A 288,358-nucleotide genomic window follows, 5' to 3' on the forward strand; every position below is an offset into this window, starting at 1 on the left:
CAACACGAACGAGAAAAGAAATATAGGAAGATGTCAGATAGTACGAACAACGTTTACAGTCGTAGATAGATGTGTGTACTCTTTCTGCTGAAATTACAGAAGAAATAACGGACACGTTACACAAGACACAATACGATGTCATGATAATTCCAGCTGAGCTTCCACCATCCGATGGAACTTCACTCAAATTAATTCAGTTATATTGCATGGAAGCGTCTAGTGCTTTAGACAACAAAGAAAATTTGGAAGCAGTTTAAAACTTCGCAGACCGCGTCCGTTGTTCTGTAAAACAGCCACGTCTGTTCATTGTTGCATCAGATTGTAGCCAAAATAAACTCGGTTCCAGCCAGCTTACAACTTTTGGAGGTATGCATTCACTTTCTTTTAAATTTTCCGTGTTTATGGGTAGTTTTCTCTCTAGTAGACCGTGGGAAGGGTAATAGTAACTTTTAGAATATTTTTACTTAATACATACTATTTCTCATTGATTCGTAATTAAACTAAAAATTCCTTTGTAGTAATGGTCTAAGTTTGCGGTTTTACGTATGGTCCAAATTCGTGAGCCATATTTAGGATCATTTTGTCGATACCGCAAATTGTCAATGTTGCTGGCTTTAATTTTTTTAGGTGGTGACTTTTATTCTTTTATATTTTTTATTAAGCTTGCTATTATATCGTTTGCGTACTAGAATGTCCAGAGCAAAACCAAATATATCCCGCAAAGATAAAGAAAGAAATAAAGCGAATGAAATATGACCAAAGCGACATCTTCAACTTTTACAGTCCTGTCGTCCTAAGTTATGAGTGATATTACGGTATGTGTTTATAACCTATATATGCACTGTCACAATACGTATACTAAATATTATAAACAAAGATATGTACATATTCCAAGCCACTGACAATGCGTCTCAAAAAATGAAGTCGAAACGCCTGTAGCACGAAAATTGGGTTTCACTCATCTGTAATTAGATGGTCCAGAAGTGAAAATTATCAGCATACCGTAATATGACGGAGGTGACTCGTACAGTCAGAAATGAAGTTATATGGACACTGAAGGCTGCTTAATATATAACGTGCCACGATCGACGTCACAAGCGTTAAGCAAAGCTGGAATTTCTGCTTCAAAATTAATTTCATAGAAAACTGAACGGAAACCACTAGTAGGTGCAGCATCGGAAAAAGAACTAATTTTTTTTCCATGCTTCAAATACAAGTGAAATTTTATGGCTTCACTCGTGGTGACTTGCGTCGAATGATTTAACAGCTAGCGAAAAAGGAATCATCTACAACATCTGTTTAAGAAGCGAGAGGCAGGAAGAGCTTGGGCGGAACTACGAGGGTCGTGTATAAAGTAAATTCCGATCTGTCGCTAAGTGGAAACCACTGCGAAAGTCAGAAACATTTTATTTGCAAGAGTTAGCTACACTTTCCAGATACTTCTCTACATAGTCGCCGCTGCGGAGCGTTATATTCCAAATTTCCAACACCATCTTCATAGAAGGCAGCCGCCTGTGCTTTCCGATAATTCTCTACGCTCGTCTATAGCGCGTAGCCTTCTCCCAAGAGTTGTCTTCGTATTCAGCGTTTCATGTGAGCAGAGATGATACTCAGGTCGAGCCAATTAGGGCTGTGTTGTGGGTGATCGAACACTTCCGATCGAAAAGACTGCAGGAGAGTCTTCACTGGCCCTGCAGAATGCGGCTGAGAATTGCCATGAAGAAGGAAGTGCGTGGCAGATAAGTTATGTGCGCTGCAGTCATTAAGGCGAAGCCTCTCAGCAGGCCCTACTACTTGGTGTGTCCTAGGTACCTTTACTCGCTCACAGTGCGCTCACAACTGATCGACGGTCACGCTAGAGACACTGCCCAACATATCTGTTTCATCAGATTTTCACTGTGGCGTCCATTTCGCGAGCGATCGGAACTTACTTTCTGGACAACCCCAATATTTTTGCAGTATTATAGGAAATAGACAAGAAATGACTTCTTCTATATTATAGCGTGCGGGTTACTGTAAGATTACATCAGATGATTCTCCAGTGTCCAAGTAAAAATTCTCATATGTTTGGATCCTCAACGAGAAAAATCTAATGAGGCTGCGCTGCTAGACCAGCATTGATCCCTACCAGTTCGTTTTTCTCTTCTGCATTGTTCCACATTACGATAAATACGAGAAAACTCCGTCGGCTTGAGATCGTGGCATTGTCGACATTTAATAACTCGCATTTACCTTGCGAAAGATGTCAGTGTTATTACAATTTCAACGCCCGTTTTGTACTTTCAACTATATTTCATTCGCAGTAATGCATGGTTTAAAACGCAGTGTTTGTTAAGTTGTGCTTTATCGCTCTTTTTCAATACAAGATTTGTAAATTAAGTGCGCGTGCTTGACAAATAGCGTCATTTCACAATGGACATCACGAAGTTTGAAAAGGTAAAGAGAAATATCATGAAACTAAAAACTGAACCGAATTGAAAATTATCAGTTTTCGTCTTCCCCGAGGAAAATAAAGCTTTTGAAGAGCAATATAAGTCCATAAAACGATGTGGCATAAGCCGTCTAATACACCTTAAAATGCTTTTACAGCGTAAAAATCGGAGAAGTTGATTTTCTTCCTTTCACAGAGTGGATGGTCCAGTGATTCGAGCATAGAATGATCGTACGAGGGTCAGGCAAGTCGAATGGTGGAAGCAGCTGCTCCCTGCACACAAAGCAACTACATTGACATCCGTCAGACTATGTGCACCAAACAATCCGAGCGAGGAAAAACTCTAGATGCCTTGCACAACTAAAGAAAGTGGTCGGAGCACTGCTGCCGACTAAGTGTTGGACATCCACGTCTCCTCCAGAATGTATTGGTCGGAGATAAACCAGCTATGTATAGCGGGATAGGTGGACTATCTGTGGTAAGGCTGGCGAGTGTATAATACTGGTGCAGGCACAAGTCTTTCGGAGATCACCGACCAGCGCACGTTGTTGAACGTGGAGCTCTGCAGGCGGTGACCCCCACGTGACCCTGTTTTTACCAAGCGACATCGCCATTTACGATTGGAGTATGCGTGGGATAATCATATTGGACTGTGGATCAATGGAAACGTGTCTCCTGAACATATGAATTACCTTTGATATGACGCCAGGTCGCCGGCCGCTTCAGTCCAGAACCGCGCTGCTGCTACGGTTGCAGGTTCGAATCCTGCCTCGGGGATGGATGTGTGTGATGTCTTTAGGTTAGTTAGGTTTAAGTAGCTCTAATTCTAGGGCACTGATGACCTCAGATGTTAAGTCCTAAAGTGCTTAGAGCCATTTGAACCATTTTTTGACACCAGTTCGATGCTTGTGTCCGGATACACTGCAATTCAGCAGTACACCACACGTCATGGACTCAGTATTATGCTATACGGGACATTCACCTAGATGGAATATTAAGCTATGGGGGACATTTACCTGGATGCAGCGTAATGCTATGGGGGACGTTCAACCGATCTTCCATGGGACCTGTGCTACTAATCTAAGATTCCAAGACGGCTGAGGTCTACATGAAGATTACAGTGTACCACCCCGTTTCGTTCTTGATGATTTCCCCCTACACTGATGGCAACTTTCAGCAGTATAACTGCACGTGTCACAGAGCCAGTATCGTGCTGCAGTTTTTTGGGTGGCAAGATAGTGAGCTTCCTTTGATGTCTCGGACAGCATGTGCTCCTCATACTATACTGATGGAACTCAGCAACTCGACGTGGCATGAACTTTACAACTCGTTGGAAGTCTTCTGTAGAAACATTGAGCCATGCTGGCTCTACTGAAAAACTGTATCTGGTGCAGGATTATGTCCCATAAATGGTGGATGGAGTTCACGTAGGGTAATTGGATGGCTAAATTATTGACTGAATTGCCCAGAACGTTCTTCAAACGAATCGCGAACAACTTTGGCCCGGTGACATGGTGCATTGCCATCCGTCAAAGTTCCCGTTGTTTGATAACATGAAGTACATAAATGGCTGCTAAATGATCCCCAGGTAGCCGAACATAATCATTTCCAACGAACGGTTTAGATGCAACAGATGACGCAGTCCATTCCATGTGCCCACAGCGCACTCCATTATGGAGCTACCACCAGTCTGCGCAGTGCCTTGTTAAAAACCTGCATCCATGGCTTCGTGGGATCCGCGTCTCACTGGAACCCTACCTTCAGCTCTCACCGATGGGAATTGGGACTCATCTGACCATGCCACGGTTTTGCAGTCGTCTAGGGTGCGACGATACGAGCCAAGGAGAGGTGCAGCAGGCGATGTCGTGATGTTTAGCAACGGCAATCGCGTGTGTCCGCTGCTGCCACAGCCCAGTAACGCCAAATTTCGCCTTATTGTCCAACGGATACGTGCGTCGTAGTTTCCACATTGGTTTCTGCCATTATTTCATTCGGTGTTGCCTGTCTGTTGGCACTGATAACTCTGCACAAACGCTGCTTTTCTCGGTCGCTCAGGGAAGGCCGTTGGCCGCAGCGTTTTCGTGATGAGAGGCAGTGCTGAAATTTGGTGTTCTCTGCACTCTCTTGAAACTGTGCATCTCGTAATATTGATATTGATATTGGAATGTCCTAGAACTCTAACTCCAGCTGCCATTCCGAGTTCAAAGTCTGTTAATTCCCAGCGTGCGGCCGTACACACGTTGGGAAACTTTCACATGAATCACCCGAGTACAAATGGCAACTCCACTTTTTTTTCTTCATTGAATTTCGATTCCCCTCCCAAAGGGGTGGGCAGGCAGCAGCTTAGTATGCCGCTCTTCAGCCTACAGACTTTGTTTTAAATAGGTGAAGATAATTTATAATAAAAAACAGGCGAAAGAAAGGATAACATGGCGAAAAAATCGTGGAACTTAAAACATAACAAAGGGATGATGATGCCAATAAAAATACATACGAAGCAGAGTGGTAAAATAACAGTCAGAAAATTAAAAAGCGCGATGACAGTCTGGTTTCTGTTCGCAAAGAACATAAAATTCACACCCAGTGACAGCATGGTTTCTGTTCACAACACGGAAAAGATGAAACAACACTGAACATTCACTGGAACATTGCGCTAAAATATGACATACCACAGCTGAGAGCACGTGGAGGGGGGGGGGGGGGACTAGACAGATGAAGGGAAGATAAAAATTGGGGGAAGTTGAGGAAAAGCGAAGGGGGGAGGGGGGAAAGGAGCCACTGGAGGATGAGGACCCATATGAGGGGTGGGGGTGCTGGGCAGACGCACCAGGGAGCGGGGAAGGCAGAGGACAGGAATACAATGGGACTCGGGGGGGGGGGGGGGGGGGAAGGGAGGTAGGGAGAGGTTAGGTGGGGAGAAACAAGATGGATGGGGGGAAGAGGGAGCCCAGGGAAAGGATGGAGGAAAGGAGGGGGGGGGTGAGGATCAGAGTTGATAGGAGGGATAAATGGAGGGAGAGAGTGCATCATTTGGGAGAGGGATTTGATGGAGCAACTCCACCATTGCACTGCCCTTCTATACCTTGTGTACTCGGCACTACCGCCATCTGTATCTGTGCATATCGATATCCAATGACTTTTTGTAATTTCTATATATGTTCAAGGAAAACGTAACTCTATAATCATGAACTGTAATTTGAAACTTGCCCGTAAGCAATATTGATGCCGTATATACTGTAAGTCTACTAAAATGATTACGCCATACACAATTTACTGCTTCTTAACATAAATCGTAATTTTCTGATGAAAGTAACGGGAAAAATAAGAAACGGTGCAAATGGTTCTAAGCACTATGAGACTTCACATCTGAGGTCATCAGTCCCCTAGACTTAGAACTACTTAACCTAACTAACCTAAGGATATCACACACACATCCATGCCCCAGGCAGGATTCGAACCTGCAACTGTAGCAGCCGCGTGGTTCCGGACTAAAGCGCCTAGAACCGCTCGAGCACAGCTGCTGGCGGAAAAATAAGACAGACAGTTAAAAATTATACGAGTGAGTGAAAGAGAGGAGAGAATTCTGGCAAATATCGGAAAGTGACATGTAAATAGTTTACATTTTGTAGAATAGTAAAAGAGAAAAAATGGAGGCTGACGTGAGCTACTATACTAGGTTGAAGGGATGAAGAGATGGTTACAGGACAGAAAATATCTAACAAGGCGAATGATTTATGGATGGATGTACAAACTGCAATATGTGTTGTACACAGCTAACGCTCCCTGTGAAGGTCGTAAATTCCCCGCACGCTACTGAGAGAGTGGAAGCACCCCTCGGCAGTATGCCGGACACGTAGGTAGTGGGAGTCGTCAGCCAAGTCAGAACATAGACGAGGGGCAGACTGCCAGAAAACAGACTCTGCCACAGAACCCGTATCTAGGGCAGAAGTGGCGTCATAGCAATAATCCCACTGCTCGAGCCCTATGCCCTTCCCGCTTTACCGTGCTGCGCATGCTGTTAGTAGGAAGCGTCTACTTCATAACCGTAATTAAATTATTCCAACTAATACTGTGCTGCAATTCATTAATGTGGATGGCACGATTAGGGCATCAGCATTCGAAGCAGGAGTTGCAAGTCAATACCAAAGCTGACGTCCTCTGAAAATTTTCTGAAAATAAGAAGGGGCTACTACTTACTGATTACCTCGCAAATGACAAAAAACAAGTGCCGAATATTTCACCCGTGATCTGGAGTGATAAGGTGGAAACAAAACCGTAAACTGGTCGGGAATGGTAGAAAACCAGAACAGTGAAAATTAGTATTTACTGATCCGTGCAGTGTTAATATATGAATAAACGCAAGGATGGAAAACAATATTGAATCCAGTGAAGAAGTAATGGTTCCTATACGTACGTCTTTAACAAGCCGTCAAGAATTGCAAGTCATAATTGGAAGCTACTCACCAGGAAAAAACACTGCACAAAACACACATATCAAGAAAGTGTGTAGGAAAATTTGTGATATTTTCACACACAGAAGACATTGTTAAAGAAGAATGTTAAAAACGTTTCATTTTCCCCAAGTATAGCAACAAGTAGTTTTATTCTTTCTTTTGGTTCAAATGGCTCTGAGCACTATGGGACTCAACTTCTGAGGTCATTAGTCCCCTAGAAAGTATAACTAGTTAAACCTAACTAACCTAAGGACGTCACACACATCTATGCCTGAGGCAGGATTCGAACCTGCGACCGTAGCGGTCTCTCGGTTCCAGACAGCAGCGCCTAGAACCGCACGACCACTTCGGCCGGTTTTTTTCTTTTAATAGGGACCGTTGGAGCTGTGATCATCCATCTAATATATGGTTTGAGTCAACCCCATCTGCTAATCTACGTCCGGTGTAAGCCGTTTTATTTATAGCAATGTACATTCACTTCAACTTGCTCACTTAAGCCAAGACTCGCTCTCACACAAAATAGCCTAACATATATACGACTGCCCACAGTAACATGTTGTCCAGAAGCACGATCAAAAATGTTACAAGCAAATCTGTTTTGCTGCTGGTGTCTAATCAACTAGCATTATTGTTTTTTCGGGAAACTTCCTTCCTTAGTATAACATAAACAGCAGTATCACTTTTTTAAATAGCACCCTGTGTTATTTATTTGGTCACCCACTCAAGATCCATTCAGATGCGTATCACTCATGTAAACATGACGTTATTAAATGCGTAACACAAAACTGACATGACTCTACCGTACAACCACACAGAGCAGGTACGTGTGGTAAGATAATTCACCCAGTTGCAGGAATGGAAAGTAAGCGTATGGAAACATAATGGTTCAAATGGCTCTGAGCACTATGGGACATAACATCTGAGGTCATTAGTCCCCTAAAACTTGGAACTACTTAAACGTAACTAACCTAAAGAGATCACACACATCCATGCCCGAGGCCGGATTCGAACCTGGGACTGTAGTGGTCTCGCGGTTCCAGACATGGAAACATGAGGAAAATGCACATCGGTAACTCAATCAGCCCTCTTCAGCTGAAGGTTTGTGTGAGTACAGTATATACTAACGAAGAGAAGACAGAAATTTTACTTGTCTACTAGAGAATGTAAGTTGGAAGAACAATAACTACACTAATGGTTTCTTTTTTTACAATACCGATACTTCTAGTATCAACGTTATAAAACGATAGGCCTATGTTGTGTACAGTAAAGGAAGTCCTTGATTAAAAATTGCACCATCGTTACTTTTTTCACTTATGGTTGAATATAGGTGCTATGTTACTCAACAGGGAAACTCTACAGAGAGCGACGTCCTGACAAAAACCCATCTTACCGGCGAATCTTTCCTCGTTTTTTGTTACGCTTGATGAAACGGGAGCTCCAAGCCCTAATAGAAAGCACTGAAGCGCTAATAGTTGTAGGTACAGAGCCGGAAATAAGTTCAGCCGAAATTTTTCAAACGATCTAACAGTGTTCAGAAAGAATGGATTAAATACAGTTGGTGGTGGAGTATTTATTGCTGTCAGAGGTATTTTGCCATGTTTCGACATTGAAGTAGGTAGCTCATGTAAAATAGAATGGGTAGAGGCTATACCTGAAATCGGACTAAACTATTAATTGGATCGTTTTACCGACACCCCGACTCAGAACATATAGTTGCTGAACAGTTCAAAGAAAAATTGAGTCTCATTTCAATTAAGTACTCCGCTCATAGAAGTTTAGTCGTTGGTGACTTCAATCTACCCTCGATATGCTGGAAAAATTGCACGTTTAAAGCCGGCGGCAGGTATCGAACGTCATCCGAAAGTGTACTGAATGCTTTCTCAGAAAATTATTTTGAACACTTAGTTCATGAGCTCACTCGAAGCTTAAATGGTTGAGAAAGCTTTCTTGACCTCTTCGCAGCAAATAATCCTGGAAAAACAGTATCGTGACGAATACAGGGATTAGCGACCACAAGGCAGTAGTTGCTAGACTGATTACCGTAACTCCTACTACCATCAAAAAGAAACGCAAAGTATATCTATTTAAAAAAGCTGATAAAAATGCTCTTTTGCCTTTTTAAGAGACAGTCTTCACTCCCTCCGATCTGATCATGTAAGTGTAGAGAAGTTGTGAAATGTATTCAGAGAGATAGTATCGACAGCAACTGAGAGATATATGCCACATAAATTAATAAGTGATGGTATTGATCCCCCATGGTACACAAAACGGATCAGATCGTTGTTGCAGAGGCAACGAAAAAAGCATGCCAAATTTAAAAGAACACAAAATCCCCAAGATTGGCAAAGTTTTAAGGAAGTTCGAAATATAGCGAGTACTTCAATGCGAGATGCTTTTAATAATTTCCACAATGAAATTCTGTCTCGAAACCTGAAGAAAATCCAAAGACATTCTGGTTGTACATAAAGCACACCAGTGGCAAGATGCAATAAATATTTTCACTGCGCTATAACAACGGTGAAGTCACTGATGACAGTGCCACTAAAGCAGAGTTAATAAACAGGGTTTTACGAAACCACTTCACCAAAGAAGGCGAACTAAATATTCCTGAATTCGAAATGGTTTAAATGGCTCTGAACACTATAGGACTTAACATCTGATGTCATCAGTCCCCTAGAACTTAGAACTACTTAAACCTAACTAACCTAAGGACGTCACACACATCCATGCCCGAGGCAGGATTCGAACCTGCGACAGTAGCTGTCGCGCGGTTCCAGACTGTAGCGCCTAAAACCGCTCGGCCACAACGGCCGGCCTAGAATTCCAATCAATTACAACTGCCAAGATGAGATAGATATCCTCGGTGTAACAAAGCAGCTTAAATTACTTAATAAATGCAAGGCCTCCGGTCCAGTTTGTATACCAGTCAGGTTCCTCTCAGAGTATGCTGATAAAATAGCTCCGTATTTAGTAATTATATAGAACCACTCGCTCACAGAAATATCCGTACCTAAAGACTGGAAAATTGCTCAACTCACGCCAATACCCAAAAAGGGAAGCAATCCACTGAATTACAGGCCTATATCACGTCGATTTGCAGTAGGGTTTTGGAACATATACTGTATTCGAACATTACGAATTACCTCGAAAAAACGATTTATTGACACACGATCAGCGCGGATTCAGAAAATATCGTTCTTGTGAAACACAGCTAGCTCTTAATTCTCATGAAGTAATAAGTGCTATCGACAGGGGATGTCAAATTGATACCATATTTTTAGATTTCCAGTAGGCTTTTGACATCATTCCTCACAAACGACTTCTTACCAAACTGTGTACCTACAGAGTATCGCCTCAGTTGTGCGACTGGATTCGTAATTTCCTGTCAGAAAGGTCACAGCTCGTAGTAATAGACGGAAAGTCATGGAGTAAAACATAAGTAATATTCGGGTTCCCCAAGGAAATGTTATAGGCCCTCTATTATTCCTGATCCATATTAACGACATAGGAGACAATCTGAGTAGCCGCCTTAGATTGTTTGCAGATGATGCTGTCATTTACCGTCTTGTAAAGTCATCAGATATTCAAAACGACTTGCTAAATGATTTAGATAACATCTCTGTAAAGCACGAAAAGTGGCAATGGACCCTGAATAAGAAAAAGTGTGAAATTATTCATATGAGTACTACAAGAAATCAGCTAAACTTCGATTACGCGATAAGTCAAACAATTCTGCTGTAAATTCAGCTAAATCTTAGGGGTTACAATTACAAATAACCTAAATTGGAACGATCACATAGATAATATTATGGGTAGAGCATTCCAAAGACTGCGATTCATTGGCAGAACACGTAGAAGGAGCAAAAGGTCTACTAAAGAGACTGCTTACACCACGCTTGTCCGCCTTATTGTGGAGTATTGCTGTACGGTGTGGGATCCGCATCAGGTGGGACTGACGGATAACATCGAAAATTTCAAAGAATTGCGGCTCGTTGTGTATTATCGCGAAATAGGGGAGATAGTGTCACAGACATGATATGTTAATTGGAGTAGCAGTCATTAAAACAAAGGCGCTTTTCGTTGCGACGGGATCTTCTCATGAAATTTCAATCACCAGTTTTCTCCTCCGACTGCGAAAACATTCTGTTGGCAACCACCTACATAGGGAGAAATGATCATCACTATAAAATAAGAGAAATCAGGGCTCGCACAGAAAAATTTAAGTGCTCGTTTATCCCGAGTGCCGTTAGAGAGTGGAACTGTAGAGAGACAGCTTGAAGACGGTTCATTGAACTCTCTGCCAGGCTCTTTATTGTGAATAGCAAAGTAATCACGTAGATGTAGATGTAGATGTAGAAGATTCAACCCAAGGAAGCGCAATGGTCGTAGAATTCGCACTGAAGAAGCAACCGGAGAAATGTTCTCGCTTCCGCTGCAATGATTCCACCCTACAGCACATGAGAACTTGATCAGAGGACTGGCGTTCTTGATAGCAGTCTGCATTGCATTCTAACACTTCATCACTTCCATCCTCATCGTGTACACTTACTCCGATGATTTATGGCAGCGCTTTCCAGAATCGTGGTACAGATCTATCAGTGGGTGGTGCAATAAATCCTCGCCAAGCAGAAATTCTTCTGTGATGTTCCTCTGTGTGAGTTCTAGGACTATTCCGATAATGCCACTGTACAAGGGGAGATCAATAAGTAATGCAACAATGTTTTTCTCTACCAGTTTTCCTTGGAAAAATGTGGAATTTGTCGTGGGGCATCGCGAAATGTTCTCGCTTGAGCTGCACATTTTTCATGAAGTTTTGATAAGTATATAGGCTATATCTAGTCTTCAAAATAGCCTCAATAAAGGATGCACGCTATAAGCAGAGAGCTGTCATTGAGATTATTTGGCGGAAATGAAGAGCATCGCAGAAATTAATAGGCGGAGACCTGGCAGTAAAAAAAGCAGGGGGAGTCGTTCGGCGAGGCATCTGCGATCATCACAACGAAGTTGCGCAAACCTGGCCGATCTCCTGCGTACCGAACGGCTACAAAGAGCTGTGACTCCTGCAATACTCGAACGTGCGGACACTCTCATTCGAGGTGACGGACGGACCCAATCAAACAGCTCGCTGCGCAACTGGACGTCTCTGCTGGTAGTGTTTACAGACTCATCCGCAAGTTGGAGTACTCAAAGATGTGTGCCTACTGGTTTCCTCGACGCCTAACAGAGGTCACTAAATAGCAACGAAGGACCATCTGTGCGGAATTCTCTGCACGTTAAATGGCTGATGGTGACAATTTGTTGTCGAACACCGTCACAGGCGATGTATGAACGGCATTCCATGGAGTGGTGCCACACCACCTCTCCTTCGAAGAAAATGTTCAAAGTCACCCCCTCAGCCCTCAGCATGCACAATGCAGTCACGCCCTCAGCATGGCAAAACATGTTCAAATGTGTGTGAAATCTTATGGGACTTAACTGCTAAGGTCATCAGACCCTAAGCTTACACACTACTAAAGCTAAATTATCCCAAGGACAAACACACACACCCATGCCCGAGGGAGGACTCGAACCTCCGCCGGGACCAGCCGCTGAGCACCGCAACAGTTTTCTGTGACTCTGTAGGGTTATTCTGTTTGATATCCTCCCTCATGGCGCAACGCTCAACTCTGAAGTGTAGTTTGCTACCCTCAGGAAATTGAAGAACGACACCAGCGTGTTCGTCTCAAATAAAATGCAAACGAACTTTCCCTTCTCCACCAAACGCAAGGCACCACAAAAGTCTGAGTACCTGAGCAGGGGTCAAGAACCTTCATTGGATCGTTCTTCCTCATCCACTCCACATCCCGGATCTCGTACATTCCGTACGTGGATGATGGGGAAGTAATTGGTGCAGTAAAACCTTGGCCACGATGTCCACCAGTAGAATAGTACCATGGGGGTGTAAAGGCTGTTCCGGTAAGGTGACGTAAGGCCGTCGCATTGAAAAGGGATTGTGCTGATAAATGGGTTTTTCTAAAAAAAAAGGGTGGGTAATAATGTGGGGTATTGGAGTCCTGAATAAAAGCAACGTACATTCAGAAAAACAAATTTGTTGCATTATTTATTAAACACACGTCCTATACGGGGTGTTACAAAAAGGTACGGCCAAACTTTCAGGAAACATTCCTCACACAAATAAAGAAAATATATTATGTGGACATGTGTCCGGAAAGGCTCAACCCTCTTCACTTTCATTTATGGTGGCATTTGAAAGCTCTTGTCTACGCAACCCCGGTACCAAATGTAGAGACTCTTCGTGCTCGTATTGTGTACGGCTGTGATACAATACGCCATTCTCCAGGGCTGCATCAGCGCATCAGGGATTCCATGCGACGGAGGGTGGATGCATGTATCCTCGCGAACGGAGGACATTTTGAACAATTCCTGTAACAAAGTGTTTGAAGTCGCGCTGGTACGTTCTGTTGCTGTGTGTTTCCATTCCATGATTAATGTGATTTGAAGAGAAGTAATAAAATGAGCTCTAACATGGAAAGTAAGCGTTTCCGGACACATGTCCACATAACATATTTTCTCTCTTTGTGTTGAGGAAAGTTTCCTGAAAGTTTGGCCGTACCTTTTTGTAACACCCTGTATACTTATAGTAGTTTTGATTCACTGTGGATGTCTTATTAGGTGAAATAAAGGAAGAAAGGAGGGACTGGAGACACCGTTTGAGGTTTACTAAGCGACACATCAGTGTGAATTGGGGCGTGGTGGGCGGTCGCGGAAACCCCGTTCTCACATTGCCGGACTACCAGCAGGACAGGATGCAGCTTGCAGACGAGCGATCCGACGCCTGAATATGACTGGCGCGCAAGGCTGAGTCACGGTTCACGGCTTCCAGACCTCCAGCCGTCGTTACGGACTGCTGCAGCCGCTGGAATGCCGAGGCGAGGCGTGGCCACAGAGGTCGTAACAGCCATCAGGCCTCCTAGACGGTATCGTGGGGCGCAGAACGTCCGCAGTGATCTGGAACACTGCCGATTGTTGCGTCAGTGGTTTGGATAGAGTCGTCAGCAGTGCAGCATTGTCTCATTCCATCATTTAAAAAATACCAGATCCGAATTACTAATCTAGAGCAACATAAACCCAAAAGTAATTTCCTGTGCCGATTTCCGTAATTCTGTCTGTAAATGACACTGTTCTAGGGTTCACGTCGTAGGAATTCTGTTTTGTTTTAGTTTAAATTTATTCCATGATTTTCCAAACAGTAGTCAGAGCATAAGCGATCGCTTTGTTCCTGAGGTTGCTCTGCATTTTAGCACTGATGTAGCCTAACTCAGTGTATTTATGTTGGCTAACTAATCTGCCAGTTATTCTGTCTGGACTGCTGTCAGAGAGTTTATAGTTCACGCTAGTATAATGATAAACACCCGTTGGCTATCCGATGATCACTTGTTGGCTGCAGCTTGGCTGCAACGGAGGCAACGCTAGATAACTGTTCGCCAGCGGGAAATGGTCAGCTTCCGCTGATCTGAGACAACCGGGCGAGTCAAGGTCTGCCACAGCTTCTATCCACGATTAGTGAGTATGTGTTCACTGGCGATTTATTTGGCGGAAACTTTGATTAGTCCTCTGCCCTCTGTGGCGTTAGACCTATCGGTGGGTAGGTTGGACTATTTTAATGTCTTGTGGCGGAAGCAAATGAGGTTCCTGTTACGTGCGTCATGACCAAAACCTCTGTGTCGCCACGCTGGAAACTGCCTGGCATGTGACGCCTTCTATAGGTATGTCTGATGGTGGACACAGCACGTCCTTAAAAATACATAATTATTCACTGTCAGTGGCTCAGCAGTCTATTAAAAGCAAAGCAGCGCACATCGCAATCAAAGTGATTGCCATCAATTAACTTACAACAGTCCTGTGTCTTCTGTGTCAGGGACACAGCTGCAGAAGGTGCAACACGATTGGATACAACGTGTGACGTGTACTGGATCAGCTGCAACGCCCACCTCAAATGTCTGACTGTTGCACCCAGTCGCCATCATCAGTTCTGAAGCATAGTTGACTCCCTCCCGATAGCATAATTAATATGGTGTAGCTATTTGAGGTTACTTAGAATAAAGCCTGTCATGCACAAGCCCTTCTGGATAATTCATCCCAGCAATTTAAGTCCATTGGTGTATCCTAACAAGGGAACCTCCCCATCGCACCCCCCTCAGATTTTGTTTTAAGTTGGCACAGTGGATAGGCCTTGAAAAACTAGTTGGTTCAAATGGTTCTGAGCACTATGGGACTTAACATCTGTGGTCATCAGTCCACATCACACACATCCATGCCCGAGGCAGGATTCGAACCTGCAACCGTAGCAGTCGCGCGGTTCCGAACTGTGCGCCTAGAACCGCTAGACCACCGCGGCCGGCTTGGAAAACTGAACAAAGATCAATCGAGAAAACAGGAAGAAGTTGTGTGGAACTATGAAAAAAATAAGCAAAATATACAAACTGAGTAGTCCATGCGCAAGATAGGCAACGTCAAGAATAATGTGGGCTCAGGAGTGCCTTGGGCCCGTGGTTAGCGTGAGGAGTTGCGGAACCAAAAGTCCTTGGTTCACGTCTTCCCTCGAGTGAAAAGTTTAATTTTTTATTTTCAGGTAATTATTATCCGTCCGCCCATCCGTCCGTCCGTCCGTCCGATGCGAGGTAACTGCGCCGTAGTATGGGGACGTTGTATGAAATCGTTAAGAACATATGTTTTCACAGAGCACAGGGAAAACTGGGTGACTGTGAAACTGTTGCATGCATTTGTTTCAGTTTAGGTGAGAAACTTATGTTTTCATCACTTTTTTTGGGAGTGATTATCACATCCACAAGAAAATCTAAATCGGGCAATGTAAAAGATCTTCTTTACCTATTCGCCAAGTGTACAAGTTAGGTGGGTCAACAACATATTCCTGTCATGTAACCCACATGCCGTCACCAATGTATTATAGAATATATCAGACGTGATTTCTTGTGGAGGAATCGGTTGACCTATGACCTTACGATCAAATTTTTTCGGTTCCCATTGGAGAGGCACGTCCTTTCGTCTACTAATCGCACGGTTTTGCGGTGCGGTCGCTAAACTCAGACACTAAACTTGTTACAGTGAACAGAGACGTCAATGAACGAACGGACAGATCATAACTTTGCGAAAATATAGAATGTAAATTTTTCACTCGACGGAACACTTGAACGTAGGACTTCTCGTTCCACAGCTCCTAACGCTAACCACGGGTCCACGTCGCTCCTGAGCTCACATGGTTCTTGATGTTGACTATCTTGCGCATCGACTACTCAGTTTGTATATTTTGCTTATTTTTTTCATAGTTCCACACAACGTCTTCCTGTTTTCTCGATTGATCTGTGTTCAATTTTTCAAGGCCTATCCACTGGGCCAACTTATAACTAAATCTGAGGGGGTACGATGGGGAGGTTCCCTTGTAAGAGGAAGAACGAGTCAAGACCACAATATGCAACGTAATATCGAATAAATTGCCTGAGATGGTAAGCAGTGATGTAACAATGGTACTTGATCTTTAGATGCTGCGTATCTGAGTGTAGCAGTATGTTCTCGACCTGTTAAAACTACTTGTCATGACCTATAATGCAGTTGTGCGTACACTGAGCATTCAGATGGGCAAGGAGTTGAACCTTGCATGACAACCCAATCAGTACACCACTACAAAAACACCAAACATATCAGATAAAATCAAACATAAGGCATTATCGAGGACCAATGTCCTCTAATTAAGTTGTTGTACCTGCGTCAGGGCTTTTATATAAGGCTGAAATAGCGCTCATCCGGATTCTAGGAGCTTTCTAGTCTGAAACGAATTCCGATTGGCAAGACAAGCCTATCGTTACTATTACCTACTCTCACAAAACATTACAATCACACTGCTGCTCTGCCACGCAGTTCTTAAACACGAACCGCAGGATAGTTTAGAAAACTGCCGGAAACAAGACATAAGATTCGTCCAGGACACAAACTGTGCTAAGCCACACAGTCGTGATCAGATGGCCATAATGGACAACCTTTAGCAGCGCTGAGTCTGCACACAACAGGGTAATTAGCATCGTCCAACTTATCGATATTTGGCTGAATGATGACGTACGACACTCCATAACCTCTGTTCAGTTGACCTAACTCCGTCTAAGTCTTTTGATACTGTCACCAACAAAACTATACTTTTATACACCAATTAAAATTGCGACTGTAATTGTTCAGTCACAACATGATGTGAACAACTAGAAAACTTGTAACGTGTCATAAGTCTGGCATCACTCAAGCCCTGACGCGTTTCGTTCAGCACGATGCTCTGTCACTCCTGTTTGTAACTTTTGAGCATGCTGTGACGTCAAAAAAACCACATTGCCAACGACTTTTCTACCAGAATTGTAGTGGCCTGCAACAGGTCCTTGCAGTCGAAACTTTTTCCTGAGGGATGCTGCCTTCGCAAGTTAGGTCTAACTTTTAGTTTGTGCCTTTCGTCTCCTTACGCTGGCCTTCTAAAAGCTTCGCTCTGAAGCCCGCCCTAATGACGTGGAGTTCTTGGATGCTCTGCCGCCCCACCAGAGCGACAACAGTCGCCTCGTGCCTTCAGGCGGTAACAAATATTTTGATTTCAGGGCTTAATTCAGAATGAAATATCTCGTGACCTACAACTCTGTTCACCACGTGGATTTTATCAAACGCCCTTAAATAAACAATCGCACCCATCACCTCCTATTCCAACTTCCGTGTCCTGTTACTCAACTCTTATGCTAACAGAAACAAGTATATCGGGAATGAGCGTGGTCAGTGATTGCACGTATGACTGCTACGTCTCACGTTTTCGATAATAATGCCGAATGAAGATATTGCAACGCCTCGATTGCTCGTGTACAGCGTTTAAATTCACAGTACTAACAAAACGTATATGGCAGTGACCAGCTATAGGCATACACCAAGGTCCCGACTGAGCCCTAGCCGTACACAAACTGCGGTGTCACCGCAAGACACCACACTTGCTAGGTGGTAGCCTTTAAATCGGCCACGGTCCGTTAGTATACGTCGGACCCGCGTGTCGCCACTATCAGTGATTGCAGACCGAGCGCCGCCACACGGCAGGTCTAGTCTAGAGAGACTCCCTAGCACTCGCCCCAGTTGTACAGTCGACTTTGCTAGCGATGGTTCACTGTCTACAGACGCTCTCATTTGCAGAGACGACAGTTTAGCATAGCCTTCAGCTACGTAATTTGCTACGACCTAGCAACGCTCCATGTTACATTCCTTTAAGAATGTATTACGGATTGAAGTTAAGTATCAAACTAATTACGTCCGCTTTCTGAATTCTAATTCTTTATCATGTTCCAGACCTCACGTCAGTATAGTTCTTCCCTCCTCACGCCAGCCTGCGTGAGCTAAAACGCGTGCATTTCGGCCTCCACTAGTAACACGGTGTTGGCTCTCCTGCCAACACAACACAAACTGCTTACGGAAAGTAATAAGAAATTAGAGTGAAACTACCTAGAAGGCATGAATTGCACTGGCGGAAGAAAGCATCCGAGTAACGAAACATTTGTGTCACTCTGAGCAGCTGAGGGTAATGAATTGGTACAATACGGAAATTACCCACAGAAATGCGTGCGAGGAACAAAATTCGCGAATAAAGAAGTGTTTAAATATTTCATGCACTAACGAAATGGTGCTTCGAGTCTCCTATTACGTTTGCTCTACATCAGTGTGCCACTCTACTATGTTCAGTTTTTTTGGTGTAGTGTTTCTTTTCTGTAGTAATTTAGAGCTGAGAGTCTCCCATTGTCATGTCGTGTATGTGTGAATTCCTAAGGGACTAAACTGCTGAGGTCATCGGTCCCTAGACTTACACACTACTTAAACTAACTTACGCTAGAAACAACACACACACCCATTCCCGAGTGATGATTTGAACCTGCGGCGGGACAGCGCAGTTCGTGACATGGCGCCTCAAGTCGCGCGGTCACTCCGCGCTGCTCTTACGTAGTGACCATTCAGGTTTAAAGAAGTGTACCGTTATTGGAATCTGAAATGCAATGTCGATGTAGATGTAGGATGTATCAGAAATAATTCGATGTGAAGCTCCCACACTAAAGCGAATAAGTAAGTAAGAAATAAGATTATGAGAAAGTTTTATGGTGCTTAAATTTGGACCATGGCGAGGATACATAGTAAGAGGACGGAGAATTTTCATTATGGACATCGTACAGAATAGAAAAACTTGGAGTGGTTATATCTTATCAAACTAACAGTTTCCGAGTAAAGTGGATTCGTTTCAGAGTAGAAAAATAAAAACGTGGGAGGATTCAAATGGTACACGATTAATGAATGCAAACATAAGAAGGTGAATAACGAAGCGATCGACTAAGAAAAGCTGAGGAGGGAGGAGTTCATCTACATCTACTTGGCTACTCTCAAATCACACTTGAGTGCCTGGCCGGGGGTTCATCGAACCTCTTTTACAATTATTCTCTATTATTCCACTCTCGAAAAGTGCAAGGAGAAAGCGAACACCTATGTGTTTCCTTGAGAGCTCTCAGCTCCCTTATTGTATTATGATGATCGTACCTTCATTTGTAGGTCGGCGTCAACAAAATATTTTCACATTCACAGGAGAAAGCAGGTGATTGAAATATTGTGAGAAGATCCCTCCGCAACGAGAAACGCCTTTGTTTTTATTGTGTTCACCCGAAATTCTGTATTGTGTCCGTGACATTATCACCCCTATTTCTCGATAATATAAAACGTGCTGGCCATCTTTGAACTTTCTCGATGTACCCCATTGATCCTATCCGTTAAGAATCCCACGCCACTCAGCAGTACTCCAAAAGAGGACAGACAAGCATATTGTGGGCAGTCTCTTTAGTGGGTCTCTTCCATCTTCCAAGTCTCCTGCCAATGAGACGCAGTCTTTAGTTTGCTTTCCCTGCAGCATTTTCCATGTGTTCTTTCCAATTTAAGTTGTTCACTTTTGTAATTCCTTCGAAATTAGTTGAATTTACGGCCATTAGATTTGATTCTTTTATCGATTAACCGAAATTTAACGAATTCCTTTAATACCCATCTGTATGACGTCACACTTTTCATGATTTATTGTCAGTTGCCAATTTTCCCACGATACAGATACATTTTCTAAATTGTTTTGCGATTTGTTTCGATCTTATGATGATCTTACATGAAGATAAATGACAAATCATTTGCAAACAACCAAATACAGCTGCTCAGATCGTCTCTCGTTTATATACATAAGGAACAGCAGGGGGCCTATAACATTTCCTTGGACACTTGTTCACACACCAGATATCGCATGATGATCTGACCCAGAATCAGCACGAGAGAAAGATGAAGAGGTGGTACATACCCTGCCACGGGTCTCCAGCTTGAATGTGTCACAGTTATTTCGTTATAAAGGCACTTTTACGTCGAATCAGCTGCAATAAAATAACAGCTTTACTTTGTAATTAGAAGGGCAGCAGTCATAAGAGACAGCAGAGTTGGAAATATGCAGGACAAATCATTTTTTGTGCTGGGTGTAAGTGCTACTCCAACATGAAGACGGAAGAGGTTGGCTGTATCAAATGATTCAGAAGACTCATGTCCCGAGGAAAAAGGAAAATCTTGCACTCAGGTCAAACGATCTGAGATGTACGGCACTATAACTGACATCTCCTTGTTCGATCACCGTTACAAATTATTACTGTATTTATTTGTCTTAATAAGTCTGGGCCTCTGTTGGTCAATTCTCCAGCACCCAAAATGTTAACTATAAGACACAACAATCTGACCACTATATCTGCATCTGCATCAACATAGACTGTTCTATAGTTCACACTTCTGTGCTGGCAGACGTTTCATTGAAACACTTTCAGATTACTTCCACTGTTCTGTGTACGTGGGAAAGACAAAGACCTACATGTTCTTGGGAAAGTTATGATTTCTCTTATTTTAACACGTTGAAGTTTTCTCCTTGTGTAGGCGGGATGCAACAGAATAGTTTTGCATTCGTAGGAGAGTGTTGTGAATTTAAATTTCATAAAAATATACCGCTCCAAGAGAAACACCTTTCTTTAACGATTACCATTCTAACTCGTGTATCAAATCCGTGACGCTCAACTGTTTCGCGATAATACAGAGCAAGCTGCCCTTCTTTATACTTTTTCGATGCCCTCCGCCAGTCGTAACCACATTGCGCAGAAATTCCCAGAAGAGGACGGACAAGCGTCTTTGGTTCGTCTCTGCCAAAATATTTTGTGTATGATGGTTTCACTGTAAATCGTTCGTTACTGCGAACTGTGACCTTTTTGTCAGGAAATCAAGTCATCCAGAATGACAACTACGATGATACTCCATAATTACGCTGTTTGATTAGACGCCGCTTTTGAGGAATCGTGTCAGAAGCTAGTTGTGAATTGCCTTGGTATTTTGTATGATCGACAAATTTTAAATTTTGTGTGTTTTATCGTGTAACAGAAAACGGATTTCTTTTGCTGCTCACGTCGAAGGCTTCGCTGTTTCTGTTGTTTAATGTCGATTGTAAATTTTCACATCAAACACATTGTATAAATCACTTTCCACTTGTCTTGATATTTTAAAGACATTATTAGACCGTAAACGACAGTATCATCAACAATCTAAGGCGTTTTTCTCCGTTCCATTCACATATGGAGCACAGATATCTGGCGTTTCCCAAGGAAGTGACGGGCTGTACCAAATATGAACGATTTAGAACACAACCTGAACAGACCCATAGACTGTTGATGAGCCTGTCGTTAAAAGGTATTAATTCAGTATAACTGATCCACTTTAAATTTTGTGTGTTTTGACGTGTAACAGAAAATGAATTTTTTTTTGTGCTCATGTGGAAGACGTCAGACTTTTATTGTTGTCGACTGCTACTTTTCACATCAGACACATTATATAAATCATTTTCCACTTGTTTTGATATTTAATATGATTATTTCGCGAGAACGATATTTTTTGGGTGCGTGAACCTTGTGTAGCAATACAACATTTTCTTCGAGCTATTCCATAACGTTTGAACCCAGTATATGCTCAAAAATCCTAGTGCAAATTGGTGTTAGTGATACGAGTCTATGATTCATCCTATTATTTCTTTTTTTTTTTTTTGTGCATTCCTGTGACTTACGCATGGATCTTTCGCACAGCGAATGGTTAAATATGAATGGCTAAATATGGTGCTACCATATCAGCACAGACCGCAAGGTATCTACCTAGTATACAGTCTGAACAGAAAGACTTGACTTTATTAAGTAAGTTAAGTTGCTGCAGTGCACCGAGAGTATATACTCATGTTGGCAGCTGTCCTTCATTCCAATTGTGGAAAATTTACTGTGGTCTTTATGGGGAACGAATTTCGGAAAACAGTGTTTAGTAACTCCGCTATAGTGGCACTCTCTTCGGTAACTGCTATCGCACAGTGCTGGTATTCATTCCGTATTGCCGCTGCTGTACTTTTACTGACGACCAGAATCTCTTTGGATTTTCATCCAGATTTCGAGACACATTTGTGGAAACTATTAAAAACATCTCAATTTCCTTAAAACATCGACAGTCTAGGAGATTATGCCACTTTCAAATCTAGCATGTTCTTTTTGTAGCTGCTGCAACAGTATATTGTCGTGTTTCGTGCACTATGAGGCTCTGTTCCTTCTCTTATTGGTATGAATCTCACAACTGCCTTCAGCATTATTTCTTTCATTTCCGGCCACATCTGATCTAGGCTTACATAGTTTCGAAGCAATAGACACTGAGCTTTCGGAAGGTGTCTAGAAAAATTTTATCTGCTTCCTTTACATATGCTTTGTATTTTATTTTGATGGGTTTGGAGTTACGGTATTCAGTCTCTTTGCAAATACATTGTGGTCACTGTTCCGTGCATCCGTCATGAAACTCTCTACTTTCCCAAAATGGTTTGTTTCTAAAGGTTATAACCGAGATTGGTGGCGAAGTAGTTAGTCCAGTGTGACCCGCATTTGGGAGGTACCACGCTGGACCTCGTATTCGGGAGGGCGATGATTCAAACACGGGTCCGGCCATCCATATTTAGATTTTCCGTGGTTCCCCTAAATCGCCCCAGGCGAATATCTGGATCGTACCTTTGAAAGGGTACGGCCTATTTCCTTTCCATCCTTGACACAATCCTAGCTTGTGCTCTATCTAACGATCTCGATGTCTACGAGATGTTAAACCCAATCTTCCTTTATTTCTTTTCTATGGGGTCCAGTACGTCACAGCAACCATCTAGCATTTATTACAATTTCGGACAGTTTCATGCCTACCATCAATGTCAAACATATATATCCACCAACATATTGAGGGTAGATTGAAGTCACCACTAATTAAATTGTAGGAGCCGCGTACCTATTCGAAATAAGACTGAAGTTTTTTTTTTAACCTTTCTAGAACTATATCATCTGAGTTGGGAAATCGGTAAGAAATGCCAATCATTAATTTCTTCAGTTGTCAAGCATAACGTCTACCCTCATTAGCAAACAGCAAGTATCTATTAAAATTTTCCTACAACATATACTCCGAAGAGCAATAAACACCCACCACCAACTGAGTTTAATGTAGTTTCAGAATACCGTCAGGACCTAGGCAAAAGCTTCGAATTAAATTATCTCCAGGTTTAGCTAGCTTTCAATAGCTCACTGTATTACATTAATGTAATTATTTATTTACTTCAGAAGTAAAAATGTAATTTTGTTTATAACGCACAAGAAGTTAGGCCCAAATCCAATATGTAATACAGCTTATCTGATACAAAGTATCAGTATTTAAGACAGAAAATGGCGAGTTGGATGCGCAACAAAGCCAACTGGAGTCAAAAGACAATGTACTTTAAACCGTAAATAAGTCCACTTGTACACAAAGTCTGTATTTGAAAGAACACGTTTCTAGCAGTTACATTTGCCTCAGCACCACTTTGTAATCTAGTACCTGCGTCACAAATGACGCAGTTACGCGTGACCAACATACCTTTATGGATTAGGAATGAATAATGCTGCCGTTAGTAGACAACAAAGCACTCATTACTCTTGTGCTATGAAATGAGAACAGGCGGACAGCGTGTTACGTGTGAGTGGCATCTGAACGAACCGGATCCATTATTTTCTGCAGAAAGCCGTAATAGTCTTCTGGACATTTCCGCCTGGCCTGCGTGGTCACTCCGTCCGGCCCACACATCTGCGAGTTCGTGCGGTCTCAAGGCTTTGAACTAAGACCTTTCGGCAGCCGGGTGGACGCGCAATAAACCACAAATAATGCTGAGTGCTCTCAATTGCTGGCCGTGTGCCGTGTGCTCCGCTAGCGTTAGGGGGAACCGATAATCGTGAACGACTGACGACGTACAGTCACTCGAAAAGTCGTTCGGCAGCACCATTATGTTAAACGAGAAGAGGAAGGCCAGTAATAATATATTACCATAATCATCATACTAATGGCAATATTTTGAATATATCTTAAGTGATCAACTTCATAGATACGTGGGAACTTACGATGGTGATCATTTCTCACGTTCTTTGATGCTTTCAATATTATAACGCAGGTATAAGTTAGTTTCTGTCACCATTTCTCTTCATACAGGGAAGTTATTGTCTCTTCAGATAACCCAATTCTAACATTGTGATAAAAATATTCAAGTAAGGAAATATATTTTGTTGTAATGAACTGACTAGTAACGAAGTGACGACGAGATTAATGTCCAGCCAGAATATACTTCATTTTTTAACCTTCTTCCTCACTGCTAAATTTCAGCTGTTTAAGTATTCAGCATTAAAATATGGAGTGGGCTTGAAGTCAGTTGTGACTAGCAATCAGTGGTCTTTTTCTTTTTCTTCTTTTCTTGCCTAGTACAGTGGTAATCAACTATGAACTCGACTACTGCATGGTACCCATAAGTGAGTTCACACAAGTAGTGTGAGGTTATGCTGTTTGTTGTTAGGTGAGAAACAAGGAATGGGAAGTTAACTACAGAACAACGTCTATTTGCTTTGGAAACATGGTGGAAACCTGACAATAATTACAGTGATGTAACTGATTTGTTTGTGGAACGTTATCCAAATATCCTTCCTCCTTCTCGAGAAGGTATTCACAAAGTAAAGATCTAAAAACACAGGGTCCCTAGCGTAGCTTCCTTGTTGAGACAGGCTGTTGCTACAGAAGAGAATCTTAATGTTGTCGCGCAGTGGTTGCATAACTAAACCTAAATTAAAAGCATTCTCTGAGTATGGAATGGCAAAAACAAGCCTACGAAGGATTCAGTAAATTGAGACCATTTAGCACTACCTTAGTTCAGGCCCTATATGAAGACTATCCCGAATGGCATATGGAATTCTACGACTTGTACAAAATCCGACAAGAGACCGATTCAAGCGACTTTTAAATTGTAAATTGATTGGCAGAGTGAACAGACACACCTGCGTCTACTAGTTTTTTACGAGTCCTCGTATGGCGATGGAGACAAATTCTGCTAGACTGAGCGTATGGGCAGTGGTTTTCATCGGAGCGCTGTTCGGGCCTTTTTTTAATAGCACAGTCAAAGCTGTAAATTACCTAGACATGGTTCAAGCAGTGTTGTTAGAACAGGTAATAGGAAAAACAGTCATATTTTTGAACAACTACGGCCGGTTAGGGAAAAGTTGATATGACAACAAGATAGAGCGTTATGGAGATAATATAAGAAACTTGCTAACGAGAACTTTAGTGGATGGACTGACAAGCGAGGGAGGGGAGGAGGAGGGGAGGTGGCACTATTGAACGGCTTCCACGATCCCCACATATCACAACCATTTATTTTTCAGTCTGTGGTATGCTAAAAAATTAGGTTTCTACCATCCGAATCTAATCAGAATCAGAAACCAGCAATTCATAATTTTAAAAAAAATTGTTCAAATTGCTCTGAGCACTATGGGACTTAACACTGGAGGTCATTAGTCCCCTATAACTTAGAACTACTTAAATCTAACTAACATAAGGACATCACATACATCCATGCCCGAGGCAGGATTCTAACCTGCGACCGTAGCGGTCGCGCGGTTCCAGACTGAAGCACCTAGAACCGCCCGGCCCTACTGGTCGGCTCATAAGTCAAAAGTTCAATGTTTGCTTCGAACAGTACGGAAACCTCTTTGAGTATCTTTCGTAGGGTCATTGAAGTCTACATGTATTTCTGTGCTATTGTAAATTTCACCATTTGATAAGTATTAACGCCCCATACGGATTTTTTGTAAATAAGTTATGGCCCAACCTGTACGTTACCGAAGTTCGTGCGAACGTATTTGTCAAGTCTTACTGCAGCCTTAAACAGCAACATGACGTCTGGGCTCGGCGTCGACAAGTGCTGATTTGCGTTATTTGTTGTATCTTTCAGCCACTGCACAATCACTTGGTCTTATCCGACTTATGTATTTGACTGTAGAAAATTATATATTTTGCTTTCGTGTACCAAAATTTCTGCAGAGAGTGACTATATTTGTATACCACTTATGCATTATATTCGTGTATTAAAATACTTACCAACAACGTTCCGTAAATTATTTTGCTGCTCAGTTGTAGAACACGTTTTGCGGCCGATGGTAATGGCAGTTTTCGAACATCAAAGCTACTCTGCAATAATCAACGCGAATTCCGAAAGGACGTCACTCACCGAAAACATTCGATACACTTCGGCATCATCAGCCAGTAACCAAAGAATACTTAGGGGTAGAAACATCATAGAACTGTTAGCACAGGGAAGATGTCCGCCGAATGGACGCACTCCTCATCGACATCATTCGAAAGTTGAACGTGTATCGGAAGACACTAACTACACTCCTGAAAATCGAAAAAAGAACACATTGACACTGGTGTGTCAGACCCACCATATTTGCTCCGGACACTGCGAGAGGGCTGTACAAGCAATGATCACACGCACGGCACAGCGGACACACCAGGAACCGCGGTGTTGGCCGTCGAATGGCGCTAGCTGCGCAGCATTTGTGCACCGCCGCCCTCAGTGTCAGCCAGTTTGCCGTGGCATACGGACCTCCATCGCAGTCTTTAACACTGGTAGCATGCCGCGATAGCGTGGACGTGAACCGTATGTGCAGTTGACGGACTTTGAGCGAGGGCGTATAGTGGGCATGCGGGAGGCCGGGTGGACGTACCGCCGAATTGCTCAACACGTGGGGCGTGAGGTCTCCACAGTACATCGATGTTGTCGCCAGTGATCGCCGGAAGGTGCACGTGCCCGTCGACCTGGGACCGGATCGCAGCGATGCACGGATGCACGCTAAGACCGTAGGAGCCTACGCAGTGCCGTAGGGGACCGCACCGCCAATTCCCAGCAAATTAGGGACACTGTCGCTCCTGGGATATCGGCGAGGACCATTCGCAACCGTCTCCATGAAGCTGGGCTACAGTCCCGCACACCGTTAGGCCGTCTTCCGCTCACGCCCCAACATCATGCAGCCCGCCTCCAGTGGTGTCGCGACAGGCGTGAATGGAGGGACGAATGGAGACGTGTCGTCTTCAGCGATGAGAGTCGCTTGTGCCTTGGTGCCAATGACGGTCGTATGCGTGTTTGGCGCCGTGCAGGTGAGCGCCACAATCAGGACTGCATAGACCGAGGCACACAGGGCCAACATCCGGCATCATGGTATGGGGAGCGATCTCCTACACTGGCCGTACACCTCTGGTGATCGTCGAGGGGACACTGAATAGTGCACGGTACATCCAAACCGTCATCGAACCCATCGTTCTACCATTCCTAGACCGGCAAGGGAACTTGCTGTTCCAACAGGACAATGCACGTCCGCATGTATCCCGTGCCACCCAACGTGCTCTAGAAGGTGTAAGTCAACTACCCTGGCCAGCAAGATCTCCGGATCTGTCCCCCATTGAGCATGTTTGGGACAGGATGAAGCGTCGTCTCACGCGGTCTGCACGTCCAGCACGAACGCTGGTCCAACTGAGGCGCCAGGTGGAAATGGCATGGCAAGCCGTTCCACAGGACTACATCCAGCATCTCTACGATCGTCTCCATGGGAGAATAGCAGCGTGCATTACTGCAAAATGTGGATATACACTGTACTAGTGCCGACATTGTGCATGCTCCGTTGCCTGTGTCTATGTGCCTGTGGTTCTGTCAGTGCGATCATGTGATGTATCTGACCCCAGGAATGTGTCAATAAAGTTTCCCCTTCCTGGGACAATGAATTCACGGTGTTCTTATTTCAATTTCCAGGAGTGTATGTATTCCAAGCAGTTACAGAAACAACAGCTCACGCAGGTGCTTGCAAATCATGGACCTTAATGCCTTATGTAGGCCTCCTCCGTAGCAGTTCCACTATAGCTGTCGCAGGAGCTGAACTAGGCGCAAGAGCTGTTTTTCGGCTGGTGAAGACAGCGCAAACTGAGGCACGGGGGCGCGAGATGATCGACCGAGAACACTATAAAGCAGAACTGCTACATGGATCCTGAAGTTCGGAACATTACCGTAACACAAATAATGAATTCAGATAACTTCTGATACCAGAAATAAAGCAGTATTTCGCCTACATAGAAATATAATAGTTGTTAACTTAAGCCGGCCGCGGTGGTCTCGCGGTTCTAGGCGCGCAGTCCGGAACCGTGCGACTGCTAAGGTCACAGGTTCGAATCCTGCCTCGGGCATGGATGTGTGTGATGTCCTTAGGTTAGTTAGGTTTAAGTAGTTCTAAGTTCTAGGGGACTAATGACCACAGCAGTTGAGTCCCATAGTGATCAAAGCCATTAGAACCATTTTTTTGTTAACATAAATTGGGTATCAATAATAACAGAACTTATTCGTCAATACATCCATGTATGATTTCAATAAAATGAGCTTTCTTGGCCCATATAAACATGCGAGTGGGTTCCTACTAAAAATGACTACTCATTTAAGCCTGTGGTTAACTACATAAGCGTGCACACTGTATCGCTAAGACAAGTACCTACTCTTTGTCATATCTACAGTCTGCTACTATCAATGTCCACCGTCAGGCACACTACTCCCAAAAGACAAGACAACTACACAGAACCCACAAGTACATGTTCTGTAAGGAAAGCCGTGCAACACACAAAACTTGTCATTTATATACAATGATAGAGCCACAGAATCACAATGACCATATTTAACTATCTTACACACGGTCCTACTGTGCAATACGGGGTAAACATACCCAAAAGAACTTCAACAACAACATAAGAATCGTGTACAGAATTAGAAGTACACGAGAAATAACAGCAAATAGGACATGAACTAGGACCCCGAAGTGCAAAGAGTACAGAGGTAATAAACAAAATACACGAGAAAAAAAGATATGAGTATGAGTGAAGAAATTAACGATAAGGTGAACAATATATGAGATGCAAGTAATGATATCGTGACATATGAAAACAGTAAGTTTTACCTCAACAATAATCATCGTAATTATGTAAAACATTCTCGGTTTTCTTGCCGCGTCAATTAAGGATAAAATCTTAAGCTTTTGTCGGTAGCCTCCATCGTCATCGTTAGGAGCAACAGTCAGTTGGTCCTGATGATGACGATGGAGGCTACCGTCGAAAGCTTAAGATTTTATCCTTAATTGACGCGACAAGAAAAGCCGTGAATGTTTTACGTATCAGCGCCGTCGCGAAAGACTTCGTTCTCAAATCACCGTAACTGATAATACGTTTATCCCAATGTGAGACAAGACGGTCAGTGCCTTTATAGAAGAACGTTTGCTGTTGTCTACGGAGCCATGATTGTACCTGAGCGTGTACCCCTTCGTCCGAAGCAAATGGACGACCAAAAATTTCTTTTCTTTTTGCAATATCAATAAAATTGACCAACAGCCGTATACTTCAAAGCATTTTAATTTACATTGAAAGTAACCAGTTTTAGCGTTTCATTTTTCCGTCATCAGACCCCATGCGCTTCTATCCAAATAAACGAACTTTTCGTATAGCTCCATAAACCATTGGATATCGTGAATTCCAAACGTTACACAGGTGTTTTATACGACGACGTGACAGCATGTCTTCGTATGAAAAGTGCTTCATACGACGACCTCAAGCACGTCTTCGTATGAAGCAATTCTATAACGTCTGTAAGCGTATGCGACCTGAAAATGGCAAAATGGAATGCCGAAACTTGTTTCTTTCAGAATAAAATAAAATGTCTTAAAGTATGCTGCTGTTGGTGAATTTTATTGACACTGAAAATTACTTACCACCCGGTATCCCTGGCCATGATGAACCAGCAGAGACAAAATTCTATCTTCAGGGCTTCAAAAATATGGAATTCGCACTGGTAGAGATTGGGACTGTATGAAGGACGTGAAAGGGCTTCACGCGAAAATTCTGCAGCATACTCGAAACAAACTGGGCAACATGTGGGCCCACGCACCTGTTGTCAAGGTTGTTTCGAGTACGATGCTGAAGTTTGGCTGGAAGTACTTGGACTATGGAAAGGAAGTAACTTCTACGTGTCATTCAAAAATGAGGCACCTATAGTATTTCTACTGGGGTTCCTGGCTGAAGTATCGAAATTCACTTAGTAAAGCGGTCTTCATATGTAGTAATTACAAGATTCTATCAGACAAGGGGAACTGCGTTATAAAATACTGTTCAATACCCAGCAGCTGCTTAGTTTGGAGCTCCATTAGACATAATTTGTATCACTGCAGGGTTCAGTTACGTATGGAATATTTGCAGTATTATGTAGAGCTGCAGTTCTCAGTTTGTGGCGACTGAATCCTTTAAAAATACTAAATAATTTACTGAGCCATAAAGTATGGAAAACCGGTTGGCAGGCTCATTCTTTAATTACATTCATTTGCAGAAAACCAAACAAAAATCGGTACATTATACATTGTATGTGAGCCTTCGTTCCACCGTAGCCGTCAATGGTTCACAACCCAACAACAGGCCACAGCAATCCACTCACCCCACCGCAACCCCACAGCCGAACCTAGGGATTATTGTTGTGCGGTTCGAACCCGCAGAGAACTCCCCCCGTCCCCCCTCCCTAGGAACATCTCACACCAGACGAGTGTAACCCCGAATGTTTGCGTGGTAGAGCAATTATGGTGAGCACGTACGTGGAGCCGGCAGCTCTGGCCGAGGGGTTCTAGGAGCTTCTGTCCGGAACCGCCCTGCTGCTACGGTCGCAGATTCGAATCCTGCATCGGGCATGGATGTGTGTGATGTCCTTAGGTCAGGTTTAAGTAGTTCTACGTCTAGCGGACTGTTAACCTCATATGTTAAGTCCCATAGTGATTAGAGCCATTTGAACCATTTTGAGGCGTACCTGGAGACAGTGTTTGTGCAGCAATTGCCGACATAGTGTAACTGAGGCGGAATAAGGGGAAGCAGCTCGTATTCGCAGAGGTAGATAGAAACCCGCCTTAAAAACCATCTACAGGCTGGCTGTCACACCGGATAACGACATTAATCCACGAGGCAGTTTCGTGCCGGGAAACGGTACGCCTTCCTGTTCGGGAAGCAGCGCTTTAGACCGCACGGCTAGCCGGGCGGGCTTACATTATACGTAACTAAATTCTATAAGAATACGCAAATCCACAATAATACACCACGAAAAGTGACATTGTATTGATTCCGTTGTAAATAGGTAAAATTGTTTCCATAATAGAAAGCATGAAGCTTTTGTCCATATTTGACCCTATTTTTAATGATAGAAGAGTGCTGAAGATGCATGTCAGGTTTAGCATACAGTTTACTGCGGTATTTTGTCTTTGTCTTTGTCCTCAGAAACACATATGTTGTTGGCAGTGGGAGAAGAACAGCCAGAGCCTGTGTGTTATTACTGATCTAACAAAAATTTTCAACAATGATTTCATGATTGGATATGATGCCATTTCTAAAATGATTTCGTAGAGTTCCTTTGACATATTTTCTGGCTTCTGAAAATTCGGTAAGAAATGATACTGAACCCTTGAACTTAATTCAGTTTTGTATTCTTCTGCCTAGGAAAATACAGCTCAAAAGATGCGCTCATCTTATGAAGACGTTCGACAAATTCTTCAAATATTTCATTCCCTAATTCCGCTGTCTCACAACCGAGCACACTGAGTGTTAAAACGATTTTTAGCTATCCTGCCAACACAAACAACCCAAAACTCTATTTTTAAGGCTCTTGCTTCGTTATTAGTATTACAAACTTTTGTCTGTTGTTCTTGTAAAGACACAGTTAATTCATTCACTTTCCCAATATGTCTGCCAAAAGAGCTTGTCTTAACAAAGAGGTCACATCGCTCAAATGGACTTTAAATTTAAAGGTTATGTCAGTCATAAAATCTTCTAATTCAGCTCGTCTTTCCAATGATCTTGTTAAGGTTTTACTCTGTGATAACCATGTAGCCTAGGTGTGGAAAATCAGTGATTCAAGTCTGCTCCCGTAATCTTCGCACAATATTGAAAACAATTGGCACTGACAAGGAGGTGATTTATGATTATTACTTTCACTGCTTCATCGAGAACCAATTTTAAATTTGCCGACATCTTCTTTATTTCCAGTGCTTATGTATGCGGGATACAATGGCTGGGACTATAATTTGGCACTTCACATTTTGTTTGTTACACTCGTCCTGCCGTTTTACTTGTGACTGCCTTTGCCCCATCTATGTCGACACAATCGTTCCAATCGAGATGGTGTATTTCAATAACACTGTCAATCTTGTTACAAATTTCTTTCCAAGTGGTGTAACTTGCAGTGATGTCCACGTAAATGAGTCTTTTTTGAATGAATATTTACGTGGATACCGTATGATTAGTATGAAGATGGACAGTGCAGCAACAAAGGTCGACGCATCATTTTTCAAGACGAATTTGTTGGGTTGATTATAACCAACTGGTTCTTGTCTGATATACCCTGCGAGGTTGTTATTTCGACGCTATGCCTGTCATTTGAAAGCGGCACGTAGAAAGGTGCTTTGTACATGTTTCACCGAGCATACAGAGTGTTGTGTCCGTCGCACATGGTTTTACTAAATTCCCAGAGGTAGTGTGCGCTTCATGCCTTATGGAGTGCGATGGCTGAGAAGGTCTGTTTTATTTACAGTACAGATCGCATACTTCATAGTTTTTCACTTCTTAATAATTGTTCTTTCTTAAGTATCTAAAATTCTTCAGTGTTGTGTTTGCATTAGGGATGTATAGCTTCTAAGTGTCGTCACATCTTCGCAGGTACCATGTGACTATTCGCAAGTAGCTTGTTGTATAACATGCAGAGTGGTGAGCCGTTAGAATGAACAAATACGAGAGTGATATAAGATTCGTCATACTTTATTTTTTTCACCTTTGGTGAGCCATTAAATATCTCACTGCTTGAAAACATGAAGCCTGAAAACATCACCTTGAATCACATAGTCTTGATCATAAATATTTGAGGATGATACCGCATCTTCTGAGTGAGCCACTATTGAATTTTCGATCCAAGATTTCGTTTTCAGCACCTTTAAGTCAACACTCTATTCTATCTTTTAAAATCAACAGTTCAGTTTTACAATATAGCAAACGTAGAATAATATAGTAATAAGATATTGAATTTTACGACTCTAGTCAATAACAAGCACGAATCGAATATAGTGGGTCTGACAGGTGTGCGCTGATTCGCCGTACCGAATTGAACTATGCATTGTAATCTCAAACTCGAGCAGAACTGCACTCAATGCAGCATGGAGCAGGTTTATGTAGCCCCGTGCGGTGAAGCTCAGATAGAGAAGCGAGGAAATCTTTCAAGGCGGTTTGAAGTGCTTAATGATGAGAAAGAGAGGAGACAGCGTAGTGTAATGTTGGTGGTGTGTGTAGATGAAATAGCGTGCAGCAAGAAACAGAGGAGGAGAGAGAGAGAAAGAGAGAGCATCAGCACGTTCACTGCGTGCGTGTGTGGTGTCAAGTGTCGAATCGGCACAAATCTACTCACACAAACTAAATTCTTTTTAGATTTGTTATGAGGCTTCTCGCCACATTGTCGACCATTAAGCATTGAGAGAGAAAATATTTTTTTGAGACGCCTGCTAAACCAGCTCTGTAGAACAAGTAATAGGATTGTGGAAAGCGCCAAGGGTTGAGGTCAGTTTCTGCTTCTAATTGTCATTTTTTTCTAATGTAGCAACTTTTTCACGGCCGAAAGGCTCCAACAAGAAATGTTAACAAGATAAAAATCCAATTAAGATAGCAATAGAGTAATTCAAGAACAGCATATTCAAAGTGCAATACAAATGGCTGAGGGCCACAATTAATGTCGAAAATTTTATAACATATTACCACAGACCTTTGAAGGCAGAAAGCCAAAAAGAAATCTTTAAAAAAATCAAAATTCATTCAAGATAACAATAAAATAATTTAAAGCTCAAAGGCAACATAAGCAAGGTGGAACACAAATGGCTGAGGGCCACAATTAAACTTCAAAATTTCAAAACATATTACGATAATCTTTAAAGGCAGAAGTTCGCAGTGTTTAAGCTTGAAAGAAAAATTTAAAAATTAATTTAGCAAAACTTTAAAAAACAAACAAATAAGCATAAGCCTAAAATTTAAAATAGCTGACAACAGATAATTAAACACCGGTGGCACTCAGAAGGCATCCAGGGATGTCGGTCTGCCCTGGTTCACTTGTGTGAGATAGGTGGTGAGCCCAACTATACGTGATCCATCGGAACCAAACCAGGGGGCAGCTACGGACCGACCGACAAAACTTACTTCCCGTCAATCAGTACATGAGAACCCCAACCGTCGATGTTACAAACATGATAAATCCACAATGGAGCACGTATTAGCTGTCAAAATTACAAAACATGTTGGACAGCGACAACAGGTGAGGAAAGGGCGCTGCATGTAATTACGTTAGTGGCGAGGGCAGGTAACCAGAACACTAACGGCCATAAGACAGAAAATTCCGCTGGTGCACTCAAATCGTAGTCGACCAAAATAGTCAACTGCATCTCATGGCGGCTAAATCTCAGCAGTCGAACCATTCAGTGTTGCTCACCGGAGAACCTCCTCAACAGAAAAGCACCGAATAGAACCACCACAACATGAATAGACGTGGCTTGGGCAGTTGAAACCACTACTCAACTTTGACGTCCTGGGTCGGCGAACCACGGAGCTCATAGCGATCGGACAGCTCCACACACGCCCCGATACTGCGCACGGACTGCCAGCGGCCCCAACCGACTGCACCGCGCGGAGATAACTTCCCCTCGTCCGCAACAGCCGACCGACCCACTCCAGACCCCCTTGCCGGAAACCAAACCAAAGATGGTACAAATATCGATACTCATCACTGCTGCCAAAATGTAGAAGGAAGAAGAACCAAGACGTAACCGCGACAATGGTAGGAAACTAAACACAGAGAGACAGTGAAGTTCACGAAAACGCATAGTTGGGAGAGAGCACGGCTCATTTTTCACGTAGTGAATTCTGATATGATATTTATAGTGTGTGACAAGACTTGACGTGCTTTGTTCTTTAAATTTCTATCATTTGGGCGGAGCCCTCACAGATGTACTGCGGTGCCCCAGGGCTCCGCGGAGCACACAGTAAGTCTCGCTGATGTGCGAGAGTCTGTAACCTCCCCCTCACTTACCGACCTTCATAATAATGAAAAATTAAACCGCGTGCACCTAATGGAAATTTGGGAAAAGCAATGGGTACCGAAGTTAATTAGTCGGTTAAGAGGGAGGAATGGGTTACATCCAAACGAAAGGAAAAATGCAAATGTAATTGGTGGAAATTAATTTTGAGAAAAGGGTAAAATTAATAAAGAAAGTAAATGTGCGGTCATTACATTAACAATTAATTGGCGTTAATTATATATTTCAGATTTGGGGAAAATTACGGTCGCCAGTCCTATGGACAACTACTATAATAACTGAAAATGAAAGATTAATGCACATATAATTAGCACTAAAAGCGTGGCAACTGAAGGTTGACACGTGTTGTGTGAAAACTGAATGTTTGTCAGAAGTAATAAATTTCGGTACACTCTGTCTTAAGTTAGCAAAATAATTAATAAAACCGGAAATTTAGTGAGTGAAATTAATAGTGAGCTTTGTTTCTGAAGCACTACGAAATTCAGTAAAATAAGTTTAGTCTTGGGCTACCTCAACAATCATTTCAAAAGTTACTTGAATCTACGCAATTTAGAAATAAGACATTTAACTTTGAACTTGAATGAAATGATTCTGAACAATTAACAATAGTAAAATTTAGTACGTACCAAAGTGAGCTGCAGTCACAGGTAAGCTAAAATATGGTAACAAAACTCGCAGTCTTATTTTGCGCTTGTGTAATCTAAATATTGCTGTGAATACTTTAACTGAACTTTGAAATTAAGGCAGTGAAATCGAATGATTTTCCTTTAATTCTGGCGTTTGAATTTCAACGACACTCCAGTTCATTTCGGAAAAGGAAGGGACCCTGCTTGGTAATGCAATTGGGACAATGAGCAACAAAGGTTCATGCTACGTTGCTGTATTTAAGTGAGAAAAATTTAACAATTTGAAAAGCTGAGGTCTGCCATACAGTTATAAAACTTTACGTACTTCCAGTCTTCCTTGTTGGTTGACTGAAGGTTTGAAGTCGTCGGTCGAGGAGGTGGCGACAGTCACTCATTGTCGGCCATCGCTCTTGCAGTAGCTGGGTGATGGCGCGCCTTCTTCTCGACACGGTCACCATACGAAACGGGCTCTTGATGTGCGCCAGCTAATGCTTCCCGTTTGCGGCAATAATGCTACATTGCGAATAGGACTAGGAAAAGAAACTGGCTTTATAACACTTCTATCCGCTACCGCTGCACCATAACGTTTAAGCTGGAAGCAGGTTGTGGAATGAAACTATTTTATGAAAGCAATTATTGCACAACGCAACAGAGTAGTGTTACCCTCTCGGAGGAATATCGATATGTTGACCATGTTGTACCTAACAGACAATAATTTCGTCTGCCCTGCTTATAATGTCATGTTCACTAACGCCCTCCTTTACATCACTTTCAACTATTATTAATTGTGCACACGTCTTTTGCATGGCATATTCTACTTTATTTCCTCTCTGTTCATCATAACCTCCCCCACATCTACGTCTTTTACTTCATACACATCATTAACAGTACAAATAATCCCCTTTTCCCTCGCCTTTTCTGGCTCCCTTTCTTTCTTTAATAATGTCTTTTCGCACGATTCCGATACTGAGTTATCCTTATCATATGACATATTAGCTTTATTTCCATTTTTACACTCATCTATTACTGAAACCGGCCAACGGCAGAGTCCAATCCCGCCTCTTCTGTTTCTCTCTGCGGCAGCCATCTTGTTCTGACATCCACCATTTGTGTGTGCTGCAAGGTTCAAGGTATATTGCTCCGGCAAACGCTGACCCGAGCACGAACTGTCACGTGATATCGCACTAGGAACGCCACTATGTATCACTCTGCGCACGTCTTCCATAGGCGTGTCCTTAACCTTCCTGCCCCGTATTTTATATCTTTCCTCCTCAAATTTAATAATTGACATCTTTTCTTTGGGCCTAAAACCGGTATCCGCGTGAATCCGCCCCTTCACACACGCGATTTTCAGTTTTTCATTTCGTCTCTATTTTGGAAATTCCGCGCCATGTATCCTCTGCCGCGCGTAGTGTAATTTCCCCTGCCTCTCGCACGACCTCTTTGAATCGTGTTTACACGATATCTGTTGTTCTCAGGTCGTTTGTTTTGGTCATTGCTTTCGCGCGAATAATTGTTATTATTATGAGGACGAGATTCGCGATTTCTTCGCCAGTGATCTTCATCCTCTACCCTTTGCAAGAACGCAGAAAAACTTTTGTGGGTACTCCCAACATATCGTCTAGAATCCTCAGGCAGTTTCTGCCCAAGAACCCAAACGATCTCGGCTTCAGTCCTTCTTGCTTTTAGGTGTATCAGTTTTCTATACCACGATTCGCAAAACTCTTTCATGGTTTGTCTACCGCTGGTATCATACAGACTGGCCATTAGGAATTGACGCCACAACTGGTCTTGCTTTTGTTCCGACCAGTATTCGTCACTAAATTTTTCCTTAAGGTTTTCAAAAGACATCTGGTTTGTATCCAGATTCAACCCCCACCTTTTTGCTTCTCCTATTAAGGCACTGATTACCACATTAATTTTTTTTGGTCAGATAAATATTCAGGAAAGTTTCTTTCGCAATTCTTCACAAAATCTAGGGGGTGCCATCCGTTATGCCTCTTTGCAGGGTCGAATTTTCCTCGTCCTCTAAGACTTTACTGAAAGCCATTCTTTCAGTAAAATGTGTAGGTCCTGATTGTATTTTTCTTTCCAAGTCATACATTTTGCCTTGGATTTGTGAAGTGTTATGTTCACACTTCTTTTCACAATTAACAATCTGTTTGGTTAATTTTCTACTTGTTTCTGTTACAGATTGTTTAATTTGTGCAAATTCCGCAATACATTCTGTTTGTATTTCGGATTTAATCCCGAATACCTTTTCATCCACTTTAGTGATGACTAAGGGTTCTATTTGATCTTGAGTTTTAATGACTTCAGTGTCAAATCTTTCGTTAATGTCATCAATTTGTCCTTGTACATTGGCAATGTTGCCATTGATGACAGTAATTTCACTTTTAATATTTCTGATTTCATTACTCACTGTTCGTACCCTTGAGTTGACTTCTTCAATTTGTTTACTAAGTCTGGTACCCTGCATTTCGATTTGTTTACTTTGTGCAGCAATTTGTGCATTAGTATTGTCACTGTGTGCTGTAATTTGTGCCTTAATATTGTCATTGATATTGTCATTTTGCGCTGCAAATTGCGCAGACAGTATTCTAAGTAAATCAGTCAGTTCTGGTGTCTTTTCACTTTTAGTTTCTGCTACATTTTTGTGTTCGAGTCCTACTTCCCTTTCAGTTATCGGTGATTCAAACATATCCCGCGATTCATCAGCAAAGCCACTGTCTTCGACAACATTGCCTACATTGTCTTGGTTAGTACACGCCACGTTCATAGCGTCTATCTGTTTATTTACCTCCGCGCGATAACGTACGTAATTTAACTAGAGCGTAATGCCATCTGTTGGTGTGCAGCCTGCACTGCTCTTTATTGCATCCTGTTCTCGCGTGTCTAGATTTATTTCTAGTTTCCTGTCCATTTTAGCTATTATTACCTTTTATTTTCAATTTAAACTGAACTTTCACTATCCGTTCTGTCAAATAAGGTACAGGTTCGTGCCGCTGGACGTTTTATGTTCACTCTATGTTTGTAAAATGCTAACTACTTATAATTTTTTCCGTCTGTAGGTGAAAACTGAACATCGTCCTGTCACGGTCGCCACGTATAACACTCCTGTCCACTACCGCTGCACCATAACCTTTAAGCTGGAAGCAGGTTGTGGAAAAAACTATTTTATGAAAGCAATTGTGGTACAACGCAACAGAGCAGTGTTACCCTCTGGGAGGAATTTTGATATGTTGACCGTGTTGTACCTAACGGAGGTGACTTATCGGAAGTCAGAATTACGGAAATATTTGAACAGTAACAAACAAAATTTTGCCTATCAGCGCTGTTTAACAGGTAAAGTAAACGGTCGCCAGCCTAACTAGGCAAGAGAATGATTAACATTCTCATTCAAGAAAATAGTTATTAGTAACTTTAATGGATAAACATAACCTATACTTTGTCACACGAGAGTGTAGTGAACTCTTGACACATGCATATGTTTACGGTAAGATTGAAACTAACAGTTAGAGCAGCACAAACTATTTGCAAAATTATAACATACCGAAACACACTATTACTTTCAGGGCTTACAAAAACTCAATGGTTTTTTATAATGTTATTATTACTATTCACTGCAGAATCATTAATTGGATTTACCATTTCAAATGAAAGTTAATTGGAATCCACTAACAGGTTTCTTCTCACTATCATTTGAATAAAGAACTAATGTTTTTCATAATTAGTTTTTTCCCATAACTTGTTACCTAGCGTTAACACAATAGACAAACTGTGGATCCTGTTATATTATTAATATGCACTTCTAATACACAATAGAGACAAACACGTAGCAAACATGAGAATATAACGTTTCACACTGCAGTTTTCCACTTTTACTACATTGAAAGACAAAATTAACATATATGTAAGATACTGACTCACCTTCTGCGATTTACAACAGGCAGTAATGTGATCATTTACTAAGCAAAACTTTATAAGCCTCAGTCTTACTAACTCTTAATTTGAAGTTGGCAACAATACATTAATAAGCAGTTTTATTAGGACAATTACTTTCAGCAAGCATTATTAACTTTAATTTTCTTTTTTACTATGTTCAAGAGGCATTAATTTGCAAAAACACTGGTCTTTAATGTTATTTCAGTAGGGACACTCGGTAATCACTTTAGTTCAAACGGAGAAGAACCTGAGGGGTGTTATGATAAGGATAAAATCAAGGCAGGTACACAAATTCAGTTATAAGTTACCTTATATTTGACCACACTAACACATCCATTTAGCTGATCCTTCACTGTACATTATTATAGTACTCCTTCACAGTGATTGCGCAATGTGAAGGCAACTGCAAGTCGGTAGGCGGATTTGCAGACAGAATTGCTGGATTCTGGCCTTTCGTGGTGGCGATGAGGAATACACCTTTCATATACTAAAGAACTAAGAACCCTAAGTGAGGATCAGCAGTTTACATAACAGCAAACAAATACAATAAATAAAACAGAACATTTGCACATATTGACATTTCTACCAAAAATTATTCACACAAAATTACAATTACATACAGTAAGTTTTGTTCCCTCCAAATGGGACAAAGAATTTAAATGACAGATACACTACTTTGCCTAGAACCAAACCATGACATCAAAGTTTGTACAAAGAAAGGAGTGTACAATTCTGTGTTATCAATTCAATCAAACACAGTTACAAACGCTTATCGATGTAATATTAAATGAAACAAAAGCAAAAAAAATCCATACAGCATATGAGCTGTGGTGTTACAGCTTGTATAATCACATCTACATTGGGGTCTATACCAATAAGTCAAAAAATTATGACCACTGCCCATCGCGACGTTGGATGTTGCCTGGTGAACGTGACATGTTATGAAAAGTATCTTAGCGCAGCAGAGAGCCTACCAAAAATAAGCTCTACAAATGGGGAAGTCATTGAGATAAGCGACTTTGACCAAAAGCACATTGTTAGGCAGAGCCTGTGAACGAGTATCTTGAAAACGGCAAAGGTGATCAAATGTTCTCGTGCTCCTGTTGTGAGCGTCTACAGAGAGAGGTAAAGGACAGCGAAACTACCACAAGGCGCTAAATAACGCGACGTCGACGGCTCTTACCACAACGTGAGGTTCAGAGGCTTGTCGGCTCCGTATAGTAGGATAGATCTGTGGAATCTCTGCCGGATGAGCGCGATGCCAGAGCGTGCACAAGAGTCTCGGAGCAAACCATCCATCGTACGTTGTTGAACATGGAGCTCCGCAGCAGACCACGCTTACATGTTCCCATATTGACCCAACGACATCATCAGTTACGATTACAGTAGGCACGGGACCAGATGTATTCGACCGTTGACCTGTGGAAAAGTGTCGGCTCTTGGGTTGAGTCACATTTTTCCTACACTAGGTCGATGGTCGACTGCACTAACACCGTCATCGAAACGTGCAGCGTGCCACGCACGCAGGCTGGTGGGAGTAGTATCATACAGGGGAGACATTCACCTGCACTCGCATAGGACCTGTGGTAGTAATCGAAGACTCGCTGAAAGTTGCTAATTATCTGAATCCCTTCATGCTTGAAGTCTCCCTGACGGCGATGTTATCTTTCAGCAGTATCATTTTCCGTGTCTCGGAGCCAGAACGGCGCTCCATCGGTTGCAGGGGCATTATAGTGAACTCACGTTACTATCTCGGCGACCAAATTCATCTGATGTAAACCCATCTGGGTCGCTCTCGGGCGCAATCTCCTCATACATAAACCAGCTGTCCCTTACTTACGCAATTGCATAGTGAGGCAAATGATTCTTAACACATCCAAAACAGAATTTTTAGTTATGCGTTCCTTCAAAGAAACGCTTTAATTTTTACAAAGAAAAGCTGATAGAGTTTTTAGATATTTCTAAAGAATAGTTTTAATCCCTCGAAGATCTTTAATTTTTTCGTAGTAGATGTTTAAGTTTTCCACAAAGAGAAATGTCCATCTGTTTGTATAAAGAATAGTTTAGTTTTCATTCAAAAATAAAAAGCTGTTTTTAAACAGAGTTTACGTTGTTTCTGAAGAAGAGTTTAGTTTCTTCCTGAAGAAGTTTATTTTTTCTGAAGATTAATCCATTTTTTTCCAAATTACAGTCTTAATTTTTATGAAAATAGAGTTTTGTTTCCGAAAGCAAATCTTGATTTCTTCTGAGAACAAAAAAGCTTTAGTTTTTCGAATAAGTGATCCAAAATTCGAAGAAACCAACTCTGGCATAGGCCTCCGAAAGAGGCACATTGCCAAGGGCAGAGAGCGAGGAGCTGGAAGTGTAAGATGGAAACCCAGAGAAAGAATTAGGTCAAAAAGCAGTTACATAATTTGAGGCCAGCATTATATCCAACTGGTTGAATTTACATAGTATTATTACCGTGAGGCTTCGATCACAAATACATACAAATATATGACGTGCTCCGGCGGCACCAACATGAATTTACAAGCTATGTGTGTATGATACAGTATACAATATGCAACTGGTCTCGCTCCCCTTGTCTTGAGCAAATAAAATTTGCCATACAAGTTGCCTATAACACATAAGGCACACACAATAAAATGAATATATAAAACACACTTCAAGAAGATTTGAAAACTCTTAATTAAAAAGTATATCGAAATTGGTTCAAATGGGTCTGAGCACTATGGAAGTTCACATCGGAGGTCATCTGTCCCCTAGAACTTAGAACTACTTAAACCTAACTGACCTAAGGACATCACACACCTATGCCCGAGGCAGGATTCGAACCTGCGACCGTAGCGGTCGCGCGGTTCCAGACTGAAGCGCCTAGAACCGCTCGGCCACGCCGGCCTGCCATAGACCTGAAACCCAATTAAGTTAGGCAATGATAGAACCTAGGGGGTTCATACATTATTTAAAAATACTTTTCTTTATTCTGGCAAGAGAGCTACACAATCACAAAAGTCCACCAAGGGCAAAGCCCCGCAACAGCCAGGGCAGATCGAATGGTACTTACTGATTTACGCAGTTACTTGAGGACATGCAAGACATCTGACAGGAATGCTTGCTTCAAAGGTACCCCACTAGATACAATTTTCGTCAGTGGTCCATCATTCGCGGCAAGGTGAACGAATAGGAGATACAGCTAGGTGAAGTCGTAGGCTCCCTCCCCCCCTCCCCCCCCCCCCCCCCCCCGGACAACTTTGAGTTGGGGAGATCTCGGTTTACGGGTTAGAACTACGCCTCCTTAAACTGTTCCTTATTTGAGAGAATGAACAATATCAGTCATCTCCTACAAATAAAGGCACACACTACTTTGTCTGAATGACACCATTTTAATAACCGCAGCTAGTTACAGTCCAAGCCGCTCTGAGGAACACACTTTATGCCTCAAGACTGTGGACACAGCGCTCTAACTCTGAGGAACCCTACTGTGCCCTATATCAGGATTCTAGGGCAGTCGTTGTTCGGTGATTACGTTCAAAGATAACCATAGAGGGAAAGACTGTGTCGATAACCCTTATATGAGCCAATAAACGGCTCGCTTTGCCTCCCCTCGCCATCCTTAAAACATCGGGCGAAAAAAGAAATTCTATAGGTCTTCCAATGCCATACAATGTTGCTTTACAGTAATCAGGCTTAACGTGACGCGTATGAAAACGGAAAGTTTGACTGGCACGCAGATGTTTAACTAAGAGGGTAATCTTGCGAAGTCCAACATAAAATAACTGGCTGGGTTCCTACCACGGTTATGTTTCTCATAATCTCCCTGGCGTGCAAAATTAATAATATTTTTAGCACGCCTCCATTTCCTTTCGATGATCTCGAGACTGATCTATTCGGGAAAGACATCATTAGTAGACCATTGGTTTGATATAGGTTAATTAAGGAGGTTATCAAACATTAAACTAGCCGGAGTTACCCTATGAATCTCGCGAACCACAATATTTAAGGCCAAGTTCAACTAAGCTATGGACTCATCCCACTTATTCTGGAAGTTGGCGCGAAAAATAATCAGAGATGATTTATGCGCTAAGCATACAACTACCACCGTCATATCTTAGCAAAAGATCTGACCGAGAATCTACGAAAATTTTGGCCGTATGTACAATCGCTAAGCGAGACTAAGGCTTCCATCCAGTCACTACCTGAGCAGACTGGTGTGGCAGTAGGAGAAAGCGAAACGAAAATCGGAGTTTTAAATTTCGCATTTAATAAATCATTCATGCAAGATAATCGTACAAACATACCATCCCACAGGAACGACTTATTAATAAGTATCCATGGTGAAGGGAAATAACTGAAATAGATGAAAACGAATAAGTCGCCAGGCCCGGATGAAATCCCATTTCGGTTTTCCATACTTGCGTAGCGCAAAGGCCAAAGCGACTGGAAAAAAGCGCAGATAACTCATGATATGACATAATAAAAGAACAACACTAACCATTTCATGGTTTGACGGTGCTAACAAATGCGACTGCGAGAAATTACAACTTGAGGTACTATTTATAACCCAAAGTTAAAATACTGCTCCCAGAATTCAATAAAGTGCACATGGGAAATGGTTAGTAGCTGCGCACACAATCAAAACGCATTACTTCGGTGCAGCTCTTAATTTACTACATTCTTTTAGCGGCATGTTCGTATCCTACCTCGGGCATGGGTGTGTGTGATGTCCTTAGGTTAGTTAGATTTACATAATTCTAATTCGAGGGGACTGATGACCTCAGATGTTAAGTCCCAAAGTCCTTAGAACCATTTGAACCATTTTTTTAGTCGCAACTTTCCCGCGAGCCCAATAGTGTACCTCCTCCTGTTCCTACTGTTGTCCTTGTTCATGTTTCAGTTCTTGTTATAAAATCTTATGCATCACATGAGACAATCACGAACAAAAGTCAAGGTACATTACAACGATAACAAAATGGTTCAAATGGCTCTGAGCACTATGGGACTTAACATCTGTGGTCATCAGTCCCCTAGAACTTAGAAGTACTTAAACCTAACTAACCTAAGGACATCACACACTGAAACGTCCCCTTTGTAAAATTATACACCACTGTGCTTAAACTGACAAACAATAGTTTTTAGCGCAACGCAATCTGACTTTCAATAATCCCTACAAGAGAATGGCCCTGACTAACATTAACCTATATGTTTCACAAGTCACTTACCTCACAAAAATCTTCGTTACTCGAACTACTGCAATACAGCGAGAGCCACTACTGCCAGCTAACTAAAAGTTTCAAACTACGGAAGTCACTAACTACTGATAGGCACAGTTAGCAAATGAAAGATTTTAATAGAGAACAAACAATGTATTTACCTTTATAGTCATAATATATATACCAGTTCATGACACCAATTCTTACCAATTTCAAAACTCCGCCATCTCTCTCCCCACGTCCACCACTGCTGGCGGCTCACCTTCAACTTCGCAACGCTGTTAGCATCCAGCTGCCGCTGGCAGACAAAAATGCAAACCAGCCACAGACTGCCCACGGCACAGCCAGTGATTTTTATACAGAGCGCTACGTGGCGGCGGCGTTACCAATAAAAAAACCTAAACAGCCTACTTACAACACATCCATGCCCGAGGCAGGATTCGATCCTGCGACCGTAGCAGTCGCGCGGTTCTGGACTGAGCGCCTGAACCGCTAGACCACCGCGGCCGGCACAACGATAACAATTTCTGTTATACTGAGTCGCACTTCATTCATGTTTTTGAGCAAGATGGGCTTAAAATGTGTGCTCATAAACTAGTTCACTAGTGTCACTTTTCAAATCATTGAAGCGAATGCTCTCAGTACTTGTGACAACACTCTCGAGCTCAGGTTAGGAACTGGACTTACCTGCAAACAATATACGCGGATGTTCTCAGGGTGCATTTCTTTCAAAATAGTACTGATTGTTTCTGCTTCGCTGACCTTTCAGCAAAACAGCAATGTAGCAGTTCTAATTTGTTTAATATATTGGACAGATGTATCATCACAAGTCTGTAACCAGAAAAAAGCTTGTTCGCCACCATATTTCAGACCATAGTGGATAATTACACCTGAATAACTCTACCAAGTAACTCTTTTATTGTGGCACCGTTATGGCTGAGCAGTCCAAGTCCTCCTGCTGGAGAAAAAACTTAAGCACACTCAGTTCTGTCGTGTAAGCACCGTGGACAGATACCCAGAGAAAAACATAAACTCTATTGAGTTGACAAAAGTCATGGGATATGTCTTAAATCGTGTCGGGCCTCCTTTCGGCCGGAGTAGTGCAGTAACTCGACATGGTATGGACTGGAAGTCCCCTGCAGAAGTACTAAGCCACGCTGTCTCTATAGCTGTCAATTGCGGTAGTGTTGCCTGTGCAGGGTTTTTCCACGAACTGATCCCTCGATTATGTCCCGTAAATGTGCGATAGGATTCGTGTCGGAGAATATGGGTGGCAAATCATTCGCTTGAATTGTCCACTCGCCGGCCGCGGTGGTTTAGCGGTTCTAGGCGCGCAGTCAGGAACCGCGCGACTGCTGCGGTCGCAGGTTCGAATCCTGCCTCGGGCATGGATGTGTGTGATGTCCTTAGGTTAGTTAGGTTTAAGTAGTTCTAAGTTCTAGGGGACTTAGGACCACAGATGTTGAGTCCCATAGTGCTCAGAGTCATTTGAAGCCATTTTTGAATTGTCTCTTCAAACCAAAAACAGTGACATGTTTGAGAACATTAAATCCACGAATGGCTGAAAATGGACACTGAGCAATCTAACAATACAATTTTCGATCAGTGATCGGTTCAGTTGGACCAAAGGACCCAGTCCATTCCAAGTGGCACAGACCACACCATTATGGAACCATCTCCAGCCTGCCCAGTTCCTTGTTGACATCTTGGGTCAGTCGCTTCGTAGGGTCTGCGCTATACTCGAACTCTACCATCAGCTCTTAACAACTGAAATCGGGAGTCTTCTGTCTAGGTCAATCTTTTCCTGTAGTGTAGGGTCCATCCAATCTGGTCATGAGCCCAGAAGAGGCGTTGCAGGCGATGCTGTGCTATTAGCGAAGGCAGTCGTCTCGATCCCTGCTGAAATAGGGCATTAACACAAATGGCTACGTTCGTCCTACGTCCCACAGTGATTTCTGCGATTATTTCACGCAGCGTTGCTTGTCTGTTAGCACTGACAACTCTACGCAAACACTACTGCTGCTCTCTATCGTTAAGGGAAGGCCGTCGGCCTGTGCGTTATCCTTGGTGAAGAATAATGATGACTGATATTTGGTATTCTCGGCACAGCGTTGACACGGCGAATCTCAGAATATTGAGTTCCCTAACGGTTTTCGAAAATGGAACATCCCATGAGTCTAGCTCCAACTACTATTCGGCATTCGAAGTTTGTTTATTCCTCTCGATCGGCCATAATCATGTTGGAAACCTTTTCACATGAGTCAACTTAGTACGAATAACAGCTTCGCCAATGCACCGCGTTTTTGTACCTTGTATACACGATTCTACTGCCATCTGTTTGGGCCCATTTCGCTAGCCCATGACATTTGTCACCTCACTTTATATACGAGGGCTATTCGGAAAGTAAGGAAGGGTAGGTCGCGAAATGGAAACCACAGAGAAAATCAAAACTGTTTTATTTGCAACTTTTAGCTACACTTTCCAGCTATTTCTCCACACACTCGCTGCTCAGACTTAGACATATGTCGTAGCATTGTACCAACTTTTCAATTCCGTCGTTATAGAAGACAGCCGCAAGTGCTTTTCGACAATTTTCTACTCTGGAATGCAGCTCGTTTTCTGTGTCAAAATATTGTATTCATAGCCAGTGGTTCATTTGAGCAGAGATGAACCTCAGGGGTAGCCAATTACGGACTGTATTGTGGGTGATTAAACACTTCCCATCGGAAACGCTGCAGGAGCATCTTCATTGCCCCTGCAGAGTGCGGCCGAGAATTATCGTGTAGAACGAACCGCATGACAGTTATGTTATGTGGATTGCCTAGCTTCAGGCGAAACCTTTCGCCAGGCCCTCATACTTGGTGGGAGACGCTAATTTTTAGCCTTGTTTACATTCTCACTGTGATCTCAGAACTGAAAAGAGCGACATGGTGTGGCCCACGGGCATACCAGACACAGTGCCCAACGCATCCGTGCAAAGCTTCATCAGATTTTCACTCTATTTTCCATTTCGCGACCGATCGTTCCTTACTGTCTGGATAACCCTCGTACATTTGTTGAACAATAAATTACCAGCAATAGTCTGAATAGTTACAGAATTTTCAAATGACATTTACTTTGGCATGCCACATATGGCATAGCCTTCAAACAAACTGCCTGTACAGCCTTGCTGACCGCTGCCTCAACGAATACACTATCAGATGTCGGGTAAAGACAAAATCTAAGACGCACATATATTGAAAACTACGAACCATACACTAGTAAATAATCATTCAACACAAACTGTTTCTAGTTATGTAGCCAAGCTTGGTGTTAAAATAAAATGAAACTAGGTGAGTTTAAGAACCAGTAACAAAACTTAATATTCACAAAAAATTATAAGCAAGAGCGACAAATTAAATTTTTTTTCGTAAAATCACTTTATCTAAAGGCAAAATTTGAACCCTTGCAACTTAAAATTTCTGCTCAGTACAGGCGGCTGACAGAGAGGCATAAGGCATTACAAGATAGCTGTAATCTTTCATAACTTACATCAAGCACCATAACCATTAATATTCAAAGTCAACTACAAAAAGTTTGACATCACTAAAATAACTGGGCCAAGACAATAAGAACGTTTAAAAAGTATTATCTCAAATAACATGTAATGAGTTTTAAGCAGTTTAACCTTTATTTAAAAAACAACACATTCATAAAGCGAAAAATGCCTTAGGGCCTGTCAAATTCAGAAACTTCAAAGCCCAGACACACACCCAGACGTTCAGAGCACAGATAAGCCTCTTGTGCTAATGGCAGTGAAAAGCTATTTGCTGCTTATATGACGCTCACCATGCATTGAGTGTGTCCTTGTTCTCCGTCAGAAACAGGGAACATGCACAGCAGGCAACTAATACTGGGAATGGCTGATAACTACGTCTGGTGTTTTTGAGCGCCGATGCAGAGCACCTCTGTTAATAGGCATTAACTGACAACTATCCGCTAGGCTTCCATGATCACTGCAAGATGCAGTACGCCAGCCCAAGGATAACAGCAAGCAACCGGTTGCCATAGCGCCATCGCATAGTTTCCGCATGATCTTTCCCCGTCTCACAACAACAAATTCCGCGGTGTAGACGCTGCACTCCCAGAGTTACACAGACAACAGCTGTCAGACAGGACCAAGAGACTCCTTAGCCGTCCGTGCGTGCTCCTTTATTTGCACAGAGAAGCGACTCTATCGCCTCCTAGTGAGGCGGTGGGTAGTGCAGCCTCGAGCGTGGCCCCAGATCACTGACAATCGATCACGGACCGGCTCAACGCCAAACCTCGGCACTCTGCTCACACTACCTTCAACTGTCAGGTATATTACATCTCGGAAGGGATACAATTGAGGCTTAATTTAACAAACGTTTTGCTTACTGGTTGCACCACCTTGTTTAAACGGTTTGGTCCATGGAACACAGGCCCCAAAAATTTTCCTGTCTGAGAGGATCAGACAAAGCTGTAAGGTGTCAGGCAAATCCAACACCTTCCATCAAAACCCTGACATGATAAACAAATCCATTAGTATGTCACATAGGTCTGAATAAATCGTGACATTGAATTAACAAAAGTAATAGGAATAACGAGTGAGCAAATGGAATACCACAGACTAACAGAAGAATGCCTAAATACATGTCGTACCTTCCCACCGTGAGACCGACGCAGTTCCGAGGGGAGAAACGAGGACAGAAGCAGAGAGCAGAACTGTGTTAAGCTAGAAGGCCATACGATAAGGGACGGACTGGACACCCACGTCGCCAGCTAACCACTAGGACACACCACCCGCAAGTTTTAGCGTGAGACTTTTTCGCGTGTCCGTTACAAAAGGACCACCCCCCAGCACATGTTAAAAGATAGAGCCCTCCAGAAGATCAGTATAGATCTTACGATAACGCTAAAATGACCACACCAGCTGCAGGTTTTAGCGTGAGACTTTTTCGCATCTCTGTTACGTTGCAAACTTTAAAAACATTGCCCCACCACGAAAAGTATAACGTTTCTCACTGGATAGACAGAATTATCGTAGGCGGAGCTTAAGGTTAACATTGAGACCCTGACTGGTCAGATGAAAACACAGCCAGATAGCTTTTTTTTAACCAACTTCAGTAAATTGTAGTAAGGAGAAGAAGAGTTGCTTCCGAGATGGCGAGGTGAGCAGAGCTGTGCTGCCCGCCACTGCCCTGACGCTGCCTAAACACTGAAAAGGTAATGAACGCACGCGATGCCGCATTTTTCAGCGCATAAAGCTTCACTCAGAACTGCAGAAGTCTCATCTGTTACACCTCCTTTTTTGCGTAATACTAATGTCGATCGTCAATTAAAGCTCATGGTGTTCACATTTGCCACTTGAAGTAAAAGTCTGAAACGCGATGATTTTTCTGTTATATAGTTATTGAGAAGCCACATCAGCCACTGTAATTTACGACAAGTTAGATAAGTTATTAAAGATAATTGAGGGTCACTATAGACCATTTTGATAGTTTTTCCCTTTTGTGAAACTTAATTTAAACCTAGATTATAGATGTGATATGGCATAGGTCATCCTTCGATCGATTGTAGAGCTTGGAAACCCATTCAGAGAATATTCGTTCACATTTTTGTTGAACGCAGTTGGTTTTTACCATCCTGTATTAAAAGATCTCCTTTTATCAATAGTGCAATTTATAAACAATGTTTTGTGAGTAGAATAAAATTTCCAATGGTAAACTTAACTGCTTTTTCGACGTTATTTTACCAGCTAACTAAAAATAGGAAAGCCATGAACCCCTTCCAATAAAATTAGTTAGTATTAAGATTCTTTTACAGGGATTGCATTCGAGCTGATGGTGAGATCATTAAGTATTTGGTTATATCATCGTTAGTCTCACCGAACTCTTCTGAATTCTACATGTCATGTGTGGTCTGCCGTCTCCTTACCAGCAACAGGTCCCAGGTTCAAACTAGTCAATTCCCTAAAAAACACGCTCAGAGCGTCGTTGCGCGAAAGTGGTAGGGAGACACGATACAGAACAATCAGACACCACCATGAATGTTTAGAAAGCCAAGTGACCAGGTAACAAGGAGGATGTCATGGATTGGACAGACAGCTCTGGGTAAATGTTTCCCAGTTACCTTGTCTGACCCTAGGCTTACCGCCCCAAAATTCTTGAAGCAAATCCTGCCCCGCGGCCTTAATGAATCGGCTGCCTCCCAGCACTATAGCACCAATTTCGGATGTGCGAGTTTCAGCTTATTTTTCAAGCGCTTCCAACTATCGTAATATTTCCCTTCATGAAATATGGCCTAACAATTTCCTCTTACGTAATTTTCTCCCTCTCTCCTCAGCTCTGGTTCAGATACCATCTGTTCCCAAACATTTTTACAAAATACTGTGCTAACTTGAAGTTACGTGGCATCCAGTTCATTGGGTTCGCATGTCTATCCTCCGTAAGCATCATGCTTAGGTAGTCGGCGATAATTCTCTGTGTACCACCGATATGGTTAACCCGGAACTGGAAAGAAGAAGTCATCACTGCTACCTAGATCACTTGATATTGCATACTCCCAGCTGAAGGCCAGGATATCTAACAAGTGCCGACGGTGTTCAAGAGACATCCAGAAATTCTCAACCTCCAACAAAATAGCCAGGACCTGTTCTACCTCATACACATAATATTTGTTTTTAACCAAGGAGAAGGTATTTGAAGGGTACGCAATAGGCTGCCTCCCAGTAGCATTCTCCTGCAGAAGGATGGCCACAACACCAGCCGTCGATGCGTCGATCTGGACAATAAATTTCCTATAAAAGTTGGGAATTGCTAACACAAGGGCACCCTCCACAGCTAACTTCAAGGCTTCAAACGCAACTTGCTGGGAAGAGCACCATTCATAATTCCTCCTCTTTTTCCTGAGGCCATTAAGAGGTGTCGCAAGCTAAGCAAAGCTGGAAATAAATTTCCAAAAATTAGTTGACTATTGAGTCCCAATAAAGCTATTTGCTGCCGTAGTATTCTTAGGAGATAGGCAAGACCATCTGGCCTCAAGTAGTACTAGTCTACTCTGACATCCTGTGCGGAGAATAAGTGACATACGAGGTGTGATTGGAAAGTTTTAAGAATGGATCCGCTAGTGCTTACTGGTTTGGCGGGAGGTTCACGGAGGGTGGGGAGTAAGTTATTGTCTTGTCCTCGAACGCCCTCTGACAGGAAACTGCGTTTCCTTTACACGGTTCGTTATGGTAGCTGGTTGAGTGCGAGTCTGTTAGGGCTTGTTGCCTGATTCGGTCTTCGTGTAAATGGGCATAAAAACGGAGCAACGAGTTTGTGTGAAGCTTTGTTTTAAAACTGGGAAATCAGATTCTGAGACTTACAAAAAAATTGTTAGAAAGAAATTTTGGAGGTAATTGTATGAGCCAGTCAGATGTTTTTGTCTGGTTCAACAGATTTAAAAAGGCCTCAAATCATTTGAAAGTGAACCACAGTCCAGCCGTCCTTCCATGTTATGAAAGTTCGCGACCTAGTGCGCTCTAATTGTAGACTAACAACTGCGGAGATAGCTGATGAACTTAAATTTCTATGCAGTTCATTCCATTTTGACTTAAGATCTGAACATGCGTCGAGTGTCCGCAAAATTCATTCCAAAAGTGTTGTCATGTGACCAGAGACAATACCGACTTGAAGTGTGCCAAGAACCGATTAATCGGACTGAAAGTGACCCGAATTTGTTAAATAGTGTAATTACAGGTGTCGAGTCGTGGGTATATAGATATGATACAGAAACCAAAGTGCAGTCTTGGCAGTGGAAGACTCCAGGTTCACCACGATTGGAAAAAACACGGCAAAGTCGCTCGAAGGTGAAGACAAATGCCGGCCGCGGTGGTCTCGCGGTTCTAGGCGCGCACTCCGGAACCGTGCGATTGCTACGGTCGCATGATCGAATCCTGCCTCGGACATGGTTGTGTGTGATGTCCTTAGGTTAATTAGGTTTAAGTAGTTCTAAGTTCTAGGGGACTGATGACCACGGCAGTTGAGTCCCGTAGTGCTCAGAGCCATTTGAACCATTTTTTTGTGAAGATAATGTTGGTGATTGTTTTCGATTCTACCTGTGTTGTGCATCACGGATTTACCGCTGGAGGACAGACAATTAACCAGCAATACTACAAATGTGTCTTTGAGCATTTGCGCGAAAAGGAGCGGAAGAAAAGGCTAGCGTAGTGGAAATATAGGAGTTGGGTGCTGCACCATGGCAAGACTCCGGCTCATCGTGCCTTCTCCACCGTTGAATTTTTGACCAAATTCAAAATTCCTGTGCTTCCACAACTGCCGTATTATCCTGATTTGGCCCCTGCGGACTTACACTCAAAGGGAAGCGATTTGACTCGATTGAATACATCCAGGCAAATACGGAGAGCATCCTTAAGACACTTCAGGAAAAAAATTTCCAGGAATGTTTCCAAAAGTAGAAACACCGTCGGAGTTGGTGTGTTCAGTTAGAAGGTGACTATTTCGAAGGAGATGCATCACACTAGCATGTACGTACCACCATTGCACATTTTACAAGCCCATTCTTAAAACTTCCCAATCACACCTCGTATACAGGAAGTCTATACTTACTTGAAGTTCATCTTTGATGACTTAATGCTGATTGCAAAGACACTGAAGGATTTCCTTACTATGCTTAAGATCTTCAACACTTTCACTAAAAATTACCAGATTCTCTGGGTAGGGATAACTACATATAATCTTCAGAAATACTGGTATGTCCTGTAGCCCGTGTACATGGCCCAAACAGGAATCAGTCATACTCACAAAGATTCGAATCTGGGGCAAAATTCTTTGGCGTTGACTCTCTGGCCAATCGAATTTGGTAATATGCCTGAGTGGAATCGATAGTAGTTAGTACTTTCCACTTCTGAAACCAGCCGAAATACAAGTGCAGCTCAGGCAATGGCAGTGACTAAGAACCACCTATATCTTTAAAGCTGCGTTATACACAATGGGACCCACCCCTCCCTGACCCTTAGGTAGAACAAAGATGGGGGAAGAACTGGGTGATTTAGACGGCGTAATAATTCCCCCCCCCCCCCCCCCCCCCCCGCCCTCCGCTCTTTCAACAACTCATTTATAACGTCTTAAGCTGCTTAAACTGAGGCAGAGATATCGATATATTGGGTGCCTTACGGGGATGTGTCTGTAATCTCTATATGATACTCTTTCGGTTTCACCCAGACATTCAGGCAAGGAATCGCTAAACTGACTACACATCTGGCTGTGACAAACACAATGTTCAGGAGATAAAAGATCAAAAATCATAATTGTCTCCCTTATCAGTACCTCCCATGACCACTCTTTTTCAGTTCACAGCCGCTACTCCTGACAAGTGCTTACAAACGTCACGATCGTGCACCATCTCGAAGCCAAGAGAAATCTTGCCTCTCCTTCCATCCTGAATTAGGCTCATAAGTTGGATAAAATCCACCCCCGAAATATTGGGAATCGACAGATTCCGAGCCACATTCGCTTTACTCACCCAGGTAAAATTCTGGATACGAAGCTTAATGGGAACATCCTCCGACAATTGCATTTCCGCAGAATCTGATATCCTGCACGAGTCTACCCCACCAGTTAGTGGGAGTTTTCATATCACGCGCATCGTGCCACATACCAGTCTTCATGGACCAGGCTCACAAAACTTCTGGAATCCAAAAGTGATTCGCTGAAGCTCCCTCGCAGGAGTAGGAAACTTGAACTGGGCACGCCAAGATCTGCTTACAGAATGGGATTGCAGGCGAAACACCCTTTACCTCTTGTGTTCTATAAGACCAGTTCTTTAGCTCCAGAAACTTTCCCGCCAGATGGCCTTTAACCTGGCACCTATAGCGTCTGATATCTGATAGGCGCAATCGATTACCTGACACCCCCTCCAATACGGCTGTCGACTCCTTAATGCATGCTCCGCCTATGTGCCATCTGCGTGGCGTGCCGCCTCCATCTCTGAAGCAAGTCTTTCCCGCTGCTGGAAGCTCCTAGGTTGCTCACGGGTCACTGAGGCACATTCAGTCCGAACTATGCATCCGCAGCACGTTGTCTAGTGGCCAGCGTTGCTGCCTATGGATAACAGGATCCCGGGTTCGATTACCAGCCGGGCTGGGGATTTTCTCTGCCCAGGAACTGCGTGTTTCTGTTTTCCTCATCATTTCATCATCATCATTCGTGACAGTAGTTACATTGGACTGTGTAAAAAATTGGATTGTGTAAGAATTGGGACATGTACGGGCGCTGATGACCGCGCTTCTCCAGTAGCTCATTGTGTCACTGCATTCCGAAGTAATTCTTCTATTTAGTGTAAAGTACACAAGCGGAAAGACGCAGTCAATACCATCACTGCGCAGTGCCGATGGTACTGTTACCGACGACTGTGACGCTAAAGCGGAGTTATTGAACGCAGTTTTCCGAAATTCCTTCACCAGTGAAGACGAATGCAATATTGCAAAATTTGAAACACGGACAGCTGCTAGCATGAGTTTCTTAGAAGTAGATACCTTAGGGGTTGCGAAGCAACTCAAATCTCTTGATACTGGCAAGTCTTCAGGTCCAGATTGTATACCGATTAGGTTCCTTTCAGATTACGCTGATACAATAGCTCCCTACTTAGCAAACATATACAAGCGCTCGCTTACCATAGATCTGTACCTACAGGTTGGAAAATTGCACAGGTCGCACCAGTGTTTAAGAAGGGTAGTAGGAGTAATCCATTTAACTACAGACCTATATCATTGACGTCGGTTTGGAGTAGGGTTTTGGAGCATATACTGTATTCAAACATTATGAATCACCTCGAAGGGAACGATCTATTGATACGTAATCAGCATGGTTTCAGAAAACATCGTTATTGTGCAACGCAGCAAGCTCTTTATTCGCACGAAGTAATGGCCGCTATCGACAGGGGATCTCAAGTTGATTCCGTATTTCTAGATTTCCGGCAAGCTTTTGACACCGTTCCTCACAAACGACTTCTAATCAAGCTGCGGGCCTATGGGGTATTGTCTCAGTTGTGCGACTGGATTCGTGATTTCCCGTCAGGAAGGTCGCTGTTCGTAGTAATACATGGAAATCATCGAGTAAAACTGAAGTGATATCAGGTGTTCCCCAGGGAAGCGCCCTGGGGCCTCTGCTGTTCCTGATCTATATAAATGACCTGGGTGACAATCTGAGCAGTTCTCTTAGGTTGTTCGCAGATGATGCTATAGTTTACCGTCTAGTAAGATCATCCGAAAACAAGTATCAGTTGCAAAGCGATTTAGAAAAGATTGCTGTATGGTGTGGCAGGTAGCAGTTGACGCTAAATAACGAAAAGTGTGAGGTGATACACATGAGTTCCAGAAGAAATCCGTTGGAATTTGATTACTCGACAAATAGTACAATTCTCAAGGCTGTCAATTCAACTAAGTACCTAGGCGTAAATATTACGAAGAACTTCAGTTCGAAAGACCACATAGATAATATTGTGGGGAAGGCGAGCCAAAGGTTGCGTTTCGTTGGCAGGACATTTAGAAGATGCAACAAGTCTACTAAAGAGACAGCTTACACTGCACTCGTTCGTCCTCTATTAGAATATTGCTGCGCGGTGTGCGATCCTTACCATGTGGGATTGACGGAGGACGTCGAAAGGGTGCAAAAAAGGGCAGCTCGTTTTGTATTATCACGTAATAGGGGAGAGATTGTGGCAAATATGATACGCGAGTTGGGATGGAAGTCATTAAAGCAAAGACGTTTTCCGTCGCGGCGAGATCTATTAACGAAATTTCAGTCGCCAACTTTCGATTCCGAATGCGAAATTATTTTGTTGAGCCCAACCTACATAGGGAGGAATGATCGTCAGAATAAAATTAGAGAAATGAGAGCTCTAACAGAAAGGTTTACGTGTTCGTTTTTCCCGCTCGCTGTTCGGGAGTGGAATGGTAGAGAGATAGTATGATTGTGGTTCGATGAACCCTCTGCCAAGCACTTAAATGTGAATTGCAGAGTAGTCATGTGTATGTAGATGTAGATGTAATGGTAGCTGGTGTGAACAAATATTCCCTGCACACTGACTACCTAAATTCCGGAAAGGACAACTTATTCCGTATCACCTCCTTCGAAGATAATTGCAGATAGACAGTGACCATCGGAAAGTTGGTAATTCTGCTAGTCACTTAGACTGTGCACACAGTTCTTGGCTACTTTGGTCACTATGCAGCGGTTCTGTAGATAAAGCTGCCTCCTCCACAACGGATTCAGAGGTACAGCTGATCAACCTCAACGTTCTCCTCTAAAAGACCTTAACGGCAGAAACACCATCGCGCACGCTGAATGCTGACGACAGGGTCATTCACCTCAAAATGGTTCAAATGGATCTGAGCACTGTGAGACTCAACATCTGCGGTCATCAGTCCCCTAAAACTTAGAACTACTTAAACCTAACTAACCTAAGGACATGACACACATCCATGCCCGCGGCAGGATTCGAACCTGCGACCGTCAAGGTCGCGCCGTTCCAGGCTGAAGCGCCTAGAACCGCACTGTCAAAACAGCCGGCCATTGACCTCATTTGGATCCAAGTCGAGCGTGGCCACCATACGGTCGGTTGTGTCCCTCAACCGGTGAGCCAACTCGGCCACGGTTCCGGAAATGTCGCAAACCTTAATGGACCATTCGCACAGGATCTCACCTTTCCGCAGGTCTGCTATACCAGGCACCTCCCTCGTAGACATTCTGAAGCACAGCTGTTATCCATATGTAGTGTCCGCTAGACCGTAACGTCACTTCCAAGTTCTATTTTTATATCAATTCCATCACTCTACCAAAGACATGTATTACTATGCCCATACATTCTTTACAGCACCCGTAAATTAAAATCTTTCCTACTCTAACATATTCGAAACGGTGGTTTCGGCCACTGACTTGAAGCCAGCCTCAGTTTTACAAATGCTGAGCGTGTGTCATGAAATATAAAATGATGTATGTTACAGATCACATTATATAAAGTAGCACACAAACACAAGTCGAATTCGTCACACAGTCCTAAGAACATAGTGACACGCGACATCAGCACTATACTCAACATATCACCGCGCGTAATAGCCGCTGGAGATCTTAACGCGAAACACCCAGACTGGAATTCACGTATACGAAACTCCAACGGCAAAAAACTATATGAACACGCGCTAGGACGAAACTACATTACACTAGCGCCGACCGAACCGACGCACATTCCCTACCGGAGGGGACACAGGCCAGACGTATTAGACATGGCCCTCATCAAGGGCATAACAACGACACTCAACGTTGCTGTTGAAAACGATCTGCCCTCAAATCACCAACCTGTTATGCTATACATTGAAGAAACACTGCAGCACATTGACCAACGCAGGATGCTCGACTACAAGCGCGCGAATTGGACATCGTTCAAGGAAACGCTCGACAGTCACATCCCACCTACCCACGCAATTAATGAGACAGCCCAAATAGATGATGCTGTTGAAACCCTCACTAACGCCGTCCAAGACGCAATAGCCGGCACCATACCAATCCGCACACCACAACAATACAGTGCAGCCCTGCCCCAGGAGATCCTGGGCCTTATCTCAATGAGGAACCGCCTCAGGAGGTATTGGCAGCGTACCAGGCGCCAGCACTTCAAACGGCACATTAACAGGCTCCAGGGAATAATCCGGGACAAAATACAAACATTTAAAACACAACAGTGGGACCAAAAACTCGCAGGGCTAGACACCACGCGACCTGGCGTGTGGCAGATGGCCCGACACTTCACCAGGGAGAAACACTACACACCCACACTACAAGGGCCCGACGGACCGGCATATTCTGCGGAAGAAAAAGCTGAACTGATGGCCCTCACACTTGCAGCGTCATTCACACCGAACATGGATCCGTCAGATCCAGCGTTCACACTTGCAACAGACCAGGAGGTCACTCGCATCCTGGCCCAACCAGCGAGCAACAACATCCGCCAGGCTAGCACAGCTGAAGTGAAATGGGCCATCATGCATACCACTGCTAGGAAGGCCCCTGGTCACGATGGCATTCAAAACCGTGTCCTCCAGGAGTTCACGGATAAAGCAATAGACTATCTCACGCACATCACGAATGCCATACTCAAACACCAACACTTCCCCGCCTTTTGGAAGACGGCCAAGGTCCTGATGTTCAGGAAGCCGGGGAAAGACCACTCCCTCCCACAAAATTACCGACCCATCAGCCTGCTGAGCGCGCTCAGCAAGATTGTTGAGAAGGTAATACTAAAACGACTCACTAGGCACTGCATTACAAATGACACCCTGAGGCCGGAGCAATTCGGCTTCAGGAATCACCACTCGACAACACAACAACTCCTCCGCGTCGTCGAATACATCACACACGGATACAACATGAGCAAAGCAACTGGTGCGGTGTTCCTGGACATCGAGAAGGCTTTCGATCGTCTATGGCACAACGGCCTCATACGCAAACTAAACGACGCAGGGTTCCCCGACGGGCTCGTACGTCTCATACACTCATATCTCACGGACAGGAGTTTCAACACTGACGTGCAGGGCAAACAATCAACACGACACGGTATACAGGCAGGGGTACTCCAAGGAAGCATCCTAGGGCCCTTACTGTTTAACCTCTACATTAACGACCTCCCAGATACACATAACACGACGATGGCAATCTACGCGGATGACACTGCCATCCTAGCGCAAGATTGGAAGCCGTCTAACATTAACTCACGACTACAGACCGCACTCAGAACGGCAGAGCCCTGGTTGGTGAAGTGGCGTGTTAGAGTAAACGTCGACAAGTGCGAAGCCGTTCTGTTCACCAGAAGACCGAAACTACTGCGCAAACATCAACACTGCAATCAAATAACACTACACGCACGCCCAATACGTTTCCGAGAGAAGGTCAAATACCTCGGTGTCTGGCTGGACCGGAAACTACTCTGGGGGGACCACATCCAACACGTGACCAACAAAGCAAACGCGAGACTCAAACAACTCTACCCTATGCTTAACCGGCGTAGCACACTGAATAGGAGGGTGTCCAGGTCCATGTACACCACACTTATCAGACCTCTGATGACGTATGCTGCTCCCGTCTGGGGATACGCTGCGCCCACACGTGTGCGCCGTCTGCAGCTCATACAGAACAAAGTACTCAGAATCATAAGCAACGCTCCGCGCTACACGCGCACCGCGGACCTTCACCGGGAATATCGGCTAGATACTGTCTTGCAGGTATTCCAAAAACTCTCCACACGACTATACAGGAACACGAGACAGTCGCGTAACCCGTTTATTCTTTCTCTGGGTAACTACGACCACAACCATAGATGGAAACATAATAGACCAAAAACACTATTAGCACGAAACTAAACATCTATGGTCCATAGCACGCTAACATGACAGTACTGGCGAGCCCCTGCAACTCAGCTACTACTGGCAACCCCAGATGCTCAACCCGCCGAAATACCGGCAATCGCAGGGAAACCGTACTGCACACAGCACGCAAACCAGCCACACACACCCCCCACACTGTGAGCTGATCTATGACCGATCGCCCACTAATATATGATGACAATGTAATGTTTCAGGGACGCAGCAGCAGCAGATCCTGGAACGAGCGCCAGCAACGACAACGGTAACGATGCACGATACCTCGCACTAACATAACCACACCTTGCATGCGCTGTCGCAGCTAGTAATCCGCTACTGCCCTTACTACCCGTCCTACTATCGCAGAGGTTTTTTCCCTTGGCGCTTGCCTTGGCACTTTTTTCCCTCTGCCCTTAAAAACCGCTACCCTTCAATCGCTTTCGACCACTTCTATCTCCTGATGGACCATGTAAATGAGTAATCTTACCCAGACGCATGGATAACATCACAGCCTGCATCCTGTGACTCCTGATTCTAAAAACTAACATGTTATACGGAGGTGACAGTAGAACTTTTGGTTTGGTCACCACGTTGGTGCGGGCGTGGAGGGGCCCCATCCTTTATATAACAGGAACGTCCATCACGAACGTTTTTGCCATATTTCCTGTTTTATTAATTTAAAATCATTTCATGGTTGCTTTTGCGAAAGTTGAAATGAAAACGTCATACGTAATTTTACCGTATTGTGAGCGAAAAGCATTTTGCTTATCTTGGAGCCCCACACCAAAAAGAAAATAAAACGAGATCGATACTGGAAAGAAAGGAAAGCTGTAAGAATCCATCCGAAGATGGACTTGTAATAGTCCGAAACTGGTAATGGTTTGATTAAAGCGTATTTGTCGTTGACTGCTGCTTGCGTTGAAAACCTTATAAGTAACGGTGATGTTTCGTTTGACCTCGCTCGTTACCGGCTATAGTATTATATAACAACGTAGTTTAGTTAAATATAAATCATTGGTTACTAGCCTTGGAAATAAGTAGTGGAAATTTTGCATTCGATTCATGCTGTCTGTGAAAAAATCGAATCTGTTGATTGATTTCAGTGCTATTTTTAAGGTAAGTGAAGCAGCGGGATTGCAAGAGAGTCACAGTTCGTAGTAATTGACGGAAAGACATCGAGTAAAACGTAAGTGATCTCTAGCGTTTCCCGAGGTAGTGTTATAGGCCGTTTGCTGTTCCTTATCTACACTCCTGGAAATTGAAATAAGAACACCGTGAATTCATTGTCCCAGGAAGGGGAAACTTTATTGACACATTCCTGGGGTCAGATACATCACATGATCACACTGACAGAACCACAGGCACATAGACACAGGCAACAGAGCATGCACAATGTCGGCACTAGTACAGTGTATATCCACCTTTCGCAGCAATGCAGGCTGCTATTCTTCCATGGAGACGATCGTAGAGATGCTGGATGTAGTCCTGTGGAACGGCTTGCCATACCATTTCCACCTGGCGCCTCAGTTGGACCAGCGTTCGTGCTGGACGCGCAGACCGTGTGAGACGACGCTTCATCCAGTCCCAAACATGCTCAATGGGGGACAGATCCGGAGATCTTGCTGGCCAGGGTAGTTGACTTACACCTTCTAGAGCACGTTGGGTGGCACGGGATACATGCGGACGTGCATTGTCCTGTTGGAACAGCAAGTTCCCTTGCCGGTCTAGGAATGGTAGAACGATGGGTCGATGACGGTTTGGATGTACCGTGCACTATTCAGTGTCCCCTCGACGATCACCAGAGGTGTACGGCCAGTGTAGGAGATCGCTCCCCACACCATGATGCCGGGTGTTGGCCCTGTGTGCCTCGGTCGTATGCAGTCCTGATTGTGGCGCTCACCTGCACGGCGCCAAACACGCATACGACCATCATTGGCACCAAGGCAGAAGCGAATCTCATCGCTGAAGACGACACATCTCCATTCGTCCCTCCATTCACGTCTGTCGCGACACCACTGGAGGCGGGCTGCACGATGTTGGGGCGTGAGCGGAAGACGGCCTAACGTTGTGCGGGACCGTAGCCCAGCTTCATGGAGACGGTTGCGAATGGTCCTCGCCGATACCCCAGGAGCAACAGTGTCCCTAATTTGCTGGGAAGTGGCGGTGCGGTCCCCTACGGCACTGTGTAGGATCCTACGGTCTTGGCGTGCATCCGTGGGTCGCTGCGGTCCAGTCCCAGGTCGACGGGCACGTGCACCTTCCGCCGACCACTGGCGACAAAATCGATGTACTGTGGAGACCTCACGCCCCACGTGTTGATCAATTCGGCGGTACGTCCACCCGGCCTCCCGCATGCCCACTATACGCCGTCTCTCAAAGTCCGTCAACTGCACATACGGTTCACGTCCACGCTGTCGCGGCGTGATACCAGTGTTAAAGACTGCGATGGATCTCCGTATGCTACGGCAAACTGGCTGACACTGACGGCGGCGGTGCACAAATGCTGCGCAGCTAGCGCCATTCGACGGCCAACACCGCGGTTCCTAGTGTGTCCGCTGTGCCGTGCATGTGATCATTGCTTGTGCAGCCCTCTCGCAGTGTCCAGAGCAAGTATGGTGGGTCTGACACTCCGGTGTCAATGTGTTCTTATTTCCATTTCCAGGAGTGTATATAAGCGATTTGGGAGACAATCTGAGAAGCCGTCTTCGATTGTTTGCAGATGACACTGTCGTTTATCGACTAATAAAGTCATCAGAAGATCAAAACAAACTACAAAACGATTTAGAAAACATATTCGAATGGTGCGAAAAGTGACAGTTGACCCTCAATAACGAAAAGTGTGAGGTCATCCACGTGGGTGGCAAAAGGAACTAATTAAAGTTCGGTTACAAGACAAATCGGTCTAATCTAACAGCCGTAAATTCAATACCTAGGTATTACAATTACGAACAACTTAAATAGGAAGGAACACATAGAAAATGTTGTGCGGAAGGCTAACCAAAGACTGCGTTTTATTGGCAGGACACTTAAAAAATGTAACAGACCTACTAAGGCGACTGCCTAGACTACGCTTGTCCTTCCTCTTTTAGAATGCTGTTGCGCGGTTTGAGATCCTTACCAGATAGGACTGCCGGAGTACATCCAAAAAGTTCAAAAAAAGGCAGATCGTTTTGTACTATCGCGAAATATGGGAGAGAGTGTCATAGAAATGATACAGGATTAGGGTTGGAAATCGTTAAAAGAAAGGCGTTTTTCGTTGCGACGGAATCTTCCCATGAAATTCCATTCACCAACTTTCTCCTCCGAATGAGATAACATTTTATTGACACCGACCTACATAGGGAGGAACGATCACCACGATAAAATAAGGGAAGTGAGAGCTTGTACGGAAAGATATAGGTGTTCATTCTTTCCGCGCGTTATACGAGATTCGAATAATAGAGAATTGTGAAGGTGGTTCGATGAACCGTCTGCCAGGCACTTAAATGTGATTTGCAGAGTATCCACGGAGATGTAGAATGTGCGAACAACGGTTTGATTTTCATGGTGAAAATAATTCCAACATTAGATGTAATTAGATAGTGATGTACAAAGCTTAGCCGCGCCATTGCAGGATTGTTCGCTACTGTGATAGTATAGCTATGCTAGCTATCTTGCCGTATGTTATCCTCATGTTTAGATAATCTCTGATGGCCTTATGGTGGCGACTGAGTGTATAAACATGTCAGGAGTGCTGAATCCCTTACTGAAGTATCTTAAAAAGTTGTGATTCAAGCTTCAGCTGTATTTGTGTCATAAATGTTCACCTGTGTGTTAGATATCCCATGGTTTTTGAGAGTTCTCAGGGGGCACCTTGCGAAGACGATTACCTTGAATTATTGGCTCCCATCAAGGCTCATTCAATTATGATGGTATGCACATATTACTTTTAACTAAATACCTCCTCCTTCTGCGGCTCTACAATTCATGATGAGTCTTTGTCTCTTCAACTAGCTCCTACCATTTAATCCGGTCCCTCGCTATCATTTTCCAGTTCCTGTAGCCCATCTTCGAAGGTCCTCCCAGCTAGTTTTCGGTCGACCATGTCATCTCTGTCCACCAGACTTTCCTTGTAAAATATTTTTTGATATTTCCGTATCATTCATCCATGCCACGTGTCCAGTCTACCTCAGCCTAGATGACATTTTTTCACAATTCTTCTAGGTAGACAACGTACAACTCGTGGTTGTATCTCCTCCTCCATGTTTACCTTTCGCAAGTTGGGCCGGTGGTGCTCCCGAGTATCCTTCTCTCGAATGCATCCAGTTATCCAGTATCCTTTGCTGTCAGAACCCAAGTGTCAGATGCGTGTGTGGGGATTGGTCCCATCAGTGTTTTACAGATGGTTAGCTTTGTGGTTGTACTCACCAGTCTTGAAGACAGTTAGCCACTGCTTTATTTCATAAGAGGTATCATTTAAACTGGTTACAGTCGAGTTCACGTACTTGAAATGATCGATCCGTTTAAAGATACAACTGGCTTGCTCTCCCAGTGTGCTTTCCCAGCAGCTAGGTATTTGGTTTTCTGCTCGTTGATATTTAGTCCTACATTCCTGCCGTTCTGCTGAAGTGCAGTGAATGTCTCTTCCATTGCCGCCAGAGTTGTTGCTACTATGTCGATATCGTCCGCACAACCCAGCATATACACACATTTATGAAAAATCTTTCCCCTATTCAAAATATTTGCTTCTTTCGTCACTTTCTCCAAGGCGGCTTTGAAAATGAGCCACTCCAGCGAATCACCTTGCCGTACTCATTTTTAATTTCCAAAGAACTGGACAAAATCCTCCAGCTTTCATCATGTCATTGTCCATATTACTATTCTTATCAGCTTTTTGGAATACCCAGTTCACATAGAGCTTAATATAGTTACTCTCTGTCTGTACCACTGTACTCTGCTTTAAAATTAATAAAAAGATGATTCGTTCCGACCCCATATTCCTTTGTCTTTTCCAGAACTTGCCTTAGGGCAAACATCTGCTTGGCTTAAGGGGGATAAATCCACATTGGTACGGCTCCGATTCCCTCTGTAATACTGGAAGGAGTCAGTCATATAGTATGTTAGACAAGATTTTGTATCCCCGATTAAGCAGTGTGCTCCTCGTACATTTAGTGCATTCCATCTGCCCTCCTTTCTTATGTATAGGGCATATAATTCCCTCTTTCCATGTTTGAGACATCTCCTCTTCTTCTGATATTATATTATCCAATTTCGGAATATCGCTATCCAGTTCGAACCCTCCTTGCTTGAAAACTCTGTTGGAATGCCGTCCGTTCCTTCCGCCTTGTTCTTCTTTAATTTTCTCATTCCAGTTGTCTCAGTTAGGTGAGGGGAGATCTGAGTGCTCTTCCTCCTGTATTTATGGTGGGTCTTTCGGTACAACTGGTTTATCGTTAAGGATTAGCGACACCACTTCTCCCATATCTCCTCCTCTTCGCTTATAATTTCGCCCTTCTCATTTTTTATTTAATTTGTTCTAGCCCTGAATGTGCATAAGCTATTCATTCTCTCTTGGTATCGTTCCCCTGCTTGCCCTGATCCTAAGGCTTTGATGTTGTATTCCTGTGCCCTGTGACAGATTACTTTCACTGCGTTGGATACTCTTGCCCTTTTTTTCTTCTTTCTTATTTTCCTGAATCATCAGTCTTCTGACTGGTTTGATGCGGCCCGCCCCGAATTCCTCTCATGCGCCAGCTTCTTCATCTTAGGGTGGTATTTACAACCTACGTCCTCAATTATTAGCAGAGAGTAATTCAATCTCTGCTTTACAGTTTTTGCCCTCTACAGCTCCCTCTAGTACCGTGGAAGTCATTCCCTGATGTCTTACCAGATGTCCTGTTATCCAGTTTCTTCTTCTTGTTAGTGTTTCCCACATACTCCTTTCCTCTGCGATTCTGCGCGAAACCTCCTCATTCCTTATCTTATCAGTGCACTTAATTTTCAAAATTCATCTGTACTACCACGTTTCAAATCCTTTGATTCTCTTCTTTACGGAGGTTTTCCCACAGTCCATGTTTCACTACCATACAATAATGCTGTGCTCCAAACGTACATCCTCAGAAATTTCTTCCTCAAATTAAGGCCTATGTTTGATACTAGTAGACTTCTCTAGGACAAGAATGCTCTTTTTGCCAGTGCTAGCCCGGTTTATGTCCTCCTTGTTCCGTCCGTCATTGGTTCGTTTGTGCCTAGGTAGCTGAAGCAGAATTCCATAATTTAATCTACTTCGTGACCATCAGTCCTGATGTTGAGTTTCTATTTTCGTTTCCGCAAGTTCTCATTACAGCCGAGAGGTTCAAGGCACTTCAGTACGGAACCGCGCTGTTGCTACGGTTGGAGGTTCGAATTCTGTCTCGGGCATGGATGTGTGTGATTTCCTAAGGTTAGTTAGGTTTAAGTAGTTCTATGTCTAGGGGACTGATGATCTCAGATGTTAAGTCCGATAGTTCTTAGAGCCATTTGAACCGTCTCATTACTTCCGTCTTTCTTCGATTTACCGTTAATCTATGTTGAGTACACAATAGACTGTTCATTTTATTTAGCAGATAATGTAATTACTCTTCACTTTCACTCAGTATAGCAATGTCATCAGCGAATCTACCATTGATACCCTTCCCCCCTTGAATTTTATTTCCACTCCAAAATCATTGTTTTATTTCCATCATTGCTTCTTCGATGTACAGACTGTACAGTAGGGGCGAAAAACTACATCCCTGTCTTACATCCAATTTAATCCGAGCACTTCGTTCTTGGTCATCCTTTTTTAATATTCCCTCTTGTTTCTTGTACATACTGTACGAGTGTATTACCCATCTCTCCCTACAGCTTCCCCCTATTTTTCTCATGATTATCAAACATAAACACCCTTTTGTATCGTCGAAAGCTTTTTTTAGGTCGAGAATCCTATAAACGTATCTTGTTTCTTCTCTAGCCTTGCTTCCATTGTCAACCGCAACGTCAGAATTGCATCTCTGGTGCCTGTACCTTTCCTAAAGTAAATCCGATCGTCACATCATTAATTTTCTTTTCCATTATTCTGTGTATTATTCTTGTCAGAACCTAGGATACATAAGTTGTTAAGATGACAGTACGATAATTGTCTCACTTGTCAGCTCTTGCAGTCTTCGGAATTGTGTGGATGATATTTTTCCAAAAGTCAGATAGTATGTCGCCACACTCATACTCGTACATTCTACGCACCAACGTGAGTAGTCTTGTTGTTGCCTCTTCCCCAAATGATTTTAGAAATTCTGATGAGATGTTATCTATTCCTTCTGCATTATTTGATCTTAAGTCCTCCTAAGCTCTCTTAAATTCCGATTCTAATACTGGATCCCCTGTCTCTTCTAAATCAACTCCTGTTTCTTCTTCTGTCACACCAGACAAATCTTTCCCCTCATAGATTTCTTCAGCATACATTTTCCACCTATCCTTTCTCTCCTCTAAATTTAACAGTGGAATTCCCGTTGGACTCTTAACGTTACTACCCTTGCTTTTAATTTCACTGAATTTTGCTGTGCCTTTTCTGTATACTGAGTCAGTCTTTCCGACAATCATTTCTTTTTCGACTTCTTCGCATTTTCACGCAGTCATATCGAGTCATATCGTTTTAGCTTCCGGCACATCCTGTTTATTTCATTCCTCAGGGAGTTGTATTTCTGTATTCCTGAATTCTCCCGAGCATATTTGTACTTTCTTTTTGCATCGATCAGCTGAATTACTTCTATTGTTGCTCTCACCCGTGACCAAACTAGGAACTGATCCGTGACTTTATTCAGACCTCTTAAATTCCTTGGATCCAGTAAGTCTGACTTGCATCAGTTAGTACATGATCAATCTGATTTATTATATTTCAATCTGCTGTTGCCCATGTTCCATGTTCCTATATGGGAACAATGTGGAGCCCATCACTATGTTTCTATATGTTGGAAATAATGTCAACCTTGTCCCGTTGTCATTACCTACGTCATGTTGACGACAGATACCGACTGTTGGTCTATAAATCTGTTCTCTTCACATCTGGGCAGTTAGGTTCAAAATGGTTCAAATACCTCTGAGCATTATGGGACTTAACTTCTGAGGTCATCACTCCTAGAACTTAGAACTACTTAAACCTAACTAACCTAAGGACACCACACTCATCCATGCCCGAGGCAGGATTCGAACCTGCGACCGCAGCGGTCGCGCGGTTCCAGACTGCAGCGCCTAGAACCGCTCGGCCAGTTAGGCAGTTAGGTCTCCGGCTAGTATTTTTATGTCATGCTCTGGGCATTCATCATACGCTCTTTCGAGAGATCCTCTTATTGTTCAGTTGGTGCGTTGGAATTAATTATGGAGTAACTGAAGAGTTTCCCTTCTCTCCTAAGTGTCGATAGTCTTGTGTTTATGGGGATGAATCCTTCTACTAAGCCTGTGTAAGACCCATGATTCCTTTCGATACAGATATAAAATGTGTTTTCTTCTTTCTTTTTTAGGGTTCCAGTCCAGGGCGGTCTTAGTTTTGTAATGCTATGACGCTCTGCTTCAGGCTCATTATTTGGCGTAGCAACACTTCTAGGCTCTTGGGCCGCAAAGTAATCTCACTTTCCAAGTACCAATGAATAAACCCGATTTAGGCTTTTTATTGTTTTGCTTTCTTTTCTTAATTTTCTGGTCTCCGTCTTTTGGTTGCCATCCTCCTTACCCTTACCATGCCATGTCGATCATCCATTACCCATTTGGCTTTTCTTAGTTGAAGCTTCATAAAAGGTACTTTTTACAGAGTGAGCTGTCAATCCTGTGTCCAGCCTCTACCTGAGGATGCGTAATTTTTATTCAGGAGACCCAATACCCAGCCGCAAGGCAGTAGTTTGCTAATTTTGGTCCATCCCGAGTATTTTATTCCCCTGTGCTTCACCTGGGGAGGCACCCGACGGGAGACTAGCAACTCCACAATGATTTAAGAAAATTAATCACTTAAGTGTACGAATCAAACGGGAGGACACAGGGCCTCAGTAATATGTTTTTACAGGACGTGTTTGGTGCTTATTTAACGGACAACGGTGGATTCTTATTTAATTCAAAGTATGCATATTTTTCAGCAGAACGAGGGCTACGTCAGAATACCGCGCGCACTACAAGGCATATCAGATGAGTCTTACTGTTTACAGTGTTGTTCACCTCAGAGACTCGCTAACAAAATAGGTGGGTGTTGGTGTGGTGAGGACTTGCGCCTACTCATCTGTCAACAAACAAGATAGGCGAGTATGCAGGCATGAATCTGACAGGGGCAACTCTTCAGACAACTGATAAGTGATGGCTGCCCTCCATCTCATCATAATATTGATACCCAAACGCCGCCACAGGTCAAAGGCCATGTAGACCACCTCTCCTCCACAGGCCACGTGGTCGAAAGCAGTACCTGCGGTATACTGACGTCTGGGCAGTATTTGGGCTGGCACCAAGGCTACACTTGACCAGATCGCTCTAAGTGAGGTACAGGTGCCGACTGCGGGAGCTTTCCCACAATCATGACGTCACTCTGGAGCTGCTGCTACGACGACACCGCCGTCCACGTCGACCTTAGCTTTCTGGTGCTTTCAGCTATGAATGTACACCATACGTGGCCTCTGCATCGAGTAGATGTGACCTCTGATGGGGTGACCAGCAGTTTTACTTTGAAATATTTGTTTTTGATCAGCCGTATAGCGGACTTTAATTTCCGGACATTGTTTGTGGTACTATTAGTGTACGGACATTGGGTTACAGATCTTTCAGTTTATTGTGCCAATTTCAGGCCTTCAACCTTCAGATGTCCCTTCGGAGAAGATTGCTTATGCATGTTAAGAAAAACTTCATATACATTTCATGGGTGGTATTTTTCCAGCGACATCGGCGTAAAACTCAGGTGCGATTGATGGTGTTGGTGTCCATCTCTGTAGCCTTGCTAGTCATCACAGTAGGAAGCTTATTCTAACACAGTCGCTGTATTTCTGCCTTTGACACAGCTTGTAGAAGCTGTTGCAGAATATGTATACAGATCGAAGGTTTTATGCTTATTAATACACTACTGGCCATTAAAATTCCTACAGTAAGAATAAATGCACATGATAAACGGGTATTCATTGGACAAATATGTTACACTAGAACTGACATGTGATAACATTTTCACGGAATTTGGGTGCATAGATACTCAGAAATCAGTACCAAGAACAACGACTTCTGGCCGTAATAACGGCCTCGATTCGCCTGGGCATTGAGTCAAACAGAGCTTGGATGACTTGTACAGGTACATCTGCCCATGAAGCTTCAACATGATACCACAGTTCATCAAGAGTAGAGACTGGCGTATTGTGACAAGCCAGTTGCTCGGCCACCATTGACCAAACGTTTTGAATTGGTGAGGGATCTGGAGAATGTGCAGGCCAGGGCAGCACTCCAGCATACTCTGTATCCAGAAAGGCCCGTACAGGACCTGCAACATGCGGTCGTGCATTATTCTGCTCAAATGTAGGGTTTCGCATGGATCGAATGAAGGGTAAAGCCACGGGTAGTAACATATCTGAAATGTAACGTCCACTGTTCAAAGTGCCGACAATGCGAACAAGAGGTGACCGAGACGTGTAACCAATGGCACCTCATACCATCACGCCGGGTGATAAGCCAGTATGGCGATGACGAATACAAGCTTCTAATGTGCGTTCACCGCGATGTCGCCAAACAGGGATGCGACTATCATGATGCTGTAAACAGAACCTGGGTTCATCCGAAAAAATGACGTCTTGCCATTCGTGCATCCAGGTTAGTCGTTGAGTACACCATCGCAGGCGCTCCAGTCTGTGACGCAGCGTCAAGGGTAACCGCAGCCACGCTCTCCGAGCTGATAGTCCATGCTACTGCAATCGTCGTCGAACTGTTCGTGCAGATGGTTGTTGTCTTGCAACCGTCCCCATCTGTAGACTCAGGGATCGAGACGTGTCTGCACGATCCGTTACAGCCATGCGGATAAGATGCCTGTCATCTCGACTGCTAGAGACACGAGGCCGTTGGGATCCAGCACGGCGTTCCGTATTACCCTCCTGAACGCACCGATTCGATATTCTGCTAACAGTCATTGGATCTCGACCAACGCGAGCAGCAATGTCGGGATACGATAAACCGCAATGGCGATAGGCTACAATCCGACCTTTATCAAAGTCGGAAACGTGATGGTACGCATTTCTTACACGAGGCATCACAACGTTTCTCCAGGGAACGCCAGTCAACTGCTGTTTGTGTATGAGAAATCGGTTTTCTCATGTCAGCACGTTGTAGGTGTCGCCACCGGCGCCCACCTTGTGTGAATCCTCTGAGAAGCTAATCATTTGCATACCACATCACCTTCTTCCTGTCGGTTAAATTTCGCGTCTGTAGCACGTCATCCTCGTGGCGTAGCAATTTCATCGGCCAGTAGTGCACCAAACAAATGCAATGCTTCTCAAGATTTTTAATCATATCGTGTGGTAAATGCATTGAACGCTTCTCGCGCGCATTCCTCTCGTTGACAGACCCCAGTGGAACGATAACCACTTTTTCCGACTTTTGCCCCACCACTCCCTCCATATCCGCCAGAGCAAACAGAGGGCCATAAAGTCTTCTCGGAACTTCGCAATGCGGACGTTGTGTTTTTATGTGACGACCAAAGCGGTGGTTTAATGTGCTCCTCTGCGGGCTGTCTCGTTCCTTCCGGCTTTGCTGACGTCGCGGTGCCCTTGAGCGACTTATGACGAGAAGCAGCTCAATTAGTAGTGCGAGACGCTCCGAGCCGCGCCTCCACCTCGTGGTTAGTGAAAGTAGTCCTGGCAAGCGCCGGCCTTTGTTCCGGACCACCCCGCTGACCTAGACGCCGCGCCGGCCTGTTTGCTCTCGGCGGCCAAATCACAATTATGGGCAGTGCACCGGCAGCGGCGGCGGTAGCGTAAATTATTTGCGCTAAGGCCGTGGGCGCTGGCAGGCATCCCAGGGCCGCGGCGAGCGGTGGGCGAGGCTACCAGCCGCGCCGGGATGGTTCGCCGCTAAGAGGGGAGGCGACGTCGTGACCTGCTGTCAAGAAGACCGCTTCTGACCGGACCTGTCGCAGCTGACGTGCGGCCTTCGCCTAATGGAAGATCGAAGTATCTCTGCTGTAGGCTCTCTTCCCTCTTTTTTTTTTTTTTTTTTTTTTTTTTTTTTTTTTTTTTTTTTGTCGGTTGGTACCGTGAACTGTTCCCTACACTCGCAAGTTCTAGAGGTGCAAATTTCAGCCTATTACCCCAAGGTACTGTTTCGGTGCGGTGCATACAGAATGCGGCGATGTAGAGGAATTCCGGGATACGACGTTCCGCTTACCGTCGCAAGTGCAGGTGGATGGCGACAAACCCGACCTGCTACCGCAGAACGCATTACGTCACCCCGTAGCCATACTCCTGCGGTAGGTGTCGCCTCAATCAGCTGTGCCCGGCAGTCAGTTGTGTGTGCCGTCACCACCAGACAGCAAAACTGCTAGGACTAAGAGTGATACAGAGGCGCAGGTTTTATGACTTACAGGGTACTGGAGAGTTCGACCAACTGAGGTCAGCGGATCTGTGTACAGGGCGAGACAGCGTCTGCCAGGCCACATTCCTCGGTCTCTCTTAAGTTGTAATGAGAAAATTCGAGTTATATTATGCTAATTCAGTGGACCCCAAGAGATAAGCTCTAGGTCAAATTATAACATATGTGAAAATGTCTCTATCTGTTCCACACAACGCATGGTCTCTGAATATTAACTGCCGACAGTAGTGAAAGTGCTGTTAGCAAAAATTCTCTATTTAAACTACACTGAACTGCATGTGACTGCTTTAGTCTCAAAAAAAACTTGCATCTGACTGCGTATTTAACTGAACTGAACTTTATCTGACTGCATGAAAATATTGTTGTAGAATTAATACTCAAAATACGCATCTGACTGCATGAAAGTTTAGTGGTAAAAATAAATGAAAGTCACCAACCGGCATCTGACTGCGTCTGTGGGCTTAGCTCTTGCACTCCTTCCCGTTTAGCCGATAATAAAACATATATTCAAGTCAGCCGTAGTGGAATGGCATAAAATTCTCATTCTAGATAACTTTATTCATTTTGACTCTGTTTGTTACTTAATAAAAATTCTGTCCTGATCTGAATAATTTGCCAACTGTGCGATGGCATATAGATTATTTTACTCTGATAAATGAAATTATTAGCTCTAGTCATGGGAACTTTACTTTAATGTACCTTTTGGTTCAATGTAAGCACAGGATGCGGAGAACAACATAAGGTGTGAGATGAAACTCTAACTTTATCTAAAAAATACTTATTGTTCAAACTTTTAAGACACATGTGAAAAACTAAAAAAAAACTTCTATAGCATGGATTTACGAGAAAGTTTCACAAAGCGCCTATTGCATCAACAACGGGATTTCTATCTAGCTTTTAGACATTATTTAACCAAACAAAACCTATTTTATTAATTAATCTTTTTAGTTTCCGCAGTTATGTGCCGAGTTTCGCTCAATATACAGCTTATTATGTGCGTAGAGCCAATTCTTACTTTTGATGCTGCCACGACCCGGCTGCCTCCTGCAGGCATCTAGCTCCCACTCGAAACACGTCTGCTGTCTCTGCGCATCTCCTCACCACTCCTCAAACTTCTACCGCGTGCACCTAGCTCTGTTAGCTGTCAAAGATCTTACTACTCGTCCGACCTTGCGGTTGGGAACTATCGACATTTTTCACTGGCTCTATCCTGATCGAATCTCAGCACATACCTTTCAGTAGCTGAAATCGTGAAAAGCCACAATTACTCATTGCGAAAGGTAACTGGAACTTCTTGGAGGACGGACGCCAACACTTTGAGAATGACTGGGTTGACATCAGTCTGTTTGTCATCTGAGTGTTTTCCAATTGTATGACTCGACAATTCTCACTTTCGTCTATTGGATGGCCAACTTGGGAAGTACGTGTGCACTGTGTCTGGTACGCTGTGTCTGCTACACTTGTACACAGCCCTGTTCAGTGGCACACAGCGTTAAACATCGCTCCGACTCACACGGACAAAGCAAGCTCTGCCTTGGCTATTGGCCAAAATGCTGAAGAATCGGTCTCTTCTCATACACGAAATGATTCAACGAGGTTCTACCATCTGACTGAAGAACCAACATGGGCCTCATCACCACGGAGTCAATCCTCTGGTTGCCTGAAAATCAGAGTGGTCGTCTTCAGCTCCAGCAAGACTGTCCTACTTCAAAGTCCACCTGTCATACGCATGGGCTCGAGTCTTTGTCGTGTCACATGCCGCAGTCTCATGTGGGAGGGAGAGAACAGGTGCGGCTCTCAGGAGCTGTAGGTGCCGAGACTCTCCAAGCTGTGACTGCAGTCACTGAGGAGGAACAGGTGGTGCCACTTCCATTTCAGGACAGGCCCTCGCATACTGTCACCGGATGCTTGGAAGAACTACACCAAACTGCCCCTAAAGGAACTCAGTGGTTAGAAAGCTTCGACACGTTTATTAGCTTGTTGTTTATAATTGCTTACTTCATATTTATTAATGCAGGCCTATTTACGATTGCCCAAGAGCATCAGACGCCAGTTAAATTTTGTGTAGGCAAGTTACATTGGAAGAAGAGAGGCTGATACTTGGTTCAAATGGTTCAAATGGCTCTGAGCACTATGGGACTTAACATCTATGGTCATCAGTCCCCTAGAACTTAGAACTACTTAAACCTAACTAACCAAAGGACATCACACAACACCCAGTCGTCACGAGGCAGAGAAAATTCCCGACCCCGCCGGGAATCGAACCCGGGAACCACAGGCTGCTAGTGTAATTATAATGTCAACATGCTGCACAGGAAATGAATGTCATTTTCCATTTTCACGAGCACTCACAAGAGTAACAAGTCTGCCAAAATCATTCTAAAACTGTTCTACATTCTTGCGATCCAGTGCAATGAAACCATCACCTATTCAAATGGCAAGAACATCGTCTTTTCACATACGAGCTGTCACAGCCTCTTGTGGAAAGACAAGGCCACTTCATAATACATCACAAAATAAACACTGCTGAACTGCTACAACGCCATAATGCTTGCTGAATAATCTCCTTTCCCAGTAGCAAGTAAAAATAATCCTCATGACATTTTTAAGCTAATCCGGATCGCAATTATGCAGGTAAAGATTCAAAATATCTGTACTGAAGTATACACGTTGGTGTGTTAATTTCAAGAACTTCATCGTCACAGAGTGACGAGCGTTACAGACTTCGCACGTCGCTACCAGATTCATACAGCCTTGTGGAAAAGCTAACCGATGACATCTCTCAGTTGGCAGTTGGTGTCTGCAACAAAAGTGAGCTGTAATTCAAGTAGGATCGTAGTCCAATTATTTCGAGTAAATATCATTGATCTAAATGTGCCATCTCCCTTCATCATCCTTTTCAGGACCTGAGCGCCGAACATGTCATGACACATATTGTTTCTACTGGTCACAAAAACGACTACTTCTCTCTGAGTTTTATCTGCGATTTGCCAATTGTATATCATCGTAGTGCGTCCTGGAAACGGCACCTCAACCGAATTTAATAAAAAGCGACTTCTCTGACTAAATCCGCACTTCTCTTAAACATGCAGTTGCCTTGTAAAGACGATTGTTCAAATGCGCCGCTTTTGACCAGAACTACTTTCATAACAACAAAATCCAGTTGCGCTATAGGTGATTTGTATTCTCCCTAGTTATTACTATTTAAATTCATAAAAACGTATCTCTGAGTGTTTTCCGTCAGTCCCTCACTCTGCGTCCACAACATGGACGTTATTTCTCATTACTGAAACCATTTTAAATATAAAATTACAGTCAAATCCGGACCTCTGTAACTACTTACAGGCGTTGGTAAACACCAGTTGAAAATGTGTGCACCGATTGGGACATGAGCCCGGGATCTCCAGCTTACATTGCAGACACTCTATCCGACTGAGCTATCGCGGACACAGAGGGTAGTGTCATCGATGGCTCAGTCGCATACAACGTCTGCCATGTAAGCAGGAGATCCCCGGTTCGAGCCCCAGTCAGGGCACACATTGTCAATTGTCCCAGTTGGCATGTATCAACAGCTGTAAGCAGCTACAAAGGTCTGGATTTCATTGTAATTTCACTCTGCTTTTTGTTTGAATCTCATTTTATTCTTTATTGTTCGTTCCATTTACTCGGGGCGGACGTCCCATGAGAGATATTCATTTTCACTGCTGATCCATTCACTCAGTTTTTTTGTTTCAGAGGGCGATTAATCCTCTAACCGAACATGCTGAGTTACCGTGCCGGCATTCTTCGAGTGCTGCAAGATAACCAATGGTGTCGGTTCTTTCGGATGCGATATTAATATAGATGAATGATCATTTGCAGTGCGGAGGCATCCACATTGCTCAAACTCGAACAGGATTCTGTAGATTGACTGCCACTATACTGTTATGAATATAGTGAGCAGGGGCAATGCAAATGTAGTGTGTGGACAATAAGGTGGAAATGTGGGTCTCATGCGGAGCGACTGCCACTATACTGTTATGAATATAGTGAGCAGGGGCAATGCAAATGTAGTGTGTGGACAATAAGGTGGAAATGTGGGTCTCATGCGGAGCGACTGCCACTATACTGTTATGAATATAGTGAGCAGGGGCAATGCAAATGTAGTGTGTGGACAATAAGGTGGAAATGTGGGTCTCATGCGGAGCGACTGCCACTATACTGTTATGAATATAGTGAGCAGGGGCAATGCAAATGTAGTGTGTGGACAATAAGGTGGAAATGTGGGTCTCATGCGGAGCGACTGCCACTATACTGTTATGAATATAGTGAGCAGGGGCAATGCAAATGTAGTGTGTGGACAATAAGGTGGAAATGTGGGTCTCATGCGGAGCGACTGCCACTATACTGTTATGAATATAGTGAGCAGGGGCAATGCAAATGTAGTGTGTGGACAATAAGGTGGAAATGTGGGTCTCATGCGGAGCGACTGCCACTATACTGTTATGAATATAGTGAGCAGGGGCAATGCAAATGTAGTGTGTGGACAATAAGGTGGAAATGTGGGTCTCATGCGGAGAGACTGCCACTATACTGTTATGAATATAGTGAGCAGGGGCAATGCAAATGTAGTGTGTGGACAATAAGGTGGAAATGTGGGTCTCATGCGGAGCGACTGCCACTATACTGTTATGAATATAGTGAGCAGGGGCAATGCAAATGTAGTGTGTGGACAATAAGGTGGAAATGTGGGTCTCATGCGGAGCGACTGCCACTATACTGTTATGAATATAGTGAGCAGGGGCAATGCAAATGTAGTGTGTGGACAATAAGGTGGAAATGTGGGTCTCATGCGGAGAGACTGCCACTATACTGTTATGAATATAGTGAGCAGGGGCAATGCAAATGTAGTGTGTGGACAATAAGGTGGAAATGTGGGTCTCATGCGGAGCGACTGCCACTATACTGTTATGAATATAGTGAGCAGGGGCAATGCAAATGTAGTGTGTGGACAATAAGGTGGAAATGTGGGTCTCATGCGGAGCGACTGCCACTATACTGTTATGAATATAGTGAGCAGGGGCAATGCAAATGTAGTGTGTGGACAATAAGGTGGAAATGTGGGTCTCATGCGGAGCGACTGCCACTATACTGTTATGAATATAGTGAGCAGGGGCAATGCAAATGTAGTGTGTGGACAATAAGGTGGAAATGTGGGTCTCATGCGGAGCGTGCCCTGCAGTCGCAGTATCTTCTGTGTCCTAGATGGCCCCAGCCGGCAAGGTAGCTCAGCGTGTTGTGTCAGAGGGTTAGATGCCCTGTATAATAAAAAAAGTGATTGAACGGATCAACATTGACCTTTAGCAGGTGTAATGACACGTCTACCACGAACAAACGCAGCGGACAATAACGAACAAAATGAGATCAGAAAAGAAATGGTCCAGTAGTCTATCACTGGTTAGTTTTGGCTCTCTCCAACGCAAAAAAAAAAAAACATAATGTAGTCCAGTAGTTTATCACTGGCTAGTTTTGGCATGTGGCTGTCTCCAATGCAAAAAAACATAGTGTAGTCCAGTAGCCCATCACTGGCTAGTTTTGGCATGTGGCTCTCTCCAATGCCTGCAGTATCAAATATCAATGATATAATACAGGGTGATAAGATAAAACTTTTTTACGTAGTTACTCTTTTTAGATTAACAATGCCACTTCGTTACTTACAGTTACACATTGCACCGACGCAACTGTAAGTAAAATAACGGCAGCTGTAATTTTCGAAGTGTAACGATGTTAACGAAACTATTCAATTTTTACATCTTGTATTAACTACTTGATATTTGATATTGCAGAAATTTGAAAATGGAGAGTAAATCTTTCTGTATGTCAGCCACTCGTGCTTTGTAAAAGCCAGTGAAACCATTAAACAAACAACGGAAGAAAATACCGAGACGAAAGCCAACAGGCAATATGTTAATAAGTGTCCACAGAAGTCTCAACACTTTTTTAGTATAAGAGTATTCAGGGCTCCAGTGTTCGAAAAATGTGCATTAGAACATTGGACATTGTAAGGCAGCCTAACGCCAGTAGAGTGAAGCATAGATTAGCATTCCTAAGGTAGAACAGCAATAATATAATACTCATACTAAACATGATTGTCTATGACATCAACATGTACACTGTTGAGATTTTCCATGTTCTGTGTTGCATTGCCCATGATTATCAAAAATGGTATTACTAAATGTGTCAACGCCTGACAACAATTTTTCTGCATGACTGTTAACAACAGTAACTCTTATAATTGTAGTAATGTTTGACTTGTATGGCCAGTTAATACATTAGGCCAGCAGTAATTAAGTCCCAAGCGGAGACGTACGTATGATGGAGAAAAATTTGAATGTAGTTTCTTGCTCACTAACGGACGAGCAGCGTGAGTTGTCAAAGGCAACCTGCCAACTGTCCATGACAAACTCCCACCTTGACAGCTTAATGGGACTGTGTGAACTGATTGATATTAGCATTGATGAGGTAAATAACATCTCACTTGTATCATAAATACATATTCGAAGCACAATGGTGCTGAACTGCATCACTGGAACTGTGATTCGTGATCCACAAACGACATACCTTTTTTCTGATGGAACGTATGATAAGATGGCGGAGATCAGGAGGAAAATATCATCGGAGATGAGGATACGCCAAATAAATTATGTGCTGATAGATGTACGAGTATAACTTCTTTACTTCACACCTCAAGAATGCACCCCCTTCATTCACGCTGTACAGACACACATCGAAGCTGCTGTCAAGTTACTATCTACGAGGTTGCTGTCTGAGCTAAGGTTCTTTGTTTCTATAAGTGATAATTCCCTCCCACAAAACTGCACTTAGTGGCCGAGCGGTTCTAGGCGCTACAGGTGCGAATACTGCCTCGGGCATGGATGTGTGTGATTTCCTTAGGTAAGTTAGAGTAAAGCAGTTCTAAGTTCTAGGGGACCGATGACCTCAGAAGTGAAGTCCCATAGTGCTCAGAGACATTTCAACCATTTTTGAAAACTGCACTGTACATTTCTGGTGTTGTTGTTGTGATCTTCAGTCCGAACAATGGTCTGATGCAGCTCTCCACAATAATCTATCCTGTGCAGACCTCTTCATGTCTATGTAACTACTGAGATTTACATCCATTTGAACTTGTTTTCATACCGTGGTCTCCCTCTACAATATTACCTCCTCACCCTCCACCTGCCACAAAATTCCCACAGTTACCAAACTGTTTCCTATCAACTGATCCCTTTTTTTAGTGAAATTGTGCCACAAATTTCTTTTTTCCGCAGATCGATTCAGTATCTTCTAAATAGTTATTCGATCTACACGTAATTTTCAACATCCATTTATAGCATCACATTTCAAAAGTCTCTGTTCTCTTGTTCACTAAAAAGCATATTGTCCATATTTCTCTTTTGTAGACTGTGACATTCATCAGTTATTTTAATGCCTAAATGACAAGTCCGATCTACTACTTTTAGTGTCTCATTTTCTGATCCCCTAAGCATAACCTGATTTATATCACCAAACTTCAAGTCCTCTCGTACCTTTGTCATTGGTATTCTTTACTGCTTGCTCAATGGAGAGGTTGCTTTATATCATGGACAGGCTGCAACCCTGTTCCATTCTTTTTTCGCTTTCGTGTCTTTAGAATTGTAGAATTGGGGCTACCAGTTTCTAACTGATAAATTATTTTTAGTAACATTTGAAGCTTTCCAGAGATTACTCTGTTTATTGCAAAGAGTTTACATCACATTGTAGAAAAATTATAAATTATTATATACAACATGCGTACTGAGTGGCCGGTCGTCTTGAGCAAAATACAGGGGAACTTTCGGTCGTGGAACCAGAGTTTCTCTCAGCCTGCGATGAGTCCCAGACGGGCCTTGGCGTGCAGGTGAGCGACGGCGTCGGCCACCTTCCCGGCTGCCACCTCAGGGGTGTCCAGGGGCACTCCACCAGGCCCGATCACGATGTTGGCCGGGCCATAGCGCGCCAGACCCGCAGAAGGAACTGCAGCGGCCAGACCCGCCCCCGCGAACCCGGCACCAGTGAACGCAGCGCCGGAGGCGGCGTCGGCGGCGGCCTGGGCGGCGTCGCGGGCCTGCGTCTGCGCCACCGCGCTAGCGTGGGCCGCCTTGGCGGACGCCACCTCGGGGGTGTCGAGCGGCACGCCGCCGGGGCCGATCACGATGTTGGCCGGGCCGTACAGGGCCAGACCGGCGCCCGGAGCGCCGCCTCCGGCGCCCAAACCAGCACCGACGCCGGCTCCGGCGTAGATGCCCGCTGCGGCGTCGGCGGCGGCTTGTGCGGCGTCTCGCGCCTGCGTCTGAGCGACGGCCGACGCATGGCTGGCCTTGGCGGCGGCCACCTCAGGGGTGTCCGCGGGAACTCCGTCGGGTCCGATGACGATGTTGGCCGGGCCACCCACGGGCGCGCCTCCCGCTCCCAGCAGGGCCGCCCCCGCTCCCAGGTAGGCTGCTCCGCCCCCTCCGATGAGGCCTGGCGCCACAATGCCAGGTGCCGCCAGCGCTGGAGCTCCGATGCCATTGGCGAGCAGGCCCGCTAAGCCCGTTCCCAGGTATCCGGGACGAGCCAGTGCTGCCGCTACCACGGCGCTCAGTACCACCTGCCAACAAGCAACGCCCTCATCAGATTTTGAGGAGGGGACTATCAGAAATCGTATTACTGCATTAGCGTTGGTGTATTGACATGTTGAATAAGGGGTTTCTGACGGATGTTAGCCTCGTTCTCTAACGATACTTCGACGGCGTGACTCACTGTCTTCTTTAGGTACTCCCTGTGACAAGTCTTTGGGTGGATCAGGTCCTGCCGGTCGTCTTGGTCTAGCGGTTCTAGGCGCTCAGTCCGAAACTGCATGACTGTTACAGTCGCAGGTTGGAATCCTGCCTCCGGCATGAATGTGTGTGATGTCCTTAGGTTAGTTAGGTTTAAGTAGTTCTAACTTCAAGGGCACTGATGACCACAGATGTTAAGTCCCATAGCGCCCAGAGCCATTTGAGCCATTTGTGCCATTTGATTGGGTCCAGTATTTATACTTTGATGGTTCTAAGCACTTCTCTATCTTTCCGCGAACTGCGGACTGAGCTCCTGATGTGGTGTGGACAGAAAACGTGATGCCATTCAGGCACAAATACTGAACCCAACCCACAGCTCCTGATGTGGTGTGGACAGAAAATGGAGCACGTGATGCCATTCAGGCACAAATACTGGACCCAACCCACCCAAGACCCAGTCTCAGGGAGCAGCTCAAATATGCATAGTAGAGAGGTAAATTCACATCCGAAGGTTACTCTCTCTCACTTTCCAAGCATTAATCCCGAATTGCGGGGTCTGCTGGTTGATCGGGTGTGGCATGTTAATTTTGAGGGGTAGTCGGATGCCCTTCCTGACGCCAGGATGGAATTAGTGTACCCCAACTGTCTGCATCTAGTGTAATCCTTGGAATAGTGCTAATGTGTTCAGATGTCTGCTAGCCATGTAGCTGAGGCGGAACGTGGGGATCAGCCCGATGATCACTTACTGAGCTGTGGCAACGGTAGGTACGTGATTTAGAATGGGGTGTCTCCTCTTCATCCATGTCGTCTACGATGGAATACTGTAATTGGCGAGGGATGGGAAAAAGGTAGCGAATCGAAGTAATGATTGCAGCACTCGGATGAAAGAATTTATAGAAACCACAAGATAACTTAGGTGTGGAGTGCATTTGAACATAGATTCTCGAGAATAGTCACTCAGACACCTCGGTTAGTTGCTGTTGCTCTTATCTAGATGGTCTTGCTGAGATTTGTTGATAAGAAGGCTGTATTTGTCACACGCAATTCGCATTTGAATATTTTGACGACTGCATCTTACATATGGGAAATGTTCCAAGACACAGAATGCCTCTAGGAGTCCCATGCAAAAAACAAATAATCTCAAATATGCATAGTATACAGGTAAATTCAGATCTGAAGGGTACTCTCTCTCTCTTTCCAAGCATTCATCCCAAATTGCGGGGTCTGCTGGTTGACCGGATGTGGCATGTTAATTTTGAGAGGTAGCCGGATGCCCCAACTGTAGCCACCTCGTACACTGCAGGAAGGAATTAGTGTACTGCAACTGCCTGCGTCTATTGTAATCCTTGGAATAGTGCGAATGTGTTCAGATGTCTACGAGCCGTGTAGCTGAGGCGGAACGTGGGGACCAGCCCGTTATTCACTTAGTGGGATGTGGAAAACCACCTAAATACCACATTCAAGCTGGTCGACACACCGCCCCACGTCGTTAATACGCGGGGACGGCGGTCCTACCCAAGTCCAGGAAGCAGCGCATTAGCGCTCTCGGCAAGCCTGGCGGGTATACGAAGGGTACTGACACATGTTTTTAATGTCCAGGGAGAATCTGAAGAAGATAGTGATTCACTCCGAAGAAATATCGTGTGAGAACATCGCGAATGACCGGCTGGAGGCCAGATTATTCCATACGTCAACATAACACCAGGAAAATCTGAATAATCACAGCATTAGTTATTCTTTGATAACTTAGTGTTATGTACGTAACAGCTTAAAAAGGGAACAGAAGAACTATGGTACATAGACTCATCTGGACAGTGATGCTCTACTTTGTCTGTTGAAGACGTAATACCGGCCGAAGTGGCCGTGCGGTCTGGAACCGCGAGACCGCTGCGGTCGCAGGTTCGAATCCTGCCTCGGGCAGGATGTATGTGATGTCTTTGGTTAGTTAGGTTTAACTAGTTCTACGTTTTAGGGGACTAATGACATCAAAAGTTGAGTCCCATAGTGCTCAGAGCCATTTGAACCATTTGAAGACGTAATTGGACTAACTCCCCTGCAGTGACTCAATCACAGAAAACCGGAATTTGGTTTCCTATACAGGACGAATCCGGTCCTTGTAACATACGAATAATGGCTGCAGTGGCTAGATGAGATTATCCCCTGAAGCTACTCTTTCATAATTGTACAGGGAATAGCTAATTCCAGTGATTAAAACTCAGAAACTGTCTTGTATGCGTAATACCTTCTGAAATCCACGATTTCTTGTTTCTGTTACTATTGTAATATCATGGTTGTCGTACGGGTAGACTATCCAGTTTTATTACAGTTTAAATCCATATCTCGACCACCAGTAGAAGGCGAACAGCTCAGAGCTTCAAGAATAAATGACAGTGGAGGGTACACACTTATGATATTTATTAATCCCTGACGCCTTGCAACATATACTGGTTGTCTCTCCCACTGGTCATCAGGCGGACTGCCTGTACCGTTCTTTCATACGACTCCTTGAATCCGTCGGTTTTTTTCTCGATTCAAACAAAACTAATCTTAAATCGGAGTTTTAATTGCCCATTCGACAGAGCGCTATTAGACTGGCCTAGTTCTATATTCTATTGAACGATATGCATGGTGGTATTAGTCATTGCGGGCCAGGGAATGTTGTTGCTGGACTATTATTTAAACTTCGTGTTCTACTGTCACAGTTAACACATCGACATGTTATAACGACTAAAGACTAAATTCGGGGCTTTTCTGATTACAGTAAACAAACTCTTTCCTCTCTGTTTCTATTCCAAAAGAAAACAGTTATTCAATATTAAAACGCAAAACGTATTAAATAATTGAAATGCGCGGTATACTGGCCGGTCGCTGTGGCCCAGCGGTTCTAGGCGCCTCAGTCTGGAACCGCGTGACCGGTATGGTCCCAGGTTCGAATCCTGCCTCGGGCATGGATGTGTGTGATGCTCTTAGGTTAATTAGGTTTAAGTAGTTCTAAGTTATGGGCGATTGATGACCTCAAATGTTGAATCCCATAGTACTCAGAGTCATTTTGCACGGTATACTGTGGATGTAGACCTTCAGAAAGAATATATGTCATTTTTCACTGTGTATTACTAAGGTAAAATACAACAAATATTAACACAGCAGCAGTGATTTTCATGCGTCGGGATTATTTCCAGAAACGAATTCCAGTAAGAATTACGAATGGAACGTCAGGCCATTTCTGAGCGCGCTAAAGGTGTTTTGGGTGCAATATTCCACTACGCTAAGGTACATGAAACCGTGGCAATGGATGAGGGGACTCATTTTGGCTTCTTACCGCCACTCACACCACAAGTGACTTCTTATGAAAACGATTTCTCGGAAATGTATCACGTAGATAATGCTGTTGTTTCCTTACCCTAGTGCTATTGGTTCCTTACCCCCAAATTTTCTGGGTCTATGATCTGTTGATTACTCGAACGTTCGAGTGCTAGTGTCGATTACCCAAAACACACGAAATGCCATGTACAATAAAGAACATTTACTTAATCTTGCCGAAAGGCACTGACTAACGACTCCGATATCTTTCTCAGTTACAAGGTTCAGAGGTCAAAGAATGTAATCCACGTCCCTTTTCACGCTATGCAATCTTCTTCTTCTTGAAAATTGCGAGAAGTTTGCAAATTTTATCAGCTACAAACGCATGACAACAGTACTAAGTGAATAAGAACAGTGTCATATTAAATGTCAACCTGCTTTAAAGGAACAGTATCTGAGGAAAACCTGTTTAGAATCAAGGTCACCATCTTGCCTCTTTCTACTTGCAGCATACCAGAAAACAGCTTTTGTCATGAGTCACTAGTTTGTAATAAGAGGATAGAACAGTGGTTACGACCTTGGCCTTCTTCCGCGTATAAACAGTGCAGCTAGGCCAGTGATGACACAACGTCGTTAATTAGCGACTATGTAAGGCAGATGCTGTTTATCTCGTTCCCTGCTGCTTAATACAGCACAGCAGGCACAGAACGGCGCCCCTTTCGTGAAGAAACATTGACAGGTCCAACTGTAACTTCAGTTGAGACGATATTTTTCCATGTTTTCCAACATGCTGATAGGAAAGAGTATTCGAACTGAATGGGACCAGCTCCGTTCACATAAACAAATGTTTCTAGTTTCAGTCGAATTCGAATATCTAGCATAAGCGAAGCGACAGATACAGGAAGTATTGGCAACATCGAGACTACTTTATGCGCCATTCTATGTGAAATGCTCGGTGTTCATCTAGTTCCGTGATTCTTTCCTTGGATAAAAAATACATAGCTCCCTTTTTCTCACAGACATTAAAATCATGTTTCAGTACACTTCGTATACCCGCTTTCTGGACTCGAGTAGGCGCGCCAGCCCTGCGGATTAACGACGGGGAGTGGTGTGCCCGCCAGCCTGGATGTGGTTGTTAGGTGGTTTTCCACATCCCACTAAGTGAATACCGGGCTGGTCCCCACATTCCGCCTAAGCTATACGGCTGGCAGACATCTGAACACATTCGCACTATTCCAAGGATTACAATACATGCAGACAGTTGCGGTACACTAATTCCTTCCCAGAGGGTACAGGGTGGCGACAGGAAGGGCATCAAAATTAACATGTCACATCCGATTAACCAGCAGTCCCAGCAAGTCGGGATTAATGCTTGGAAAGAGAGAGATAGTACCCTTCATATCTGAATTTACCTGTACACTATGCATCTTTCATATCCTTCTCTATGGGGCTCCTAGAGGTATACTCAGTCTTGGGACATTTCCCGTATATGACAATAAGATCCAGTTGTCAAAATATTCAAATATGAATTGCGTGTGACAAATACAGCCATCTTTTCAACAAATCTCAGAAAGATCATCTATATGAGAGTAATAGCAACTAAGCGAAGTGTCTCAGTGACTATTCTGGAGAAATTTTGTTCAAATCCACTCCACACCTTACTCATCTTGTGGTTTCTGTAAATTCCTTCATATGAGCACTGCAATCATTACTACGATTCGCCACCTTTTTCCCATCCCTCGCCAATTACTGTAATCCATTGTAGACGACGTGGATGCAAATGACACACCACACTATAAATCACATAACTACCTTTGGCATGAAAAGAAGGTAGCGTCTGCCAGTTTAGATTTCCCTATATTTTTATGCTACATAGGAGGAGCGTCCAATAAGTAATAATGGAGACGAAATAAAAACTTTGAGGTTCGCCGATGACATTGTAATTCTGTCAGAGACAGCAAAGGACTTGGAATAGCAGTTGAACGGAATGGATAGTGTCTTGAAGGGAGGATATAAGATGAACATCAACAAAAGCAAAACAAGGATAATGGAATGTAGTCGAATTAAGTCCGATGATGCTGAGGGAATTAGATTAGGAAACGAGACACTTAAAGTAGTAAAGGAGTTTTGCTATTTGGGGAGCAAAATAACTGATCATGGTCGAAGTAGAGAGGATATAAAATGTAGACTGGCAATGGCAATGAAAGCATTTCTGAAGAAGAGAAATTTGTTAACGTCGAGTATAGGTTTAAGTGTCAGGAAGTCGTTTCTAAAAGTATTTGTATGGAGTGTAGCCACGTATGGAAGTGAAACATGGACGATAAATAGTTTGGACAAGAAGAGAACAGAAGCTTTCGAAAAGTGGTGCTACAGAAGAATGCTAAAGATTAGATGGATAGATCACATAACTAATGAGGAAGTATTGAATAGGATTGGGAAGAAGAGAAGTTTGTGGCACAACTTGACTAGAAGAAGGGATCGGTTGGTAGGGCATGTTTTGAGGCATCAAGGTTCAAAATGGTTCAAATGGCTAACCTAAGGACAGCACACACAACCATGCCCGAGGCAGGATTCGAACCTGCAACCGTAGCAGTCCCTCGGTTCCGGATTGAGCGCCAAGAACCGCTAGACCACCGCGGCCGGCGGGCATCAAGGGATCACCAGTTTAGTATTGGAGGGCAGCGTGGAGGGTAAAAATCGTTGAGGGAGACCAAGAGATGAATACACTAAGCAGCTTCAGAGGGATGCGAATGCTCAATCCCAGTCAATGTGCCTCCTGTCACAGTCACGAATGTCAGTGTATTTCCCCAATTATGGTGCTTACCGTCGCTATGACTATTCCTGATTTCCGATTATATACTCTCGTTACCGCGTCATGTTCCCTCAACGGTGCCAGACAGCTTTCAATATTGCAGTGGGCAGGTATAATATAATCACTGTACATCTACCATTAAAAGCATCCGCATAGTTATTCTCCATGAGGTCAGACCATTACAGAATAATATATCAGTTCACAGGGCTAAAGTACTTACTCCCTAGCTAACACAACAACAAGTGAAGAGCGTATCCAGAGCGTACAGTGGAAAAGTATTTATCTTCAGGATCGGTAGCATAAGAATGCATCTCAAATAAAGTTGTTGCGATTTACAGAATTTAGATGTTATTAGTGAATAACGTGTGCTAAGTTACTTTCAAAAGTGTACCGCAGCTTCGACATACTGCATGACAATCGCGTGCAAGCTCTCTTACGTCACGTAGCCGCATACTTGTCGAGCATGTATGAATTTTATGAACGCGGTTCAAGGCACGCGGATCATATGGCCACTCCTTGGCAAAACATTCCTCAGTGCTTACTGGAGAAATGCCAGCTGTATCCTTTGTCCTCTCCTTATCCTTTGGCCTGGCCCTGACATGATTTGCTACGGTTTCAGACAAGGTGATATAGCTCAATTTTTCGCATGCTTTGTATTTTCTCTTAGAAGGAATGGTGTTGGAATCTGTGACTCGTCGTCCTATATTACACTGTCCCAAATAACTTAAGCCGAATGTCAGTATAACGATCGACGAAAATCTATAAGGAGCACAACGGCAACGTATGCTAGTTTTCAAACTCGAGCTTTTTAAAGGATTTGTCGAAAAGGGTTTTCGTTAGTTCCCGTGTACGTATGAGTCAATTTGTACACGTTTCTAACCTCAACACTTTGGAACAGAAAACGAAAAGAAGAGGAAATATAGTGTGCTGGCTGGTTCACAGCTTGCGATTAATAACATCTTATTGTATGATATGAGCTGCATTTAAATAGTGTTTATTTGGGGACTGGTATAGGGGCATATAGTCCATTACCAGTGGCATCTGACATAGGTGGCCGTCAGGTGTAATGTCATTGTGTTGATATAAATGTTTCGCCTAGAAACAGAGACTAAGTTACCCGAAATTGCTCTACATACACGGCGGTGAAAAGTTTCACTTAATGAATGAATGAGCTTTCCTAATCAGCCTGCAACTGCTTCAGTGATCGCCGAAATACTATTTGAGGGTTATCTGGGCTGGCCAAAAGGATTCCCCGTAACGTACGTTGTCATTGTGATGCAAATCGTTGGAATGAAGAGCACTGCTAGAAAGCAGCGCAGATTAGAAGAATGCAGTTGGCGAAAGAGCATCACATTCGATGTAAATGTAAGCTGCTGGAGCGAACCACAAGTTTTCTTCAGTTGCAAGCTGTTTGACAAACTCACAAACTCACGGAATGTGTGCTATTTTCAAACTTCTTGGCAAAGTAAAGTGTAGGCCAGAGCACGACGAACACAGAGCTATGTTTCCTGGACTGCTAGTCCACCAAGGTCTGCAGGAGAGTTTCTGTTAAGTTAGTAAAATAGGGTTTGGGGGTGGAGGAGCTAGCAGAAGAGAAGCTGCGAGAGCGGAGCGTGAGTCCTGCATGGGTAAGAATGTTGTGCAGGAGAACAAGAGGCTGGGTTCGGTCTGGGTGCGGCCAACTACTTCAAACTGAGACGGAATTTGTAAAACTGACACTCATTCAAAAATCGTACGATCAACTTAATAACGGCATCAAAAGTTCTTGCTCATTGGGTACGTAATATCTACTTTCGTCTTACTAAGAGAGTGGTTGTGTAGTGACAGTTCGGTGACGAACTTTACAGTCATCTATTCTACTAAGGAACATCGACATTTAAATCATCGAACCAATGTCGTAATAACGGTTATCGAAGTATGACTATCTCATGAACGTCATAATGACTCCCTAATAGAAAAGTAAGTTAATCGTTCAACAAATGGAAGGTCATTAAACCTGAAGAGATACCAATACGATTCTGCACAGGGAGAGTGCAAGAACTTGCTCCTTGTTTGGCAGCATTGTACCACACGTCGGTGGCGGAGCGAAACGTTACTGCATTTACGGTTAAAAGCACAGGTGATTCCCGTTCTCAAGAAGGGTCGTCTAAAAGACACACAAAACTGAAGGCCTCTAAATTTTGACGCCGGTCAGTTGTAGAATTTTGGAACCTGTTTTATGCTCGTGTACTATGACATTCCTGGAGACCGAAATTCTGCTCTGTAGGAATCAATATGGGAGCTATAGACAACGCTCATCCAAAACCCGACTTGCTCTGTTCGTTCACGAGACCTAAAAGGAGGTAGACACAGGCGCGCAGGTAGCTGCTGTGTTCTTCGACTTCCGTAAGGCTTTCGATGCAGTTGCACACTGGTGCCTACTAAGCAATATGAGAGCGCAAGGAACATCAGACGAACTGTGTGGCTGACTGAAGAGTTTTAGTAAGCAGGATACACCAGGATACACCATGTAATTCCCAATGCAGCGAGGTCATCGTATGTAAAACTGACAACGGGGTACTGCAAGGCAGTGATATATATATAAGTTCAATAGTAGACAACATCGGAAGTTTTATGAGGATTTCCGTCCATGATGTTGTTGTATACAGAGAAGTCGAAACACTGGTAAATAGTGGCAAAATGCAGGAAGACCTGTAGAAGATTGGCGCATGGTGCAGGACGAGCTGATGACCCTCAACGTAGATAAATATACGCAGACAGAAAGACGCATTACTGTATCATTACGTGCGGGCAGAACAATCAGTAGAACCAGTTACTTTCACAGAATATCTAGGAGCATACATAAGAATTGATTTAAAGTGGAACGACCAAATAAAACTAATCGCAGAAAAGGCTGATGCCAGACTGAGATACATTAGAAGAATCCTCAGGAAACTAGTATATCGCCGGCCGCTGTGACCGAGCGGTTGTAGGCGCTTCATTCCGGAGCCGCGCTGCTGCTACGGTCGCAGGTTAGAATCCTGCCTCACGTATGAATGTGTGTGATGTGCTTAGGTTTGTTAGGTTTAAGTAGTTCTAAATCTAAGGGACTGATAACCTCAGATGTCAAGTCCCATGGTGCTTTGTGCCATTTGTATTTGAAGTAGTCTATAAACAAATGAGGTACCTTAACAAAACCTCGTTCGATCAATACTTCAACATTGCTCGTCAATAAGGTATCGGTACAAAAAAGTATTCATTGGGGAAAGCCGGCTGGTGTGGCCGAGGGGTTCTAGGCGCTACAGTTTGGAACCGCGCGACCGCTACGGTCGCAGGTTCGAATACTGCCTCGGGCATGGATGTGTGTCATGTCCTTAGGTTAGTTAGGTTTAGGTAGTTCTAAGTTCTAGGGGACTGATGACCTCACAAGTTAAGTCCCACAGTGCTCAGAGCCATTCATTGGGGAAATAGAGACGATCCTAAGAAGAGCAGCGCATTTCGTTACAGGTTCATTTAGTAAGTACGAAAGCGTCTCAGTGACGATCAACCAACTCAGACGCTGCAGGAGAGGCTGAAAGTGCCAAAATCGTATATTCCTAGAAGATTCAACAAATAAAATGCTTCCTTCTACATATGCGGAAAGACAGAGATACTCCAGGTCACACGGAGGCTTCCTAGAAATAGTCTCTCCGCGAACTAATCGCGACTGGGAGAGGATAGAGAGGGGGGGGGGGGGCGAGGGATTTTTCGTGCAGAAAGTACACTCCGCCACACACTAGCGGAGTATAGATGTAAATGAAGTAACCTCTGCTAGGCTTACGGAGCAGATGCAGAAGCTGTATCGCTTCAAGTGCACTAGCTGCGGTACTCACCAGGAACTTCATGTTGCAGCTGGAATACTCCTCTGTGGACTGCGTGCCTCAGGTGGAGAAGTGGCCGGCTTATATAGTCGAGATGGGACGGCGCGGATGGACTGGACAGCGCGTCCTTCTGCACGTCTTCGGCCGGCGTCCTCGACCATCGCGGGCGGTGGCTGCGGTGATGCAACGGCGGCGCAGGCGGAGGGGCTGCTCCGGACTCCGGAGGGAGCCGTCCTCCTGCAGGGAAGACCGCCTCCTCGGCCAGTGCGTCTGCCACCGCCGGCCCGGACGCACGCACTGCCAGTGGCATCTCAGCTCAGCACTCACTCCGGAGCGTACAGCGTCCGAGCTCCTCGTTCACCTGCTGTGTTGCGTCCGGGCAGTCAGAGTCTTGGCGTTTCCCACTCTAGCCCGCACGGCCGTGTGGATTCAGTTTTCATTTCGTCAATGCCTGACTTTGCCTTTCTTCCGCCGATCTGCGACAGTTTCTTTTCTTTATGCTGCTACTCGGTGTCATGTAATTAAGTCTCGTCAAGACATAAACACCTTGTCGTCGCCAGAAACAGCGCCACCGGAATCGGCCGGCTATGAATAATCATTTGTAACGATATATCGTTTTTAACAGCATTCACCACTGGAGGTGCTGCAACTCTTTGTAAGCCGGGGGGCAGAAGGAATGATTGAGCTCGTGCGCTCTGTACCTAGCGCATGCGCTCTTGTACTTCCGATGCATATAAAGGTGCAATCATTTGCGAGTGGAATCAGTTATCGGCGAGTGCAGCGTAGCTTTTCTCGCCTGATGATGGCTGCCAGGTAGATCGCTGAAATATTGTGTTCAGATGACAGTTTGATCTGGCTGGAAACCCGACAAGAATATGACATACTTATACGCCGGGAAAGTCTACATAGTCACATTCAGATTTCTATTTCATAATAAATTCCCCTTTTTCATAAAGAAAATTTTCTTGCCATTGCCAGTCTGAATTTTGTGTCTGCCCCACTTCTGCCACCTTCAGTTATTTTGCTGTGTACACAGCAATTCATGTCCTACTTTTATTGGTTATAACTGTAGTAGTACGATCGTGCGGTTTACGTGCTAACTGCGTAACTTGAGGCTTGAGTGGACATGGTTTTGTGCTCGATGTGTCACTGCCTTTTCTACCTTACTTATGGCCGGGCTTTGATGCACTTTACCTTCGCTATTACAGTTTCAAGAGAAAATGAAACTCTTCCTCCGACAGACGCTTCTGGTTTCCAAATGACAAAGCACAGCAATCAATCCTCCTTTTCTTGCAGCTTTTATTCGGCAATTCTAGGTTTCGGCTAGAGCCTCGCAATTATCAATGCACCTTTTCGTAGTATCAATGATGTTCCCTGTCGTTCAAGACTACTCTTGAATGAACTGTGATAGAAGCCCGAACAATGGGGGACTGACGTAGTACAACATGTTTTGATACTATGAAATGATGCGTTGATAATGGCTAGCCTCCAGACGAAATCTAGATCTGCCGAATAAAATCTTCGAAAAAAGGACGACTGATTGCTGTGCTCTATCATTTGAAAGTCGTATCATAGTCGTTGAGTGCACCTACGTTCCTAATGGAAGGTAACCTGATGAAGATGATTCTGATTTGAATCGCGTCTTTTAGGTCTTTAGTGCACAGATTTTTCAGTTATAGCCTGAAACCAGACTACAACAGAGAACGTTATGAATATTATTAAATTTAAGATGTTTATTGGAGTGGCGCTTTTGCCTTGTTCTCACTGAAAGAGGAGGGCAGAATAATGTGAGGCAGAGACATATGACGAGGATTAGTTCTTTTTTCTGTCTTTTGACTGGTCTGATGCGGCCTATCACTTTTTAGATTTCTTTACATCTTCCCTGCAGTCATTTCACCTTTGGCCGCCTTGAAATTTATATTTATTTCATTACTAAAGAACTTATGTATCTGTATTCCTATCTTCCCTTAATTTTCCTCTATCTCCTTCTTTCGTTGATCAGTTGAAGTATTTCTTCTGATACCCAAGGTTTCTTCACAGTTACCTTTCTTATACCTATGTTTGTCTGTCTATCGTAAATGCCTACCCTCTTTAAAGATGTCCTTTCCTATCCAATTGAACTTACTACTCAGGTATTCTTTATCACAGTAACCACAGCGCACGCCAATAGCGTCTCATCATTCCTCAGTTCTCCAGTACCGTACTCCATTCCACACTGATTCTTTCGGACGATTCTCTCAAAGATCAGTGTACTTTTCATCATTGTTCAATTGTAATCTGAGTCTACATCTGCAGCTAGTTACACCTTCCACTAAGGTATCAAATTTTGGAATCTCAGTCATACCATGATGTAAGCAAGCTCCAATCTTCCATTTGTCTCAAGCTCTTTCCCAATTACACCTCCTCCTCCCACGATTACTTACTATTAACATTTGAAATTCATTTGCAGATCTCAATTAGTCTTTCTCCTCTCTCACTCTTACAGCGAAGCCCATATTTTCCCACAGTCATTTCTTCCATTTATTCACAAGCAAATGCGGTCCAATGCCCCGTGATCATTAGATTTTCGTCTTTCTTTGCACACTGAATTACCAGTTCAAAATCCTCACACTTACTATGTATCTTCAGCTTTTCCTTATGATATCGGCATATATACATGAACCATCACTGTCTGTGAAGGTTTTCTACCTATTATAATGACAACAACCTTATCACTTAACAGTTCATAGTAGTTCACTCCCTGCCCTAGTGCATTACGTATAATGAATCCCACTCATATTATATCATTTTCTGCTGCTGTTGATAGCACCCAATGTTCGTCTGATCAGTAATCCTTATCTTCTTTCCATTTTACTTCACTAACCCCCTATATTTCTAGAATTAACCTTTACATTTTCCTTATAAAATTCTTTAGCTTTCCTACTTACTTCAAACTTGTTACATTACATGTTATCTCGTCTTTGGTTATTCCATTTTTTCTCTAGGTCACCGTCCCCTTTGCAGTGTAATTCCAGAGATCCGAATGGGGGCCTAATCCGAAATTTTTTGCTAACTAAGAGATCATCAAGACACTGTTTAAATTATGTCCTGTGGAAAGACATTATGTATCTTTATGGTAGTGGTTTCCACTGTCTTCTGCATCCTCATCTTATGGATCACTGAAGATTCTTCTAACTCTTAGCGCAATTTCCCACCCTAAGGACACGAGAGTGTCCTGAAGCTCTGTCCACACATCCGCCATCTTTCAGAAGTCAGTTGGCAAGAAGAGAGTGACTTCTTATGCCGGATGGCTTTGGTTACCATTTCTGACCATTTTTTTCCAAAATTTAAGCAGTTAGGCATCTCAAAAAAAGGCAAACGTGTACAAACCTCATCCAATACTAGGTCTGCACAAGCGATACGATTCGTATGATCAGTGGTCTCCAGTGGCTGTGTTGTTGTCACGACAACGTGTCAATATAAGTAGTGCGATAGCAGAAGTAAAACTAAGTGCTTAAAATGCAACCAGTACAACCGTCATGTAAAGGGAAGGACTGTTTCAAACTCCTACATGAAAGTTAGTGGTAGCAGGAGGAGAAGCAGCTGATTTTTATACCATAAAATGCAACCTGTCAATTATATAATATTTTCCAAGCATTTCTATCCAGTGAAAGTAAAATAAGAACAAGCTATTTTTCCCTTGCTGTACCTTATATTATCAACTATGTTCCAATAAATCAGAGGAAAATAAAACTGAATTCACATCTGATACCGACGATCGTGAAAGCGATTTTCGCATTGAATTTTTAGTGACAGAGTTCTTTTATTATTTTTTTCATCTCCTAATTCGACACAATAATCCCAGAAACCAACTTGATTCATCATTTTTATAGAAAAGTGCACAAGGTGGAAGGATTCAATTACACTGCAAACCTCTCTGCTAGCTCATAAGCACTGGCACGTTCCTGCTAGCCGGGAGCTGTTAACCTACAACCGTTCACAGCGCTAGCTAAGTGGATTATGTGCAAAGGTTTGAAGCGAAAATGATATCTTCTGCACTGTCTGACGGTACTAACAGTGATTCTTTCACAACAAAAATTTGATTATTGGCAAGGGGAAAGAAGACAAAACACAAATGAAACCTATGAATGTACCATATTAACACTGAAAATACTTTCACCTGTTATAATTATAGCCCATCAATTATTCACAACCGTGAACGTCACTACAAATTTTCCGGTTTATTTTAAATGTCATTCAATCATAAATAGTTAAAAATATGCGGATCCTGCATAAACATAATTCAAGCAGTGTCTGTGAAGGGGTGATTTGTAGGTTCGCTAACTGTAATATATCGTCAGTCTTTACGCACGTGTTTTTCAGCTACTAATTCCGTCACATGTAGATTTCGTCCTGATATTTAACGTAAACAACGGATGAGTTAGGCGTGCCAGAGAAAATAATATTAATAACTGTTTTAATTAACACAAGCCAGCATGAAACGATTTTGACGATTTGTATGCCTCTGGCTCTAGATTGCCTTTCAAACAAAGCTTTGCAAACCTGAAGCAAATGCCGCTTCTCACTACTGATATTATCTCCTAAGCTCAAAACAAACATCACTCTCTGCATATTATGGTTGTTTTATTGGTAGTATACTGGGAAAGTAAAGTCAATCTTTTTAGATCTTCTCTTACAATATACTCTTACCAGCCATCCTAGAATTTAGCTCAGATGTGTAGGATACATACCGAATTATATTATCAGCGGCTATTGAACGCATACAGAGGAAAGCAGCAGATTTATTTGACACACGAGATTGCGCCATGGATATGCTGGAAAAACCTGACATGACACACGCTTGAAGATCGGTCACAACTTGCGAAAGTCTGCTTGCAAAGTTTCAATAACCAGCATTTAGGTTAAACTACAGCACCTCTACACATTGCTACCGAAGAGGTCATGAAGTTAGCACTAAACTAATTATTCATATTTCGCCACCCCCTTAAGCGAACGGAACTGGAAAAAAGTGGTAGTATATACTGCGAAGTCAGTTTCCTCTGCTATGGGCTTCGTGGTGGTGTGCCCAGTATTAACGGACATTTTGTCCTTTCCATGCCACCGACGTACGAGCAGCGATGCTGCAGCGCAGAAGTGCCCTTGGATTTGAACATGAAAGAAGAAGTGATAATGTTACATCTCTTATAGAATTGATGGTCTGTATGCACAGTTGTAAATAGTTACCGAAGTCTGAGGTAAAGCAGTTATATTTGCTTTTATGCAGATCTGCATGTTTCAGTGAGAAAAATCACCAAACAGCAGTGTAGCTAACTCTCTGTCAATTTCTCTTTAACATCGAGTGTAATTACTTCTACAACTTATCCAAACTATACCATAAACAGCGAACGTGAATCTAGTATTAGGTGAGTATTTTGTGGTCGTAAAATTCTGTAGTATTGATATTCCGGCTGCAAACCATTCAGCCAGCTTCTGAATGGGTTTTAGCTTATTGCGCTGGCAGAGACGTTGCTGTTTTGTATTAGCAGTAGTACAAAACCGTAGTCAATAACACATATCAAACGAATCTTACACATATTCATCACGAATTTCAATAACGTTGAATGTGTTTTAGTACTGTTGGCTCTGCTTCAGATCAGTAACAGACCAGGCGACATAAACAAAAGAAGCTGCCGGTAAACTATTGTTACGATTGTCTCGCGACTGAAGTAAAGCGATCGGAATCAAGGTTTTTCTCCAAGTAGAATCATTAATGAATTCGTTAAAATACTGCTGGTGAATCTCCATCAGTCAGCAGCCCCTACGTGGAGATGAACTATGATTGTTTCGCACCTCAACGTTTCTCATACGTGAGTTCTTACTGCGAGATAAGGTAATTTGTTTCATGACTGTCGTAGGGTTAGTAACGGACCTTTGTCATTAACGTTTTCTTCTTGTTCCACACCGTCTTCTAAGTCGACGATGAGATTTCATGTGACAACTTGGAAGCACTGCAGTCCCAAACTTTGTACAGTATGCTGCAGGTAAGACGGCCGCGGTGGCCGAGCGGTTCTAGGCGATTCAGTCCGGAACCGCGCGACTGCTACGGTCGCCGGTTCGAATCCTGCCTCGGGCATGGAAGCGTGTGATGTCCTTAGGTTAGTTAGAACTGATGACCTTAGAAGTTAAGTCCCATAGTGCTCAGAACCATTTGAACCATTTGAAATTACACTCATACTGAAATACGCTTAAGAATCGGCACAGGTATTTAAAATAATGGAAGCAACAATTATTAAAAACTTTAAGGGAAGCGAAATGAAAATCCTACATTCAGAAAGTTATCGAAGCGTTCTTAAGCCAACATTATATTATAAAAGTTCCATCCTAATCTGTACGATAATTGCAAGCAAAAAACTGCACACACCAATGTTGAGAAGTAGCTCAGTATTTTCACTCTTTGACCTCCAAAAATATGAAAAAATGTCGTTTTAAAATTTTTTCACAAAATTAACCCTTATTATCATAGAAAGCAACGAATACAAGATTTGGTTTCATTTTGCAAACACTATGACTTACTGTTTTCAACTATCCATCATTTCATGTGACACATTTGGAAGCAATTTCTCGAACTTCATACACACATCGTACGTCTCAAAACTTCCATGATCTCATAATGCTTAAAACAAATTATAGTCCAAAATACAAGCAAAAATGGTCCTAAAAATTAAAAAAATTGTGTGTCAGGACTACATATTGCCCCAATGGTTTCATTTAGAAACCACTCATAAAAGCAGTTGTACACACTCAAATACATATAGGTTAACTGTTACTGATCTCTTCAATATGGTCACTGCAAAACTTACGACTCACTGTCACCTAAAATTGTGCAGCACAATCTGAGCGCCAGCTGTTGCTTTGAACGCTGTAAGTGACTGCTGCAATGTACTACATTCGTAAATGTACTTCAGTGCGCCATTACATGTCCACGTTTTGCAAAATATTAGGTAGTTTCATGCCAACGGCACTGATGCTTCAAAACAAAATTAATAAAATGATATTTTCAGGCAGAAAGGGTTAATGCAAAGAAGGAATTTGTCGTCTTAACTACACGCTGAACAGTCGCTATTCGTTTTTTTCAATCACTCCCATACACCTCAGTGTACACTGTCCAACTCAGCTCTCACCTCGTTCCTCTTGACTTGAAGACGTAATGCTACTGACGGCCATGAATGTAAAATTCCAGCAGACTCCTGCTAGAGATAAATCGGAGGTTTACGCTGGATGTCGTGCAGTAGGCCGCTCACCTCAGCAGATCCAGTTCTCCGGCGTTTCCAGAGCACACCACTTACCGGTTTCGAGTAATGTTTCTTTCGTTCCGTTTCGTCACCTGCGGCGCACCTACATTCCGACGACGTGTTATCATATGCAGAAAGCAGCGCTCCCTTAAATTCAAGCATTTTGCGAGTTACATGACCACCTCATCCTAATTCTTCAGTACTCGTTCAATCAAAACGTCTTTAAACTGGTATTTACAAATGTAACTGATAGTCTGTATTTTTTTCTATAATTACACACAGCCGTTATGTTAAGAACAATATCATTTATCAAATGGCGCCCAAAACGATGAAGGTTGGAGCAGAAATGAAACCTTTCTAGGTTTACAATTATGCAAAAAAAATCAATTTGCATTGTTGGCATTAATTTGGCACACGTTCAAAACCTGATTCGCTTAATGCTTTTTTCAAACGAAATAATATGTCAACGAAAAGGAAATATGTCCCAAACAGAGAATCAGTCACACTGCGTGCGGTCTTATCCGCTAAAATATCTGATTATATTTTCTTCGCCGTAAGTAACCAGTCGTCAATGACGATCAATTAGAAGTACGATACGTCTTATTCCCACAAGATACGTATCGGCACAATGTTACATTGTTAGTACATGAAAACGTTAGTACATGAAAATGTTAGTTTCCATTCCTTAAGACTAGAGCACATAAGAATGGATATGTTTAGGTAGTTAGACGTTACTGCGTGACAACTTCAGTGGAAAAAGAGAAAAATAAGCTACCTGACACACGCAACGAAGTAACATGAAGACCTTCTGCAACAACACAAAAAGTTGATCTACTCAGACTGCGAAGTACCTCCACGTTACATTTACTTAATCCTGACATTAAAATTATAATTTGTAATGAGTATTAGTTTATTACATTATCGTGATTAAATACGAGTATGTCAAGTTCCCACCTAAATCATAACGGTAATTGCTCAAGAATCTTAATTGTGGACGTCTGTAGGACTCGTTTGCAGTTGTCTTGGCACCTGGACTCAGCAAAGCCGAGGGGGCCCAGTTGGTTATATAATTCTGTTTCTATGTGTATTAGGACTAGAGCGTACTTTGTACTGCAGCACTGTGCAATGATACATAATGGTGTTAACGTGTACTTCAGTTTTAAATGAGACTTTTCCTTTAAGTTCCCCATTAAAAATGTTTTGCAGGTGCATATGAATAACCACGCCAACAAAAGAAATCAATTACCTCCCAAAAATATTTGGTCCTTCATGTCTTTAGTTCAAAGACCGGTTTCTACATCTACATCTACATCTACATGACTACTCTGCAATTCACATTTAAGTGCTTGGCAGAGGGTTCATCGAACCACAGTCATACAATCTCTCTACTATTCCACTCCCTTACAGCGAGCGGGAAAAAACGAAAACCTAAACCTTTCTGTTCGAGCTCTGATTTCTCTTATTTTATTTTGATGATCATTCCTACCTATGTAGGTTGGACTCAACAAAATATTTTCGCATTCGGAAGAGAAAGTTGGTGACTGAAATTTCGTAAAAAGGTCTCGCCGCGACGAAAAACGTCTATGCTGTAATGACTTCCGTCCCAACTCGTGTATCATATTTGCCACACTCTCTCCCCTATAACGTGATAATACAAAACGAGCTGCCCTTTTTTGCACCCTTTCGATGTCCTCCGTAAATCCCACCTGGTAAGGATCCCACACCGCGCAGCAATATTCTAACAGAGGACGAACGAGTGTAGTGTAAGCTGTCTCTTTAGTGGACTTGTTGCATCTTCTAAGTATCCTGCCAATGAAACGCAACCTTTGGCTCGCCTTCCCGACAATATTATCTATGTGGTCCTTCCAACTGAAGTTGTTCGTAATTTTAACACCCAGGTACTTAGTTGAATTGACAGCTTTGAGAATTGTACTATTTATCGAGTAATCGAATTCCAACGGATTTCTTTTGGAACTCATGTGGATCATCTCACACTTTTCGTTATTTAGCGTCAACTGCCACCTGACACACCATACAGCAATCTTTTCTAAATCGCTTTGCAACTGATACTGGTCTTCGGATGACCTTACTAGACGGTAAATTACAGCATCAACTGCGAACAGTCTAAGAGAACTGCTCAGATTGTCACCCAGGTCATTTATGTAGATCAGGAACAGTAGAGGTCCCAGGACGCTTCCCTGGGGAACACCTGATATCACTTCAGTTTTACTCGATGATTTGCCCTCTATTACTACGAACTGCGACCTTCCTGACAGGAAATCACGAATCCAGTCGCACAACTGAGACGATACACCATAGCTCCGCAGCTTGATTAGAAGTCGCTTGTGAGGAACGGTGTCAAAAGCTTTCCGGAAATCTAGAAATACGGAATCAACTTGAGATCCTCTGTCGATAGCGGCCATTACTTCGTGCGGATAAAGAGCTAGCTGCGTTGCACAAGAGCGATGTTTTCTGAAGCCATGCTGATTACGTGTCAATAGATCGTTCCCTTCGAGGTGATTCATAATGTTTGAATACAGTATATGCTCCAAAACCCTACTGCAAACCGACGTCAATGATATAGGTCTGTAGTTAAATGGATTACTCCTACTACCCTTCTTGAACACTGGTGCGACCTGCGCAATTTTCCAATCTGTAGGTACAGATCTACCGGTCAGCGAGCGGTTGTATATGAGTGCTAAGTAGGGAGCTATAGTATCAGCGTAATCTGAAAGGAAACTAATCGGTACACAATCTGGACCTGAAGACTTGCCCGTATCAAGTGATTTGAGTTGCTTCGCAACCCCTAAGGTATCTACTTCTAAGAGACTCATGCTAGCAGATGTTCGTGTTTCAAATTCTGGAATATTCCATTCGTCTTCCCTGCTGAAGGAATTTCGGAAAACTGCATTCAATAACTCCGCTTTAGCGGCACAGTCGTCGATAACAGTACCATCGGCACTGCGCAGCGAAGGTATTGACTGCGTCTTGCCGCTTGTGTACTTTACATACGACCAGAATTTCTTCGGATTTTCTACCAAATTTCGAGACAATGTTTCGTTGTGGAACCTATTAAAGGCATCTCGCATCGAAGTACGTGCCAAATTTCGCGCGTCTGTAAATTTTAGCCCATCTTCGGGATTTCGCGTTCTTCTGAACTTCGCATGCTTTTTCCGTTGCCTCTGCAACAGCGTTCGGACCTTTTTTGTGTACCACGGGGGATCCGTTCCATCTCTTACCAATTTATGAGGTTCTCTGGCTCTTCTATAACTGTGCACGCCCCTTCATCTATGAATAAGTACTGCATACCGTATTCATTTGAACCTGATTTCTGGAGTCATCTCTTGGTCTTCCTGTATAATTCTTACTGCTCACACTTCCCTCCAAAACAAAATTTCAGAAGGCTGTGTTTTAGAAGCACCGTCACCTTCAGTATTTCTCTAGTTATCGCGCACACAAGACTCTGGCTGTGTCTTGCCGCTAGCATACCTCACATAAGGCCAGAAATTCTTTGGATTTACTGCCTGGTTTGGAGACAGGGTTTCATTGTGAAAACTATTATAACCATCTCCCATTGAAGTCTGTGCTAAATTTCAGCTTCTGTAAATGATAGCCAATCTTGAGTATTTTGCGTTCGTTTAAATTTGGCATGCTTTTTTCGTTGTTCATGCAACAGTTTTCTGACTTTTTTTTGTATATCATGGAAGATCAGCTCCGTCCTTTGTTAATTTATTTGGTATAAATCTTTCAATTCACATCGGTACTATTTCTTTGAATTCAAACCACTTCCGGAAGGAGTAGAAATTGTGCCTCAGCAAGGTGTCAAGCGAATTTGTATATGATTTTTTGAAAAGATACATTCTTCATTTATTTTTGGAGGATTTGGGAGTAATATTATCCAGTCTCGCTACGACAGCCCTGTATTCACTAATCCCTGTATCCGTTTCGGTGCTCGTTATTAGCTCAGGATTATTTGTTGCTAAGGGGTCAAGTATGTTTTCACAATCGTTTATTATTCAAGTGAGCTCACGAACTAAATGCTCTAAACAATTTGCAGAGAATAAGTTTAGCACAATTTTGGATGATGTTTTATGCGTACCTCCGGATTTAAACAAGTATTTTCGCCAACATATCGAGGGTAAATTGAAGTCGCCACCAACTACAATAGTACGAGTCGGGTATGTGTTTGAAATTACACTCAAGTTTTCTTTAAACCTTCCAGCAACTGTATCATCTGAATTGGGTGATGGGAAAAATGATCCAATTATTATTTTATTCTGGTTGTGAAGAGTGACCTCTACCCAAAGTAATTCACGTGAATTAGCTACTTTAGTTGCGCTCGAAGGTAAACTACTTCTAACACCAACGAATACGTTACCTTCAACTGTCTTTAGCCTATGCTTTCTGAACATTGTTAAATCATTCGCAAAAATTTCGGCTGAACTTACTCTGGCTTTGACCACGAATGCTTTCTATAGCGCTTGGAGTTCTGGCAGTTTCCCAACACAGCTACAACAATTATCAACCGTTATGCCAATGGTTCTTATATCTTTGTTCTTACTTTTTCAACCTGCAGTCTTTGAGACTGAAGCACATTTTTTGTTTCCCCGAGACACTCTGACCTAAAAATCCTCTTAGTGCACGCCACACAGCCACCGCTATACCTGTAGCAGCTTCCTGCATGTAATGGAATCCTGAACTATATAGCAGATACCGTAACCCATCCATCCTATGGCGCAAGTCGAGTAATCTGCAACTTACACGGTCGGAGACCCATCTGAGCTTCTGATTCAGACACTTCTCTCGGCCCTATATCAGAGGCCCGCAATCGGTCCTGTCGACTACGCTCAAAATGGTTAGCTCTTCTATCATCTCTCAAGGACGTATGCGGGCTTTATCACTTCTGATAGTGACACGAAACCGGAGAGAACCTCTTCCCACCCAAAGCGACACACGACATTGGTACCGATGTGAGCCACCACCTGCAGTTGGCTGCACCCTGTGCTCTTCATGGTATCCAGAAAGACCCATTGCACATCTGGAATGACTCCAGCCGGTACGCACACTGGCTTTCGTCCCCTCCTCATCAGCCACGTACCCACAAAGCCAGGGTATCCACAAAGCGCCTAAGATTGAATCTCCAATATTCCTACCCTCAGTGAATGCCCAGATCTTGCGGGCTGAGAGGTTTCCCCTGAAACAGGATAAGCGACTGCACCTGACTGAGGATAAGTGCCAACCACAGACAGCACGTGGAACCTACTTGTCAGACTAAGGGAGGAGGCTTTACGTTCAGTCCCCTGGGAAGTCTTTCGCTGGCTGCCAAACCCCGAGGCGACCTCCCACTGGACCATGGCTTAGGGGGTCCACCACAATGGGACAAGTAACTGGGCTGGCCACTAGAGTGGACCAACTGGCGGGCTTGTGTGTCGTGTTGGGCATTCCTTTGATCCCCACAACAGTGATGCTCATCCTGTGCAGCCTCAAGCTGTGTAGCAGAAGTAAAGACAGCCTGGAGTTCAGAGTAAAATGTCGCCAACTCGGCTTTCATCTACACGCACCACTCACACTCCCTGTCCATACTGAAGATCGTGGAAAACCACACTGCACCGACAGACAAAGGACTGTCGACCCACGCCGCGGAACTCTGTTGTAGACATTGACGAAAACGCAAGAACTGTGTCTAGCGAATTAGATCAACGAGCAGAGATTCAAAAATTAAACTAACAAAGCGCACAGGTGAGACTAAACAGCTCTCTCCTGGTAAACAACTCGTAAAATCAGTTACTTTCCTGTTGCTGCTCTGTCATGGCCAGCACTGCTGCTTGACCAGCTGAGTGACTAATGTCACCGAGTGATCACTACCTTTCAAAACAAAGGAACAAGTGACCATTAGACAGGCGTTATGAAACTCTACTGTAGACACTGATGAAAATGCAAGAACTGTGTCAAGTTAATTAGACTAACAAATAGATATTCAGAAACTCAATTACCAAAGCCCACAGGTGAGAGTAATTAATTTGCTCCTCGTTAGGAACTTGTGAAGTGTCACAAAGTCGGTTCACTTTCCAACATAAACACCCTAGAACTGTGTGTAGTAAATATTAAATTAACACACAGAGATTCAAAAAGTAAGCTATCAAAGCGTACAGATGAAACTATGTATTCGCTCCTCATTAGGAAATCGTAAAGTGTCACAACATCGGTTACTTTGCTGTTGCTGCTATTGGTGGACGGCTGCTGGCTGATTCAACTGGTCCACAACAGTCTGCGCTTCCCTAGACGTGTGACCACACGATTTGCGTGTCGATTTCAAGAATAGAGACGCCGATTAAAAATTTTCAGATATTAAACGGGATAGAGAAATCTTGGTCGAACGAACTAGTCCCTTCTTCTCCTTTCTTCTGATAGGATGAACCCCTGACAAACTCGTCATTTTGATGGATCTCTTCTCCCCCTCCCAGTTTTGATTTGTCTCTGTGCACAGAGACGCGGGATGTTAGATACCATATTGAACAACAGTCGCTGCTCCTTGATGTAGTAACTATAACGTTTTGCTTCCGTGAAAATATGAACAGTAGTACTTGAATGGGAATTATTTCGATTTTGAGTTAGGAACCTCTACAACGATTAAAGTTAATCTCGCAAGTGATGGTGTTTTACGGTTTTACGTAGATTCAAACAGAACCCTGTCAGCTTTCGTGATTCTCTGCGCTGTGAGACTCGAGCCAGTTTTTATGATATACTTATTGACGGGAACTGGCGAACATTGCTTTCGATTACTATATTAGTCTGAATATTTGCTTATGAGTTATTTAGAGAACATGCTGCAGTCCTTATGAGACCCAGTCCATGCTGACAAATGCTTATCAGTATGTTGTTATTGTCTGCCCGTATGGAATCAGTATTTTTTGGGCGTGGACTATTTAAAAGTAGGTTTAGGAGAACTCTCTCTCTCTCTCTCTGTTAAATAAGTGTGCGCTATGCACTTACTTAGATAGTTGAACTTCGCCCTAGACTGCGTATTAGAACTCTTTCCCTGGATCTGTAATTTCTTGTCTCAGGTACCCTGTGAGAGGTGCACTAATTAAATTTCCGTTGTGAAGTTTTCTTCTTGGTATAGAAGTCAGAGCTAAAAATCAATTAATATTCATGGAACTCCAGACAGTCTCCGGTCTTGGATTGAATCTGTCCGGCGTATTAAAGTCGAGGGTCGGCGTGCCGGCAAACCTGGATGTGGCTTTACGACGATTTCCCACATTCTGCTAGTTGACTACGCGACTGGTACTCAGTCCTGCGGCGGCTACACGATTCACAAACATTCGGAAAAGCTTCACTCACTTCCACATGAATTACATTACACGCAGATACTTGGGTCTGCATATTCCCTCGTGGATCGGGGTTGGGGGTGGGTAATAGGAGTGCCGACAAGAATGGCAGCAGGATGTCTCTTTAATTAATCGTGCCAAAACCTGAAATTTTAAACATTTTAGTGGCTGTAATCCAGCATCCGACGAAAGCACTTTTGCTCAGACGTTTTAAACTATGGTGTGATTACATGTATTTCATGTAACATTTTATTGTGATGACGATTGCCCTAGTGCAATCGAAACCGTGGTCAATTGACAAAAATTTGTGCAACCGAAGTGGATGTATATATGTTTTGTAATTACATACCAAATCCGTTACAAGCCATGCCGACACTGCGCTTGTGCGACACAAAGGCACCAGAAAAAGTACTCGAGAACAGAGTGCAACAGATAACTCTCAGCTGGTATACACGGAAGTGACAAGTCATGGGATAGAAAAATGCACATATAAAGATAGCGGTAGCATCGCTTACGCAAGATATTAAAGAGCAGCGCCCTGGCTAGCTCTCATTTGTACTCAGGCGCTTCATGTGATAGGATTTGCGAAGTGATTAGGGCCGTACGCACGAGATTAACTAAGACGTTGAACGGGAAATGGTAGGTGGAGGTAGACACTCCATTTCGGAAATAGTTAGAGAATTCAATATTCCGAGATTCACAGTGTCAAGTGTGTGCCGAGAATACCAAATTTCACGTATTACCCCTCACCACGAACAGCGCAGTGACCTGCACATAACGACTGAGAGCAGCGGCGTTGGCGTAGAGTTGTCAGTGCTAGCAGTCAAGCAACAGAGCATGAAATAACAGCAGAAATCGATGTGGATCGAACCACGAATGTATCCGTTTGGATGGTGCAACGAAACTTGGTGTTAATGGGCTATGGCAGCAGACGACCGACACAAGTGCCTTTGTTAACAGCACATCATCGCCTGCAGCGCCTCTCTTGGGCTCAAGACCATACCGCATGGACCCAAGACGTCTGGACAAGCGTGGCCTGGCAGAAGAGTCGCGATTTCAGTTGGTAAGAGCTGATGGCAGAGTTCGAGTGTGGCGCGGACCCCAAGAAGCCATGGGCCCAAGATGTCAACAAGGCACTGTGCAAGCTAGTGGAGGCTCCTTTATGGTGTGGGATGCGTTAACATTGAATGAACTGGGTGCTCTTGTCGAACTGAACCGACCATTGATTGAAAATGGTTATGATCGGCTACTTGGAGACCGTTTACAGCTATTCATGGACTTCATGTTCCCAAACAACGATGGAATTTTTATAGATGTACCACAAAACTTTGCTATTGTTTGAAGAACGTCTTGGAGAATACGAGCGAATGATATGGCCGCCCAGATCGCCTGACATGAATCCCATCGAACATTTATGGGAAATAATCGAGAGGTCAGTTCGTGCACAAAATCTCGCATCGGCACCGCTGTTTCAATGATGGACGGCTACAGAGGCAGTTCGATTCAGTGTTCCTGCAAGGGACTTTCAGCGACTTTTTTAGTCTGTATCAGGTCGACTGTTCCGCTACGCCGGCAAAAGGATGTCCGACACAATATTAGAAGGTATCCCACGTTTTTCACCTCAGTGTTAGACGAACGACCGTCCCACAAGGTAAGTATTTTACACTGCGCCGGCCGGAGTGGCAGCGGGGTTCGAGGCGCTACAGTCGGGAACCGCGAGACCGCTACGGTACCAGGTTCGGACCCTGCCTTGTGCATCGATGTGTGTGATGTCCGTAGGTTAGTTAGGTTTAAGTAGTTCTAAGTTCTAGGGAACTGATGATCTCAGAAGTTCAGTCCCATAAGACTCAGAGCCATTTGAACCATTTTACACTGCCATATGGTCGTTGTACAAGTTGTAAACAATCTTCCGCCCCCTCGTATTTTAACCCTGACACCTATGTAACTTCAAACAGTGTATTCCAAGCAGCATCGTCAAAATATTCCTCCGAGTCTACAAATACTATACAGGAATGTTTATCTTTTTCTAACCTGTTTTCTAAGATGAATCACAGGATCAGTATTGCCTCGCTTATTTCGATATTTCACTGGGACACAAAGTAATTTGCAGTGAGGTCAGTTACTACCAGCAGTCCCATTATTTTGTAAATATTTCTTATCAGTATTTAGCTTCGTTGACTTATTAAAGTGACAGTTCGGTAATATTCGCATCTGTCGACATCTACTTCCTTTATAATTGGAACTGTTGCACTTTAATTGTAGCATAAAGTGATGTTCCTTGTCTCACATAAATTGCACATCAAGTTCCGCAGTTCCGTTACGGTTTTGCTCTACCAAGAACATCAGTAATTCTGAGGAATGTCTTCTACTCCAGGGCCCTTCTTTCGACATAAATACTCTGTCAAATCCTTTTCACAGTGTCATGTCCCCTATCTCATCTTCATCTCCGTTTTCTTCTGTTTTTATAATACTGACGTCAAGTTAGTTTCACTTGTATAGCCCATCTACTGTTGCGTTTAACATTTCCCTTCTTTACGTAATATTGGCTTTTATAATCGGTCTGAGACCTTATGTGTCTCCATGTTTTTCAACGTTCAACAGCTGATATGTTTCTAAAACTAAGTGTCAAATATGACTACATTACGTTCTGTGCAAAACTGTATCAAACGTGTCCTTTTTTTATTCCTTTCTCACAGTCTCTTACTCTTTTCCCTTCTCTCCCCTGTCCTTCAGTCAAATTCGTCTCACATCACAGATACTTGTCCTCGCACTTAACTCTCTGAATACCTTCTTTCATCTCATCACACATGTTTTCAATCTCTTCATCGTCTTTGGAATTATTTGTCATATAAACTAGTACTAATCCGGTGGGTGTTAGCTTCTTGTCTATCTTAGTTACGAATGTGTTCAATATGCTGCTTAGCGTTCCTTATCAGACCTACTTCGGCATTACCATGAGTGATTTTGTATTTATTAAACTATACTCGCATGATCCGAATTCCTGTTCATGCTATCACTGCACTTACTAATTTCCACTATATCTAACAGTGTCCTGTGTTTTAGAATTTTCGTACCTACATACCTACCTACCTGTCTGATTGAAGGATCTAAAATTCTATGCTCCAGCCCAAAGAATGCTAGTTTTTTTTCTTCCTAATAACGACATTTTCTTGAGTAGTCACTACCCGGGCATCAGAACATGAGACTATTTTACCTGCAGAATGTTTTATCCAAGAGAATACAATCATCATATCTAACATCATCCTGTACATTTCTCTTTTAGAATTTTCGTACCTTCCTACCTACCTACAGAATACTAGATTTTTTCTTCTTCTGGGGAGGCGCAAAAACTCTCTCTACGCCGTTTTCGTCTGAGGAAATGCCAAGTGTTTGGCGGCATAACGAAAGTGTATCTATAGGAAGCACTTTGGAGGCGGTACCTGTTCCGTCGCGTTTGAGATTTGAGTTAGAGTGCCTCTCTCAACAGAGAAAAAAAACACGATTTATAATTCGGCTTGAGCTTCTAGTTTCCCATCGCACCGCTCTCAGAAGCTCTGCTTCTCCGGAATGGTACTAATATAGTAGAGCTTTCCGCAATCCCTGTGTTTACTACTTCCAGTGCATGACTTTGGCAACATTAACGGTATCAGAATTCTGTATATGAAATTTGGACTTTAATAGAGCTGCTAGTGCCCGGTTTAGTAAATTCATCCAATAAATTCGTTTTTTACATAATCAGGCTTGTGTCAGTCGATATTCAGAAACGTTTTTACATAATAATTTACATATTGTTTGTTCGTTGCGTTGCTGCAGTGCAGTAAAGTCTGCAAATTTCTCACAGTTTTGACTCCCGAAATTGTTTTACTCATGAACGATCATGATGACGAGGAAGATATTCCACATTTTTGTCTTGCAAAGTTCCCGCGCGGCGAGATGCCATCACGTTTTCCTGTCCGTGTCTCTGCTACGCAATAGTCTCGAGCGTACTCTGCTTGACCAATTTCTAAGGAACAGAGACACTGTTGGACAGGAATAATCACAGGCAATGGTGAACGACATGAAATGTAGTACATGCGGAACAGTGATCGAGTGGTACATTTATATCGAGGAATGGTACAGACCTTACCACACAGGAAAGCGTGATATCAGACGTAAAAATTTTTATCTTTGGCATCAGTCAGAATCTGAACATAAAGGTCGGTCTCGGATTCTCAGTACGGAATATGCCCTCCTCGGACACTAATGCACATTTTGGACCTGTTATTCACGCAGGCTGCCAAACTGTTGAAGTGTCTTCAGGGGATATTCCAACTCCTTTTCCGTGCCGATTTTCATTTATTGCATGGATCGGGCACAGGGTTTTCGTTGAGAAACACGTCTGCAAAGAGCTTTTCATGCTTGCTCCATAGGGCTAACGTTCGAGGAGTACACAGACCATTCCATATGTTCAACATCTTCACTTTTCGGTCTGTCCGACACCTAAGTGGTATTGTGTGGGTGGGCATTGTCCTTTGTGAACAGAAGGTAGGAATCTACCGCACCTCTAAATAGCCTGACACGATCCGAAATAATCTCCGTGCAATAACGCTGTGCTGTTACGGTACCTCCAGCAGAGATATGCAGCGGTGTTCTGCCATTGTGCAAATGCCTGCCCAAACCATAACGTCCAGGCCATACCAGTGACGTTCATATCTCTCTCCACACGAACTGGCCACTGTGAAACCGAATTCGTCAGAGAAAAACACTCTGGACCACTGTTGCCGCACCCAGGCAACATGCTGCTACACCAAAGAACTCTTTCTTGGCGACGGGATGGTTGAACTTAACAGGCTTCCGAGCGTACAAATCAGCCTTATTTAACTGCCACGAAGGGGCTCTGGCAGGCACCTGCAGCGGTTGCAATGTTTACAGCGATCTGGCTGTTCATTTTCCCTACTGGGGCTACTTAACGATCCTCTTGCGGTGTAGTGAGCCGTCTACGACAACCTGTGTGCTTTCACATGGCATTTCCACCTTCAGTGGCCTTTTCAAATCAGGAAAGGACACTTTTAGACACTCCTATTACTGTGTCCTCAGTGGTGACATAACTCGTCCACGATCGTAAGCACTCAAATATTGTCTTGCCCTACCACACGGAATGCAGCACTAATCGGTTCCACAAGAATCTTCGTCAAACACCGCACTGCATACAGAGCGTTCGTGCACAGGATTCGCCGCACTTAAAATTTCCCTCCCTCTACATTTCTTTTTACTGTCATTGGTCGGGTACTCCGTGGCAATTCTCGGTTGTCTCGTAGCAATTGGCAGTTGTTCCTTAGCAGGTGTCAGTTGTTCCTTAGGAACTGTCAGGCAGTGTACTACAGTTGTTTCTTGAAATTTTGGGAAGTAGGCATTCACGGGTTATAAATTGCTAATGAATTTTTCCTTCATAGGCTAACTGCATTTAAGAGTGTTTACTCTGAATGCATTTCCTTCTATCCACAAAGCTTCGTCAGTGTGATTGGCGTTTATTCCTCTTCTTTGCATGTCCTGATGTCCACTACTTTTCCCTCGTCGTTAGCGGAAGGTGAAGACCAAACATTTTCAAGTGATCTTTCTCTACGGGAGAAGCTCTCAGCCCTTCTACACGATGGCTGGACTTCCTGCAGCGCTTCTGAACGGCGGCGGCCTTTGTATGCTGCTCAGTGACCCATCAGACCACACCACGTGGCCTTTCAAATACTTGTGCCTGGCGTGAAACTCTCTTACGGCTTCAACCGGTACGTGTCTCCGCACGTAGCCTCGTGTTGCTTTCAACATTTCCCACGGCTATGTTGCACGTAAATATAAATTAAGAAAGAGAACAGTAAGGCTCCATCAATTATCTACTGACAGTATGTGTGTGTGTGTGTTTGAGGTTTACGGGCGCTAAACAGCGTGGTCATCAGCGCCCAAACGCATAGAAACAGGAACACAAGCGGTGAAGGGACGAAGACGGACGCCGAACAAGGAGAACGGCTAAAAGACACAGGCCTGACGCAGTTCCAAATGCGCACATACAGAGGCAAAACAAGAGGAGAAGAAACACACTAAAAACGGAAAGGAAACACAAGGAAAAGAGAACAGATACCGAAGGGAAACAAGGAGGTAATCGTGACTGGCGGACCTCTTACCTAAAACCTGGGTGAGCCAGTCACCCAGCCGCACATTAAAACCTTCTCCCTAAAATCCGAGGCAACAGATTGGACAGGACACAAAACCGTAAGACCTTAACCACAGTCGCTGCGTCGTCGTGCAAAATAGAGGGCAAATCCGGTGGAAAGGAAACCACCGCCCTCTGGTCAGAGAATAAAAGACAGTCAAGTAAAATGTTGCGGACAGTAATCTGGACGCCACAAGCACTGCAGATTGGGGGGTCCTCCCGCCGGAGTAAAAAACCATGCGTGAAGGGACTGTGTCCAATGCGGAGGCGAGTGAGGAGAACCTCATCCCGCCTGTATGACTGGTAGGACGTACGCCATGGTCGCGTAGTGGCCTTTACCAGACGCAGCTTATTGTCAGAAACTGCCAACTACTCCTCTTCCCATTGATGCATAACACGAAAACGCAAAAGGGAGGTTACAGCATGGAGGGGGACGGCACAGTCAACAACGTGAGGGAGGGAACATGCATCTTTGGCAGCCACATCCGCCAGTTCGCTTCCCCTAATACCCACGTGCCCCGGCACCCAGCAGAAAGAAACCTCCTTCCCCTGCCGTTGCACGTGGAGTAGGGCATCATGAATGTTCTGGACGACCGTATCCGCTGGGTACAAGTGTATCTACTGACAATACTAGTACTGTGGTAAATCCATTTTGTCAATGTAAATTAAGCACATATATTCAAACATCCCCTTAGAAAAATTTAGTGAATTACTGTGCTGATAAACCTCTTACATTATTTGATTTTCAAACAGCTGAGCAAAACTGAACGTACTCAGACATTTTTCTCTTTACTTATTCTGATCATCAAAAAAATGACACACAATATTTTTAGCGCAACGCAATCTGACTTTCAATAATCCCTACAAAAGAATGGCCCTTGCTAACAATAACCTATACCTTTCATGAATCACTTACCTCACAAAAATCTTCGTTATTAGAACTACTGCAATACAGCGAGCACCAATACTGCCAGCTAAATAAAATATTCTGACTACTGAAGCATTAACTATTAATAGGCATAGTTAGAAAATGAGAGATTTTGATAGAGAACAAACAATGTATTTACCTTAATAGTGTTCAAAACTCCGCCATCTCTCTCCCCACATCCACCACTGCTGGTGGCTCACCTCCAACTGCGCAACGCTACGCGCTGTTCACATCCAATTGCCCAACACTACAATAGCGAGTGTTCCAACAATGCCAACGAGCCACTGACTGAACACAGCTCAGCCAGTGATTTTCATATAAAGCGCTACGTGCCGTTACCAGCATAAAAACGTAAACAGCCTACTTACAAAATTTATATCAAGAACTGGGCCTTCTTGTCCTTTCCGTCTTCTGCAAAACTGGTCAACTCATCTCTTCTCTGGTCATCCTAAATACCTTGGTTCATCTTCTTCTATAGTTTTTTGTGATTCTTGCATTTGGTACACAGTCTATGTGTTATTTCCATCTTAACTGATACTGTTTTCTTATGTCAGTTTCGTTTAGCATTTTCATTTAAGCTAGGATGTCATTATTTCTTTTTTATCCATCAGAGAATGTGCAGCAACGTATCTAAGGAAATTCATTTCACGTGCTTCTATTTTCAACTCTGTTCTTAAAGAGTCATGCTTTCACATCCATAGATCAGTGCTGGTATTGCCATAACCTTGTAGCAATTTAGTAGAGTCTCTGTGGACTTTCTCTCCCAGTTGTCTGCAAAAAGTTCCACAGAAGTAGTTAAATAGGTCTAACTTATTTTGTATTTCATTGTTTGCCCTATATGTAATACTGTACCCTAAATATTCAAGGTATTGACTGCTTGTCAGTTTCAGTCTTAACTCACACGGTCTGGTTTCCTAAAAGTACCACTGATTCTTTCTTAGTCATGGAGACGTTCATATTGTATTCTCTGGCTATTGAAGCGAACTAAAGGCAGCTTGTTGTAAGTAGTTTTCGTTCTGGCTCATAATTACTTGGTCATCAGCATCAAGTAGTGTATTAAAATCTACATCGTTAATTTTAAAATGTTTTTTTACCTGCAACCAGTTTCTGGTTACATCGACGATGTACATAATAAAAGCGTGGGAAAGAGGGGCCAACCTTGTCCAACACCTTGGTTTATTTTCGGCGTATTTCGTCTGCTGCCTGTAGTTTTGTTTGTATTTTATTATACATATATAATCCTTGTATGGCTCTTATAAGAGAAGAACTTGCATTCGGGAGGACGACGGTTCAATCCCGTCTCCTGCCATTCTGATTTAGGTTTTCCGTGATTTCCCTAAATCGTTTCAGGCAAATGCTGGGATGGTTCCTTTGAAAGGGCACGTCCGATTGCCTTCCAAATCCTTCCCTAACCGGAGCTTGCGCTCCGTCTCTAATGACCTCGTTGTCGACGGGACGTTAAACACAACACAACCCACCACCACCACCACCACCACCACCACCACCAGAGACGGAATCCCTTTCTTTCTTAAAATTCTACACAGTCTGTTTCGATTTACTTTATTAATCGTCTTTTCGTTGTCAATTAATGCAAGAAAAGTTGATAAATTGAATTCACCATGGTTTTCTATTAGTTGTGTCATGGTGAAATACAGTCCGAACATGGTCTGCCTTTTCGCAAACTATTTTGAAAATCACTTAGAACAGTTTCAGAGATTGGCGACACTTTGTTAAAATTCTAGCATTCCATTTACGACAAGAATTTAGAAGGCTAATTCCTATGTAGTTCTGGCATTGCTGTATCCTATAAACGGGTCATATCTGGGCTATATTCCTCTCTTCAGGCACATGACCACTTCGTCAGCACCTATCTATAAAATCGAGTGTTTTTATTTTTGCAATATTTGGTGCATATTTTATTAGTTCTATATTGATTTTGTCACAACCTCGAGTCTTCCTGTTCTTGCTAGCCGTTACTGCATCCTGTGGCTCCTACAACGGTATTAAGATCACATCCTATCTCGTTCAGACAGAGGCACCTGCGTGTCGCGCTCATCCACCCAGAGTGTTTTACAGCATTGCAACCAATTATATTCAGATGTTGTGTGTGTTCATTTGCAGATTAGGACGTAAATTATGTATTTTGATTAAATAGGAGTTACTGATGTGTGGCGAGACTGTTTCCGAAAAACTGTCGCGTCACAACCTGATGGAAACTGCAGCCTTAGGGTGGGTTACGCGATTCTATCTGGCAGCTCGAACCTCTCCCCTTCCAATGTAGTGTTTGCAAGAGTGCATGGCAGGATAGCTCATCCAGTTGTGAATTTACAATCCTGGCTGGCTCTTGGCTTGACCTGGCAGCATAGAAGAGTGGTGAGGTGGATTTTTATGAGCTTTGCGATATCAGAGCACCGAGTTCGTAGGCACAGTAATGCAAGAAATGGCTAGAATTTCCAAGAAGGGTTGTCGTGTCTGAGCTGAATGAGGATACATGACCTTGTGATAAGGTGATCTTTGGAATATTACTCGCCAATACTACAGAGAAAAACACAAAAATAGAATCAACTGAACCCACATAATAAATGATGATATCAAACTGTGTTTCTTCATACAACGAATTCAATGCAGCATTGTATGACGATATAACTCTGTAAACAACGATTGCAAAAAAAGCTTTAACTATCCTACTGATAAACCAAAATCATCTTACTTGACTTTTGATGCAATTGTGTAGTGGTTTTCGTACTGTGTATGATTTTATTCTGTGTTTTGTGGTTGGTGAAGAAGCTTATCGTTATGTCATACATCTAGAAGAAGTTGGCATTTTGGTGAGACATTTTCCCTAGGACAAGCAGGCTTAGAAATGTGGTCTTCTTGCTTCTGGGCCGTTATTCAGCAATTTATTAATTTAATTTTGTAGTATGGATTAGATTACCTGTCATTGCAGGGTTCTGTATTTATATTGAACAAAAAGTTTTGAGTTCTTAAAGATCCGTAACGGTTAAGATTAAGCTCTTTTAATACGTCAGGAAGATTCAAAAAAGTGTACACTCCTCCGAAAAGTGCAAGAGAAGTGACTTTTCATTCATAGCAAAAAGGTACAAGCAGGTAACAAACCTAAAGGCAACTGAAGTAAGAAATTGATGGTAAGAATTAGATATTGTACTTAAGAACCTGGACGATGACACTACAGCTTTTGGCCTAGATGTGTAGCTAAATGTATCTTGAGACCTATGTAGATGAAAACAGGCCAACGCACAGCACTATTCAACATGAACACCTTCTCATTCAAGGTCAGAAAAACAGGCAATTGTGGCTGTAGTTAATCGAAATGAAGCCATATTAAATCATTAGGGAGAAAAAGTGTTTAAATGTGTGTGAAATCTTATGGAACTTAACTGCTAAGGTCATCAGTCCCTAAGCTTACACACTACTAAACGTAAATTACTCTAAGGACAAACACACACACTCATGCCTGAGGGAGGACTCGAACCTCTCCCGGGACCAGCCGCACAGTCCATGACTGCAGTGCCTCAAACCGCTCAGCTAATTCCGCGTGGCATTTGCGAGAATGAACAGTTCATCGTCATTGTATGATCGATACGGAAAATGTAGTGTACAAACTTTGCTCTCTCTCTCTCTCTCTCTCTCTCTCTCTCTCTCTCTCTCTCTTTCCATCTATTTCTCTCAGATTAACAGTGATAGCAGCAAGAAAAAGCAGCAGATATGAGCGGCTGTGTGCTGGTTGATATGTTTGATTAACTTACTGGCTGTACACACAATAATAGAGTGCCTTGGATACAAATTTCAAGAGCCCCTCTATTGACATGTGGTACCATGGTGAGTAAGCTAGGTTATCAACATAGATGTTTTAACCTGATGTTAAGGCTGTGAAACAATCTTTATTTGTTTAAGTTCAGTGTTCTGCTAAACAGCTCCATAAATGTAGGTAGGAGTTTGTCTGCAAGGAATCAGCTATAAGATTGCAGTACTGTAACTTCAGTTATGGGAAGAAGGAACGCTAATTCATATAGGTTCTGATGAGTAATGTTTGCTGTTTCCCAGAGTATTCTCTGTTTATTGCAAGAAGACATCTACAACATTTTTTTTTAATCTTAATAAATTATTATATACAATACGAGAGTAGCATGTCCAGTTGTCTTGAGCAGTGGGCAGGAAGTAGTCAGTCGCGTCGTCAGAATAAGGCAGGAATTTCGCGAAGACTTCATCCAGCGATGAGACCCAGGCGGGCCTTGGCGTGCAGGTGGGCGACCGCGTCGGCAACCTTCCCCGCAGCCACCTCAGGGGTGTCCAGGGGCACTCCGCCGGGCCCGATCTGGATGTTGGCCGGGCCGTACCGCGCCAGCCCCTGAGACGGAGCCGCGGCCGCTCCCAGGCCCACCCCCCCGTAGCCGATGCCAGCGAGGGCTCCTGCCACACCTCCAGCGGCGTAACCTCCTGCCGCACCTCCAGCAGCGGCGTCGGCGGCGGCCTGGGCTGCGTCGCGTGCCTGCGTCTGCGCCACGACATTGGCGTGGGCTGCCTTGGCGTTGGCCACTTCAGGGGTGTCCTGTGGCACGCCGTCGGGGCCGATCACGATGTTGGCTGGGCCGTAAAGAGCCAGACCTGCGCCTGGAGCGCCGGCTCCAGCGCCCAATCCGGCTCCCACACCTGCGCCATACCCAGCACCAAGTCCAGCACCAAGTCCAGCACCAGCTCCATATGCAGCACCAAGTCCAGCCCCGTATCCAGCACCAAGCCCAGCCCCGTATCCAGCACCAAGCCCAGCCCCGGCGCCATACCCAGCACCAAGTCCAGCACCAACCCCGGCGCCGACTCCACCGTAGACGCCCGCTGCAGCATCGGCGGCGTCCTGAGCGGCGTCGCGCGCCTGTGTCTCAGCGACAGCCTTTGCGTGGCCAGCCTTGGCAGCAGCCACCTCAGGTGTGTCTGCAGGCACTCCGTCAGGACCGACGACGATGTTGGCTGGACCTCCTACAGGGGCACTGCCTGCTCCCAGATAGTTTGTACCAGCTCCCAGGTAGGTAGATCTGCCAGCTCCAATGATGCCCGCTGTCCCGAGACCTGGTGCTGAGGCGCCGATGCCATTGCCCAGAAGACCAGCAATGCCTGCTGCTCCCAGGTATCCGGGACGAGCCAGTGCTGTCGCCACCACAGCGCTTAGTACCACCTGTCAAACAAAAGCATTCAAATGAACCAGGGCAACCCTATCATCGATTGATTTAATATATACACTACTGGCCATTAAAATTGCTACACCACAAAGATGACGTGCTACAGACTCGAAATGTATCTCCTGACGTGAGAAAAGTTTCCAGGCGATTTCTCATACACAAACAGCAGTTGACCGGCTAAGCCTGGTGAAACGTAGTTGTGATGCATCTTGTAAAAAGGTGAAATACGTACCATCACGTTTCCGACTTTGATAAACGTCAGATTGTAACCTATCGCGATTGAGGTTCATCATATCGCGACAATGCTGCTCGCGTTGGTCGACATCCAATGACTTAGCAGAATATAGAATTGGTGGGTTCAGGAGGGTAATTCGGATCGCTGTGCTGGATCCCAACGGCCTTGTATCACTAGAAGTCGAGATGACAGGCATCTTATCTGCATGGCTTTAATGGATCGTACAGCCACGTCTCGATCCCTGAGAGATGGGGACTTACAACCATCTGCACGAACAGTTTGACGACGTTTGCAGCAGCATAGACTTTCAGCTCTGAGCCCATGGCTGGAGTTACCCTTGGCACTGCATCACCGACAGGAGTGCCTGCGATGGTGTACTTAACAGCGAACCTGGGTGCACGAATGGCGAAATATCATTTTTTTGGATGAATCCAGGTTCTGTTTACGGCATCATGATGGTCACATCAGTATTTGGCGACATCACGGTGAACGCACATTGGGAGCGTGTATTTGTCATCGCCATACTGATGTATCATCTGGCGTGATGGTATGGGGTGCCATTGATTTCACATCTCAGTCACCTGTTGTTCACTGACGGCACTTTGAACAGTGGACATTACATTTCAGATGTTTAGTACCTGTGGCTCCACCCTTCATTCGATCCCTGCGAGCTGGCCAGAGTGACCGAGCGGTTCTAGGCGCTACAGTCTGGAACCCCGCGACCGCTACGGTCGCAGGTTCAAATCCTGCCTCGGGCATGGATGTGTGTGATGTCCATAGGTTAGTTAGGTTTCAGTAGTTCTAAGTTCTAGGGGACTGATGGTCACAGCTGTTAAGTCCCATAGTGCTCAGAGCCATTGAACCATTTTTGATTCCTGCAAAACCCTACATTTCAGGAGGATAATGCACGACCGCATTTTGCAGGTCCTGTACAGGCCTTTCTGGATAAAGAAAATGTTCGACTGCTGCCCTGGCCAGCACATTCTCCATACCTATCACCAACTGAAGACGTCTGGTCAATGGTGGCCGAGCAACTGGCTCGTCACAATATGGCAGTCACTATTCATGACGAACTGTGTTATCGTGTTGAAACTGAGTGGGCCTGTACACGCCATCCAAGTTCTGTTTGACTCAATGCCCAGGCATATCCAGGACGATATTACGGCCAGAGGTGGTTGTTCTGGGTACTGATTTCTCAGGATCTATGCACCCAAATTGCGTGAAAATGCAATCGCATGTCAGCTCTAGTATAATATATTTGTCCAATGAATACTCGTTTATCATCTGCATTTCTCCTTTGTGTAGCAATTTTAATGGCCAGCACGCATTCATGGCTGTTGGCAGTGAAGGTAAAATCTTCTACATCACATTCCTCTTCCAATATCTTCTTCAGAATCAACGTTTCGAACCCCTTGTTGGATTGCTGAACATCCTTTAGGATCTTCACGTGTCCCTAGTTAACCTTATCCCGTCAGAAGTGCCGTGTTCACTTATGAAAGCCGGCCGCTGTGACCGAGCTGTTCTAGGCGCTACAGTCTGGAACCTCGCAACCGCTACGGTCGCAGGTTCGAATTCTGCCTCGGGCAAGATGTGCGTCATGACCTTAGGTTAGTTAGATTTAAGTAGTTCTAAGTTCTAGGAGACTACCGACCTCAGATGTTAAGTCCCATAGTGCTCAGAGCCGTTTGAACCATTTCACTTATGAAAGGGAGTTTTCTTGCTTTTGCGCTGTAGATGTAGGGCTACTGGATAGGGTTCGATACTAACAGTTGGCCATCATCGTTGAACAGCCAGTGATAACAGGCAGAAAACAGAATATGTACCAAAATATCACGGCCGTACTGCATAAGTGCCTTCCTGGTAGTCGTTTGTGTTACTTGAGTACCACGCCTGGGTATTTATTTATTTCACATTGGGAAGCCACGAAGCGGTAAGCGAATAGCAGTTATCTAATAAATAATGTAGTACCAATAGCGATGACAGCCCTAGACTTCCAGGTTCGTGGTTTCCCGCCACAACTAAGTACATGTGAATACCTAACCACTGTGCACGAGACACAACATTTACTAGTAAGCCACCTCTGTGGTAAAACTTCTCTCCTCTCTTTCTCTACCGATTATCGTTACCAAAGCAAGGACAATGGCCCACCAACAGCAGCCGAAAATATTCACTCAATAACAACACTACCTCCACACACTTCTTCACAACAAGAGCGGGGCACTTCGTTTTATGTATAAACAGGGCACTGGCGTCCACGAGTGTTCAGTTAACCAGGCCACCTGAAGAAGGTCCCACCAGAGGGGTGGAAACGTCAAATGAGAGGAACGGATAAGAACACAAACATGATGCGGCATAACAACATATAATATTTTACTTCGATGCTTTAATTTGCTGAGCAACGGACGTGACGTTGTCTTAAACGAAGTTGAATGATCTTAACAAAGATCCATTTCCGTATCCACGAACATGACAAATTTACTCCGAAAATAAAGTACAGTTGCGCTGTTCACATTTAGGTTTTGATTTTCAACTGTTAGCTTCAATAACCAACCGTCTTCACTGAAACGAGAAATATAATAAATGTAAACAGGCTAATAAAGCAGTAAGCAGAGCCCCATTATAGTACACTATACACTGGTGAATTTTCCTTTTTCCATTTTCTGTCAGTCATTTCCGCCTCCAACGATGCATTAGAGTGTTTAGTCAAACAAATTATCTTTCTTTCCATCTACTGAAAAGTATGGCACATGTGGAAATTATCATGCTCTTTCATATGCATCATTTCTTGTAAGATTTTTAATATTAAGGTCTGTATCTTCATACCTAGACCCATTTCGTCGCAATCACTCTTCGACATGGAACAACGAACGGAGGTGCATAAATCATGTAACATTAGAAATAAAGATTGGGATAAGCCAGTACACTTCCACAAGTGTAATTTTTGTGCTGAGTTATATACCATTAGTGCTAACGTTCGGTCTTGTTTCAGTTTTAGCTGTGCTCACGCCGCTGCATCAAAGTACAATTTAACGAGGAAATGTGTGTTCGGAGTGACAAATATATGTGCCACATTCTCCCTTAAAATGTTAAGGTGAACTGCATATTGGAAGACAGTTACAAGTGTTACAGTTCAGCGCTACGCTTCTAATCACGTACTGTCCACTGAATGCTTATATTAGCAGAGTGCAGTCGCATGAACGTGATGCTTGCATTTAGATTACTAATTTAATTACCAGTAGTTGATAAGTGAAACTGTAAGTACTTATGTATGAATAGTGATCAACTGATCTTCGAAAATAATGATTATGCACTTAGTGACGCAATCCATACGTAATGCAAGACATTGCATAATTAATAATTATCGTCTGTATGAAAATGAAGGGAAATATGTTTCGTTCTAGGCTGAAATTTTATACGAACAGTGTCTCAGTTTAAAAGAGTGCAAAAAAATTGGTATAGTTCTACTCATGGGAATTAGCTTATATCTGTTTACACAAATGCCAAAATCTTCTTTCATAACTTTTCTTTGGAAAGACGTTTCGAAACGTCTGTGCCACTAGCAGCGGGGTATCTCTTGCCCATGTAAGCGCAAAGACACTGATCGTGTTATTTTTCCTAAGAGAAGCCGCAAGTTAAACCACTGAAATTCAAAAGACAATGTTTGTATTCGAGAGTACGAAGAGACATGTGGACGATGACAAGAACACCGACACAGAGTATGACCAGCTCTCTGACCAGTTAACAAATACTAGGGAGGCTAACTAAGTAGGAATTGAGAATGCAGTAAAATAAGACCCTACAGACGATGGCACAAATATGCCACGTGACTGGGGCAAGAAAGGTAGTATAAGAAGATTCTGTGGTTCACATAAGCAGATGGAAAATAATTCCCAAAATCTGTTCTGCAGACACGGCTGCTGCTACAGCATTAAAACTAGAATAGTTCTACAACAAGGATATCATCTGAAGACAAACGTAAGAGAAGGGCTGACCACAGTATTACCTGTCGCCTGTTATGATGACGAGATGCACTGCATTTAATGAGTAACTCTGGCATGGAAGTGTGTGATGTCCTTAGGTTAGTTAGGTTTAATTAGTTATAAGTTCTAGGCGACTGATGACCTCAGAGGTTAAGTCGCATAGTGCTCAGAGCCGTTTGAGCCACTTGCTGACGGTTCTTGGCGGAAAAAATCGGTATTAAACGTTCCAAATGGCTCTTCCTCGGGAGCATTTCTTCCGAAGGCATCGAACAGAATGGTAAACGGTGCCAGAACGTTAATTTGTATGAAATTAAGCAGGTAGTGTGTCTCTGCTTAGAAAATAAGAGTAGGTATTAATGTGTATTGGCACATGAGAAATGTCGTACCAAAGAGCAGTTCGTTATGAAAGGGACTGCTTTTGTTTCTCCCGCACTTCCGAGAGTGTTTGTTAACGATCTTGGCACTCTTTCCTGCTGCATGCCACAAAACCACTCATATTATGAGTCACGTTTCGCACAAGGTGATCTTGACCTTGGCCCTCTCTCGTGTGTGGAATGACAACGGCACGGCAACTCGGCATCTGACCGTGACTTGGCGATTAGTTTGATACATAGCGTCAGACTGCAACGAATTTCTCATTCAGTTTTCTGTCTTGGTCTATACAAAGCAAGAGGATATTTCCACCAATAATGAGTCAATTTGTTACTCTAATAGAAGCTTTAGTCTTCCTGCGCATATCAGGAGGCTCCTATGTTGTTAGAATTTATCTCTATTTATTAATCACGTATTAGAAACTTGCAGAAGATGTAAGTCAGTCTGTTTCTAGGCTAGGTCAAATATTTGTAAAGGATTAAAAACAGGTTATTGGGTTGTTTTCGAGTTACTATCTGTGGATATCAAAGTTAAATTTAAGCAATTATTGTCAAGCCCCAATCTCTTTCGCAGGCATAAAAGGGGTTAACATACTTTCGAAGTTTTACCGAATTTTGGTTTCTCTCTGTACAATAATGAATCGACCTGTAAGTCAGTGTATGTATATTTGATAAAATGTCATGAGGTACGTCTGTCACTCGGATAGAATTTTCGAATTGTTCCCCTGCTGCATTCACCGCGGGAGAATGGGAGACATTAGTCATCTCCACTGGTATTGTGAATAGCGTTTTCCAGTGAGTGGCAGTTAGCAGATAGTGGACTCAGAAATGTATTCCATTCCTAAAAAAACATTTTGTTCCTTTCTTTGACTAACTAATGTCGACCACATCCAGAGAGTACGTTCAATAGCACCGCCGTTGAATCTACAGGGAAGGTGTACGCTTTACTTTCTCGGCTATTCGCTTGGTCTACGTTGGTTCAAATGGCTCTAAGCCCTACGAGACTTAACATCTGAGGTCATCAGTCCCCTAGACTTAGAACTACTTCAACTTAACTAGCGTAAGGACATCACACACATCCACGCTCGAGGCAGGATTTGAACCTGCGACCGTAACAGCACCGCAGTTCCGGACTGAAGCGCCTAGAACCGCTGGGCCACAGCGGCCGGTGGTCTACGTTTCCAGGACGTCACTAGACCATCCGAATGAACGACAAGATATGACACCCGTGAGCGATTACGAGCTCCGTTTCGAGACCAAAACCGAACTCACTGCCGTTGTGGTGAGGACACGGCTTTTCATATGGGAGGAAGAGCGTTCTCATCTTCTACGTGGTTTACTAGCTGGATTTCCAAGGTGTCCCTAAAGCACGTAGGAGCATTACGAAGCAGTTAATGTGATGGCGAATTCATACTAGCGTCCCTAACTATATGAGCTACTGCTACAGCTCTAAATACCTCGTGGTTAAAATCGTAGACCTTAAACGAATTGCCAATCATTGCCGGAATATGGCAGCATAGGTATCTCTAGTAGGCATGAAGTTTTTTGTTTTTTAACTAACCGCAGTAAATGGGCTGTTCTTTCTTCAATATCCATCATTAGTACTGTTCCCTACTGGAATATCACAGCAGAACAAAAGCCATGAATAGCTCTGACTGTCATAGGCAAATTAGATTAAAGATCTGTCCAGGTTCTGCAAGAATCTAAGAATCTCCAATAGGCTAATTACCTGTAATTTCCTGATAAGAGCCTGCTGTAAGGAAATGTTACCACAGTCTTTTCCATAAAAATTCTGAAGCTGTGAGTTGATAAAAATATAGTGGACAGCTGATACATGTCAGCAGCTTGTTTGTCCCATATTTGTTAACTGGAGCTCGTCACCTGTACGTTTCTTGCGTTAAAGCTTCTCTATTTCTCTACAGTTTAGGAAATGCACTAATCCAACAACGAATTAGTTCTAGTACTGTAGTATTGTTAGTCATTCGGTTTGAACATTGATTTGCTATATTAAACAACTATTGTCTTATCCGACATGGAGTGAAAACACACACAATAATGTTTAGTATTGGTTTGGTTAAGTCTAGTATTATTTCGTAGATCTAAGGCGTAGTCAATAGCAGAGATGACTTAAGTAGCCAAAGTGATAAGAATGCATTAACTTATGTCAAGAGTAAATTAATTACTCTGAACGACTGGAATGTAGCATTTATGGAACTTGGCTGCACTGCCAAGAGGGACGCACTTTCTTCTGCTTTGCCTGTCCGCTAACGCTACCAGTAAGAGTTCAAGGCATCCTGAACCTGTCATCATTCCTCAGTGGTTACTGGAGCGAGGCCAGCTGCGATAATCCGATGGCCGCTTGCATACATTCGAAAAACGAATCATACCGGTCCCTGTGAGGATCTGGTTAGCAGGTATCTCATATAATTTATAACTTCCAATCTTGCAGTCAGCTGTAAAACCGCTCTTATTTCTCACTCCAACGTCCAGTAAAAGTACTCATATTTAAAGACTGAATGAATACGAAAAATTATTATGAAAGCCCTGTAATTACCTTCAGCTGACGTTATCTCTTATGAATCCTACATACTGATCTTTAAGCAGCAGCACAGAACTTCTTTTAGAATGTTTTTGGGGTTTTAGGCTACCAGATGTTTGTGATCTTGTTGTAAATACACAACAAGTACGCTGTAAACGTAATAGTAGCATGATGACACATCTACTAGGTTAAGCGACTTCGACGACTGTGCGCGACGGGGTCATCTGATGATGGTACTTTAAATCGAAACCTGCACTCAGTTGAAAAATTAAAAGAGCGATCATATTGTGCAGCTTAAACGCGGTAATCCAGCCTGTACCCGACGTCTACATTTAGTATTCTGAAGGTTTCAAAACCTGAATGGCAAAATGTGTTAATGATATTTGGTTTCGGGTATGCATCATCTGCATGGAAAAACAGTTCAGCAAAGAGCATCTTGTTTTGGGTGTCGGGATTCTGCTTATAACTTAGGAAAGTTATTTGTGATGCACCTTGACAGTTGAGCATTAACACTAAACTAATATGATTAATTCTTAATATAGATTGTTGCATTTTAAATTGAAAATGGAAGAATTAAGCCGCGCGGGATTAGCCGAGCGGTCTGAGGCGCTGCAGTCATGGACTGTGAGGCTGATCCCGGCGGAGGTTCTAGTCCTCCCTTGGGCATGGGTGTGTATGTTTGTCCTTAGGATAATTTAGGTTAAGTAGTGTGTAAACTTAGATACTGATGACCGCAGCAGTTATGTCCCATAAGATTTCACACACATTTGAACTTTTTTTTTTTTTTGAACACTTACGAAATCAGTGGGCAAAGAGTAAATTCACGATCGCATTTAGAGTCGTTTCTGGGCCCTGTTACGTGGGCTAAGATATTACATGAAGTTTCACATTGATGGAAATGTAGCATCTCAGCGGCTTGAGGCGTATGGCAAAAATCCACTGATTCTTGTACCTGTGTAACAGTAAAGTTAAAAGGAGCCTAATGGCCACATTTAAGGGAGTGGTACAGTTAACTATAGAAGCACGTTTTATTTGCCGCTATCACTCCTAGAATCTTCAAGCAGGAAGGGTAATGGGACCTATAGAAAAGCGGCTGGATCTGAAAAGAGATGTATTGCGGCTGACGTGCTTCGCCAAACCAGAGGCATTGTAAATAGTGGCAAGGCGATCAGGAGCTGAAAAGTCTAATTCGGTTAAATCAAAGAAATTCCCTTGTAGGATTTCCTGGAATGTGATAGCCCCACGCGAGATGTTCCTGAATTATCGCAAGTTCCTAGGTAAGGAACAACAGATTGTGAGCCCCTTGTATGTGGTGAGCAGGTGATTCCTAAAACATAATATGCTCAGTAAAACTTTCAAGAACACTTCGATGAACCCAACACCTGAAGCGCGTATGTTTCTCGACGCAGTTATGCTGTGGAGTAACTGCGTGTGCTTCAGAGGTAAGACAACCGGCACGATAACGCCAGTCACAGAGAAAATTTTATACGTCTAAGAATAAAAAGTTGAAAACTTGGAGTCAGTAAACCCACAGTGCTAACGTTAGGGGGTACTTGTTAAAATGTCGGATGTGTGTTGGAATGGTAGGCAGCGAAGACTCGGAGTAACAATTCGTCCAAGAGAGTAGACATGAAATGAGGTGTTTCTATGATCTGTAGATCTGGGAGCCCCCGTCGCAGTTTTGCAGTTGGTCTGCTAATAGTGTTCCCATACGTTCCTTGACAACTTAATCGCAGTAGAATAACGATGTGGCCACAATATAGACTGTCCACTAATCCATGACATGGCCAGTGGAAATACAATGTTCAGCCATTGTTGATTTGTTTCACAGCAGAAGGTGGATGTATCGCTATTGTTCAGTACACAGTTCTTGTACAGTGCATATTGTTGTTCCTACGTAAATTTGTTAGAATGACAAGGAATTTCAAAAATACGCTTCATTTGTAAAAGCACATCACCGTTCTTAGATCCTAGAAGGGTCATCATCTTGGCCGATGGGATCTGTGACAGAGGATGTGCTTTTACGAAAAACAGCTATATACGAAATTCCCTGTCAGTGTGGCAAAAGTTACACGTCGAACAATGAGAAAATTTTGTCCAGTATGTACGATCGAAAGATGATGAAATAAATACGAGGGTTATTCGGAAAGTAATGTCAGATCCGGTCGCTAAATTGAAACTACAGCGAAAACGAAAAATGTTTCGTTTAGGACACTTTTTGCACTTTCTAGCTACTTCTATAGATACTCGCCGCTCCGACTTAGACATTAATCGTAGCATATACTCTCGTCATAGATGGCAGCCAACCGCCTGTGCTGTCCGCCATTTCTCTATGCTGGTCTGCAGTCAGTTGTAAGTGCAAAAACGTTGTATTCATAGACAGCGGTTCTTACCAACAGAAATGAATATCAGATGGAGCCAAGTTCTGATTGTATGATGGATGATCCAACACATTCCATCAAAAACGCTGCCGCTGTCCTCATTGCCCCTGCCGCGTGCTACCGACAACTGTCATAAGGAAGGAAATGCATGACAGGTACGTTATGTAGGGCTGCATGAAATCAGGCGTAACCTCAGAGCAAGCCCTCCTACTTGGCAGAAAGCAATGTTGATCTAGGCGTCTGTAGGTGCTCACTGTGCGTTCAGAATTGAAACGAGCGACGTGACGCGATCGACAGGTATACTAGAGACACTGCCCAACACTTCTGCGCAAAGCTTCACCAGATTTTCACTGTCGTTTCCACTTCGTGACCTTACTTTCCAAATAGCTCTCGTACGTGTAGCACAGATTCAGGACCTCTGCCACTTCTACCTGAGAGATTGTCTAGCCACTTTAGCTCAAAATACATGCTGACAGCAAAGTAGAACTTTATAACCATAGTGAATGAGGAGAAGCGCAGAGCGGCATAGTGGAGGCGGGAGCGCATCCAGAGCAGAGGCGGCGGTACTCACCAGGAGCTTCATGTTGACGCTGGTCTGCGGCTCTGGCGTCTGCCTACCCTGGTGGAGCAGCTGCCGGCTTATATAGGCGGGATGGGACGCGGATGGACTGGTCAGCGCGTCCTTCTGCACGTCTTCTGCCGGCGGCCTCGACCATCGCTGGCGGTGACTGTGGTGATGCAACGGCGGCAGAGGTGGAGGCGGAGGGGCTCCTGGATGCGTGAAGACCGCCTCCTCTGCCGTCGCAGGCAGCAGGTGCGGATTGTCCACATTCACCCGTAGAGGCAACTTAGATCCAAACTCTTTGCAAAGTAAACTGCGTACTGTGTTGGCGTTCTCTACATCGTTTCCAAGAAATGAAAGGGTCGATAGAAAAAAAGGAGCCAACCGTCAGGTAAGTCATAGTTTAAAGGAAAGTGTGAGGTGAGATTTAACGGTTTCCTTTAGTATTTGATGGCTAGTAAGTAGCGGAGATCGGGGAAATTTGTTGCAATGTACGAGGGTGGCGTCGTAAGATACTCTTAGCAGTTCCAGTTGTGTTAATACGAGTGAAACCGTCTGTCGCATGACAAATTTCTGCTAACAGTTAGCAACTTGTCTTCATATACATGTATATATATATATATATATATATATATATATATATATATATATATATATATATATATTGTCTGTATTGTTCTGTAGACTGAACAGTGGTGTGTTGCCTGAGGTCGAAGTGAATATTTTCAGCATCTCAAAAATACGCCAAAATGTTGAAAATGTTGTTGTTGTGGTCTTCAGTCCAGAGAGACTGGTTTGATGCAGCTCTCCATGCTACTCTATCCTGTGCAAGATTCTTCATCTCCCAGTACCTGCTGCAAACCTACATTCTTCTGAATCTGTTCAGTGTATTCATCTCTTGGTCTCCATCTACGATTTTTACCCTTAATGCTGGCCTCCAATACTAAATTGATGCCTCAGAATATGCCCTACCAACCGATCCCTTCTTCTAGTCAAGATGCTTCTCAAATTTCTCTTCTCTCCAATTCTGTTCAATACCTCATTAGTTATGTGATCTACCCATCTAATCCTCAGCATTCTTCTGTAGCACCACATTTCTAAAGCTTCTATTCCCTTCTTGTCTAAACTATTTATTGTCCACGTTTCACTTCCATACATAGCTACACTCCATACAAATACTCTCAGAAACGACTTCCTGACACTTAAATCTATACTCAATGTTAATAAATTTCCGTTCTTCACAAACGCTTTCCTTGCCGTTGCCAGTCTATATTTTATATCCTCTCTACTCCGACCATCATCAGTTATTTTGCTTCCCAAATAGCAAAACTCATTTACTACTTTAAGTGTCTCATTTCCTAATCTAATTCCCGCAGTATCACCCGATTTAATTCGACTATAGTCCATTCTCCTCGTTTTCCTTTTGTTGGTGATCATCATATATCCTCCTTTTGAGACACTGTCCATTCTGTTCAGCTGGTCTTCCAGGTCCTTTGCTGTCTGACAGAATTACAATGTCATCGGCGAACCTCAAAGTTTTTATTTCTTCTCCCTGGATTTTAATACCTACTCCAAATTTTGCTTTTGTTTCCTTTACTGCTTGCTCAATATACAGATTGAATAACATCGGGGAGAGGCTACAACCCTGTCCCACTCCCTTCCCAACCACTGCTTCCCTTTCATGTCCCTCGACTCTTATAACTGCCATTTGGTTTCTGTACAAATTGTAAATAGCCTTTCGCTCCCTGTATTTTACCCCTGCCACCTTTGATAAAACTAATAAAAATTACCCTTTGAATGACCTACTAAATTATGTCTGAATATGTTATCCAAATTATTTTAATAAACTTGCGAAACCAGACACAGAATCCAAAGACTGTTTCGCACACAGATATATCATACTGTTCACTGAAATGAACTTTGTATAACAAGAAAAATAACTTCCAAACTGTTTGTACGCCATCTGAGCTTATCACTAATTAACTGTAAAATTACACTGTTCCGTACATATAGTGTAACTGTATGACCACAACCAGGAACTCTTGTTGTACTTACCTCAGTACAGTAAAAATTTTCTCTCGAAAGTGGATCTCATCAAGCAGCGCCGCAGCAAAGCTAAATTAAAACGGTAAGCTAGAAATGACATTCAAAAGCGTGTGTACCACCATGTGCAGTGCGGACACAAGCAACATACAATTTCTTGCGGATGAATAAGTTTGGGTACTAATATTCCGCAAATAATTTTTCTGCAACAATTTTATACTAAAGAATTACTTTACAACATCACTTTCACAATCGTGAACAATATTGACTTTATACTAAGAAAGTAGATTTAGAAACAATTTGGAGTTACTGTTCAACTGTAAAATTACACTGTTCCGTACATATAGTGTAACTGTATGACCACAACCAGGAACTCTTGTTGTACTTACCTCAGTACAGTAAAAATTTTCTCTCGAAAGTGGATCTCATCAAGCAGCGCCGCAGCAAAGCTAAATTAAAACGGTAAGCTAGAAATGACATTCAAAAGCGTGTGTACCACCATGTGCAGTGCGGACACAAGCAACATACAATTTCTTGCGGATGAATAAGTTTGGGTACTAATATTCCGCAAATAATTTTTCTGCAACAATTTTATACTAAAGAATTACTTTACAACATCACTTTCACAATCGTGAACAATATTGACTTTATACTAAGAAAGTAGATTTAGAAACAATTTGGAGTTACTGTTCAAAAATTTATTTATTACAAATGATGAATCTACTCAAAATGATCTTTTTTTCTAAAAAAAAATGTGGATATGGGGAAGGAGAGCTAAATTCTCTAGATGTGGTCACTCGATGAGACAAATGCTTCACAGAAATATCGCTACTACGCAAGTATGCAACGCTGTAGATTTTCCTTGAATCATAATTCTTCGCAATACTCTTTTCAAAATCCATGAATACTCTCATCGTCATTTGCCCAACTATTTCCAGCAAATCTGTTTCTAATATTTAGCAGCCCAATTCCAGATACAAATTTACTCATTATTCCTTTCCACTTCTGCTTCCCAGCAATCCTCGTCTCCTCGACTAATACTAATCTCTCCCTCTGTCTCTGTCTGAATCTCTCTCTCTCTTCCTCCTTCTCCCTCAGGCAGAAACGGTAGACCAACGCAACCAAAGACAGAGCATCAACGTGGCTTGCTCTCAGATATGTGCATTTCGATGCATGAAAGACTGAAGTTAACATTTATGTAATAGCCAAAATGACAGGCACGCCTCACAAGATCTGAAGCGAATGCCTTGACTGGCTTCCTTAAGTTTAGGAATCAAGTTGACGTAACAAGGGGTTTAGACCATAGAGTGAGGGGGTTGGTACAGTACCTTTCAGCCGCATCGATGGAACAATCACAACCTGCGTCTTATGCACCCGAGCACTGTCTTGATAAATGCTTGGCGGATCCTACACAAAGCGTCGTTGCTTCTATCTCCAAACCGTTCATTTTCGGAGTGAAGCCTGAGGCCAGTTTAGGGAATGAAGCGGCGACACTGTTTGCAGGACCAGCCCATCATTTTATAGGACAACGCTTGGGTGCTTATGGCGCAAAATGTACATACCGCATTCAAGCCGTTGTGACTTCAGCTCGATTCCTAAGGTGACGGAGGCACTTGATGGCAGTCGCTTCAGAAGTGTTATAGAGATTCGTCAGGCAATAGATCGCTTCGCCCGAACTATCAGTGGCGCTGCTATCGACACCCTACGATTTCCACATCGCTGTCGTAGACAATGCTGGCGACTGTTCTGAAGAGCAGTAAGACTTCGACACATTTTATTATTTTGTACAAGTTATAAATAAATAGTTTCCACTGTTAAAGTTGAAACACTCGTAGAATTTTTAAATTTTGAAGAGGTTTACCTTTTTCGTTTCTATCACCGGTGTATCTCGTAATACACACCCACGGTTATATTTTCCTCACATATTGAAGCCTTCCTGGCATTTGATTCTTCAGAAAAAAATGTTCTGTCGGAGCACACTTTTATTAAATATAGTCTCGTTACAACCTGCCTTGACTCGGTTGTGGTTGCGTAGATTTTGCGGTTTCTTGTCATTGGACATTTAGATGGAAAAAAGTAGATTATTCATTGGAAACATTTGTATTAATAATAGAAAAGTCAAACAATTATACTGAAAAACCATTACTACATATCTAAGACCAGTTTACACAGTGAAATAACAATTTAACTAAAAATTTAACAAAATGTTCTATATTTGTCTTGCCAGCTCACAATTTGCATATGTATAAAAGTTATTTGGCCTTGAGGTGCCTAATTCGTCATCTTACATCTCAGTTTCTTTACGTTTTATATAGTTTTCCCTACCTTTATCGTTAGCTACAATTCTATCTGATCTCCGCACTAAGTAACTCGAGTTTCGTCCTTGCTACAAATTCCATGTGGTCGAAAATTATGTCTTCCAGTTATCGAAAAGAAGTTCCACATTTATTTGATTGAAGCTAAAAGCTCGTAAACCAAAGTCGGAAACGTGATGGTAGTCATTTCTCCTCCTTACACAAGACATAACAACGTTTCACTAGGCAATGCCGGTAAACTGCTGTCTGTTTATGAGAAACGTTGTAGGTGTCGCCACAGGCGTCAACCTTGTCTGAATGCACTGAAAAGCTAATCATTTGCATATCACAGCACCTTCTTCCTGTCTGTTAAATTTCACGTCAATAGCACGTCATCTTGGTAGTGTAGCAATTTTAATGGCCAGCAGTGTAGTAACTCTCAGTAAACATTTGCTTTTTAAAGTCTGTCACCACGGCCTCGACTCCACAGTACCAAAACTTTCAATTGTTACCCGTGATCCAAGTATTACATACCCTGATTAGCAAAAACGTAAGATCACCTACATAACAGCCGATGTGCCCACCTTTGGTCCACATAAGTGGTGATGCATCGTGGCACGGAAGCAATAAGGCCTCAGCAGGTGTCTGGAAGGAGATGGCACCACATCTGCATACACAAGTCACCTAATGCCCATAAATTCCGTGGATGCGGGCGATGAGCTCTGATGCCGCGCTGCATCAATCGGAGATGTGTGTGATTGCGTTATATCTGGCGAGCGCCACTGTGTTCTTCGAACAATACCGTCACACTACTGGTCTTGCGATATGGCGCTTTATCTTGTCGAAAAATGCCATTGCCATCGGGAAACAATCGTCATGAAGGGGTTTACGTGGTCTGAAACCAGTGTACGATACTCCTTGCTCGTCAAGGTGCCTTGCTCAGATGGCTCTGATCGCTATGGGACTTAACATTTGAGGTCATCAGTCCCCTAGACGTAGAGCTACTTAAACCTAACTAACCTAAGGACATCACACACATCCATGCCCCAGGCAGGATTCGAACCTGCGACCGTAGCAGCAGCACGGTTCTCACTGATACGGGTAGAACCGCTCGACCACAGCGGCCGGCAATGTGCCTTACATAAGCACCGCTGGACCCGTGGATGTCCTCGTGAATGTTCCCCAGAGTATAATGGAGCCACCGTCAGCTTGTCTCTGTGTCGCAGTACACCTGTCCTCTGGAAGACGACGGATTCACACAGCGTGATGAAGTAGGCATGGGATTCATCTGACCATCAAAGGCCCTGCCACTGCGCCATCGTCCAGTCTAGATGGCCACGTGCCCATTTCAGTCGTAGTTGCCGATGTCATGGTGTTAACATTGTCACCTGCATAAGCCGTCAGCTGCACAAGAGTCTCTTTAGGAGTGTTCGGTTTGCTGTGTTTTCAGACACATTTGCCCTCTGCCCAGCTCTGAAGTCTGATGTTTGTTCCACGACAGTTCGCCGTTTGTCCTCTTTTACCAGTCCAGCTTACGACGTCCGATGTTTGTAATGAGGGTTGGCCCCCAAAACCCCGTGACGTTTGGACGTGGTTTCGATTTGGTTTCGCCGTGTGTTAAAGACACTCACGACACCACCCCTCGAACACCCGCCAAGTCGTGCTGTTTCCGACATGCTCGTTCCAAGCCTCTGGACCATCCCAATCCACCCTCGGACAAACTCAGACAAATCGTGCCCCTTCCCTACACACGGACAGCGTTCTCACTAATACTACATGCACAGCGCGCGTGTCTGACTAGCAGTCCATGCCTCGCCAGGTGACGCTGCTATCGCCTGGACGGGTTTACATCGATAGTAGGTCGGTGGTCATAATGTTCTGCCTGATCATTGCAGATTGTTACTTAATTCTGGTAACTAATACTCGTCCTTGCGTCGTCGCCGTATAACGCAACAAACTCAACATGTTTTCTTGCTGATGTGTAAAGCATTCGTGTCGATGTTTCACAACTTCTGAAATTCATTATTTTCCTTCTGTGGATTTCATATTGGCTTTAAATTTAATTATACTAAGAATGTATATTCTATTATTTATTTAATTATTATTTCGTTTGGTACGTTTCGTACTGAGTGTTAATTTTCATAAAATTTATAAGAATTCTCTCAGTTGTCGAATAGTTACAAGTGGTAACAACACCAAAATGTATTCATAATAGTGTTATATTACGTCACCGATGGGTCTGAATTCAAGCAAAATAAATAGTTGTTAAACACTTCCAGAGATAGAAGATACAAACTTTTTCTGTCATGTAATTTCTTAGTCTTATTTTCATCGTGAACTAGTCCATTCCTACAATGTTCAAATGCGACGGACGCGGCTCGATTATGACTCCTTTTAACTTTTACCACAGTTTCTCTCCATACACTACCCAAATGTCACAGATATGGGGCGATTGGTCACAAGCTGATAGTACCGATGTTATAATGCCTCCTGCATTTATAGATACTCATGCTGTTATGCAGGAAAAGTGAGTAAAATGGGAAAATTTAAGTACCGCCGGCTGCTGGGGTTGAGTTGTTATTGGAGTGGAGGGCTTGCATTGGGCGTTGAAAAAGGTGGAACCCTCAGCAGCTATGCAGCGTTGCCCAAGTGCGTAGCCTGCGATTGCTGTAAAAGCGCATACAAGAACTCAGATAGTTTTGTTGGAGCTCAATGTGCTTTCCCTCGAGAGTTTAATTTACATCCCACCCAGTCTATCGTGTTCTTTTCCTACGCTGTCAACGTTTTTGGAGAGGAACTTTGATGTCACTACAATGAAAAAAGTGATGCCGTAAAAACAAGTCGGACTCAGGAGAATATTGACCGTGTGCGTGAAACCTTACGAAGAGGACCTGCAAAAATCAGCTATAAAGGAGAGCGACGAACTTCGCCTCAGCAATCGATCAGTGGGAAGGATTTTGTAGAATGATCTCTATTGCCACCCGTATAAGATGCAGATTATGTAGGCCCTCCAGATTTAAGTTACAATAATCAAATACTCTTTTTCCAAACGATATTAAATGTTATTGGCATTAATGAAGACACTGTTCATAACATATAGAGGAGAGATTAAAACTGCTTTCATCTTAGGCGTTTTGTTAAAAAGCAGCGCTTACGATCTTGGTCTAATGAAAGCTAGCTTCGTCGCCGTGAAACTTTACCCTGTCCAGTATCTTCTAGGACAGTAATAGAATCCAGATAAAGAAATACTCATCCAGCACGGTGTTACAACAATCCATATTGCTGCAGTGGCTATGCACTAGTGAAGGCTCACATTTTTTTATCTTCTTATCAGATATTCTGTGGCCTCTTAGTTCACCAGATGTATTGGCTCCAGATTCATTCCTTTTGGGTTACCCCAAGTTAAAAGGTTTCTGGGGAAACCATCGAAGTACCAAGGATGATTGCAACGAACGGATTCGTCAATAAATAAAAAACATTCCATTGGGGTGCCACGCTAGGTCGTGGATAAACTCACCATCACTCTGCGATAACGTGTGCGAAAACAAGAGCGCTTTCTGAGTTACACTATGTTCAAAAAGTGATAACTTTCAAGGTAAACTAACAGTTTCCACTCATATACAATAGACTGAAAGAAAAAGGAAATTAAATTTATTTAAATCTTCAGTGGGTGCGATATCTTTGAACTACGTATTTGCCTCATCCTGTACTTCATCCTCTGTAGCTTGCTGTGTAGTGCACCATGTGCGAAACTGGGTTCAGTTGCTGATATGCCTGTATCTAGACTGAAACGTTTAACCGATTTGACACGTCTCCACAACAGGTAATTGTTCTATGCTTCCTAATCAGTATTAGGGGTTACAGATCTGGAAAGTTAGAGATCTGGAAATCGCTTACACTCATAACTTCAGGTGAAGGATGAACTTTGTGACAACTAAAAAAAAATCATGTGCCAGAGTTCCTTAACGCTCTTAATGGAACTACTCAGTCACTCTTCATGGCTCCCTCGCAAAGAGTTTTACACGAACTTCACCGAATGTTCATACGATTATACTTCCTGCCGACTAAGCTAACGTTACTCTTTTACTGTCGCATGACACGTTTATCAGATTTATTGTATCGAAGGATAATAAAAGATTCAAAAGTGAAGTAGTGATAAAAACGATGTACTGCTGAACTACTTTTTCCCGTTGGAAGATTGTGGGAAGGTTCAGCATGCAGGATTTTGAAGTTTTGCGGTTTGCCAGGGAATACATAAAAACAGTACACTGTAGCGACTGACAGTAAGTGATATTCGCTCTCAGCTTGCCATGTTACCAAATACTTCGCCCCTTTACTGTGACCAACTTGACAGAGATTATTGAGAAGCTCAAATCACTCAGACTGATTTTTGTACTAATACCCCACAATGTGGGGGCAAGAACCAGCTACCTGTCATAGTTTAGGAGATACGACGTTTCAAAATGCGGTTCGCGAAAAACAGCGCATCGTGTATGACGTTTAGTTTTATTAGTCCTGAGTGAGTAAGTCTATTCACAATAACTTTCGCAGGCAGTATTCACATATGCCACTAAATGCATCTACAAAATTATGTCATGGTACCGAACATAGTTCACAAAATATGATGTCATAAGCATTGAGATGCGTGAAAAATTTGTGCATAATGTCCGGCGATTAGATGTGTTACTTCTTTATTACCAGCTATTCGCAAACAGTATGCTCATATGCAGCTGAATACATCATTGTACGGAGCGAAAATCAATGGATATGACGTTGTGCACACTGGGATGCATGAAAAATGCAGCGTCCTGCACGACGTTTTAATACATTTATTCTTCACTACTAAGACACTCCTACAGCGGAGTTAACTGAAGGCAGTCCTTGACACTGTCGCCGTTTTTGACAGCTTTGAACTACGAACTGCAAAAGGGTGTCAGCGAAAACGATAGCCATATACATCATATTGTTCATTTAAGCTCACTCTGAATAGTCCATATCTATAGTACACAAGTAATTTCATAAATATACAACATTATAAATGAAGCGTCAAAGAAACTGGTACAGGCAAGTGTACTCAAAAACGGAGAGATGTAAACAGGCAGAATACAGCGCTGCGGTCGGAAACGCCCATATAAGACAAGTGTCGGGGGGGGGGGGGGCAAGTTGTTAGATCCATTACTGCTGGTACAATGGCAGGTTATCAAGATTTAAGCGAGTTTGTACGTGGTGTCATAGCTGGAGCACAAGCGATGGGGAACTCCATCTCCGAGGTACCGATGAAGTGGGGATTTTCCAGTGCTACCATTTACCGAGTGTACCGTGAATATAAGGAATCCGATAAAGCACCAAATCTCCGACATAACTGCGGCCGGAAAAAGACCATGCTAGGACGGGACCAACGACAAGTGCAACATTCCCGCAAATTGCTGCAGATTTCTATGCTGGGCCATCAAGAAGTGTCAGCGAACGAACCATCAACATCATCGATACGGCTTTCGGAGCCGAAGGCCCACTCGTATACCCTTGATGACAGCGAGACACAAAGCATTACGCCCCGGCTGTGCCCGTCAACGCCGTTATGGGACTATTGATGTTTGGAAACATGTTGCGTGGTCGGACGAGTCTCGTTTCAAATCCTACCGAGCGGGTGGACATTTACGGGTATGGATACCACCTCATGAATACACGAACTCTTCATGTCAGCAGGGAACTGTTCAAGCTGGTAGAGGCTCTGCAATGTTGTGGGACATGTGCGGTTGGAGTGATATGGGACCCTTCACAGGTCTAGATACGACTCTGACAGATGACGCATACGTAAAGTATCATGTCTAACCACCTGCATCCATTCATGTCCATTGTGCATTCCGACGGATTTGGGAAATTCCAGCAGGTCAATGCTACAGAGTGGCTCCAGGAACAATCTTCTGAGTTTAAACACTCCCACTGGCCACCGAACTCCCAGACATGAACGTTATTGAGCATATCTAGGATGGCTTGCAACATGCTGTTCAGGAGAGATCCCCACCCCGTCTTACTCTACGGATTTATGAACGGCCCTGCAAGATTCGTGGTGTCAATGCCCTCCAGCAGTCCCAGACATTAGTCGAGTCCATGCCACGTCGTGCCGCGGTACTTCTTAGTGCTCGTTGTGGCCCTACAGGGTATTAGGCAGGTGTAATAAAGACAAACACTTACTTCAGCAAAACGTTTTGTTTATTAACTAATTTTATGAATAGACTGAACCACAGCCTAGACTGAAGACGCGCCGCGTTTGACAGGTGGCGCCGAGAAGGAGCGGGGAAGGCGGCAGTCGGAGCGATCGCCGTGGAAGACGATTGGCGATCAGTGGCTGACGGCACACACTTAGCGAGTGGCCCCTGTAGCAAAGAGGGCAGACTGCCCGTCATTGTCTTGGTGTCCGATGACTGTTCCAGATGCGGTGTCTTGTATAGTGTGCCACATATACCTGGTTTCCCAAAGACCTGCATATGGTTTGTTAACTTAACTCCATCTTTGGATCAGAAAAGTGGGACAGATGCTGGTCAATGAAATTTAATAATACTGAACCAACAGCCGTTAGTTTGATATTGCTGTCACATGTGTGGAGAGCACATATGCTCTTGAAGTTCGGATGTCTACGGAACAAGATATGAATATTGGTGCCTTCTCTTATACATGCACACGTGATACTTGTTGTCATTCACGCAAAAGGCCTGAAGATGACGTTATTGGAACGTCGACACCGGTTGCCTAACAAAAGAATATCAAAGTACAATCCAGGAAAAGGAAAAAAGAACACATTGACACCGGTGTGTCAGACCCACTATACTTGCTCCGGACACTGCGAGAGGGCTGCACAAGCAATGATCACACGCACGGCACAGCGGACACACCAGGAACCGCGGTGTTGGCCGTCGAATGGCGCTAGCTGCGCAGCATTTGTGCACCGCCGCCGTCAGTGTCAGCCAGTGAGGTCTCCACAGTACATCGATGTTGTCGCCAGTGGTCGGCGGAAGGTGCACGTGCCCGTCGACCTGGGACCGGACCGCAGCGACGCACGGATGCACGCCAAGACCGTAGGATCCTACGCAGTGACGTAGGGGACCGCACCGCCACTTCCCAGCAAATTAGGGACACTGTTGCTCCTGGGGTATCGGCGAGGACCATTCGCAACCGTCTCCATGAAGCTGGGCTACGGTCCCGCACACCGTTAGGCCGTCTTCCACTCACGCCCCAACATCGTGCAGCCCGCCTCCAGTGGTGTCGCGACAGGCGTGAATGGAGGGACGAATGGAGACGTGTCGTCTTCAGCGATGAGAGTCGCTTCTGCCTTGGTGCCAATGATGGTCGTATGCGTGTTTGGCGCCGTGCAGGTGAGCGCCACAATCAGGACTGCATACGACCGAGGCACACAGGGCCAACACCCGGCATCATGGTGTGGGGAGCGATCTCCTACACTGGCCGTACACCTCTGGTGATCGTCGAGGGGACACTGAATAGCGCACGGTACATCCAAACCGTCATCGAACCCATCGTTCTACCATTCCTAGACCGGCAAGGGAACTTGCTGTTCCAACAGGACAATGCACGTCCGCATGTATCCCGTGCCACCCAACGTGCTTTAGAAGGTGTAAGTCAACTACCCTGGCCAGCAAGATCTCCGGATCTGTCCCCCATTGAGCATGTTTGGGACTGGATGGAGCGTCGTCTCACGTTGTCTGCACGTCCAGCACGAACGCTGGTCCAACTGAGGCGCGAGGTGGAAATGGCATGGCAAGACGTTCCACAGGACTATTTCCAGCATCTCTACGATCGTCTCCATGGGAGAATAGCAGCCTGCATTGCTGCGAAAGGTGGATATACACTGTACTAGTGCCGACATTGTGCATGCTCTGTTGCCTGTGTCTATGTGCCTGTGGTTCTGTCAGTGTGATCATGTGATGTATCTGACCCCAGGAATGTGTCAATAAAGTTTCCCCTTCCTTGGACAATGAATTCACGGTGTACTTATTTCAATTTCCAGGAGTGAACATATTAATGCAGTGCGAGTTTTGTTTTTACGTCTGCTCACTATATGCTTACTAACAGGAAACAGAATACGCACGAGTGCTAATACAGATTTAGACAAGTTCTTAGGATAAATTATTACACTGCCTTTGATTCTTTTCGTGTGTAGCTGTTTTACTTTCGGTTATAAGCCTACTGCCTGACATTCCATACATTTTTTGTAAGAGTTAGTTGGTCAACAGCTCTGTAAGCTCTCTGATCACTTGCTCTCTGGAACACCGCTTTGGTTTACTGTAGCTAAAGCTGGTCGGCTAACTAGGCTTCACATGCGTAAATGTATTCAACATTGCAACGTCACTACAAACAACTAGGCTAAAAGTCTACTATTACTTTTTAATTGTAATCGGTAATGAATTGTCATCACTGTTAAACAGCTTTCCGTAACAACTTAGCGCTGTAAACTATGGGACAGATACGTTATCCAACGCAAAATGGAATTAAATATTAAAACTTAAAATCCAGTAATAACCTTTCATTTCATAAAACAGTTCAATTCGATGTAAACAAGAAATAACGTGCGGTTACTAGTACGGTAACTCTCCCATTTCTTATAACCTGCCCTCGAAAAAGATGACTTTACTTCTATGTTCAGATGACGTTGATGACCTCGTCATTGTGTATTGTTGGTATTATATCCATATAAGCATATAGTTATGGCAACACCGGCCATGACCTTTCTCTTCTGTGTGGATGCACACATATACCCCGAACTCTTACGGGACTTGGTAAGAATGTCTTCCACGAGTAAAGAGTGTGTTGGGGTGGGACACTACGAATGTTGTGTGTGGATGTACAAGGTGAGAATGTGGGTCTCGCGGGAGGCTTGCGCTAGATAGTCCCTGCAGTCGCCCTATCGTTAGTGCCCTCGGTTGGCGCAGATGCACGCCGGCACGGTAGCTCAGCGTCCTCGGTCAGAGAGCTGGTTGGCCTCTGTAATAAACTGAGTGACAGGATCAAAAAGGAATTGAACGGATGTCATGTGACGTCCGCAACGAGCAAACACAACGATAAAAAAGTAGATAGAGCGTCTGCCATGTAAGCACCAGATCCCGGGTTCGAATCCCAGTAGGAGCACACATTTTCATCTGTCCCCGTTGATAAATATCAACGTCGCTTAGCAGTTGAAGGTATCAATATAATTCTATTTCTGTGTCATAATCCCAACAACCAGACAGCTTATATGTTCGTTGTTCCCAATAAACAATTGTAGCGGTTACCAGAATATTGCTTAATACTCGCGCTTTCCTTTCCTTCGGGTTCATTTAATACAACATTCACCAATTTTTACAACACAGTGTCAATAAAATACAAGGAAATAGAAAAATCACGAATTTAATTTATTTTTAAGCAATTATAGTTTGACTGTTTATCTGTGAAAACAAAAATCTATTCTACCGTTCCTACACCAACCAGCAGAATTGTTGCCTGTTTCATTGGGAAAGTTACATACCAGAAACACTAGTTATTTGTATCAGTTCGCTACGGAAAATAGCAGCATACAGTCATAAACTCACAATGTGAGTTTAACGGAGATTATCAGTTTGCTTTGATGTTCCCTAACGGTAAAATGCATACGTTACTAGACCGTAAATATGAAGGACGAGAACTTCGCACTGTGTTTCATACATCACGACGTACAGGGGCAAATTTTCCGTTGTGCCGAGCGCTGATCTAGATTGCTCTCGCCTTGAAGGAGAAATGTTTGTGTTATCCTTGAATTTAATAAGAGATAAGTACGACCACGGTAGGCAAACCGGTGATTTACTTTGGATGTCATGCGGCGGTCGTTAGCTGTAGTGGATTTTTACTACAGCCTGTCCTGGATGCAGCGCATACCGGTTTTAAAGGATCGTCCCCTCACTGACCCCATCTTTTTGTAAGTCGTCGGTGACGCACTCACATTTCGTAGAGTTTAGTCGACCTCCATTACTTGCTGACACCTGTCCTTGTGAAGAGAATTTGCCAATCCTGTTACGTAATAATTCTACAGAGCCAAAGAGAGGAACCGGCTTCTCTCCAGAATCTTGTTGTGCTCGCAGTCTGGAGAATTTTGTTCCTGTTGGAGCCTTGTTAGCGACGTTTATCCTCGTATTGTCAGCATAGAATTTGTTTTACGGAAGAGAAACTCAGGAAACCATTGAGTGTCTTATATAAAACCGAAATGTCTGAAAAACAATTATTCAACCATTGTGAACTATCTCGAACTCTCCGTATACAATTACTGTGTTGTTAATTCTGTAAATGCCTAGCTGCCTAGTGAACACAAATAGTTGTCCTTAGTGTAAATATAGAAGGAACTTAATTTCCAAAGTTTGGATAAGAATGGTACGAAAAAGAGAAAAGTATAAACTGTAAAGACGTTGCCATCCGTAATTAGATTGGAACTGTCTTGTTTAATGTTTCCCTGAACCCCGATTACGTCTGATGGAATAATTCATAATACCTTATGTCATACGGCGACACATGAAAAGTCCTTCTTCCGTGCCATGAAAGGTAAGTTAAGCCTATTGTCACTGTACGGTAAGAACACGGAAATAGAATTAAATACATTAAGAGAAGTAACCAAGGAAGGTGGATACAGTCCTGAAATAGTGAGATCTATTGAGTTAAGAAACTTAAGAATGTAAGATTATTAAAAGAGAAATAACGTAAATAAACTAAAAGAAATAAAAAAACTAAAATGATCCTTCTTACAACATATGGGGCAAATATATGACAAGATTAGCTATATATTTCATAAAACATGAATAAAACTTTCTTTTCGGACTGAAAATACAACTCAGTCCTATATACAGCATACTACCACCATAAAAAGAGCAGAGGAATGATAGCGATGAATATTGCATTGAACTACCCGGTAGAGAAATATGAAAACGGTATGAGGTGTCAAGTCAGAGGGGCGTTCTGAACACAATTTCTACAGAAATCAGCTCAATAGGCTGTGGAGTGGAAGGGGTAGGTTAGCAATAGAACAGTACATCAGCATTGACTAGACACTCATTTACTGAACACATAAGTCAGGTATTACCCAAAAGGAACAATCAGTACAAATTACACAATAATATTCTTAAGTCACTCAAACATTTAAACAGGCAAATAGCAATCATTTAACTGAAAACCTTTTAAGAAAGCAAGACTAGAAAATTTGAATGATGAGTTAAAATCATATTTAAATAGGCTCTGACCGAACACATTTTAAAACGAAATACTTCCTTTAAGGAACCAGCGATCAAAATTAATTACATAATCCTCAACAACTATATTACATCCCAGACATTTAAGATTAAACAGTAATATGTAACATCAAAGAGCTGCAGTCCCAAGTTTTAAGCAGCAAGTTTCAGATGGACTGCACTACAACAGTACAATACAAGTGCCTCAGAGGACCTCCCCACACAGGAATAAATTGCCGCAATCAACAAAATATCAACATCATTCCATGTACAGACCTTAAACTAAAAGCTCTCTTAAGTTTGGTACAGTTAATTCCCTTTCAACATAACATACATCATAAGTCTAGCCCTAGGACGGAAACGACACCCCGCAATTTAGCACGCGAAAAAATTCAGCGATGTACTCATCACGTATCCTTACAAAATCCAAGGAGAGAGCCGGCTCCCCAATAGCGGTACATTTAACCACACGCAGCGTACGTGTTGCTGGATGCTGATCTCGCCCTTAACCTCAACACCAGTTCAAATACTAGTCAGCCTACAATCTTGAACCACCATACAGATTCCTTCAGTTACTGCATAGAAAGACAATGTGATAGGCAAACAGACCAGCATATGATAAAAGCTTACGAATAGTAGCAGCTTTTTTTTTTTTTTTTTTTTTTAACTTGGGCACACCCACAATCAAAAGACAAACAACGCCAATGATAATGACTGTAGCACGTAAGCAAATAGCAATGGTAACTTCTGCTTAGATTGGCTACAAATCAGAGCTTGATTTAACACAACAGAGAACAGTCTTTACAACATAACCATCAATAAAATAGCAAATTACTCACACGTGTACTCCCCCACGATTTCGATTCGCAAAGCCATACACAAAACGTGGAGATCGTATCACTTAGACCAACATAATGGTGCTCCCCCCCTTACCCCAAATAACTGACTCCCTTAGATGCACAGCAAAGAACCAGACCTAATGAAACCATAACAGTTTTCGCCTCTAAATTGTCACAGTACAAGCGAGACTAGATCACAAATGTAATTTTACATCACCAATTCCCGTATAGTCAATAGAAGCGCCTTACTTTCACCCGTTTATAGCGGCAGGCAGCAACATCGTACGGAAAGGAGCGTAGACACAAGCTTTTACCAATTCTCTTATCCGAAAGCAGCCACCGCAACTCTCGGGAACCGGTGGGACATCCAATGCAAAAATCGTTACCCCTTCACACAAATTACAGGACGCCCGCTTCCCGCTGGTTCCGTTCAGAGCCAACTTGTATATCTCCATGCGATAGGTCCGGTCCCACACTCGCTGCGTCAACCCGACAACCGTCTTCCACCACGTCCCGGAGCACACACCACAGGACCTCGCCTCGTTACTCCTCGCGTAGGCCCCAGAGGGCGCTGCTTACCGCCCTGACCGTGCCAGGAGAGATAAACCACCAGAGTGGCAGTATCGACATGAGCCACCACAGCTCACGGTACAAAGAACATTGTCACACCAAAGGAAGCAAAATGTTGATTTTTGATACGCATTCACAGGGTGAAAAGCATTTAGTGGAAGAAACTGAAAATAGTGTTACTGTTTTACGTAACGCAGAGAAAGGAAAATATATGGACTTCTTGTAAGAGCTGGAAATTTTTTTACAATAATGTAAAGAACCAAATTATATTCTGCATAAACAAACTGAACTAAAAAATACATTGAAAATTTTCAGGATATACTGTTACAGAGGTAATGCTAGTCATGAGGTTCAGTTGATTGAAACTAGATCTACAGCATTACAAGTTATTGTTTTAAGCTAACGTCTGTTCATTTTTCTTTCACCTTCAGTAATATGTGTTTCTTGGATGGTTGGCACTCCATGCATCTACCTCTACATGACTACAAACAATGTTTAAATATTATGTTTACGACGTATAGAGAGCGTCTGAAAGTCATTGCGACAAACTTCTAGTAGTGATGCGTCATCTCATTGTGAACAACTTTTGTTAGAGATATAATGGCCGCTGGAAATTCTCCGTGATGTTACGTGTCGTTCAAGACTAAATATGCCCCTGAGAGAAGGGAGGCTGTAAGCACCCTGCAGTGTTTATCTGCAATACGTGTTGCCTACCATCCAATCATTTGCTCTGCGTGAAAGACGGCAAGCCCAGCAAAACTGAGTCGCTTCTAAAATATTTTTCTCCGCTTGGAGACAATCATTCTTGTTGTTTTCTTGTTAGAAATCACCCTGTCAGTTTACTGCGCGGATAGGTAGTACGCTAAGCACGTTGTTAGTAGAACTTACTAGTTCTGTGAAATCTCATCGTCTCTTGCGGTGAATACTAAAGGACTTCTAGCGCCCCTGGGAAGCATCAGAAATTGTTTCCCATGACGTGATCCATCGCACCCATAAGTTATCCGCAAAGATGTAGAAACACCCTGTCTATGCATCTCTTGCTGTGAACACAAACTGCAAGCATTGTTGTATTTTTACTAAAATTTTGAACTCTCCTTATCATTTGAAAGTCTTCTGGACTCATGATAATTGTTGAACTGGTTCTGGTTAACAGTTGTTGACTAAAACCGATCTCCTAATAAAGAATAATTTACACAGCAGCTTACGCTATTATATACTGTCGTATGTAAACTCTGATATACTTCGCTGAAGTGAGACATAGAGATAATTAGTCCAGTGCAGCAGTGAACAGACGTCAACAGCGAACGATGGAGTAGCCAGAGGATGTCAAAAAACGAAACCCATGTGAAGAGTAGTGCGTCAAAACGAGATTCGGCGCATATTGTAATTAGTATAGCATCAGAATGAGGCCACAGAGAGTACTACTCTAGTAGCATGACCTCCGTCTCAAGACTCGGCCGACACTTTTTGTCCCTACTTTGATGTACTGATGACATCATCAACTGAGCGGCCACAGCTTCCACTTCTCTGTCGCTATAGTTGTCTAGCACCTGAAAATTCCTGACAGCAATAACAGAGTGCAGATGGAAAAAAAGTAATTGACCTTTACGATGTATTGTGGTCTCATATATTCTACGTTGGAAGACTGCAATGAATTACAGTTACAATAATTACAGGTTGTAACAGTTTTTTTTCTCAAGGGCCTATAAACTACCTGGAGCAACAGACAGAAAGAAAGAGAAAGTTCCGGTATAATGCCGTGTGCAGGAACTCTCGTCATTCGTCCCCAGCTCTTGCGTGTAGGATGGAAGGTGTGGCCATCTACAACATGTTGCTGTCTGAAGATTAAGAGGTTACAGAGCATCACTGCAGACTATTGAAATGGAAAACACTGGAGTCTGCAGATATCAGAGAAACTAAAAGGCACTCTTGTAAGGTCCTTGTTGGGAAGGCGTCGACAAAAATGTTAATTGATACACATATTTTAATTACTTGAATTTATCTGCAGATCAAAAGTTAGACAATTAAGACAACATGACATTCGAATACTCCCACTGATATTTAATTCGTCATGTATAATAATGGATACCTGTGAGAACTTCTTAATAACATTTAATGTTGCAACCTGTGTGAACACAAATCTCATGAGTCGAACATGAGGATCAGGGAGAAAATTGAGAGTAAATCGTGCAAGAACTGACTGATTGTCGTGTTGCTGGTTAGCATAGAAATGACCTACTAAAGTTGATAAGTAGAACTACTGAAGGTAATACAGAGACTTACTGAAAGTATTACATATAATTATTGAAGGTAATGCATCACACCTGATGTGGATGGAAGCAAACTGTTAACGACTTTGCAAGGTAGACCTTCAGAGTAATTCGCTGAAATTGTAAAATTATCAGTTGGTTTGAAATTCGCAACATGTCATGGCGTAGCGCCTCGCTCTTAGCATAGTGTAGCTGGCGCAAACTGATGTACTCCAACCTCAATCAGTGGCCGTGCCAACTGCGGTTAAGTGTTGGATGGGCTGAAAATTTTGTAAGTCTCCCAAACGCATCAGATCAGCTGGTGAGTGGAGGTGACGAAGATTGCGGAGGGTCCCACGATGAGAGGTGAGATGACAAGATCTGAAGCTGAATAAGAACTGACTTAGAAGGGAATCTGATTCCAGTGTGAGAGCATATGAAAAGGAAGCCTCACTTTGCCGTGTTTCTCGATACATGCATTTTACTAGTTTGACTCTGAATCTTCCGAGTTCTGACCGATCAAAATCCTCTTCAGAGAGTGCGGATCAGGCTATGTGTTACTTGGTTAACCAAAGATTTCCTTCCTACCATTCTCCTCTGAAAAAGGTCACTCCTGGTGATTCCTGTCTGTCTCCTCAGCGAATGAGACAGCTTCCCTCAGGCAACGTCGTCCCTCTGCGTTACTCTAAAAAAGTTTAGATGAACCAAACCTGTAGGTCTTACGGCCTTAAACAAAGATTGTTATAAGAGCTACGTGCTCAGCGGCAACCTATGCTTTTCTGAAGGCTAGCTTGTGGTCAGCAGTCTCCAGCAGAAGTCGTATTTCCTTGTTTGGGTCACAACAGTGCCTTTTGCCAGAAATTCCTACTCACTCCACCATCTCATAACACTTTTGATTGAGTGATCGCCACGGCATATCCTAACTGTTGACCATCTGGACAGTTGTGCTGTGGGGTGTCACAAAGTGTGTGTTGGACCAGACTGTGGCAACGACCACCTCCTCTCACTGGCCTTGTAAGACAGACTCAGCAGGGTCTCTAACTGCTGCCACGTTTGGCTCTACACCCGTATCGCCAGGTTGCTTTCAAAACATTCCCTTATATTCAGTTAACTGCAAGTCCATTCTAGATTAGTACGGAAACTGACAATACATGTAATATCAATTCATTCTCGGAATTGTAATTAATTATTCAGGTTGAGGGTGGATTATTCAACTGCAGTGAAACGTGCTGTCAAGTAATTCGATTAAAGGGATAAAAAACCGGGGTGAAAATTATATGGACACTTTCGCCCATAGCAAATTTTGCAGAAGGTTAGGAGAGCTGTTAAAAAGCACTACACTGCTGCGCCACATGTAGATAGCCTATATGTAAATACATACCCCAGCTACTCCCAGCCACCACATATAATCCAACTGCTTGTGGGGATATGAGATTATTTTGACCATTAGTACCGACTGTCTGGCAGCCACCTCCGAGCAGCTAGCAGTTACACACGACCCCATTGATAAAAACATTACAATTATTGAATCTACTTTCTATGATGATCCATCACTTCGATGAAGGATTTGTGTTCAGATTGTATAAACACCTCAAGGGCTAGAAATACTAGCTCTTGCGAGCAGTAGTTCGAGACTTTCGAGCATTTCATCATGATGTTTGACTGAAATTGAGATCCTCTAAAGATAAACACAACAAAAATGAAATTTGAAATGAGACTTTAGTTGTAGAGTATATTCAACTTGTGATGAGAATAGCAGTTTTTGAGTTATTCTTATTTCTATTTTTTGTGTCACAGCTGCAGATTAACTAGTCTCAAATTTGGTCGGGGGTCAAATTATTAGTGGAATTGCGCATGACCATTCAAATGAGAAAGATGTGCCCAGTCCTTAAGAGCAATTCTACAGGCAAAGAAATTTTTGTAGGATCTCGAATAAACTATGAATTCTTATGGGCTATATATTATAGACAGGAGGATACGCTTTGTACTGAGCAGAGAGCAATTGATCTCCTTTATAGGAAACATTCAGAGAGATCGTATCTGCCTAAACAGGGCAGCAAGAAGTCATTCATTGTTTCATGAAGCTACCGCTTGACCATAACACTGTTTGCGCAAGTCGTCAATACCAAGAGGTCCTGCATGCGCTCCTACCTCGTTGTTTATACATCCGAAGAGCCAAAGAAACTGGTATAGGCATGCCTTTTCAAGTAGAGAGGCACGTATACAGGCAGACTACGGCGCTGTGGTCGGTAACGCCTATATAAGACAACAAATGTCTGGTGCAGTTGGTAAATCCGTTACTGCAGGCTAAAATAGCATATTACAAACGTTTAAGTGAGTTAGAACGTGGTGTTACACTCGGCCCATGAGCGATGGGACACAGCATCTCGGAGGTAGTGATGAAGTGGGGATTTTTGCCGTACGACTATTTCCTTAGTGTCAGGAATCCGGTAAAACATCAAACCTCCGACATCGCAGCGGCCGGAAAAAGATCCTGCAAAGAACGGGACCTACGCCAACTGAAGAGAATCATTCAGCGAGACAGAAATGTAACCATTCCACAAACTGCTGCAGATTTCAATGCTGAGCTATCAACAAATGTCAACGAAACACTTCGATATGGGCTTTCAGAGCCGAAGGCCTACTTGTATGCCCCTCATGACTGCACGACGCAAAGCTTTACGCCTAGCCTAGTCCCGTCGACACCGACATTGGACTGTTGATGTCTGGAAATATGTTGCCTGGTCGGACGAGTCTCGTTTCGAATTTTATCGAGCGGATGGACGTATGCGGGTATGGAGAGAAACAGGCCGAGCGAGGTGGCGCAGTGGTTAGCACACTGAACTCAGGTTCGGGAGGACAACGGTTCAATGCCGCGTCCGGCCATCCTCATTTAAGGTTTCCGTGATTTCCCCAAAGCGCTTCAGGCAAATGCCGGGATGGTGCCTTTGAAAGGGCAAGGCCGACTTCCGTCCCAGTCCTTCCTTAATCCGAGTGGACCTGTGTTGGGAAAGTACCAGAGCTCCACGCGCTAATAGAAACCACAAACGTTAAAAGCCGGGGGTAAGTTCAGCTACGATAGGCTACACACAGCTGGCAGTGGTGTGTTTGTTGCTGTTAGAAGTAGTGTATCTTGTACCTAAGAAGTAAAGTTCCTGTGAGTTGGTATGGGTAGTGGTCATACTTGGCAACCGGCAGAAAATAATAATTGAACCCTTTTGTCAACCTCCCAACTCAGATGATACAACTGCTGAAACGTTCAAGGAAAACTTGAGTGTAGTTCAAACATCAACCTGACTTATGCAGTTATGGTGACTTCCATTTACCCTCGATATGTTGGCGAAAATACACGTTTAATCCGGAGGTAGGCACAAAACATCATCCTAAATTGTGCCAAACCAATTCTCTGAAAATTATTTAGAACAACTAGTTCATGGCCTCATTCGAATAGTAAACGATTGTGAAAACGCACCTCATCTCTTGGCAACAAACAACCTTGAGCAACTAACGAGCATCAAAACGGTACAGAGATTAGTGAACACAGGGATGTCATAGCCAGGCTGACTACCATAACTCCTAAAGCCACCAAAAACGAACGAAAAATACATGTATTCAAGAAAGCAGATAAAAGTTCGCTTGACGCCCTACTGAGAGACAATCTTCACTCTTTCCAAATTAACAAGGTAAGTGTAGATCAGACGTGGCTTGAATTCAGAGAGATAGTACAGACAAAAATTGAGAGATTTATATAAAATAAATTATGAAACAACGTAGCTGATCCCCCATGGTACACAAAACAAGTCAGAACACTGTTGCAGTAACAAAGAAAATAGCATGCCAAATTTAAACGAACAGAAAATCTACACAGATTCGGGTCGTATGTAGAGTATGCTATCGACAAGACGCTGTCAACACCTATGCTGCGTTATAATAAAGGAAGTGCTGTCGATGACAGTGCTGCTAAAACAGAGTAACTAGCCTTCTGAAATTCCTTCACCAAAGAAGACGAAATAAATATTCCAGGATTGAATAAAGAACAGCTACTAGCATGAATACCTTAGATGTCCTTGGAATAGTGAAGCAACTTAAAGCACTTAATAGAAGCAAAAGTTTGTATACCAATTAGGTTCCTTTCAGAGGTTGCTCATGCAATCTCTCCATACTTCAATCATATACAAAATTTCGCTCGAAGAAAGATCCGAACCCAAAGAGTGGAAAACTGTACAGGGCATACCAATATTTAAGAAAGACAGCAGGGGTAATCTACAAAATTACAGGTCCATAACATTAACGTCCATGTCAACAGGAGTTTGGAACATATGTTGTGTTCGAACATTCTGAATTATCTCGAAGAGAACGATGCATTGAGGCACAGTCAACACGAATTTAAAAACCATGATTCTTGTGCGACATAACTAGCTCTTTACTCACACGAAGTGCTATCGACAAAGTATTTCAAATTGATTCCGTATTTATAGATTTCCAGAACGCTTTAAACACCAAACCTCACAAGCGCCTTGTAATAACACTGCGTGCTTATGGAATATCTTTTCAGTTATTTGACTGGATTCATGATTACCTATCAGAGAGGTCAAATTAGTAGTAACTGACGGAAAGTAATCGATTAAAGCAAAAGTGATTTCTAGCGTTCCCCAAGGTAGTTTCATGGGCCCTCTGACACTCCGTATCGAAATGAACGACCTGGGAGACAGTCTGAACAACCGTCTTAGATTGTCTTCAGATGGCGCTATTGTTTATTGCCTAGTAAATTCATCAGAAGATCAAAACAAATTGCAAAAGGATTTAGAAGACATGTCTGTATGGTGCGAAATTGTCAATTGACATAAATTATATAAAGTATGAGATCATCCTCATTAGTGATGAAAGGAACTTCGGTTACACGATAAATCAATCACATCTAAAGGCCTTAAATTCAACTAAATTCCTTGAGATTACAGTTACGAACATCTTTAATTGGAAAGAAATCTTAGAAAATGTTGTATGGAAGGAAAATCAAAGACTGTGTTTTATTGACAAAACACTTATAACATGTAACTGGTCTAATAAACAAGCCGGCCGCGGTAGCCGAGCGGATCTAGGCGCTTCACTCCGGAACCACGCGACTGCTACCATCGCAGGTTCGAATCCTGCCTCGGGCATGGATGTGTGTGATGTCCTTAGGTTAGTAAGGTTTACTTCGTTCTAAGTGTAGGGGACTGATGACCTCAGATATTAAGTCCCATAGTGCTTAGAGCCTTTCGAACCATTTGATTTTGTCTACTAAACAGACTACACTAAACTTGTCCGTCCTCCTTTGGAGTACTGCTGCGCGGTATGGGACCTTTACCAGATAGGATTGACGGAGTACTTCGAGAAAGTTCATAGAAGAGCAGCAGTTTTAGTATTTATCGAGTAATATGGGGGAGAGTGTCACAGACATGATACAAGGATGGGGTTTCTCGTTGTGGCGGTATCTTCTCACGAAATTTTAATCACCATCTTTCTCCTACGAATGTGAAAATATTTTGTCGATGTCGACCTACATAGAGAGAAAGATCATCTAGTAAAATAAGAGAAATCAAAGCTCGCATGAAAAGATATAGATCTTGGTTTTTTCGCGCGCTGTTCGAGAGTGGTATAATAGAAAATCAGTGTGAAGGTGATTCGATGAAGGCGCATAAGTGCGACTTGCAGAGTAGCCATGCAGATGTAGATGGATCAAGATGGTCAACAGGCCTTTCTGTTTCGCAACGTAGCTCGTCTTTGAGAGGAAATACGGCATGGTATACGTTTGCCATATGCTATCCACTTTTTAGTTCAAAAATGGCTCTAAGCACTATGGGACTTAACATCTATGGTCATCAGTCCCCTAGAACTTAGAACTGCTTAAACCTAACTAACCTAAGGACATCACACACATCCATGCCCGAGGCAGGATTCGAAGCTGCGACCGTAATAGTCGCGCGGTTCCGGACTGAGCGCCTAGAACTTTTTAGTAAATTAACATTATTCCATTCTTGTGTTTCGAATTAATAACGTTTATACAGGACATACTCGATAGTTTAATACGACGTACCACAGTGGTGTAGAGGAAGTCGAGACAAGTATTGTGATGTAGGGCACTTGCGGTCCATCAAATGGGGAAACTATCACAAATTGGCCTACGAAGACAACCTAAGTTACAGAGTAGGTACAGTGTAGAAGTTTTCCTCTGTTCTCTCGTTCTCTGCGCGGGATCTCGTGGTCCTAGAGAAAAATGAGTAGGCCGTTTCTTGTAGGAAACTTTTTGTGCCTTGATTTTGTGCTGGGGTACGTTTTCGCTAGAGGCAGCGGTTTTCAAGTTATTAAAGAAAATGTACGAAAGTGACCTTCAAACTTACCCTACCCCACCCTTATACTCACTGCCCACCTATATGGATTTTTAGTATGTTGTTCATTGTACTCTCTCCTACTACTGCCGAGAAATTGGTGACTACACGAATTATTTCCCATACTTGACATTCGATTGTCATTGTCTGCTATTATTACGCCACCGAGCCGGTACACTTTTTTTTACTGTGCTTGTTAAGGTTGAGATCGGATGTCAAACATGATTTGTCCATACATGAAGTCTACAGATCACGAACCTGTAACGTTGTCGTAACAGGTGAAGAGGTGCTACTCCGATGTGGTACGTGGCTGATGGGGAGGGGGGGGGGGTCCTCACTAGGTTGCCAACGGACTTGAGCGAAATAAAATAGCTCTAGTGGACCAAACACAAACCCTCTGGACTGAAACTCCAGTTGTATTTAGAGCAATCTTCGAAAAGCTCCACCACTCCGACCTTAAAATTTTTATTGATTATGAGTGGAAAAGAAAATAAATTACCCCAGGGAGTAAAATCTCTCGACCTCAGGTCGCAAGCAGGCATTTCGGATTCTGGGAAGCCTGCACTTTCTGCTCTTGTTTTAGTGAAAGAACTTGAAAAACTCAAATTCAAGAAGAAATATAATATAGGAACACTGAACATTATCTCACTGATCAAAACAGGAAAACATCAAGAATTGGCTCATGCACTTGAACATCATAATATCAAAGTTTGGCACTACAAGAAACTCGCTACACTGATGGAAATTCTTTTAAAATAGGCAATTACAGAATTTATAAAGGAAATCCAGCAGAGTATATCTTTGGCAAAATACCCTCTATTGGGTCCACCCTTTATTGTTGGAAGAAATATAATGGAGTCCGTAACAAACTTCAGCTCTACATCTAACAGGCTCTCAGCTTTGAAGACCAAATGTAAAAACAAATTGTATACGATAGTGAAAGCTCAACAAATATTGAGAAAAAAAGACTTTCTGGGAAGAACTAGAAGACACGATTCAAAAGATTCCAAAGGAAAACGCCATCATCCTGCTCGGGGGTTTTAATGCACAGCTCGGCAAGGAGAAGAAATACAAAAACATCATTGAAGAATTACCCAGCGCATAAGAGGATAAACAACAATCGAATAAGACTTGTGGGACTCTACCAAATCTTCAACCTCAAAATTATGACTACACACTTCAAGAAACGTCCCAAGAAGATGAAGACTTGGAAAGCAATATATCAACTCCATGGAGAGTTCCAAATTGACCACATAGCCATTTCTAGAAGAGACTTTAGGACGATTCAAAACATTAAGGTAAAGAAAGGAGCCAAAATAGATACGGACCACTATCTTGTTAAGTCTAAAATTAATTTCATCTCAAATTCAGGAAGAAATAATAACAAACCTAGGAGAAAGCATTTTGAAACCAGGAATATTGAGGCACATACTCAAAATAATTTCAAATCAAAATTGCAAGGTGAGACATGGGACGAAATGAAGTCTGAAATAATGAAAGCGGCAGAATAATCTCTTCTAACCAAAAGTAAACACAAGCATATCTGGTGGAATGAAAAGTGCAATGAAGCTTTGGAAAATAGACGAAAGTTATGGCAAAAATATAAATGGAATCCGACACAAAACAACCTGTAAAGGTTCAAAGAAGGTAGAAAAATAGCCTCCTACAGAAACGAAAAGAGACTGTATGAGAGACTATCCCTTCAACAAATACAGGTGTACTTCATTCAAAACAAATCCAGAGACTATTACCAATCTTTCAAAAGACACCTGAAAAGTTACGAACCACCCAGTTTAAAGTTTCGTGACAAATCAGGAAAATTAGGTAACAATGACCAAGAAAACTGCAACATTTTAGCATACTATTTCGGAGACCTTATCAACTGTAAAGAGGCCTCCAGAGAAACCGGAATTCAAAACTCCAGAAACAATCCCTGCAGAATCACATCCACCAACTCTAAATGAAGTCCGGCAAGCTATAAAATCCCTCGACAACAACAAATCTTCTGGTGAAGGTGGAATCACAGCTGAACTTTTGAAACTAGGTGAGGAATAAGTAGCACTACACCTCGGTACAATTAATAAGGGAATTTGGAAAACCGAGAAGATCCCAGAAGATTGGAGGACGGCAGTTATACATCTACTTCACAAAAAGCGTGACAGATCAGATGTGAAAAATTACAGGGGGATTTCCCTTCTATCTGTTCCCTACAAGGTGCTTTTTCAAGATATTACTAAACAGGATTGAACCAGTTCTCGATGAACAGATAGGAGAATGCCAAGGTGGATTTATAAAAGGGAGGAGCTGTTCGGAGCAAATTATTAATCTTAGAAACATAATTAGGACAGTGCTGGTCAACCACGTCTTACGACGCTTATTGATTTTAGAAAATTGTATGACTCCATAGACAGAGAAAGCCGCATTATAACTCTGGAGGAATTTGGAATTGGCAGAAAAACTATAGAGATAGTAAAGCAAACATTGACAAATAGCAAGTCCAAAGCCAAATTTCGAGGCAAGATTTCTGAACCTTTTAAAATCCAAACGGGTTTGAGAAAAGGGGATGGACTCTCCCCAAGTCTATTCATAAATCCTTTGGAAAAGATCATGAGCGAGACATTGGAGGAGTACACACAACAAAAAGTAAAGGGAATTTCTTTTGGAGGATCATTTAAAAGCCTTACGATACATGCACTAGCTTTTGCTGATGATATTGCTCTCCTATCTACAAACATAGCAGATGCAATTAAACAAACAGAAATCCTAGCAAAGCATGCAGCTAAATTTGGTTTACAGATATCACAAGAAAATACTAAATTCATGTCTAACAAATATAAGGAAATCAAAGTATTGCACATAATTGTTGGATGTATCGAAAGGGTCAAACACTTTAAATATTTGGGAGAAACAGTAAGTGATACTGGAATAGAAAAAGAAGCTGCCAAACTTCGAGTAGCAAACTTAGGAGGACACTCATTTTTAACACAGAAGCTGTACAACAAAAAATGCCTATCTCGAAATGCAAAGTTATTACATTACACTACAGTAACGATAAGTTCAATATGCAGCAGAAACACTCTCCCTCAAGAGCAAAGGACCAATACATGAGCTCGAGAAGAAGGAAAGAGTAATTCTGAGTAAGATTCTTTGTGAACACAAAAAAATTCGTGAAAAATGGGTAAAGGTGAGCAATGAGAAAGTCTACCAATTTATTAAACCAGTCACAACCGAAATGAGAAAGAGGAGGCTGATGTTCTTTGGTAATCTGGTGAGAATGGATAATGGCAGATTAACGAAGAAAATCTTCATTATGATTCAACAGACGAAAACTCTTGGTTGCAAGGAATAAAGAAAGATCTCGGTGAACTTGGACTTACAGAATTGGACGCAATGAATGACGACAAATAGAGAAAGGCAATAACTGAATTCGAGGTTTTTCAGGAGGCTCCAAAACCGAAGACCAACAGAAAACTAACAGCTGATCATCTGGAAAAAATGGCAACAGGCAGAAGAGCAGCCCGATAGAAGAGAAAGAAAAAAGTGAACATGATATAAAATTTGTAACGCGGTCCTTAGTTGGCCAATTCGTGTAAATAAATAAATAAATAAAGTCTACAGAAGTCAGCTCTCTTGCAGTACCTCCACAGGAGTAACGAGACGGCTGACTAAGACGGGTGCATGATAGCCCGGTATATAAAGACCAAGCAAAGTTGGGAAACAATTCCTACAATGGCGAACTTTCTATGCAGTGTTAGAAGGGAGTGTCAGGAACAATGTACTAAATTCCTGACTGGGCCAGGGGGGAGGGCAGGGGCTGCTGTGGGGATAGGGGTGCGTTTCAATCTCATTTCTGTAAGTTTTTCTTCAAAAACTTGAAAACCGCGACCTCTTGCGAAAACAAATCGCAGTTCAAAATTAGACTACATTAAATATCCTATGATAAACGTACTATTTATTTATTTTTTATAATAAATAATTTTCGTATAGAGAGTGAGAGAATACTGAAAGCCTCAGGCAGCTGCATGGATTGTTACGTAGGTGGTTTTTGTAGGCCAGTTCGTACTTCCGAACTTGATGGACCACAAGTGTCCCATATCAAACGGTTCGTCTCGTTTTCTCAGCACAACTGTGGTACGTCATAAGCAGTTATGTCTTACAGTTTCAGGAGCTAAACAGCTATTTGTCCTAGATGAATCTGAAAGTTGTTGGTCATATAGCGTTTGAAGGTCTTACCCGCCTTCATTAGATTAGATTCGTACTTGTTCCATAGATCATGAATACGACACTTCGTAATGATGTGGAACGTGTTAGGTTAATAAAATGTGTCTATTCAAGATATTGTATTACACAAAATATTACATGACACTTCATACTTTTAAATTTTGTGTGTGTGTGTGTGTGGGGGGGGGGGGGGGGGAGGGTTGGGAAAATTCCCCATTTACTATATCCAAAAATTCATCTAATGAGTAAAAGGAGTTGACATTAAGAAATTATTTTAATTTACTTTTAAATGCTATATGGCTATCTGTCAGACATTTGATGCTATTAGGTAAGTGACCAAAGATTTTTGTGGCAGCATAATTTACCCCCTTCTGAGCCAAAGTTCGATTTAATCGTGAGCAGTGAAGATCATCCTATCTCCTAGTGTTGTAGCCATGTATACTGCTGTAACTTTTGAATTAGTTCGGAATATATATATATATATATATATATATATATATATATATATATATATATATAGTGAGGTTACAGTGAAGACCTCTAGCTCTTGAAATAAGTATCTGCAGGATGATCTTGGATGAGCTCCAGCAATTATTCTGATTACGCGCTTTTGTGCAGTGAACACTCTTTTACTCAATGATGAGCATGATGAGTTACCTCAGAATACGATGCCATACGAAAGCAGAGAATGAAAATAGGCGTGGTAAGCTAACAGTATTTCACCAATCAAAGAAGTCAGTTGTTTACATAAAAGTGGTTCATACCCTTAGCTGGCTCAATAGTCCTCCATAAATGTTGCATAACAGAGGCTTTGTCTATTTTGCTTCGTTTCTCTATAACTACAAAAGAACTGTCACAGTTCACAAAGCTGTGAGCACTCACCAAAGACTTGTTTGTTACCTCTTTAAATCACCCAAGGCTAAATGGAGGAGACCTTGACGCGTGGCATTTAGATCTCCACTGGGAATCATTGCTTGACGCAAAGATCATGCGCCACCCAGTAACGAATGTTTGAAAAATCTTCTCCATGATGTGTCACTTGGAACAAGTCAATGTATATGGAACACAGTATCAAGAACTGAGAACACGTTTTGTAAAGAAACTAGCACTAAGAACGTTTTCCATTTCGACTCTTTACATGTTTACTTATGTAATGTTGTAGACTGACTTCCTAAAAGCAATATTGATGTATAAATGCATACATGAGAAATAGGAGGAAAGCGAGATGGGTGAAAGAAGTAAGTAAACTGTTTAAACGGTTTATTATTTCAAAAGTAATTGACATAACTGTTAACCCATTTATCACACTGTAAGACAAGACGGTCAGTTCCTTCATGGAAATACGTTAAGGGTTGCCTACGGAAATATGATTGTATTCAGGCCTGCGCCTCTTTGTCCGAAGCGAATCGACGGCCGCCAAAGTCTTTCTTCAGGGCTTCAGAAATATGGAAATCACATGGGGAGAGCCCGAGACTGTACGGAGGGTGTGCAGCCTATTCGCGCAGATCTTGGCAGAATGTGGGTGAGGGATTTGTTTGCAGGTTGTTTCGGCTACTATGCAGAATTTTCGTTGGGAACCCCAAATACGTCCTCGGTACAGTCACAATCTCTCCCCATGCAATTTCCTTATTTTTGGAGCCCTGAAGAAAGAAATGGGCAACGGCCTTGCCGCAGTGGATACACCGGTTCCCGTGAGATCACCGAAGTTAAGCGCTGTCGCCACCCTGATGGGTAACCATCCAGGCCGCCATGCGCTGTTGCCATTTTTCAGGGTGCACTCCGCCTCGTGATGCCAATTGAGAAGCTACTCGACCGAATAATAGCGCCTTCGGTCAAGAATACCATCATAACGACCGGGAGAGCGGTGTGCTGACCCCACGACCCTCCTATCCGCATCCTCCACTCAGGATGACACGGTGGTCGTATGGTCCCGGTAGGCCACTTGTGGCCTGAAGACGGAGAGTGAAGAAATACATTCGTAGCCGTCGATGCCTGTTAACAATCATGTTCCCTTAGCCAACAGCAAATATTTTTCAGTGACGACATTGTCTGTCTTGTATTAACAAGTATGATGATTACATTTGAAACAATAAACAGCTTGCTTATTCTTTCATCCTCGGTTTTATCTGACTGCCCCTTGTTGATAGGGAGAGATGGAGACGGGGAGAGAGAGAGAGGGAGAGGGAGAGAGAGAGAGAGAGAGAGAGAGAGAGAGAGAGAGAGACGGATGGTGGGTGGAAGTGGGATAAAGAGCAGCTAGAATAACTCTTATTAACCCACTTTTTTCTAAATATTCCATGTCAAATCTCACGAAACACCACTCTAAAACCACTTTAATTTACTTTATTTTTGTAGTGTTAATTATATGTCGATATCCACTTGCGCAGCTGAGCAGTCAGCGCATCTCATTGTCAAGAGAGGGATCGAGAATCGTTTCGTTATTATGCAAAAATAAAACACTTTGATGGGAGGCCCTTAACGGGCTATGCTCACTACCATCAGCACAATTGACGACCTGTTTGAAGGTGAACCAACAGTTCTGTTTTGCTGTAAGCCTTAACAGATGAAAGAGAATACTAATTGTGTGTTCTTTATACTGTGATCCAGTGATTAAGTAACAGAAGATGAAAAGACACAGTGCAAACACAATAAACCCTCTTAGCGGCGTTATTATTATTATTGTTTTATTATAATCATTATCATCTTTTGCCAAAGGCCTTGCCACAGTGATAATACCGGTTTCCGTGGGATGACCGAAGTTAAGCGCTGTCGGGGTTCGATGGGTAACCGTCCGGGTCTGCGGAGTGTTGTTGGCAACCGAGCTGCACTCAGCCCTTGTGAGGCCAATTGAGGGGCTACTTGGTTGAAAAGTAGGATGACACGGCGGCTGATCGGTACCGTCGGCACCACTGGGCCTTCGGGGCCTGTTCGGACAGTGTTTGTTTTGTTTTGTTTTTTATTATTATTTTTGAAAGTCAGATCACAGGCGGAGTTTTGAAACAGATAAAACACCGTAGTCTTTTCCGTGGAACCATAGAAGTACCGAATAATTGAGATTTAAAAGAATATGGACGTCTGGTACAAACAACTGTGTTACCTTTCAACAACTTCCATGCTTCGAGCAGGCAACCTATTTGTTGTGTCAATATGACCTTCTCTCAGAAGACTACTCGTTTTAAACAGAAATGCGAATCTACAGAGCTTTGACATTTCCTCGCAACCTTGCGTCCTGTACGGTCAGTAACGAACGCAGTGCAGAAGCAAGCGCCGAACCCTTAGGAGCAGACCACGGCTGTTGTACATATTTATCTGTTAATACCTACTGACACTCCTGCACGCAGTGCCACTGGCGTAGTCCAATAAGCAGGTGCACAGCATGACTTTCAGTTCAGTCTGGGCTCCTTATCTGTCATCGGGCCGTTCATACAAGCACCGCTCCTTCAGTAGCGCGCTTTAATAGCAATCGCTGGACACAGTGTTTACCAACACAGCATTCACAGATCGACCTGAATTCAGAGAGAGAACGTTGCTAACATCGACAGCACTTAACTTGGTAAATTCTTCTGAATTGCGGCTTGAGATGAATCGACGTATACTGATTAAAAGTATACGTACAGCTAATAGTAGATATGAATATATGGAGCGTTTCCATCTTTCAACTTTATAGTGGACTCAACTCTGTTGGGGACACTTTCAATGAGGTGACTGAAAGTCTGTGAAGGAATGGCAGGCCATTCTTTCTCAGAGGCCGAAACCAGAAAGGGTAGTGACTGTACAAGCAATGATCACACGCACGGCACAGCGGACACACCAGGAACCGCGGTGTTGGCCGTCGAATGGCGCTAGCTGCGCAGAATTTGTGCACCGCCGCCGTCAGTGTCAGCCAGTTTGCCGTGGCATACGGAGCTCCATCGCAGTCTTTAACACTGGTAGCATGCCGCGACAGCGTGGACGTGAACCGTATGTGCAGTTGACGGACTTTGAGCGAGGGCGTATAGTGGGCATGCGGGAGGCCGGGTGGACGTACCGCCGAATTGCTCAACACGTGGGGCGTGAGGTCTCCACAGTACATCGATATTGTCGCCAGTGGTCGGCGGAAGGTGCACGTGCCCGTCGACCTGGGACCGGACCGCAGCGACGCACGGATGCACGCCAAGACCGTAGGATCCTACGCAGTGCCGTAGGGGACCGCACCGCCACTTCCCAGCAAATTAGGGACACTGTTGCTCCTGGGGTATCGGCGAGGACCATTCGCAACCGTCTCCATGAAGCTGGGCTACGGTCCCGCACACCGTTAGGCCGTCTTCCGCTCACGACCCAACATCGTGCAGCCCGCCTCCAGTGGTGTCGCGACAGGCGTGAATGGAGGGACGAATGGAGACGTGTCGTCTTCAGCGATGAGAGTCGCTTCTGCCTTGGTGCCAGTGATGGTCGTATGCGTGTTTGGCGCCGTGCAGGTGAGCGCCACAATCAGGACTGCATACGACCGAGGCACACAGGGCCAACACCCGGCATCATGGTGTGGGGAGCGATCTCCTACACTGGCCGTACACCTCTGGTGATCGTCGAGGGGACACTGAATAGTGCACGGTACATCCAAACCGTCATCGAACCCATTGTTCTACCATTCCTAGACCGGCAAGGGAACTTGCTGTTCCAACAGGACAATGCACGTCCGCATGTATCCCGTGCCACCCAACGTGCTCTAGAAGGTGTAAGTCAACTACCCTGGCCAGCAAGATCTCCGGATCTGTCCCCCATTGAGCATGTTTGGGACTGGATGAAGCGTCGTCTCACGCGGTCTGCACGTCCAGCACGAACGCTGGTCCAACTGAGACGCCAGGTGGAAATGGCATGGCAAGCCGTTCCACAGGACTACATCCAGCATCTCTACGATCGTCTCCATGGGAGAATAGCAGCCTGCATTGCTGCGAAAGGTGGATATACACTGTACTAGTGCCGACATTGTGCATGCTCTGTTGCCTGTGTCTATGTGCCTGTGGTTCTGTCAGTGTGATCATGTGATGTATCTGACCCCAGGAATGTGTCAATAAAGTTTCCCCTTCCTGGGACAATGAATTCACGGTGTTCTTATTTCAATTTCCAGGAGTGTATTTTCCTAGAAATCGAGGAAAGGAGCTCTTATGAATGCCGATTATGTATCAACAAGGTAAACGCTGTTCAACAAAAGCGCCGCTTTCGTAATGCAGATATCCTGTGATTCAATCTCAAATACACTCTGTAGTTTTTAATTAATAAGGTAAGTAAATCAGTAACGAATAATAACAAAACGAGCAAATAAATTTCTCAAATAACTTGGATTAATAACGAATAAAAGTTTTAATTCCAATCGTTTTGCCGTGGCTTGTAAACTAAACTCTGTAACATGTCCTGATTTTTCTTCGAACAATTAGATCGATGGTGCTTGTGATACAAACATTCGACGCAAATGTAATGGCATCACCAAGAACAGGTAACGATGTTATTGGCGCCCAACTACATCGTTATTTCCGAAGGTTGGGTGGAAAACAAGTTTGGTTTACATTTAAAAACATAGCTTTTTCGAAAATTAATTTTTATGCCTATGACGATTGCGACAAATGGAAATGGCCTCAAAAATTGGTGCTGGACTTTGATAGTGATTTATGTTATCAAACATAATTGTATCCTCACGGTTCAGCAAATCCAGCTGTGTCCAGAAGGACCTTGCAATTCAAAATACTCAAAATATTGTTTTTAATTTAGAGATAAGAGTAAACATCATACAGCTGGCACATAGGTGTGTAGTTTGGCGACAGTACTTTTATAGAGCAAGTCGGATGGACCTCTTCACCTACGTTGATAAACCAAAACACTGCCCACAGCTACCTTGGATGCCGCATGGTGGCGTTCCGAGCTCATGATGTGTAAAAAAAAGTATGTAAGCGGACCAGACAGGGACGGGGGGTCACCGGAGCGAAGGTATGGGCTGCAAATGGGGAAATACATTGAGATAAACGGCTTAACAAAGGGTAGATTATTATTATGCAGAGTCTGTGTGAACGAGTATGACGAAAACAGCAAAGTTGATCTAATGTGTATTTGCTACTGCCATGAGCATCTGAGGAAGGATGTAGAAGAACAGTGAAACTATCACTAGGCGCCAAGTGGTTGGACGTCCATGACTCCATGACTCTTCATACAACGTGAAGTTCGGAGTCTTGTCTGCTCTGTATAGTATCCTAGATTGTTTCGTCGGAGCACAATGTTTAACGTACATTGTTGGACATAGATCTGCCCAGCAGTCCCATTCCCCACATGTTGGCCGAACAACAACACTGTCAGTTACGGCTGCAGTGGGCATGGGACCATCAGGATTTGACCATAGGTCAATTGAAACCTGTCGGCTCTTCGAGAGAAGCATGTTTTTGTCACATTAGGTAGACAGTCGTCTCCACACACGCCTTCATCGAGGTGAGCGATAGCTGCAATAGTGCAGCGCGCTACGGATGCAGGCTGTTGGGAGCAGTAATGAGCTATGGTATACATTTTCCTGCTCTTGCATGGGACCTGTTGTAATAATCGAAGAAACACTAACATCTACGAACCACCTGCATCCCTTCATTCTTGAGATTTTCCCCGACGGCGATGTCATTTTTGAACAGTAGAATTCTTGTCGCGTAGCCAGAATCGTGCGACAGTGGTTTGAGGAGCGCTATAGTGAACTCATGTTGATGTCTCGGCGACCAAATTCACCTGGTGTAAAACCTGTGGAACCCATTGAGTCCTATAGGCCGCCATCACCGTGCACACAAATCAGCGGTCCATTATTTAGCATGACATGTGCGTGGACATCTAATGCCACGTACCTCCAGAAACCTACCGACGAACTGTCGCATCAATGATACCCTGAATCACTGACGTATTTTGTTTCAAAGACGGACACTTAGATTATTGATTCGATAGTTGTGTCTCACCAGTGTATAAACATGGTACCTTTATAACAGTATTAGGTTGCCCACACCAGAAACCCAGTAGCAGATAAAACTTGTTATCAGTAATGTATCTTTTTAAAACGTTGTCCACATACGTTTTATAAGCTGAATTTGTCCATTTCCCGGATATGGAACGAGTGACGTAAATATTTTTTAAACAGTTGGTTTAAACGAGTGATCTCTTCTATAACTCGAGGACAAATTTATCAGCGGTTCCTTGTAACTACAGGAAAACTTGAAACAGCAATTTTCCCAGCGCTTCGATAGATTATTGATCCTTGTATGAAAGCCTTGTTTTGTCTTTACGACCAATTGCGACAAGGCTTCTCTTTTTCATCTTGGCTATTAATAACCGCTTCAACTGTATTTAGTCCTTTACTGCTGGATCACCACCGGTTTCGTGGCACTAAAAGCCTTATCTTCAGTGAAAATCTGTATAAGTGATTCCTATAAGCGATAATGTGTGTCTAGAACTCGTCCGATATTCACAGCCTGAGTGGTACGCGCTGAACACATAATCACGATTAAAAGTGTAATTAGTGAAGCCCTCTGCGTTCTGAAATGTGCTGCCAATTTCAGTATATCTTCGATAATTTCTACCTCCTTGTGCGAGATTTATTTCGTGAGATGCCATTGACGGATGTCATACTCCAATGGGAACGTCATTGCCCAAGATACTGGTGTAGAAAACGGGAAATCCCTCTTGGTTGTATACTGAAGAGTTACTTCTGCATCCGCGCTGTTGGAGTGTTCTCGTTGTCACGTTCTCGCTAGGACGACCAGATTCGACAAATATATTTATTTATCCAATGGTATTTGCTGTAACTTGTCTCCCCTTTAACGATATCACCTTTCCACAACTTTAACACTTCTTTCCTTTTCTGGGTCGTTGTTGGTCAAGTGTTTTGCAGTGTTTGCAAGTTCCAGTTGGGATGCTTCTTAGCTGAGTCTGCTGCTTTTACTTCTATTTCAGAGAGTATAGATCAGGAGTTTGATCATTAACTTACTAGTTCATAGTATTCATCATAAATAAGGAGCGTGGACGTTTTCAAAATGTTACGACAATTTTCAGATTCACTAGTCTAGTCTCCTTCCACTGGGCCACCTTCTGCTTCGTCTTCATGACACAGTTCTTTGAATCAACAAGTCTTTTCGTTCTTCAGTTCCAAAGTCACTCGACGATAGCAGATCCTAACAATTTGAGATTCTGACAAGTAGAACTGCCTGCTTCAGATAGCGAACTGGTAACACATCTGCCTCGCAGCAATTGCGGGAATCAAAGTACAGCGTCACTTACTTCCTACTTGCTGTCGTATGAGAAGGCTCCCAAATTTTTGAAACCATTGTTTGTACTTCTGTCGAAGTTGTGGCGAGCAAAAACCTTTATTTTCCGTACCTAGTGTTGGACATTTCGAAACTAGTCACCGTAAATAAAGGACTGTTTTCTCACCGCACCTTCGACAGAATTACGCCTAATAGTTTTAATAAAGGTAATTTACTGAACAATTTTTTCTGCGTCATGGTGGAGGCTCATGCATTCCCAAACATTTATTTTCAACGCTGTTTGAATGACGTACCTTCTCAATTAATTAAGAATGTGCATACAGTGGATATTTGGAGTCGGGTATCTCTCAAAACGCCATGGCTAATACCCTCACATAAAGCTACACATCAATTCAGGTAACCGCACAACACGGAAACGGCGTGGTAGCTGACTGGAGAAAGGAAGGAAGGTTACCGCTTAATGTCCCTCCAACAAAGAGTTTATTAAGGCGGATGATAAGCTCGGATTAAGAAGGATGAAGAAAGAAATTGGCTGTGTCTTTCAAAGGAACCTTTCCTGACTTTTGCCTTAAGCGATTTATCAAAATCGCGAAAGAGCTTTATCAAGATGGCTGAACGAGCATTTGAACCGTCGTCATCTCGAATCCGAGTCCAGTGTGCTGGCCACTGCATCACATCGTTCGGTGGCTGTCTGGAGGGGTATGGAGTGGTCTAACGACTCACTACTTACCCCTTTTTAAGTGATAGAAGGCATAGAGTGTACCGACTTCCGAAAAAGTCTTTAACCTGAAGTGCATTATGGGTGTAGTTCAGTGAGGAGGTGATTCCGTGACGCTTAGGGATCTTTCTCATACACATGACTTAGACTAACACAGCCCGATTACCGTGAACGTTCTCATTTATCAGGTGTTGTCATTTCTTTGACGCCTGCATTAATAGAGACTATGGAAACTGTAGACTTGTAAGGCGATAAAAGTCGTGCTCACAGGGCTGCTCACCCATATTCCTAGTTTGACGAACACTCTGGCAGCCTATCAAACCACGACATGCCCGCTTATCGCCGTACCAATGGATCTAACCAAAGGGCCAATGTCGGATGTTCTGTTATCTTCCGTCACTGTACCATTAAAATTCGCCTACCATGCCACTTCTATGTGTACTGTGCAGTGAGTGAAACACAGCAATCAACTTCTCCGCAATTTGATAGGTCCAAGTGACATAAGTGATTTCAGCTGGATATGGCGAATCTGAAGTAACGTCTTGGACAAACTGGGGCCATTATGCTACTTACTCCGACCAACTCCTTCAGTGGAATTGTGTACCTCAGGGTTGCTTTCTGAGCTAGCCCTTTTCACCATAGCAATAAATAGTATCTCTACCAAAATAAGGAGATCGCTCAAATAGTCTTTATTTGTGGATGACTTTGCGGTATTTTGCTCTTACTCCAGTTTCGTGAGTTACATCTGATGCTTATGAGAGTGGAGGATTAGACTGATACAGTCACTTTTAAATTCTCTAAAGAAAAAAATGTTAATCGTTTGCGTCAATCCTTCACCTTCCCAGAACTCCGGTCAGGGATACCTTTACGGTGTTTGAAGAACTCGGTGCGGCTCTTGGGCCTCATCTTCCATCAGAGGTTAAAGTGGCTTCTGCACCACCATGATCTGAAGTGTAGATGTCGGAATCTCAAGGCACTAAGCATCTTAAAATATACTGGCGGTAAGAATTGGGGAGCAGATCGATCTATTCTGCTCACATTCTATAGAATCTCGTATCCAGGCGACTTGACTATGGTAGTATAATGTGTGCATCACCCAGGCCTTATTATTTAAAGATGCTAGTTGCTGTTCACCAAGCAAGCATTCACAAGAACCTGCCGGGTCGGTCCCATTGTTTTACTGTTAGAAACAGTCGAATGAAAACAATCAATCAGTAGGTTGTTAGAAAACAGTCAACTCATTCGGGTAAAGGTTTAAGTGTTGATTGAATTATTCATTCGTTCTTTTCAATGGTTTCACAGGATTAACCAAGTGCAAACAAGCTAATCAGCTGGGAGGTAGCTTTATGTATCACTTGGGATTGTTATAGAGGGTGTATCAAAAAGACTCATCTGATTTAAAAAAAGCCCTAGCTACTATGTTATCTGAGATACGTGCGTGAAAGACGCACGGTTCTAAAGAACAAACTCTCGACTTTTACATGGTTCCCGCTAGGTAGCAGTAGTGTGCGCCCGCTTCAGTTCTAGTAATTATGGTGTCGGGACAATAGAAGACTTTTTGTGTTCTACGTTCAGTAATAACCATTCTGTGTGACTTTCGTACTAAATGTGGTGTAGATCTTCCTGCAGGGCAGAGCATTAGACAGTGGTATGGACAATTCCGAGAAACAGGTTGTTTGTGTAAAGGCAAATCGCTGGGCCGTCCCTGAGTGTCTGACACGGACGTTGAACGCATCCTCCATAGTTTGACGAGGGGTTGGCAGAAATCCGTTCGCTGTGCAGCTCGACAGCTCAAAATGCCCCCAACGGTCCTCTGGCGTGTGTTTTGTCGACGTTTACACGTGAAACCATACAAAATTAAGTACCATATAAAAAGCTCTTCGCGAAGGTGATAAACAACAACGTGTGGAGTTCTGTAACTTCGTTCTTGGTAAGATGGAGGCTGACAGTTTTCTTCCAAGCTTGGAGTTTAGTGACGAGGCAACATTCCATTAAATGGAAAGGTGAACCGTCGTAATGTGAGACTAAAAGGTTCGGAATAACCACAGGGAGTTGCACAACATGAGAAGGACTATCCAAAATTTAATGTGTCTTGTGCAGCTTCACGGGAAAAGGTGTATTGTCCATTTTTCTTTGCTGAGAACACTGTCACTGGAAGCACTTATCTCGATATGCTTGAGAACTTCCTTTTCCCACAGTTCTAGACTGATTCGAAAGACTTCATTTAGCAACAGGATGGGACACCGCTACATTGGCATCTGCAACTGCGGGAATTTTTAAGTCAATGGATTACTGAACGATCGATCGGTTGCACTGGACCAAATGATTCAGCCTTACATTACTGGTCCCCAAGGTCATCGGACGTGACTGTACGTGACTGTTTATTGTGAGTTTATAAAAGACTCTGCTTATGTGCCTCCGTTACCAACAACAATAAATGAACTGAGACATCGCATAACAGCAGCTGTGGAAGCTGTTACTGAACACATGCTCGCCGCACTGTGGAAACAATTTGAATACCGCACTGACTTATGCCGTGCATCTCAAGGGGGCATATTGTCCACCTATGAAAAGGTACGAAAAAAACCTTTTTGCCTTTCCTGTTCATCAAGAAACAAAATTCATTATATACGTTTATGGTCCGTCCCGATATCTGAATGGTCAGCGTGATTCCCAGCTAGGTCGGCGCTTTTCTCCGCTCAGAGACTGGTTGTTATGTTTTCCTCAATATCATCAGTGGAAGGCAACGGGAAACCACCACTGGAATCACATCCCAAGACGCTCATGCTGTGGACATCTCTGACGAGGCTCCCCCATGATTAGACCTGGCCTAAGGCAGATCCCAAAGTTATTATATATGTTTATTGGTTTCAGAAATATACGGGTGCCAAATCGGATGATTTCTTTTTAATACATCCTATATATTCATTTTATTTGAGTGAAAGCAGTGCGTGGGAGCAACCAAATGTAACAGTCGCCCCAATCCTGTGGTGCTCTGCGTACTGACTGAGTTACACATAAGGCCGGGAAAGTGGTGTACTGTCCCCATATCGGCATCCAGTGACGCCTATGGTCTAAGGATGACACGGCGGCCTGCTGTACCGCTGGGCGTTCACGGTCTGTTCAGGGGGACTTAAGTTTTTAAACTAAAACGAGCCCACTCCTTTATACATACAGGGTGATACAAAAAGGTACGGCCAAACTTTCAGGAAACATTCCTCACACACAAAGAAAGAAAATATGTTATGTGCACATGTGTCCGGAAGCGCTTACTTACCATGTTAGAGCTTATTTTATTACTTCTCTTCAAATCACATTAATCATGGAATGGAAACACACAGCAACAGAACGTACCAGCGTGACTTGAAACACTTTGTTACAGGAAATGTTCAAAATGTCCTCCGTTAGAGAGAATACATGTATCCACCCTCCGTCGCAAGAAATCCCTAATGCGCTGCTGCAGTCCTGGAGAATGGCATATTGTATCACAGCCGTCCACAATACGAGCACGAAGAGTCTCTACATTTGGTACCGGGGTTGCGTAGACAAGAGCTTTCAAATGCCCCATAAATGAAAGTCAAGTGGGTTGAGGTCAGGAGAGCGTGAAGGTCATGGACTTGGTTCGCCTCTACCAATCCATCGGTCACTGAATCTGTTGTTGAGAAGCGTACGAACACTTCGACTGAAATGTGCAGAAGCTCCATCGTGCATGAATCACGTGTTGTGTCCTACTAGTAAAGGCACATGTTCTAGCAGCACAGGTAGAGTATCCCGTATAAAATCATAACGTGCTCCATTGAGCGTAAGTGGAAGAACACGGGGCCCAATCAAGACATCGCCAACAATGCCTGCCCAAACGTTCACAGAAAATCTGTGTTGATGGCGTGATTGGACAATTGCGCGCAGATTCTCGACAGCACACACATGTTGATTGTGAAAATTTACAATTTGATGACGTTGGAATGAAGCCTCATCCGTAAAGAGAACATTTGCACTGAAATGAGGATTTACACATTGTTGGATGAACCATTCGCAGAAGTGTACCCTAGGAGGCCAATCAGCTGCTGATAGTGCCTGCACACGCTGTACATGGTACGGAAACAGCTGGTTCTCCCGTAGCACTCTCCATACAGTGACGTGGTCAACGTTACCTTGTACAGCAGCAACTTCTCTGACGCTGACATTAGGGTTATCGTCAACTGCACGAAGAATTGCCTCGTCCATTGCAGGTGTCCACGTCGTTCTAGGTCTCTTCCAGTCGCGAGTCATAGGCTCGAATGTTCAGTGCTCCCTAAGACGCCGATCAATTGCTTCGAACGTCTTCCTGTCGGGACACCTTCGTTCTGGAAATCTATCTCGAGAAACAAACGTACCGCGCCACGGCTATTGCGCCGTGCTGATCCATACATCAAATGGGCATCTGCCAACTCCACATTTGTAAACATTGCACTGACTGCAAAACCACGTTCGTGATGAACACTAACCTGTTGATGCTACGTACTGATGTGCTCGATGCTAGCACTGTAGAGCAATGAGTCGCGTGTCAACACAAGCACAGAAGTCAACATTACCTTCATTCAATTGGACCAACTGGCGGTGAATCGAGGAAGTACAGTACATACTGACGAAACTAAAATGAGCTCTAACATGGAAATTAAGCGTTTCGGGACTCATGTCCACAGAACATCTTTTCTTTATTTGCGTGTGAGGATTGTTTCCTGAAAGTTGGGCCGTACCTTTTTGTAACACCCCTGCACGTATATGAGGATGGATCATCAAGCACGGCTCCAGGTTAGCGTCCTGCTGCCGCCAGGGCCAGAGCGGCAGCAGGTTCAAGGAGATGGCCAGTCGGTGCTAGCGCTGTAATAAGAGCTGTGCTCGCGGCAGCCAACGCTCTACCTCCTCGCGCCGGCTTCACCCCTAGCACTGGCAGCAGCAGGTGGAGGCTATGGCGGCGGCGCCACGCACCCACCATCGCAACAGTCAGTCCAATCCACCCATGAAAAACGACGAAAAAGTATGGGAGTGAGTGAAATCACTCAAACCCAGAGACAGAATGAAAACATTCATACAACTCATGTAACCGATAGATACTTTGTCTCAGTCGGTTGTCTCACTGTGAATGAAAACCACATAGACCCGACGTGTCAGTGAAAACATCTGTATAACGGCCGCATTGGACAGAGACTTTTTGTGTAAGGCAGTTTACTTGCATTGAATGAAACCACTAAAACGATGTGAATGAGTGAGAACATCCATATAAGTGCCACAACCATGGAGGCTTCTTCCATCTATATCTACATCCACATCTACATGGATACTCTGCAAATTACATTTACGTGCCTGGTACAGAGTTCACCGAATCACCTTCACAATTCTCTATTACTCCATCCTCCTATAGCGGGTGGAAAGAATGGACACCTATATCTTTCCGTACAAGCTCTGATTTCCCTTATTTTATCGTGGCGATCGCTTTACAATGTCTCTTGCAGCGGTCTCTTCGCGATATTTTCAGAAATTTTATAAATTATATAACTCAGTACATATCTTGGCCGAGATAGATACGAAGCCCACACCTACTACAGTAGTACACGTTTATATGCCAACTAGCTCTGCAGATGACGAAGAAATTGAAGAAATGTATGATGAAATAAAAGAAATTATTCAGATAGTAAAGGGTGATGAAAATTTAATAGTCATGGGTGACTGGAATTTGGTAGTAGGAAAAGGGAGAGAAGGAAACGTAGTAAGTGAATATGCATTGGGGCTAAGAAATGAAAGAGGAACCCGCCTGGTAGAATTTTGCACAGAGCACAACTTAATCATAGCTAATACTTGGTTTAAGAATCATGAAAGAAGGTTGTATACATGGAAGAACCGTGGAGATACTAAAAGGTATCAGATAGATTATATAATGGTAAGACAGAGATTTAGGAACCAGGTTTTAAGTTGTAAGACATTTCCAGGGGCAGATGTGGACTCTGACCACAATCTATTGGTTATGACCTGTAGATTAAAACTGAAGAAACTGCAAAAAGGAGGGAACTTAAGGAGATATGACCTGGATAACCTGAAAGAACCAGAGGTTGTACAGAGTTTCAGGGAGAGCGTAAGGGAACAATTGACAGGAATGGGGGAAACAAATACAGTAGAAGAAGAATGGGTAGCTTTGAGGGATGAAGTAGTGAAGGCAGCAGATAATCAAGTAGGTAAAAAGACGAGGGCTAGTAGAAATCTTTGAGTAACAGAAGAAATATTGAATTTAATTGATGAAAGAAGAAAATATAAAAATGCAGTAAATGAAGCAGGTAAAAAGGAATACAAATGTCTCAAAAATGACAACGACAGGAAGTGCAAAATGGCTAAGCAGGGGTGGCTAGAGGACAAATGTAAGGATGTAGAGGCTTATCTCACTAGGTGTAAGATAGATACTGCCTACAGGAAAATTAAAGAGACCTTTGGAGAAAAGAGCTTTGATGGAAACCCAGTTCTAAGCAAAGAAGGGAAAGCAGAAAGGTGGAAGGAGTATATAGAGGGTCTATACAAGGGCGATGTACTTGAGGACAATATTATGGAAATAGAAGAGGATGTGGATGAAGATGAAATGGGAGATACGATACTGCGTGAAGAGTTTGACAGAGCACTGAAAGACCTGAGCCGAAACAAGGCCCCAGGAGTAGACAACATTCCATTGGAACTACTGACGGCCTTGGGAGAGCCAGTCCTGACAAAACTCTACCATCTGGTGAACAACATCTATGAAGCAGGCGAAATACCCGCAGACTTCAAGAAGAATATAATAATTCTAATCCCAAAGAAAGGAGGTGTTGACAGATGTGAAAATTACCGAACAATGTTTAATAAGCCACAGCTGTAAAATACTAACGCGAATTCTTTACAGACGAATGGAAAAACTAGTAGAATCTGACCTCGGGGAAGATCAGTTTGGATTCCGTAGAAATTTTGGAACACGTGAGGCAATACTGACCTTACGACTTATCTTAGAAGAAAGATTAAGGAAAGGCAAACCTACGTTTCTAGCATTCGTAGACTTAGAGAAAGCTTTTGACAATGTTGACTGGAATACTCTCTTCCAAATCCTAAGGTGGCAGGGGTAAAATACAGGGAGCGAAAGGCTATTTACAATTCGTACAGAAACCACATGGCAGTTATAAGAGTCGAGGGACATGAAAGGGAAGCAGTTGTTGGGAAGGGAATAAGACAGGGTTGTAGCCTCTCCCCGATGTTATTCAATCTCTATATACAGCAAGCAGTAAAGGAAACAAAAGAAAAATTCGGGGTAGGTATTAAAATCCATGGAGAAGAAATAAAAACTTTGAGGTTCGCCGATGACATCGTAATTTTGTCAGAGACAGCAAAGGACTTGGAAGAGCAGTTGAGTGGAATGGATAGTGTCTTGAAAGGAGGATATAAGATGAACATCAACAAAAGCAAAACGAGGAAAATGGAATGTAGTCGAATTAAGTCGGGTGATGCTGAGGGAATTAGATTAGGAAATGAGACACTTAAAGTAGTAAAGGAGTTTTGCTGTTTCGGGAGCAAAATAACTGGTGATGGTCGAAGTAGAGAGGATATAAAATGTAGACTGGCAATGGCAAGGAAAGCGTTTCTGAAGAAGAGAAATTTGTTAACATCGAGTATAGTTTTAAGTGTCAGGAAGTCATTTCTGAAAGTATTTGTATGAAGTGAAACATGGACGATAAATAGTTTGGACAAGAAGAGAATAGAAGCTTTCGAAATGTGGTGCTACAGAAGAATGCTGAAGATTAGATAGGTAGATCACATAACTAATGAGGAAGTATTGAATAGGATTGGGGAGAAGAGAAGTTTGTGGCACAACTTTACCAGAAGAAGGGATCGGTTGGTAGGACACGTTCTGAGGCATCAAGGGATCACCAATTTAGTATTGGAGGGCAGTGTGGAGGGTAAAAATCGTAGAGGGAGACCAAGAGATGAATACACTAAGCAGATTCAGAAGGATGTAGGTTGCAGTAGGTACTGGGAGATGAAGAAGCTTGCACAGGATAGAGTAGCATGGAGAGCTGCTTCAAACCAGTCTCAGGACTGAAGACCACAACAACAACAACACGTACATATCTGGAAATATCTCTTCTTATCTTACCGATTGCTAAACTTTAATATACGATGATTATCAATGCAAAGTAGTTTCAACCCCTATTATTCCTTGGAGCTTGCGTTTACTCCATGGAATAGATTCTCTGCTGTCTATGTTTCCTCTTATGAAAAGAATGATCAGATCTTGCCGATAAGACGTGAAAGAACGTAGATATATATGTATGTATTGTTGACCTAGTCGCCATCTTGATGAGATTCTGTATGAGAAGGAATTTAATACATGAACTAAACTAAAGTAAGTTCGCGTGTTATTTAACTGATTATTATTGCAGTGTCTGCTTACTGCGCTGCGTTGCACGGGATCAGTGGAGAACGTCTGATTTACACTGGACGAACCTGCCGTTTTGTACGCTCAAGATATCCAGTTTATCACTTTCAATAAATGAGCTGACACCAGCAGATCTCCCGTCTTCCCAATGTGATCCCCGAAAGTTAATAATTTTTACAAATGTATTCAGGAGATCGGCTGACAATTTTCCTCGCACCGAGACTTCGAAATTGCTTCACTGCCTTATGGAATTTAAGTTGAAGCTCAATTTAATCAGTATGGAACAGTATTGAACTGTGTGAATGTGATAAGCCTGCTTGGTGAATGAAAATTTCCTTAATATACGCATGTTTTTTACTATCCTGATCAGTGAAGCTAAATCAGGCCGGTGTGAGAGAGGTTTTTAAATTTCAGATTCGACAAAAAATATTAAAGTTTCTTCCTATGTAGATCGGTGTCAACAAAATATTTTCGCATTCGAAGGAAAAAGTTCGTGATTGGAATTTCAATCAGACGTCTCGCATTGAGTGAAACCACTTAAACATGGTGAGTGAGTGAATACATTCATATAGCTGACTTGGCTGGAGAGACTGATTTCATTCTGTTGTTTCATTCGACTGAAAAAACTGACTGATGGAAGAAACAATCGACTGACCAGTCAGTTACCGAAAACAGTCGGCCATTGCATCACTACATTCCTAGCCTCTGTGCAGAGGCTGGATAGCCGCCTCTTATCAGCAGGCGAGGATTCCTCACGCTGCGACCTTTAGCGAAAGTAAAGTGCATCTCCGAACATCGTGATGCTGGTATGAGGCTAAACAATCTATGCAACGAAGGCTCACTGGTCGCTGCACGGCTAAGCCCTTTCCTGCACATGCGAAGGACTATCTCAAGCAACTTGGCGTAGAAGGCATATCAATTCTTCAGCCGTGAGCAGCTGACAGATCCACTGTTAAACTGAATGTGACAGAGTAAAAACAGATCAACACTCCACCTAAGAAGGGTTCTTAACAGCATTTTAACGGAGCATCGGGAGCACATGGTGATTAGGAGGGAGACGATGTCAGGTGTTACGTTAACTCCATTCACTGTATCGTTAAAATTCGCCTACCAAGCAGTTATGTCCCTTCTTCTATTATATCACGCGAAACGTTTACTGGCCGTATTATTAAATACTTTTATTTTGCAGCACAAGAAATGGCTTCACAGATTTGGTATTAACAAAAAACTAGCTTTTGAGGAAAAGGAAGTAAAGAAACTTTCTTGGCGGGGTGAATGCTTAAAGTGAGTTCCAGAGACTATCAGTCACAGACTGAATTCTTTAAAGTCTGTATCGCCGTAGTTTTTAATACTGGCGCTACATCCGACACTTTCCAAGTGTGGAAAATGTAGCAAAACATAAGACCAAATCCACTCCACTCGACGGCGTCTCGTTTGGCAAAATCCCACTTCATGGCGATTGTTTTTGTGGGGCACTCAACTGCGCCTGTACGACGTTCCAATTTTTACACAGACCATTTTTTTCACGATCCAATCTACTCACTCTCACAAATGATGATGATGAAATGATGAGGAAAGCAAAAACACGCAGTCCCCAGCTTGAGAAAATACCCAACCCGGCCGGGAATCGAACCTTTTTTTTATAACCATATATATTTTTTAAATATGTTAACAAACGATACATTTAAATAAAGAAACATTTCATTCTATTAGCCTATTTCTAGAGTTGGTTAACATTACTGTCATTTTATAGGTTTTCCTTTGTATATTCTTTTCGTTTTTCTCTTATATTTGTTCGTTGAACCCTATTACATGGCCATTTGTCGTCTTTTTTGTTTGGGTAAAGCATTGCAGGACAGGCATAATAATTTATATGTAGCATCGACACATTGATTTTGAGTTCAAATTAATGTATGTCATACACTTGTGAGGCCACATTCACATGGTGTATTCTGGTTTGATCTCTTCCTCTAGTTTGCACTGTTAGGTGGGACAGTATGAGGGAAAACATCAGCATGATAGATGGAGCAGAAGTGGAAGAAAATTTTTATACATGTGCTACAGATTATACATAAATTGAAGAAGAAAGAAAATATTATGTCATATTACATAAGAGAAGGAGAGAGGAAACTGTGAGTAAACAATATAAATTTTATAGGGCACATAGTATAGGAAATCATTCAAAAAAAATTATGAGTTGTTGGAAATTTCCACTAAGTAAGTTCGAACTTTCCACTAGACAATATAGTACAAAAATGAGGAAGAAAGAAAAAAATCACAGTTAGTAATACTGGGCATACTTTTGACACTGATCTGGCTGCGAGAATGACAGATGTTTGGTGAGAAGCACTTTGTATCACTGATTTCACTGAGAAGATACACTTTATACTACTATACTTCACTATTTGAGACGAGAGGAGAAAGCGCTTTATCTTTTCTATTGCACTTGTTCACTATCACTGCAGACGTTATTCTTGTGGGTGTGGTGAGGTGGCTGGTGGCGGTGCTGAGGGTCACAGGCTGGGGAGGACTCTGGCGATCGCTGTCTGCAGTGGACTCTGCAGGAAGTTTCTCAAGTTCTCGCTGTAGCGTCTGTGCTTCTGGGCCGTCTTGTTCTCCTCCCAGAGGTCAATCAGGAAGGCCAGCTGGTCGCTCTGCCTCCTAGCTACGATGGCGTGTGCTGTCATGGCGAGGATCCAGAAACTCGCCAGTCGCTTGGGTCATGGAAATGGGTTGCAATCTGGGGCAGTGATTGCTTCCTCTGTGATGCTTCCCGGCGCCATTCTGTTGATGTGGGCCACCATCTGCTGGCACGCTTCCCATATGTTGGTGGCATTCCCGCAGGTGAATCGGCACTCGAGGGTGTCGGTCATGGCACATACGTCGCACTTGTCACTTGCGACGAGTTTTGTCTCCGCCAGTCTTTGGTTGGTTGGTACCGTTGTGTTGACTATTTTGCACCATGTCTCCTTCGCATGTTTTGGCAACACGTTTTCCGAGACGTTTCCCCATATTTGTTTCCAATTCTATTGCGGGAGTTTGTGTTCAGTTTTGTTTTTTGCCGGCTGCCCCCTGAGGGCCTAGTATATTCTCTTGGCTGTTCTGTGGCTGGGGTTCGTCACTGTGTCCAGAACGTAACTTTTGTTGGCGTAGTGCATTCTGAAGTGAATGTGCCTCGTGTCGACCGGCGCTTGTTCTGATGCAAGCTTGTATACTTCAATTATCTTGGCTGTGACGCTGTCAGGGTTTTTGACCTGGATGGCGAGCTTTCGTTTTAGTAGAAGCGCTGCCCATTTGGTGTTTATATCAACTTCACCTAGTCCCCATTCTTTCGCTGGCAGCGAGCACGTTGCTTGCGCCACTTTAAATATATTTCAACGCCAGAACAGGTAGAACACTGCGCTCGTAAGTGCTCGCGCAGTTTCGGCAGGGCCGGCCGCGGTGGTCTCGCGGTTGTAGGCGCGCAGTCCGGCACCGTGCGACTGCTACGGTCGCAGGTTCGAATCCTGCCTCAGACATGGATGTGTCTGATATCCTTATGTTAGTTAGGTTTAAGTAGTTCTAAGTTCTAGGGGACTAATGACCACAGTAGTTGAGTCCCATAGTGCTCACAGCCATTTTTTTAGTTTCGGCCGGGATGCTTAGGATTTGCGCCAGGAACCATGCTTTCGACAGGATCGTGGTGTTTATCAGGTCTGTTTTCTGGGGGATTGTTAGTTTCCGGTTCTCGTGCTGTCTGGAGAGACCTCTTATGGTGTGTAGCACGTCTCTCCAGTTGTATATGTCCATTATAAGTGGACAAGACTGCATAAATATTGAGAGAACTTTATGGGTTTCTGCTATTTTGTACCACTGCCTGTCTGGTTTGAGTCGCTGATTCCCTATCGGCAGTAGCACTGCTTTTCTGGACTTGGTTTTGGCGCCTGACGCTTTTTGGAATGTGTTCATACTGGTTCCTACTCTCCCAAAATCTTCCTAATCTTCAATACAGATGGCTAGGTCGTCATCGTAAGCTATACATGCTATTGCTTTGTCTCCTACGGAGAATCCTCTAATGTCATTTGTGAGTTTCCGCAGCAGCGGGTCGACCCCGTGATCCAGAGGCAGCAACGCCAGCCCCTAGACCACGAGCTTCGAACCCACTTCATGGCGACAGTAAAGAGTAGAAGACTTGACCGTGATAGTACGTCGTCCAGGCGCGGTCTTCACGGTGCGGCTAGACGTACTGGAAGTGCCCGCTGCCATCGCTGCACGAGCCTAAGTCGTCACCTCTCAGAGTGACACTTGTTTTTGACTGGCACAAACTTAATTTCGGCGGAAGTAGGAAACAGATCGGCCTGCACTTGCTGACCAGGGCTGGGCGCGCGCCTTGGAGCAGCTGCTGGCCCAACCACAGGCGCACCCACTGCTGCTCTGCTAGCGAGCTGTCTGGTTTGAATTTCCGCTTAGCCCCTAGCGCGTACCGACACCGAGTATGTTGTGCGGGTAGCGGTTTGCGCCTGTATCGCTTGTTGCCATACCACCAGCCTTTACTCCATGAGTTGCATAGTTGTGTGCAATCATGAAGGCAGTGGAGGGCATGAAACATCTTCACTGAGGGAACGTGGAGGGAAGATAATGCTCTACAGGCAGTTCAAAAAATGTTACGACCGGATAGGATATTTCAGATTGCCACCTACCTCTTGCACAGGCAGGAGAAAGAGGTAGTCTTCTGTTGGGTCCCTGGACGCATGGATGACGAAAGGAATGAGAAAATTGACAGCCCAGTGAAAGCATTCTTCCTAGAAAATGCCACAGTTCACCTTAAAATTCTTCTACAGGGTATCGTGTCTTGGGTAACAAAGAGCGTTTTGGCTGACTGGGAAAGGCAGTGGCTCCTTTACAACTCCGGGAATGAACCAACTGCTCCTCACGTGCCTTCGTGTGGAACACTGTCCGGTAACGTACGCTTATCTCTCCTTCGGAATGGAGTGTTTGCCGCGTCACACTCACGGTGAACCTTTTTTAACGTCGTGTATTTTGCAACCGGCCGGTGTGGCCGTGCGGTTCTAGGCGCTTCAGTCTGGAACCGCGTGACCGCTACGGTCGCAGGTTCGAATCCTGCCTCGGGCATGGATGTGTGTGATGTCCTTAGGTTAGTTAGGTTTACGTAGTTCTAAGTTCTAGGGGACTGATGACCACAGATGTTAAGTCCCATAGTGCTCAGAGCCATTTGAACCATTTTTGTATTTTGCACGCTGACCAGAGGGAAGCCTTTGGTCTGCTGAATGACTTACGCTCAATTTTAGGAAAGGATGTACTCCAAGGGTATGAATAGATATACTGGAGATTGTACTGTATCTCCTGGGGTGGTTATGAATTTTAAATTTATAAATTTCATGTAGTGATAATTATTGTATGAATAACTGACGATTATGCCAGAGATTAAACAAATGCATTGTGTCGCAATATATTCCATGGACATTCGAGATTCTGTGACTGGACTTTTCTTTTTTGGTTTTCTCCTGTTCTTGGACTCGAAGAGGAAAGAACGACTGTCTGAGGTTCAGCTTGCTGTAACAGCCTATGTACGTTGTAAACGAAACTAAAATATTGTTGATCATAACTTGAAATTTGTGTACGGTACGCAATAATTTGTAAAACTTGTAAACCTAAACCTTTCTTGTCCTGAATAGAAGTGGCCGTAACGGAACATTGACCATTGTTAGGCGCCATACTAAGAAATAATTAGTAATTTCCTTTCAGCTCACCTTTGAGAAGTGCCGCCGGTGAAGACACAAAACTTTCTTTCAGATTCCACGAGCTATGCGGCCGCTACGAATAATTTAATATATTTCACTTTCAGATTTTCTCAAGGTTGCGAGATAACATCCCAGGCAGAAAGGCCTGGTCACAGGATTCTATTTCTTGTATAAGATTTCATCTGCAAAGGATTATGTAATCTTATATTGGTATTCGAGGCAAAACCACTATCTGAAGTTACGGGTTTTATTACTTCACATTGAACTGACGTACGAAATATTATCTGGTGCTATAAATACATGAATTTTAACTATACTTTTGATGTATATTGATCAGTATCTGTGGTGATTCAAGATAGAGACAATAAATTATTTATAAACCAGTAACCACCCTGAGTACTGAGCTAGTTTGCTGATTGCTGATCAGCGTTGTGCTAAATTAAATTACATTACACTGTTCATAGTGTTATTAGAGTTATGTCTCTTTTGTTTTGACGTCACTTTATTAAATGCTATAAAAGGAAATAGAAATTAAAATAAATTACATTACAAGATTCTACTGCTTCTGCATTTCGTTTTAACAAGTGTAACCAACTTGACAAAGGGCGCTGATGACCACGCTGATTAGCACCCAACAATTTTACATTCGTCAGTCCATTCATTCATTGTAAACGTTGGGGGCGGTGCTACATATTATTAGTGTGATGTCTCCTGCAGCTGATTAATTTTTGTCCCATGTGCTTATTTCCGAATTGTGGTCAGCCACAGTTATCGCATTCACATACGCCTACATTTCACGTTTTCAAATGCATCTGTTTGATGGTCATTAACGTGAAGTCAACATGTTACCCGATGTGAACATCTTCAAAACGTTTGGTACATGAGCCACTTACGGTCACAACTAAAAATATTGAAAATAGAAGTTTTGCAGACATGAAAGACCGAAATATGTTGGCGTGGTACGAGCGTATTGTTAGTAAGACTCAGGAGGAAAAATGGACTCTGAATGTGTGGGACTAGAGTCTTTCCGAAACGCGAGTTTGTGTGCTGGAAGATCGTACTGTACTCCATGAGGGAAACGGTGAATGTTGGAAACACCTTTATAAGAGAAGAAAACAGGTTAAACCATTAGTTAACCTTCCGATCTTACATCGATGTTTAACGAGAGATATCTGTAATATCACACAACATACCAGTAAAAAACCACTGAAGGATGATAACGTACTTGAAGCTACAATTACTCCTTTCTCCACGAACTGTTGGCCATAGAAGTCTTTCGTGTTCCTTAAACATCTAAGACACGGTTTGGGAACTGATTCACTTTATAGATATAAATGTAGAGGGTTGAAATACATCGAATTGTGTGTCATAGTTCCATCATAGTACATCAACAGACGAGAACTTTGTAACTGAACGTGCTCACGCTAATTAATGAATTTAAGAGTTGGAAGCTCACGAGTTTCGCATTGTTTGCATAAAATAATGTCTTGTCTAACCCAGCCGACGGAGTGAAACTGTGTGTCGGAGTGGAACTCGAACACTTTATGTGGCATATGTTCGTGTTCAGTTGTCTCTAACCGTGGACTTTGTGTTATCTTACAAAGCGTATACACCGCTTCACAAACTTTAGGGATGAATTCATCACCAAAAACCACGCAGAAGTCCGAAAATCTTTCATTTTTCAATCACAGGACGTTTTGCAAACATATGAAATTATATTCTCGTGACAAGACTTCTATGTGTCCTCCGTTTGCTTCTACAAATGACTGAAGTTGCGGCACACCATTGAACATGCCGGACGGTATCGTACGTTTTCGAAGTCTTCCATGAAGAGTCTCTGGATTAGGAAAGTCTGCTGCATAACTCAACTGTTATAGATCACTTCACTGACGGCAACCACTTCACTGACAGCAACCAAACATACTAAAATCGTGGTCACATGAAGCCCTATGGGCCATTTGCCAAGGCCGAAACTTAGTGCACGCCGAACAAGACTAAGATACGCAGGAGTCGCATACTGCAAAATTCAAATACTTCCTGTGATTTGATGGAGCACATCTAACAGCAAGTGTAGCAGATTGCCCTCAGTTCATTTCACAACGCACGGTAAGACAACCTGTGAGAATGTAAGAGCCAGATTGTTGCGTACATTTTCAGCACACACATTGATCTGAAAATTCTGATAGTGCTATAAGACAACTGTAGCTATGTTTAGAGTGAATCCTGGGAGGTTTAAGACAATTCTAATACTGACTTCAACGTAAGGTGAAATCCAGTTGTAACACGCCCGGGAGTAAGAATGGGTGGAGGGGTGAGGGAGAGGGAGGTTCCTTATACTGGCTTCTAGTTTCGTGACCATGCGCCCTGTCCACACCACGTACCTGATAATCTCGCGGCGGTCGTACTGTTCTGCTCCGCAGCTGGCTGTTGGCTTGCCTGAAACTATCTACCGAAAAAATGCAAGCTGGCTCCGGGGAGCCACTCAACGTTTAAACACAACACTGTCCTATGTCTGGTACGAACATCTATATTCTGAGGCGATATGGAAACCACAGGTTGCACTGTTTAGACTCTAAATCGTAAGTGTTTATCCCAATTAGCAATCTTGTTGATTAACAGTGCAAAATATAATTCAGACGAGCGTACGCGTAACCGACACGACGCGGGTGATTGTTGATGGTGCGGAAGCCGAATGATCGAACGAAAGTTCTTACGCTCGTCGCACATACAGATATCTGGTAATAGTCCTCCTTGCCACTAGTAATAATGTAACACTGTTCGTAAAGTTAATTTTTCATTTCTCAGTTCTCACTTGTTCGAGCGTGCACGTAACCGTCGCGGCTGAGTGTTGATGATCCGGAATGCGATGATCGAACGCATGTTCTCACGCTCGCTACAAACCACTGGCACTTGACTGCACTCTTTTGTGGTAAACAGTATTACTGATGCACATTTGTTCATTCTTGGAAACCGAATACGGCGCGGATTCTCGATGCTGTGCGACACGCAACGAGAGGATGCATAAATACGTTATTAACGCCACTGCTCATTTTCAATTACTTCTTGACGCACTTTTCTCTGAGCTATTTCCATATGTCATCACTTCACTATAATAGCACTTGTAGCAACACTTCAACCTGAATACTAACAATGCTTCTACATGCAGAACTACACAATACACAACGTAACAGTTTCGTGACCCGTGCTCGACTCACTACAGAGGCGGCTGCCCGCAAAGATACTCCTCAACTAAGCCAGCGATATGACAATACGATTACACAGTTACTACGGATATGAGTTTGCTTGATTAATGGGAACTACCTTCCTCAAGGGCAACAACTACTGAATATATTTTTCTCCGTACTACCTAACTTTACGTTAGTTCGATCAGTTGAGCCTTAATCAAGTACATACACAATGGATGTTGTTGTTTAGGTCGTCAATCCGAAGACTGTTTCGATGCAGTTTTCCATGCTACTCTATACCGTGCAAGCCTCTTCATCCCCGAATAACTACTGCAGTCTACATCCTTCTGAATCTTCTTGTCTCCCTCTCCGATTATTACGCCCCACGCTTGGTCCCCCCCGCCCCCCCCCCCCCCCCAATACTAATTTGGTGATCCAATGATGTCTCAAAATGTGTCCTATCAACCGATATCTTCTTCGATTCAGGTTGTGCCACAGGTTTCTTTTCCCGCCAATTCTATTTAACAAATCATTATTAGTTGCGTGATCTATCCATATAATCTTCAGCATTCTTCTGCAGAACCACATTTCAAATGCATCTAATCTCTTCTTGTCTAAATAGTTTATTGTTCATGTTTCCATTCGGTACATGGCTACACCCCACACAAATACTTTCAGAAAGCACTTCCTGACGCTAAACCCATATTCGATGTTTACAAATTTCTCTTCCTCTCCTTGCCAGTCCTCATTTTATATCCTCTCTATTTCTACCATCATCAGTTCTTTTGCTATCCAAATAGCAGAACTCTACTACTTTAAGTGAATTGGTTCTTAATTTAATTCCCTCAGCAACACCTGATTTAATTCAACTACACTCCTGGAAATGGAAAAAAGAACACATTGACACCGGTGTGTCAGACCCACCATATTTGCTCCGGACACTGCGAGAGGGCTGTACAAGCAATGATCACACGCACGGCACAGCGGACACACCAGGAACCGCGGCGCTAGCTGCGCAGGCATTTGTGCACCGCCGCCGTCAGTGTCAGCCAGTTTGCCGTGGCATACGGAGCTCCATCGAAGTCTTTAACACTGGTAGCATGCCGCGATAGCGCGGACGTGAACCGTATGTGCAGTTGACGGACTTTGAGCGAGGGCGTATAGTGGGCATGCGGGAGGCCGGGTGGACGTACCGCCGAATTGCTCAACACGTGGGGCGTGAGGTCTCCACAGTACATCGATGTTGTCGCCAGTGGTCGGCGGAAGGTGCACGTGCCCGTCGACCTGGGACGGGACCGCAGCGACGCACGGATGCACGCCAAGACCGTAGGATCCTACGCAGTGCCGTAGGGGACCGCACCGCCACTTCCCAGCAAATTAGGGACACTGTTGCTCCTGGGGTATCGGCGAGGACCATTCGCAACCGTCTCCATGAAGCTGGGCTACGGTCCCGCACACCGTTAGGCCGTCTTCCGCTCACGCCCCAACATCGTGCAGCCCGCCTCCAGTGGTGTCGCGACAGGCGTGAATGGAGGGACGAATGGAGACGTGTCGTCTTCAGCGATGAGAGTCGCTTCTGCCTTGGTGCCAATGATGGTCGTATGCGTGTTTGGCGCCGTGCAGGTGAGCGCCACAATCAGGACTGCATACGACCAAGGCACACAGGGCCAACACCCGCCATCATGGTGTGGGGAGCGATCTCCTACACTGGCCGTACACCTCTGGTGATCGTCGAGGGGACACTGAATAGTGCACGGTACATCCAAACCGTCATCGAACCCATCGTTCTACCATTCCTAGACCGGCAAGGGAACTTGCTGTTCCAACAGGACAATGCACGTCTGCATGTATCCCGTGCCACCCAACGTGCTCTAGAAGGTGTAAGTCAACTACACTGGCCAGCAAGATCTCCAGATCTGTCCCCCATTGAGCATGTTTGGGACTGGATGAAGCGTCGTCTCACGCGGACTGCACGTCCAGCACGAACGCTGGTCCAACTGAGGCGGCAGGTGGAAATGGCATGGCAAGCCGTTCCACAGGACTACATCCAGCATCTCTACGATCGTCTCCATGGGAGAATAGCAGCCTGCATTGCTGCGAAAGGTGGATATACACTGTACTAGTGCCGACATTGTGCATGCTCTGTTGCCTGTGTCTATGTGCCTGTGGTTCTGTCAGTGTGATCATGTGATGTATCTGACCCCAGGAATGTGTCAATAAAGTTTCCCCTTCCTGGGACAATGAATTCACGGTGTTCTTATTTCAATTTCCAGGAGTGTATATTCCAGTATCTTTGTTTTGTTTTGTTTATGTTCATGTTACATAATCCTTTCAAGGCATTGTCCATTCCTTTCAACTGCTCTTCCTAGTCCTTTGCTGTCTGTGAGAGAACTCCAATTTCATTTTATTTGTTCTCTCTAAACTTTAATTCCTACTCCATTTTTTTTCTTAACTGCTTGCTCAGTATACAGATTGTATAACATAGGGGATAAACTATAACCTAGTCTCACGGCTTGTCTTTCATGACCCTCGATACTTATAACTGCCGTCTGATTTCTAAACAAGTTATAAATAGCCTTTCGCTATCTGTATTTTGCTCCTCCTATCTTCAGAATTTTAATGAGCGTATTCTAGTCAACATTGTTAAAACGATTGTCTAAGTCTACGAATGGTGTAGGGTGAGGCAAATAAAAATGGGATGTGATTGGACCTGAATTTGTGGCAGCGTTAACGGAGGAGGAAAAGACGTACAGTTACTTCAAACAGGATGAACCGCCCTTATTGCCAGCCGACCCTTGGAACACATTTTCACAGTCCTTACACCTGGGACGGTTGTTACCAGAGGTCAGTCTGGTCGCGGAGCTAGCTGGCCACCCCAGTCGCCTGATCTGCCAGAGTGTGTACTTTTTGCGGGATGTCCTCAAGTCTAAGGTGTATCACAACTCTCATAGAGAGTTTCAGATAAAACTGCAGCAATTCCAGCAGTCCAGCTTCGATGTGCTTTCAGCAACTTGCTAGCCGAGGCCCAAAAGTGCCAAGAGATGAATGGTGGTCACTTTCAACATCTGCTATAGTCATGTTAGTACTGTATTTCCTTTCCGCTGCTATGTTTCTTTGTACCCTTGAACATGCATAAACATACGCTTGTCTTTTCCTAACCCATCTTCTAAGAAAAGTCGCAGTGTGAGTAGTGACCCGCTTGTTCCTATATTTCTCCGAAATCCATACTGATCATTTGGAAATCTATCACATTGCACTGAAAACAATCATGTAATTTAACTCTCTCTTATAGGATTCATCTGTGCAAAGTGTGTATACGTGCAATCTGCGAGACATGAAAAGTATATTGTGTGCCGACTCAAAGCTGTAACCATTTTGATGCATCCGAAAGCCCTACGGCCACTGCCACACGCGGTGTTGAGCGGCGCTGCGGGCAGTCCGACGGTGGCGCCTGTGAATACCTGCCATGGAGTGACAGCAATCGAGCCTTCTTCCGCCACCGGCTTTCAGCCATTGATCATCGACAGAGCCCATGCCGCCGGAGCACATTATTTCCACGCCCTGGTCGTGGTTGTATTCCTTGCTCCGTACTGTCAACGGCAGGGCTACATTCGAGTGATCCAATGTGTGAAGCTTGTCTGTTCGGAGTTGTGAACCCTGGTATATATCGTTGCATTCGTAGATATGGCGCGTGGCCTTCATTATTATCCAAAAAGACTCCGGTCGTGATTTAGAAAACAGTTGGGGTGTCTGGCCTAAGGCAGGTTGATTTTCCTAAGACTTCATGAGCGTGGTGGCTTCAGTTTGGTAGTCTGCCGTATTTAATAGGAGCTCACTCATGGGACATTGCATGAGCTGCATTGTATAACTTTCATTAACTGTGTTGATAAATGTTGATGGTTCCTTGTCTGTATCAAAGTATCAAACATTGCAGCTGGTTCAAGCGGAGCAGTTCTGGTGAGAAAAAAATGGCTCTGAGCACTATGGGACTTAACTTCTGAGGTCATCAGTCCCCTAGAACTTAAAACTACTTAAACCTAACTAACCTAAGGACATCACACACATCCATGTCCGAAGCAGAATTCGATCCTACGACCGTAGCGATCTCGTGGTTCCAGTCTGTAGCATGTAGAACCTCTCGGCCACCTCGGCCGGCAGTTCTGGCGAACTATCACGCGTACACTCGGTAGTAACTGTAAATTTCTTGACGCAGCTTTCCATGCACGTCATTCGTAAACGTCACTCACAAATACCAGTTAAGTAACTGGCGGGAGAAGGAGGGGATGACAGCTGCCTCGGGCATGTGTGTGTGTTGTCCTTAGGTTAGTTAGGTTTAAGTAGTTCCAAGTTCTAGGCGACTGATGACCTCAGATGTTAAGTTTCATAGTGCTCAGAGCCATTTGGACAATCGTTTTGTGGACGGGGAGGGGGGGGGTATAGGGGGAATCCCATACAATCCATCACCTGTAAGAGGAAGTTATGGTGGTTATGGTACATTCTATCGAAGGTCCGATTGAAATCGGTGGAGACGATCGGCATCTGCAGGCCGCATACCGAGGTGCGACGTCTGTTCTCGGGCGAGAACCATTGGCAAAGTCTTTTTAACGCGGCGGGCTTAGACCGTGGCAAAGATAGTATGTCGGCGTTTGACATTGTAAGTGGTCGATGGTCACTCACCGATTGACTTCCAGCTAGCTTGTGTACTGGTATGAGAAGTCTTTCGACGAAAGAAGGCGATACTGTGCAGTCCGGGGACAAGAGTGCTCCGAACATTTCAATTCAGCGGGGCATCATGATCCCACATCATGTCCGGCAAAACTGGACACATAATCCATCCTGCTCTGGAGGCTTATTGACCGCACCTTCGATCAAGACGTCCCACACCTCCTCAGACGAGACGTCCTCCATTAATGCCATCGCAATTGCCCTGGCAATAGCGTTGTAATGCTTCCGCAGTGGCCTCGTCGTCTGCTATCTATTGCTTTTTCCTAGTAAAGATGGATGTGTGTGATGTCGTTAGGTTAGTTAGGTTTAAGTAGGTCTAAGTTCTAGGGTACTGATGACCTCAGATGTTTCCATAGTTGGCTCTGAGCACTATGGGACTTAATAAGATCTATAGTACTCAGAACCATTTGAACCATTTGAAAACCATGACATTGTGTACAGACCGCACTAGTAGAAGCGGAGTAGGACCTAGGCCGGTCACGACGTTTGGTGTTGTACCGTGACCTAATCTTCGTGCGGAAGGAAGATACGTGATGTCGGCTTCGATATGGTCACGCATTAAGAACGCCACTCCGGTGTCTGAAGGACCACCAGGCGTCACGTACATAGCGTAGCCATAAAAGTTTGAGAATGGGATCGCTCGCACTTCTTGCGTGAATGCAAAGTCCACTTCTGTGATTCGTATTGATTCTTTTGGACCGTGGCAGGAGAGCTAACCTTGCTGATGTTAATCGCGACCACAGATGTATGACATCCGAACACAGTGGTCATTGCAACTGGAAGGACTGTCGTAGCAGTCTCCCCTTCAGACCCAAATCCTCAGCTTATCCACATGCTACTGATGTAGTGCTCCTTGCCCATTGTACTCATATCTCGCGGCATTTCACCTAATCGGTAAGAGTTTTAGAGTGATGTGTATCTGCACTGAAGAGATCACTGGCGGTTTCGCCTTAATTTTACATATCTATTGGATGAACATTAGTAAAATCGATAACCAGCAGGGACTGGTTTCTGAACAGGAAATAAAGGAATTAATCTCCTATGAACATGTATCCGGAAATATATAGTGTGCGTGCAGTGACTTCAAATCGCCCCGGAGCACAGTACAGAGCTGAATCGCGTCCACGTCATGATAAAAGGTCTAAGTGCTCTCCATGAGATAAAACGCACGCTTTCACACGTCGCGTCACGGTTTGCCGCACTTTTTGGCACGTTCCGGGCTCTTTCCAAATAGTATCACCGGTGTAGAGACTGGTCCTCCAAATTTGGTGTGTGTGCAGTCTGCCGCTTCCCTGCATGTTCCTCTGTCTGAAAGACACAACAAGGTAATCAAGAAGCCTTCCGAAGGCTGTTCTCAAGGCTCCATAAGTGGTCCATTAATTTGGGATCTTAGTATTTAACTCCCTTTTCATCTGTTAAAAGCTATTGAAGGCCTTGTCGTGGATGACATCTTAGCACTTGTGTGTGCAGACTCTAGGGCGAGACTTGAGGAAAAGGTGAATGACGTGCTTGCTCTCATGCAGCACTTGTGCAAGAGCAACCAACTGACTATAGCTGTTCATAAAACCAGATACACACTTCGAAAGGGAAGATTTTCTCTTGTCAAAAAATCCTTCCCTGGGGCTTGACAGAATACCTGTAGAAAGCAGCGGTGTTTGTAGAAATTTAAGCATTCTTCTAGACGAGAAAAGAAACTTTCTAAGACGTGATCCTCACCTCTCTGAACCTCCTTGGGCGCATCACCGCAGATGTCCTTGACCTCATTGGCAGTGACCATGCTCCCATCCTCCTCACTATCTCTAATGTTCGCCATCCTCGCCCCACTCCTCGCCCTGACATCCCTCCTAAACTTGTCCACAATTACTCCTGCACCAATTGGGATGCCTACTGGGTCTCCATACACACCCAGGACCTTACACTCCCGTCTTCAGATGACATCTCCCACACCACTGCCGTCCTGCACCAGACCTTGACTGACGCTGTCGCCACCCGTATTCCTACCAAAGCCATCCATCCTCACCGCGTAGCCCTGTCCCAACAGGCTGTCCTTGTCCTTCGGGAATCCCGCCGCCTCTACCGCTCTTTTCTCCACACCCGTGACAGGGACACACTCACTCGCCACTGGCAATTACAATGACCCATCTGCAACATGCTTACTGTGAAGAAACGCTGTGCTTGTCGACAGACATGTATACAACTCAACACCACACTCCAAATAAACTCTTCCAAGTATTGTTCTTCTTTCCACTACCTCCCAGTACCCCCTCTCCTCCTTGATGTCCGTTCCTATCCTGACAATCCCTTTCTCGATAACCTCAAATGCCAACCACTTTGCCTTCCACCTATCCGAATTTTTTTTCCACCCCAGATAACCCCAATTATATTATTCCCTCTTCCCTCACGTCGTCGACCATATGGATACCTCTGTTCCTCCCCATGCTTCTAGCTGCCAGTACTTGGGCCTCACACCACCATCTGAACTTAACACTCCCATCACTACACAGGACATCAGCCTCACACTCCACACTAAACGCAACACTGCTCCCAGCCACGACTGCATTACCTACCACCACCTCAAACGTTGATTTCCCTCCTTCCTTGCAGTCCTTGCCACCCTCTACAACATAATCCTTGCCACCAGGGTCTGCCCTGACCTGTGGAAAATCTCCCGTATCCTAATGTTCTTCAAACTCAACAAGCCTCCATCTGATGCCTCTTCCTACCGCCCTATATGTGTCACCTCGGTGTTCAGCAAGCTCTTGGAATCCATCCTTACCTGGTGTATCTATCACCACCTCCACCGACACCACCTACTCCTCAACACCCAATGTGGCTTTCTACCTTCCTTCTCTGCCAATGACCAACTCCTATGCCGCACTCAGCTCCACTCCCTCCAGCTTAACTCTCGGCACTCCACCATTTTTGTCTCCCTCGACCATGAAATGGCCTATAACCATGTCTGGCATCCCAATCTCCTGTTTAAACTCCAGACCTACACCCTATGTCCATCTGATGGCCTCCATCCTCTCCCGCCACCCCTCCTATGTTACTATCCACAACACTGATTCCCACACCTTCTACCCCTCTGCAGGTGTGCCACTCGCTCTTTCTGGCTCCTTGAATTCTCTCTTACCATCTGCACCCATCATGTCTGTCTCACCCACACCCTCACCATTGACTGTAACCTCAACTGACTCCCTCATCTCTTCTCTATCCAATCCAAAGCCCACAATCACCACCAACGCGTCAAACTTGTCTCTGGCTGGACATGGGGGTTGATCCCCTCTACCATCGTCCACACCTACAAATCCTTAATCTGTCCCATCCTCTGTTATTCTAGTCCCACCTGGATATCTGCCCCCCCCCCCCAAATTCTTTAAGTTCCTCCAGATCCTCTACACCTCCCACTGCCTTGATTCCCCTCGAGCCTTGGTTGCTCTTCCCCTCTCCAACCCGCACCCTCTGTCACGCCTTCACCGTTCTGTCCCTCCTACCCTCCACCTCTACATCCTTCATCTCCTTTCCCAAAGTGCCTTCCAACGACTCCCCCTCTCTAATTATACCCCCCGTCCCTCCATTTATCCCTCTTGTTAACTCTGATGCTCACCTCCCCCTCCCTTCCTCTGTGCATTTCCTGGGCTCCCTATCCCCCGCCGGCCGCGGTGGTCTCGCGGTTCTAGGCGCGCAGTCCGGAACCGTGCAACTGCTACGGTCGCAGGTTCGAATCCTGCCTCGGGCATCGGTGTTTGTGATGTCCTTATGTTAGTTAGGTTTAAGCAGTTCTAAGTTCTAGGCGACTGATAACCACAGCAGTTGAGTCCCATAGTGCTCAGAGCCATTTGAACCATTTGAACCCTATCCCCCCTTCCATCCTGTCTTTTACCCACCTACCCTCTCTCTGCCTCCCTCCTCTCCCCCAAGTCATTTCTGCTCTCCTCTACACTGCCCTTCCCAAGCCTTCTCGCGACCACCCAGCCCCCCTTTTTTCTATGTCCCCTCCCTCCTTCAGCTCCCTTTTTACCCTCATCAATCTGGGTGCCCCGCCCCTCCCCCCCCCCCCCCACTCCCCCCGGCCCATATGCCGCCTTGTCGCCTGTATAGTGCTGTTTTAAGTGAGTGTTCAGTGTTGTGTGTCCCTTGTTAGTGTTGCGAACAGCCACCATACTGTCGGTAGTTGTGTTTTTCAAATTGTGCCTGTCTATTTACTATGTGTTTTAATCAGCATCGCTGACCGTTTTGTTTTTATATTTTCTCCGTATCTTTTTCTCCATGTTTCAGTTTTTTAACAGTCACTGTTTTATCGCCTGCTTTTGTTTGTTTTTCATATCTCCTGATTCTGTTTTTTAACTTTTCTGTAGGGGGGGGGCGGATCGAAATATATTCATTTAATTGTTAAAATTACACCTTGTTTCGAACTATGAATGGACGATGATGTAGTTGTTTAATAGGCGTTACAGATGTAATAGAATTAAAATGTATTTTAAACAAATATATAACACCCAACTCAACCTTTTCCTTCTACTTTCTTTCTACCAGATAGGAATATACTGAGAAGGAAAGAAAGCAGTGTGTACTGTATGTGCTTACAAAGGCCATGGATAGGTGCTTACGAAAACCATGGATAGGTGGTGTGTAACTAATACGGAAGCGAACCTAAGGAAAAATCACTCCCGCTTGGCCGAGAACTATGATAGCAAATCAAAACTGACACATAAGGAAGACTCGTCAGTTCACGGTACAAGTAATCCACGTAAGTTCACTGCAAGAGAATGCCAGAGTATTTACTGTTCATTAACTGTGTTTATGAAATATCAGTACAGCCGGCCGCGGTGGCCGTGCGGTTCTGGCTCTGCAGTCCGGAACTGCGGGGCTGCTACGGTCGCAGGTTCGAATCCTGCCTCGGGCATGGGTGTGTGTGATATCCTTCTGTTAGTTAGGTTTAAGTAGTTCTAAGTTCTAGGGGACTTATGACCTAAGATGTTGCGTCCCATAGTGCTCAGAGCCATTTGAACCATTTGGAACCAAATATCAGTAGAAATGGCAAGGAAGTCATTGCAGCCAATATTTATATACATGGTCTTCAGTTCCACAAAGATAGGCCACTAGAAACTCATGGGATTCTCGAGATCGAAGACAATGCGCGACATAAAGCTTCAAAGGTAAGTAACTGATCTGCTTGAAGTTGAGAGGGCGTAGACACCTCTCACAGAGGAACAGATTATGAACGTTTCAGCGGATATCTTCACTCAGATGGGTGTGAGGCTCAAATATATGCTCGAATCACTGAATTCAGGTTCACACAACACGTCACAGAAGAAAGAATTTACTATGTATCGAAGTATAATGGCTTGTTGTAAGCTAACGCAGTGTACCATTCGTACATTAAAAACGCACTCCTCACCCCCTACAGCATGGGGTGACCTTCTCAGTTAATGCAGCTGGTAGCTCCGTCTAGATACGTGGTCAGTGTGTCATAAATCCACCGCCAAAGCCATAAAACTAAACGTGCCATCTGACTTTCATCGCCAAAGCCGTGATTGCCATCGCTCCAAATAACTCACTTGTTAATTCAAGGTGTACTATTGATTATCCGCATCTATGGAATTTCCCGTTGCATTTAACATTGTCACATAGGGAGAAAGGTGATTTGTTCTGTTAAAATGTGTTGGCAAAAAATCAAAATTCAAGACCCCAAAAATCCATTTATTCACACGGAGTTTCAGCTCATTGCAGAGCCATCTTCAATACAATAAAAATTGTAACTTAATTAGAGAGCCCGGTGACTAATACACATTGAATTAAGTAATAACTTTTGTTGGTCTGAAATGGCTCGTCAATGAGCAGGAACTCAGCAAAAGAATGTTTGCGATCTTGACTTAAGGTTTCTATCCAAAATTTCGTAGCTAGCACTCAGATTCCATCTCGAATTTTACGGGTAGGCTCGTCATCCATCCTTAAACATTGTGTTTAAGGAACATTTTTGTGAGTTTCTGATTTTTTTATTCGATGTGGCCCGCCACAAATTTCTCTCCTGTGCAAACATATTCATCTCAGTTTAGCACTTGCAGCCTACGTCCTCAATTATATGCTGGCTATGTTAAATTTTCCGTTCTCTACAGCTCCCTCTAGTACGATTCAAGTTATTCCCTGACTTCTTAGAGATGTCCTGTCATTCTGTCCCTTCTTCTTGTCACTTTTCCACGTATTCCTTTTCTCGCAGACTCTGCGGAGAACCTCCTCATTCCTAATCTTGTCAGTCGACCTAATTTTCAAAATTCTTCTCTAGCACCACATCTCCAATGCCTCAATTCTCTTCTGTTTCGGTTTTCCCATAACCATGCTTCACTGCCATTCAATGTTTTCCGTCAAATATACATTTTCAGAAATTTTTTCTTCAAATTAAGGACTATGTGTCATACTAGTAGATTTCTCTTGTCCTGTAAAGCCTTTTTTGCCGTTGTTCATCTGTTGTCGATATTCTTCTTGCTCCGTGCTACATTGGTTATTTTTCTGCCTAGATAGAAGAGTTCCTTAAGTTCATCTACTTCGTGATCATCAATCCTCACGTTAAGTTTCTTGCTGTACCCCTTCCTGCTACTCCTCATTGTATTCATTTTTCTTCGATTTACGCTCAGTGCATGTTCTGTACGCATTAGATTGGTCATTCCATTCAGCAGGTCCTGTAACTCTTCTTCACTTTCACTGAATATAGCAATGTAATCAGCGAATCTTATGACAAATTGTTTTTTGTAAGTCACATATAAGTACTGCCAGTCTTTTACGACGATTCCATACTTATACTCTATCATAAGTTTTCAGTCATAATTCTATGACCATGTTATAGAAAATAGACCATTATTTGATTTAAATTCTGAGGAAGACACCAGGTTAATTTGTTAAAAATAGTAACCGAGGGCTGATTTTCTTTTGATTGTTATCACTAATATCCTTTTCCCTTGAACTTTAATTCCACTCTCGATCCTTTATTCTATTTTCATCAATGCTTCTTCGATGTATAGACTGAACAGGAGAAATGAAAGGCTACATCCCTGCCTTACACCGTTTTTAATCCGGTTCTTGGTTTTCCATTCTTGTTAATCCCTCTTGGCTTTTGTACGTGTTGTATATTACCCGCCTCTCCATATACAGTAGCTTAACCCTATTTTTCTCAGAATTTCGAACATCTTGCACCAATTTAATATAATCGAAAACATTTATCAGGTCGACAAATCCTATGAACGTGTACTGATTTTCCTTAGCCTTGCTTCCACTATCAACCGCAACGTCAGAATTCCCTCTCTGGTGCCAATTTTCTTTTCCATTCTGCTGTATATTTTTCTTGTCAGCATCATGGAAACAGGAGCTGTTAAGCTGATTGTGCCGTAATTCTCGCACTTGCCCGGGCATGCAATCTTGGTAATTGTGTGACTGATGCTTTTTCGAAAGTCTAATGGTATTATCGCCAGTCTCATACATTCTACACAACAACGTGAATAGTCGTTTAGTTGCCACATCGCCTAATGATTTTAGAAATTCTGATGGAATGATATCTATTCCTTGCGCCTTATTTGATATTAAATCTTCCAAAGCTCTTTCAAATTCTGATTCTAATACTGGGTCCTCTAGCTCTTCCAAATCGACTCCTGCTTCTTCTTCTACCTCGACATCAAACAAGTTTTCCTTCTCATTGAGGTCTTCATTACACAGTCTCCACCTATCAGCTCTCTCCCGCGCATTTAATAGTGGACTTCCCAATGCACTTTAATGTTATAACTCTCGCTTTTAATTTCACCGAATGTTGTTTTCATTTGTCGATATGCTGAGACATTCCTTCAGACAATCATTTCTTTATCGATTTCTTCCCATTTGCAAGCAGCCATTTCGCCTTTTCTTTCTGCTCTTCCTATTTATTTCATTCCTAAGTGACTTGTATTTCTGTATTCCTGAATATCGGTGAATTTTTATACTTCCTTCTTTTATCGATGAAATGAAGTATTTTTCTGTTACTAATAGTTTCTTCGCCGTCACCTGCCTTGTACCCCTGTTTTTCATTCCAACTTCTGTGACTGCTCTTTTTAGAGATATCCATTTTTCTTCAACTGAACTACCATTGATCTGTTCGTTATCACAGTAGCCTTAGAGAACTTCAAGCGTATCTCTTCATTCCTAGCCGGCCGCGGTGGTCTCGCGGTTCTAGGCACGCAGTCCGGAACCGTGCGACTGCTACGGTCGCAGGTTCGAATCCTGCCTCGGGCATGGATGTGTGTGATGTCCTTAGGTTAGTTAGGTTTAAGTAGTTCTAAGATCTAGGGTACTGATGATCACAGCAGTTGAGTCTCATAGTGCTCAGAGCCATTTTTTTCTTCGTTCCTAAGTACTTCCGTATCACACTTCTTTGCGTATCGATTTTTTCTGACTAGTGTCTTAAACGTCAGCCTACTCGTCAGCACTACTAAATTGTGCTCTGTGTCTATAACTGCTCGTGGATATGCCTTACAACACAGTACCTGATTTTAAAACCTGTGTCTGATCATGGTGTAATCTAACTGAAATCTTCCCGCGTCTCTTGGCCTTTTCCAAGTATACCTCATCCCCTTGTGATTCTTGAACAGAGTATCCGCTGTTACTAGCTGAAATTTATTGCAATACTCAATTAATCTTTCTCCTCTCTCAATCCTAGTACCAAGCCCGTTTTCTTCCGTACCCTTTCTTCTACTTCTTCCGCTACAGCCGCAATCCAGCTCCCCATGACTATTAGATATTCATCTCCGTTTGCATACTGAATTACTCGTTCAGTATCCTCATGTACTTTCTCTATCTCATATACTTCCTCATCTTCAACTAGCGACGTTGGCATGTATACCTGAACTATCGTTGCCGGTGTTGGTTCGCTGTTTATCCTGATGAGAACAATCCTATCAGTGAACTGTTCACAATAGCACACTTTCTGCCCTACCTTCCTATTCATAACGAATCCTAGTCATTTTACCACATATGTCTGTCTTCCGAACACAGATCGTGACGTATACAGTTCCTGCTGAATACCATTCAACACGTCCAGACAACCTTCCCTGTTGATGGACTAGTAACAGTGCCTGTAACATGATGTCAGAGAGAACGAAAATCCGAAGTCTATGTTATATTGTTGTTGTTGTTGTTGTTGTTGTGGTCTTCACTCCTGAGACTGGTTTGATGCAGCTCTCCGTGCTACTTTCTCCTGTGCAGCTTCTTCATCTCCCAGTACCTACTGCTGCTTACATCCTTCTTAATCTCTTTAGTGTATTCATCTCTTGGTCTCCCTCTACGATTTTTACCCCCCACGCTGCCCTCCAATACTAAATTGGTGATCCCTCGATGTCTCAGAACATGTCCTACCAACCGATCCCTTCTTCTAGTCAAGTTGTGCCGCAAACTCCTCTTCTCCCCAATTCTGTTCAATACCTCCTCACTAGTTATGTGATCTACCCGTCTAATCTTCATCATTCTTCTGTAACACCACATTTCGAAAGCTTCTATTCTCTTCTTTCTAAGATATTTATCATCCATGTTTCACTTCCATACATGGCTACACTCCATACAAATACTTTCAGATACGACTTCCTGACATTTAAATCAATACTCGAAGTTAACAAATTTTTCTTCTTCAGAAACGCTTTCCTTGCCATTGCCATTCTCTATTTTATATCCTCTCTACTTCGACCATCATCAGTTATTTTGCTCCCCAAATAGCAGGTGTCTAATTTCCTAATCTAATTCCCTCAGCATCACCTAACTTAATTCGACTACATGCCATTATCCTCGTTTTGCTTTTGTTGATGTTCATCTTATGCCCTCCTTTCTATGGTATAGTAATTATGAACTCCATTTTTCACAAGCTGCTACATTTACAACACTTGTTCAAAATGGCGTCCAACAGCGATAATACAGGCATGACATCCTCGCGCAATGATCTGTCGTCCCCTGTCTGATATCCATTATGTCGTTTGAAAAGTGTGGCAGGCAACGAGTATTCTTACCAGGAGATCCTCTTCAGTCGCGACAGGCGTCTCGTACACACGGCTTTTCGCGTGACGCCACAAGAAGAACTCAAGTGGGGTGATTACGGATGGGGCAGGCTATGAAATTGTACCGCCTCTGCCTATCCATTTTTCAGGGAATGTGTGTTATAATTGTTCGCATCCGTTGACGAATAACAAGTGGGATATGCTACAAGAACCTGGGTTCATTCCACTGCCAAAGGTATCAGAACGATTTTGGCTTACAATTTTCGATTCGGTTATGTCTACACTAGTGTCCCTTACCTAAGATTGATACATTTACCCTTCTCCATCAGCCCTGAAAGTTTGTAACATCAACACGGAATGACTCTGTGTATAATTGTTTGTGTAGAGTTTTCAATGCTGATTAGGACTCTGGTGATTGCCCTGACGCCACTGTCGGTGTTTCTTGCTGTAAGGAAGTGGATGTAATAAAGAAATCAAATGTTTGCAGAAAATAAATATATTTATCCATTTTCAGGTAAATACATGAGCAGTGATTGCCGTTTGGTCGTAGGGTTGTCGGGACACGGGGACAGTTCAGCCCAGCAGGACGCCGTTGCGGGCCTTGGCTTCCAGGTGGGCGACGGCGTCGGCGACCTTGCCGGCGGCGACCTCAGGGGTGTCCAGGGGCACACCGCCGGGTCCGATCACGATGTTGGCCGGTCCGTACGCGGCGTAGCCGGGGTGGATGGGGACCGGCGCCACGATGGTGTGGGCGGCGGCGTATCCGAGGGCAGCGGGGGCGACGGCCGCGTAGCGCAGTGCCGGCACGGCGGCGGCGTAGCGGAGGGCGGCGGCGGGGGCGAGCAGCCCGTGGCCGGCCAGCACGGTGGCGGCCGGCGTCCTGGCGGCGATCACGGCGGGGGCGGGGGCCACGACGGCGGGGGAGGCGGCGGCCACGACGGCGGGGGCGGCGTTCACGACGGCATCGCGGGCCCTCGTCTCGGCGACGGCGGCGGCGTGCGACGCCTTGGCGGCGGCGACCTCAGGGGTGTCCAGGGGCACGCCGCCAGGTCCGATCACGATGTTGGCGGGGCCGCCGGGAGGGATGGTGCGGACGACAGCGGGGGCAGCGGCTATCACTGCCGGCGCGTGGGCGGCGAGGAGGCCGGGGGCGGCGATGCCGCGGGCCAGCAGCGCTGGCGCCGACAGGTAGCCGGGGGTGGCGACGCATACCGCCAAAACGGCGCTCAGGACGACCTGCAAGCCAGAAGTTATCACTTAACATAATCCCCCAGCAAAGCATAAAGTGGCAACATCATTCCCCACACTTCTTGCTGAACAATCCTTATCTTGTCTGTGCATTTGTCCTTTCGATGTGGGGAAAGGCTTATATCTAATGATAGAAAATCTCTGTGTACTATTTATTTTATGACATTATCTAAAGCATTCCTCAGTATTTCAATCGGATTTTAGTTTTTGAATATAATCTACTTCACAAGTACACAAGTTGGCGTAACGGTTAATGCATCGTCCCAGTATTAGGGAAGACTGGGATGTGAATATCGTTCCAGCCATCACAACTTCATTTTCCGAGATTTCAACAAACCACTTGAGACGAATGCCAGGATACTTCCATCTCTAGTTGTCCTAGAAGCCCTTCCCTACAGTGTCTCTGAAATATGAACTTAAACTACAGCGAGTCATCTTCTGGAGCTGATGAGGTCTGGTCGGCCGGTGTGGCCGAGCGGTTCTAGGCGCTTCAGTCTGGAACCGCGCGACCGCTACGGTCATAGGTTCCAATCCTGCCTCGGACATGGATGTGTGTGCTGTCCTTAGGTTAGTTAGGTTCATGTAATTCTAAGTTCTAGGGGACTGATGACCTTAGATGTTAAGTCCGATAGTGCTCAGAGCCACTAGAACCATTTCATGAAGTCTGTCCTAAGGGCCGTTTGAGAATCACAGCTATAATTTCGTCATCCTGTATATATCCTTATGCCTGACAACTAGTTAATCAACTGGGAGTGTCAATCCAGGTGCCCTAAAATAAGGGCACGTTCATTTATTAGCTATAGAGGAACTGAAGTGGATGAGAGGTAGTTCCCGTTTTGTTTCTGCATACCCGACACCCACGCAAGTGATCTCGTTTTCCGCGTGAAGTGCAGGCATTATAGTCGAATACTAGTACTGACGAATCTTTTTTGTAAGGAAGTGCTAAAGCTATAATGAAAAGAAACTTCGCAATTATAGGTTCATATATTCATTGATCCTCTGCCTTGAGACTTACATGACGCTGTTAGCGGATGATGCTGTGGTGTATAGAGACGTCACTAATTAAGAAAATTTAGCGAAGTGCAGTGGGAGATGCAGGAGGTGGACACCTGGTAAATGGACTGACATTTGGCTCTCAACACTAACAGATGCAGCGTGCAGTAGGTAACTAGGTGGAAAAACTCGTTATTGTAGCGTTACAAGATTCCCAAACAAACACTGGAAGCAATTACAGACATTAAAAATCTACGTTTATGCGTATAGAGCGATTTAAAGGGTGTAGATCACATAGTAGGGAAAGAAGATACCAGGCTGTGATTCAGTGGAAGAATCCTCAGAAACAATGAGGTACTTTATAAAAAGTGTTCAAATGTGTGTGAATCCATAAGGGACAAAACTGCTCAGGTCACCGGTCCCTAGAGTCACACACTACTTAAACTAACTTATGCTAAATTGCCCGAGGGAAGGCTCCAACTTCCGGGTTGAGGGGCCGCGCAATTACTGACATGGCGCCTCTAACCGTGCGGCCATTCGGCGCGGCGCTTAGTAAAACCCTGACTCTACCGATACTTCAGTATTACTCCTCTTTTTGGAATCCTTATCTGAAGGAATTGATGAAGGAAACAGAGAAGATACAAAGAAGAGCAGTGGATTTCGTAACAATTTAATTTATAAGTGAGAAAATGTCAAGCAATTGTTCACCAACTCCAATTACAGGTCGACGTTGTGAATTGCAGAATGTTTCACAGTTAATATTCTGAGAGCGTATGCTAATAAAAGTGAAAACGAAGCCATTAGTCTCTCCTATATTACCCCGCGAAAAGACGAAGACGGTAAAACAGGAGAGATTCCAACTCACACACAGGCTTACCGACAATCGGTTTTCCTGCACTTCATTTGCGATTGGATCGGTAAAGGACGGGAGTGGTGTACAAAATACCCTCCGCCTCAACCCATACGGTGGCTTGAGGAATAAGGATGTACATCCACATGTTGTTAGTAACGACCGATTTGCAACCTGCTCCTCTAAGGCAACGGGCATGGACAGAAAGGTGTAGTTAAAAGGAGGAAGGTGATAAAGGATTTTGTAAATCAGTTATGTCAGTGGCAGAATTTGAAGAAAGCACTTTCAGAGGATGTGCAGTATCGTACCTCGTGTATGAATAAAGGTGTTAAGAGAGCAGGGCTGGGGACTAAAATAACCTGCACGCCTGTCGTCCACCCAAAGTCTGTGACCTTACAGCCGTACTTCAGAAACACTGGAGTAATCTTCTCATTCATTCATATCAACTACACCCAGTGCTGTTGGGTTGTTGTGCTCTTCAGTCCGGTGACTGATTAATGCAGCTGTCCACGCCAGTCCATTCTGTGCCAGGCTCTTCATTTCCACACATCTACTGCAACTACTCCCATTCCAATCTGCTCTCCACACTTACCCCTGTTACCAAATTGATTCCTTAAGGCTTCTAGAAGTGTCCCACAAATCTATCTCTTTTTTCTTTCAATAAAGTGAGGCCATTAATTTGTTTTCTCCCCAATCCGATACAGTACCTCCCTCTCTTGCAGCACATCACACTCAACTTCTGTGACTGCCATTTTTACAAATGTCCATTGTTCTACAACTGAACTATCTATTGAGCTATTCGTTATCGCAGTATCTATAGCCTTAAAGAACTTCAAGCCTATCTCTTCATTTCTTAGTTTTCGCGCATCCCACTTCTTTGTGTTCGATCCTTCTTGACTAGTCTCTTAACTGCAGCCTACTCTTCATCATTACTAAATTGTGTTCTGAATCTATATCTGCTCCTGGGTACGCCTTACAATACGGTATCTGATTTTGAAATCTCTGTCTGTCGCGTTGTATATGGTATTGCCTGGTGGTTGTAATTGAACTGCAGCTGCTCGCGGAGGTGTAGTATGGGCTGAAATTATCGTATGGTGGCGAAACGTGGTAGATATGCCAATGCTTAAATGCAGTACCGATTTAAGCTGGAAAAAAAATTAGTTTGGCCACCAGGTCCAAATCACCGACTGTACAGCATCTCCTCGACGTCTTTGGTGCTGGTACTGAACAAATTGCGTAGATTTCGGTTAATAATGAAATCATCATTATTCGATTCTCACTTGTTTACTCTTTTCTGTCCACGCCTTGTTCCTAATCCATTAGATATGGAAGCATTTCTATAGGTCTCTCTTGCATCCACAGCGCCAGATTTGCGCCTGGTGTCCAAAATTTGAACTAAATTTGTTTTTCAGCGTAAATCTGTTCCACATTAACTCTTCAAAGCAAAAAGGTTTTTCGTCGCTGCGAGATCTATTTACAAAATTTCAGTCACCAACTTTCTCTTCCGAATGCGAAAATATTTTGTTGAGCCCAACCTACATAGGTAGGAATGATCATCAAAATAAAATAAGAGAAATAAGAGCTCGAACAGAGAGGTTCGCTTTTTCCACTCGCTGTTCGGGAGTGGAATGGTAGAGAGATAGTATGATTGTGGTTCGGTGAACCATTTGCCAAGCACTTACATGTGAATTGCAGAGTAATCATGTAGACGTAGATTACAATTCTACCAAGTCTTGCTGTCATACGATAATTACCGCCCGTACTGGACCTTTTTGAATAGCTGCATTTGAGTTATAAGTGCCCAATACATATCCCTGACCTTTCCTGGCTCCTAATTTTTCCTTTACTTGCTGCTTCTCACCTAATATATTCGTGGATGTTTCTTAAGTTCTTGTATACCTGCTCCCAACTCTTGCCAGAAGTACTCCTAAAGATACTGCACTTTGCTATTCTTGATTAGTGAAACTCGTGCAGTTTGGTTAGACCTGCCAGCAGCCGCAGTACCGGTGACTTACCAGGACCTTCATGATGCTGTGGACGGCTGCAGCTGCTGAACTGTGCGGAGACAGCCCGCCGGCCGCCTTATATATGGACCGGCGTCCTCGCTGGTGCCGGTGGCGTGCCGCGCCTCTTCGTCGCCCGAGGACCCGGGCGGGACCAGGCAGGACCAGAGCAGCAGCGCGGCGTCGCGTGAGGCGCCCACGGCAGAGGAGCGCGCCAAGGCCGCTCTCATTGGGCGCGGAGGACGACCTGGGCCCTGTCCAGCGGCAACACGCCGCCGACCTCGCCCTCCTTCTTCCGCGTCGTCGCGACCCAGGGCCCCGGTCAAGTTGTTCCTATCCGGACCCGCTGCCGGTGACCGGCCACCAAACAAGTATGCAAATCTCTTCTTCCGCTAGCATTTACGGAGTTCTTTCAGTAAATAATGTCCCAATTCTTTTTCCAGCCTTCGATGTACAGGGCATTACAAAAAGGTACGTCCAAACTATCAGGAAACATTCCTCACACACAAAGAAAGAAAATATGCTGTCTGGCCATGTGTCCCGTAACGCTTACATTTTCACGTTAGAGCTCACTTTATTACTTCTCCTCAAATCACGTTGATCGTGGAATGGAAACACACAGCAACAGAACGTACCGGCGTGACTTCAAACACTTTGATACGGGAAATGTTCAAAATGTCCTCCGTTAGCGAGGATACATGCATCCATCCTCCGTCGCATGGAATCCCTGATGCGCTGATGCAGCCCTGGAGAATGACGTATTGTATCACAGCCGTCCACAATACGAGCACGAAGAGTCTCTGCATTTGGTACCGGGGTTCCGTAGACGAGAGCTTTCAAATGCCCCCATAAATGAACGTCAAGAGGGTTGAGGTCAGGGGAGCGTGGAGGCCATGGAATTGGTCCACCTCTACCACTCCATCGGTCACCGAATCTGTTGTTGAGAAGCGTACGAACACTTCGACTGAAATGTGCAGGAGCTGCAACGTTCATGAACCACATGTTGTGTCGTACTTGTAAAGGCACATGTTCTAGCAGCACAGGTAGAGCATCCCGTATGAAATCATCATAACGTGCTCCATTGAGCGTAGGTGCAAGAACATGGGGCCCAATCGAGACATCACCAACAATGCCTGCCCACAGAAAATCTGTGTTGATGACGTGATTTGACAATAACGTGCGGATTCTCGTCAGCTCACACATGTTGATTGTGAAAATTTACAATTTGATCACGTTGGTATGAAGCCCCATCCGTAAAGAGAACATTGGCACTGAAATGAGGAGTGACACATTGTTGGATGAACCATTTCGCAGAAGTGTACCCGTGGAGGCCAATCAGTTGTTGATAGTGCCTGCACACGCTGTACTTGGTACGGAAACAACTGGTTCTCCCGTAGCACTCTCCATACAGTGACGTGGTCATCGTTACCTTGTACAGCAGCAACGTCTCTGACGCTGACATTAGGGTTATCGTCAACTGCACGAAGAATTGCCTCGTCCATTGCAGGTGTCCACGTTGTTCTAGGTCTCTTCCAGTCGCGAGTCATAGGCTGGAATGTTCAGTGCTCCCTAAGACGCCGATCAATTGCTTCTAACGTCTTCCTGTCGGGACACCTTCGTTCTGGAAATCTATCTCGAGAAACAAACGTACCGCGCCACGGCTATTCCGCCGTGCTAATCCATACATCAAATGGGCATCTGCCAACTCCACATTTGTAAACGTTGCACTGACTGCAAAACCACGTTCGTGATGAACACTAACCTGTTGATGCTACGTACTGATGTGCTTGATGCTAGTACTGTAGAGCAATGAGTGGCATGTCAACACAAGCACCGAAGTCAACATTACCTTCCTTCAATTGGGCCAACTGGCGGTGAATCGAGGAAGTACAGTACATACTGACGAAACTAAAATGAGCTCTAACATGGAAATTAAGCGTTTCCGGACACATGTCTACATGACATCTTTTCTTTATTTTTGTGTGAGGAATGTTTCCTGAGAGTTTGGCCGTACCTTTTTATAGCACCCTGTATACAGGATAGTCCATTGATAGTGACCGGGCCAAATATCTCACGAAATAAGCATCAAACGAAAAAACTACTAAGACCGAAACTCGTCTAGCTTGAACAAGGAAACTAGATGGCGCTATGATTGGACCGCTAGATAGCGCTGCCATAGGTCAAACTGATATCATCTACGTATTTTTAAATAGTAACCCTCATTTTTATTACATTTTCGTGTAGTACGTAAAGAAGTATGATAGTTTTAGTTGGACCACCTGTCATGATACATTACCCGTGTTGAAATGGGCCGTTTACCAATTGCGGGAAAGGTCGATACAGTGTTCATGTGTGGCTATTGTGATCAAAATGCCCAACGGCCGTGTGCTATGAATGCTGCTCGGTGTCCTGAACGACATCATCCAAGTGTCGGGACCTTTCGCCGGATAGTCAAGTTATTTAACGAAACACGAAGTTTCAGCCACATGTAAAACGTCAACCACAACCTGCAACAAATTATGATACCCAAGTAGGTGTTGCGGCTACTCCGCACATCAATAGCAGACCAACTGTGCGAGAATCGGGAATCTAAAAAAGGTCGATGTTGAGAGTGGTACATCAACATCGATTGCACCCGTACCATATTTCTATGCACCAGGAATCGCATGGCCACCACTAAGAACGTCGTGTACAGTTCTGCCAATGGGCACAAGATAAATTACGGGACGATGACAAATTTTTTGCACCCGTTCTATTTAGCGACGAAGCGTCATTCACCGACAGCGGTAACGTAAACCGGCATAAAATGCACTGTTGGGCAACGGAAAATACACGATGACTGCGACAACTGGAACATCAGCGATCTTCACGGGTTAATGTATGGAGCGGCATTATGGGAGGAAAGATAATTTGCCCCCATTTTATGGACGGCAATCTAAATGGTGCAATGTATGCTGATTTCCTACGTAATGTTCTACCGATATTACTACAAGATATTTCACTACATGACAGAATGGCGATGTACTTCCAACGTGATGGATGTTCAGCACATAGCTCGCTTATGGTGAAGCCGTATTGAAGAACATAATTCATCACAGATGGATTGGTCGTCGAAGCACCATACCATGGCCCGCACGTTCACCGGATATGACGTCTCCAGATTTCTCTGTGTGGGGAACGTTGAAGGATATTTTCTATCGTGATCCACCGGCAACGCCTGACAAACAATATGCGTCAGCGCATTGTCAATGCATGTGCTAACATTACGGAACGCGAACTACTCGCTGTTGAGAGTTATGTCGTTACACGTATAGGCAAATGCATTGAGGTTGACGGAGATTGTTTTGATTAGTTATTGCATTTAAGTGCTATTTACAGGTAATTACGCTGTAACAGCATGCGTTCCCAGAAATGATAAGTTCACAAGAGTACATGTATCACATTGGAACAATCTAAATCAAATGCTCAAACGTACCTACGCTCTGTATTTTAATTTAAAAAACCTACCTGATACCAAGTGTTTATCTAAAATTGTGAGCCATATGTCTGTGACTATTACAGCGCCATCTATCAAAAAGCGAATAAAGTGATCCAACTAAAACATCCATATGTCTTTACGTACTACACGAATATGTAATAAATATGGGGGTTCCTATGTAAAAAAAAAAAACGCAGTTCATATCTGTTTGACCTATGCCAGCGCCATCTAGCGGGCCAACCATAGCGCCTCCTGGTTTCCCCCTCCTAGCTAGATGAGTTTCGTTCTTTGTAGTTTTTTCGTGTGACGCTTATTTCGTGAGATATTTCTCCCGGTCACGATCAATGGACCACCCTCTATATACATGAAACTGCTCAAAATTTGATGTTTCTTCTGCACATTTGTCAAGGTTTGAATATTTCCGGCAGATCGCAGAATCATAGTGAACCATCGAAATAGCATCTATGCAAGACACTCGTTGCAGGCCTCATACTGTACTTTAATTCATCATTGTGGAAAAAGAAATACCTTTTGTGTTAAGAATATGCTAATGATGCAGTTAAGAGGAGTACTGTTGGGTGATGCGTCAAGACAGTGAACCGTCAGGAAGCGTGTAAGCCGGCCGCGGTGGTCTCGTGGTTCTAGGCGCTCAGTTCGGAACCGCGCGACCGCTACGGTCGCAGGTTCGAATCCTGCCTCGGGCATGGATGTGTGTGATGTCCTTAGGTTAGTTAGGTTTAAGTAGTTCTAAGTTCTAGGGGACTGATGACCACAGATGTTAAGTCCCATAGTGCTCAGAGCCATTTGAACCATTTTTGAAGCGTGTAAGGCGGCCTGGTCACGGTCCATGCGGCTCCCCCCGTCGGAGGTTCGGTCCTCCCTCAGGCATGGGTGTGTGTGTGTTGTCCTTAGCGTACGTTAGTTTAAGTTAGATTAAGTAGTGCGTAAGCTTAGGGACGGATGACCTCAGCAGTTTGGCCCCACAAGGCCTCACTACAAATTTTCAAAAGTGTGAAAACTGAGATCCACGATCCGCTATGTTCGGGAGGTCCTGCCACAGCCATTACTCTCGACTTAGTGAACTTCACGGATGCCATAATTCGTACAGACAGGCACCGGACAACTGACTCTACAGCTATTGGTCAGGAATGAAAGTGCATGTGCAGTTATTAAGAATCTAGTATATTCAAAGGTGTGCTCCAGATGTGTTCCGCAATGCTCACAACAAACCACAAGATTCAAAGAAAAACGAATTCATATGAACAGTTAGAGCAGCTAAGGTCAATGGAGAGGTCTTTCTATTAATGGTTCAAATGGCTCTGAGCCCTACGGGACTTAACATCTGAGGTCATCAGTCCCCTAGAACGTAGAACTACTTACATCTAACTAACCTAAGAACATCACACACATCGATGCCCGAGGCAGGATTCTAACCTGCGACCGTAGCGGACATGTGGTTCCAGACTGAAGCGCCTAGAACCACACGGCCACATCGGCCGGCTTCCTATTAGTGATCGTTGTAAGTAGGCGGTTTAGATTTTTAAGTTGGTAACCCCATATAGCACTCTGTATGAAAATCAGTGACTGTGCTGTGTGCAGTCTGAGGCCAGTCGGCATTATTGCAATATTTGCTATTGTAGTGCTGGGCAGGGATGTGAACAGCGAGTAGCGTTGCGCAGTTGGAGGTGAGCCGCCAGCAGTGGTGGATGTGGGGAGAGAGATGGCGGAGTTTTGAGAGCGGATGATCTGGACGTGTGTCCATCAGAGACAGTAAAATGTCATGAACTGATATATATAATGACTTTTGAACACCATTGAGATAAATACATTGTTTGTTCTCTATCAAAATCTTTCATTTGCTAAGTATGCCTATCAGTAGTTAGTGCCTTCAGTAGTTAGAGTCTTTCATTCAGCTGGCAGTATTGGCGCACGCTGTATTGCAGTAGTTTGAGTAACGAAGATTTTTGTGAGGTAAGTGAGTCATGAAAGGTATAGGTTATTGTTAGCAAGGGCCATTCTTTTGTAAGGATTATTGAAAGTCAGATTGCGTTGCGCTAAAAATATTGTGTGTCAGTTTAAGCACAGTCATTTCTAAGGGGACGTTTCATCGTTACAGGTGACTTAATAAGGATGCATCATTCTGAGTCGGAAAGAACGTCAGTGGACGGGTACCAACCACAATTTCTTCCCCCAAGTCCATCCCCCGCCCCTCCCCCACTCAAAGAAAAAAAAATTCAAGGCAGCTTCCGCTGCCAGTAAAATCTTGATAAGAATGATGGTGTTATTCTCGTGGATGTGTTGCCAAAGGGATCAATCACTGAATCAGAGGCGTATCTGAAGACTCCGAATAAACGTAGTAACACTTTCTGACGCGTTCGGTCTGAGAAGAATCCTAATGATATCGTTGTTCAAAACAACAGTGCACACCCGCACACAAGTCTCAGCATCCATCCCCGTACTGGACTGAGCTATTTCGGCCACTTAAGAAGTCAACACTTGCGGCACACTTCAGAGATGATGGAATCGTAATTCGTGCAGTCAGCACTAGGCTAAGAGCAAAGCACCAGAGCTTTCACCAGCAGGGCATACAAGCTCTTGCACAACACCTGTGTATGTCAACAGATCGTGATAGGGACTATGGAGACTATTAGTAGGTGTGGAAGAAATGTTTATTAATACTGACAACAAATTCCAACTGTTCGAGAATTTATATCTCCCGAGAAAAGAATAGTGAGATATTATTTACTGAATAATGTTCCTATCCGCGTTAGAAACATGTCAACTTTGGTACATTGTCCTCTAAAGCAGCACAGGGCGAGAGAGTTGGAGGCAGATGTGAGCCATATAGTGGCTCACCAGACATGCTGCTTTTCTGCACTTGACTTCTTGTGACTTATGAATCAGCACACGCATAAGTCAACATTCAGTCTTGCGGCGGCCCGAAAATCTGTTGTGCTTCTTCCTACCAACATAGAAGTTACTCATCTTAGTGAGTTCTTCAGGTGCACAGCATACAATGAAGTAAAACTCAGGTGCATATAATTGTTAGCAAGGTCCATGGAGCTATTTAACTGCGTTATTCTTGAGAAGAAAGTTAATATTTCTAAGTCTCTCGGTAACTGCTCATAATAATCATTATAGTGAGCCGGGTAGGATGTTTATCAACAATTTGCCTCCATTTATCTCTATCTTCACATACTTCCTTGTTTGACATCATTTCCCAGTTTTCTCATCTAGTCTTCAGAACTTTCTTAATCTGATACAGCCCTTTTTTTCTTGGTTCGTAATATTCGTCTTTTTTCCTGTACATTACACTGTTTCGGCAAGCGGCTATTCTTCATACTCTTCACAAGTCTAAACCACATGAACTGTCCGGTATTCAGTCTCAGATTCACTGGCAGATCCTGTTGCATCTCTTCTCTCATGACTTCGTTCCTAATTTCCTCCGTTCTAGTCTTCTGGAAGCCTGATCGCAGAAACTTCATTTCGCATGCTTGTAACTTGCTGAAATATGCCTTGTTAATTACATAGCACTCCATGTCATAATCGGCAGGAGATACGTTTTAAACATTGTCTGTTTGGCTCTCACAGGAACTCCACAAGGTTGAGCTCTTGGGAAAAATGTAAATCTTTCTCTTACTCTGTTCAGTACTTCTAGACCGACAGTTCCATTTCTTGGTACCGTACTTAATTGGTAATTGAACGCTTCAACACATTCAATTGTCTCTCCATATAGCATCAGGTTTCCCTCGCTGGATGTCCTCCTCATAATTAATGGTACAGGTTTTCTTTGGCTTACTGTCGGCAAGTACTCTTTAGACATTGAGTTCCATTCATTTAATCTTCCCTTTACCTCTGCGTCTGTTTCTCTCCAAATACACTCCTGGAAATGGAAAAAAGAACACATTGACACCTGTGTGTCAGACCCACCATACTTGCTCCGGCCACTGCGAGAGGGCTGTACAAGCAATGATCACACACACAGCACAGCGGACACACCAGGAACCGCGGTGTTGGCCGTCGAATGGCGCTAGCTGCGCAGCATTTGTGCACCGCCGCCGTCAGTGTCAGCCAGTTTGCCGTGGCATACGGAGCTCCATCGCAGTCTTTAACACTGGTAGCATGCCGCGACAGCGTGGACGTGAACCGTATGTGCAGTTGACGAGGGCGTATAGTGGGCATGCGGGAGGCCGGGTGGACGTACCGCCGAATTGCTCAACACGTGGGGCGTGAGGTCTCCACAGTACATCGATGTTGTCGCCAGTGGTCGGCGGAAGGTGCACGTGCCCGTCGACCTGGGACCGGACCGCAGCGACGCACGGATGCACGCCAAGACCGTAGGATCCTACGCAGTGCCGTAGGGGACCGCACCGCCACTTCCCAGCAAATTAGGGACACTGTTGCTCCTGGGGTATCGGCGAGGACCATTCGCAACCGTCTCCATGAAGCTGGGCTACGGTCCCGCACACCGTTAGGCCGTCTTCCGCTCACGCCCCAACATCGTGCACCCCGCCTCCAGTGGTGTCGCGACAGGCGTGAATGGAGGGACGAATGGCGACGTGTCGTCTTCAGCGATGAGAGACGCTTCTACCTTGGTGCCAATGATGGTCGTATGCGTGTTTGGCGCCGTGCAGGTGAGCGCCACAATCAGGACTGCATACGACCGAGGCACACAGGGCCAACACCCGGCATCATGGTGTAGGGAGCGATCTCCTACACTGGCCGTACAACTCTGGTGATCGTCTAGGGGACACTGAATAGTGCACGGTACATCCAAACCGTCACCGAACCCATCATTCTACCATTCCTAGACCGGCAAGGGAACTTGCTGTTCCAACAGGACAATGCACGTCCGCATGTATCCCGTGCCACCCAACGTGCTCTAGAAGGTGTAAGTCAACTACCCTGGCCAGCAAGATCTCCGGATCTGTCCCCCATTGAGCATGTTTGGGACTGGATGAAGCGTCGTCTCACGCGGTCTGCACGTCCAGCACGAACGCTGGTCCAACTGAGGCGACAGGTGGAAATGGCGTGGCAAGCCGTTCCACAGGACTACATCCAGCATCTCTACGATCGTCTCCATGGGAGAATAGCAGCCTGCATTGCTGCGAAAGGTGGATATACACTGTACTAGTGACGACATTGTGCATGCTCTGTTGCCTGTGTCTATGTGCCTGTGGTTCTGTCAGTGTGATCATGTGATGTATCTGACCCCAGGAATGTGTCAATAAAGTTTCCCCTTCCTGGGACAATGAATTCACGGTGTTCTTATTTCAATTTCCAGGAGTGTAGCTATATCATCAGCAAGGAGTAAAGCACTGAGATAACGACTTTTCGTCTCCCCCTTTTGTTTTCTATTCACATCCATAATGGCAAAAAGAGATAACTGGTGGTATTAAGGCTCTCTTTATGGGGATGTTAATTCTCACACAGAAGGCTGACAGGCTTTCTCCTTCAGCATTCTTCATCCATATCAAAAAGCACCCAGCACCTCTTCATATACAGATCTGTCTACTCGAATCCGGCAATCTGGGCATTCAGATCATCTGTTACCATGGTATAATTTTCCTGGATTTGATCTTGCATTTCCTGAAAGAAGGCTTCTTATTTCTTATCGCTAAATCCTTGTTGTGGGCAGACGCTTTTACAATTGTGAAATTATTCTTCCCAGTATTTACTCCTATTTCAATGATTTTATCATTGTTGTAGGTGACATCTGCAATATCATCACTGTCCCTATGAAGCATCAGATCCACTCCACCTTTTGTCGTGTTTTGACATCGATGCGGATGTATATTGCATCCTCCCCTCATTCCTTTCTATTTTGTTTCATTTATTCCAAGTATATATTTTGCTTTCTCTCGATCAAATCGACTACCTCTTCTATCGTTTCAGTTATTGTTAAGATGTTTAGAGTACTCACTCGTAGTCCATTCTGGTGTTTAGGTCCATGTCTTGTACGGTTGTCACGTTTACGATTGCTTCTCATGTTCCCAAGGTAAGCATCGGACTCCAACGTTTGTCCCAGAGGCACATGAAGACAAGTATACATTTGGTTCATTTAATTTGAGCCTTGTTCTCTTGTTGAAAGCAATACATTCATAGCTGTTGATGTGCTAGGCCTACACAGATGAGGATTTTCTATTGGGGAGTCCTCCCTTGGCCTTTGAAGACCTTGAAACGTCCCCTTAGAAAAATTATGAATGTCTGTGCTGGTAAACCTCTTACGTTATTTGACTTTCAAACGGCTGAGGAAAACTGAACGTACTCAGACATTTCTCGCTTTACTTATTCTGATCATCACTAAACACACAATATTTTTAGCGCAACGCAATCTGACTTTCAATAATCCCCACTAAAGAATGGTCCTGGCTAACAATAGCCTATACCTCTCATGAATCACTTACCTCAAAAAAATCTTCGTTACTCAATACAATACAGAGAGCGCTAGTACTGCCAGCAAAATAAAAGATTCTAACTACTGAAGGCACTAACTATGGATAGGCATGGTTGGCAAAAAATGAAAGATTTTGTTACAGAACAAACAGTGCTCAAAAGTCATCATTCACACACACACACCCCACATCCACCACTGCTGGCGGCTCACCTCCAACTGCACAACGCTACGCGCTGTTCAAATCCAACTGCCCAACACAACATCAGTGAATATTCCAACAATGCCAACCAGCCACAGACTGCACACAGCACAGTCAGTGATTTCCGTACAGAGCGCTACGTGGCGTTGCCAACATAGAAACCTAAACAGCCTACTTAACAACCACTCTTCTACACAAGGCAGTGGTGTCGTCTTCGACTTAAGCAGACAGAGGATGGGTTGCCACATTCGCCGTCTCTGCCATTCCGAAGGTGTGTTTTTTCTGAAAAAGCGCCGTTGTGCTCCTCGCCCGTAGCTCTGGGCATGGGCTGTACGCCATACTCCGTGAAGGTGTGGGTCCATGTTTCAACATAGCTTCCTTTCACACCGGCCTGCTGGTGTGATGAATACCCAGCGCCGAAACGTGGATGAGCCAGACAAGAATTGCTGAACTGATGGAAAGGGCAGGTAACACTGTCTCCATTGAGTCGTGTGATGTCATGACCAAGGACGCTGTAATTTCTGTATTATCACTTTGTGTACATACACTTGCTACCAAGTGCGTCGTAACTCAGTATTCTAAAAATGGAAGGAAGAAAATATGCAGAGTTTGCACTAATCCTTCCATTCTCAGGCAACACACACACACAAACAAACTTTCTTCTCTAGCAGCCATCTTCAGGTCTTAAATGAGAGATCTGTTATTGAAAGCACCGCACTTCGCATCAGGTGGGAGGCAATTTATAACAAATTATCGCATGGTATTAAGTAATTGTGAATGATCGCTCAACTACTATGCAGACCCTCACTTACAGGAGTTATGACGCCACATTACGCCACCAAAAACTTACACCCTCCGAAAGAAACTCTCAATCCTTGTTGTAATACATAAACTTGTAACCATTAATCAAATTATCGAAAACAGCATTCACTCAATCATAAAGAAAATGTCTGACCAGAGACTCGGCTCAACTCAGATGGGAAAGTTCTCTCCGAGTACTAAATTAGAGAGAGAAATATCTCTTCTTTGACTGGCCGATTAACACAATAACCAGTCTGCTTTATATTTTGACTCACATAACCAGTCCTAATACCGAAATCAATTTCGAAGAAATTACAGAATAATACATTCCCAATAAACAAATAAAAGCAAATCAACAACATTTTAATAGTCTGAAGGACTGAAGTAAGTACTGTTATCCTAAAATACTAGTTGCTTTGGTCTAACACTTTCCACTGTATACGTGACTCTCGTTAAGGTTACTAAGTCTGATTCCCACACTAATCATATTTAGCTGTTAAAAAATGTCAATAATTCATACTCCCCATACATGCCGTATTCATTCCGTCGTTCACTCAGACAACACAACGACATGAAAATAATACTAGCCAGCAGATAAACAAATATCAGCAGTCTGAAACTGAAGCTGTTTCAGGATTTTCGTCAAAATGCGGTGTTTTTCAATTATTCAGTGAGTTATTTTGGCACTTTCACTTTCGTATATTTTTGCTCTGATCTAAATCTTAATACAAAATTAAATAAATTTCTACCAAGGGGTTTAGTCGCTAAGTGATCTAGTGTGAAATGGAAGTCCAAAGTTCAGGAGTTAGTCCTTGGTATGTCCTTGTATATTTTCTTCTAGCACATATGCCTATAACAGGTTATGTGAGAAATATAAAGTTGAATCGTGGTCTGGAGTTCACCTTAAATTGTAGCTCCTCATGCGATTGACAGAGACCGTGAGATCAAAGGACGGAGGACAGAAAGTGCATACAGTAGAACCTCGGAATTCGAGATGTAGGGACTGAATAGAGGTCGAATTTGTGAAAACACAAATTACACGAAGAGTGACACTTTTAGAGACCTGCTACTCAAAAACAGTTTCAGAACTTGATGTTGACAGTATTATTACAGTAAACAAAATGCAAGGCTCTGAGCACTATGGGACTTAACAAATGGTTCAAATGGCTCTGAGCACTATGGGACTCAACTGCTGTGGTCATTAGTCCTCTAGAACTTAGAACTACTTAAACCTAACTAACCTAAGAACATCACACACATCCATGCCCGAGGCAGGATTCGAACCTGTGACCCTAGCTGTCGCGCGGTTCCAGACTGAAGCGCCTAGAACCTCTCGGCCACACCCGGCCGGCTAAACAAAATTAATTTTTTCTTTTAACGTATTAGTTAGAGTTCTCTTTAGCAATAATGTTCTAGTAGACACATTGTACTGTAAACTCATACGTATTACATAAACTGCTGTGTGATTGTTACTGTTTTTGGGTTTGTCCAAGCTTTTCAGTGCTAAGTCTTTCGTCTGCAAGGAAACAAATTTCCTATTCTGTTTTCAAGAGACAGCGCTCATATTGGCGAGAAATGGCAGAGACAATAATAAAAAGATAACACTACTCGACTACACATACACACCGCACTGAGCCTGAGCTGACACTAACTGACTGGCGGTGGGTGAAATAACAATAGCGGGTGAAGCAGGAACGACTGTGAACAACGTGAGTACGGTCAGTTCGTCATCCATCTGAGATTAAACAGATGCTCGGAATGCCGGGGATCGAATTACTGAGATTTCACTGCACTACTTCCTCAGTGCAGTGTGGTGCTTAAATCAAGCTTAAGAAAGCTTTATTAATCGCTATTGACATCCTTCATTTTACTACATGAACAATTAGTACTAACACTTAGCCGAAAATTAAAACCTTAGTCCACCAACAGTAGTGCTTTACCACTGCTACGGTACCATTTATTTTGTGATCTGAGCCCACGTAATTTTTCTTGTCACTTTCAACTGAGGAATGTACTGTGAAATGCTTGTAGTTGGTTCCTCTGTACAGTCTGAGGCTGATCGCCATTCTCAGTGAAAATCTATTATCAGCCAACTGATGTTCTTTATAAAAGTACTACAAGTTACAACATCTCTCAGGATATGTGGTTCAGATCGGGAGATCAAAGAAAGTTTCTGAATTTACTGAATTGTTTGATATTAAGCCATCCGTTGTGAGAACGTGTTTCCGTTTCTCCAATGTATTTCCTTTACTTAATGACACTCTGATTTCAGAGTACCAAGCTGAGTAGCCTATTACTGTCGTTTCAGCGACACTATGAATTGCTATCCCACAGCAGTTGTCTTCTATACTTGAGATGCAAATAGATGACAGCGCCCCGCTTTTAACTTGGTTGATTCTTATAACATCATTTTGTTAGTAACAAACTCGAAAGTACCCTACAATTGCTTTGTATCTTACTAAGCTGTTGATGTTTTTGTGATTTCGAGAGAAAACTAGTACATAACCTATGTAGTTAAGTTTTCAACCCTCTCTAAAATTTTACATTTTTGCAGCACATAAAAAGCTGTGAGTACCAAATGAAAGCGACCCAACAGGTATGACGTAAGGCTGCTATTCAACTATTTAAACGATTGCGATTCAGTACGCAGATGTCAGTTTGCCTATCAATTTGTTTGCTTGAAGATATACAGCTGTGGATCAGTCAGGTTATCAAGTAAGTCAAGATATGACATCAAGTGAAAACTCATTCAACGCGCTGTATTTTGCAGTTCTCCGTGACTACTTAAATAACATTATTATTGTACTTTCTATGCTAAAAATTTTGATTCTCTGTAGGTACATACAATGCATCTAATGTTCTGATTCATTTACAAGAGAAATCCTTTATGAAATTAATGTAAACTGTTTTTTGAAAACTACCTTGAAAAATTAGCAATCCACATGCACTGGAAATATTTTAGACTATTTAGCTAGAAACTGGTCTGACCCCCATCGACTGTCTCACTACAGAAACAGGCATTTTCGATCTTGACATTATAATAACGAGGATGGTTACTTAAGTTAATGAATCTGTGAGGAGAGAAAGTTAATTCTAGAAAAAGCAGGTCATCTGTTGTTACCATCCCACTTATATAATAAATGGGCATAATTTAGATCCAGTATGACGGACTAGAGGGCTTATGGGCAAAGTTTAAGCTGACTGCAGATCGCGCTCTGGAGACATATGCACCAGGTAAGTGGATGAACCCTACGTGGTTTAATAATCAAGCTGGTAAAATGCTGAAGTAACAAATATTGTTGCCCCCTCGGTGACAGACAAAAGTTAGTAGTAATTCGTGCGTCCGTAAGACCAATGAGAGAAGCATACAAGAGCTTCCACCACCATAGATCAGTGAAAGATCTTAGAGGGAAACCCGAGAAAATTCTGATCATACTTAAAGTAGGTAAGCGGATCGAAGGCTTCTATCCAGTCACTTGTCAACCAGTCTGGGGTGTCAATAGAAGATAATAAAAGGATAGCTGCAGTTTAAAACTTCACGTTAGGAAATCACTAATCAAACAAACATACCGTCGTTTTGAAAGTCGTACAGACTCCCACATGGAGGACATAAATTGGCATCCGTGGGTAGAGAAGTAACTGAAAGAGTTGAAAACAAAGTCACCGGGTCGAGATGGAATCCCAATTTAGTTTTAGAGAGAGTACTTTGCGGTTCTGGTCATTTACTTACCTTGCATTTGCCACAAATTTGATGGCCAACGAAAGGTCCCAGACGCATGGAAAAAAATGGCAGATGACTCCTGCGTGTAAAGAAAGGTAAAGGAACAAACCCGCATAATTACAGACCAATATCTTTAACATCGGTTTGCTCCCGGGTTCTTGAACTCGATTTGAGCTAGAATATTGTAAGCTTCATTGAGACAGAAAACGTTCTGTCCAAAAACCACTACGAATTTAGAAACTTAGCTTATCCTCTTCTCACATGATTCCCTACAAACCACGGATGGAGGACAACAGGCGGATTCCATATCTCTAGATTACCGAAATGCGTTTGACACGTTGCCCCTATGCAGACTGTTGACGAAGCTCCGAGCATTCGGTTTAGGCCCAGATATGTGAGTGACGGGAAGACTTCTTAAGGAATAGAACCGAGTACATTCTCGTCGGCGGCGATTGTTCATCAGAGACATGGGTATCGTCAGGAATGTCCACGTAAGCGAGATAGGACCACTTTTTTCTCTTCATTTATAAATGACCTGGCGGACAGGGTGGGCAGTAATTTACGGCTATTTGGTGATGACGCTGTGGTACCCGGAAAGGAGTCTCCGTTAATGACTGTAGAATTTATAAGAGGACTTGGACATAATTTCTAGTTGGTGTGATGAATAGAAGCTTGTTCGGATTTATAAATGGGCAAATTAATGTGGGTGAGTAGGAAAAACAGCCCTGTAACATTAGAGTTCAGAGTTCATAGGGTGCAGCTTAACACAGTCACTTCGATTACATACCTAGGTATAACGTTTCAAAGCGATATAAAATGAATTGTGCACGTCAGGTCGGTAGCAGCGAAGGCAAAATCTCGCTTTCGTTTCGTTGAGAGAATTTTAGGGAAGTGTAGCTCATCCATAAATGAGACGGCGTGTAGAACACTAGCGTTACCAGTTCGTGAGCTCGGTTCTGGTGTCTGCGATCCCCTCCAGGTCGGACTGGAGGAAGACATCGAAGCTATTCACAAGCATGCCGCCATATACGAGGGTGGTCCTTAAAGTAAGTTCTGTTTCTGTTTCTATCCGCGGTAGCGCTACGATCGCAGTTCCGAGCGCACGCGCGTCAGCTACTCTGAATCAAGGAGAAGACAGGTACGCCATTTTCAGATCGCTACTGCCGACGTGTGCTTTGTAGTGCTTCTTTATATAGTCAGCCGTAATTTAAATGCCACCGCATAGGAAATCAGATCTGTGATTCGTTTTCTGAATGCAAAGAAAGTTAAGGCAAAGGAAATTCATTGGCAAATCTGCGAGGTTTACAGACAAAACGCTATGAGTGATTCATTGGTTAGAACATGGGTCACACTGTTCAATGAATGACATGATGCAGTGCACGGTGAAGAATGAAGTGGACCCTCGTCTGTGGTGACTGATGAACTGCTTCACGAAATTGAAGATAAGATTAAGCACAAACTTAAGTTTACACTTAGTGCCCTTACTATACGGCAATCAATGGAATGGAGGCACACTTCATCCCCAACGAAGGTTAAGCCTAATCAAATCTTGACACCTGGAAAAGTCATGTGCACCGTTTTTTGGGACAGAAAAGGCATTTTTCTGATTGATTTCTTACCATGAGGCCAAACAATCAATGCACATGGTTACTGAGAGACCATTAAGAAATTGCGACGCGCAATGCCGAGAATTACTGTCAAAAGGCGTTTTTTTTTTTTTTTTTTTTTTTTTTTTTTTTTTTTTTTTTTTTTTTTTTTTGGTGGAGATAATGCCCGACCTCTCACGGTGAATGTGACCAAACAACTCTTACGGGAATTTCCCTGGGAGGCGTTTGATCATCCTCCGTACAGCCCAGACCTCGCTCCTAGCGACTTTCATCACTTCTTACACCTAAAATCTGTTCTTGGTGGCCAACACTTCAACGATGACGACGAGCTGAAAGAACATGTTACCACATGATTGAATACACAGGCGGCAACCTTCTATGAAGAAGGCATACAAAACTTGTGCCACGCTATGACTAGTCTCTACAAAATTTCGGAAGCTACGTAGAAAGGTGGCAGCGGCTAGTGCTAAGTGCTATCGGGCGTGGCCTGCTCTTGGATGCGTGACCATCTGGGCCGCCATGCACTGTTGCCATTTTTCGGGGTGCACTCAGCTTTGTGTTGCAAATTGATGAGCTACTCAACCACGTAGTAGCAGCTCCGGCCAAAGAAAACCATCGTAACGACTGGGAGAGCGGTGTGCTGACTACATGCCCCTCCTATCCGCATCCTCAGCTGAGGATGACACGGCGGTCGGATGGTCCCGATGGGCTACTTGTCGCATGAAGACAGAGTGCTGATTTACGTAGAAAGGAAGTTTAACAGTTGTAGATTTTTGTACAATAAATATTTTTTTTGTATCTGTACATGCTTGTTTTATACAGGGTAGTCCATTGATAGTGACCAGGCCAAATATCTCACGAAATAAGCATCAAACGAAAAAACTACAAACAACGAAACTCGTCTAGCTTGAAGGGGGAAACCAGATGGCGCGATCGTTGGCCTGCTAGATGGCGCTGCCATAGGTCAAACGGATATCAATTGCGTTTTTTTTTTTAAAAATAGGAACCCCCATTATTTATTACATATTCGTGTAGTACATAAAGTAATATCAATGTTTTAATTGGACCACTTTTTTCGCTCTGTGATAGGTGGCGCTGTAATAGTCACAAGGTATAATTACGTGGTATCACGTAACATTCCGCCAGCGCGGACGGTATTTGCTCCGTGATACATTATCCGTGTCAAAATAGACCGGTTACCAATTGTTGAAAAGGTCGGTATCGTGTTGATGTATTGCTGTTGTGATGAAATTGCCCAACGGGCGCGTGCTATGTATGCTGCTCCGGATCCTGGATGACATCACCCAAGTGTCCGGACCATCCGACGAATAGTTACGTTATTTAAGGAAACAGGAAGTGTTCAGCCACATCTGAAGCGTCCAACACGACCTGCAACAGATGATGATGCCCAAGTAGGTGTTTTAGCTGCTGTCGCGGCTAATCCGCACATCAGTAGTAGACAAATTGCCTGAGAATCGGGAATCGCAAAAACGTCGGCGTTGAGAATGCTTCATCAACACCGATTGCACCCGTACCAGATTTCTATCCACCAGGAATTGCATGGTGACGACTTTGAGCGTCGAGTACAGTTCTGCCACTGGGCACAAGAGAAATTACAGATTTTTTACACGCCTTCTATTTAGTGATGAAGCGTCATTCACCAACAAAGGTAACGTAAACTGGCATAATATGCACTATTGGACAACGGAAAATCCACGAGGGCTGCGACAAGTGGAACATCAGCGACCTTGGCTGGTTAATGTTTGGTACGGCATTATGGGAGGAAGCGTAATTGGCCCCCATTTTATCGATGGCAATCTAAATGGTGCAATTTATGCTGATTTGCTACCTTATGTTCTACGGATGTTACTACAAGATGTTTCACTGCATGACAGAATGGCGATGTACTTCCAAGACGATGGATGTCCGCCACATAGCTCGCTTGCTGTTGAAGAGTTATTGAATAGCATATTTCTTGACAGATGGATTGTTCGTCGAAGCACCATACCATGGCCCGCACGTTCACCGCATCTAATGTCCCTGGATTTCTTTCTGTGGGGAAAGTTGAAGGACATTTGCTATCGTGATCCACCGACAACGCCTGACAACATGCGTCAGCGCATTGTCAATGTATGTGCGAACATTACAGCAGGCGAACTACTCGTTGTTGAGAGGAATGCGGTTACACTTATTGCCAAATACATCGAGGTTGACGGACATCATTTTAAGCATTTATTGTATTAGTGTAGTTTTTACAGGTAATCACGCTGTAACAGCACGCGTTCTCACAAATGGTAAGTTCACAAAGGTACATGTATCGCATTGGAACAACCGAAATAAAATGTTCAAACGTACCTACGTCCTGTATTTTACTTTAAAATACCTACCTGTTACCAACAGTTCGACTAAAATTGTGAACAATATGTTTGTGACTATTACATCGCCATCTATCACAAAGCTATTAAAGTGGTCCATCTAAAACACTCATATTTCTTTACGTACTACACGAATATGTAATAAAAAACGCAGTTGATATACGTTTGACCTATATCCGCTTGTCCTATGGCAACGCCACCTAGTGGGCCAACCATAGCGACGTCTGGTTTCCCCCTTCAAGCTAGACAAATTTCGTTCTTCGTAGTTATTTCGTTGGACGCTTATTTCGTGCGATATTTGGCCCGGTCGCGATCAGTGGTCCACCCTGTATAATCAAACGGAACTTACTGTGTGGACCAACCTCGTATGTTACCGTTAGGTTCGACCAGCACGCTAGTATTACGGAGATGTTTCATGAACTCAAATGAGAGTCTCCAGAGGGAGACGATGCTCTGTTCGCAAGCTACTATGTCGTAAATTTTTAGAAAACCGTAATTTGAGGCCGACTGCAAAACGACTCTACTGCCACCAACGTGACATAAGATAAGATACGAGAAATTAGGGATTTTAGTTAGTGGTTTCTCCCTCGTTCTATTAGTGAGTGTAAAGGGAATCGAAATGACAAATAGTAGTACAAGGTACTGTGCGGTGGAAAGCAGAGTATGTATGTAGATGTGTATGTAGATGCTTATTGCATCTAACTACTAATACCCGAAGTATTTAGAGGTAATATAAACCTTGGAAGTGAGATGTGAAAGCAAACTTTATTAGCGTATAGTAGTTGAAATTACTTTTAGTCTTCCAGACTTAAACGCCATCCTGTTCTGAGAAACTGAATTAAGAGAGATATTGCCGTCAAACGAAGTTATTCACTAAGAAAAAACTTATGACGAATGTAGATTACCGTCTTTATAAGATAAGCATAAAAAATAAGTATTTCCTGCCCTTCGAGATCTTATTCTCGAAGTTTAATCGCCATGACGCCAGGTTCGAAGGAATTGCGTAAGGCGCTCAGACAACCTCGTGGCAATCTGGAGGTGAACCACATTTCGACATCAATTCCATGCAGGCTGCATCGTCATTCCAGTTCCAAATTCATAATTAGCCCACACAGCGACGTCGGTGTCAGTAATTAGTGGAATTATGCTTCTTAGAGACTAATACTTCGCCCTACACCGAACGTCAGTCGGTAGATTTCAAAATGGCCCCCTCCAATTCCTGCAGAATATTCGATGACTGTTAGATATTAGCTTTACGATTAATTTGTGCTATCTTCGGAAGCATGTGTTGTTTCAAAGTCCTTCATCTCCTCTTCTTCTTCTTCTTCTGCATTTTTAGCGTCTTACGTCTTCACAGATTGTCTGTCCATGTGTTTTCAGGCTATATCTCTTTTGGTTCAAATGGTTCAAATATCTTCAGAACTTCTTGCATCACGTTTTAACTTATCTGCCCAATTCGTTCACTTGTGTTCGACTAAAACCACTTCCACTGTATTGCAATGCCCTTCGACTGTGAGTTTCGATTGGTTCAAATGGCTCTGAGCACTATGGGACTCAACTGCTGTGGTCATCAGTCCCCTAGAACTTAGAACTAATTAAACCTAACTAACCTAAGGACATCACACACATCCATGCCCGAGGCAGGATTCGAACCTGCGACCGCAGCAATCTCACGGTTCCGGACTGCGCGCCTAGAACCGCGAGACCACCGCGGCCGGCATATCTCTTTTATCAGCGGTCTTATTAGCTAATTCTAATTTGGGAAGATATGTCTTGCACATCCTCTGAGTTTTCCAAGTGTCGCAGAATTTAACTGCTCAAAGAAATGCATCCTTTCCTTTGTATTTATCACAGTAGTCCACATTTGTTCATAATAAGTCTAGAGACTGCTAGAACGCTCGCTGTTCGGAATATGGTTATGGAGGAAATGTTAATGACGAGGAGCGATTTACCTGACCGTGGAACAGACTGTGGATTTTGTGGCAAATACTCTTCTCGGGTTTGCCGCCGGACTGTATTGTGTAACTCGCTCAATATTTCGTCGATGCAACTGCTCGACATCATCAGGTCGTGGTAGCTGCTGTTATCACATCAGTAGCACCTTGCAGCAGTGATAACAGCAGGTACCACCACCTGATGATGTCGAGCAGTTAAATCGACGAAATATTGTGCAAGTTACACAATACAATCCGGCGGCAAACCCGAGAAGAGTATTTGCAGCAGATCCGTCGGGAAAGCATGAAAAGTCACATGTGGATTTTGTAATTACTGAACACTAGTTTGTGCCGAATCATCACCCATCTGATGAAAGACAAATGAATCAAAAGACGGAGGAAAATGAGAATTTACGGGCTTCGTTTAATGAAATATTCCAGCAAGGATGACATACACTGACGGGAAAAAAAATCTCAACAGCAAAAAGGAATTACGGAAGTTGGTAGACGCGTTTGTGCGTCTGAAAGATGTTTATTGAAAATTCGTGCCAGTCGTCTAAGAGTGGGGCTAGTAGCGAAACTACGACGACGAAGATCGCGTTTGGTTTAAATTCGCGCTGTAACGGTCGTGAGTTTGGGCATGGTGAGTCAACGTTTGTCAAGAATGCCTTCAAGGCGGCAATGACGCCGGTGTCAACGCCTCACTGACTTTGGTCGAGGTCTTGTTATAGGACTACGAAAATCCGGATATTCCTTCTTTGATATTCAAGAAAGACTTGACAGATCGGTTAATTCAAGGGCATCCTCGAGCCAGGTGCCCTGTAGCGTGCATTTCATTGGCCCCAAACCAGCGCCACTTGCAAACCGTGGTAGCGGTGGTCACGGGAATGCACGGTTGCGACGCCCAAGTGACACTACCGAGAGGGACAACCATCGTGTTCGGCAGGGAGCTCTGGCGCATCATACTGCATCTGCAGCAGCAATTTCCGCAGCAGTTGACACCTTAGTGACGATATGAACTGTTACAGATCGGTTAATTCAAGGGCGTCCTCGAGCCAGGTGCCCTGTAGCGTGCATTTCATTGGCCCCAAACAAGCGCCACTTGCAAATTCAATGGTGTCAAGCGAGAGCCCATTGGCAGACAGAGTGGAGGTCTGTTGTGCTTTCACACGAGAGCTGGTTTTGCTTCGGTGTCAGTGATTGCCATGTGTTGTTTAGAAGGAGGTCAGCCCGCATCTCGTGGTCGTGCGGTAGCGTTCTCTCTTCCCACGCCCGGGTTCCCGGGTTCTTTTCCCTGCGGGGTCAGGGATTTTCTCTGCCTCGTGATAGCTGGGTGTCGTGTGATGTCCTTAGGTTAGTTAGGTTTAAGTAGTTCTAAGTTCTAGGGGCAGATGACCATTGATGTTAAGTCCCGTAGTGCTCAGAGCCATTTGACCCATTTTTTAGAAGGAGGTCAGGGTCTGCAACCAACCTGTCTGCCTGATAGACACACGGCTACGCCTGGAGTTATGGTCTGAAGTGCGATATCGTATGACAGCAGCAGCACTGCCGTGCTTATCCCACGCACCCTGACTGCAGATTTGTACGCCAGTCTAGTAATTCGCGAACGACATTCCTGGGCGTGACTTCCAACAGGATAACGCTGGTCCACATACCACTGTTGTAATCCACACGTTCTACAGAGCGTCGGCACATTGTTTCCACCTGATCGATCACCACATCTGTCTCCAATTGAGCCAATCTGCGACATCATCTGTCGAAAACTCCAGCGTTATCCACGAACTGCGTTAACCGTCCCTGCATCACCCGTCCAAGTGCTACAAGCGTAAAACTCCATCCCACAAACAGACATCCGGCACCCGCACAACACAATGCATTCACGTTTCCATGCTCGCATTCAACTTTCCGGCGATTACACCGGATGTTAATCTACCAGTATTTCGTATCTGCAGTGTCTTACTCGTGCTTACGTTACCTGTGAACTTGCAGTGTTGATCACTGTTGCGGTTTCTTTCCATCAGTGTATTTGTGACTGTGTGTGTTCTCTGCAATATATTTGTACGTGTGTGTGTGTGTGTGTGTGTGTGTGTGTGTGTGTGTGTGTGTGTGTGTGTATGACTCAGTCAGTGAGTGGGTGGGTGTGGTTTCTATTTTCTCTTTAGCCACTTCAGCGAATGTCTTCCAGAAAGTTGTAATTCGTCTTGTTTTGTAGCCTTTCCTCCATTATAATTTATAAACTTCCTTTCGCCATTTGTATTTTTCTACATCCTAAATGACTGTTTGATTTGTACTTGATCTCATATGAAAGGCACCATGAATGGCGACCAATTATAAGGAAATGTGTTAATCATTACATTATCTTTTTTTTTCTTATTTTGCTTGAATCAAAACTTGTTTATCGTTTGAAGTACTGGAATAAACGAAAGTTCAGTTTTCAAAACCGCTGAAGAACTTGAGTGGAAATCAAGACAAGGACATCAACACAAGAACACGCGTCAGTGCAGGCTGTTGGACTTGGACAAATCAAAAAGTTAATACGATAAGTCTGTTTCGACTGTTACTATTGCGCCGGCCGGAGTGGCCGTGCGTTCTATGCGCTACAGTCTGGAGCCAAAAAGCCGCTACGGTCGCAGGTTCGAATTCTGCCTCGGGAATGGATGTGTGTGATGTCCTTAGGTTAGTCAGGTTTAATTATTTCTACGTTCTAGGCGACTGATGACCTCAGAAGTTAAGTCGCATAGTGCTCAGAGCAATTTGAACCATTTTTTGATACTATTGCACTTGACAGTAGTTGACATCTATTCCTCTATTCCGCAATGCATTAAATTGACACATTTGTGTTGCCGACATTACTGGTTTGCAAAACCCGTTTGATGTGAGTAGAATTTTTTCAGGAAATGGACGAGCTCACACTCAGATGAAGTTCTGACAGAGGGATTTCCCAACCTATTCATCTGCGTCCACCCACCCAAGAATAGCAAAAATGTCATTACTGAGCTCTCTGAAGATGCTGGAATGTTTCAGTAAACGGTTCCTACATTCGGTGGAATGCGGTGAAAAATATATGACACCTAGTCAGTCGCAGAACCAATGCATTTTGGATATACATTTTCTCAAATGGCTCTGGGAAGGGAAGTATCAGCAATTTTCGAATGATTACTTGAAATGCGTATTCCTCCGCTGGCCAGCAAATATGCTATCATTGAGCTTCATTTATGACATGAAGTTATCAGTCCTTCCAGATTAAGAGACAATCTTGGATTCTGGATTTTTGACGAAGTGCGCAAGCCAATTTAATTCTTTTCCAATCTTAAACTCCAAGTTTAAGAAACAAAGCATTGTATATAACTTATTCCGCAAAGACACATTCAGTGCATGCAAAGGACTCCTTTGAAATACTTGTATTACTATTGGTTAAAACAGTTTTGGTTGCAATTTTAGTTTTTTTGTTTTTCAACTACGCGTTTCGCTTTATTTAGGCATGCTTAAATAAGGCGAAACGCGTGGTTGAAAAATAAAAAAAAACTAAAATTGCACCCAAAACTGTTTTAACCAATATTGTAAAGCACTGGTTTGCTGAATGCCACAATGGATTGGAAGAATTTCTACTTGTATTAGTTGCAGTTTAAGAAACGTTCAGTATAATTCTGGAGTCTATCGCACGAGCCTTAATTCCTTTGGTGTAATGATAGTGTTTCGAGATGAACTGACAAGATGGTCTTTAAAGTGTAAAAAAATCTTATCGATGTCTTGACGTACACATAGTCTGTAATGAAAATTGACGAATCAAAAGTTATAAACGATGAAGCTTTTGTTTACGTTCAGCTCATTAATCTGAATGACAAGTATTGGAATAAATGAACAGTTCCCCACGTTTGGCTAACGATATGTAATGTTCTCCTGTACAGAAGAAAGGGGAACGTTTTATTAAACATTTAAAGATTGAAACATTCCCTTGGAAAACGTACTTACTCGTACACGTGCAACCGGTGAATCTGCATCCATTGTTGTCGAAATTATTAATTTATGTACCATCTCCAATCCACTAAAAATGACTTTATACACATGTACCGTGTGGTCTACTGGCAGCACGTCGTTTCTGTAAACTTTAAGCGGTAAATTACGCAAATCTCTGCTCTATGTGATCAATAGTGTTTAAAGCGGAAAGTGTATTCTTTCAACGACCGTCTCTCCGCAAACTCTGTCCAAGAAACGAGGAGGAATACAAACATTTCTATCAAAGAGAGGTGTCTACTATTCAACAAATATTATGATCCGATTGTCATGTTTCTTCGTTTGATTGACTGAAGGCAATGGATGCAATCCAATTACGACGTCTTGTTGTTGTCCTTCTTGCAGATATATCTCACAAATTCGAGAAATTCAGCGTGAAGAAACAGGGAGACAAAATTAAATTTATTAAGATTATAGGTGTAATTTCTTCATTCATTATCAAACTGAGCCTTCAGGACAATAACTTGCACAAGTACGAACTCTGTTACGTTCTAAAATTTCAAGATATTGCATTTAAAACAGCAGACCATCTTTCAGACCCAGATAAAGATGTTTTTCACTTACACTTCCATAATGCCAAAGAAGATATGTCAGGTTATGATCTACATACAGCTGAAACACTAATGTAAGCACTCAACCTCTTTTCTGTAGACGAAGGAGAGTATCTTCAGAAGTTGTAAGAGGAGTTCGCTTGGAAAATAACTGTGAAGCCTAGCCATTTTCCAGCAATATGGTTATGAGCGTTTCTGAGCGAAAGTGAAGAATTCCTATTCTCCTCAGTGCACAAAGTTGAGTTTCTCGTTTTACCTTTTACGCTAAGGAGCTGGATTTGTCTGTCTTGTCTTCTAACACTTCCTCACTCTTCAAATATCAGCACATATTCTCAAAGGTCTGCAGTTCTGTAGTATGCTCTCATTTCAGTATCTAACAAATAAAATAATTTAGAAATAACCCCTTCTTTCAGGTATAGATCGTCCACCTATGCTGGACATTTTATTTTGCTACAGGCTGACCACGAAAGCCTTTCCAGAAAACTACATTTTTTAACAGACAGTCCATGTAACGTACAAGGACCATTCAATAAGTACATGGAAAAACTGTATAAAATTAAAAATAAAATCAAAACTTCGACAAAGTGATTCTTTATAATCTCATGGAGTGTCGTAGCGCTATTACAGGGGTGGCAGCCCTGCCTCACGAACGGGATGCTGGGAATCAGTGAAGCAAAATGACTGCACCTTTGCATGTTTGGACCAACGTAGAGCAACAGAATGTTATTAAGTTTCTATTAGTTGAAGGTTTGAAACCAATCGAAACTGCCGGCAGCGGTGGTGTCGCGGTTCTAGGCGCGCAGTCCGGAACCGTGCGACTGCTACGGTCGCAGGTTCGAATCCTGCCTAGGGCATGGATGTGTGTGATGTGTTTAGGTTAGTTAGGTTTAAGTAGTTCTAAGTTCTAGGGGACTGATGACCACAGCAGTTGAGTCCCATAGTGCTCAGAGCCATTTGTACCAATCGAAACTCACAGTCGAAGGGCATTGCAATACAGTGGAAGTCGTTTTAGTCGAACAAAAGTGAACGAATTGGGCAGATGAGTTAAAACGTAATGCAAGAAGTTCTGAAGACTCATCACGCCCAGGATGCTCTGTCTGCGCAGTCACGGAGAACAACATTGCGAGAGATTGTGAGTTGATAAGGGAAAACAGGCGCATCGTGGTGAATGATATTGCAGCAGCGATGTCTGTCGGCCCACCATATTGTTCATCCCATCCTGATGTTCAAGAAAGTTTATGCGAGGTGGGTTTCTGACATCAGAAGTGGAAGAAAGGCTCATAGTTGTGTGCACGGAGACCTAAAGTTCGTCTGCTGGCCACAAATCCCGTACTCCACGGATCTGGCACCTTCAGATTATCACATGTTTAACCTACTGAAAGAAATTCTTAGTGGCTCAAGGTTCGCTAATGATGAAGCCCAGGCACCAGTGTATGACTGGTTACACACAAGCCCTCAAAAATTCTTTGCAAAAGGGAATTTAGAAGCTTTTACAGCTCTGACATAAGTGTATAGAATCGGGATTACACTGAAAAATAAATAACTGTTTTACTGTCGTAATAGATTCTCTAAAAAGTATATTTCCGGTTTTATATTGAAGGACCCTTGTATTTCTACAGTGTGTTCTATATCATACCCCAAATTAGAGTTCAGATCACTTTAGACGCCGGTGGGACGACCCATGTGTTTGTGAGTACACGGCAAATCATGGTGGATAAATATGAGACATGCGGCTCAGATATATGTCATTGTGGCCATTCTGGAAAGTTTGTTGTTCCACAAACTCCGGTCCTCAGTATTACAATCTTACTGTCCACGAAAATTAACTGTTGTCAATGCTGGGTCCCACAGTTTATCAAGGTTAAAACCATCATCACGATTAATTGACTTGTTCGTCGAAAGTATTTCAGTAGCTTCCCTGGAAACTAAAACCCAGAAGAATGGAACAGATGTCAAAATGTAGACGTTCTCATAGTCCATAAAGTGGCACGCCTGTGTGCAGTTCTCAGTCACAGCAGATATGTCTGCAGCCAGTGGTTCCTTAAGGTTAAACCCACCAATATCCAAGCAATAATTACAGAACTGACCGCCTTGTCTGTTTCCACCTCCTTGACTGTTACCTTTCCATTTATGACCATCCTGGCCAAGTAACCAACACACTAAAATTCATCGAACTCATCCTCGAACGTAAACTGATATAGAAAATTTACCAACTAAACATACAACGTAAGGCCTACAGTGGACTTACTAAATTTATGAACATGGGGATTGTATCTCTCCGCCCGCATCTCGTGGCGGTGCGGTAGCGATCTCGCTTGCCACGCCCGGGTTCCCGGGTTCGATTCCCGGCGGGGTCAGGGATTTTATCTGCCTCGTGATGGCTGGGTATTGTGTGATGTCCTTAGGTTAGTCAGGTTAAGTAGTTCCAAGTTCTAGGGGACTGATGACGAGAGATGTTAAGTCCCATAGTGCTCAGAGCCATTTGAACCACTTTTTTTTTTTTTTTGAGTGTATCTCTCGATTATCATCACACCTGCAAAGACCTTGTCTGCCTCAGTCTCCCTACACAAATGTAGCCTGTGCATGTTTCCCACGTTCCATCACTCATCCAAATTCTTGAACGCCACACACTTCGCTCTGCTTTCTGCACCCACTTCCCTCTCCTATAAGCGTCCTTTGCCTGCTCATTTCTTTTGCCCAACTCTTCGCTCACATTGAATACCTCCGTATATCCTCAAACTCCCGTAAACTCGACTCGAGCAGTTCTATTGTTTCCATTCCAATAACACATTCTGGATGCTGTCGAGCATATCTCAGCACATCGCACCCACCATAAATAGTCTCCACATCCACGCCCAGAGCAATTTCGAAAGAGATCACCACATTTCCTGAGAACGAAACCGCCTAGACACCACCTGTCCCTCCCATCAGGTAATACCAGCTCCTCATTCTTTCCCCTGTTAATAGCTTCCCACTATCCCCATTCCTCCCTTTTCCTTCTTTTCTTCTTCTTGAACTTGGCCTGGCCCCCATCCTAGCTGTCTCTATCATGAATCCCATATTTTCCTACCAGCCATACTCCAACATTAGCTGTGTGCCCACAATACACTTTTAAAAAGTAGCTCTATATAAACACCTTAACTGCCGCAAACGACCAATCCACGTTACCCCTTCTCATTACGCCTCCAAGGTTTCTCCCGTGTAATACAGTGCTGTGTTTGTTTTAAGTTTCTTGTAATTCTTTGCTTTTAAATGTCAGACAACGTGTCTTTTATGTATTTTCTACTTCTTGCTTATCTTTTAAAATATCCATTCCATCTTCGTTCTCTTAAACTCTTGCCTGAAGTGTATAGTATTATTACGCTGCTAGTCCACCTCCTACCTCTGGGACGAAGGAATGAAATAACTGTAAAGAAACGAGAACGGCTTTATCACGCTGTGGCAGGTTGGCATAGCGTCGATGTTCCACGCAACGTTCTTGAGCTGTACGTAAAGTACGTTCAATATACGACAAACTACGCAGTCAGGAAATGTTACACACCTCTGCCTTCCCAGTACCAAGTTAACTTTCACAGAGGCGACTATCGTGGCTGTGTATGGTTGTTGTTGTTGTCTTCAGTCCTGAGACTGGTTTGATGCAGCTCTCCATGCTACTCTATCCTGTGCAAGCTGCTTCATCTCCCAGTACCTACTGAAACCTACATCCTTCTGAATCTGCTTAGTGTACTCATCTCTCGGTCTCCCTCTACGATTTTTACCCTCCACGCTGCCCTCCAATGCTAAATTTGTGATCCCTTGATGCCTCAAAACATGTCCTACCAACCGATCCCTTCTTCTAGTCAAGTTGTGCCACTAGCTTCTCTTCTCCCCAATCCTATTCAATACCTCCTCATTAGTTACGTGATCTATCCACCTTATCTTCAGTATTCTTCTGTAGCACCACATTTCGAAAGCTTCTATTCTCTTCTTGTCCAAACTAGTTATCGTCCATGTTTCACTTCCATACATGGCTACACTCCAAACAAATACTTTCAGAAACGACTTCCTGATACATAAATCTATATTCGATGTTAACAAATTTCTCTTCTTCAGAAACGCTTTCCTTGCCATTGCCAGTCTACATTTTATATCCTCTCTACTTCGACCATCATCAGTTATTTTACTTCCTAAATAGCAAAACTCCTTTACTACTTTAAGTGTCTCATTTCCTAATCTAATTCCCTCAGCATCACCCGATTTAATTCGACTACATTCCATTATCCTCGTTTTGCTTTTGTTAATGTTCATCTTATATCCTCCTTTCAAGACACTGTCCATTCCGTTCAACTGCTCTTCCAAGTCTTTTGCTGTCTCTGACAGAATTACAATGTCATCGGCGAACCTCAAAGTTTTTACTTCGTCTCCATGAATTTTAATACCTACTCCAAATTTTTCTTTTGTTTCCTTTACTACTTGCTCAATATACAGATTGAATAACATCGGGGAGAGGCTACAACCCTGTCTCACTCCTTTCCCAACCACTGCTTCCCTTTCATGCCCCTCGACTCTTATGACTGCCATCTGGTTTCTGTACAAATTATAAATAGCCTTTCGCTCCCTGTATTTTACCCCTGCCACCTTTAGAATTTGAAAAAGAGTATTCCAGTCAACATTGTCAAAAGCTTTCTCTAAGTCTACAAATGCTAGAAACGTAGGTTTGCCTTTTCTTAATCTTTCTTCTAAGATAAGTCGTAAGGTCAGTATTGCCTCACGTGTTCCAACATTTCGACGGAATCCAAACTGATCCTCCCCGAGGTCTGCATCTACCAGTTTTTCCATTCGTCTGCAAAGAATTCGCGTTAGTATTTTGCAGCCGTGGCTTATTAAACTGATAGTTCGGTAATTTTCACATATGTCAGCACCTGCTTTCTTTGGGATTGGAATTATTATATTCTTCTTGAAGTCTGAGGGTATTTCGCCTGTCTTATACATCTTGCTCACCAGCTGGTAGAGTTTTGCAGGACTGGTTGTCCCAAGGCCGTCAGTATTTCTAATGGAATGTTGTCTACTCCGGGGGCCTTGTTTCGACTCAGGTCTTTCAGTGCTCTGTCAAACTCTTCACGCAGTATCGTATCACCCATTTCGTCTTCATCTACATCCTCTTCCATTTCCATAATATTGTCCTCAAGTACATCGCCCTTGTATAAACCTTCTATATACTCCTTCCACCTTTCTGCCTTCCCTTCTTTGCTTAGAACTGGGCTGCCATCTGAGCTCTTGATATTCATACACGTGGTTCTCTTCTCTCCAAAGGTCTCTTTAATTTTCCTGTAGGCAGTATCTATCTTACCCCTAGTGAGATAAGCTTCTACATCCTTACATTTGTCCTCTAGCCATCCCTGTTTAGCCATTTTGCACTTCCTGTCGATCTCATTTTTGAGACGTTTGTATTCCTTTTTGCCTGCTTCATTTACTGCATTTTTATATTTTCTCCTTTCATCAATTAAATTCAATATTTCTTCTGTTACCCAAGGATTTCTAGCAGCCCTCGTCTTTGTACCTACTTTATCCTCTGCTGCCTTCACTACTACATCCCTCAGAGCTACCCATTCTTCTTCTACTGTATTTCTTTCCCCTATTCCTGTCAATTGTTCCCTTATGCTCTCTCTGAAACTCTGTACAACCTCTGGTTCTTTCAGTTTATCCAGGTCCCATCTCCTTAATTTCCCACATTTTTGCAGTTTCTTCAGTTTTAATCTACAGGTCATAACCAATAGATTGTGGTCAGAGTCCACATCTGCCCCTGGAAATGTCTTACAACTTAAAACCTGGTTCCTAAATCTCTGTCTTACCATTATATAATCTATCTGATACCTTTTAGTATCTCCAGGGTTCTTCCGTGTATACAACCTTCTTTCATGATTCTTAAACCAAGTGTTAGCTATGATTAAGTTGTGCTCTGTGCAAAATTCTACTAGGCGGCTTCCTCTTTCATTTCTTAGCCCCAATCCATATCACCTACTATGTTTCTTTCTCTCCCTTTTCCTACACTCGAATTCCAGTCACCCATTACTATTACATTTTCGTCTCCCTTCACTATCTGAATAATTTCTTTTATTTCATCGTACATTTCTTCAATTTCTTCATCATCTGCAGTGCTAGTTGGCATATAAACTTGTACTACTGTAGTAGGTGTGGGCTTCGTATCTATCTTGGCCACAATAATGCGTTCACTATGCTGTTTGTAGTAGCTTACCCGCATTCCTATTTTCCTATTCATTATTAAACCTACTCCTGCATTACCCCTATTTGATTTTGTGTTTATAACCCTGTAGTCACCTGACCAGAAGTCTTGTTCCTCCTGCCACCGAACTTCACTAATTCCCACTATATCTAACTTTAACCTATCCATTTACCTTTTTAAATTTTCTAACCTACCTGCCCGATTAAGGGATCTGACATTCCACGCTCCGATCCGTAGAACGCCAGTTTTCTTTCTCCTGATAACGACATCCTCCTGAGTAGTCCCCGCCCGGAGATCCGAATGGGGGACTATTTTACCTTCGGAATATTTTACCCAAGAGGATGCCATCATCATTTAATCATACAGTAAAGCTGCATGTCCTCGGGAAAAATTACGGCTGTAGTTTCCCCTTGCTTTCAGCCGTTCGCAGTACCAGCACAGCAAGGCCGTTTTGGTTAATGTTGCAAGGCCAGATCAGTCAATCAGCCAGACTGTTGCCCTGCAACTACTGAAAAGGCTGCTGCCCCTCTTCAGGAACCACAAGTTTGTCTGGCCTCTCAACAGATACCCCTCCGTTGTGGTTGCACCTACGGTACGGCCATCTGTATCGCTGAGGCACGCAAGCCTCCCCACCAACGGCAAGGTCCATGGTTCATGGGGGGGGGGGGGGGGGGGCTGTGTATGGTACTCGCCCGTAAAATAAGCTTGACTTTATGTTCAGAGAGGATACGATATATTTTAGAAGACAGATTACCTACCAGCGGTAGAAAGGCCATACACTTGAATCTCTCCTCTTCATCTTCTTGAGGAGGGATACGCACTCGCGGTTAGAATTTCAAAGTCTTGCGGACTTTTCATGGTGCACAGCTGCTACCGTAAAGACGTTTCTTAGATGTTCAAGTTCTTCCTGTAGATGGTCTCTATCGACAATCGTATGTGCCCTATGGACTGTGTATTCAGGACATCTGCGTTTGATGATAACAGTTGTCTGCTAGCAGGTATAGGTAGGTATGTGTCGGCGTTTTACATGGTGCCGTCGGTTTTACGAGCTTCAAGAAAATTTCTCCACCCTTTTCATGCTGCATGACAGATTGGATGATTCATTAATGAAGTCCATTCTCGATGTCGTTTGGTCAAACCAGGGACACGATGGGGCTTTTCTGCCGTGAAGCCACATGATCAACAATGTACGCTGAACGTAGACGTCCAACACCTCGTCGTCTGCTGGTGATTTAACTATCCTTCAAGCACATTTCATAGTTTGTCACGACAGTAGCACACGAACAGTCGACTGGCTTCACCGTTGCCAGGTGCCGGGCCATAATGTAACTTGGTAACCTCTTTTGAAGCTAGTCAATTGTAAGGATGAGTATTACTGCAAAGGGAATTTGATTCTAAAGCATTATGACAGGGTGAAAAAACACAAAATAAATTACTTTTACTCTCTTAACAACACGTGGCAGGATGGGTTCTTCCTTGTCTCGGGTATGAGGAAGAATGAAACAGCATTTTTACATAAGATAACTTTTGCACAATGGTTTCCTTACTGGATTGTTCTGGGCTGGGAGAGCGGCAGCTGCGTCGTTTGCGAAGCCTTCTGCTGCGTGAGCGGCGGCGTCTGATTACGCCTGGCGGTGTGTATATGGTATCGCTGTTACGCCCAGTTGACTGGAGACGCGCATCGTGAGGTGGCCCGTTTAATTATTGAGAACGAAGTCGTGCATCGGATGGTGATACCTTGTATGTGGTGTCCCAGTGTTTCTCTTCTCTCAGCGGCCGCGTCTGTCAGTGTTGCGCGTCGGCCAGCGGAGCGGCGCGGCGTTAGAAGGCCAGTGTCCCGGACTCGAACAACGGACTCCAGCTTGCCAGTCTTCGGTTGTCAGATCTTCATGCCAGCTCACAGGTGACTGCCGATGTGAGGCCGTGTCTTTCCCGTCCTCACGAGTCACTCGGGTACGTGAAAATCAGTATTTAACTACCTTCTAACTTCTGTTTTCTGGCAGGGAGCCTGCTGCTTGCTATTCCATTACAGCGGCGGACTTGGTGCTTCTGTGTACGAAGTAGTCCTTCCTGCATGACGGTCTTCAGCACCGAGTGAACTGTACTGGAACTTAACTAAAAACTACTGTGGGGCCCACTGCGTCTCGCGTATTTATTTACTTCAGCTCACTGGAGGTGAACGACTTCACAGTCATTGCCTCTTCTGTCACGTTGAAAAGCTTTTCGGAGGATCTTCTTAAAGTCGGTCATTGGCTCTTGGAGTATAGGCAAGGGCCTTTGATCACACGTGACAAATGAGAAACACGTGAGCTGGTCGGGCGATGCCCTGACGGCTGAATCGACAGCTTCCGCTTATGTGGGGAGGGTGATGGCTTCTCCTCAACGTGCTGACTTCACGGTCATTGCCTCTTCTGCTCTGCCCCCTGTTTTCCAGTGTGTAACTCTTATAAACTAAACTAAGTTTTTCATTTATTTTCTGATTTCTATTTCACATTGATTTCATTAATTTATTTACCTATCTTAAGTACCACTCAAAATCCCTCCACTCTTCGGAGAAATTCGCCCTCGAATCTACTACTCAACAATAGCAATCTGCCCTTTATCCATGTCGCTTATGTTATTGGTATACCGCATTTGTAGCCCACACTGTGTCTAGAAGTGGCGTAATTTCTGCAGGAAAAATGTCATTAAATTGAAGAAGAAATGATCGTCAGAAGGGCTGACTCAGCATATAGAAGAGACAAAACCACCTTCTGGGAAATTAAGTGCAAGGCCGTCAAGGGGAAGCGCAGATGGGTGGAAAAAAGTAAATAAAATGCCACTGTGAGAGAGAGGAATACTCAAATGACATCACACAAGGAGACACTGAGATCGATATAGAAGAGATAGGGTATCCAGTAGTGAAGCCAGGCATTAAAAGAGCTCTGGAAGATTTGAGATTAAATAAGGCAGGAGGAACAGACAACAATCCATCAGAATTTCTAAATTCATTGGTGGGAGTCAAACAACTAATGAGTCACACGACTAATGAAGTAGCTATATAAGAAGCTATGAGACTCGCCACACACCCATCAGATTTTCGGCAAAATTTCATTCGCTCAATTTGTAACCGTAATGCCCACAAAAAACTGATAATCGTATGTGTAGATATGGACAACGTTACATCTAAGAAGATTAGATATTTTCCCTGCCAGTTACATTACTGAGCTTTCTTAGGCAAAAATATTAATTATGACCAATGATGTCCTCTACTTATCCGTATCAACAACGACATAAAACTTAAAATTTATACAAAATTTACATCTGAATTCGCGATACTGTATGCCATAATAAGAACCGCCACGCTCTTTTGCAGCCACCTCACAACTGCTTACGACTGCTGAAGTCTGCGTAGAGGTGCTACAGTACAGCCTGGTCTGATCCTGATAGCTTCGTAGACAAAAATAACTGAGTATTACATTTTTCGATAAAAGTTAACTGTTCTAGTGAAATTTACAAAACATTGTAATATATCCAAGCTATCTGAAATAGCCAGAATGAGATTTTTCACTCTGCAGTGGAGTGTGCGCTGATATGAAGCTTCCTGGCAGATTAAAACTGTGTGCCGGACCGAGACTCGAACTCGCCACCTTTGCCTTTCGCAGGCAAGTGCTCTACCAACTTTTTTTAAAAAAAATCTCATTTTTTTCTATATTGTCTGTTGAATTTGTGGTCTTGCTGTAGCGTTCTCGCTTCTCGCGCACGGGGTCCCAGGTTCGATTCCCGGCGGGGTCAGGGATTTTTCCCTGCCTCGAGATGACTGCGTGTTGTTGTGTCGTCTTCATCATCATCATCGTTCATCCACATTACGGTCGGAGAAAGGCAACGGCAAACCACCTCTGCTAGGACCTTGCCTAGTATCACAGTGCGGGTTTCCCGCATCGTTCACTACCCTCCATGGAGTACAGGACCACATCACCATGGGCGTAGTATATGTTTAACTAGCTCGCCGGGTTCTTCGTCCCGTCTGACGCGTGGCTTTCCGGGCGGGAAGGAGCGCCGGTCCCCGGCATGAATCCGCTGGCGGACTTGTGCCGACTTCCAGTGAGCCGACCAGTCTATGAATGGTTTTAGGCGGTTTTCCATCTGCCTCAGCGAATGCGGGCTGGTTCCCCTTACTCTGCCTCAGCTATTCTATGTCGACGATTGCTGCGCAAACAAGTTCTCCACGTACGCGTACACCACCATTACTACTCTACCACGCAAACGTAGGGGTTGCACTCGTCTGGTGTGAGACGTTCCCTGGGGGGCCCACCGGGGGCCGAACCTCACAGTAACTCTGGGTTCGGTGTGGGGCGGCGGAGGGGTGAAGTGGACTGCGGTAGTCGTCGTGGGGTTGCGGAACACTGCGGCTGCGGCGGGGAAGGAGCCTCTCCGTCATTTGTAGGTTCCCGGTTAACAAAACATAACATGATATATGTTTAACTACTTCGTTTAGATGTTGCAACTTGACTACTTTAGCCGGCCGGTGTGGCCGAGCGGTTCTAGGCGCTACAGTCTGGAACTGCGCGACCGCTACAGTCGCAGGTTCGAATCCTGCCTCGGGCATGGAAATGTGTGATGCCCTTAGGTTAGTTAGGTTTAAGTAGTTCTAAGTTCTAGGGGACTGGCGACCTGAGCAGTTAAGTCCGATAGTGCTCAGAGCCATTTAAACAATTTTTGACTACTTTACTTGACCCAAAAGAAACTTCCTATAATCTGACACAATGGTATTCTCTTGTACATGCTATACACAACAGTTCACATTAATGTTTTTGACCTGTGCTATTTCTTAGACATTTTTGTTAATTTTATAAGTGACTTGAAGATCGTCACTTAACTGAAACTTGTTCACGTCAAATAAAGAAACATTAAAGCAGTGCATTTGTGGTTTCGTGATCCTGTTCTTTAAATTTTAGAAGAAAAAAATTATTATGTGCAAAAATAACATTTATTTTACTACAGTTTGTACAAAAAATATACAACGGAGGGTTAGGTCAAAAAAGTAGTATCAGTCTGGGAACGTCCCTAAGGTTACATCTTATCCCAGGAGACCGAGGCGCGCCTTAGCCTGTAGGTGAGCGATGGTGTCTGCAGCCCTGGCGGCAGCCACCTCAGGGGTGTCCAGGGGCACACCGTCCGGGCCGATCACGATGTTGGCAGCAGGGGCGATGACGCCGCGAGCAGCAACAATGGCAGGGCCCACGATGCCGGGGGCTGCGATGGCGTGGGCGGTGATGGCGGGGGCGGCGAGGGCCGTGGCCGCCGGGGTCCTCGCGTCGATGATAGTGGCGCCGGCTGCAATGGCTGGAGCGGCAGCGATGGCGGGGGCGGCGAAGGTTCTGGCAGCGAACAGTGCCGGTGCAGCGGCGATGGCGGGAGCCGCGATGACGGCAGGGGCGGGGGCGGAGTTGGCGATGGCGTCGCGGGCGTTGGTCTCGGCCACGGCAGCGGCGTGGGAGGCCTTGGCGGCGGCCACCTCAGGGGTGTCCAAGGGGACGCCCTCCGGTCCGATCACAATGTTGGCGGGTTCCACGGGTGCGGCAGGAGCGGCGGGGGCGGCGGGAGCGGCTGGGGCGGCGCGTGCAGGGGCAGGGGCGGGGGCGGCTGCGGCGGCGGCGGCGTTGGCGGCGGCGTCGCGGGCGGAGGTCTCCGCGACGGCGGCGGCGTGGGAGGCCTTGGCGGCGGCCACCTCAGGGGTGTCGAGCGGGACTCCCTCCGGGCCGATGATGATGTTGGCGGCAGGCACTGTGCGGATGACGGCCGGGGCCGGTGCGGGGGCGGCGGCCAGGAGCGCGGGCGCAGGGGCGCCCAGGGCGCGCGCCAGCAGGCCGGGCGACGACAAGTAGCCGGGCTTCGCCAGCGACGCCGCCACGAGGGCGCTCAAGACCACCTGCAACCGGCCGCGAGTTCTTACCACGCCGTCTGCTAGTCCCGCAGCCTTGCTTCACGAGCAGCTACGTTTATTGCGTTATGTACTAGTGTGATTCAGAAAATGAGGTAACATGTATTCTACGAAGGGGGACGAGGAGATTAAAGTTTAACGTCCCGTCAACAACGAGGTCATTAGAGACGGAGCACAAACTCGGGTGAGGGAAGGATGGGGAAGGAAATCGGCGGTGCCGCTTCAAAGGAACCATCCAGGCATTTTCCTGTAGCGATTTAGGGAAATCACAGAAAAACTAAATGAGGATGGCCGGAGACGGGACTGAACCGTCGTCCACCCGATGCGAGTCCAGTGTGCTAAATGTACTCTACGAAGAAAATAAGGAAATGTTGTTGTGGTCTTCAGGCCTGAGACTGGCTCGATGCACCTCTTCATGCTACTCTATCCTGTGCAAGTTTCTTAGTGTATTCATCTCTTGGTCTCCCTCTACGAGTTTTGCCCTCCACACTGCTCTCCAATACTAAATTGGTGAGCCCTTGATGCCTCAGAACACGTCCTACCAAGCGATCCCTTCTTCTAGTCAAGTTGTGCTACAAACTCCTCTTCTCCCTAATTATATCCAATATCCCTTCGTTACTTATGTGATCTACCCACCTAATCTTCAGCATTCTTCTGTAGCACCACATTTCGGAAGGTTGTATTCGCTTCTCGTCCAAACTATTTATCATCCATGTTTCACTTCCATACATGGCTAAACTCCATACAAATATTTTCAGAAACGACTTCCTGACACTTAAATCTATACTCGATGTTAAAAAAATTTCTCTTCTTCAGAAATGCTTTCCTTGCCATTGCCATTCTACATTTTATATCCTCTCTACTTCGACCACCATCAGATATTTTGCTCCACAAATAGCAAAACTCCTTTACTACTTTAAGTGTCTCATTTCCTAATCTAATTCCCTCAGCATCACCCGATTTAATTCGACTACATTCCATCATCCTTGTTTTGCTCTTGTTGATGTTCATCTTATATCCTCCTTTCAAGGAACTGTCCATTCCGTTCAACTGCTCTTCCAAGTCCTTTGCTGCCTCTGACAGAATTACAATGTCATCGGCGAACCTCAAAGTTTTTATTTCTTCACCGTGGATTTTAATACTTACTCCGAATTTTTATTTTGTTTCCTTTACTGCTTGCTCAATATACAGATTGACTAACATCGGTGACAGGCTACAACCCTGTCTCACTCCCCTCCCAACCACTGCTTCCCATTCATGCCCCTCGACTCTTATAGCTGCCATCTGGTTTCTGTACAAATTGTAAGTAGCCATACGCTCCCTGGATTTTATCTCTGCCGCCATCAGAGCTTGAAAGAGAGTATGCCAGTCAGGAAATAAATATATTCAGAAAACATGATGAACACTGTGATGTATGAGTTCCAGGTCACATTTGTGGTCTCCTTGAGTGACTACTGTGCCCACAAGAGCCAGTTCCTGGAGGGAGAATGTCGACCAGCCCAGAGGAGAAGAGTCAGTCTTTTTCTAATTTTCTTAAATGGGTTATAGCTCCTGCCTACATAGCAGGATTCCAGGTTTTTGATCTCTGACACCTGTTGCACGGAAAGTTCTAAAGGTCCTGCCAGCTTACTGACGCTCTGTTCGTGGAAGCAGGAAATGGCTAATGAAAATGCCTACATTCTGCTCCTGATTCTGACTGGCTGAAGGGCTGAACTCATTTCGTAGAACGAGTTGGAGCTCTCGCTCTGTGGGACGAAGCTAAAGTTTTAAAAGTGCTGTGTGAATTAAATCGGTAGTAAATGATCCTCAATAATTTATATACTAGTAGTCGGGTTTTTTTCTTTTTTTGAGAAAGGCAGTAACTTAATTAGCCATCATTTGCTAGGTGAACAGAGGTTTCAGAACGTGGACACGTCACCTAGATGAAGATAGAGTTTAACAAAACAAGGCGGACTTGGTGACATTAAATTACATTTGTTCCAATGGAAACATGAGATTTATTCGCGTGAGTCCTTCTCCCTTCCAACATTAGACTGATATCCAGTTCCGGTTATGGGTCAGAGACTATACAAGAGCTGAAGACGGTATAGTGATTACCTGATGCTCGTTTGTCAATCCAGTGGTCGAATCGTAAGTCTTTCGAAAGTACTTGCTTTGTTTTAGCGCACTGATTAGTGTAGAAGTCGTGGCTATATCTGCTCTATGCAGAAGCTGGTTTGTTCTCTGTTCCAACTACCATTACAAATAAGTGAAAGCAGTGAGGAACTTTCTGTCCAAGAGCACACATATTCCCAAAATAAAATAGTCTTTACTTCACATATTGTTGAAAATAAAAACTCAACAAAAGACATAAAACAGAATAAGGAACTGTTACATACAGCAACCAAGAGAAGACAGCTCGATGAGCAAGAGGTAGTGGAAATCTTTAATAGCAAAAGTGGTTTCCAGAAGATATTTCAAACGACCATCATGAGTGTAATTATTATTCTAAATTTTTCAATAATTTGCTTTAGTGATCAGTTATGTGTTGAGGTGTAGTGCATTAGAAGACAGAAATGAGTGTGTTTCAGACGCACACTGCCTCGTATGTAACCGAGGAGACAGCGATATCATTAACTCATGGTTCATCTGCAGTCGTCCAAGACACGTCAGTTACCGAGGAAACTGCGTAGGACAGCAAGAAGTCAGAAAGCGACCACAGCTGACGGCAGCGAACTCCTCAGCGCTGCTGAGTTTCCTTTGATTTTCTTGTGTTACATCTCATTCTTTATATTTTGATTTTTTAATTCCTTAAATAATTTCGAACTTCATTTACATGACCCATCAAGAATGTACCTAGGCTGATTTACTTCCTGTAGCATAAGTGCCGTTTCAGCGGTAACTACGGTCCCAAACCGGCGAACAAGAGGTGGGCATTCGACCAGTCAGTTGCGAGCAGGAAGTGGTAAATAGTGAAGTGTGGCCGTAGTGTGTCAGCCGTGCTGTTTCACAAGTCACAGTGGAGCACCGAATTGAAGTTCTCCAAGTCAACTGTTCAATACATTCTCCATACTGTATATGAAGATGTAGATGAAGAAAAGTAAAGTATGTGCACGTCACTCTTCCCCCCCCCCCCCTCCCTCAAACACAAACGACGCGTCAGCGCCTGGCGCGACTTGATTGATATGCAAAACACGACAGTGCTTTGACGACATAATCTGCATTCAAACCAATGTAGTGCATGAGTTGAACATGGTTCAAATGGCTCTAAGCTCTATGGGTTCAAATGGCTCTGAGCACTATGGGACTTAACATCTGAGGTCATCAGTCCCCTAGACTTAGAACTACTTAAACCTAACTAGCCTGAGGACATCACACACATCCACGCCCAAGGCAGGATTCGAACCTGCGACCGTAGCAGTCACACGGTTCCGGACTGCGCGCCTAGAATCGCGAGACCACCGCGGCCGGCGCTGAGTTGAACGTCCCAAAGAAGGATTTTTCTGACAGTTACACGTGGTTGTATGAACGATCTGTGCGTTGTACTCATAAATGGAGAGACTATGCGGAACACCTGGAGATCAAAGTCACCATCTTAACTTTTCTCTATTATTTATTAATCCAGCCTCGAACTTTTCGTTTGAGAGATACTTATGTCTTTAGCTTTGAATGAGATGAAAATATGTTGAAAAACGACATGGACTGGAACGAGCACGTAAGATTCTTGCAAGGAAAGCGAATGGTCGATTTCAGTTTCTTGGGAGAATTCTAGGAAAGTGTACCTCATTTAGAAATGAGACAACGTACCAGACACTTGTGTGACCCGAACTTTAGTACTGCTTGAGTCGTGGGTTCTCATTAGGTTGGATTAAAAAGAAGACAACGAAAAAATTCAGAGATGTGCTGTTAGATTTTTTAGAGGTAGATTTGATCAACACGCAAGTATTACGAAAATGCTACGTGTGCTCAAATGGGAATCCCTTGACGAAATAAGACATTGTATTCGCGAAATACTATAGAAAAAGTTTAGAGAACCGACATCTGCTTCAGGCCGCAAAACGACCGTACTCCCACCGACATGCTTCTCGTTTGAGGGACATGAAGACAGTATTAAGAAAAACCGAGGCTCTTACGAAAGCATTGAGATAGTCGTTTTTCCCTCGCTCCATGTGGGAATCGAATGGGAAAGAGAATGGCTAGCAGTAGTACAATATGCCCTCTGCCATGCATCGTATTGTGGTTTGCGGAGTGTGTATGTAGATTCAGACGTTGATGTATCTTCCCCGACAGTCTTCCCATCTTATCATTACACAGTAGTAAATTATGCTGCTGCATCAAGTTAGGTTTTTAACGTCGAATTCTGCATATTATGTTTTGTTTGATATGACAAACTTAATTATGTAAATGTGAGCGCCTCTGCACCCTCTAGCAGAATGGCGTTCGATTCTGTAAAAAGCAGTATCAGAGAATGCACAGTAGTATTAATGGCACACTATGTTCTTGTATTGTTTGATAATTGACACACCGAGCGAGGTGGCGCGGTGATTAGCCTGCTGGACTCGCATTCAGGAGAGCAATGGTTCAATCCCGCGTCCAGCCATCCGAATTTAGGTTTTCCGCGATTTCCCTAAATTGCTTCAGGCAAATTCCGGGATGGTTCCTTTGAAAGGGCACGGATGACTACCTCCCAAATCCTTCCCTAATCCAACGGGACCAATTACGTCGCTGTTTGGTCCCATTCCCCCAAATCATCCAACAAACCAACTAGTGACACACTGTAAGAAGATTTTAATGGTATTCTCTCATTTAATTTTTGTATATAGCAGACCTACATATTGTATCTAATTAGAACTGTTTACGTTCAGTGCTTTCTTCTGACTACCTTAGATCTAAGCATCAGCACCTTACAGTTTGCTTTCGCTGTACCAGACATAGCTGTCCTAATTAATGGAAACTATTCCTAGTTTGCTTGCAACAGAGGTAATGCCGAAGTATTAAGGATAATCACTGGCATATGAGAAACGTCCACTCGTCTTACCCGAAAATATGTTTCTTCTATTTCAGTATAGTTTCTTGCTAAATTTCAGACATTACGGAACGAAAAATTTACCTTAACACTGAAGATCCTAGTCTCTTGGTACTAACTATGGAATTATGAGTGCGTTGCTGAGAGAAAAGTCGTAGAAGAGTTCATTAGGCTTCTATGTTAATTCTGAGAAAGATGTGCCTCTTCTTCATTTAAGATATCTATCTTATAATAACGCACAGACTTGTCAGAAAAAGTATCTTGATCCGCACATGAATATAACAGATGACATAATGCATGATGGTCTTAAACCTGCTGCACCTAAATGTTGCAGTTTTTAGACTATTCCGGAAATGACGTTCTGAGGCGCAGTATAATTTTCGTGGAAACGTTCATTTTGACAATTCGAATGACTTCTCGTTTTCCTATTGCTATAGTGAACCCAACGAATATCTGCAAGTGACTGTGGTCTAAAAATTGTTTTTGTTAATTTCTTTCTCTTTTTTAACAAAGTGACTCCCAATGCACCAACTCAAGTGGGACGATGACAAAATTTAACATATTGTAAATAGAAAGACAACAAATTCTAGAGGTTTTCAAGATCAACACACTGGCTGAAGACTCAGTGGCAGATACTCATTAGGAAATTTATCTTAGTACTTCGATACGGTATCGAGATCGGCTAGAAAATAAGAGTCAACGAAGTCCGTCATTCTTTGTACGACGTTACATTTTCATGACTTACTTCATAGATTACTGCTCCAACATTACAACAACAGAGAAATGTGACAGCGTTGTAACGTTTCGCAGAAGAGCTGCTACTTCCCTCAAATGGTTCAAAAGGCTCTGAGCACTATGAGACTTAACATCTGAGGTCATCAGTCCCCTAGATCTTAGAACTACTCAAACTAACTAACCTAAGGACATCACACACATCCATGCCGGAGGTAGGATTCAAACCTGCGATCGTAGTAGTCGGGCAGTTCCAGACTGTAGCGCCTAGAACCGCTAGGCCACAGCGGCCGGCTGTTACTTCCTTGTAGGAAGTAATGTGTCAAGAATGTTTCTGCAACTTCGTCATTTCTGACTAACACATAGTGTTCTGTTTTTAACACATTTGACACATACACACTGCCTTGCGATGTTAATTTCGCTACAAAATTTATAAGGGACTTCTTTTCTGAATCTACAACTTTCAATAGGGACAGATCGCTTACCTCGAATCTGACTATGTCAAACAGCAACGTAACGAGGTATGTGTAACACAATGACTTCCTCCTTGTCGACCATTTCCGATTCAGAAACCAGTGATCATGCCAAAGCAACCTTGCGTTTTTCTCACACGACTTTTTCTTAACTCATTCATCATGGCAGTCAGGTACACTGTTATGCGAAGTACGGTTGTATGAGGTATCAAGCAACTGGACAAGGTTTCTTGAAAGGGAGTACGCTGCATGTTACCTTGGAAGAAGAATGGTTCAAATGGCTCTGAGCACTATGGGACTTTACATCTATGGTCAGCAGTCCCCTAGAACTTAGAACTACTTAAACCTAACTAACCTAAGGAGAGCACAGAACACCCAGTCATCACGAGGCAGAGAAAGGAAGAAGAATGATAACTTGAGGTGTACCCCAGAGAATCTTTATGTTGCCACTCTTGCTATTAATGTTATAGTTAAAGATGTTGCAGACGACTTTAATCTCAGACTTTTCACGGATAATGTAGCTACCAACAATTATGTTCTGCCCAAAAAAAGGCTCCACAAATATTTAGTTGAATTTTGATAATATCGCAAAGTTACTTCAAATGTTCGAAAATGTAACAGCATTCACTTCATTAAATGGAGAAGACGTACATTCTATGACTACAATCGCAATTGTTCAAAACTGAAATATATCGACTCGTCCAAATATCTGGATGTAACAGTCTGCTGGGATATCAAATGGAATGATCAGGTCGGCTCAGTCGCAGATAAGGCGAGTGACGGACTTTGGTTTATAGACAAGATAACGGCAAAATGTACTGAGTCTACGAAGGAGACTGCTAAAAAATCACTCGTACTGCTCAAATGATGTTGGATTCGATTCATGTAGGAAAGATAAGGGATATTGAACATATGCGGAGAAGGGTAGCACGAATTATCATTGGTTTGCTTGACTCACGGAAGAGAGGCAACTAGCTGATGAAAAACCTTAATTTGGCAGACACGTGAAGACAAATTTCAATCATCTTGCGAAAGGTCTGCTTAAAAATTTTAAGAACCGGAAGAGACGAATGTGGAGATATTCCTCAGCCCCCTACCCCAACGTGACCGTTGGGCCTGTGATAAAAAAATTAGAAAAAACTGCAGCACGTACAATCGGCTTTTGAACAGTGAATCCTCCCGCGAACTGTATACAATTGGAACGGGAAGAAATCCAAAGACGTGGTACCATGTAGCAAACATTCTCTGGGACTAGCTGATTACGCTCAGTGGCAGGAGCAGCGGGATCACAGCTTTGGTGCGATAGTGCGTAAACGAGGTAGCTGCGTGGGCTCGTAGTCGCTAGTGTGGGCGGCAGATGCGTCGCCCCGAGGGGGTACTCACCAGGACCTTCATGGCAGAGGAGAGCTCGTGGGTGCCGGTAGCTGCCGTGAACTGTGCCGGCAACAGGGCCCGCCGCGCTATATATAGCGGTCCGGGCCGGCCGTGTCCCAAAGAGCGACCTCGCGTCGACTCTCGGCTCGCGACTCCTCCTTACTCCTCCCTTCCGCCGGCTGCTGACGCAACAACTCGTCAGCCCTGGGGACCGCTAGCACCCAGCCGCCGTAGCATCCCCCGGCGCTGGCGACAAGCTCGAAACAAAGGCTGCGGCAGCGCACCGCAGGCGGTGCGAGTTTCTGGCCAAAACAGGCAGTCCTTCTTGGTCAACTGCGGTCTCATCTTTTTTGGCATACACGTTTGTTTGGTATTTTTAAAAAACAATTATAAGTGGCGGTTAAAAAATTCCCGTTCACAGGCCGTACAGTCCAGAACCGATATGCCAAATCAGGCAAAACTGGCGTACGTTTTGAGACAATCATCCCATCGAGGCTGCAGATTCACCACACCCGTTTGGTGAACCACCAGCTCCTGCTGTGTGAAGAAATCCGTACCTGCCTGTTGCACATCCTCTTCCGACAGGAGGCGTCCGTCCTTCGAGGCCTTTTTTATGGGACCGAAGGCAAGATAGTAGCAATAAAGCTGAAATACTAAACACCTTTTTCCAAAGCTGTTTCACAGAGGAAGACCGCACTGCAGTTCCTTCTCTAAATCCTCGCACGAACGAAAAAATGGCTGACATCGAAATAAGTGTCCAAGGAATAGAAAAGCATCTGAAATCACTCAACAGAGGAAAGTGCACTGGACCTGACGGGATACCAGTTCGATTCTACACAAAGTACGCGACAGAACTTGCCCTCCTTCTAACAGCCATTTCTAGAGGAACGGAAGATTTCAAATGATTGGAAAAGAGCACAGGTAGCCCCAGTTTTCAAGAAGGGTCGTCGAGCAGATGCCCAAAACTGTAGGCGAACTATATCTCTGACATCGATCTGTTGTAGAATTTTAGAACATGTTTTTTCCTCGCGTATCATGTCATTTCTGGATACCCAGAATCTACTCTGTAGGAATCAACATGGATTCCGGAAACAGCGATCGTGTGACGCCCAACTCGCTTTATTTGTTCATGAGACCCAGAAAATATTAGATACAGGCTTCCAGGTAGAAGCCATTTCCTTGACTTCGATACTGTTCCTCACTGTCACCTGATAAACAAATTAAGAGCCTATGGAATATCAGACCAGCTGTGTGGCTGCATTGAAGAGTTTTTAGCAAACAGAACACAGCATGTTGTTCTCAATGGAGAGACGTCTACAGACATTAAAGTAACCTCTGGCATGCCACAGGGGAGTGTTATGGGACCATTGATATATATGACGTAGTAGATAGTGTCGGAAGTTCCATTCGGCTTTTCGCAGATGATGCTGTAGTGTACAGAGAAGTTGCAGCATTAGAAAATTGCAGCGAAATGCAGGAAGATCTGCAGCGGATACGCACTTCGTGCACGGAGTGGCAACTGACCCTTAACATAGACAAATGTAACGTATTAAGAATACATAGAAAGAAGGATTCTTTATTGTATGATTATATGATAGCGGAACAAACACTGGTAGCAGTTACTTCTGTAAAATATCTGGGAGTATGCGTACGGAACGATTTGAAGTGGAATGATCATCTAAAATTAATTGTTGCTAAGGCGCGTGCCAACTTGAGATTCTTTGGGAAAGTCCTTACACAATGTAGTCCATCAACAAAGGAAGTCGCTTACAAAACACTCGTTCGACCTATTCTTGAGTATTGTTCATCAGTGTGGGATTCGTAACAGATCGGGTTGACGGAGGAGTTAGAGAAGATCCAAAGAAGAGCGGCGCGTTTCGTCACAGGGTTATTTAGTAAGCGTGATAGCGTTACGGAGATGTTTAGTAAACTTAAGTGGCAGACTCTGCAAAAGAGGCGCTCTGCATCGCGGTGTAGCTTGCTGTCCAGGCTTCGAGAGGATAAGTTTCTGGATGAGGTATCGAATATATTGCTTCCCCCTACTTATACCTGCCGAGGAGATCACGAATGTAAAATTAGAGAGATTCGAGCGCGCACGGAGGCATTCCAGCAGTCGTTCTTCCCTCGAACCATACGCGACTGGAACAGGAAAAGGGAGGTAATGACAATGGCACGTAAAGTGCCCTCCGCAACACACCGTTGGGCGGCTTACGGAGTATAAATGTAGATGCAGATGTATAATGTGAGAGATCAGGACCATAGGTCGCATGCTCGAGTGTCTCTCAGCTGAGTTGACGTAACTCCTGCGTTATCACGTTTGCGATTTGGGGGCGTCTTTTGTAGAATTGTGACCAGCATGGAATGTTGCCCTCCATTCCACAAAGGTAGTTTTCGACAGAGATGCAACCCTATACACGTTCTTCATTCTCTGATGGATGTCTACCAAAGTTTGTCCTTCTGCAGCCGAGAAGAAAATAACAGCACGTTGGTCGCGTTTGGACGCTTTTGGTAATAACGACGCCACTGTCCACATTTCCGCATTTATTGCACGCACGTTGGAAAGAAACGAATGCCACGTTAATACCTTGCCTATATCTATGTGCTTATGTATCTGTATAGGAGTTTCGCTAAATTGGACAAACATAAGAGCAATGTCTCCAAACGGAAACATTTTGATCGCCCGTTATATTTACCATTTACGATACACCTTTTTTTCAATCAAACTGAAAGTTACTATGTAATAATATTTACATTATTCACCACAATCTCCTTTATGGAAATTTATCCCTGCTTAATGTCTGATTTCATAACTGTTATGCAGGTTGTCCCATCTGCTTGAACCATGCACCGTCTTGTCTTATACAGGGTGTCCCACCTATTTTGACCACTCTAAATGGCATTTTTTCCCAGAAGCAAAATAAAAAGTAGAGCGAGTAGATGTTGTGTAACTACAATTGAAGTCATTAACCAGCAAGATTCCCTGTTTTTTAACTTTGACCATTACGAAGATAAAAACAGGAGTACGTCTTTTCTAAATAGCACCCTTATTTTTTATTCGATAATCCACTTCCTCACCTCAAGGCCTGTTTAAAAATATATCATAGCCTACCATTCACATAAACATGACGTTATTAAAAACGTAACATGTAATTGATTCCGACTGTCCTGTACTAACACACAGGTCATTTCTCCGGCTAATGTAAGTCGTGCATTAACCGGATCTGACAGTAAACAAATGGAAACACAAGGAAAACGCACGCTGCTCTGTTCTGGAAACATTCTCCTTAAATCAGAAGCATTTCTTACCGCTCTTCTTTGGCGAACGCCGTAGTCACAAAACTATTCAGTTGCAGACAGTTGACTGAACGACCGGTGTGCATTTCTTTGGGTTTCAATTTGTTAACTGTTACCTCCAGCTGATGGACGACTTACATTAGCTCGGATACATGCACTGTGTGTTAGTAAGGGAGAGCTAGTCACTTTTATTTTACATTCTTAATAACGTCATGATTACCTGAAAGGTACACGATGTCTGAACAAGTCTTCAGGCGCGGTAGTGGACTGCAGAATAAAAATTATAGGATGCTATGTAAAAAAAGAATTACTGCTGTTCATATTTTCGTTACGAAAAAAGATAAAAATAGACTAATATTCTTGCTAACGTCCTCTGGTAGCTGATAACATGTGCTTGGTACATCTTTTATTTTGCTTCTAGACAAAAAAGTTAAAGAGAGTTCATGATTCAGGCTGAAATATTTCAATTGAATTGAAAATGAGCTTTAAGGAAACCGCGGAAAATTTCGGTGACACCAGTTCAGCATTCTGCTTACGTTAAATACATGGAAATCTTAAGCAAACTTGAGCTGATTCATATATTACTTGGTACAGACTTTCAGCACAAGTTCGGAAGGGATGTAAGGCATTATCACCACTTGTGAACTTCTGGTGATATAGTCTGGCAACCGTTGTACATAAAGGATCGACTGCACGTACAGGGAACATAACTGACTGATTACTGGTGACTCTAATGTCTTTGGCCCGTAACATAATTTTATGTAGTATATACTATATGTTTTGATTGTGTATCACATGTGGCCCTGATATCTTACAACTGCACGTAGTTTTTGATTTATTTGATACCAGAGACATTAGACACATTTACCCGTCTGGGCAGATTTCCTTGCCTCTATTACGCGTAAAAGCCAAACTTTACCAGCATTAATTTAAAGGAAGGGTAACATAAACTTTATAGTGATATAGTACGCTTTTCAAGATCCTACTTGGTCACATTGAATAAACCGTATTGCATCATTTTCATTACGTTACATATCAGAGATACTATGCTGTTCTAGGCGACACAGAGTGTCATTCCAAAGTGAATATAAACATACTATACGACGCATAGTGTCAATCCAAAGAGAATAAAAAGATAATAAAAAATAAATATTGAATTAATTTATAAAGCCACACGAGAAATTTAACCGCCACACGAACATTCGTCACGGCGAAATTTTTATGCGAAAAGCAAACTATATTGCCAGTGAATGACACCCAACAACAAAAGGCTTTGTCAATTTTTTACTTGAGAAGAAAGATAGTCATTTTCATCTACAAATGTCGTACATTTGTCTTCTTCTTGGAAGTGTAATTGTAAAAAAATAATTTTAAACACAGAATTCCAGGTACTGATATTAATGAGGGTTGACGTTCAAAATTGCACCTTATCTTATTTTAATCTGGCCTTCAGTCAATAATAATGTTACTTAAAAAATCATTTGACCCATAAATGAGTTTATGCTCACACAATAATGAACTTCTTGTCAACGGGACATTCAACATTAATCTTCCTGCCTTCCCTGTAACAGATCATCCATGTTGAACGTTTGAGTAAGGCTGCTGCCTGACGGTTTTGTTTCCAAACATAAACATGTAACGGATGAAATGTACTTTTTTTAACTGACGGATTACCATATAAACAAGACAGTAAATTTCATAGAGTGCACCCGATGCCATAGAACCTCTGAATATCAAATCGAATAGAAATAGAAGTACTTAGTGCTACTGCGAAGACAGATATTCCTGTGCATGTGACATTTATCAGTTTTTGTGTCGGCCTGGACCTAAAAACGTTTCATAAATGATCAAACTGGTAACAAACCTATACTTGTTTCTGTGGAAGTGTGCTCGATTCCCCATCCTAAGGATACTGGATACTGATCTGGTGTGACAGGATTCTACTTCTCGTCTATCCACCCTCATTTATGTTCTCCAGGGTTTCCATACGTCACCATAGGCCTGTATGGGGTTTGCTCTTTAGACACAACAATAGTATATCACCTTCCACACGGGCCCCTTGTAGAATTATTGGTCATCATTACTCCCTGATTTTATCGACGCGTTTCACATGTGCAATTTAATAAAATATTCATGTGTGATGTGTAATGACTGGCAAGCCATTCTATACTGTGTTCTTGCCTTTGCTCCACTACGTTTTACCTATGAACTTTAAGACCCACGTGCTATATCGAATGTTTCCTGTACACTAAGGTGACAAAACACGGGGGATATGCACATGCACAGATGATATCAGTATCATGTACACAAGTTATAAACGGGAACTGCATTGGTGACAGGAATTAACAAACTTTGAAGCGGAACGGTAGTTGGAGCTAGCCCAGAGACTGGTTTGATGCAGCTCTCTATGCTACTCTATCCTGTGCAAGGTTTTTCATCTTCCAGTACCTACTGCAACCTGCATCCTTCTGAATCTGCTTAGTGTATTCATCTCTTGGCCTCCCTATACGGTTTTTACCCTCCATGCTGCCGTCCAATACTAAATTGATGATCCCTTGATGCCAACCGATCCCTTCTTCTAGTCAAGTTGTGCCACAAATTTCTCTTATCGTCAATTGTGTCCAATACCTTCTCATTACCTGTATGATCTACCCATCTAATCTTCAGCATTCTTCTGTAGCACCACATTTCGAAAGCTGCTATTCTCTTCTCGTCCCAACTATTTTTCGTCCATATTTCACTTCCATACACGGCTACACTCCATACAAATACTTTCAGAAACGACTTCCTAACACTTAAATCTATACTCGATGTTAACAAATTTCTCTTCTTCATTAACGCATTCCTTGCCATTGCCAGTGTACATTTTATATCCCTCTACTTCGACCATCATTTAAGTTAACAACTATTATATTTCTGTGAGGGCGAAATACTGTTTTATTTCTAGTATCAGAAGGTTTCTAAGTTCATTATTTTGTTACGGTGCTGTTCACAAAATGAGGTTCCACGTTGCAGTTCTGCTTTATAGTGTTCTCGGTCAATCATTTCGCACCCCCCGCGCCTCAGTCTGCGCTGCCTGCACCAGCCGAAACACAGCCGTTGTGCCTAGTTTACCTCCTGGGACTGCTGCAGTGGGAATGCTACGGGGGAGGACAACTCGAGGCATTAAGATACCTGCGTGAGCTGTTGTTGCTGTCACTGTGTGGTATATATAGTTAGTGTCTTCCGATACCCTTTCAACTTTCGAATGACGTCGATGAGTGTGCCCATTCGGCGGACAACCTCCCCGTGCTAACAATTCTATAATGTTTTCACCCGTAAGTATACTTTGGTAACTGGCTGATGATGCCGAAGTGTATCGAATGTTCTCGGTGAGTGACGTCCTTGCGGAATTCGCGTTGATTATTGCTGAGTAGCTTTGCTGTTCGAAAACTGCCATTACCAGCGGGCGCAAAGCGTGTTCTATAACCATCATCAGTTATTTTGCTCCCCAAATAGCAAAACTCATTTACTACTTTAAGCCTCTCGTTTCCTAGTCTAATTCCCGCAGCATCTCCCGATTTAATTCGACTACATTCCATTATCCTCGTTTTGCTTTTTTGATGTTCATCTTATATCCTCCTTTCAAGACACTGTCCATCCCATTCAGCTGCTCTTCCAGGTCGTTTGCTGTCTCTGACAGAAGTACAATGTCATTCTCATGGATTTTAATTCCCACTCCGAATTTTTATTTTGTTTCCTTTACTGCTTGCTGTATTGTACGGGAATTCAAGATTCCAAGATCTACAGTGTGTAGACTGTGCCGGAATTTCAGCTACTACCTCTCACCACAGGCAATGCAGCCACCAACGGCCTTCGCTTAACGACCGAGAGCACCGGCGTTGGCGTTGAGATGTCAGTGCTAACACACAAGCAACACTGCGTGCAACAACTGCTGCAATCAATGTATCAAGTAGGACGGACGTAGCCGCGCGGGAGTAGCCGAGCGGTCTGGGGCACTGCAGTTATGGACTGTGCGGCTGGTCTCGGCGGAGGGTCGAGTCCTCCCTCGGGCATGGGTGTGTGTGTTTGTCTTAGGATAATTTAAGTTAAGTAGTGTGTAAGCTTGAAACGTCCCCTTTGAACAATTATACAAGACTGGTCTATGTGAAACGACCTCTTTGAACAATTATACACGAATGTGCTTAAACTAACACACAATATCTTTAGCACAACGCAATCTGACTTCCAAAAGTCCCTACGAAAGAATGGTCCTGACTAACATTAATCTATATGTTTCACAAATCACTTACCTCACAAAAATCTTCGTTACTCGAACTACTGCAATACAGCGAGCGCCACTACTGCCAGCTAACTAAAAGATTCAAACTACGGAAGTCACTAACTACTGATAGGCATAGTTAGCAAATGAAAGATTTTAATAGAGAACAAACAATGTATTTACCTCACTAGTCATAATATATATAGCAATTCATGACACCAATTCTTACAAATTTCAAAACTCCGCCATCTCTCTCCCCACGTCCACCACCGCTGGCGGCTCACCTCCAACTGCCCAACGCTACGCGCTATTAGCATCCAGCTGCCGCTGCCCAACACTACAATGGCAGACAACAATGCAAACTAAACACAGACTGCGCACAGCACAGCCAGTGATTTTTCATACCGAGCGCTAAGCGGCGTTACCAATAAGAAAACCTAAACAGCCTACTTACAAGCTTGGGGACTGATAATCTTAACAGTTAAGTCCCATAAGATTTCACACACATTTGAATATTTGAGGACGAACGTATCCGTCAAGACAGTGAGCTAAAATTTGGCGTTAATGGATTCCGATCGACGTGAGTTTCTTGGCGAACAGCACGATATCGCCAGCAACGCCGCTCCTGAGATAGTGACCACATCCATTGAACACTAGACGACTATGGCACAGACTCCACGAAGCCATGGACCCGAGTTGCCAAAAAGGTGCTGTGCAAGCTGGTGGCGGCTCCAAGATGGCATGGGCTGTGTTTGCATGGAATGGACTGGGTCCTTTGGTCCAACGTAAGCGATCACTGACTGGAGATGGTTAAGTTCGGCTAGTTGGAGACTATTTTCAGCAATTCGTGGCCTTCATCTTCCCAAAAAACGATGCAACTTTTATGGATGACAGTGCAGTATGTCACCGGGACTCACTTGTTAGATATTGGTTTGAAGAACATTCGTGACAATTAGAGCGAATGATTTGGCCACCCAGATCGCCCGACGTGAATCTCATCTAACGTTTATGGCACAGAATCGAGAGTCAGTTCGTGCGCAAAATCCTTCAACGGCCACACATTCACTATTATGGACGGCTGTGAAGACAGCAGGGTTCAGTATCTCTGCAGGAGACTTCCATCGACTTGTTGAGTCCTTGCCACGCAGAGGTGCTGCTTTATGCTGGGAAAAAATGAGGTATTCCATGATCTCAGTATACACTGTTAGTTCTATTAGAATTGTCTGAGAATGTTTTTCTTAGAATGTTTTCCTTTTACTGAACGGTAGTGTTATTCTTTGCACAAAACTTTCTCGATTTCCTCACATCAAAACTGCGTAAAATCTCGAATTTTCAACGAAATTGTCCAACTTTTTCGCCAGGAACAATTGACTGCAATTGAAGCTGCTGTGGTAAAGATTTATAGCCCATAAACAGACTGTGATTGGTACGCGCACGTTATCATTACGTCACGCTGCCACAGATTGTGTCTGCGCCTGCACTGGTGGTATCAGCGCTCTAGAGGGAAAGCAAACGTTTCAGCACATTTCTCTGTGTCCTGTCAACGTCGAGAGCTCGCTTACGCACACCACTGAGATTGCAGCTGCCGTCCTGGCTGAAGTTCTTCTCTTTCTTTTTCACTGCTGCTTTAATAACAGAATCCCAGTTGTAGAAGCATGGGGAGAGTTTTTGTTTTCATTAAAATTTGTTCTGTGTTCAATTTGTAACGTACCTTTGGGTTTCGCACAGCCGTCTGTAACGGCATGTATAGATTGACTGATATACTGGGTATCCCAAAACTCACCGACTAACTTTAGGGACGGGCTCCTTAAGCAGAAATAAGTAACAAAGTCTAATGAACTTGGGCTCTTAAATGCATCTTCGCTAGTGGGAAACACATGTATTCTACTGAACAATTGCTCATAGCTGTTGAGGTATGTATTTTAGAGCCCATGTTTGCTAGACATTTTGTTGTTGTTAGGATCCAAACTACCTCCTCCCAAAATGTGAAAAGCAAAGCGCTAACAGTAGAAGAGATGTGCTACATAGTATCAAGACGAGCAAGTGCTCATATCTCTTACGGTATGCCCTTTAGAGCCTTGTTTACTCGACATTTTTTTCTTGTTTTGATGTACGAAACTTGTCCCTAAGGTCTGTCGGCGTTTTTTTTGGGACACCCTGTAGCTGCGTCCTCCATCTAGAGGAATCTCACAAATTCCAAGGCCCCCGAGACCGAGACTGTCCGTAACGGGGCGCAGCATCTCTTTTTTTTTTGTATTTTTTTTTTTTTTTTTTTTTTTTTTTTTTTTTTTTTTTTTTTTTTTGCAATTTGAAAATTGGTTTCATGATTCTTCTTCCCACATAGCCACCTATTTTACTAATTACATGACAAAAAGGAACAAGCCTAACAGGTAGATCGTAAGGTAAAAAATTTTCGAATTTTCGTTTCTCTCCGATATTTTGACTGAACAAAAACCGTGTGGATTGCCAAGCCTGCCTGCACATCGCAAGCCGGCGTACACTGATTCATATCTCAGCGCACGGAGTTTCCACCAATCTGTCCAGCAGAGAGCTGTTTTAAATACTTCAGCATACAGGGTGAACCAGAACTCCACTGACAAAATTTTTGAGTCTTTCAGGGACATTTTCTGAGTATTTTGGTAAAAGCAACATGTCGTCTTAGGTGACTTGTTAAGGGTACTATACTTATTATCTATTGGACTTTGTCACTAAAATTCAAAAGTAAAAACAAAGAAGAAATGAGAGCAATAGAAGAGCATTTCAAATGTGTATTGAATAACAAAAATGACATAAGGAAGAACTACCAAAATATTAAGAGATTCCACATTTGACGAGAGAAAAAGAGTCTCGCACTCCAAGCAAAAGCTGGGAACCAGAAGTTAAGAAAATGACGTAATACTGAAACTCTGCAGCGGTAAAACATGAACAGGGTCCCATTTGTTAGCAACCCTAACCCTGAAATACGAGGCACGGAGAAACTTAAGTGATGGGCTATGGAAAACAAATGAAAGCTAAACTTATAATAAAAATAAAAAATTGAGCTACGCTGCCCACAGTGTGATTTAATTTTAAATCTGCTGAGTGGGGTAAGCGCTGGATCAAAATAGTCATTAAGCTGACTGTCTTCGAAGAGTACTAAGGAGTATCTTGACAAGTAACGAAAAATAATTTTATAATTTCTGGCACGGCGCAATCTTCAATCGAAGTTCTCATAAATGTTCCTAAGGAGTCTAGGAAGATGTTACATTTTTACGACTCCAGAAGTAACACCAGAATTGAGTCGTTAGCAAAGGAACTAATGTGTGGCATTTATCACACAAGTAGGCGTGGCGAGTTACGTGAAGAAGAAAGTTAGTTAACATTCCGGGCGAACACATACACATAAAATCTGACAAATTGACTTGTACTGGAATATAACGTAGTGTCTTAGCCATCACCTCTCGTTAATGTGTGTCGAACTCAACTGACAGGTATACCAGAGACTGAAAACCCTTTCTAGGCGAGTACTCCAGGTTACATTTTTCTAAAGATTATATTTCCCACTGACATGTATCACCTCCTAAAGACGAACAGATTTGCTGTTCTTACACTTCTTTTATGTTTTCTGTCGGAAGGATTATATAGAACCGAAATTTAGTAATGTCTTCTTCCGTGCGAGTTGTAAATCAGAGCAGCCCGTCTCTGCATGCATCAATGGGATTATCTTTATACAATTAGAAACTATAAAAAGGGACTATACCTGTTAAATGCATTAGCCAAGCGGTCTAGGGCGCTGCAGTCAGGGATTGTGCGGCTTATCCCGGCGGAGGTTCGAGTCCTCCCTCGGGCATGGGTGCGTGTGTTTGTCCTTAGGATAATTTAGGTTAGGTAGTGTGTAAGCTTAGGAACTGATGACCTTAGGAGTTACGTCCCATAAGATTCCACACACATTTGAAAGTTTTGAACCTGTTAAACATGCTACCTGTTAACTGTAAATAATTCGTCAGTTCATTCTTTTGGTGCGGTTTTCATTGTCTGACGACAACCAGTTACTCTAAAGAAAGAGGGGCATAAATTAAGTGAGACAGAGTTTCGTGTGACTTGGGGAACCCAGTTTGCTGTGAAACTCTTGTGCTTTTGGAAAATTAATATGTGAAGTCAGGTGTAGCCACAAGAGCAGTTAATCGTCAGACCGGCCGTTTCTCTGAAGTCATTCCACGAAAGAATGTTTATTTAAAATCCTAATTACGGACACTCTAACAATAATTGTTTCTATAGAAGGCGCGTTTTGGCACTTGAGTCCATATGTAAGCCCTTTGGTTTGGCCACGGTTAGAAAATCTATCATGCAGTGGGAGAGATTTTGGGATTTCCTCCCCATGCCACACCATCGTTCGGTAGCCATGAAAAATTCAACAAGCGCAGGAGTTTGCTAAACTGATTTACAAACTTATTATTGGTCAGAATTCGCAAGATCTGATTCAATTGGACGGCGACATTCATTCAGTGACTTAAATAGCCAAGTTTCAAAGAGTTAAGTGACACTACTTGCTGCCAGGCGATGGAAGAGAGCAGAGTGGCTGCCGGAAGACAAACTTGCTAGCGAGATGTCACACAGAAAGACTGCTCTATATCAGAACTGAGCAAAGAGGAGAGCTCGAATCAGAATTTCCAGAAATTATTGCCGCTGTGCTAAGCATGAGATGCAATTATAAGGCTAGTTAACTTTCATCATGGTGAAATTGCACAACTTTAACGTTCGCAGCACTTTGGCGATTATACTGGTATTCGCACTCACTTTTCAGTGTTGTTTCTTCAAACTACTAACCATTTTCACTGTCATTGGCCGTATCTGCCATCTAGTTTCAAGGTTTGCCTTTCTATGTCCACCCACTTGTGCCAACGCCAATACTTTCTCCAGCTATCGAATGTTTGCTTGTTTATCTTAGTGGGAAATTAATTTGCTCGTTGCTTTATGGTAATAAATCAGATTGTTATTGTGACCGCTAGCTTCTCTTGTAGGTTTAATGGTCCCCTTCATTTGTATATACTCTCATCCTTGGTTAGGCCATCCCTAGTAAGTTTCATTTAACAGGACGTTTCCTTTGTGTGATACTGTTTTTCTTATATTTGCATGATCTTATGGAATGTTTGTCTCGCCTCAAGATCACCAGGGATTCGACTTATAACATCTTTGGGGTATGCTAAACGGATCAACCGAGACCTCACAGTTGTGATAACGAGCGTTTAATATTTTGTAAAGAGCTGACAGGGCAAGCTTAACAATCGAACCAAAGAGATTTACTGCCACTCTTAGACAATTCTATTCTGTAAGCCGTACAGGAAGCTGAGGCAATCTGGGACTGTAGGAAATGTTAGGGTCACACTTAAACATCGAGTCACTCAATGCAGTGGACAGAGAGAGTTCAGACGATAGGAAACTGACCGAGAGTGTACCTGCCTACAATGCACTGTCTCATCTGTCATGCAAATTCTGCATTAGTGAGTTGTTTAATGAATTAGCTCCCTTGGATTAACATAAAACTGAGGAGTGTACGACATTCGACGCAAAATGTGTAACCTCTACAGTGTACCCTATAGTTAGTTTTATTCTTCCTTCTAATGAATGTGAATGCCGCAGCGTAATGAAATTAATCAGCAACTGCAGAAGATACTTCTTGGGTCAAGATTGTCTCATCTGAAAAAAATTGTAAAAAAGTATTTCCTTCACAGGCTCGCAACACATTGAACGAAGATACGAGGGCTGGCACTTCAATTTCTTTCTTTCTTTCACTTGCGCTATAGTGCCACAGCGATCGCAGGGTCGAAGTGGTTACAACGGATTTGGCACGGTTAGTGTTAGGGATGGCCGGGTGTCCTTCCTGCCGCCACCGCGTCCCCCCCCCCCCCCCCCCCCCAGGGTGGAATGAGTGTACCCCAGCTGTCTGCGTCTAGTGTAAATCATGAAATAGTGCGGACGTTTCAAATCTCTGCGACGCGTGTAACTGAGGCGGAACGTGGGGACCAGCCAGGTATTCACCTAGCGGGATGTGGAAAACCGCCTAAAAACGACATCCAAGCTGGCCAGCACAACGGCCCTCCACGGCAATCCGGCGGTCGGATTCCACCCGGGGCCGGCGCGCCTAACCGGGTCCAGGAAGCAGCGCGTTAGCGCTCTAGGCTACCCTGGCGGGCGAGGGTTGGAACTTTAATAGTGGCAACTATTTATTTACAGCTCGTACAAAACAGACACGTGTTTCAAAGATTTACTGACCTTCAGAGTAGTCACCAGCGTTCTGTATAACCCGTTGCCAGCGATGTAGAAGTCGTAGGATACTCTTAGCAGTACCAATTGTGTTGACAGTTCGAGCGGCGCGGTCTATTGCCCGACGAATTTGTAGAACTTCTGAAGCGAATGCCGTGAAGTGTTTCCTTCAGTTTATAAGTCGAGTTGAACTTACGAGAGCTTAAGTCATGGGAGTTCATTAGGTGGTATAGCACTTAGCAGACCCATCAGTCAAACAAATCAGTAACCGAAACTTCCTGGCAGATCAAAACTGTGTACCCGACCGAGACTCGAACTCGGGACCTTTGCCTTTCTCGGGCAAGTGCTCTACCAACTGAGCCACCGAAGCACGACTCACGCCCGGTACTCACAGCTTTACTTCTGCCAGTATCCTCATTCTGAAACCAGTAACAGCTTGCACTGTACGTGCTTGAGCGTTGTCCTGCAAAATGATGGTCAGATCCTGCAGAAAGTGTCATCGCTTTTGTCTCTAAGCTGGTGTTAGGTTGTGTTCCTAATATGAAAGGCATAGAGACAGAGCTGCTAAAAATTCGTCGGGCAATACACAGCGCCGCTCGAACTGTAAACACAACTGGCACTGCTAAGAGTATCCTACGACTACTACATCGCTGTCAACGGGTTATACACAATGCTGGTGATTACTTTGAACGTCAGTAAAACTTTGAAACACATATCTATTTTGTACGAGCTGTAAATAAATAGCTGCCACTATTAAAGTTCCAGACCTCGTATTATACTGGTGTCTCAGATATCCATCAGTTAAGAGATATGTGAAGCTGAGTTTTGCATAACGTTAAGAAAACAATAATTCATTCGGTCCATTTACCAATAACGTTTTCCACATGTCTGTTTAACATCCCGGAATCCTAGGAGAGTAAGGTGATTCTGGACTGTGCTGCGAGAATCCTGACTGGATACATCCAAACTCATAGCACGTGTTTCCCGTGACTAAATGCTACTGGGTTTTCACGAATAGCATCTCAAAGAAAGAATACGATATAATTATGCTTCATTCTTCGACTGATTCCTTACAGAAATAGTGATAATATGAGGAGATTCTGAGCAGATTCCGGAATGTACAAGCAGCCTGACAGTTTAACAGGCAGGAAAGATATTTAGATTTCGTATGCCCTGTAAGACGCCTCATACACAAGACACAGGAAGATAGTCAGCGTAATGGACAAATTCAGGCTAGCCTTTCGTCTTAATCGAGCGTTATGGTTACCAATAATCCGTAAGTTTGGCACAGCCTTGTGCGATATAGAACGTACTCAGAAACCGGTTCTCCCCATCAAGAAGCTCAGTCTGGGATTAAATGCTGCAATTTGACCCTGTTACAACTGTCGTCTGCGAAAGGAAAGCGTGTAAACGCAGCGCCCAGATATTAATCTTACGAGACCTTGTAACGGAGATAAATAAAATGAAAAGAGACCACTACTGAATGTCAAATATGACAGCTTCGTTATATTTCGCTTGAGAGAGACAAATTTGGTGTATCTCCAATGACGGCGATTAGAAGCTATTAATGCCAGCTGCTTGGTACTTATCTGTCGCGTGACTAATACATGAATATGGAAAAGTAAGATGTCATTATATTAGCCTACATGAAGAAATTAAGTATATTTATTCTGCAAATGATACATGAATTGCGGTAGTCATGATCTTCTGCTTGAAAACTGGTCATGCCTGAACGATTATTCTCGCCAGTCGCGTCGATGCTACTTTGCTCGGCGGGATAACTCCCTCAGTAAATACAGTTGACGCATACTGAAAGCTAGCCGATAGTGCCCGAGCTAAAATATATTGGTGCTCAAAATGCCATAATTTTACTATCTCCAACAACTAGTGACGCATGAAATCCTATTAAAGGTAAGAACCTCTTGCACGATTCTGAGCAGTACGCTTGCTTTGGAATTTGATGATATGATGACACTGTGTATCAAAGGTTAAAATTTCAGTGAGGGTGGGTATGCAGTTTACTAATCTTAAAGAATCAGCACGGATTCAGGAAAAACCACGCGTTGGACCCTCTATCGAATACTTGATTGCCGGCCGAGGTGGCCGAGCGGTTACAGGCACTACGGTCTGGAACCGCGCGACAGCTACGGTCTCAGGTTCGCATCCTGCCTCGGCCATTGATGTGTGTGATGTCATTAAGTTTGTTAGGTTTAAGTAGTTCCAAGTCCAAGGGGACTGATGACCTCAGAAGTTAAGTCCCATAGTGGTCAGAGCCATTTGGATCATTTGAATACTTTATTGTTGACAAGATTACTCGTAAACAGTGACAAATTATACAGAAACAAACGCGAATTCGCGAGTGACTCAAGGAACCGTAACACGACCTCCAGTGTTCTCAAGATACATTAGGAGTATTGGCATTGGTTGTATGGGCATGTACTGGATGATTATAATTAAAATGAAGCTGCTCACAAAAGGCCAGTATGGGCTGTATTTATCGTATGGCGGCGAAAATTTGCTAGATATTCCAGAGCGTTTAGTGCGGACCTTTTTAAGCTGCAAAAAATTCAGTTCCAATTTTGGCCGCATAAGAATTCCTGTAACATAGAGCGTGCAGCAGTTAGGAAATGAGTAAATGTTCATATTATAAAACTTCAAGTTTCGCGTAGCATTCCCAGACGATGTTATGTACTATTACTTAAACAAATGTTGTGGTAAACTAAACGTAGTCCACAGTTATTATGGATAAACATAACAGTAATTAGGAAATGAATGTCTGCAGAAGACAGCAACAGCAAAGAACCGCTACATATTATAGAAGTTCATTTGCACTTGATAATGGCTCCCATACCAATGGCAAGGTCAGTTATGCACGGTACAGTGTTAGGGATTCCATTGTTTAAGTCCCATAATTTTAATGCTGTCATAGCGATCAGAGATTTATATTCATATTAGTGCATTACGACAAGCAACCAAGGAACTTAAACCATATTAAATATTACAGAGCACGAAATCAGCAATCAATAATGTGGTGCAGAGCTTTTCTAACACTTTGTTTGGTGCACTGATATAGGTTTTGAGCTAGGCTACCACATACACCCCTCTAGTTTAGCACTGTGCAAGCATGAACTTCCTACGCTGTTAGTTGCTCGTAGTGCACTGTGCACTCCATGCTGTGTATAAACTATATGATCAAAAGTGTCTGGACACTTGTTAGCGGACACTGTGCTGTGTCAGACACCCGGAATATGTTCGTCTTTGCTATTGCTTGACATCCGAACACGTATGTGAATTAAAACCAAGTCAAAATGTATAATTTGATGTGTATGGTATCTTAGACGATGTGAAAAAATAATATTATCGAAGCACAGTACCCACCAAGATGACAGAAGACTGATGAGTGTTGTGGCTGCGAAGCGATCACTGAAGCTCGCACTAGTCAGCAATGCAGCGGTAGCACTACAAAGCAACGGGTCGCAACTCGAGTTTACGAAAGGCTGCTATCGATAATGAAATGTCAAAATTCGAGGTGGCGTTACGTGTTTGTTCGTTTTTAATGGTTCCCACACGAGTTACATAAGAGACATGGACAGTTTGTATATAGGCTTCAGATGGTCTAGATGTAGTTCTTATTTATATACAGACATTGTGCCAGTTGTATCGTCGCAAGGGAGTCGGGTATACCAAGACTTGCACGTGGGTGTAATAGTTGTCTGGCATGAACAGATTGTCCGTATAGCAGGTTTACGGGAGCCTTAAGTCTGAAACTATCGTGGATTGTTGTAGGTGCTAGAGTTGTCAACCCTCCCCCCAAGGCCTACCTTGGAATATATAGGGTCTTATATGAGTTTTCATGATAGCAGTTAAGCTGCTGAGTTGGTGAAGAACTGGCAGAGCTAATGTTTTCCTAGAGTTTTAGTGGTGTGGGCGAAGATAGTGAATTGTGATAAATTTAGGCTGTGGAAGGCACAACTGGAACAAAATAATGATGCGATAATAGTAATTGAGTTTGAGGGTGGTATCGGAGGTATCCGATCTTTTGGTACGTTACGTACTGCTAGTAGCTTACATCTCTACCAGAGATAATAGGGTTGTTTGCTAGTCTTTCAGTGGTGGATTACGTTATTTAAAGTCCATCGAGCGAGGTAGCTACTCAACTGCGTTTTGGTGGAATTGTGAGCCCTAACACTTCCGTCGGACACAATGTGACTCGTTAGTTTCAACTGACCCACAAACAGTTAAACAGATCGTACCCTTAGCCGATGTATAAGTACGAAACGTAGTGCAGTGGAACCATTAAAGTACAGCACATAGCTAAACTGAGACTTGCCGAGCGAAAAGTGACGAGTGGCCTATTTTCAAATAGGGAAATGTGGTTGGCGACACCGCCTCTGGAGGCAGCCTATACGACCACATCTACAACACCTTAAATCAGGAGATAAGACGCCTCTTTTACCTCATATTCCTGTTACTACACCTATCATCTCAAGCTCCATGGCTAACATGACAGCAGGTTCCTTATGGTTTACTCCTCGTATCCTACTTGACATAGCATGCCCATGAAAAAAGCATCTACTGCACTATGTCCCATGTCCTGCAGAATATCTTCGTTTGCTTCATCATTCCCTGTCAATTCATATGTCTTTGTATTCACTTCCTTTATTGTGTTTACAAAACTTTCATCTGACTCATTATGCCTCTATGACACATCGCTCAACTGTTTCTGAAATATTCTTGAGTAATTCTGCTTTTCTGCTTCTGACTGTGCCATACAAGACGCTACCTTAGTTGCCTAGATGTAAGCGCATTCGTTAAGCCATCCTGATACCTATGACTGTGAACACCAACCACAGATATTTGGTCATATGCATTTGTTATGGCAATCAATATCCGTGTCCGTGAGTGTGTGTGTGATTTTCGTACGCATACTGTTAGTCTACATTCCTACTTAGAGAGGAAATTTAATGGCGTATGTTTACTACAGTGTCAGACTTGGTGTCTTCTTAACAAAAGATGTTTACGTTCCACCCAGGTAACTGTATAGATCATCTGAATTAAATAACGAGGTAAAACCAGCCAACGGATAATGTTAGCAGTTACCCTAACACGGAGGTCAGTCTAATAAATGGGTGACATTGGTATGGGTTTTACAAGTAGTAGAACATAAATGCGTTTTTCGACAAAGTAATACAGAGAATTAACAGCTTACACCCCTAAACTACATGGATTACTTCGGTACAAATATCAAATGGATTATTAATTCATGATCATAATTCCATCACCATACCAGTGTATTACAAAAACTACATGCTCAAGTATAAGAAACATATGTACATACTATGGAAGGGAATATTATACGTTGTTATCAGTAAAACAATGAGAAAATATTTTGTTTGCCCCCCTCCTGTATAAGGAGCATTGATCATCACAATATCAAAATAGGAAAGGAGAAACTGGAGTTCTAACCGAAAGATTGAAGTGTACATTTTTTTCTACATGCTATGCAAGTGTGCAACGAACGATAAAAAGTCTGGGAATCCTACTCCAAGCGTGTGGATGTGAACAGCATGCTAGTTTGCTACAATAGTTTTGCATTAGCCTAGTGATGTGAGGAGTACCTTGTCACAATTTTGTTTACTCGTCTGCAACCGAGAATACCACTGACGTCCTAAACTAATATGTTATACGAATCGATTTTGGCAGAGAATTTGTCACTTTCGATAGAAAGCCACTGGTTTCAACACAGAATTCGCTGGTTTTTTTTCTTAGAATTTTAAACGTCAACGGTTTGAGAAATGTTTCTGTGTTCTAACAGGAAGCATTGACTTGAAGCTAAATTTAGCGTGTCAGAAATAGCATTGTTTTCTACTAGCTACACGTTCCATGTGATGTGCAGCGGTCAGAAATGTATGTTGTGGCAAAACAACCAATCCTGATGCTTAGCACATCGATGCACTCTCAGGTGTCGAGTACTCAGACAGTAACTGACGTTGATGCAGGAATGTGTGCGATGTCACGGCTCTGCTAGCGTGCCTGCTGTCGTGGCATTCAGTGTAGTGATCGCGCAAGCTAGTGCTGAGGTTATAGTAATTGAAATAAAACATCCAAATAAATAAAACTACATACAAAACCTTTAAAAAAACGCTAGTCAACATCCTCATCATAGTACACACAGCGGTGGTAACACACCACAGCTGTATGATTAAACAGAACCGACGTGAAATAGACATTACGAATAGGTAACCATCTTACTGATCTTATAAAAATGCCGGGATATGTGTCTTCTTGACTAAACGATTTGGTATTAAGCTGTGATTTATAACAATATGGTAGTCCTAGGCTTTACTCTCACTAACAAGCAGTATTTTCTGCTGCAATCTGCAACATGTCCATCGATATTATAAGAATAACATGGTATGGATGTAGAAGCTGTAGTGCACTTTTCCGAGTTTCAAAATCGGTGAAATTACTATATTTAACGGCCATTCGTTTGCTATAAAGATTAATTTGCGGGTAAACTACCTGGAAGTAGTTTATGCAGACTGAAATACTATATACGGCTAGGGGCACATCAAACAGCATCTCGGCGGGCTTTAGTGCGGGGAACAGCGTCGGCGATCTGAGCGACAATTTCTTCAGGTGCATCCATGCTCATAGCGTTCACATCCCTCTTTAATCAGACCTGTAAACGGAAGTCTAAGATCTTACCCATATTATGAACAGACGCTTTAGAAAACATTTCTCTCCCAGACAGGAACTGTATCCATGTACAGTGCAGACATTACAAAATAAGTGCTGAGTGAAGTTATGGATCTAAGATCAGTGTTCTAGACTATATAATGAATTTAAAACGTGTCTGTAGGATGTCTTTCATACTACTTTTACAGGAATCAAAGTAAACCCTCCCCCCACGTTATTATTTACACAGCACTTTGATTATGCCACTGATTTCTTTGCTTCTAATAGTAGTGGCTCCAGTTTTTAAAGAAGCAGTGTTACAGTCACTTATAGTTTATTTTTAAAAAAAAACGTGCATTTACCATTTCTTTGTAGCTTCCATCCAACACACAGTGATGCAATTGAAATTGTCAAAACCCTACCGCTGTTAAAACTAGTGTTCAAAATATTTAGCTATAATATGGCAGAATATATGACAAACAGGCTTCATTTTTTGTACATGATTTTCATATCTTAATAGTTCGTCACGTAAGTTGGAGTTGTAAAAAATTGTGACGTACGGGTGTAGGCAACAAATTACAAAATTACTATGTTACGGAGTGCTTGTGTGGTAACAGAATCAGATATTTTCCTCGGTGTTGTCACCACTGCTACCTCAAGTTTTTATTAGGTTACTAGGTTAGTGGAGTGTGAAAGCTGCTTCTGACACGCTATTCCCACGTCGTAAAGCACTTGTTTCTGGATGATGTGGAACTGTGTAGTGTGGGTCTAAATGTCTTAACATTAGAACTCTGCAGGAATAAAATGTTATTGACCCTGTGGAAGACTGACTGCGCCGACAAAGAGAAGTATTGTGCATACTCATGTTTAACAATTCTACATTTTTGACACAAAAGTCACGATTCCTTAAAGCTAGACATTTTTTTCGAGGGAAGTGTTAAGATCGTGCTGTAACCATAGCCATTAAATTAAAAGTTGAACTATCTTGGTATTATCTGTCTTGATAGAATATCATGATCTGCGATATATCACTATAAAAAAAACAGTTTTATCTTTTGGGCATATACGTATAATTATATATTATTCTTTGCTTACTCTACAGGGTGTTACAAAAAGGTACGGCCAAACTTTCAGGAAACATTCCTCACACACAAATAAAGAAAAGATGTTATATGGCCATGTGTTCGGAAACGCTTAATTTCCATGTTAGAGCTCATTTTAGTTTCGTCCACCTACGCTCAATGGAGCACGTTATCATGATTTCATACGGGATACTCTACCTGTGCTGGTAGAACATGTGCCTTTACAAGTACGACACAACATGTGGTTCATGCACGATGGAGCTCCTGCACATTTCACTCGAAGTGTTCGTACGATTCTCAACAACAGATTCGGTGACCGATGGATTGGTAGAGGCGGACCAATTCCATGGCCTCCTCGCTCTCTTGACCTCAACCTTCTTGACTTTCATTTATGGGAGCATTTTAAAGCTCTTGTCTACGCAACCCCGGTACCAAATATAGAGACCCTTCGTGCTCGTATTGTGGACGGCTGTGATACAGTACGCCATTCTCCAGGGGTGCATCAGCGCATCAGGGATTCCATGCGACGGAGGGTGGATGCATGTATCCTCGCTAACGGAGGACATTTTGAACATTCCCTGTAACAAAGTGTTTGAAGTCACTCTGGTACGTTCTGTTGCTGTGTGTTTCCATTCCATGATTAATGTGATTTAAAGAGAAGTAATAAAATGATCTTTAACATGGAAAGTAAGCGTTTCCGGACACATGTCCACATAACATATTTTCTTTCTTTGTGTGTGAGGAATATTTCCTGAAAGTTTGGCCGTACTTTTTTGTAACACCCTGTATAATAGGGTTTGTGAGTAGTATCTCTAATGTTATGTAATCTATGCAGAATATCCAAAACATCAACTTATGTTTATTGTGTCTCATGTCCGAAGTATTATGTAAACTAATGCGCGTTGTTGTACGACACAGTAGTGCAACGTTTTATTACCATGACACGTAGAATATGTATCAAAACGACTTAAAAGAATGAATAAACTATGTTTGTCAATAATCAGAGTATTCAGGGATTTTAATTTTACTGTATATTTCCTACACTTTCCAATCAGAATCAACTGGGAATGACGATTTATAAACATATTTTTTTTTACATATTCTATAATGTAATAAATACCCTCGAACCCATCATTTTCAGCAAGTACTCAAAAACGTAATCAATCTTAGTAATTTCATTAAATACATGAGACTTGTATTCCTTTTTCGATATACTGTGCTTAAAATGGTTTGTAAACATTCATGCTGACACAGCCTGCTCTCTTTCGAGCAGCAGTTTATAGTTTTCCATCTTGGCAACTGTTTTCGCCAAATACCCCAGTTCTCGTTTTTTTACCTCAATGTGTTTCATGTCCAGTTTTCAACATTAATTGCACATGAAGGAGTAATTTTTTTAGTTCTTATTCAATACTTTGCTTCTGTTTCTTAAGACCAGTGTATACACATTACTTGTGGAAATAGTAACAGTTTATGGTACTTTTCTCTTAAGACCTGTGGAATAATAAGATGTCCATCACATGTTGATACAATATAGCCAGCCTTTTTTTAAAGAGATTCAAATAGGAATGCAGATTTACAAACAGATCTTTTGTATGGCCCCTAATGTAGTAAATCCCACTTGAATCCATGTTCTGCAAGTACACGATGACTGGCCATCTTCCATTACATCTACATCTACATGACTACTCTGCAATTCACATTTAAGTGCTTGGCAGAGGGTTCATCGAACCACAATCATACTATCTCTCTACTATTCCAGTCCCGAACAGCGAGCGGGAAAAACCAACACCTAAACCTTTCTGTTCGAGCTCTGATTTCTCTTATTTTATTTTGATGATCATTCCTACCTATGTAGGTTGGGCTCAACAAAATATTTTCGCATTCGGAAGAGAAAGTTGGTGACTGAAATTTCGTAAAAAGGTCAAGCCGCAACGAAAAACGTCTATGCTGTAATGACTTCCATCCCAAATCGTGTATCATATCTGCCACAATCTCTCCCCTATAACGCGATAATACAAAACGAGCTGCCCTTTTTTACACCCTTTCGATGTCCTCCGTCAATCTCACCTGGTAAGGATACCACACCGCGCAGCAATATTCTAACAGAGGACGAACGAGTGTAGTGTAAGCTGTCTCTTTAGTGGACTTGTTGCATCTTCTAAGTGTCCTGCCAATGAAACGCAACCTTTGGCTCGCCTTCCCGACAATATTATCTATGTGGTCCTTCCAACTGAAGTTGTTCGTAATTTTAACACCCAGGTACTTAGTTGAATTGACAGCCTTGAGAATTGTACTATTTATCGAGTACAAGTATTCACAGTAATTGAAAAATCTCTTATTTCCCATTCTTAACTGGATTTTGTCCATATTCTGAAAGTAAATGTACATGCAAAACTTAATAAAGTTTTTGTACAAGGTACTTTTATTCATTACCTTACCAGGTGTGTGTTTCTTTAACCTCCAACAGTGATTGAGTTTCCCCCAGGCAGTCAGAATATCTACTAAGTGTTTTCAAGAACATTTTGTCCCCTACTTCTAAATGTCTATCGAGATTACTTTTCGACAGCACAATGCTAGCTATCAAAACTATCCTTTGTGCACACTAAAACACATAGAGTGTGGAGTAGGTGGAGTGTGTTACAGTATTGGTTAGCACATCACTCCAAACAGTCCAAAAAATATCAAGGAGAATAGTCAGCTATTTGACCTTTTTATCCATCATCACCCTTCTGATTGGTTTGTTGTAACCAGCCAAGAATTACTCCCCTCTGCCAGCCTTTTCATCTCAGAGTAGCAGTTGCATCCTGTGTACTCAAGTACTCGTTGCGTGAATCGCAATGTGTCTTTCTCTACAGTATTTACCCTCTACAGCTCCCTCTAGTACCATGGAACTTATTTCCTGATGCCTTAACACATCCTGTCCCTTATTGACAGTGTTTTCCTCATACTCCTTCCCTCACCAATTCTACAGAGAATCACCTCAGTCTGTTACAGCATAAAGTCAAGTGCCGACACACCAGTCGGGGACGAGAGAGAAGAGATGGCTGTGAGAAGAGGTCAGCCAATAGCACGATGACCGACCCATCTTCAGGACGACGCAGCAACAGCTGTGGCCTCTGTGTGAAGAGGACGCACGTTCGGCGGGCACCAGTCAAGCCGCCACTACAGTGCAACAGGCAACAACCGTAGCTGCTAGTGCCCTGCCGCCTTTTCGCCAGTTTAACGAAAAAGATGAGGACTGGCTTGAGTACCAAAAAGCTTTTCAAAAACTTAAAGATGAATTGCTCAGTCATCGGTGCTTGGTTCACTTTGATCCTGACAAAGCAGTTACGTTGCAAATTGCCGCTTGTTCTTACGGAATCGGTTCACTGCTTTCGTACTGAGTTGGTGACAACTACAGGCCTATTGTTTTCTCATCCAAAGTGTTGATCCCCAAAGATTTGCAAAACAAAGTGTTTCAGTAACTTCACCAAGGACACTGAGGAATTATTTGTACGGAACAGTTGGCGCATCGACACTGTAGTTGGCAGGGAATGGACACCCAAATAGAACAGATGACTTCAAAGTGTCACGCATGTGCTGAAAATCAGTCCACTTCGCCACAAAAATTCTCTGATTGCCCTAAGTCGCAATCACCACGGCTATGTGTGGACATAGACTTTGGGGGACCTTTTTGGAACACTCGTTGGTTGATTGCGGTAGATTCTTATAGCAAGTTTCCTTGTGATGTACTAATGAACTCAACAACGTCACGTAGCACAATTCAGCGTTGTCCTCTATTTTTTGCCTCCAAGGTTTGCCTGAAGTCATAGTGTCGGGCAACGGCCCACAGATCACGTCAACTGAATCTGAAACATTCTGTGAACGCAATGGCATACAGCATCTAACTAGTGCACCGTTCCATCCCCAGTCAAACGGCGAAGGGGAACGTTTTGTCAGAACCTTGAAGCAGTAGATGGCCAGATTTCGTACCGTGCCCACCAGGGATCAAGCATTGCAACTCTTTCTCGCCTCCTATCGTCAGCATCCACGAGATGGACCATCGCCCGCGGAACTGCTTCACGGCCGCCGCCATCGGACACTGCTCCACCTGCTCCACTTTGATGAGCATCCGGAGCCGACGGAAGGTCGCAAGTATCGCTTCGCGCCGCTTGATTCTGTATTTTTCAGGGTTTTAGCGGCAGCATACGGTGATCGCTGGTAGAGATCCTTCTTCGACTTGGCGCGTGCATGTATCTCATTTCAGGCCTCGACGGATTGCAGCGCCGATATCACAATCAAATTCGCCACTGTCATGTGCACGGTGATCCTTCTGTATCTCTTCCGCCAGACTCACGGATCCTGAGGACGGCTCGGCCACAGCAGCCGCTAGAAGGTGTCATCACGATATCGTGGGATAACCCCATGGAGACGGAGCCTCCGCCTCCTCCGCTACCTCTCGTCCTACCGATGGAGCTGGACCCGCCTACGCCGCAGCAGCCGACCCCTTCTACATCTTGTTATGGGCCTCAGGAGATGGACACGTATCCTTCTGGGCGTTTTCTGGGGTTCGTTTCCACCTGAATGGAGACCGGATGGCGAGGTATCACTGGAAGTCTGGCGTCAACTGCAGCCACAGCTTCCAGTCCATCGCAGCATCCACATGCCCGCCTCCGCTCCTATTGTCGTATTCCTTATGCGATGACGGTCCGTCACTTTGGAGGGGGAGGGGGGTCAGAGAGAGGAATGTTATGATGTAAAGTCAAGCGCCGGTAGCCAGGCGGGAACGAGAGAGAAGAGATGGGTGTGAGAAGACGTCATCCAGTAGCACGCTCACCGACCCCTCTCTAGGACGACAACGTGACAGCGGCGGCCCCTATGCGAAGACGACATAAGCCATAAGCGTCTCGCCCGACTTGTCACGGACCAGTCGAATAGTAGCTTCAAGACTATTGACTTGTGTAGCAGCAACTTAGGAAAGTTTATAGTAAAGAACATTGCTTATTTTACATGTCGCCCGTTGCTTGCGGTACATCTGTGTAATACAAAGTTAGGTACTTATCTTTTCATTTTATAAAGAAACTCATTAATACGATTTGTTTGAATGTTGTCTAGCGATCCGAGAATGTCGGTTTCCTGGACACCCCATACTTGACGACTAGGCTGGATTTAACACCTTCCTTATCTTATCAGTCCACCAAATTTTCAACATTTTTAAATGCTTCGATTGTCGTCTCTTACGTTTTATCCCACCGTCCCTGTGTCGCTGCCATACAATGCTGTGCTTCAACATTCTTAAATGCGTCGTTTCTCGTCTCTTACGTTTTTCCCATCCTCCATGTGTCGCTACCATATAATGCTGTGCTTCAAACGTACTTACACAGACATTTCTACCCCGCATTACGGCCTATGTTTGATACTAGTAGATATCTCTTGGCCAGGAGTGCACATTTTGTCAGTGCTAGTCTACATTTTATGCGCTCCTTGCTTCGTCCGTCATGGGTTATTTTGCTGCCTAGGTAGCTGAATTCCTTAACTTCCTCCACTTCATGATTACGAGTCCTGATCTTAAGTTTCTCACTGTCCTCATTTCTACTACTTCTCATTACTTACTTACCCTCAATCCGTATTCTATACTCAGACTGTTCATTTCATTCAACAGAACCTGTAACTCCTCTTCACTTTCATGTCATCAGCTCATTTAATTTTAATCCCACCCTTGAACCCTTGTTTTATTTCCGTCATTGCCTCTTCGATGTGTATACTTCACTGAGGGCGAAAGACTACTTCCTGTCTTATACCCTTTTTAATCCGAGCACTTCGTTTCTGGTCTTCCACTCCCATTGCTCCGTCTTAGCTCTTGTGCATATTGTACATAACCCGTCTCTCCCTATAGTTTACCCCTATTTTTTCAGAATTTTTAAGATCTTGTGACATTTTACATTATCGACTGCTTTTCCAAATCGACAAAAATCCTGTGAACGTGTCTTGATTTTTCTTTAGTCTTGCTTCCATTGTCAACCACAACGTCAGACTTGCTTCTCTCGTTCCTTCATGTTTAATAAAGCCAAACTTATCGTCATCGAACACATCCTCAACTTTTTTTTGCATTCTTCTATAAATTATTTTTGTCAGCAACTTGGATGTCTAGTTGCTAATTCTCCCACTTGTCGGCTCTTTTAATCTTGTGAATTGTGGAGATGATGATTTTCAGCATGAGGATGCAGAAGGCAATGGAAACCACAGCACGGGAGCCACATAATGTGTATCCACAGGACTTGTGGCCATTAGCTGAAAAAGTGTCATGGTGATCTCTTCACTGAATAAAGAATCCTGGATAGTTCCCCACTCGGATCTCTGGGAGGGGACTGCCAAGGGGGAGACGACCATGAGAAAAAGATTGAATAACCAAAGAAAGGACAACGTTCCATGAGTCATGGCTTATAATGTCATAGATTTTAACGTGGTAGGGAAGCTAGAAAACCTGGAAAGGGAAATTCAAAGCCTCAATCTAGATACAGTACGGGTCAATGAAGTGAAATGGAAAGAAGACAAAGATTAGAGATCAAATTAGAATAGGATAATATCAACAACAGCGGAAAATGGTATAACTGGGTAGGGTTCGTTATGGATAGGTAAGTGGGGCAAGGGGTGAGTAACTGCGAACAGTTCATTGTTAGGGTTGTTCTCATCATAATCGAGAGCAAACCAATACCAAAGGCGGCAGTTCAGGTTTACATGCCAACGTCGCAAGGTGAAGATAAAGAGATAGAGAAATTATATGACGGCATTGAACGAATAATTCAGTACGCAAATGGAGATGAAAATCTAATAGTCATGAGGGACTGGAATGCAGATGTAGGAGAAGGAGAAGAAGAAAGTATTGCAGTAGAATATGGCCTTGGTACTAGGAATGAGAGAGAAGAAAGACTATTTGAGTTCTGCAACAACTGTTAGCTAATAACAGCGTATATTATGTTCAAGAATCACAAAAGGAGGAGGTATACTTGAAAAGGCTAGGAGATTCAAGAATATTTCAGTTACATTACGTAATGGTCAGACAGAAATTCGGAAATGAGATACTGGGTTGGCGCACCCAGGAACAGGTACAGACTCAGACCACAATTTAGCAGCCATGAAGAGCAGGCTGAAGTTTAAGACATTAGTCAGGAAGAATCCATACTTACAGAATTAGGATGCGGAAGTACTATGGAATGAAGAGACACGCTTAAAGTTCTCTAAGACTACATAAATACTGCAAACAAGGAAAAGTTCACTCTGCAGTTCAGTTGAAGAGGGATGCACATCTTTAAAAAGGGCAAGTTGAAAAGGAAAACATAGATAAAAAGAAGTTAGCTGTGAAGATACCATGGATAGCAAAGGAAATATTTCAGTTGGTCGACGAAAGAAGGAAGTATAAAAATGTTCAACGATATTCAGAAATACAGAAACACAAGTCGGTTAGAAATAAAATAAAAAGGAAGACTTCGGAAGCTCAAGCGAAGTGGCTTGAAAAAAAAGTGAAGAAATCGAAATAGAAATGGTTGTGGAAGGATTGACTCAGCATATAGAAAAAGCAAAAGAAGCTTCTGTGAAATTAACAGGAAAGGTGGTAACATTAAGAGTGCAAAACGGGAAGTCCACTGCTAAATGCGGAAGAGGGGGCGGATGGGTGGAAAGATTACAATGAAAGCCTCTACGATGGTGAATATTTGTGGTAGAAGAGGAAACAGGAGTCGATTTAGAAGAGATAGGGGATCAAGTATTACAATCAAAATTTAAAAGAGCTTTGGAAGAAACAATGGTTCAAATGGCTCTAAGCATTATGAGACTTAACATCTGAGGTCATCAGTCCCCTAGACTTAGAACTACTCAAACCTAAGTAACCTAAGGACATCACACACATCCATGGCCGTGGCAGGATTCGAACCTGCGACCGTAGCAGCAGCGTGGTTCCGTACTGAAGCACCTACAACCGCTCGGCCACAGCGGCCGGCAGCTTTGGAAGACTTAAGATCAAATAACGCAGCAGGGACCGATAAAATTAAATCAGAATTTCTAAAATCATTGGGAAAATGGCTACAAAACGACTAATCACGCTGGCGTGTAGAATGTATGTACTATCTCACTGTCGGAAAAGTATATACACAATTCCGAAGACTGCAAGAGCTTACACTTGCGAAAATTATCGCACAATCAGCTTAAGGGCTCAGGCATCTAAATTGTTGACAAGAATGATATATAGGAGAATGGAAAACAAGATTGAGAATCAATTTTTCTTTAGGGAAGGTAAAGACACCAGAGAGGCAGTTCTGACGTTGCGGGTAATAAAGGAAAAAAGACTAAAGGAAACTCAAGACACGTTCTTATGGTCTTTCGACCTGATGCCTTCGACAATGTAAAATGATACAAGACGTTTGAAAGTCTCAGGAAAATATGGGTAACTATATAGAGAGATGGGTAATATATAGAATGTACAAGAATCAAGAGTATTAACAAGAGTGGAAGACCAAGAACGAAGTGCTCGGATTAGAAAGTGTGTAAGACACGGATGTAGTCTTTCGCTCCTGCTGTTCAACCTATACATCGAAGAGGCAGGGATGGAAATAAAAGAAATGTTCAAGAGTGAGATTAAAATTCAGGATGAAAGTATATTATTGATAAGATTCGCTGATGACTCTACTATCCTCAGTGAAAGTGAAGAAGAATTGCACGATTCCTGAACGGAATAAATCGTAGAAAGACGAAAGTAATAAGGAGTAGCAGAAATAAAAATAGCAGGGAAGTTTACTTCAAGATTTTTGACTACAGAGGAGATGAAGTTAAGGAATTCTCTTACCTAGGCAGCAAAATAACCCATTCTGGACGGACAAGAAGGACATCAAAACCAGACTAGCACCGCCAAAAAGGGCATTCCCTCACAAAAGAAGTCTACTAGTACCAAAAATAAATGCCTAAATTTAAGGAAGAAATTTCTGAGAATGTACATTTGGAACACAGAATTTTAGGGTAGTGAAACACGGATTGTGGTAAAACCGGAACTGTAGGGAATCTAAGCATTTGAGAGGTGGTGCTACAGACGATTATTGAAAATTAGGTGGACTGTTAAGGTAAGGAATGAGGAGGTTCTGCGCAGAAGCGGAGAGGGAAGGAAAGCTTGGAAAACACTGACAAGAAGAAGGGAGAGGATACTAGGACATGTGTTACGACATCAGCGACTAACTTCCATTGTAATAGAGAGAGCTGTAGAGGGTAAAAACTGTAGAGGAATACAGAGACAGGAATACATCCAGCAAATAACTGCAGACTCAAGTTGCACGTACTACCCTTAGATGAAGAATTTGGCTCAGGAGAGCAATTCGTGATTGGCTATGTTAACTACAGCTTTGTGCTTACCGTTTCTTACAAAATCCAGCTCCATGATAACCTAAGAACGATGATTCCCAGTTTTACTTTCTCGTAAGTTGATATCACTGATCAATTGCAGCTGTATGCAGGAATACTCTAATGAGCTGCGATGTATGTAACAGACGGGAATAATGTTCGAAACCTCATACAAGATTTCTGTGGGAAAGAGGGAGATTGAGCTTCGCGAATGCTGCACTGCCCCTTGCCGCATACCGCTTTCGGCTACAGCGCTATTTATACCTACCGGCTAATGCGCTATAATGTCCTATACATGGAGATGCTACTCGCATGCACAGTAGAGCTCAGTGGCGGGTGGGGGGGGGGGGGGGGGGGAGGACACTGATCCAGCTGCGATAAACTGTTGCCAGTGACATAATGTCGCTAGGCTTGTCCGTCATGAAGGACAAATCAGTTAAACTGCAGGTTAAATCACTTATGCTCTATTCACATGATAATGTGTCGCAAGGCGCTAGGAAATTGCTTTGGTGAAGCATGGGGACGTAAGTGCCTGTTAACGTGTTCTGCACATTATAACCACTAGAGGAGAGCTATGTATTGCGTGCATCCCGACTTTTTATACGTACAAGTGTCGTATGCAGCAGTCGGAATGGGACAATTGTCGAACTAGCGTCCTCTCGGCTGCTAGGCACTGGTTGCAGTAGCGTCTGACACCGCCTCCATGTCACCGGTCCTGGGTCCGACGCTGAGCCACCACTGTCCATCCGTGGAGCCGCACGCTGGTTCGATCCGACCACAGTTATGAGAGCACAAGCGTGCCTCCTTAGTCAGGGTCGATGACCCCCGCCACCGACCGCCTCCTACAGACACTGCAACCCCCTCTCCAATCTGGAAGTCGATAAATTGTAACTACAGGTTGCGTATATCTCCTGTACCAAACTACCGCACTAGAGCACCACTCATCCACGCCAAGTCCATACCCCTTAACTAAATCGTGTTCATCAAAGAAATTACTCTGCAAGCCACCACACAATTTATGACGGAGGATACGTTTTACACCAAACACAATTTCTATTTTCGGTTCCAATCCTGGATGGAATGGAGAAAGAAATGCTGTCGATACCCGCCGGAATGAGCTCGAAAAAATGGTTCAAATGGCTCTGAGCACTATGGGACTTAACATCTATGGTCATCAGTCCCCTAGAACTTAGAACTACTTAAACCTAACTAACCTAAGGACATCACACAACAGCCAGCCATTACGAGGTAGAGAAAATCCCTTACCCCGCCGGGAATCGAACCCAGGAACCCGGGCGTGGGAAGCGAGAACGCTACCGCACGACCACGAGATGCGGTAATGAGCTCGAATTTCTCAAATTTTACAATGATTATTATTCAACATGTAATGTAATTGCAGCATGTACTGTGTTTGTAGCCCTGCCTTGGAACGCAGGCTACCAGAATTTTCTGACTATTATTCTCTCCAACGTACAAGACATTTCTTTTATCAATATCCTCCACAACTTGTTATGTATTGTGACCAGACGAAACTAGTTTCGTCCTGTTGTAGCTGTGGGGTCGCTGATTGCTCTGGGCGAAGGTTCATCAAATTATATCACATGATATATTAGTTCACTTTATTAAACAAATGAAAAAAGCATTTACTTAACGTTCACACGGTTTTTTGCCTGATAATTTACAGCTGTCATTGACTATGAAAGCATCTCTTGATACACGGATTAAGAAACTGCTCTCTTGCAGTACAAAACGTAACATTTACTAAAGTTCATTTCATCAAAAATTTTAACAGTTTGCACTGCCATACACGATGGTGTTGACTGCTGTAGCTGAGATCACAAACAGGGGCGAACTCTTGCATGCTCCACACTATACTGAACTCAGGGCGAGGGCGCCGCTACGCTGCATGGGGAGGTGTGGTCTTCACGAGCGCCTCCCATACACCGATGTGAACTGCTATCAGCTCTCTCTGAGGTCTGCGGTATCGATTCGAGTTGCTGACGTTCGTGCGACATCGCGATTTCTGGATGATACCACGTTGCGCATATTCTCACCCTAACATTTACTAAACCAATGTGTGAAACTTCTACATCTCTGTCCTTTCACCAGCTTCGAAAGGATCACACAACAAAGTACGCACGAAACGGTGAAACAACTTCTTTGTTAGCGCTCTCTTTCATGTGAAAAATACACTTGGTTAGAGAGCGGACGATTTGGATGGGATTCGATTAATGAAAAGGGGACATACAATTCAAGGTTTATTTCCCCAAAACAATTAATTAATTGTAATAAATAACACTGTGGGTTACAAATTACAGTGACACAAACAAATCAAGCTGCTTACAATATAAGGTATTAAAAATGTTATATGCCACAGGTGAATAGAGAAACTTATTTGTGACGTTTGAATCACTGCCAAACAAAACTGTTTACAATTTGACACATTAACAAAAACTACATACTTTCATCTAATACAGTTAAATTTTATAATGTGAAGCACAAATGTATAATTTACAATTAAATTTTCAGCCGAAGTACTCCTTCCTTTACCTTCTTTAAAAGAGTGATAAAATTTCCAAAAGGTATCTCAATTAAAAATGCCCTAAGACCCTTAAAACAACAACAAGTACATGAGTAGCTCAAATAATAAATATATGTACCGCAAAGCCCAACATTTGCTCCTTACAGAAAGTTTGCTGATTTCAACTGATCAGACCACATTCAAACTCTAGCCAATATGGGCCGCTTGCCGGTCAAAACATGTTACGACTGCGGCATCGGGCAAACTTACATAGGTAATAAAAGAACACAGACCATCTAACAATCCTACCAAAATCAGTTTACACGAAGGAAGAAGAGTGGGGGGGGGGGGGCGACATAATAAATACTATACGCATGTGCACTTGCCAAACCTACTACTAAAAATGCAGTATAAAAAGATCTCATCATCATCATCAGCCAATTCAATCATTAAATGATGTGGCCTCTTCGAGTCGTGGATTCAGGTAGGCTTTCAGCATTCTCCAAGTGGGACAGTCTTGGGCAGTTCTCTGGCAGGTGTTACCAGCGATCTTCTTGATGTCTTTGTCCCATCTGTCTGGTGGTCTTCCTCTAGGCCTCCGGTGCTCTCTCGGACTCCACTCCAGGACTAGCTTCGTCCATCTGTTGTCTTTTCTTCTTACGACGTGGCCAGCCCACTGCCATTTCAAGGAACCTACTGTCTCTAAGATGTCATTATCATTAACCTTCGTCACAGACCGGATGTCATCTACCCTTTTCCTGTCCTTTCTTGTATAGCCCAGCATTGATCTCTCCATGGCTCTCTGTGCTGTCCTAAGTTTCCCTTTTGTAAATGAGTTCAGTGTCCACGTCTGGCAGCCATACGTCATCACAGGAAGAATGCATTGATCAAATATTGCTTTCTTCAAATTTACTGGCATTTTTGATCTGAATACTTTTGAATTAATGACAAAATCCTGGATAGGCCCGGCAATGTTGCACCTGAGCGCTAGTAGCCAAAATAAGGTTGACAGATACCAAGGTCTGACATCATCTTGGGGCACAACAAATAAATAAGAGCAAAAGAACAAGCAAATGGCGATGCCCAAGAATGTAAATAGGATTAAGTACATACGAGGCTAAAATCATTTGCTAGCACCTTGGACATCGTCTTAGGATTAATTGACACTAAAATAAATAAAGGCAAAAGAATAGGCAAATGACAATGCCCATCAATTTAAATAAAAATAAGTAAGCACAAGGCTAAGAGCAATTGTTAGCAAAGTAACAAACACACATAAAAATATCAAACTGCTGCCACATCATAAAACGGAACAGGCGCGCGCGCAGTCCACAGCAAGCCAGAAAACCAATAACACACACACTCCAGCAACCGAGCCAGCCTGACCACAGTAATTTCAACTCAAAATCAGGGAGCGTGAGCACACCGGGACCGGCCGGTGTGGCCGAGCAGTTCTAGGCTCTTCAGTCTGGAACCGCGCGACCGCTACGGTCGCAGGTTCGAATCCTGCCTCGGGCATGGATGTGTGTGATGTCCTTAGGTTAGTTAGGTTTAAGTAGTTCTAAGTTCTAGGTGACTGATGACCTTAGATGTTAAGTCCCAAAGTGCTCAGAGTCATTTTAACCATTTGAACCAAGCACACCGGGTCCACGCAAAACACACACTGCCAAATAATTCCCACCAACAGGTATAGTTGCCCCACGGGCGGGAAAACGGGGGCGACGACCGGGTACACACCAGCAGAAAACTCGACACCTAGACTCCGGCCAAAACGGAATTACGCAGAAAATATAAACAACAGGTGAAGTAAGGAGAAACGAACCACGACCAGCAGACCGGACAGAGCAAACACACAGAAAGCCTGCCCTACAGTCCTTACAACTTCTGGGTGCGGAATCCCAAGCGATATCGTGACACCCTTTTGAGAGGCGGAGAACCTCGAGCGATCGCGTGCGGAGATCCATCAGTTGTCCACTACAGCAGTCCACCAACACGCCACACCGCCCAACCGCTAAATCAACGAGGCCCGCCAACAACGAGACCACACCTCCATGCCGGGGTGGAAGGCAAAATACCGCCAGCTCGGTGTGAATCCAACCCACGAGCTGAGGGCGCGCGGCCCCCGCTCCAGAGGGCAACAGCCGCCTCAGCGCCTGCGCAGGCCGACCCAGACTGAAACAGAAGTATAAGCCGCTGTCGATATTGCTGGATACGCAACGCGCCAGAGAAATGGCACAGTTAGGGTTCTGAGTCTGCAGTCCGTCATTACGCGATTATATTTATATACAGGGTGAGTCACTAATTATTGCCACCTAGAATAACTCCGAAAGTATGATAGTAGTTGAAAAGTTTGTGGGAGAAAAGTTGCATGGGACAATGGGGGCCATAATATGAAGTTGGTTTCTTGTTGCTAGGTGGGGGTCGCTTCAGAGATAATTGGGACGCCATAGTTTGATACTCAGTTTCTGATAGCGGCTATCGAGACGAATCCAGTGATGTGTAACAGTAAGGTCTTAGAAGGTCAACGAAAGTCAAAAAGGTGGCATGAACAACCATTTACGGAAGGTGTTCAAAGTGATGACAGTTGGTATCAATGCAGTGCTCCAATTTTCTTATCTTGGACTGAGTGGTATTCCTTATCACATCGGCTCTTATCGAACCACATGCTCTGACGATTCTCTATCGTATACCTTCAGGTGTAGTTAGAACGTCTTTATATACAATGATTTTTACGAACCCCCACAAGAAAAACTCCAGAGGTGTCAAGTCTGGCGAACGAGCCTGCCATGACACATCTCCTCCACGTCCAGTCAATGATTTGGGAATTGTCTCTGCAACTCATTTCTAGCCATCAGCGAAAAATGTGCTGGACACCCATCTTGTTGATACCACATGCTGTTTCTTGTTCCTAGATGTATTTCTTCCAATAACAGCCCTAATGTCTCCTCCAGAATTCCACACCATACATTCATCGACCATGGTTTTTGGTGTGAAACTTGCTACGTCCAACATGGCGTTTCAGTTGCACAATAATACATGTTATGCAGATTAGCATTTCCATGGTTCGTGAATGTAGCCTCGTCAGTAAATAAAGTCAAATTAATAAATGTGTCCTCCCTCTGAATCTGAAGTTGAGCCCATCGGCAGAATTCAATGCGACGCATACAATCCGTACCAGTTAATCCATGGTGGAGACTTATATGGTAACGACAATATTTATGGCGATATAGAACAGAAACAACACTACTCTGGCTTATGACAGATTCCCTTGCGATTTGACGTGAACTAACACAAGGATCTCGAACCACAGTGGCAAGAGTACCAATTTCCGTTCCCTCGTTAGTAACTTTCCTTTGCCGGATGTTTCCGATGCGCTAAGGATCCAGTTGTTCTCAATTTATCATGCACATGTTTCAATGTACGATCTGTAGGATGGGTACGTTGAGGATATCTTCCAGAATATAAGTCTCGAGCTCTCACTGAATTTCGTTGGCATTCTCCGTAAATGAGAGCCATATCGACTTGTTCTTCGAAGGAATACATCATTCACATTTGCTTGATTCGGCCATACAAGTCTTACCGTCCTTAGTAGCGTTGTATTGCGAAACCGTCGAATGGTGTTTACATGTCAATGGCACGTTAGATGAATACGCCGTATTCGGCGAATATTTACTATTTGCACGATATACGAGAGATAATTGTCAGAGCATGTGCTTCGGTAAGTGCCAATGTGATAAGGAATACCATTCAATCCATGATAAGAAGATTGCAGCACTGCATTGATATCTATGGTCATCACTTCGAACACCTTCTGTAAATGGACGTTCATGGGACCACTTTGACCTCCGTTGACCTTCGAAGACCTTACTGTTACACATCATTGGTTTCGTCTAGATAGCCGCTATCAGAAAATAAGTACCAAACTATAGCATCCCATATCTCTGAAGCGACCGTACCTAGCAACAAAAAAAAAAAAAAAAAAAAAAAAAGTCATATTATGGGCCCCAATGTCCCATGCAACATTTGTCCCACAAACTTTTCAGCTACTATCATACTTTCGGAGTTATTCTAGGTGGCAATAGTTAGTGACTCACACTGTATAAATCGGCAGACTTCCGTGTTTGTTGGCACGGAAGGTAGTATGTTATGTGACATTATGCCACATGCCTTGTAAAATTTCTTCTCCAAATCCGATGTGTCGACCGTTGTACTGGTATCTAACTCAGGAATTTTCTTCTTTCGCCATGTCACTGAATACTCTCAAAACCTTCCTTTTTCCATTTTGTTCTCATTCCCCGCCACTCATGGGCGAACATGTCCTCGCAGCTGTACAATACGACATACAAATAGGGCATAATAAAAATATAAAATATTAACTTCATTTTTGAAATATTAATATTATGAGAAAATACAAATGGTATATAGTGTAAAACTAATGTAGCACATTACTGCACTAAAACAGAAAGGAACTGCATTGAGAAGATTGTTGGGAATAATAGAGGCTGAGAGGTTCTGATGATGTAAGGTGTGGGGAATTAATGGACCAGAATTGTTGCTATTCAGGGAATGGACGTAGTGTGGGGAGGTGGGCTGTACAGGGACTCCGGTTTTGGGATAGATGCAACAAGGATGGAGACCACTCCATTCCTACGATGAAGAAAGGGTAGGGGAGGATGGACAGGAAGGAGGGAGCCTCGATGTGAGCAAAGTGTGGAGAGAGGTAGATGTGGTAGAAGGGTAAATATCAGAGTATAGTTCGATGTATGGTAGAGTGTTTAAAATTGAGTAGAAATAGGGTTGGTGGATGTTGGTAAAGGCATGACAGGGTGCCTGGATATCAACAAGGCGGGGATGTAATGGGTTGATGAAGCTGTTTTTAAAGGACGAGTAGGATGTGCAGAGTTGATCAGTACATATGGGGCATGAAGGGGAAGAACTGTTGAAGGGTAAAGGTACGGGAGAGTAAACAGACGCAGAAAGCAAGATGCATTCCGTAACATACAAGAACTTGGAGAGAGCAATATAGCTTTGGTGGAGTGGAACGCACGCTATACTGACATAGCAGAG

At 43.5% G+C, this 288,358-nt stretch overlaps 3 protein-coding genes across 3 annotated transcripts; all 3 read right to left on the reverse strand.

Annotated features, from left to right (window-relative positions):
- Window positions 1–81,060: 81,060 nt before the first annotated feature.
- Window positions 81,061–92,196, reverse strand: LOC126354383 (cuticle protein 18.7-like). Its single transcript, XM_050003984.1, has 2 exons — window positions 92,110–92,196; window positions 81,061–81,977 (listed from the first exon to the last, which is right to left on the reverse strand). Exons 1-2 carry the CDS (start codon window positions 92,119–92,121, stop codon window positions 81,207–81,209), a joined length of 783 nt encoding a protein of 260 aa, XP_049859941.1. The 5' UTR covers window positions 92,122–92,196; the 3' UTR covers window positions 81,061–81,206.
- A 25,681-nt stretch (window positions 92,197–117,877) lies between these two features.
- Window positions 117,878–205,171, reverse strand: LOC126355700 (elastin-like). The gene is made up of 4 exons (XM_050006068.1): window positions 205,055–205,171; window positions 200,527–201,184; window positions 129,078–129,367; window positions 117,878–118,996 (listed from the first exon to the last, which is right to left on the reverse strand). The coding sequence occupies exons 1-4, from the start codon at window positions 205,064–205,066 to the stop codon at window positions 118,031–118,033; spliced, it is 1,926 nt and encodes a 641-aa protein (XP_049862025.1). The 5' UTR covers window positions 205,067–205,171; the 3' UTR covers window positions 117,878–118,030.
- Window positions 205,172–241,289: 36,118 nt separating this feature from the next.
- LOC126355587 (cuticle protein 18.7-like) lies at window positions 241,290–249,908 on the reverse strand. The gene is made up of 2 exons (XM_050005950.1): window positions 249,859–249,908; window positions 241,290–242,253 (listed from the first exon to the last, which is right to left on the reverse strand). Exons 1-2 carry the CDS (start codon window positions 249,868–249,870, stop codon window positions 241,402–241,404), a joined length of 864 nt encoding a protein of 287 aa, XP_049861907.1. The 5' UTR covers window positions 249,871–249,908; the 3' UTR covers window positions 241,290–241,401.
- Window positions 249,909–288,358: the final 38,450 nt, after the last annotated feature.

The sequence above is a fragment of the Schistocerca gregaria genome, chromosome 3 (genome assembly GCF_023897955.1).
Source record: "Schistocerca gregaria isolate iqSchGreg1 chromosome 3, iqSchGreg1.2, whole genome shotgun sequence".
Taxonomy (NCBI): domain Eukaryota; kingdom Metazoa; phylum Arthropoda; class Insecta; order Orthoptera; family Acrididae; genus Schistocerca; species Schistocerca gregaria.

Coding starts and splice junctions, on each gene's coding strand:
- LOC126355700 (XM_050006068.1), bottom strand. Junction 129,368..200,526: donor CCGCAACGGCGTCCTGCTGG/GCTGAACTGTCC, acceptor TACTTTGCAAAG/AGTTTGGATCTAAGTTGCCT. Junction 118,997..129,077: donor GCGTCAACATGAAGCTCCTG/GTGAGTACCGCC, acceptor TTTGTTTGACAG/GTGGTACTAAGCGCTGTGGT.